This window comes from Myotis yumanensis, unplaced genomic scaffold (genome assembly GCF_028538775.1).
Source record: "Myotis yumanensis isolate MYYU_CA2020_CCGP unplaced genomic scaffold, mMyoYum1.0.hap1 SCAF_8, whole genome shotgun sequence".
Taxonomy (NCBI): domain Eukaryota; kingdom Metazoa; phylum Chordata; class Mammalia; order Chiroptera; family Vespertilionidae; genus Myotis; species Myotis yumanensis.
Window position 1 is genome coordinate 50,033,802 of NW_027223759.1, and position 234,247 is coordinate 50,268,048.

A 234,247-nucleotide genomic window follows, 5' to 3' on the forward strand; every position below is an offset into this window, starting at 1 on the left:
GGCTCACACTGTATTTGGTTTGGAAAGTATTGATACAGACAGAATATCTTGGCAAACAACAGCAGCCAGTCTCAGCCATTGGCTATTCCAATGCTGCCATGATAGACACATGAATAGGTGGTAGTGGGAGACATAAAGACTGTGCCTGGCCCATGAGCATGGCCTCCCATTTACCAAGGTTAATAAAGCTACTGCTTCTGCCAAATTCACAGATTGCCAGCAACAGAGACTGATGCTGAGCTCTCAATATGGCACTGCTCTTCTGGATTCTGACCAGACACTTGCTGGCAGATTAGTTACATTAGACTTCTATCCTTGAAGGACAGATGGATGTATGTATAGGATTGGGCAAAAGTAGATTTATAGTTGTTCAGATGGAAAATACAATAATTCAAATAATACAAGTATGATTTTGTCTTTCTTAGTTGCAGGGCTTACAGTGTATTTGATCTATCCACATGGGACCTCACATAATAACATCATATCAGAGCAGGTAAGTTAACTTACAGGAAAAGGGTATGGGAATGAGCCCATGACCATGAGAGCCACTGGTTACATCAGTCCAGCAGGATCTGGACTCAGAAGCTGGTGGCTGTTACAGTGCAAGTTTGGAGGTGGGACTCTGCAGGATGGGTACCATGTTTCAGGATGCAGTATGTAGTTTTATGTAGTTTTGTTTTTCCAATAGGAACTCATGAGTTCCTTCCCTGGGGGTGAAAGCAGTGGTTTAACATAAACCACTGGGGAAAATTGTGTCTTCTATCCCACAACAATATAGGCTCTGCTGGGTTAAAAGTCCTAGTTCCCAAAGCAGGAATACTGTTATCAGGGGATTAAAGATCCCCATGAACTTAATCTACTGCTGCTGCCTGGGCATTTTAGGCAGGGAGAAGAGTCACCATTTTGGTAGAGGTAACTAATCTTGAGGTAATTAAAGAGATGGATCTACTGTTGGACAATGGGAATGGGAAGAAATATCCACTTAGATGCCTCTTGGGTCTGGGCCATACCACAACGTAAAGCCACTGAGATGAGCAAAGTTATTGCTGAGGCTGAGAAGAATGTAGAATTTATAGTGAAAGATGAGATGATGAGTATCCATTGTGGTTCTAAGATTGGCTGGAGTGGCAGCCGTTATAGTTTGTTTTACTAACCAAGCTTTTCTAAGTTTTCCCGAACCCTGGAGGGCCTTCTCCATGAGATTTAGATGAAGTTGATTGGGGGGTGGGCTGTGGAAGACACAGAGTGGTGCCACCTGCCAGAGTTCCCTTCAAGGAAGGACTTTCCCGGCTTCTGAGAGCGCTGTCAGCAGCCTCCAGCTCTCAGCTTTGTCCACGCATCTCCTCTACTGCAGGTCCCCGACTCCCCCCAGAGCACTCCCTTCCTGGGGTGGATGGCATCCAAGGACTGACTGATCCTGGGGCGGCTATTAAGGCCCAGCATGTTCAGCCCACCAGCTCTGAAGAGCCCTTTATGCCCCAGGGCACCCAGGTGGGGATGGCCTGGTGTGCTTGTTGGGTCTGCATCACAGTATGATTTCTCCCTTCCCCAGCTTCCACAGTATTGATTCCTAATCAATATTCTGCTTGCTAAACTCCATCTCAGCATCTTCTTCTGCGGAAGACAGGTTTCAAAGATTCAGTTCTCTCCATTATGATCTCTGTCTCTATAGTCTCCTCTTAAAACACTCACTCACTGCAAGTCTTATATCCTTATCTAAGCTCCTCACATTTCTTTTTTTAAAATATATTTTTACTGATTTCAGAGAGAAAGGGAGACAGAAATAGAAACATCAATGATGAGAGAGAATCATTCATTAGCGCCTCCTGCATGCCCCACACTGGGGATCGAGCCCACAACCTGGGCATGTACCCTTGAGGAATCGAACCCGGAGCACCTTAGTCCACAGGCTGATGCTCTATCCACCGAGCCAAAGAAGGTAAGGCTCACATTTCTTTCTGTCCATTATTTTTATTGTGTATTCTAGCATCAATTCTAATGCTATATCTATTATGTTAACTCAGTTCCCATACTCCACCTACAGTATTTTAAGCTCATAATCTTGTTACCTTTCATCTCTCCCACTCAAGTAGGCCTTCTGATAACTAACCCTTTCTTTGCCATAGTCACCCAGACCCCTACACTTGCTTATCTGGGAGGACCCTGTCTGTTTTGCTCACTGCAGCCCTCTGGTTCTCTAGCACAGTGTCCTAAACAGAGTAGGACCTGGACAATTATTTTTCTCATGAATAGTGATTGCAATCAGAGGACTTTTACTTTGGAAGTCCCATCTTCCCAAATTGTCTGTGTACTGCAATCAGATTCCACACAGCTAAACATCACTCTTGTTTGGTTGAACTTCCTCTTCTAATACTTTCAGGATATTTGTAGTTCTCTAAGGATACAAGGCAGACTTTTTGGACTGGTTCTTTAAAGCTCTGCAATATTTGAAAAGAGTCTCCTCAGCTGATGGCTCATTTGTTCCCAAAGGTAAATCGTCTGCTCTTAGCAACCTCCTCTTGCCCCAAACAGAAGGGGGTGACTTAATCGTGACTCAGCCTTTCCTCACACCATCCCATCATGTCGAATATGAATGTCCCCTACCAGCTGAAACTCTCCCTCCTTCTGACAGCCAGCCATCTGTCCCTCATCTGCACTCCTGCAAATGCACCTCTCATTTCTGTACTGCACATATATCAGTAAACATGTTTTAAGCATCTACCATGTTCCCGGCACTAAGCTGGAGGACAATAGAGAGAGTAACAAGACACATTTTCTGTTCTCAGGGAGTCCTGCGGAGGGAGTAGACACATACATAAGTGTATGCAGTGAGACCTAGAGAGGCTCTAATAAATGTCTTCAGATTGGGCATAAAAGAGCAGGTAATCAATTCTCAGGAGAATTAGAAAGGAACCTAAAAGGACACTTGAGTTTTCTCTTGAAAGATAAATAGCTGATCATTAGAATTGTGCTGTCAGAATGGAGTTGTGTGGTGTGTACTCTGGGCAAAGGGGACATGCTGAACAGAAGCAGAGAAAAATGGAGCAGCAGGCAAAGTCTAAACAGTCTTTTCTGTGGGTAAGGAAGGCCATGGGAGGCAGTGAGAGTTTGATAAGCAAAACTAGGCTACAGAGGTTTGCTGTACCCAGAGCTGGTGGGGCATTCCAAAGAGTTTGAATTTTATGTTAATGGCAATAAGGAAGGAACGCTACAGAAGAGTTCGTAAGTAAGTGATCTGATCAACATGATCAAATTTGAGTTTTGGGATAATCACACAATCACACATTACTATTTAACTGTCAAAAATATAGATCCAGTGTCCAGATGTAAGATGTAAGTTATTTGAGGACAGTGACTTGCATATAATAGATTGGGAAATATGCATTTTCTTTTTTCTTCATTCTACTGCTAATAAAAGTACTAGTAAGTTTGGTTACCTTCAATCAGTACTGCTAAACAGATAAGGCATATGTATGTCCCTATCTGTACACATGTATTCTAAATGCCAAATCACACAGATCCTGTTTTAAGCAAGGCAAAACACAAATACTACTGAACAGGTGAATTACAGGATGCAACTTAAAAGGGGTTGGAGTTGCCTTTGTAAAAATATTATCCTCTATTTAATTTGAATAGGGGGCTCCCTCTCTGGCCCCTGTATTTATGTATACATCATTTCTTGATGAAGGAGTTGAATAGTTGAGGAAGAAAAATGTTATTAAGCACCTCCACTTAGAGATCAAACATCATAAAGTTAACACATCTTTGAGATGATAATATAATGAGCCATTATATTATCCAGGAACTGGATTCACTCACAGCTTTTCAAGAATGTCTCTGTTACACAGAGGGAGGGAGGTTTTCTTGAGTGTGTGTGTGTGTGACAGCTCGGAATGTAAGAACAAAGGGCTTACACAAAATGCAACAGTAGATACAACTTAGAAACCAGTTTTACTCTGCTGCAAACAAATGGACAAGATATTATACAATATATAATAAAAAGTACAGCATAGTACAAGTGCCACTAATAAAAGAAACTTAAGGATAAGACTTAAAAATGCTTGTTTGTGATATATGTATATATATATATACACACATTGCCATAAAAAGCCACAATAAATACACAAATTTCCATGTCATTCATAATAAATACTGAAAATATAAATACAGAAGATTATAGCTAATATGAATAAATTATTACAACATAAGGTCCAGGTTAAGTTCTATTGAATAATATTGTAGCTTATTTTATATACCCTTTGGCATCTTTGATGTTATAACTTATACACAAGAGAAATCAGTCTAGAAACTGTGACATATAACATGACATCTTAGAGTATAGTGACTGTGTGTGTGAACTGTAAGTTTGATTTTTCCCCCTTCTGACCTTTCCATTTGATTAGACTACTATTTAAATTGAGTAAAAATAATAACAGAAATCAACAAAAAGATAAAACCAGTCAAATGTTAAAAAATTGTTACAGTTTATCTCACTGAGTTTTTAAATTACTCCCCCTCCCCTGAAGTGAAAACAAACAAAAGCAAAACAAAATACTCTCAAAAGACTTCCCTTGTGTAAAGCCCATTCCCAATGTTCCACAGTTTAACATAGACTGAAGGATAACGCCCGGGTGCTCTAGAGCATTCGATCCACCATCTCATTCAGCTCACTAGGTTTCACTAGAATCTGCAAATGTACCAAATTTCTATGGCAGTTGGAAAGTGGAGACACAGTTGATGTCTAAGACTATGATCAAGGTCAAGATACTGCAAAAGGTGACATCTGTCTATGCAATGGATTATACAAATATATTTCAAATGGGGAAAATGCATTTTTGACCAACGTCAAATGATCTTTTCCTATCAAATTGATATACCCTGTGACACTGAGGGAAACACACTGAAATAACAAGGCGCCATTTTCTGCATTAACAGGCATTAACCAGTACATATGTATTAATAGTTCTACCTCAAGAGGCTATTATTACACCAAAAATGCAATAAACGAAATGAAAGCAGATCATCTTTACTAAGACACAATAAAGGCTGAGGTTCTCAGGAACAGAGTCATCATCTACAGGTTTTTAATTTTTAAAAACTATTTCTGCACTGTAAATGTCTAGCGTTTATTTTACAGCAAACACTTTTGAAACATGTTTCACAAACTACGCCTCAGACTTATTTCCATAGAGGTGCCTAAAGTCAATTAAAACATGGGCCAAATCATTCAACCTTCTTTACATAAGATTCTATAGCTTGCTTTATTTATTTATTTATTTATTTATTCATTTATTAATTAAGTAAAAGGGTTATTTCCCCTGTTGGTGGTGGTGGGGAACAACCACACTGATGTGGCTGGTGTTTCACAAGAGCATCCTAATCGGGGAGATTTTAAAAATCCCATGGAGAAAGGAGACTTTTTGGGGGTGCTCCTCATCATAGGCTAGTTCTGACTCCTAGTTGGAAGCAACTAAGCAAACACAAAAACAAAAACAACGTTCTGAAAGCTGGCTGCAGGGGGTGATTGGGTCAAGCGATGCAATCAGAAAAAAGTCACCATCCTACAGAACTCCTCCCTTGGCTTTCAGGCTTTGTCAGAATGATAAATTTTTAAATCATTTTGCCGATCCCTGGGAAGGCGAGCAACTATTGTTTATATAACATGGGAAGAAAGGCTGGGATCAAATGGAGGGTGAGCAATTCTTTGGAGTAATTTTATTTCACATCAGACTCTCCCCAGCTAGTTCCAACTTCCCCAGAAGAAGTGGAAAACCATGAGATTCTCACTTGTCATTTTAGGGTAAAGAGAGTTTAATGCGAAGGTATTTATTTAGAGGCAAGAAGGTAAAAAAATGCTCATTTTTTGTAATTGTAACTTCTCAGAAACAGTCACTTTTCCTGAAATTGTCTCCTGACATCTCAGTGATGAAAAACAAAAAACAAAACACACACACACAAAAAACTAACTAAAGTCATTATTTTCCAGAGCAGGTCATAATTTTTGACCTGACATAATTGTTTCAATACCCACATCTTTATTTTAAAAAATCTAGTTTCTTAGGAGACTTGTGGAATCATCAAATATAATAATTATCAAAGGATGGAGAAATCCAACTTTCTTTAAGTGTCCCAGTACAATGGCCCAAATCACCACAACTGTTGCCAAGTGCCTAGCTCACAACGACTGGCCAAGATATTTTCTTATTGTGAGAAAAACCTAAGAGATCTGGATTGTGTTGCCAAGGGAACCGCCTTCCCTGGAGATGTGAAGAATAGATGGGTATCTCTCCTGTTGTGCATGCCTGAGTGACAGTCCTCCCTGGAAGTAGATGGATGAGCCAGATGACCCCTGGAGATCTCTTCTGGTCTTAGGACTATAAAATTTAAAGAATATAGAAGAACCTCAAACTTTCCATTGTTCACACACAGTTGGCCATTGTGAGTATCTTTGAAAAGATTAAACTATTTTGAGATACCCCTTCAGCATGACTAGCACTGATGAATCAAGATTCAGACAGTAAACTTTGACAGTGGACCTTATTTGATTATGGTACAAAGGAAATGACTTTGCCAACTGCCAACATTTAAAGTCTGTCAAGTTCAGATATCATTTTGGTATTATTAAAACACCCAAGGATCAACACTAAGTTAGCAAAAAACAAACAGAACAAACAAACCAAAACCAAAACCAAACAAAACCAAAAACAAACAAACAAAAAAACTAACCTCAGGCAAAAATAGATATTTAGATTTTCCTGTATAGGAAAATTCAGATTTGGGTGGGTTTTTGTTTGTTTAATTTTTTTTTACTTCTTTCTTCTCTTTCATATTTAAGTAAAATTTCAAAGTAATATATAGATCTTTGAATTTGTTTTAAAGATGGTTGGCTTTATTTATGGCTAAGGAGACTAGCTTAGTTGCCAACATAAAAGGAGCCAAACAAAACTGGATAAATCATGCTATAAAGTTAGAAATTTTATTCTCTTTTAAAATAAGGAAGCTAGACCTCTGAGAAGGGGGTTTCTGATTTTACCTAGAGTGGCACTAGGTCTTGATGAAAATCTCTGGTGATAGAAACTCCTAAATAATTTTTAAAGAGGTATTTTCCAATCCAATTTCCTTTCAAATATTCATTAATAAATAACTTTAAAGATACTCCCAACCCAGGTAAAAAATATTGGAAGAAAGCCAAAAGAGAAAAAGAGAGGGGTACCTAACAAAAAAAGCCGTTCCAAAATTACAACTGAAACCATTCTATGAGGTCACATAAATTAACTTAAACAAAGGCAAGGCTAATTTCTACTATAAATTTGTCTTCTCCTGAATCCTTCTGATCAATATACATTATCTTAAAAATATTTAACTGGCCTCACACATCACAAAAATGAGTTATTGAACTGACATGACTATCACCGTGGTAATGAGTAACACAAGGAAAGGAATGGCATCATTAGCATGTTGAATACAAATATTGTCCAAAATAGAATTATATTCCTTTGAAAACTTTAGTTCTGCCAGAAACTTATGAGATGTAATAAAATGACACACTAGAGCTGGCTTTTCTTGAATTATAAATGTCAAGTATCAAATTAAAAAAAAATTACCCTGTAGAGTGATATATTTATCACAAGTGAAAGTAGTCAACAACGTGATTTAAGTCCTTGAAATTACCTCATTTTCTATGAATGTAACAAGCACCTGTATTTACTGAAATTCCAAGCCACCTGCTAATTAGATTACAAAAACTGCACGCAGAAAATGAACTCGTTTAGGCTTTGAATCTGTACAATCCTGCTTCCCATCCTTCTGTCTGAGTCACCACTGTCAGGATACAAAACTCAAGACATGACATTTACTATCCAGAGCGTACAGTTAGACTAATCCCAGGACTGCCCACCGGTAACACCCAGCTTTTGAGTTTGAATTTCTGACAAGAAAAAAAACCAAAAGACCTGTATTGGTTAGGAAGGGGGAATCTCATGGTCTTGGCTGAAAGATAGGAAAAGAGTTGAAGTAAAATTTAGAAAAGTGACTGTTTTAAAGAGTCACACTGAATATGCAGATTGGCAAGTAAAATATTAACTTGCCATTATTTCCATATTTACCATTTATTTCCATACTACTTCTGACAAATAGTCTGTCATTTGAATATAAAATGTGTTTAAATCTTAAAAATGGTTTCTTTAGCATGTTCCAGCTGTTTTTATTTTTTAAAGCGTCAGATGATTTTTGGATAGGAAGATGGAATTTGTACGAACGGTGGGCAGCAGACTGAGCACCACCAGGGCTGTTGAATGCCCACACTGTGACTGCCCTTCTAGAATCTGGGCTGCCATTTGTGAATCTACTTTTTTCTATTATAGTAACATTTTAGTTTTTCATCTCTGCTGAAACTTATGGTTTCAAGGAGACACTATCACTTATTACGTTTATATTCCATCCTCACCCCACCCTGACACTTCCATAATTCTAATGAGGTTTCAAAATGCAGATTATTCAGTTAAATTTAATCAATTAAATTATTCAATGCTACATAACACATCTGATGAGCTGTGCTATTTGTGCAAAGCTGGAGCATTTGGCTTAGGCATTTAAGTTTCCCTTGAACATGTTAGTAGATCTCAGAAGGAATAATGTAATCAGAAGTCATAATTTGTGTTAGAACCAGGAGTAGTGATTAAGGCTTTAAACTTTTGGCGCTGGTTGTGGTCAGGATCTATGGAGAGTTCCAGTTTCAAATGACAGTACAATCTTGCCTTTGAAAGCACGCCAGTACTCCCCGTTTGAGTTTGGTATTTTATACACTGACTACAATAATGAATCTCTAAACTCTGTGAGAGAGAAGGAGCAGATGCCATTTGAAAGAGGAAGATTAAGTCATATTTGGAGAAATGGAAGGCTTTGTGGCACCTTCTAAATAGGCGGTCTCCTGTTGACTTCTGACGATGTCAATTTTCCACCTGCTGATTTGATGGTTTGTAACCCCAGCGAAGGTGAGAGGGCAGAATGATCTTTCTGTTTTCTAGGGGCTGCAAGGCAATGCATTTGAAACTTGGAACTAGGGCTTTGCTATTTTGATAGGCTGTTTATTAACAGAAGTGTGATTGTGTTCCCTATTGCTGTTTCAAAGGTTTCCTGAAATGCTTCCTGCCTTATGCATGAGTCAACCCGCCTTTGAAATTGTCTAGTAGGAGCTTGCTGGTATAAATTTAGCATCACTTATATGGGTCTCACACTGAAAAAGCAATTAGCTGAAAAATCTCTTTTTCATTCGATTCAGTTATTCTCACTGGGTCCAGATTTAATTCATAAATGTCAGATAAGAGGAAAGGAGGAGAATACAGGAAGTCTCATTAATTTAGAAAATAAGAAGTTTCCTTTTAGCTGCAGCTTGCATATAACTAGACAAGAATTGATGTCCCACTGTCTATCACTTTATAAAATCACAAATTAAAAAGATGATAAGGATTGATTATTTCATGCTACTTTTTATCATCATAACCTTTAGAAATTGTAGCGGTTTCCCCCCTGTTTTTTACCATCTCTAACACAGTAGAAGTTCAATAAATATTTGTTGAAAGAAAAAATTGTTACTTAATAAATTCTAAATATCACGACCAAAGGGTTATATAAACCTGTACAACAATATCAGAACTTTAATTAAAGAGCCAGTGATACATCATATGTTCTTCTGCTTAATGGTAACCAAACCAGATTTTTGCCCGGAAGTCAGCTGAGTGTAAAAATTTAAAGAACATAATCACTTATAATCTCTTTGTTTCTGGATTAATTTGTGGCCTGTGTGTCTGTAACTCATAGTTGTATATGTGTGTATGGGGGGGGGGGGAAGGGGGGATGTGGCGATTGCTGAGTTATATATGGTTGTGAAGATTTTATCACTTTAATAAGTATTAATTTCACATTTTATATGTAGCTCGCACAATAAGAAAAATATAGTTTTATCACAAAGAAAAGATTGCCTTTCGAAAAGTAACTATATTATTCAATTAACCAAAAGACATGAGACAAGCAGATCTTACTTATGTCTTAATAATCAATGTTCAAGAGATGGGGGAGACCTTAAATGAATCTCTTTCACTGATTTCTTTCTCTCATAAAAAAACCCTGGAATGTCAAAGAAAATGAAAGCTACTCCAAGTCACTTGACTTGCAAATCAGTTTGGCCTGGATTCTAACTGGGAATTAAGCTCCAATAAAAGGTAGAGGGCTGGTGCTAAAACAACAGGGACCAAAGCAGGAGGCTTTGCCCTTGACAGTGAATGACTAAAGAGTTGTGTGTCAAAAAAAGGCTGTAATTTGGTTAGATAATGCTATGGGAGCAATGAAAGAGCTGCTGGTCTGGTTAATGTGGCTTGGTATAATGATCTTAAGTATCCCCACTGTCTGTGTCTAGCTTGATCCCCATTTTAAAAAGCTTTCCTGGTATGTGGGCAGTATTTGTTGAATAGAAGGGCTATTAATGGGGAAAAAAGTCAGATAGAACACTGTGCTCTCTCAGCTTTTCTGGGAAAGGAAGTAACAATGAAATGATTCCGTCAATAACATTATTTGCAACTTTGAGTCAATCTTTTCAAACTATAGCTTTAAAAATTATACTTTTTCCAAATCACATTTTTAGATCATAAAACCCAACCAGATTCTAGGGTAGGGAAAATTCAGTACTCATTGGCCATTGCCTAAAATCTACTGTTCTCCAGTGCGTGTGTGTGTGTGTGTGTGTGTGTGTGTGTGTATGAGAGAGAGAGAGAGAGAGAGAGGGAGAGAGAGAGAGAGAGAGAGGTGTTTTAATAGGTAATCTGTGTAGGCAGCTTGTGGGAGATGTTTAGGGGTTAGGTTATGTACATAAAGACTTGGAATGGTTGGAAGGCTAATCCTTCTGTGTAGCAGTGACTTTTATCCCCAATTGGACAGATAGGGAGATAAGCTCTGGGGTGTTTGTTTGTCTGTTTGCTTGTTCCTAGGTTAAGCATCCTTTTGGAAACGAAGCTACAAAACAAAGACCAATGAAACATAACCAAGTAGGCATCAGCCTTCTTGGGAAAAATGAAGCTGAACGGAATTGAATATCTATCCTTTCAGGAAGTGGACTGACATTCTATACCCTTCAACTCTGCCCCAGCCAGAGTCGCCTCTCCCCCACTCTGCTGTACTCTGTGTTCCAAGAATAAGCTGAGTGCTTCCCACGTAAATACTGCAGGGACTTGCAACTGGTCCAGCAAATATGGCACATATGATTCTTTTACGTGCTTGAATAAGGAACAATAACCTTTCGTCAGTATCTCTTTGGGTCTGTGCTCTTTGCATTGTATGGGTAGGGGGGAAATTTGAAGATCAAACACTAAAAACTGTAACTTTGTAGACATACCCTATATGCTACTGATCAAGCAAAACCTCAATCAGATTACCAAGGGGCTTATCACTCAAAAGGAATATCCCTGCCTTCCTTACTTTACCTCCATAAAGGATAAACCCAAAGATCCTTTAACGTTAACATTAATGGTTATAAATTTGGCCCACTGGTGGGTAGAGAAGGGGCAGGAACCAACCGCACAGTGGAGAGCTGCAAGTAAACACATTGTCCCCAAGTCAAGTTTTAGTAGAAACTTTTCCATTGGAGGACTTTAGATCAAACATTTCCAAGTTCAATGAAGTAAGATGGTATTTTTTAAGGAACTGAGATCTATGATCTATTTATGTCCATATTTCTAAACATCCACGTCTAAAAGACAGAAAAAATAAGTAGCAATGCAGTCACTGAATAGCAAGGCATGTCCACATTTCAAAGAGGCAGAAACTGTGAAATGATATAACAATAGGTCCAAAATATGGAACAGATTTAGCATAGGCATAGTGTATTGAAAAAAAGAAGGGAAAACACGTTATTTAGTTACCTAAATTAATTTACAGGAAAACAGGATCTTAGAAGTCCTCCGACGAGCCATGTATAGATCATCTAAAGGTGGGGAGTGCTTGTTTTATTTCTAACTGTCCCCTTTAACAAGAGAACGTGAGGTAATTAGAAAGTATTCAATGCTTTCTGGACTGTTCTGTTAAATGTCCCAGGCAAGATAAATCAAAATGCTGCAGAAAAGTAAGGCCTAGTTGAGTATTTGGGTAGAGGCCCCCCCTTCAATCAGCTAGTCACTAAATGGAAATCTCATTATACACGCATTCTGTAGAGATGGATTGGTCTCGCTGTAGAAAAGGCTGGTTGCTGAGGATGTGTCTCTTCCATGATCCTCAGCCTCTTCTGCATTTACAGAGTTAGGTCTTCAGAGCGGCGAAGGAAAACAGGTCATTTTTCCTTCACAGAGTACCATTGGATGATTCCTCTATATTAAGTATATGAACCTTACCAGAGTTACAGATTTAAAAAAAATTGTTTTAAAATTTGTCATCTTAAAGAATTCTCAGTCCCCACCCCTCACAAGTTACCATGAAGGGGCACTAAAGTGCATTTTGATGTAGGGGAGTAGAGTTTAAAAGTGCTGTCCAAGGTAAGAACCAAGATGATGCTGTTTAAAAAAGAAAGGCAATTCCTTCTACCTCCATCTCTGGAGTCAATTGAGGGAGGGCAATGAACTAGGCCCTCCCCAAAGGATTGTCCTAACTCTTAACTTGAGAGAAAGCTGTGTAAGGACCTGCACATATAGACTCATTGATTTGTCCAAAATAGCAAAAATAGGCCTATTTCACCCTTAAGAAAGTATTTGCAAATTTGATCAGTTATGATCGTAAAAACGTGAATGGATTCCAGATGCAATCCATGTGGGCATGCTCGGTGGTACTAACTATGCATCTTCAGCTTAAAAGAACATGCGGCTGCTCATTTTCATCAAAACATGACTTCGAACTACCATAAATGAAATACACATGGGACAATTAAATCTTTTTCTTACAATAATTATGTTTACATTAAAAAGTCACCATCATCTTCAGATAATATCGAAAAGTAGGACTCTAAATCTTATTCTCTCCCAGTCTTAGTTAACAATTTTGCACAGGCCCGATAATCCAAAACTTGGAGCTCTGGTCTACACAACTTGGCAGGTTTCACACAGTTTGACAGGTAGGCAATTGTGAACTATGCTTTTTAAAAATTAGCATTTTCTATCAAAACAGTCTGAAATCGTTTAAAATCCTCACAGAGACTGTATTTGTGCAATGCCACAGACACACAGCTAGAAAGGGGAAAACAAAGTACAGTCTGGAAGATTCATCACAGTCCAAGTTTTCTTGGTCCTCAGTTTAAACAACCACGAGCCCAGGAAATCCAATTAAATACAGTGCTTTAAATAGAAGACTTGGTCCTAGAATAACTTAGGTGACTAGACAGGGACGGTCTCCACCACGGGTGATTTGATGCACTCCTCGTGCAGTCTGCTCTTTTCTGCAAGGCTCAGAGGATTTTCAGCAGAATGCTCTGAAATGTGGCTGCCATTCAATGTAGAGACAAACCCCTCCTGGGAGGGGCCTTTCAAGTATGAGTGAAATTCCATTTGAGGGTGATTAGACCTGTGTTCGGGATATAAGCTATTGCAGGCCACACCGCTGTCATTTTCCGAGGACGAGCAGCAAACGATGACAGAGGGGTTGGCAGCTGGGTAGTGGGAGGTGCCGTAGGCCTCTTCTGCGTGTCGGGCGTAGTCAACGAACTGCTCTGGGGTCATGGTGTAAGGCACCAGCGAGAGGGTACCATTTTTGACAGTATCTCTTTCAGCATAGTTCTCAGAGATCTGGTTAGGAGTTCCTGGAATGTGGCTATCTATTTGGTAATACAGAGTTGAAGAGTTGGCATAAAAAGAAGCATTTTTTGCGTGGCTTTCGTGCACGGCGGTGCCATCAGAATAACACAGGACGGAAGGGAGAGGGACAACTTCAGCATGGGTACCCAAACCTTCCATGAAACTGTCTCCTTTCTCCTCCTCCTCCTCTTCCTCCTCCTCCTCTTCCTCTTCCTCCTCCTCATCTGACTCACTGGGTGCCAAGCTCTGAGTGCTGGAATCGGTGACACCGCTGCAGAAGCTGCTCCCATCCTCCTCCTCCTCCTCCTCTTCCTCCTCCTCTCCTTGGCAATCTAATTCCTCAGCGGACTGCAAGTGCAGTACTGCAGCCTGGGGGTCAGTTTCAATCTCAAAATTGTCTGTGATAGAATATTCTACGGAGTGAGCGACAGGGCCCATGGAACTACTGTGAGCACTTATCTCACCATGGCAGCCGTTCAGCGTGGGGATCTGCTGCTCTCGGTTTTTCTCCAGTTCAAGTTTCATGATTGTGTGCAAAAAGTGAGTCCGGACACGGATAGGATTAAATTCAATTCTACCTGCTGTGTTACTACATCCTTCTTTAGTGCAGCCACACGGGAAAGACATTCGATCCACCTTGGAAGGAAGGACACAGATTAGCCCCATGGAACTCTTACAAACCAAATATAAGTCCAGTACCTTCCAGCAACCCCTCTGAATCTGGGATTACTTAATTCCACTTTGGCTAGACCAAATGACAATCAAATTGCAAACAGAAATGAAAAGGGAAATGGAGGCTTAAAACATAAGAGTCAACCCAGTTTTAAAACCTACATTTAAAATAAAAGTGAGTTACAGTATTATACTAGAAATATATTGCATATTTTGAGTTTGCTGACCCCTCCTGTGCTTTCTCCACTTCCTCCTCCATTCTTCCTTTTTTCCTTCTCTTCATCCCATTCACTTTGCTCCCTTTCTAAAAATGTTTCTGTCCTTTCCCCAAGATCCCTTTCCTTGCATGCCAGCTCATGCGTCCAATTTTAAACAAACTTGCCACCCTCATCTCCACCTGCTATTTTTAAATCTAGATTTTATGACATTCCCCATATTAGTCATGTATTTTTTTCTTGGCTTATTATAAGATGAACTTCTCTGTCCAAGGTGTCCAGATTGACACCACTCAGAATATTGTGTAGCCTGATCATTTGTTCCCATTGGTTTGCCTCTGTGCTCGATGCATGTATGCTGGCTGCAGGGCTGTGATGGATATGCACATTCATGATTTTGACTGGTGGACCCCTGTGCTTAGGTCCTGGCTCCTTCCTTCCCCACTCCACTCCAGTAGACTACAAGTTCCTCAAGTAAAGGGGATGCTCATTTCATGAATATCTTAAAATTATTCAAGTGATTGGATCCTGTGGATAGAGTAGTGGGTTTCGGCAAGTGTTGTTGGACTGAATGCTTAAATAAGTGATATGTGGAATTCTGGGCAATCCAAGGGTACTCCGAAGATATTTGCTAATTGTCCCAGATTCCTCCAATTAGCCTATATGCAGACCAGAGCACAGGCTACCAGAACTTGCTCTATTAGCACCTTATCCAAATGTGGGGCATTTCCTATGCAATAGAGGAGAAGGCAGACTCTCATGCAGTCATCTGGGCCCAATAAAAATTAGTAGCAGATGTCAGAACCAGAATCGACAGCTGTTTTCTTACTCATTAATCCCTTTTCTGTGAATCTACCTCAAACAACTATTCAGCTGATGAGAACTATTCTCTCCTTCTGCCTGTCTGAGGAGCTCTCCTTATTAAAAAAGCCAAGTTTCTGCCTAAAATAATGACACCTAACTAATCATGGAGCACCCGTGCTGTTACAGATGAATGGGGACCTGAGAATCATCTAATCCAGGGGTTGGCAAACTTTTTTTGGTAAAGGGTCAGAGAGGAAATACTTTAGGCTTTGTGGGTCATAGGTCTCTGTGGCAACGAGTTGGCTCTGCTGTGGAAGGGTGAAAGCTGTCACAGACAACACACACACTGTGTGTCCACAAAACTTTATTTACAAAAAAAACAGGCGGCGGTCCAGATTGGGCCTGTGAGTTATAGAGTTTGCCAACACCTGATCAAGTTCAGCCCTTTCACTTTAGAGGTGGGGAGACTGAGCCCAGAAAGTTGACCTGACCTGCCAATTTCAAGTAGCTGGCAACAAGCAGAGCCAGGAGTAGGACTCAGTTTTCTCCGTGTCAGTCTAGTGATTTTTCCACTCGTCTATACCACCTCTCCCCAGTCATCATTTTAAACCCCTGGATGGATCCGAAAATAGAAACTCAAATGTTAGGGAAGTGATGATCTGCCTGAATGCTTGTAAAAAGCCAAAGTAAACTAGTCTGATCAACGGATCCAAGAGCAAATAATGTCAGTTAACTCAGCTACAGCTTGGGTTGCCTTTCATAAAGGCAATAAAGATGTGCAGCATTGTGCTACTGGGATTATATCTGAGATGTATGAGCATGTTATGTGTGCCCATACATGTCCTTGGATGAGGATTTCTTTTTTTCTTGAATCAGGTGTCTTGCCTCACCCAACGTTTCCTTCCACCCGTGGGAAACTTCATTACCTGGAACACGACTGTCTCTTTAGGGGGTGGTGTGTTACCCCCTGTCTTTGGGTTCCCCGAGATGCAAATCCTTACCTGACACTTAATGCCCGCCAGGCTACAGGTACACGTTTCTGGGTCACAGAACACACGGCAGTCACAGCCACAGTCCTCTCGCGACAGGCGGATGGCTCGCAGCTCGTGTTTTTCTTCCACATCGATCTTTTTCACTCCAGACGCCCGCAGCAGTGCTCGTCGTTTTTTTGTCGGCAGGGGTTGTAGGAAGAAGTATTCGTCTACCTCTGTGTTGTCTAAATCAATATCATCATCAGAAATGTCATCCACGGTCAGAGTGCTAGCTTCTTCAGACTCCACGGTGCCGTTCTTCGTCATCTAGAAACACACCGCAGCAAATAAGAGACCGCGAGGGCAGTGGCTGCAATCATAACTTCCACAGTTCAGAACAATGAAACTATTCCATTCCATCAGGTCCCCATAATCAGTAAGTGTTTGTGGGTCCAATCACTTCCATTTATTTTCCTCTTTAGAGAAGTCACAGGGAGGAAAATGAAGGCATCAAAATGACAGGCTTTTAAATGCACAGAGGACTGTTAATTGGGTCTCTTAACCTCCTAATGTGAGAGCTAGAGTTGTTAGAGCTTTTAGCCAGGGCAATGTGAAAAGGACCAAAGGTTACAGATGCCCATCAATGAAAGCTATCTTTAGACTTGGTTCGTGATGGGCGGCTCTGGTGTTGGAATAAATTCAACCTTGTTCAGAGATGGTAACACCTTCGTGGGAGCCATTGCCACCTAAGTCAGCAAACATGCTATCCTTGAAATGACCACCCTGTCTTTGGGAGTCCAGCAAAAGCATGTACTAGGAAATAAACATGTGCAGCATTGTGCTACTGGAATTAGGAACGCGGTTACCCTACAGAGCATTCCAACAACGAGCCCTTGATATGAAGCAATCAGTCAGGTCACTGTGACCGCAGTAAGACAAGGAGCAGAGGGCTGTGCTGGCAGGAGCTGGCCAGTGGGCACTGAGACAATAACCTCGCCCTCAAAGGAGGTCCCACAAACCTGTGCCCAAAGCAAGCGCTTCCTCATTACAGCTCCTGTGGACAACTGTCTCCCCATAACTGTTCTGCTGCTATTTATGTTTCTTCTCTAATTAATGCCATCCATCAGTAAACCCTGTATCAGTATTTCACTTCTGACTGTCCTACCACCACATATTGTTTCCTTCTTAAAAAAGCATTTAGAAAGAGACGTTTTCTCTGATTATGAGCAAAAATGTATTTTGAGGGGTAGCACAGGAATACATGCCAAAGCTCTGTAAGGGATTATTCAAAAAAAGTTTTAAATATGGAAGCTTTTTTGATCCTTTAATTTTAAAATTTATTCATAAATGTCACTAATTGTAATCATTAAAATGCTATTTGATCTTAACAATGGCTCAATCATGACACAGTTAAAATGCTCGAGTGTCAGCAAACATCAATCTCTCAACTTCATAGAGAAGGTCCGACATTTAGATTAGAATATTAATTACTGACCCCAAATCCCAAACTGGATTACTCTGAATGTACTGAAAAATGAATAGAAGACTGGTCTTTGCCCTCAAGTAGAGGAAGCAATACAGTAGCAAGTGTATATTAAAATGTATTTCAAAAGGTCCCTGAAATGCATTTTAGAAAACTACTACATTGTACTTTTTGAATATTTTAGAACTTAAATCTATTTTCTTGCAAAGGTGTGCATTCCCCTTCATTGGGTTTTGTTTCTTGGCATGATCTGCAATTTTTTCCTTCCTTGGCATTTCTTTATAAAGGTATTGGTTCAGCCGTTTTCATGTTTCCGGATGTCCACTATTAGGATGTTATTTTGAGTGGTTTCTGTTACCATTTGTGCTAATTCTTATTTGCAAACAGAAGCATCTTTCTATCTGTAAAGATCTGATTTGCTAAAGAATTCAAGTGTGTAATTGCCTAACATCTACTCAAGTCTCTGTGACAGAAAAAGCTGCATTACCACACAGGAAGAGTTACCTTTCTCATCTTGTCACCTCTGTGGCACTTAGATTTGTTTCCATTGATTCTTGGCTTGCCTAAGTGAACCTCATCTAACTTCTGACTCCATGGCACATGAATACCAGAAATATTCTGGAAGAACATATTCTTTTTTTTTTTTTCAAAATGCTTGTTTTTTTTAAAAATTTTATCTTATTGTTTAAAGTATTACAAATAGTAGTACACATGTCTGCCCAAGCCTGGAGCACTGATCTGGCCCCCGCAGGTGACGCTGATGCAGATGCCCATGGTGGCCCTCCAGCAGCCTCAAAAGTGCGAAGAACATATTCTTAAAGGTATTGCATTTGCCTGGGGCTGAAGGCCAGTCTCCCGGTCTCCATCTCTTTGGTTAGACATATTTTCTCTGTACTTGTCAAAATAGGTTGTGCATATGACATGGCAAGTATTTGGAATATTAAAGTTTTCCATTTGGTGTTGGAGTAGGCCTCCATTTGGGGATGTATTCCGGGGAGGCAAAGCAGGAAGTATGCCCTTGAGTAATCTCTGTAGTGTTTAACAGCGAAGTTCTGTAGGGATAAGTGGAGTTAAAAAAATACCATGTTGTTAGAGAAAACTGAGAAAAGTGTATAACTCTGGGAAGACGTTGGAAATGGTACCAGAGGGGAGATAGTCCTAATCCCAGGAAGGAGAGGAAGAACAGTCAAGGTTGAAAAAACATTGAGAAAAAGAGGCCAGTCAAAGCTGTGAAAGCTAAATTAAATTTCCTAGAACAAGGTAGTAGAATCCAGTAAGATATAACCCAGAGGCAACTGGAAATGCCAAGGCTCTTTGAAATGTTCAAATGGCTGCCTAATGCATTTTACAGATACATGTGAAATGGGAATAAAGGCTAATGTAATTGTTCAACAGTGTGGTGCTGATGATGAAATCTAAGCACTTAATTTGGAAAAGAGTATAGTATCAAGATGACTGCATTGATTACTGTGAAGAGTATGACATGTTTGAATGCGCTTGACAGAGAAAAGGAACTGTGCTCTGTAATTTAGAAATCTAAAGGTAGTTATTTCTTCTGGGACCATGCATTTTATTCAATCAGCTTTCTCTATTAATTGTTTTTAGACAATGTTTGGAACATCAACAACAAAAAGGATACACTTGAGCCCCCAAAATAGTGGGGTTTTTTTCTACAAATCTAATTGTACATATTATTACCCAATATATCTATGTCATAATTTGATTGAGATGAATTACTAAATTAGAAGAAATTTTATAATGAAAAATGAATCTCTATTCTTAATTTGTCCTCAACATATCTACACTAATAAAAGAGAAACATGGTAATTAGCGTACGACCACTACCCTTCCCATTGGCTAATCAGCATATCCTTATGCAAATTAATTGTCAGCCAAGATGGCGGCCGGCAGCCAGGCAGCTGGAAGCGAACATGAGGCTTGCTTGCTCCAGTGACTGCAGACTCCAACGTTCCCCACCTGACTTGCCGGCCTCTGAGCTGCAACTCTAAGAAACTTTGTAACAAATATAGAAGCTAAACAAAACCCCAGAAACCAGCTTTCAGCCAGCCGGGATCTCAGAGCTGGAGTTATACATTGTTTCGATTATAGAACGCAATCAGCAGCGGAAGCCTCAGAGCTAGAACCAGAGCTAAAGCTGGCTCAGAATAAAAAAAAAAGAAAAAGAAAAAAAGGAGCGGTTGGGAGCTTCAGTCAACAACCGCCAGCCTGAAAGCAGCCCTCAGCCCCTCACCCAGACTGGCCAGGCACCCCCACCCTGAAGGGTGTGTGATCAGCTGCAAACAGCCATCATCCCCTCATCCAGGCTGGCCAGGCACCCCAGTGGGGACCCCCACCCTGATCCAGGACACCCTTCAGGGCAAACAAGCCGGCCCCCAGGCCTCTATCCTATATAGTAAAAGGGTAATATGCCTCCCAGCACCGGGATCAGCGGAGCTGCGAGGCCTCCTGGCACCAGATCAGCATGACAGGGGGCAGCGCCCAAACCCCCTGATCGCCCTGCAGCTCTGTGTGTGACAGAGTGTGGCGCCCCAACCCCCCCCAACCCCCCCCCCCCCACAGGCCCTGCTCTGTGTGTGACAGGGTAGAGCCATAACCTCCCCATCGGCCCTGCCCTGAGTGTGACAGTGGCGGCGCCCCAACCCCCTGATCGGCCCTGCTCTGTGTGTGACAGGGGGTGGCACCCCAACCCCCCCCCCCCCACGGGCCCTGCTTTGTGTGTGACGGGGTAAAGTCATAACCTCCCCATTGGCCCTGCCCTGAGTGTGACAGTGGCGGGGCCCCAACCCCCTGATCGGCCCTGCTCTGTGGGTGATAGAGGGCGGCACCCCAACCCCCTGATCCATCCTGCTCTGTGTGTGACAGGGGGCGGTGACCTAACTCCCCTATTAGCCCTGCTCTGTGCGTGACAGGGGGGAGCTCCTCAACCCCCTGATCGGCCCTGCTCTGTGCATGACAGGGGGGAGCTCCCCAACCCCCTGATGGGCCCTGCTCTGTGCATGACAGGGGGCAGCGCCCCAACCCCCTGATTGGCCCTGCTCTGTGCGTGACAGGGGGTGGTGCCGCAACCTCCCCATCGACCCTGCCTTGAGTGTGACAGGGGGCGGTGCCCCAACCCCCCAATTAGCCCTACCCTGAGCGTGACTGAGGGTGGCATCGCAACCTCCCAATCCGCCCTGCTCTGTGCATGACAGGGGGCGGCGCCCCAACTCCCCAATCAGCCCTGCTCTGAGCCTGACCAGGGGCTGCACCTAGGGATTGGGCCTGCCCTCTGCCACCCAGGAGCAGGCCTAAGCCAGCAGGTCGTTATCTCCTGAAGGGTCCCAGACTGCGAGAGGGCACAGGCCGGGCTGAGAGACCCCCCCTCTCCCCCCGAGTGCACAAATTTTTGTGCACCGGGCCTCTAGTTTATTATAAGGAAGCACTAAGAAGTGTGGATGTTTCTTTTCACTACTTCTCCACTATGAAGGCCTCATTGGAAGAGGTGCTATGGAATACATTGGGTTGGAGGCACAGAGGAAAGAGAAAATGTCTCTTTACTGCTTTGGGGCTGTTGGTTCTCAAATAAGTAGGAGGGAAACTGCCCGGTTCCAAGTCCAATGGGTTTCCTGTGGTGTTTTATCTGGTCTCCGTAGTGAGAGCTTTGGAAAGTGTTTGTCTTGTCAGATGCTGCCTTCTCTCTGCTTTACTCAACAGGCGGTTCACTGCCTCTCACAGAGGACCACCTGCAGGCAAAACCAAAGTGGCAAAGTTTGTTTGCGGCAATCCTGGCTTTCTTCTTTGGACCCCTTCCTGCTGCCCCAGTGAAAATAATAAAATTACTTTAGCTACATTTGTTTTGCTACTTACCTCGGAGGGATTTTTATTTCAAAACAAATGTTGCTAATATTAAAGGTAAAATTTCAAGTATCAGAGCGAAATTTTTGGACAGTTAATTTTTTTTTTTTCCAGTTAATGTTTTTGGATAGCTAATTTTAGATTTTGAATAGGTAAACCTTATCCCAATAGAGTCAGTGATATGTCAAAAACCATAAATGTTGCCAAAACCTGTTTGGCTCAGTGGATAGAGCGTCGGCCTGCGGACTGAAGGGTCCCGGGTTCGATTCTGGTCAAGGGCATGTGCCTGGGTTGCGGGCACATCCCCAGTGGGAGATGTGCAGGAGGCAGCTGATCGATGTTTCTCTCTCATCGATGTTTCTGACTCTCTGTCTCTCTCCCTTCCTCTCTGTAAAAAAATCAATGAAATATATTAAAAAAAAACCAAAACTATAAATGTTAATATGCTAGAGGAATCACAATGAAAATATACAAGCTTTCCTCTATTAATTTTCCTTAGTTCTTTTCATTTTTTTTAGCAAACTGGTCCACATTGCTGTGATCTTTTATTAGGTTCATGTGATCATGTGATGTGTGTTTCTGAGTTTCTGAACACTTTCAGTGTAGTGAGGCTAAAATCAGGTCATCTTAGAATCCCATTATCGTTTTTGCTTGGTATTCATTTGGAAGAAGCTATGCTATCCAAATGATTTTTGTTTGCATCTTCACCAAAAGAAAAGGCTGCATGTTTTCACCTCTCTGCTTATCAATGACAAGCCAAGACATGCCACCTACTCAGATGATTGCCTCTCCAACTTCTAACACAAAGCACAATGAATAAAGTGAATTAATAATAGAATGCTCTTTTTGTTCCTTTTCTTCTTCAGCTTGTTAAAAAAGGCATAGAGGTAGCTGAATACAAATGACAGGGTCAGAATATATCACTGCCTGATGTGGAGGAAGGTTCCTGTAGTTGTGTGGCTCCCCCTGATATCCATCACATGCACAATCTGCTTCAAAGTTCACAATAAATCTTCTGGTTTTCGGATAGAATTATAGTTCCCCAGCTGTTAAAAACCACTGCACACAGTACTAAACCTCAGAAAGGGACGGCTCCCTATAGGTACACAGATTGTCTTTCTCAACATCTATAGGGGATAATCAATTAATTTTAGAAGAGGAAGTAACAAGATCATAGGACCAGTTTCCTGCCGAGTGAGCCAGCTATATCACATCTTGGTGCTGCTTCTTCTTTAGTTGTACACATGGTCTCATAATTTACCTATTCCACTGGGTCTTTGCTAATATTAACGTAAGTAATGTTTACAAAATGTCTGACAAATAAAAATCACTGAATGAATGGCAACCATTACTACTGAGTTTGAAGAATGACTTCACTCTTTTGAGTAGGAGGTAGAGTCGATTTGTAGTGGGTTAGAAAGGCAGAGGGTGGATTTCACCAGCAAATCTGCAAATTATTATTAAGTTAAACAACATGCAAAGCAGTCACAAACAACAGCAACAATAATAATGGATTGCTACCAAAAAATCTTAAGGGACATTTAATGAAAGATGGCAAAAGCACCTCCAAAGGAAATAAGAAACAGGCTCTATGTCGACTGTGTCCAGCTTAATTTAAGTACCTGCCTGCTTGTGCAGTTGGTAGCAAAGCACATATATAAATAGCAAAATGCATAGAAACAAGGGATTTGGAAACACACATCATATCTCTGCCAACTTTATACCAGAAACTAAAAACTAAAGATACAGGTAATAATGGTATGCTTATGGTGCTTCAGCTATTTCATGAATAACCCTTTATGTTAAGTACTCTGAATTACCTGGATTTTTTTTGTCATTAGATAATGATGGGAGAGCATTTTATATATATTGGTACATTGATGAATCACTGCAGATATAAAAAGAGCCTCTGGTTGATGAAAGAAGTTTTCTGAGCTGTGTTTCTCTCCAGTTAATCTCTAATGTGGCAGAACAATGGGTGTCTCCACCTGGACACCTCCCTGACATGTCTTAAAGAACTCAAAAGCCTCTGAAAATTAGTATGTCCAAAAAATATCTTATTTACACCTCCCCGCCACACATACCCAGCCCCAATCTGTACCTCTTCCTGGATTCCTTGTCATATCCTTGTCATAGAGGAAGATACTATCATCCACAACTTACTCACTTTTGTAAGCCAGAAATTTAGGAGTCGTTCTTTTCCTTCCAAATCCACCCATTATCAAGGACTGTTGATTTTACTCCCTAAATTTCTCCCTCTGTCTATCTCTTTTCATCTTCCTTACAATCAATCTAATCTAGCTCACCCTCATCTTTCTCCTGGACTGTTGCAATAGCCTCTTACCTGGTCTAATTCCACATACCACCCGCCCCCAACATGGCTGTCCCCACCCCTTACCCCCAAAATATTCTCACATCAGAGCATGACCAGATCACATTACTCCACCAACCCAAACCCATGCTGAGAACTGCTGGATGATTTCTGATGGCCTTAGGATGAAGAGAGAAAGGAAAAAGCTCTAACAGGGTCTACAAGGCCCTGTCCCAACTCCTTCACGTCACTCCACTCTTCCTGTCCCTGCTGCAGCCACACACGCCTGTGTGCTCACCAAGCTTCTTCCTGCCACAGGGCAGCTCCGGGCCTTCCTGCTGCCTGAGCCAATGTTGCCACCCCTTTCGCCTAGTTATCTGCTCAGATTTCAGTTCAGCTGTCATTCCCTTGAAGAAACCTTCTGTGAACTTCAGATCACAATTCTCTATTATGTACTTTTACAGCACCCTGCAACTCTCCTTCATAGCACTTAATACAGCGGTGACTCTATTTTGTCTACATGATTAATATTTTCCTTTCCTATTAATATATTAATATGTAAGTTCCAGGAGAAAAGGGACCGTATCTACTTTTGATACCAGTTAGCCCCAGCCAAAACACAGGGTCTATGATCTAGAATTACTCAATAAAACACCTTTTCAAAGTGTATTTTTTTAAATAAACCTTTTCAAAAAAAGGTTTCGTTATATCTCACTACCAATTTCACACACACACACACACACACACACACACTCACACACTCACACACACACACTCACACACATACACACACACACACACTCACACACACACACACTCACACACACACACACACACACTCACACACACACACACACACACACACACACACACACACACTGAGCACCCCCACCCTCCTTGCCCTCAGGGGCAGATTTCTGAAGCACCATTTTCCCTTCTATTCTTAAGTCCAGAGTTTGCAGGCCCAGAGAGGGATCAGCCTTCCCCCAAGCTCACACAGCGAGGGAGGGAGATGGATAGAGGAAGGGGACCTAGATGGGCAGGCAGCGCTGCACTGTCTCCTTGGAATCCTAGGGAGTCTGGGCCCGGTTGTGTGGGAGAACTGCTCCTCACTTCTGGGCCAGTAGATGCCTTCCACCTGCCGCTTCTCCCGAAGTTCCCACACCAGCAGCACCAGCCCCACGGCCAGGAGCAGGGCAGCCAAGAGGGAAAAGACCACGGAGACAGCAGCGGTGGCCTCCCTATAGAATGAATTATGCATAAACAACATCAGGTAAATTTTCCACATTACTTCATTACTTTCAGCGAAGACACTATACCGTTTTTGCTTGAAAAAAAAAAAAAGGTGTAGCAGGCAGTCTGTTGTATAAAATGCCCAGTTTGGCCTGTGGATATAAATATGAAAATGCTTAACTCAACTAAATTGAAGACAAGACACGGGGTTTTGCAAAAAGTGAGTTTCAAATGCTGTTTACCTTTAGTTTTAAAGAGTTCAGTTTTTCCTCCCTGAGGTGTTCTCTTAACATCTCCCGGTGGATCCGCTCCTGCTCCCGGGCGAATTCGCCCAGAGTGTACTGGCGCACGCTGTTGTGGCGGCTGGACATGCCCAGCGTGCTGCCCCCTTGGCTGGGCACGCTGGTGAAGCCCTGCCTCCTGGTGAAGTAGTACACGGTGACACAGCTGAAATGCACATTCTTCGTCCGCAGCCGCTTCTCCCTTTTGAGGATGGAGGAAGCTGAAAGAGGAAAAAGCAAGACAGTGAACACTTGGGGCAGCAGTTTTAGATGAGGCCAAGAATTAGAAACTGCCACCTGAATCTTTTGGTCAATCCTTTTTGGCGGAGAGACACAAAAAAGGTCATATCTCAGGATTAGCGCCTATTTCTATGTCCTTTCTTTAATCTTTCTCTAGCTGTGGTGGAGTAGACTTTTAAGTTCCATAAATAGCAGTAGTCTAAACAAAACTTTAGGAAAGTTGCCAATAGTCTGTGAATCTGTCGCAGAATTTAATTTTTCACTTCCCCAAACCTCTGAAGTTTCTGTTTTATGGTTTTCACATGAGTTGCATCAGACTTTAATCAGAAAAGACATAATACAAACCTTCACACTTTGGGTCTCATTTTGATATAGAGGGCATTTCTGCTGTTCTAAGTCCCTTGGCATAAAAATATGCCTACTTAAAAATTTCAGAAAATTCTAAAAAGCAATAAAAATCCACAAAAAAGGCTCACTGGCAGTTTTTAGGTATTTTTATAATAAAAATTTAACAAAGCTTTTATTTGATATGACTCTCACTAAGTAGCATTACAGACAGGGGGATTTTAATCTAAGTGTATGCTGAGACCATTGAAAATGCCATGAGACGTTTTATTATTAGTTACTAGAGGCCCGGTGCATGAAATTTGTGCATTGGGGGGTGGAGGAGGGGTGGGTGGGTGAGGTCCCTCAGCCAGGTCTGTGACCTCTCGCAGTCCAGGAGCCCTCGGGGGGATGTCCCTCAGTAGGACAAACAGTGCTGCAGTGGAGGTGGGAGAGGCTCCTGCCACCACTGCTGCACTCGACAGCCGTGAGCCCAGCTTCTGGCTGAGCAGTGCCCCCACCCCCCACCCCCCGGGAGCACACTGATCACAAGGGGGCAGCTCCTGCATTGAGCATCTGCCCCCTGGTGGTCAGTGTACATCATAGCGACCCGTCGTTCCACAGTTCGGTTGATTTGCATATTAGCCTTTTATTATATAGGATAGGGACTCAAGATGCACAGAGCATCATGGAGGGTTGAGACACATACTGTAGTCGACAGAAAGAAAGTCACATTCTAATCAGGACCTTTTAGAGTCGAAAGACATGCTAGACATCATCTAGCCCATTCTTTTTATTTTATAGTGAAGTGACCCAGGCTTGCAGAATTTGAGTGGCTTCTTTAAGTGTAGACAGTCGCAAAACGAATCTTAAACCCAAAGCACCGGGTCTGTTGCTATATTATATGACACTTCTCCATTGGGTAAGGAAAGGTACAATGAATTGAAGAGACAGATATAGAATAATGCTGCTATGGATTAAACTGTGCCTCCTCACGCCCAAAATATACTGAATTTCTCTCTCTCAATACCTTGGATGTAACCTTATTAAGGAATAGCGTCATCAGAGAGGTGATCACGTTACCGTAAGGTCTTTAGGGCGGGTCTTAATCCAATATGACTGTGTCCACATAAAAAAGGGAACAATTGGGCACAGACATGCACAGAGGGGTGATGTAGACACAGGGGAGAAGCCCACATGAAGATGGAGAAAGATGGGGATTTTTCTGCCAAAGCCAAGGAATGCTTGGGGCCACCTGAAACCGGAAAAGGCCAATAAAGGCCATTCCCTTGCAGCTTTCAGCTGAGCATGGCCCTGCCAGCACCTTGACTTTGATCTTCTAGTCTCCAGAACTGTGAGACAGGAAACTTCTGTTCTAAGCCACTGAGTTGGTGGCATTTTTTTTTTTTTACAGCAGCTTTAGGAAACTAACACACATGCTGAAGTAGAATAACAGACAGGAAGAAACAATGCACTGAGAATAAATCCTTGAATAGCACAAATTAATAAAAACTAACATTTGCGAAGTGCTTCCTAAGTTCTGTATTATGCAAAGAACTTTACATGAATTATTTTATCTTGACAACTCCTTGGGTTGATATTGCCCTTGTCTCCGCCTCCATTTTGAGGAAACCAAGTCATCAAAAGTTACATAACACGGCCAAGGTCATATAACCAGTGGTGAAGCTGGGATTCATTATTCCTGAGCCCAGGGTTTTAAGCATCATGTCACAGCCAGAGCTGAAGTCACCCAGGAAGTTGCACAAAGCTAAGAGATGTCAAATGCTACTGTCCTCCAAGATGATTTTAATTTGGAAGGCTGCATAAGCAATGTAAAAGAAAGACTACAGTATCACTTTGGATTTATATAGAATCTTCTTCCATGTTGGGTTCAAGTTTTTTTTGTGTGTATCTTATTCCCCACCTCACTCAATAACATATTTAAGCCAAATATAAAAAGGCTGCTATGATTGATGTCATTTCATAGATTTATGTATTCAATAAGTATTAATCAAGGACCTAGTACGTACGAGGAAATGTTCTAAATGATTGGATACATTGGTGAATAAACCAGATGGTGATCCCTGACCGTGAAGCTTTCATTTTCAGTGATGAGCTCAGACAGAATGAACAGATTTAGAAGAATATAGAGTATGAGAAATAGGACATCTGGGCAAGAATTTAGCTTCCCCAACCTCCCCTCTTCCCTACTGTTATACTTCTCCAAAGGAGATTGCAGAAAGCAAATGCTTTCAAACGCGTACATAATTTCCCCATTTATTTATGTGTATGTTCACTGCAACATATACTCCTGTCTGCAGAGACAATTTTCAGCTTTGACTTAAAAACTCTGATCTGACGCTAAACTCTGACTTTAAATCACCTCAAAAAAGAGAAGCATTTGTAAAAATGTAAAAGATCACCGTAGAAAGCAAAATTCAACAATCTGCCTGGTGATCTGACAACCTCATCTGTCACCCCTTACAGCAGACTAGAGCTTCTGATTTTGGGGTGATAATCTTCAACCTTTTTCACCCTTGATATCATAAAAATGATGCCCTTAAGTCATTATCATTTAAGGCCATACATTTATAGGTAAGAAAAAATATTAATGTAGTAATTTAAGATAATTATTATAAGCACCTCTGACAACTTTATTACTTGTTTCTTCTTAGACAATTCTGGTACTCTACACCAATTTCCTTCTTAAAAATTTATTTAGATCGTAAATCTGTATTTTTAGATTATAAGAAGAACTCTTCAATCTTCTGCATGAACATATTGTACCACCGTTTCCTAAAAAACCAGATAATCCTTTCCAGAAAGTCAGTCCAGAAAAGACTTTCTAACAGAGAGCAGGGACCCCTCACCTGGGTTCTTGGCATCACTAGCATTGTCAAATTGTGCTAGGATTCGTGATGCTTCTGTCCCACAAGCCTTCACAAGTCAAACCTGTGCATATGGTTGTTTTAGCATTTGCATATTATAAATAGCACTGATAAAAGAATGATTGGAACGCCTATAAAGTATATTCAAAAGGAAGGCTTTGAAATACTATAAGATCAGCTGTATGAGGGATGTTTTAAGTGTGGGTTTCCTGAACTTAGGAGTCACCCCGTCTCTTCTGATTGCATCAGAGCACTAGCATGGGCTTTTATGGGCTATCTCCTGCCTCCAGGCCCCAATTTGACTAACATCACAAAATGAAGTCATAAAAAAAGAGTCTGTTTTTCAAGTCTGGGAAAAACAGACAAATTCACTCAACACATCTGCCTTAGGGAATCCAAAACCTCCCTGATATACCTACCTAGTAAGTTGTGCCCTTTGCAGAATGCCTGAACTCAGCTTTGTGTCTCTACAGAGTTTCGTGTTCAGTTTACTACTGTGAGGTCAAGAGCAAGAAAAAGGCAGGAGAAGCGGTCTTTCATTACTGTTTTAAAAAGAATTAGTCTGTTTTCATGCACAATACTAATTTTTTGGTGTCTTTCAGCTCCTTTTCTTTTATCCCATTTACAATTAACTCCCGCCCAATCCCCCCTCCCCACCACCTCCCAAAGCAGAAGTGTCTGAATGCAACAATACTGCACATGCTGCCTAGGACACAGCTCTTGGGAACACCACTATGGTAACCACATCATAATGTGCATATTAGTGTTACTATAAAATGATCACATATTATGGAGATAATGTTGATTTCTATAAATTAAAGAAATAAACAGCTCAGGGAGAATGATATTAGCTATCAGCAGGTTATTCTTCCTAAAAAATGCTTTAGAAATGAATGGTAAATAAAAATGAGAGAGTCACTCATTCACAATGCCAGGGTAAGAATTTAATTAAATAAAGTAAAATAAAATGTATCACAAAATATATAATTAGTTCATGGGCAGAGTGGATTAAAAATGGAAGTCAAAACTACATTTGGGGCAGTGTGTTTCCAGGGTGAGACAGTATTCCGATAAGACCAATATTCTGGATATTTTCATCCCACAGAGGAGATGAATATATCAGGTATCAGAGTTGAATCACATCAATCTCTAATAAAATTCAACTGACTTTGCTTAATTTCCACACTCATAAACCAACCTGTTCATATAAATTTGGACTAATGAGTTGACACAACAATTTTGTTTCTTACTGCAAACGACTTGTTTCAAATTTATACTTTAGCCATTAGTGAATGTGATTAGTGCATACCACGCCATCTGAAATTGCCTTCTCAGCACGCACCATCATGTGGCGACAGAGGGAAGCTGGATAGACAGGGACCATGATGGAGGGTAGGAAATAGAACCGGGAAACCCAGCTGGGCAGGGAAGGAAGGGCACACACAGCAGACAAAGTTTAAAATGTATGGATGTTGCTAAGACAGGCAGCTTGCAAATAACCAATCACAAGGCAGTGAGGTGTATAAACCAATCCCAAGGGTGTGGCTAAGGCAGAATTCTTTGACAGGACCAATCAAGAACTAGCAAGATATGCATCTGCCCCTAGATTAAAAAGCGCACATGCTTCCTCTCTCCTCTCTGCTCTCCCTGCTGTGCTAGATTCTTGGGTTGATGGCTCCCCTGCACCCATGTGGTTTATGGCCATGTGGGACTCTACACATGGACTAATGAGACTTTAACACCTGACTGTAACACGGGAAGAAAGCTCTGAACACACTGGCCTGCTCCTAGCATTCCTACACCTTTTCCGGGACTGGCTTCTCTCAATAAACTTTGCTTCTGCTGACCGTTTTGGTCCATGACTTCATGCTTCAATCTCGCGAGAGAATGAACTGACTCAGACGCCCCACATTTGGGTTTCAATCATGGATCTGGGCCTGCAAAGTGGAAGAGCAGATTCAGAACATGGACACCACCATAGTGCTGCCATCCTGGAGCTCGTGCTGGCACAGCAAGCCAGTCACCCTCTCAACGCAGGCTTGTTCCTTGTGCCAGCAACTACCAGCAAAGCCTGGGTATAGCTGGAAAGGCAGGAAGCAGTAAACAGAGCTAAGTATTTTGCCACTAAATCTGGCACATGCAAGTTGAGAGTTCATGGCCCAGTGTGATGTGAAACAAGTGGTAAACCCTGGAAAATATTAGTTCTGCTGTTTGGGTCTGAAGTCATTAGCTCACTTCTCTCTCCTGTGCACTATGCTCAGAAGGAAAACATCAGGTGATTTGAAAGTCTATACTTTGGGTTTATTTTTCATTTATCTGGGGGAAATTTAGTAGAAGCAAAGTGAAATTGCTGAAATTAACTTGTTTATTTTGGTAAATCTTGGGCAATGAAACGCGAGTTTTTAAAACATACAGACCAAATGAATCGGGGCTCTGAAAGTGTGCATGTTGCTTTGTACCTTTTGAAAAACAAATTAAGGTCAAATCAGACTTAGGAAGTCAGGAAGCCTAGCTTACAAACCCAAAATCTTGTTTCGTCAGGAAATATTTTATGTAGAAATTAGCCTAATAGCTTAGATATTAAATCAATTTTCAATGATTAAAGTGATTAAGATTTTTTAATAAGTCCTAATCTTTACAAGTGACTTCTGCAAATTTCCTGTGATCATATTCTCACATTTTTATCCATGTTGACATGACTATCAAGGTTGGTTCCTCTTCATGAGAGTGTTGCCCACATGTTCTTAAATCTTAACCATAAGTAAGGAGCGAAAATCAATCTAGCAACCAAGAAATATAGGAATAGTTTCTTTGAAAATAAAGTGTAGTCTGCTATAGAAAGCAATTCATACTTATTTTAATTGTCCTCCTTTATTCCTTTAAGTTACATCCTCAAGTTTTCTGAATATAGTTGCTCTAGTTTTGTCTTTTGTTATTTTGCTCAAGTAAGTCTTTTAGGGCAGTTGTAAATCATTCAAGTGGGAGAAACTCCAAAAAATTTATATTCTTGGGTCCTGGGTGAATGAGAGGAAAAATGAAAGTAAAGATTAATTGGGAATATTTTCTTTCCAACCACACACAAAATACAAATTACCTAAAGTGTGTAATGTAAAGTGATCTATGGCAAATATTACATTATTTACACTCAGTTATGAAGAGCATAAAACACACACAATCACAAACAAAAGAGACTCTCCCAAATGCTGTACATATTATAAGCAATAGTGTGTATATCCAATATTTTGGAATTAAAGTGCTTTGCATTTCCAAAAAGGAACTGAGACAGTCAGCAAATGTGAGAAAATGTCAGAATCCAGATAATAGGAAACAAATCAGGAACCATTTTTTTCTTCTCCTACTGCCCCTATTACTATGAAAATAGCATTAAAAAACAAAAGACCAAAGAAAAATAGGTCCCACCCATAGTGCTAATCGAGATGCCTAGTCCACATTTGTATTTGGTTCCCTATAGTGAGAATGATAGCCCTAAATGCTTTTAAAATTGCAGCACATCTCTCGCCTCAGTCCCTAAATGGCACTCTTCTCCATCTCAAAGCAACCAGCCAACTTATGTACTAGTTAGCAAAGCAGCAAGTAAACAGAACCGTATAAAATACGATAAACATACATAAGAACCAGTCATCATTCTGATTTCAGTCCTTCTGCAGAGGAGGAATAGTTTTATAATTCCTAGACAAAATTAGGTAATTTAACCATTTAGCCGCATTTTCCATTCCAATATTAAGTTAGAAATATTCACAATGAATTGCCCTCAAGGCTAATAATGTATTTCGTGCATCGCAGCTTCTGAGTGAAATCATTTAAGATGAGTCGCTTTGAAGTCATTAGTGTATCAAATCAAAACCAAAAATAAGACCTTCTCATATAAGACTATGGAAAATAGTAAGTATCCTATCAAGAGGTGTACAAGTACCGCATCATGCATTTAAACAAAAAATATTAGCAAGACTAGAAATAACATGAAAAGATGACCCTTGAGGCTGGATGACTAAAGCTTTGTTTTGGATCATAAACATGCAAGTCACGTCGTCATCCATTCAGTCTGTCGGCTACATCCACACAAGCAAGCGAGAGATCTGCATGGAGGAAACCAGCTTTCTCGCGAGTCTCTCCACACAGCTACACCCCAGCTGCCCTGCACACTGCTAGCTGCATTTGACATTACAGGGGTTGTTTCACAGCATAATTGTTGATTTGCAATTCTCAGCTTGGAAAAATGTAAGGTTTACCACCCAGGGTTTTGACGTACATTCGGAAACCTGCCTATAAAAATTAAGTGTCAACTTTGACCTTCCAGCTTTGATGTCATAGATAATTAAAATGATTAAATATCAAAGAGTAATCATCTTTCAGAACTAGCTATTTTTCATCCACACATTCTCCTGATTAAAGATGCTCCCTGCACTTTCTAATTTTTGTGAGTAATCTTTAAAAAAGCGGGGGGGGGGGGGAGTGAAGGGGGTTGTTTTATTCTCATACTTGTTAGGACACAAGGAATAAATGTTACATTTTAACGTTATAAAATTGAAACAGCAAAAGTTTAAAAAAGAAAACACGTTCTCTTTTATATATAATCTTAACATATAATTGACTTAGCACTGATCCTCGTCCCTCTTACATTAAATTGACATTCCCTTGAAAATGTGATATGACTGCAGAATGTCCTAGCCACCAACACAAAATGCCATTAACATTGGGGATGGTGAATTGTTAAACTTAAAACAAATTTAGATGAAACTATAGATTAAAATAGTACCAGTAACTGAGCAATCTACTGATTTTCATCCTAATTTTCCTTTTGCATCAATTTATCCATCAAATTTATAGTATTAGGCATCATGAATTTTGGTGTTCCAATTCTATGTTTGGAACAGTCTTCCTTCTGGCTCAATTTTGTCTTTGCATGACACACCACTTAAAGTCTATACATTAAGATCCTTGAGCAAAATTATTTGAAACACAATGTGACATTAAAATATTTTGCTAAATTTAGGCCCTGCATTCTGATCAGTTCTGCCCAAAGGAGACAGGATGTTGGAAATTTTTTTTTTCCTGTTCCATAAAGTCAGCTAACCATTCTACATTATTATTGGTAAAATCACTTTATAGAATTTTGATCAATGTTACCAGCTCTTTTCTCTTTTCACACAATGTACATTCCTTTAGGTAACATTAAACTTTTCCAAGGAATCTTTGAGGTTTCTACAGTCATTGTTATAGTCATATGGAACATACATAATTTTTGAGGTACCTAAATATCTTTTCACTTTTTAAAAAATAAAATGTTTCTTTATTGGAAGCATATCCTGGTATTAATAATGAATTAGAGAAAATATTCTTCTGTCCTGAGAAAATGATAAATTGTGAAATAATAAAATCAATAAAAAATCTGAATTCTAATACTTGCTAAAATCCATTATACAGATTATATTAATGAGCAGCTGCATTCCTCAGTTCCTGCACTAATATTTTCAGAATTATGTTTATCTACCTCATAGTTATGTTATCAAAAATAATTACCTTTGTGAAATGCCTTAAGAATCACAGATGGAAAGCATTACATATGCAGAGTACTATCGTGATGACGCTGTTAAACCAAATAAAAATCATGAGAAAATAAGTACCACCTACTTCCCAGCTTGTTTCCTTGATTTCTCATATGTGCAATTAAACCCTAAAACTTCATGCTAAAGAACCATATCTCACTGCTACTAAAGTAACAGCTATTTCCAAAATATATAAACCTATACTCTCATTTTATGAAAATCTCAATATGGATATCATTTTAAGACCATACCGCTTCTTATTGGGGAAAAAGGTAGTCGTTACTAAACATAAGTAGTTGCAGTTCTGGCTGCAGTCCAAGGTGTAAGCACTTTCCTCTGCTGTCTCAGCAATTCTCCTGATGTCAAAGACACATTAAAATAAATGGGAACCATATGGCTCCTCAGCAGAGTACCCGCGCTCTTACAACCGAGAGGGCAATGCAATTCATTACCACCATCGGAGAAATATTTGAGGGACATGGAATATCTCAATGCAAAATAAAGCTGCATGAGGCAGGCCATTTGATTAAAAGGCTCACACAATGACAGAAGGAGACATTTGCTATTCTTCAGCTCTCTCAACCTGTTTCGCTGCTTTTGACATTTTCTCAATACCACCAGGAGCCTTTCCTGTTAGAAGAATTACACAGCACTTTCCACCTGCTCCGTGACTTTGCCACACAGTATTTCATCTGGGGCAACAACATAGCCCCATTAAGCCTAACACATCATAATAACCCAGGTCAGAACATCACTGAGCAACAGCAACAAAACAAAATCCTCAACAATAAGAGCAACACAACTCTCCTAAGATCAAGTCATCCTGGAGAGCAACAGCAGGCCAAAGATTATACACTTGAATTTTGAACTTTGCCCGTAAGGATGAAATCTGGATGCTTGTGTTCTGTTTTTGTCCTTAAGCTTGAAACACCTTTACTATACTTATCACAAATAAAAATACAAATCATTGAACAAATACGGAAGGAAGAAATTAATCAATGTTGGCTCCGTATGTCAGAAATTCTAAATTTTAAAAAAGGATCCAGGGCTTCAGAGTTGGGATTAAAGCGGAGGCTGGGAAGGCTGGTGGGTGAGGGGCAGCTAGGTTACTCAGGTACTTTCTTTTTTTGGCTATCAATGAATAATTGAATGAATATTCATTGAATATTCAATGAATAGTCAAAACCCAAAAGACGCACTTTTAGCTATGATTTTTCTATAAACATACCCATTTTTTGGTTGACCTTATGGGTAGTTTTCATAATATTTCTTGTTTGTTTTTAATCCTTTTTAAAATGACGAATAAAAAAGTTACTTATACACAATGTCTAGTATGGAACTGTTACCCAACATCTACTAGAAAAATAAAATTGTCACTCAGCTCAAGTGTCAACTCCAGAAAGCCTTTCATAGGACTCGTAGGATAAGGTGAGAGCTCGGTCTGCACATTTCCAGAGCGTCCTTGCCTTGATATTGATCACATTAGTGTGTGTCTCTCCTCCACTAGCGTTCAATTAAGACCTAGCGTGGAGGACCGAATTTTACTCCCTGGAGAACCCTCAGCAAATGGCATGCTGCTGGGCACCTAGAACTCACTCGATAAGAGTTAAACTAAGTTCCATGAATGAGTATATGAAGTATGGGGTAAATCAATAAACATTTGCTAAATATATTTTTCTTAATTTTAAATGATAACATGACATATGACAGCTTTTCCCTGAAGCCTTATGGTTAGCATATCTTCCTTCCTCACTAATTTCTAGACACTTTATTTTCCTGGGGTGCTTTTCAACGGAAAAAACTGTATTGAAAAGAGGACATATCACCCTCATGGCTAGTGGGCACACATAACTTTTGTATTAGAAACCATTTGAAAAATGCTATAATTTACATGCCAGAAGATCTCACATAATCAACCAACCATGGCATCATAATAAACCTCTAAACAGTCCGTCAACAATGAGCCTGTAAATCCATCTCTAAAAACCAAGTAGTGGTTGGGGGAAACAGTTACCTGAATATTATAAAATGATTTTGAAATAGAAATCCTGCTTATAAAATATCACTAATTGGTTTTGACTGACAGCAAAAACATGACTGAAATGCTTGCCTGTAGCAATTCACTGGTGATGGATCTACAAAATGATTCTGTCTCTTAGTATTTAAATTGTCATCTTTGCCTTAGAGCAGTGACTGTCCCATAAAAATAAAATCATACTGCTCAAGAATTAATTTCCGATGAACTATAACATACAGGCATGCTCTACGACAGATGACTTTCTCCTTTTGGTGATGAGACAGAAGAACAAGGCCCAGTTGATGAAACCCTGAGACAAGGTACAGGAATAAGCAAAGGGGATTTTACATTTTTACTGAAATATGAAAACAGGACAGAACTGAAACAATGTGGGCTGGAATGAAAATTGAATGAGGGCAGAGATTTGTCATGTCTGGGACTGAATTTACCCTAAAGCTAAAAAGTTGTCCTGTTCATGTTTCATGAATGAGGGCAAAAGACAGGAGACTCCTGGGTCAGAACAAACTGCTTTATTATTCCCAGCATATCAAGTGTCATGAACATCATGTGTCCGTTGGTATTTCTTGTCCCCCAAGTTCTACAGGGGCCATATGTGTGCGTGTGTGCGTGTGTGTGTGTGTGTGTGCAAACAGATATTACACACACAGTAGGTTTGCATTGGATCCAAGGCATAATGAGTATAGGAAACCACAGTTTTTCAGTGAGCAAGTAAGTAAGCCTGTTTTGTTTTGTTTTTGTCCCAGAAGGAGACATTACCTCATCCATCAAGGTTGCTTGCTACAAACACAACCCTCAGAACTGGCTCAGGTAGAGAGGGCCAAGGTCAGTGCATTCTTGGCACCCTCAGAAAAACAGCTAGGAGTATGAAAAGCCATGCAGGAGTGTCTCCCAATGGAATTTTTATTTTATTTTGTACAATCATATACCCCAGGAATCTGAAATAGAATGTTGTGTAATATTCAATTCATAGTTTAATAAGTGAGTGGGATTTATTGATATGTTTCTACTCTTATTAAACACTGCAATTCTTATAAAATTCTAATTTTACAAGCACATATGCATAACTATTATTTAGTATGTGAAAGCAATATTCAAAAAACACATAGTCTTTCTTTACAAGGAGACTATGAACTAAAACAGTTCCTAAAGAATGCTTAATGAGGTATTTTTATTACTGTGAGGTATAGCATCTTTCATCTTCATAGCTCAGGGATATTTCCCTTTGCAGACGTGTTGCCAAAAGAGAAAATCAATTCAAAGACCTTTGGAATGATTTCAGCAGTTCCAAGGAGTGGTATCAGCTACAGCTCTCCTATCACCTCTGTGATCTATGGATATTTTTTCCCCTCAGGTACCTCCTGGACACATATAAACAGTCCCAAAAGGATATATGTTTGCCCTTTTCTATGCTACTCTTCTGATATATGGGTTGTTACAAACATATTTTTTTTCCAAAGCTAAAGTAACCCTGGGTTTGGACTGTATAAAGGAGAGGGTTTCTTTTCCTTCTTGCCCCTACATTGAAGGAGTTTATATTCCTCAGGATAGAAGAGGAAAACATAAGCAGAAGAATGAGTGTACTATATTTTACAAAAGCAGGATTCAACTTCTTCCATCTTTAAGAGCATCATTTCTCAAAATTTCTGTTCTATCATCTAGAGCAAACCAGATTTCCGAATTTTGGCTCACAGCAGTCTCCATTAACCAGTTTCTCTGCCCTCCTTTTCATGTACACAGTCTTCAATGCCTCTAAATTTGATTTTTCAGTGACCTCCACAAGCGAAATATTCATCTCTGATCCAATTTACTCACCAAAGAGTCGGAAAAAGGAAAAGAGTGAAAAGCAGAATCAACTTAAGGTAAACTGGGCCTTGGCCCCCAGACTTCTGGCCTTTGATAAAGGACTCAGTAGAGATAACACAGAATGTTGAATATGTGAATACTATTGAGGGAATGAAGAAACTGTTGTTCTCAGATGGTAATGGAGATAATTGCTTTGCTTCAGCAGTTACCCTTTTTCTTTAGTATGTCACCGGAGGAGGCCCCAGGTACCGTTGAGCAAAGAACTCTTTACGGAGCGGGGATGCAATGATCCAGGGTGTCCAGGGAAACTCCTGGCATTGGGGAAAGATAAACTGGGACTTGGTGAACCGTTTCTGTAGTCTAGTTTAAAACTGTATGGAATCTATTACTATAGCAATCCATTTCCATAATTTATACATAAAATAAGGATATTGGGATGCTTGCTAATTTTAATGATAGAGATGTGTGGCCACAACAATTTGGAAAGCTACTGGTACACAAGAGGAGAGACTGAGTAAAAGACAAATTTGGATAATTTTAAAGTATGTATTAGTGATGTTTTTATTAGTGAAGTTTTATTTTTATGTTCACTATGTGCCAACGACCTTTCTTAGTGCCTTATAAGTATTAATTTATTGAATCCTCACATCAATACAATCATGGGTTGAAGAGGTAGAACTGTACCAATTTTACAAATGAAACTGAGGTCTAGAGAGGTGAAGTCATTTACCAAAACCTCACAGCTGGTAACAGCACAGCCCGATTTGAATGCAGACAGTGGCAGTCCAGAGCTCAAGCCATTCATCTTGACAACATACTGCCTGCTTTTCTGAGATCTGGAATGGTATGATACTCTTCCTGCTTCTTTCTGATATTCCATGAGCACCTGCTTCCGGGACCCTAACACAATCTAGAATTATGGCAATGATCATCTAGCTGCACTATTAAAACAGGAAGTGATAAAGCAAGTAGCCTTATTCTTAGAAGCAGCTTAGGAAACCATTGTAAGCCTCTGCTGTTTTATTACCAAACCGCTGGTGACCTGGAGCTATAAATCGTAATGACACAGGCTTTGGAGTCAGACACACCAGTATGTACATCGCTGCCTTAGGTCAGTTACTTAAGCCCTGTTCCTTTATCTGAAATCTCCTAGGAATGTTGTGACGAAATGTAATTTATAAACGTGAGCTCTGGGGCCAAAGCACTTAGTTCAAATCCTGAGTCTACCATTTACTTGCTGTGACTTTGGACAATTTACTTTCTTTATGCCTCATGCATAAAATGGTTTTAATAATAATACCTATTATGTAGCATTGTTACAAGGATTAAATAAATTCGTATTTGTAAAGCATTAAACAACACTTGGAGCACAGTAAGTACCATATAAGTGTTTGTTAGGTAAAAATAAAGAAATCAATAACTCATTCATATAATTTGAGTCCACATAAGTCATTTATATAAAGCAGCCGAATGTTTGAAATAGAGAGATCGATAGGTGTTAACTATTTATTGGTAGTGTCTAGTCCTATATGACATGGGTTTTATGATTGAAATGCTTTATTCTGCACTTTAAATGTACAGTACTCTGTATTTTACTTTTTTTGTTCTGACATTTATTTTTGGTGTATTTTGGGCATTGAGTATCTGACATATATATCTGATAGATAATTGACAAAACATATTGGGAATTATGAAAAGTCCTAGGGCTATAATTGTGGATGAGAGACAAAATGTAGCTGTAAGAACCATTTAGTCTAAGGAGAGTATCTTCACTTTGATGCTGTGGCAGAGAAAACAGTGGGTCTCAGCCAATGTCACAAGTGGGCAAATGAGACTCACAGTCACTCACCTCTGTCCTGCATCACCTGGTGGCCCTTCCATTTCCTGTCGCTGCTTCTCCTCAGGTGTCAGCATACTGGCTACGTCATTCTCAGTTTTGCACTTTCCTTGCTGTCGTTAGTTATGCCAACTCCTATCTATTTTTCAAAATGATAGGTTTTAAAGAACATTTTTCTTTTTACTGGTTCCCTTTAAAATGAATTAATTTATCTTTATCTGTCTATTCCTTCATTTCTTTACTCATCCATATTTATCTCCATTCACCTGTAGCTAGATCACTAAAGTATGAAGATATAGTCAATCTTCACTATTCATGGATTTTGCATTTCTGAATTCCCCTCCTCACTTAAACTTTTGGTAACCCCCAAATCCACACTCCTGGCACTTTCATAGTGTCTCACAGACATGGGCAGGGTTAGGAAACATTTGAGTGGCCTCCCACTCCCAGCCCAGGCTGAACAAGGTGGCTGCCTGCCCTCTCGTTTGAGCTCTCCCCTGTAAAAAGCATCCTTAGTGTGACAGGTGCAGCGCCACATTATTTGCTCTTTTGTAGGTCATTTTGCTGTTTAAAATGGCCCCAAAGCGTAGGGCTGGAGTGCTGTTTAGTGTTGTGAAGCACAAGAGGTCTGTGATGGGCCTTACAGAGAAAATTCATGCAGCAGTCAGATCAGCTTTGTTCAGGCAGGAGTTACAGTGCTGTTGGCCATGAGTTTAATGTTAATCAATCAATAATATATTAAATAAGGTGTCTTTAAACAGAAACACACTAAACAAGGTCTGTATTGATCGGTGAATGAAAATGTTATGAGCAGAGGCTCCCAGACATCTAACCCTGTATTTCTCTAGGAACAATGGTTTGATATTTGCTAATTTATAGTGTTCACTGAGACCTTATGGAAAATAACTGCCATGAATAATGAGAATCAGCTATACTTTTTCTCTGTACATGGGATTTTTTTTTTAACAATTAACTGATGATCAAAGTTTAAAAAAATAGAAAGCTGACAAGAAATGATATTAGAATGTTTGAAGAAGGTAAAAAAAAGTGTTTGACCTCACTAATAATCAAAGAAAGCAAAATCAAAACGATAGCAAAATACAATTTTCTCTCATCTAATTAGCAAATAAATAAATTATTATAATCTTAAATTGTGACAACAGTACAAAGAGATGAGTTATTTTCTATACTACTAATTGTTATATAAATAATAACATTTCCAGAAAGCAACTTCTTAATGTATACCAATAACCTATAAAATCTTTACCTTTTTGAATAAAAATAATTCTGAATCTAGGATTATATAATCAGAAATTTAGAAAATTATAGATATCCAAACCTGTTCCTCATTAAGTTATGTGTAACAATGGCAAATTGACAACTACCTAAATGCTGGGCACTGTGAAAATGGGTGAGCAAAATGGGGCTCTGTCTATATGAAGGGATATTTTTATAGCCAATAAAAAATTAATAAGATTTTTTAGATGTTTTTAATAATTAGAAATGCCCGATACAGTGTTCAGTGAAAAAAAAAAGAACAGATTCGATAAAAAAGTTTAACTATATGTGGCAACTATGTAATAATACACACAAAAATAGTAGGACAAAAACCACAATGCTAATAGTGGTTGTCTTGAGGGTGATAGCATTACAATTTGAAAAACATTTCCTTATACCCTTTTGAACTTTCCAACTTTTATGCAATGAACATCACAAAAAGCAAAACACAAAGATTGCAAATTCTCTATTTTGTACTTTAAGAAACACTTCTATAGTTTTCTGAATACAAGACAATAAAAATGTTTAATACATCATGAAGTGGCATTACTATAAATGAGTCATCTTATACCCTAGCACTTATGGCCATATGTTTCACATTTTCAAAAATTTCATTAAACATAAGCACAAGTACTTATTCATAGAATTCCATAAAGTAGTTTTAAGAGCATAAACCACTTCATAGTGGTTATGAATCTGTCATTTCTTGCTGGTCCCATCACAACCCGCTGTGAGTACTACTCCCACCCAATTCTAAGCCAATGAAAATGAGCCTGGAAATACATTAATGGCACCATCTCCATTAGCATGCCAACTATACACTTAGTTTGGTTTTTTCCTTCCAGGTAGATTCAAATCCACTGGTAGATTCAAATCCACTGGATTTCTGCCAAATCTCCATGTAAAGACCCAGACAGTGTGAAGCAGCCTGATTCTCGGTCCTAGATTTGATTCCATTTTCCTGTGAGAATTCAAGCTTTCCTAGCAGAGTCTTAATCTTGTTAGCTCTTTCATTCTACTCAGGACTTGGTCTTGTTCCTTTAATTCCAAACTATTGTATGAGTTCCTGCTGTAGGCTTGTTTAATTAACCTAGAATCACAGCTCTCGACTATTTGATGCAGCAATATTTTCTGCCACACTTCTTTCCACTTCATCACATATTTTAGCTGAAAATAAAAGACTGACTTGGTCGGAATTGCATGCTATGATAGCTGCAGTGTTGTGAATAGAACTGCTGGTCATCTTACATAAAGAACAACCCTACTTCCCAGTGACTGTCCTCAGTCTCTGTCAACCAGTCATAAATCCAGTCTCACTGTGCTCTGGTAAAAACCAAACAAATTTAAAGCCAGTGATCCAGTCAAGGTTTAATACTCTAGTTACTTAAAAAAGTAATAAAAGTGTAGCAGCATTAGCATGATGAAACTTTGGAATGGCTGGAGAAATATCCATAGAAATTAAGTTGTGCTAGAATTTAAATACACATGTGATTTACATATACAAGTATCATTTACTAGTATATATCATGTTTTCACAGGCATACACCCCTTCGTGATCAATATGGTTTCTGGCTGATTTGCTAATTGGGTTCTAGTGATGCCCAGGTCACACACGGTAATCTTGCACATTGGTGCTATTAGAGATGAGAAGCAAATGGGAGAGATGTATTTAAATAACACAAACACATCAACGTTGCCGGGAAAGCTTCTCAAGACACGGCTACTAACTAGTATTGATGAAGTTAGAACTGTTATCCTCATTCACAGATCTCTAAAATCATGTAGTTCATCTTCCTATCTTATTCACTTCTTCAAAAAATTCCTCACCTATCCACTCCTAATTTATCCATGGATTCATGCATCAAATTACACATGCATGCATTCATATTTATTCACTCACTGAATAAATATATATTAAGCACCTGTAACCCAGGCAATTCCTAAGTGGCTTTGCATAAAACACTAAGCTGCTTATAAATGGTTTGTCACCAGCCACAGCTGAAAAGAACAAATAAGTTGAAAGACACTGTTCCTCTCAATGTTAGTAGGAATATTATTAAAACACAGTGCCATGTGTTGACATAGATTTAGAAGACTGGGTTACAATGAAGAACAGGTTTCTTTACCCTTGAGTCTGCTACTCCCATGCTGTGTTTGGATAGGTGAGTTTATGAGTGGAATCTGGAGGAAGCTAAAGGGCTCTGCATAATGGAAGGAGATGACTTACAGCTCTCAGGGGAGCAATTCGTGAGAAAAGGAGAGACTGTGGAAGGAGAGAGGAAGAGTGGAGCCAGGGGATGGAGGAAGGTTGTGTACTTTGTCGTATAATGACTACCCGTGGCTCTGAACTAGATTTTCAATTCTACAGAATCATGTAATTCTGGGCTGTGACCTTGATGAGCTGGACTAGACCATGACCACAACACCCAGATGCTAATTGTCATCTAACACAAAATCCAGACCAGTCCAGACTAATCCTACCATTAGGTAAGATACTGAATGTAGACAATGTCGTCGCCCTAGCTGGTTTGGCTCTGTGGATAGAATGTTGGCCTGTGGACTGAAGGGTGGAAGATTTGATTCTGGTCAAGGGCATGTGCCTCGGTTGCAGGCTCCCTCCCTGGCCCCAACAGTGTGGGAGGCAACCAATCAATGTGTCTCTCTCACATCGATGTTTTTCTCTCTCTGTCTCTCCCTCTCCCTTCCACTCTCTCTAAGAATCAATGGAAAAAATATCTTCGGGTGAGAATTAGCCAAAAAAAAAAAAGAGAGACAATATTGTCTCCTATGCAAATAATAAAATAAAATTAGAGATTAAAAATAGGTATCTGTCCTGTGTATGCCATGAATGTCCCTCCAGGAACACAGATTATCCTGTTTCTTTCTCATTGCTTGCTCTTTCTGCTTCACTGAACACCAATGTCCTTATCAAAACAGCTGATTATCTCAGAGACCATGTCTCAGATATGCCTCTGAGAATGAGAATAAGGGTCCCTGAAGACTCTGGAATTTCAACTTTCCATTTAAAAATGCCTCTTTTCCTGGGAGAAAAACAGGGACAAGCTTTTGTTAACCAAGATGAATCAAGCTGTCCTGTATGGTCTTGGGTACATTTTTTATGATTCAGGGAGAAAACAATAAAAGATTCTCCAGGTTCCACTAATTCATTTCCACTTTCACAGTAAACTTCTCAAACAGAAGGAAGAGGATGACGGCACAGGAGCCCCAGGGGTCCCGCCTGGCTGCACTGCTTTGGCAGCTCTCCCACTCATGGCGGCTCTCCGTGTGAACAGTAATTCACAGGGGAGAGCAATCAGCTCCCTCTGCTGAGAACCAAGATGGGAGCTCCAGGTGGCTCCTCCCCAGCTCCAGCTGAAGTGCTGGGATGTCTCCCCTCCAGACCAAGAAGCAGCCGCTGGGTCTCGAATACACTGGGCCCTAAGCACCCTGGAGCATTCCAGGATGAACACATGGTTCTTTCCTGGGTGAGATGACAATAGAGTAAGGCACACAGAAGCACATAAAAGAGCAAGGCAACCACACCAGTGTTAGAATGGCTCTCCCCCATAGGTTGTATCAGTGTACTTTCCACACCCTAGAGTGCAATTATTGTCACCTGACAGGTAAGTCTCTTCATGATGTGAGTGAGCAAGGAGCGTGTTTCATGGATCTTTATATTCTCAATCCCTAGCACAAGGCCTAGCATATTTCTTTGAGTAATCCAGCTTTCTACTCACATGCCTTTTACTCTAACTTCCCTGTGTAGAAGAGCCACCCATCCATCATTCTTCATTTCCTTTTCCTCCTTTGTTTTTGTCTGCATCTATATCATTGCCTGATGTTATGTATCTGTCTGTAATTATCCATCTTAACCATCAGAATATAAGCTTTGTAAGAAGGGGCCTTTGTCAGTCTTGTTCATCACTGTATTCTCCGTGCCCAGAATATTGCAGAATAGGTGTCCAATACATCTTTTACAGATGATATTTTATAACAACAAATATTTGTTGAATGAGTGAATTGCTTTAATACTGTAATGGATGTAAGGAGTGCTATGAAAATTTAATAAAGAAATTAATCTTGGTTACAGAAGGATCAGGAAAGATTTCACAGAGCAGGGCTTTGGAAGTATGGGTAGCATTTCAATAGTTCTAATAAGTACCCCCAAGTTGTAAGGGGCAGAACACATTCAGAGAGCCATGAATAGTGGGTGGTTGTGGAGGAGGTTCTGTTCATACTTCAGTTATTAATTAAATTTGACAGATATTTTGTGAGCATATACTATGGGCCAGGCACTATTCTCTGCACTGAGGAAATGAACAAAGGAATCAGACCTAGCATTCAACAAGAAATAGGGGAATAGGCTAGCTTAATTTTAAGCTTAAATCCTGTGATCAGGAAATGGAATTTTATTCTGTACTGTGGGGAGTCTTGGAAAGCTTGTGAGCTGGGGGATTCAAGTTATTATGTTGAAAACAAAGGAAGGCATTAGAATGTTGAATAGAGAAAGATAAAGAAGCTGCAATTTCTTAAGAGTTTGCTTTCTTGTTGCAATTAAAAAAATGTCCAAATACTTCCATGCGCATTCACAAGAAATCTTAGAAAAATAACAAAGATAAAGATATTATTGATGCCAGAATTTGAGGCCTCATGACAGGCCATTTCATTCTTTCTTAAAGACAGAGACCCTAAATCTGCAGACTCCAGGAGGTTAATGTTTCACATTTCAACATAGTTCCAGGTGATAGAAGAATGAAAGAAGTCCTGGCTGCCTTCCTAGAACAATATTATTGTATTACCAGCCATGTGGAGTAGAGCATCCCTAGGTCTAAATATCCTGAAATGGTATTATCAGGTAATGATTGGGATGAATGCTTTAAAGGCATTAAACAAGCGTAACCACACAATCAGTGTGTGCTTCGCTCAGGTGGTCCTTTTGCTAAGTTTAAGATGACAGGAACATTTGCATTGAGTAGGACATGAAAGATGTTCAAATGCTACAGAATGTATCAAAAAGGGAAGAAAACTAACATTTTTCACATGTGTGCCACAGTGCTAAGTGCTTTTCAGGTTTTATCTCATTCACTCTTGGCACAGCTCTACAAAGGAGATAAAGGGCTTCCATTTTGTAGATAGGAAACAGAATTGACAGCTGATAAGTCTCTGAGTCCAGGTTGCTCAACCAAATTAGAGAGTGCAAAGCTCTGATAAAACAGCAGCAAAATAAAGAATCATGGGGCAGGTCATGATCATACTTATTGGAAATATCCCATGAAGAAATATTCATTTAATCGAAGTTATGTTTTATGAATCAAAAGGGAGTATTCTAATGGAGAATTTATCTAAAATATGAATGTGTTGAGATTTGTTGATGTCTAGACTTAAATTTTTTTAAATGAAAATGTAAGGTTCTAGAGTCCAAATGCAGGGACAGACTGTGAATGAAAAGAGAGAGAGAACATTTGGTTTCTCTTATTTCACTTTTTTGTTCATAATAGGATGATAAATTTGTGGCATTGATAAGAAAATAAGAAGAATTTCTTACTAAATTCAGAATTAATACCTAGGCTACATTCTAAGCACTTATAAAATGCTTAATGGTTTTCTATTATCATCAGTGTGATGATGGTCATATTTCATTATCATTTCTAGGCCTGGCCACACAGCACAGATATTGTGAAAATACTACAAGCAAGTCTCGAGTGGATATTTTCAATGGCAATAGTGTTTGAACTCATCCCTTTAATACAGGTTTATACCTATTTTATCGCAGAGGTCAACCAACCTTTTCTGTCAAGAGCCAGAGAGTAAACATCCTGGCTTTGTGGGCCATTTGGTCTCTTGCAACTATTTAACTCTGTCACAGTGCAAAAGCAGCCCCAGACACTGTGCAAAATGTGAATGAATGAGCGTGGCTGTGCTCCAATCAAGCTTATGAAAACTGGCAACAGCATGGGTTTGGCCTGCCATGGCTGTAGTTTACTGAAATCTGATATGGTGAAATTCATTATTGTTATAAAACTATTTAAACACAAGGATGTAGTCTGATTGTCTAATTACTCAGGTGTGTAATTCACCTGTTTCCACGTCTGTCTCATCTGCTAGATGAAGGTCTTCTGGGGCATGGCGTGCATCCTGCTTTTCCTTAAAATTTCTAATACATCATGGGCAGGATAGCTGAGCAATTGCCAAGGGCTCCTCTAAGTAACTCCATAACGGGTTACTTAATATCCCTGGAATAAATAAAAGATGTGTGCCAGGAAGGCTGACTTCCACAGGAGACTGGCAGCTTGTAAATTGGACTTGTTCCCACCAAAGTAAACAGCTCCCATGAGCAAGAATATAAAAAAGCCTTCACTGACACCACTCATTTGCTGAGGAGATGCCTGGTGTGCACACAAGCTGCTCCGTGCGGCGGCAGGAAGAGCCACTTGCCTGCACAGACGCTGCCCCAGCCCCTAGTCAGTTGCTTGAAATGAACGAGAGCTGAAATTCTGAAAATGTGGGATGCGCGGCATCGCTGCTGTTTACCGGGAACATGTGATTTATTGTATCATTTACATTTAAAACCCTCTTATAGGCCTCCTCAGAAGTTATCTGGTTCAGAAAATTGCAATAGCAAGGCAATTACGATTAAGTTAGAATGTTACATGATATTTAGTGCAGGTAATAAATCTCTCATTTTGAACATAATGAAAAAGGTATACAATAATTGAAAACCCTGGTCTTAATAAGAAAACGTTGAGCAAATAATTAGCCTTCCTAGGGTAGCCACATGTCCCTGGGTATGCCTGGGCGGTCTTTTGATAAATGTTGAATGAATGAGGGCAACAGGCCTTGGTTCCACCAGTTCTGAAGAATCAAAGAGCTGACTTTAGACATGTTGAATATTAGCAATTTTACGATATGAGAAATAAAGTAATTTCTGATAAAGTTACCAAGAGGGGATAGCTGTACAAGGTCAGTGTTTCCTAAAACGGTGTTGAAATTCACAGCGAGTGACTTATATCCGTGCTCACAGTAAATGTGAAATGTCGACTTTGTCTTTCCGCTGCCATCTGGGTGAGAAAGAGAGGCACTGTGAGAGCGGTTCTGGGGGAGACCCAGCTGGGAACGTTGCTGGTATCCAGCTGAAGGGACGAGCTCGTGGCGGGCCCTCACGAGCACCCAAAATGTCTCCACCACGCACGCACCGCAGTTAATGCCCGGGGGAGGTCGGGGGCTAACAAACAGGAGAAACTCTGGTGGATTTCAAAATGTGGAAGAAGAAGGTATTACAAATGGGCAAAGCAGGAAAGGCAATAAAGCAGGGCGAATAAACACTTGGAGAAAAGGAAGTCAGATCTAGGTATAGAAGAAATAAAACTCACAATTCTAAATGCTGTCTCAGCAGAAAATGAAAAGACTATTTCAAAATGCATGTGCATAATTTTAGAATTAATTCATTGCTCACCAAGAACACCAGAGTTTAATTTGTCAGACCGAAAAGGAGACAAAAGGAGCTTTTAGTCCTTCAAAAATCAAAGAACAGGCACTCTTGTATGGTGCACCCTAGGTCTTATTTTAGTCTACACATAGATACAATGATTAAGCTTTTGTATAGTCTGTGAGAGTCTTTGAAAGAAAGCTTGTTTTAAACAATCAAATCCACCTGACTACAAAGGAGAAGGCTGCAAGCTTTCTTTTAAGTGGTTGAGCACTGAACCACAGGAAATCAGCTTGGAGTCGTCTAGATCCGAGAGAAGAAATAGCTTGCTGAATGCAGCACGCAGGGCACCTGGGAATTAAAAAGGGAATCGATGAAAGGTAGAGTGCAAAATGAAGATAAATAAAGATGAAAACTTTTAAAGGGAGAAAAAGTGTGATCACATAGGATTTATGTTAGGCGGCTAGATTTTCACAAACATAGTCATTTGATGATTCTGGAATTTAACATTTACTAACTTGATTTCTGAATCACACATGCCTACAGGTATCTTTATGTCTCACTTGGTAGGCTATTTCACAAGTGATCCTGGAGGAGGAAGACTACACTTTGCCTCTACTTTAGTCTCTCTCCTGACTTGACAAGTAACCAGATGACCTCAGACAAGTTACATACCTGCGATTTTTGACCCACTTCACAGATGGGGGGATCTTAAGTGCACTCTGGACTTGATAGCATTTTGGAGAAAAATCATGGTAGCTTTACCTGTTTGAATAAAGTGCATGGACCAGGAAATGAAAAAGTATGACTATTACAAGTACAATGGATCTGGGAGAGTTTAAGGGCTGTAGAATTTGCAGTTGTTGCATATTATTTACTGGGACAAGAGGAGGCAAATAGTGAGCACACATGGCAGTCCTTCATCTGTCCCTGGAACCTGAAACTTGAAGGTGAAAGAAATGTCAGGAGAACAACATGGTAAGAGTCTGAAGAAGCAGAACACAGACTAATCCTCCTGAGCAGGGTATAAAATATGATCTATGAAAATGTTCTCAAACTTTAGTGTGTGCCAGAATCACCTAGAAGCAGCAGTGAGCTGAAAAATGTTTAACAAATGTTTGCTAGGATAAAAAGCTCTGATTTGTAGTGTTTGCCAATTTCTGTTGTGTAAATATTCCTGACATGGCCAATTTTGAGCTACAAAGGTAGCATCACTAGTATGGACACAGGAAGAGATGCTAAGGTGCCTGTACCAGCTCCCACTGGCTCAAATATGCTCCCCGCAACCCCCTGCCCAAGGGCTTGCTAAAACACAGCTTTCTGGGCCTTCACTCAGTGTTTCTGATTCAGTAGTTCCCCCATGATGCTGATGCTTCTATCTCAGGGACCACACTTTGAGAGCCACTGGTCACCCAAGAGAAACTTTGCAGACAATATGTACAGAAAGAAATTGAGAAGCAGTACCACACAGGTAAGCAAAGAGGACAAGAAAAGCAGGAGGAGGAGTGTTGTAAGGGCATAAAATGGCATAACAAGAATAGGGTAGATATGAAATAACAGTCTGTTTGTGGTTGTGGTAGGGAAGATCCTGGAGTGCATCCCTCAGGGTTGACTTGGGATGTGAACCTACTGAATAAGAATAGGAGAAATCATCCAGAAATCAAATGTCAAGCTTATATATAAAATGACACCAGACTAGGGTTGCTAGAAACCATTTTTGAGGCAATTCCACTGTATACGCATAGGCTAAAACTACCCATTCATTCTCTTTAGGAATTCAACAAAGGCTCCAAGAGAATTTGTTTCTTCAAGCATTGCAAGGCATTAATAGCTCCAGTAAAATAGGCTGGGCCATGTGTTGTAGGGCCTTGGATAGACAAGGAGTCTTTAGAAGAAAGGGTTCAAGTAGCAACTCTCTGTTCATTGGCTGTGGGCTGGAGGTAGGGGTATTGCAAGACCTCTCTGATCATAGTTTTTCATCTATGAAAAATAGAAGCCATGCCCTGACTACTCCTCTGTGTGGAGAGGATTGTATAAAGGCATTTGTTCAATCACATATACCAATATTAGGTGGGGCATCATTTGTGAAAAGTAAGGTGCAAGGTCATGTGTCAAGAGGAAGAAAGTGTTACTGACTTGGCAGAGTTTTCTTTTAGGTAGAGAGTGTTTATAAGTAACAGAGGAGGGCACCAAAAACATGGTTCAGTATGTGGTTTAAGCACTCAGTGCAGTGTGAAGGGATAAGAGGGGCTTCAATGAGGAGAGACCATGAGTGTGTTCTTTCAAAAGAGGATGAAAAGGCTATTTTGAGTAGACGGCCACAAATCATTTCTCAGTAAAGATAAGTTACGCCAACATCAAGGGCCCAGAAGGAAGGAGGAAAGAACTCAGAAAAGCTACCTGTGGCTATAATAGGCAGAGCATCTCGCGCAAAAAAGCTTGCAGGGAAAATGGCAAAGGATTTCAGGTGATGGAAAGACAAACAAACTGGCTCAGAATGGACAATAGAGAAATAAAAAAAAATGGCAGGAAAAGTATTGCACCTGCTGAAGAGAGGAGATGGGTAACTTGCGTCAGAGGTAGATGCCTTCTCAGGCCAGGAGTAGGAGGAGAATACTGAGGGGAAATATCAAGCCCAGGTAAATTGCTCCCGCCAGGGATCACTGTAGTCAGATACTGGGCAGGAGGAAGACTCATTCATAGTTCTGACAGAACCAGCAGAAGGTGAAGGAGTTCAAAGGAAGCCACGACAACGTAACCTCTAAGTTGCATAAAAGCATAAAGCCAGAAAAGACATCACCTGAGACGGAGGCTGGCAACACAGGCCACACAATGGTGAAGGAAGTGCCACGGAAAAAGGAAAGAAGTTTTCATCGTGTTTTTGGGGAAATGGGATGTAACTGAGGAAACGGAAACCTGATTTGGGAATGATTATAAGTAACTTTATCATTTTGTCGACAAGTGTGGATCAAGAGCTTTCACGTGTGGGAGAGACTGGTCCACTTTGAGGTGAAGGCACGTGGCCACTGGGTACAAGGAGGAGAGAGCAGTGGCAGTGAAAGGTGGCAGAGGCTCTCTGGGCGAACTTAATGTGGAAGGTGGCAAAAGGAACCACATCATAGCAAGTTTTCAGATGTGCTCAGCTCTCAAATATGCTTTACACAAGGAATAATGAGTGTTATAAATACATGGAAACTTTAAAGGGGGAACAAAGACATTTATGTACCTGAAATACACCAATATATATGTGATGAAGAGTCTCTTAATCATTACAAGCTTTTGGGTTCATTACTACTAAATCCAGCTTTGCACTTTCCTTTTGCCTGGAATATTCTTATCCCAGAAACCCATGTGCCTCCTTCCCTTACTCTGCATCTCTGCTTAAATTGCACCTTCTTGGAAAAGCCTTTTCTTACCCCGCCCCCCCCCCCCCCGCCTTTTTTCTTTTCTCATCTTCCTTGTTCTTTTTTTTCTTTAGAGCACTTACAACTAGATGATATGTATATTTATCATCTGTCTCCTCACTAAAACGTTGGTTCCTTGGGAGAGTGGGTCATAAAGGTCTTATTCACTACCATAACCTAAATGTCTAGAACTGTGGCTGGCACATACAAAATGCCTAGGCTTGGCTGGCGTGGCTCCAGGGTGGAGCATTGGCCTATGAACCAGGAGGTCACGGTTCCATTCCCGATCAGGGCACATGCCTGGGTTACGGGCTCAATCCCAAGTGTGGGGCATGCAGGAGGCAGCCAATCAATGATTCTCTTTCATCATTGATGTTTCTCTCTCTCTCCCTCTCCCTTCCTCTCTGAAATCAATAAAAATATATTTTTAAAAAAGAAAGTGCTTAGGAAATATTTAGTGAATGAAAGAATGAATCACTGTCTCCAATGTACTGGTGAGGAAATTAACTAGGAAGGTTAGTGACTTACCTAGGATACAACCAATAAGGTGGAGGCAGGATTTGAAATGGGATCTTTTGGACTGTCACACTGTTTCAGTTTTTTCTCCATGACACCTTTAAAAACAGCAAACCTGGCTGAAAGGCAGTGGGACATAGTGTTGGCTTCAAGTCAGAATGGATTTCCATCCTGGCTCAGCCACTATTTAGTTTCCCACCTTCTCCAGGCTTCCTGGCCTCTCCATGCCTGCTTCCTCTTTGTAAAATGAGACTATGGGGTTGTGGAGATTAACAAGTATAACTTCTGGCACCTAAGCGACTTCTGGTAGGTGAGACTACTGGAGCGGACAGAATAAATACAGGAACGAGGTGACTGGAAGAAGGAGGAAATGAAGAGAGGCAAGGGAAGGAAAGGTGAGGTCTCTGGCTTTCCTCGAGGGCTGTCGGATGAACAGAAGGCTTCTTAGTGCAGAGGAGAAAACTCGACAGCTTTTGTGGAGAGGGAGGGCCTGTACAGGGGAATTTATGAGGTGCTCAGTTAACAATGGATGTGAGCAGCTGGCCAGCAAGGGCTCTGTAGGTACCATGTACCCCAAGAGGGATCCCTTACAAAGCTGTAGTATTGTAGGGTGAATAGGTCTAGAGACGTAATGTACAGCATGATGACTCTAGTTCAGTGACTTTCAACCGGTGTGCTGCAAAAATTTTTAAAATACGCAATACCTGCTCCTTAGTCAGGGGCACTGACCTCTTTCCCCTTACATTGTCAAATTTAAAAAAAATGACAACAGCCAACATAACAATAGCTGTCAAAGGTGAATAAATCAAAATTATACCTATTTTTTGTTAGATCAGTAAAAAAATATATTTTTCAGTGCATTGCAGATTTTTTAGTGATTAGTTTATATGTGCCATCAAGAAAGGTTGAAAATTGCTGCTTTAGTTAATAATACTGTCTTTTAGACAGGAAATTTAGTGAGAGTGGACTTCTGGTGCTCTCTCTCTCCCTCACACAAAGAGTAACTATGTGAAGAAATGGAAACATTCATTAGCTTGATGGTAGTAATCATTTCACTATGTATATGTATAGCAAGCATCATGTTTTATGCCATATATACATATATATATTAATATATATATTAAAAATAAAGCATGTATCGTGATTCTTCATGGTAAAATGAAGAAAATCAAGGTAAAAATTTTAAAATATTCTACATTGAATTAAATAAACACTTTTAAAATGTTGATTTTATTTTATGTGAATTTTACCTCAATGAAAAAAAACACAAGGAGAAAAAGACGGATGAACCTACAGACATCTATAATAATTTAACTCCATAAAATGAGGTAACCATGAGCTTACATAAAAGAGAAAAAAAAGACTGACTTTGGAGAACATTTCAGGAAGAAGAAAGTACTGGCCTCATGAAGGCCCTCCGTGGTGGTGCTATAGAGCAGGCGCAGAGCCCTTTGCTCATTCCATCACAGAACCAGGGTGGGGCATATACTCACAATCCCAAAGCTGGACCTGTGTTTTGAGAAAGATTATTTTACTTTCTAGCTCCTGAATATATATATGCTTAAAAGAAGTAAAAATATTTCATAAAATTCCTCTATTAAAAGGACAAAATTATGTAAAATAAGGACTATTGTCCTTCTTTCCCCACAAAATTCCAGAATGGTTTTCTTGAATCTTCTTTAGGGCACAGGATGACAGAAGACACAAGGTACTCGAGCTACAGCAGCAGTGCAGGGTAGCTGGGACGATTTTCGTACTGTTTTTAGGGTACATAGCAAGCTTAAGCTCTATTCTATATATATATATATATATATATATATATATATATATATCCCACGTTCAAAGGCTGTTAAATTGCATTGTTTACCCATATCTTCAGAAAAAAATCACTTCTACTGTCGTGGTAAACAACCTGCTTCCGTATTTATAATGGTCTGGCCCTCTAGCAACTTCAGCATGAAATTATAGCTAATTTGACTACAAACGTCAGGTGGTCATAATAATCTGGCGACTCAGTGTATACTGTAGCTAAAGCTACTATTATTTTGTTATAGCAGTCAAACTAATACATTCATACCAAAGAAAAAGTTATTTAGCCGTGGCCGGCATGGCTCAGTGGTTAGAGCATCAGTCTGTGCACCGGAGGGTCACTGGTTAGTTAGATTCATGGTTAAGGGCACATACCTGGATTGCAGGTCCTATTGCTGTCCCCAGTCAGGGCTTGTGCTGGAGGCAACCAATGGGTGATTCTCTCTTATCATTGATGTTTATCTCTCCTTCTCCCTTCTTATCTCTGAAATCATTAAAAAACATTTAAAAAGATCCTTGCGTGAGGATTAACAACAAAAAAACTATTCAAATATATGCTTCTCTTTAATATGCTATTTATAAAGAGTACATATTTTGACTCTTAAAAAAATGTACAGACCCAGAACTAACCCATATAGAGATCTATAAAGCCAGAAGAGAATTAGGAAGGCTTAGCTGGGTAACAAAATGGTGGAAAATATGTGTATAAAAGAAGGAAAATGGGTGCTAGAATTTAAAATACACACACACACACACACACACACACACGTATATATATGCAAAAAACTTTTTGGATTCAATTTGAGCCATACTCTCTTTTCTGACTGTCACAGTAACTTCAGACAGTATTTTTTAATATGGAAACTATGGTAGAGGTATAGTCAGATGGCTATTAGAAAGGAGACTTTTCAAGATAGACAAGAAAGACCAGCAGAGAGTAGTTCTGCCTGCCTTTCAAGATTTGTAAGAGCAGGGGGACGTGTTAAATGATCTGAAGAAAATTCTCTAAGTGGTAGAGCTAAGGGCTCTGAAGAGCAAAATAAACATTCTTCTCTGTAGCAACATTTAATAGCACACATAGAAATAGCAAGTGGGGAGTCACAATAACAAGAGCCGAGAGTAAATGAGGCCAAGGCGGGAGAGACAGACACACAGATGCGCATGTGCACACAAGTATGAGGCTAAAATGTGCTGAGACTTTAAAAGAGATGAGTTTTTCCCCCCAATGGTACAAACTGTGCAAGAACAAGAAAAAATAGAAAATATTGTAAGAAATTGTTCTAAATTCTCTTTAACAAAGAAATATTATTTGCAATTAAAAACAAAATATCTCAAACATCTCATCTGTAAGACTTTATTGGTCCAAATCCTTTTTAAACAGTGATCTTCAGCCTCTGTGCTGCTTAGCACATTGTTCCTTATTTCTACCAACTCACTTTATGCTCTACTACACATTGTTTGCCTCTTCCTTTCCCATCAGTAAACCTGGGAGTTCCTTAAGGGCCAGACCATGTTTTATTTCTTGTGTGTCTTCTATTTTTAGCATATCAAATGGAAGAATACTTGAAGAATATTGTGCCTGCTAGGAGGAAAGTGAGATGAAAAGCCAGAAAAGAAAGCCAGACTTGGCATCGATGGTATTTCAATGAAAAGATTGAAGGAGGCAGGCAGAGCACAAACAATAATATTTGGTGGGGCGCCTGCAGTGAGAGCTGCCAAGAACAGCTGTGGATGAACAAGACTCAGCACAGTACCCAGGACTACACTGATCCAAGACTGCTTACCAAGAACTGATAGTCATTTAGTTTGGCTTTTGATTTCCAGCTTAAGATGTGTCATAATGTAGTCATACTCTTAAGTTCTTTTACAACCGAGAAAGAAATCAAAATAGAATAAGAGAAGTGAGATAACAATATGGTGGTAATTTCTCTCCTAAAGTATAAATTTGAAGAAAAGTATACTAGAAAGAGGTCATCTAAAGAACTGATCATTATGTATATGATCATATATGTCATACGCAAATATATATGAAAGAGAGGATAAAAATGCAGGGTGGTAAACAAAGTTTGAGGCCATCTAATCCATAGACAATATTAACATTTGGTTGTAGAAAAGGAATTATAATGTAATATCCTTCAGATAAACTCCTTTTCTGAAAATATGTGAGCATCCTTTGAATGAGGAGGCACTTTACAAATATCAGATGTAAGATTTCAGCCACTGCACTTATGGGATACCAATATTATTCTACCCACTATGGGCTAACATTGCAAAATACAATGGAAAATTATAAGGATGTGCTTACAATATTTCATGAATTCTATGGTAATATTTAAATAAGATCTTTTCTGTTTTACTAACCTGCCGAACAATTTGTAAACAAAATAAACATTTATGTAGTTTTTATTTGAACAAAAGTAATCTATTTGGAAGTGACAGAGACATCTGAGATACCAAGTGCTGCATGATGTACCATGTCAACCCCATTGGACATATCCTTCCTTCTGAGGAAATCATATTTTAGTATTTAGAGCAATGGGCTTTCAATTGTATGACTTAGGTTCCCTTTATAATATCATTTTTACTATTCCCTACATGACCTTTTAATTGGGTAATATATGGCAAAAAGCCACTTTGGACTTGGAGTAATTATTGTAAGTAAATATGCTTTATTTAATTATAACAGCATCTGCATAGATTTCCAAAAAATAAAAAAATAAAAATATTTATTCACTCTAAAATGTTTCTTTTTAAAAATTCTTTATTGTTTAAAGTACTACATAAGTCTCCTTTTCCCCCATTGACCTCTCCCCAGCCACTCCCACTCCCAAGCACATGCCCTAACCCACCTACTGTCTGTGTCCATTGGTAAAATGTTTTTTTTTTCTATTTTTGAACAGTAGAGGATCAAATACTTTAGATAATTTTTAGAAGGTTTGTACAGGCATAAGCTCCAGTTGGATCAAATTGATTAAAAAACACACCTGTAAAATGTGTAAGTGTTTATATGCTTTATGCTGTGACAGTTATAGAAAACCATGTAACAAGTAATTACTAACCACCAAGCTGCCCTTAATTCTACTTAAAAAAACTTTTTAAATTAACTTTTGTTTATGTGACTTATAAAATCCTGAAAAACAAGAGAAAAAAGGGGGTTGCATTTCTTTGGGTACCCACTTCATATAGATACAGCTTCATCTGAGAATTTTTCTTTGATTTCCAAGCCTTACTCTTATTAAGAGTTTATTCCTCCAACTAGAGTAATAAGCATAGCCCAATTCATAATTCACTAGTAATTTTGAAAGAACTCTTGAAACTCTTTAGCCTTGTAATTTCTAAGTCCTTCTGATTTAGGTGGTTGTATAAGCAATTCAATAACTTTTATTAGATTGAACTACTAGGGAAATAACCCAGGTCAAAATTACCTATACTAGGATATGTGCCAGTGAATAAACTCTAGGATACAAGACAAGAATTTCTGAGCCTCTAATTCTTCTCTTTTTTATAGTTTTACATTGTGTATGTAGAACTTCATAATTGATTCAGAAATATATGTTCTCTCTCGATATTTCTGCCATCTTCTTGATTTTGCCAGTAGCTATGAGGTACAATATTGAGGGCAGAAATCATGTGGTCCCCAAACCTAACTCACCAATGAGCACTGTTTGCTTCCCAGGCTCAGAACTAATGTAATGAAATATTGTGTGGTTCAATGTGATTCCATAGTTGTGTGAATTTGATTCAAAAGGAGCTTAGGTAAGAGGAAAAAAATACCTTGTGATTTTTAAATTCACAATAAATGAAAAGTTAGGACACAGAAGAAGGGATTATCTTATAATAAATCCTTTATCTACTCTGTATTTTTCTAGGAACAATTTCAGATAAAATTGTAAGTTAGAAGGCATTTGGCTTTAATTCTCTATTTTGTTGCCCTTTTCCTTGATTTTATTGTAACAGTTCTGTAATTCAGACAATGCAGAGCACTACGGGGGCCCTAGGTCCCTTCTGTTAGAGACAAAGTTATTCCCACTATCTTGGGTGTAACTGATAGTTTTATGATTTTAAGGCCCTAATAGTAATCATTCCAAAAGAAGGAATGGGAAGTGGAGGTCTAAATGAAAAAAAAAAAAAAATGTTACAGGACTTTTGAACAGCCTCCCAAGCTCAGACCACATAAACAACATTCATAAGGGTAGTTCAGCATAACCTTGATATATCCTTCTTTTTCCATCCTCTAATACAACAATTTTCAATATTTTTCATCTCAAGGCACACGCAAACTAAGTATAAAACTCTGCAGCATACCAAAATATATATTTTTGCCAATCTGACAAAGAAAGTATAATTTTGATTCATTCACACTGTATGGCTATTGTTATGTTGGCTGTTGTTATTTTATTTGACAATCTAAGGGAAAAGAGGTCAGTGCCCCTGACTAAATAGTCATATATTGCATGTTTTAAAAGTTCTTGTGGCACACTGGTTAAAAATCGCTGCTCTAAATCATTCTGTAAGCCCAACTCAGAATTTGGTTCTCTGGATAAACCCATCATAATTAACCTCAGAGCATTTTCCATCCCCATGAAGGTTATTATTTCTAGAACCCCCTAATCCTTCCACATATATAATTTGCTCTGTGTGGGCTGTAGACAGGAAGAGGAGATGAAGGGATAGCAAAGAACTCCTAATAGTGGCTACACAATTATATGAAATAGTATAATCTGTGTAAATCGTCTATTTGTTTAGTTTTTGGTTCATATTGTCTTTCTACTGCTATTGCTCCTCAACAGCACAGTTGCCTAACTTTGTGAATTTCATGGAGCCCAATTAAATGACCGTCCTATTTGGGTGTTAAATGTTAGCTAATGTTAACGACAGTGACAGCTATGTTAATGAGATAATACACTTCTATTTTCAAGAGGTAAAACAAAAAGGATACTTAAAGTTTTTCAAGCAACTGCTTGAAGACAACACAGCAAAAAGTCCTATCACCACTGTGTTGAAAAATCCCAGATGGGATATTCTTGTTGTTATATCATATGTGACTATGGTCTGCGTACAAAGATCATTGAGCATCACACACTTTGAACGGTGTTTTTTCTGTTCCTGTGATCTGTTTTCATTTACTTATTGCATCTAATCTTTTGGCAAGCATCTTGCGGTTTTGTATATATCACCTAGACAATATAAAAGTAATCTTTATAAGAAATAAAGAGTTCAAGGCAAGAGCAAGGATCAATGTTCTTACTTTTTAGGCAATACAAATAAAATCTGTACAATGAAGACTTTATGAAATCATATGGCCATGATCTGATTTTATACTTAGACAACGAAATCACACCCACCAAGATTTCTGTAAGTGTTAAAATCAAGCCTAGACTAAAAATTACACATCAGAGAGGGGAAAGAAGGTTTCATTGAGCAGGTCCTTCGAGACTTCAAGCGAAAGGTGTATGGCTAAGAGTGTAAACACTGGCCTGAGGATGACCAGAGTTGGAAGCTGGTTCTGCCACTTATACTGCCCTGGGAAAGTCAGCAACCGCCTCGGAAACCCAGTTTCATTATCTGTAAAATTAAGATTAAAAGTAATGCCCATTTCCTAGGGTTGCTGTGAGAATTGTGTGTTAATACATGTAGCGTGTAGTAGTAAACATTTTTAAAATCTCACATTTCTTTCACCGTTTGAAAAGAAAGCCACCCTTTTTTATGACGTTGCAATAGATTCCATCTCTTAACTGGAAACTTTAAGAGATGCTAACTGGAACGGTAGCAATTGATTTTCTAACACCTATTTTTATCACTCGCTTGTTGTCTGTGCTTTGTGCCGGAGCCAAGCACAGGCCTCCACCCTGCAATGCGTTTCCTGCTTGCTACCCCTTTTCCTTTCCTAATTCCATATTCTGAGTATATATGTATACACTCTCAGTGCAATCGACCTGCATTATCTTCTCTTCCCCACTTCCTTACGCTCCCTCTCTTAGACTTTTAAGCTTCAAGTTACTATTTCTTCTAGTAAATTGTCCTTGATAAATGTTATACAAAAATTCCCAGAAATACCTGTGCCAGCATTTATTTCTCTGTCCTGGTATTTACATAAAAGTCACATTATTGATGTTCTGATAATGCCTAGAATTCAGGAGAATAAGCCCAAAAGACATCAAACATTTGCTGTGACTATTTCCCATAAATCTTATCTTGGAGTGCACTCTTAAAAGCTCTCCCATGCTTCCATTAAGATGGCCTACAAGGCAGCTCTCTGCAAATGGCCCACGCTAATGAGCCCATGGATATTTTTAAAGCCTGATGTGGTCAATCAAAGGGGAGGCAGCTGCCATGACACTCCCTTCTCCGCAGCTCTGAAGCACTTCCTGCAGAAACCGGGGCCTGGCTGAGAGGTGCCACAAGGCCCAGTCTTACCTCCTCAGTCATAACATGTCAGCAGCTCTTCTTTCCTGCTCCTTCTACTCTCACAAGAAAAATACCACTCAGAAAAAGACTAAGTGTTCAGCTTTAGAAAAACATCTAAGAGAACAAAGTTCTGACATCAGCCATAGAATTTCAATACAAAGGTTTAGGGCTCCAATACAAAAGCTGTGTGCATGAAAGAGCTAGTGAGCAAATACAGCGTATTCACTGTGAACCCAAGTCATTTAATATTTATCAAGTTTCTCTCATTTAAAGTGGAATCTATGTGTCTTTTGTTTTGTTTTGTTTTTTTTTTAGCAGTAGACTTTACTATATTTTCCAAATTGGATGCAAACTGTGAGGGGATGTTTTCAGAATTCTGAAAAGTGATGCTAGAATGAGAATGGGTGATGTTGCTATTTTCAACAATAATTATGGGAAACAATATAATGGAAAAATACAGGTTCCAGTCAGACTAACATAAAGATCTAAAGCTGGCCCCATTACTTATTAGCTTTGTAATTCTGGGCAGCTTCTTAAAGTCAGCATCAGATGCTTCCTAGGCTGTGCTAAGTAAGATAACGCATAGAATGTAAGTGCAGTACCGAGCATTGAATGTTTAATGAAAGATCGATAAATGACAGTTATAACTGCTATGGCTATTATTCTCAACCCTTATTATTTTTTTGTAGAAATAATTCCGGGAAGAATAGAGAGTATACGCTGGAAATATTTATTTCCATAGCAACTGTGATTGAATCTCAGAATGTTCCCTGAATAAGTTTCCACTACCTACACCAGGAGCAACAAAGAGCTATTTGTTAAATTGAATATAGACTCAAAAAGAATGTCATTGGATTAGGTAGGCTTATTATTATTATCACTATTACTAGTGAATAGAAAGCCTTTGGGAAGGTACATCCTAGATCCACTATACCTTCTTGTCAGACACCTGGTAACTTTCTCACAGTTATGACTTGAAGATACTTGAATTTGCATCTCTAATCTTGATCTTTTCCAGACTTCTCTCCCACTCTACCAAAAACAGACCTACTCTCTGTACATGTATTTTGCAGAATAACTATTAATAAAATGTGTGTTGTCCCTCATTGAAAACATCATCATCATCATCATCATCATCATGGCTAACACTTTTTGGGCTTTTACTAAATATCCAGCACAATGTAAATCATTTTGCCTGTATTCACTCTTTGAAGCCAACATCACACTTATAATACAGGTACTATATTTTAATCAATATTTATAGATGAGGAAATGTATGTCAGAGATACTACTTGGCTCTGAGTTGACAATCTTTGATGAGAATTTGAGAAATTAGGCATTTGGAGTCCAGACATTACATTTTTAAATAATAGAGAGAACTAGATAGGCCACCTATATGTGGATTTTTAAATAATCATCCCAAAGGAATCATCCCAAAGGGATTACATTCATGGTGGGAATTTCAGTCATGGGGTTGAAAAGATATTTTAGGACAGAAAAGCCTCTTAAAACATACTGCCTCAAAGCCTGCTCATTCTGTTGACAAGTAGAGTTGACCTCACCAACATTAAAAAACAATTAGCACAGAAATACCACAAATGTAGACATTTAGTTTTATAAATAACATTTCATGATATCAAATGGTTACCTAGTATGCATTTTAAAAATGTTTCCAATCATTCCTTCTAATTTCTCATTCTTTTGTGACTTTATTTTGAAATTGTGTTAGAATATTCCTTTAGTAATGAAATATTCTAGAGTGCTCACGTTCACATTTTAGTTAAAGTCAGCTTTGAATATAACTTTGTAAAATCATCAAGTAAATAAATATTCTATTTATTTTCCCATATCTTACTGCCAATGAACCAACATACACAACTCCTTACTTTAACGATCATCACTTATTTTTACTTAGTCCCACATTATTAAACTGCATTTTTTACAGATCTAATGTACTATACTTTGAGCGCTTTATCTGCTTAATCAAGACATCCAAAAATAACATTAATTGAAATAATTCACATGATTTCCTTTTTTTGTTTTGTTTTGTTAAATCTACAAGCTAAAAGTATACTATTGGACTTCGGTACACCAATGGTAGTACACAAGCATAAATACTGAAAACACAAAGATGTCCTCAAGTATAAAACTGTAAATAACTCAAGCAAAATAGGACTACCAGAGGCATGTTATATTTGGAGGGAAGAAGGATTATTCGAATCTCATGCAAATTATAATACCACTTGGAGTGCGGGAAACGAGTTAAGTCGGCTCGCGTGAATTGCGCGTACTCGGCGGGAGCCGTCTTAACTCGGTTCATATAGATTTGCGGTGGAGTGCGGGAAACGTGTAAACTCGGGCCGATTGTAACTGCGTATTACCAAATATTTGTTTGTTTGCCGTTCACAAAGATACCTACCTGCATATGCGAACCGTTTCATACCCATTGGGGTAATAGGTATCATAAAAATCCCTGATTTTGCGCGGGAAACCTAAATAATTGCCCGCGCCATCTTATATTTTGGCGGGAAATTCACCCGACACCGTAGTGATACCTATTCCCACGTTTTCCAAATGAAGAAACAGTTCAAATGATGTGACCACCGTCAGAGCTACTTAGAACTAAAACTAGATTGAGGATCTCTGGCTCCTCGGCTGGGGCTTTTGCTGTTATTATAAACTTAAGGGATTTGCAGTAGAGCCCCATTCTCAGAAGTTTAGCTGATGCACTTGGGAAAGAAAAATCATAGCAAATCTAAATTTTTTCCCCCCTCCGATGGCTCCTAAACACAGGCAACTACTTCACCGATGACCCACTGGAGAAACAATATTCTATTCTAACACCACTGGGGGGAAACAGTATGTGGGACTTGCTGTATGTTGTATTTTATAAGCACAAGAAGCAATTTCCATTGCTGATTTTCCTAAATGTCATTGTGCAGCCTTGAGCCTAATGCCAGGAAGATATGTCTCCCTACATTTTAGGAATTAGGTAATAAATTTGTGTGAAAGGTTTTATACGTAGCAGAGCAGCTCCCTCCCTGCAATGTATTGAAAGTCAGCCCTCAACACAAGGGTTTGTAATATTTCTTCTTTTTTTATATATACAAATAAAATAAATTAAAAAAGGAAAGAGAAAAAAAAAGAAAAACGAAAGAAAGAAATTTGTGTGAAAGGAGTTGAGGAAAACATTTGACAATGTTGGTTGGCTCTCACTGTGGACAAGATGAAGGCTCTGAATGACTATATTAAATTTTGTTCTACTTAATGACTAAAATTGGCCTGAGAGTTTCTAATGTGCTACGGCCCTCTGCTGCCTTTCTCTATTAGGAATACAGTGGTATTCAAAACAGACACAGAAACATGAACAAATATACTATAAAATAGCTGTAAACTGTGGTATGTATTATGAAAGAAAAGAATGGGGTGGGCATGGTGGGGGGACACATAGACTTTTATCCCAAGTGCAAGGTATGTGAAACTTGTTAAAAATTATAAAACATTTCAAACCTCCCAGATAAAACATGCACTTACTACCCATACTTAATGGTTACTAATATTTTGCCATATTCACTTCTTATTGCTCCTTTAAAAATATATATAAAAGTGAGAAAGTACAGCTAAAGCATTCACCACCCATTCTTAACACCCTTATCTCTAGAGATACCAGTCCTCACATTTGAATAAGAATATGATGTGATCCATGAACTCCTGCATAGGGAAGAGCCTGTGACTCCCGAGAGAGGAAGCAGAGAGAACAGCTGGAGGCTCCTGTACTGTGCAGGGGAGATGAAAGTTACATGTGATTGGGTGATACAAAGCAAATGGAGAGAGGTAGACAGACTTGAGACATATTTATATAACACATGACTGTGGGAGAAAAAACAAACACATAAGAAGACCAAAAGAACTTTAAAAAAAGTCTAAGCAGGTTGAAATAGATAAATCTAGTAAGTTCCCTTTTATAAGGTCCTGATCATGAATTTAAACAAAACCAAATGACAACTACATGAACTATACTTACATAATGTTAGTGATCTGACTTGGTAATGCCTTTTTCCCTAGCTGATTCAAAGGATGGTGAAGGTGAAAGCAACCTGGATTGCCTCAAGTGCGTTATACAGCTACTGCATAAAGAGTGCACAGCATCCAATTAAACAGTGATGCTTCTGCCTGGGAAAGCTATATATACAAGCGAATGAAATCGTAAAGGAACATGTTTGGAATACATAATTACAGTGGGGCCCTATTTAAAACACAGTTCAGCATTACATGTATTGAAATATAATAATCAATAAATGAGGATTCTGATACATCACAATCATAAATTACAAAGTTAGCTTGTAAATTGGTATTTATTTCCACTAATGTTCATGCCATTATAAAGTCCTACACTAAATGTGTCTTTTTTTTTCACTTATATCATTTAGATGTACTAAACAAAGGACAATCCTCTACATAGCTAAGTGTTATATGTCAAGTATTTAATAGTAATTGAACAACACCAGTTTAAGTACTGAGAAGAACATGAGCTTAAGCTCTATAAATCTCCAAAAAGATAAGGTATGTATGCAAATAACAATGTAAAACAGAATACAGTAAGCATTGGAGAATGCTAAAGTATTATTAGGGTGTGAGTTTCTATAGGAACTGGATCATGTCTCATCTTATATAATAAAAACCTAATATGCTAAGTGTCCAGTTGACTGGTCAGCCATTCAACTAATCAAAGCGTAATATGCTAATGATATGCTAAGGCCACTCAACAACTCGCTATGACTTGCACTGACCACCAGGGGGCAGACACTCTGACCAGTAGGTTAGCTTGCTGCTGGGGTCCAGCCTATCTGGACTAGGCGAGAGGGGGCTGGAGCCCTCCCGCAGCCCCTCCCCGGACCTGATCATGCACCAGTGGGGTCCCTCCGCCTGGTCTGCACCCTCTCACAATCTGGGACCCCTCAGGGGATGTCGGAGAGCCGGTTTCATTTTCTCCAAAACTTCTTTAAGTTTTCAGGTATTTTGAATAAAAAAGAAATACGGACTGAAGAATTTGGGAGAAAAATGGTTAAGAGTCTGGCCTTGCATATATGCATAACCCATGGGCACAGACAATAATGCGGTGAAGGCCTGGAGAGAGCAGGATGGAGGGGAGTCAGTGAAGGAAAAATGGGGACATCTGTAATACTTCCAACAATAAAGATAAATAAATAAAATAATAATTCTGAGAGGGAAAGATAAACCAAGCTAATAAAGTTAAAACAAAACAACATACAAGAGTCTGGCCTTCAGATGAAATTTAAAAAAAAATACCTGAAATAATGGAGCAAATGGTGAAGGGTGGAAGAAGATGTAAAGACAAGAAGTGGGTGCTATGTTTGGGAAAACAAGAGGAGGAAGTAAAAAATAAAAGTGCATAAGGGGAGGAAGAAAGTGGAAGAAAAAGGGGTATGGCCTGAGTTTGGAATTTGACATTTTGGAGTTGTAGAACTCTACTAGTTTATGAAAATATTCTGGATAAGGGTGTGGACATTGGCAGCTGAGTGACGTGGCAGTCAAGGACATGAATGGAATAGGTAGAGGTGATCAAAGAAGTATGAGACTGATGGTCCAATGAGCCATGACATGGTTGCTGACATCATGATTTTGTGGGGAATACTAAGATGGAAGGAGATAGAAAACTATCACCAAATTATCTGAATGTTGGTGAAATACCAGGGGATTCTGAGAAAATGGCAAAGAGGGTGAGTAGAATGAGAGACTTGGTAAATATTTCATGGGGCAAGAAATACTTGATATGAACCTTGTAGTACATATAAAAGTTCACAATCAGAGAGATTGGGAGGCAGAGGAGAAGACTTTTAAGCCTGAAGGATGGTCTAAGTAACGTCAGGGGAGGCAGGAATGGTTAACTTTCTGATTCATCATTACTGGATCTCTCGCATGAAATGATCTGAAACAATTACATGGTTCCAGTCAATGGGCTTTATAGTATTTTCTAAAAGGACCACCAGCTCATATCTATCTCCCTTCACTCATAATTATCTGAACTCCCTAACTCCCTTATCCCCAGCAAAGCAAACTCAACACCTAATGATTCAACTGGTCCATGTCTGGTATTTATATATGTGACCTGGTATAGAAGATCTCCAACTGGTTCCATCTGATCTGACAAGGCCTGGCTAATTGGGTTCTTTTCAACATAAGGGGCTGCAGAAAGTCTAATTTCTTAATTTAATAGTAGCTTTTCAGAGGTGTCTTAAACTTGCTTATCTTTCCCTATTTGGACATGGCTCTAACTTAAGATGGTATTTGATCCTTGTTCTGAGAATTATACTTTCACAGAATAGAAAGGAGCTTTGGAGGGTCATGTGGTCCCACCTCCTCTCAATCAAAGACTTTCCCTAAAAATACTGTGCTCAGTTTCAGCCTGAACACTCCTCACATATTGAAAAATCACTAATTCAAGGGTAGATCGCTACATTTGTCTTTGCTGTAATAAATTCTTAAATTAATACCACAATGCTGGGTAGACATGATCTGTAACTGTTATCGCCAAGTTGTATTTACTATTTGTAGTTTATCATTTAGACCGGTCTGAAAGCACCTACACTGAGCCTGTAACAGATACACTATATTTGTTGAAACCAAATCTAAATCTTCAAGGCATCTTAACTGCTCAGTAGAGAAGAGATATATTTCAGTCATACTTCCAGTACAGTATAGTTTCACGTCACAATCTGTTTTCTATTGATTATTTATTTCCAAATCCATTATGAAATGTGTAACCAGAGGAAGACTCTGACTTGGGTGCACATGGTAGCATATTTATGCTCAGTGTATTTAGAGAGAAAAGAGAAGAAAGGAAGCAGGGAGAGAGGGAGTGAGGTAAAAATAGGTTATAATCTCAGCCCTTGGGTATATTATAAATACACCTGAATGTTAATTCCTACTTTTATAAAATGAGTACAATATTGTCCCCTAATTCACAACAATTTTGGATATCAAATGAGCTCAAGATAATAAAAGTGGTTATAAACTAGAAAATCTTATCCCTTTGTAAGACATCCATACTTGCTTTTAGGTGCAATTTAGAGTATCTCTCCTTTTACTTCTTGATATTGTCACTTCCTAAATACTATACATTTATTTGTAGAAGCACTCCATTTCAGGAAAAATAACGTGTTCCTCTGGAAGGATGTTTCATCACATAGCTTCTCATTATTCGTGTGAAGTGCCAAGAACCTCGAGAAGACAGGAGAAAAATCAGTCCTCTCTAGCTTCTCTGTAGCTCTCCTTTTGACAGTGCTCAAGTACAGGCTGGCTGGCTATAGTTCCACAGGGATTTGATGGAGCAAAGCGTTCCACAGCAATACAGAATCCAGCCGCTTCTGTCTCAAGGGAAGTATAAGATACGACCTTGGTTGATCGCTCTTAGGTATGCTGGTTGTCTGGCAAATCTCAGAAATCCAAGGAAAAAGGCATAAGCCTTTATTGGTTTGCATTTTGAAGCTTTCATTATCATAATGTGATGTGCTGCAAATTGAATATCTTTACAGAAAGCTTAGAACAGCATGGCATTTCCTACTAAGATAGCCTACTGACATGTTCCAAATAATCTTATCAATTCCTGTATCTGTGATGATAACAAAATGTCATTATGCAATATGTTAGTGCTTATAAAGCACTAAGTACATAGGATATTTTAAACCTGAAAGATGAGTTCATGATGAGTGAGATTTAAATAACCATATTTTTAATACTCTCAATGTGAAAGTAAATTTGATTTCTTCATGCTACACACATTTCATAGCCATCAAAAATCCTTCTTTCCTCTAAGATCATCATTTTATTTCTGAAAGTAGGGAAATATATTAAAGAAAGAGGATTCCTTAATAATAACACTTCCAAAAGTGTATGTGCATAGATTTATATATAGATAAGACCATTGCAGGTAAGTACACATTTTACCTAGATGGAAATATAAATGAAACATTTTCTAAAAATGTGTGCAAAAATCATTGTACTAGCAAATAATCTGAATAGATTTCTAGAAACAAAAACCTTTTAACTTCTCTTCTCACATTGGTTAGTTAACATGCTTAGATCTTTTTTAAAAATATATTTTTATTGATTTCAGAGAGGAAGGGAGAGGGAGAGAGAGATAGAAATATCAATGATGAGAGAGAATCATTGATCAGCCGCCTCCTGCACACCCAACACTGGGGATTGAGCCTGCAACCTTGGCATGTGCCCTGACTAGGAATCGAACCAACTCCCACTTCTTAGGTCCACGCTTAACCATTGAGCAACACTGGCCAGGCCATGCTTAGATCTTTCATACAGTAAATATTCTAGGTAGATTTTTTAAATATTTTCATTCTTAGCTTAGACTATTAAATAAAATCACACTCTTAATTAAATCAGTCATTTAATTATCTTTAAAAATCATGAAAAATCTCTGTTGGATTTTATTTAATACAAAGTTAAATAGCAAAGGTGGAGGTGGAGCTGGAAGAGGTTATAGGGGTCTAAGTAGTGATGGGAAAAAAGAAAAGAAAGAAAACAAAAACAAAGCTAAATCAGCAATTTAGTAAGCTCATCATTACTAACTACCACTGATAATAAATAATGAGCTCAAACATTTCAAAAACTTTTTGGACATCTTAAAGTATATCTATTTTCTTCAATGGAAAAGATAATTTCTGCTGGCCATAACACAAAAGTCTTTATTAGTTACATGGTTACATGCAGTAATGATAAAGTACTGCATGATTGAGCTGATCATGACATTTCAATCTGCTGTTTGCATACGTACACAATCTAAACTAATTTTAGTTTAAACTTAAAACTTATTTGCTGTGGGATGCACAGAATAGTAACAGAAATAAAAATTAATACATATGAAAATTAATCCATAATTCTAATACTTTAACAAATCAAATCTAGTTTTTAGGGCATCTTAGCATTCTTTGTTCTTATGCATACATAGACTTTTTCTGACAGTATAGGTAAGTTGGTTTTTTTTTTAAAATATATTTTATTGATTTTTTACAGAGAGGAAGGGAGAGAGAGAGAGAGTTAGAAACATCGATGAGAGAGAAACATCGATCAGCTGTCTCCTGCACATCTCCCACCAGGGATGTGCCCGCAACCCAGGTACATGCCCTTGACCGGAATCGAACCTGGGACTTTTCAGTCTGCAGGCCGACGCTCTATCCACTGAGCCAAACCGGTTTTGGCAAGTTTTGGTTTTTAAATAGTCATAAAGTTTTCATAAATATAATGAAAATAAATAAATTATATATATATGTTACCATAACTTAATGTATCACTTCCCCACTCTTAGATGCTACCTTTTTCATCCCCACCTTCAACCCATGATTTTTGGTACTACCATCAAGCACCAACATTTTCATTTATGAGTCTTTCCCCTTTATTTGTGATGTTTCTTCCTTCAGATAAATTAGTTTAAATATAGACTTACAGACATGAATATTTTGGCTTTTATATTTCCAAGTGCTTTCTAAATTTCACTACCACCAATAGCAACGATATATGTACCTATGATTTGCACTGCTACCTTCACCAGCACTTAAGTATTAGTATTTTTCATTGAATAAAGGAGCACTAATTTCATGGAGATGAAATTTCCATGATTATTGAGTTGTATTGATTTTACAGAGAGGAAGGGAGAGTGAGAGAGAGAAACACTGATCAGTTGCCTCCAGAACATACCCTGACCGGGAATCAAACTTACAACCTTTCAGTGTATGGGACAGCACTCCAACCAACTGAGCCACATGGCCAGGGCTCATAAGTATTGTTTTAATCTGTATTATTACCATTGTTATGAGATGCTTAAAATATTTTCTAATCATATTTTCCATTATATAGAGCAGTGATGGTGAACCTATGACACGCGTGTCAGAGGTGACACGTGAACTCATTTTTTTGGTTGATTTTTCTTTGTTAAATGGCATTTAAATATATAAAATAAATATCAAAATTATAAATCTTTTTTTTTCTATGGTTGCAAATATCAAAAAATTTCTATATGTGACACAGCACCAGAGTTAAGTTAGGGTTTTTCAGAATGCTGGCACGCCGAGCTCAAAAGGTTTGCCATCACTGATATAGATTATCTTTAGAGTGTGTGTCTTAATATTTATTGAAAAAATGCATTTTTTAAAACTCAATCTAGAAAGTAACCTATATTGTATTAACTGCAAATATTTTTTTCCGAAATGGATTGTTTTAAGCTTTTTTTGTAGTCGATAAGTTTAATATTTTTATATTATTAAATGTGTTAAGTATATTGCAATGTGAGATTTTTCTGTTACTTCAAGGCTCATATAATGATTTACTAAATGTCTTGAAAATATGCACCTTCCCCCATGATTTTTTTTTTTTTAAAGAAAATTTATCTAATTAATCCATCTGGAATGTAGTTTGGTATATGTTGTGAGATGTGTATCTAAGTTACTTTATTTTAAAACTCTATTAAATTTATTAAATACTCCTTTCCCTTCCCATTGTTTTATAATGCTCTATTTTTATATATTAAATTTTTATATAACATGTTGATATTTTCCATAATTTCTTAGATCTAGCCAGTATCAAAAAAGTTAAATTATATAATTTTCTCCTATGATTTGATGTCTGGAATGGCTTTTCAACATTTATGGATTCTTTAAAAAATATCCTTTTATTCTTATTAGCTTATTTTTCCAAATAGATTTTATCATTCTATCACCTTCTAAGAAAATCCAGTTGAGAATTTTATTGAGATCATACTCTTATAAGTTAATGTGAAAAGCTTTACTTATCATAATAACCAGAAAGGTAACCTCTCTTCACTAATTCAAGCATTCTTTTATAACTCACTAGAGGTCTGATGCATGAAGATTCATGGAAGAATGGGCCTTCCTTCCCCTGGCTGCCAGCACCGCCTTCGCGCCTGCTGGAGCTGCCTTTCCGCCTTCCCACGCTACACAGAGGCCTGGAGCGGTGCTGAAGGCCTGCGCTATGACGTCAGCATCCCACCCGCTCCCAGCCACTGGCACCTGCGTATGCAATTTAACCCGCCATCTTTTTTTGGGGGGTTAATTTGCATACTCACTCCTGATTGGCTGGTGGGTGTCACGAAGGTGGGGTCAATTTGCATCTTTCTCTTTTTTAGTGTAGATAATATTTTAAAGATATGTTCAATATTATATAATTAAGGGGCAGAATGGGATAATGAAAAATTTGAAGACTATGGAGTGGGACAAATATATGTATCTCTAGGTTCAAATCCTGTGTGATTTGGGGCAAGATGTTTAGCTTCTCTGAGCCTCAGATGTATCCTATGTACATTGAAGGGAGTGGTACTACTAGGATGGCTATCTAAAGCCATTGGAGCATAGCATATATACGATAAATGTTAGCTATGATTTTTTATTATAGCATTGTGTTTAGAATTTGACATTTTACAAAGTTCTTTCATGTGTTTCTATCTCATCTGCTCTGTTGATCTTGACAAAACCGTGTTAGTTGATAATGTCATTGTTATTATCACTATTGATATTAAGACAAAATTGGTAAAATTCTTTTGAATCAGAAACATAAGATCATATCCTCATAACATATGTAAATGCATTTAAATCACCTACATCACACAATAACCTTGTCCCTAAATATTTTGTGATTTTTCCCATTATAATAGTTGCAATTGCTCTTTCACTATAATTTCTTTATTTATTATTATTTTTTTCTTTCACTATAATTTCTATTAGTTTTATTTATTTAAAGGAACAATGTTGATTTTGGTATATTTGTTTCATGTTCAACAGTTTTACTGAGTCCCTTATCACCTCTTAAAAATATGGTTAATTCTTTTGGTTTTCTGGGTTGTCATATTTCCAAAATAAATTCTATATTATAGAATCATATTAACATACTCAGCCACTTAATTGAAAAATGAAAAAAAAACCACCTAAGACTAGTTATCTATCATGATATGATATATTACAATCTGCCTGTTAGAAACAAAAATTCTATTTATGAGATTATTTATCTGTTACTAGTAAGTTTCCTTTAGCTTGTAGGTTGTATTACTTTATGAATTTTCCTCATCATTCTTTCAAACCTCATAATACCTTGACTGATAGGAAGACATGATGTCACAGTGTGGAAAAAAAGGAATCAAAGAGAAACCAAACATTTTTTTTCTTCTTTGTGGTTTTTAAATATTATTCTTGGGGATGAGAGAATAAAGGGATGAGTAAGAACGAGGACTAAACTGCATGTACTTGCACACTTGGGAGATTTTTGCTGTTTTTTTGTTCTCTTAATGCATAGCTGGCTGAGCTCCTTTTCATCCTAACCTAGACCTTCAATTCCCCAGAATATTGTCAGGTATAGGAGGATAAATTATTTTGTGCCTTTACTTGTCTTTTCCCATCTACTCCCAGAGTAGAGTGCTTCCTTCAAAAAGTAATAATAAAATGTCTTTTTTTTCCATTGAATCAGTTGGTCAACAAAACCAAATAATCCACTGCCAACAGCAACCTAAAGGAATCCACTGTTGCCGCCGACATATTTCATTTTTACTTAAGCATGATTTGTTTTTAGATCAATTATAAAAAAAATGGTAATGAAGGCTAAAAAAAAATGACCAAGTTGATACAATTATTTTCACTGCAGACCCAGACAATTGGCTTCAGGTAGGGATTCTGTACTCACGGGGGAAATGATTAGAGGTGGATGGATTGACACTGTCCCCACTGTCAGCACTTTCACTGCTGGAAACTTCATCATCAGATTCCCGCACGGAGGAGCAGGGCGAGGAGCCGTCAACTTCTTCAAACTTCCTCTTTAAAATTCCACTCATAGCTGCAGCTCTGTCACATGTACCTGGAACAGGAATGGGAGCAACGAAGCGTTGAAATATGTGACCGCTGGATGGGCAGCCAAGGTCCCTAGAGTCATGTCTAAGTGGCTTTTTATACATGAGCTTTACCTTGGAAAGATCACCAAGCAGGTTTTTAAAAAAAATATCTTCAAATTAACAAAAATGACTTTACATTAAATATCAGCATTTGATCATTTGCTTACCGAAATGTACCATTTTTTTGGACATAGTTCCTCTTATTGGAATACCTCTATTCCCTTTTGTTGGCAAATTAAGAAAATCCACTGGAGTCCATGAAATTCTGTTAATGAAAATAAATGCCAGTGTCCCCCAAAGTCTTAAATGATTACTGCTTGTAAAAAATTCATCTGGAAGAAACACAGAGAAGTATGCACAAATGCCATGCTCAAGTTTTGAAATGAAAGAACCTAATTAGCTGAGTACAGTGAAGCATATGAAACCTGCGCTAAATTTTAGGTAGTTTCCATTTCAATATTGCAATAAGGTGCAATGTGTCCCCATGATACCTGCTTGCTGAAGCTGTTGCCACTGTTTCAGGAACTATCTAAGGCTGTTTACCTGGGAGATAGCACTAATTGGTGAGGGGTGGGGTGAGGGCATGGTTTTTCCTAAGTCCTTTCTCTAAGATGAATGGGCTTTCCCTTCCTCCTGGGGCTTTCTGCACCTTCCCCATTTACCTTGACGTATGTACAGTCAGCTAAAGGACAGAAACTTTCCTTGCAGTGAAAGGATATTTTGGAGAAAACCTATGTATAAATTAGCTTAGATGTATGTACTTGGCTTTACATTGCCAAATTATCTGAAAGTGTTATTAAGTCGATCCCATGCATTCTATCTTCCATCCCATTTGTCAGCTCATCTGAATTCTCATTTGAGTTATTGAAGCCATTCTCTCCTTCTCCTGCCAGAGCGTAGCCATCAGCCCTTTGATCAGGAGGAAGCAAGACCCTTAAAGCTATTCTGAAGCCCACTTAGTTACATTATCCAGCTATTGCTCTCAGAAATCTCTGAACTTACCCCTCCTCTGCACAGATCACAGAGCAAGCAGCTCACCTAGATCCCTTTAGCTGGGCCAGCTCTTCAACACCTAATTCAGTAGTTTTCTTTCACAGAGGGCTACTTGGATTAGCAGCCTCAGCATCACCCAGGAGGGAGACTGTGAGAATGCAAATTCTCAGGCCCCTCTCCAGCTCATCTGAATCAGAAACTCCCAGGGGGGCGGGGCCTAGCACTCTGTGCTTCAGGAAGGCTTCCAGGTGATCTTGATGAGCACTCAAACTGGAGGACCACTTGTCTCATTCTAGTCTGCTCTCCAGCAGCTTCTCCCTGGACTTGTCCTTTCTTGGGTATGTCCACACACCAGCCCTAGAGAGTCACATAACCCAGCACTCAATTCCTAGTCAAAAGGCTATCCGTGATGTGATTTCTAGTGAAATTATTAGACATGTATGAGATGTCTCCTAAGTCTATCACTGATTTCAATGTACTCCACTCACCTACACATGTGTTGAGGAACTGGTATGAATATGTTTGACTTCTTGGGTGGAGTAGGGGAGATAAAAGGGAGTAGAATATGTTACTTGCCCATCCACTATGGGCAATTGTGAACACTCCCAAATTCACGTTTTACAGCCTGTTCTAGTAATCCATGTCTTTTTGCACTTACATTAACAATGGAGAAAACTGATCGCAATAAGACGATATTGCATTGTCCACACTTTTGAGAATAAAATCTTTATTCTTACTCTTATTTTACCACTATTCAGATTAGTATATTATTTTCTCCAGCTAAAAGAGTGTGAAATGAATAAAGTGTTCATGCAAATCTGAGCATGGAAAAGAGAAAGATATTTTAAGTAAGTTCTTAAAATAAAAGTAGGACGGGATATAAATTTTAAAATGGTTCACTTCAAACAAGATGCAAAGAAATTCATGAGGGAGAAACTCCAAGACACAAAGTAATACAAGATGAAAACCTATTTTTTAAGTATATTTTTATAATAAAATATTGCAATGGGAAAAGTTAAAAACCACATCATTAAGCTTCCCCAACTTCCTTAGGAAAGGCAGGGTCCTCAAGACACTAAATTGGGCCACAGGGAACCATGTTCCAATATGGTGAGATGAGTACCTTTGTCACTTCCTCAAGAATGAGAGGGGGAATCTTGGGAGGGGTGACAAGAGAATTAAAAGTCATTTCCCCCTTTGTTATTACATTTGGAACCTGCAAGACTTTAAACCATGGAGTTGAAGGTTGGATATAACTTCTATATACATTTTCAGGAGTGAAAAAGCCTAAGCCAGACCCATGTCAAAGAGAAAAAAAAAAGGCACTGCCTGCTTAGAGTAGAATTAGTGCCTATGCTTAAAATAAAAATGTTAAGTAGTTACAGGAGGGCATAACCTTATACCCATGAAATTGGCTAAGTGCTAAATTACTTGTGCAACAACCAAGCATAATATCTATTTGGTTTCACTGCCTTTTAAAAAAATGTGAGTGTAACAAGATGTCATCACAAATTGTGAGGGTCAAATGACCTACTGCTTACCAGTATCTTAACCTTGGTTTAGACCTAATAGTGGAGTGGTTTCCTGCTACATCATCTATATTATCTCACTAGGGAAGAAAAGAACACAAGAATTTAGGCAGAAGATAAAGCTGGGTAGGTATTCATTTATTTTAAATGTGAGCAGCTGAAAATCTAAACCCCGATAACGGCCATTTTTTACACAGCTACTGTTTTCCAATTCATAAAACTCATGCTAGTCAAGGGCATCACCATTTCTCACTCAGACTAGGACAAAAGCCTCCTAATTATTTTTTCCCCCATCCACTACTGTTTGCTTTCAATGTGTTTTCCAGGTTGCTGGCAGAAAGATAAATTTAACATGCAAATGTGATCATGTCAGTCTGTAGTTTAAAACTCTTAAGTGGCTTTGGATTGCCTTAGGATAAAGTCCGAAATCCTCAAATGGCTTATAAAATCCGTAACAGTCTATTTTGGCTAATCTCTTCATCTTCATTTTGAGCCGCTGACCCTGTTGTCAATATTTTAGCTCGAATGATCTCTCAGTTTCTCCACCCTGCCATTTCTCTCTGGCAGCTAGGCCTTTTTCTTGGTTCATTTTAAAAATATTTTCCCATGGCACTCACCACTTTCTAAATACATGTTATTTATTTATGTGTTTCTGCATAAAAAAACAACAACAATGTTTATTGTATATTATTTTTGTCTTTAGCTAAAATATTTAAAGATCTTTTTTTTTCTTTACTAGTGTTCCAGGGGTCACAGCCAATGCCTTCTATATAATAGGAGGTTAATAAATATGTGTTTGATGAATGAATGAAACCTTTCCATTTCCACACTTCAATTTCTCTATCAGTGTCTCATTTCTTCGCTGGACTGAAAGCTCCATGAAGCAGAAATCATGTTCATCTCATTCACCACTCTCTCCTGACTAACAATATATCTGGGTATATTTGATTGAATGAGAATCAAAATGAGAGATAACATTGACCTCAAAACGTCATATATATATATATTTTTTGCTTGCAAGCAACCTAAAAGCCAATTCTAGCTAACTTAAGCACAAAGACATCTGTTGAAAAGATACTAAACTAGTTCATGCAATCTGAGACAGAGTTAAAACCTAAATGCATTCCCTCTGAGGAAATGTAGGAATAAGGACAGCTTCTAGGATTCTGACTAGAAATTCCTTGATCTTTTCCCTAAAATGCTACTGTTACCAAGTTTAAGCCCAACAACTGTTCTCTATGTCTTGCCTTTCAAGTTTAATGTTTCAAGGGGTGAAGAACGTTTTAGCCCACCTTGGGTCAGGTGCCAGGCTTTGATCGTTCAACTACATGACCAGTAGGCAGGGAGCCACCCAATTAGGTAATACTCCAGAGACTCACTCAGAGGCTTCAATAAGTTCAATTGCATTTCAAAGTCACTAGTCTCTCCTTGGCTAACACAGATTTATCTTATTTTTTCATTTATTAATATGGTCCATGATTTCACCACTTGGACAGCTTCCTCTTTTCCTGTGACCACATGCCCTTTCTATTGTCAAATTGTATTAATAACTACTTTATTTTAAAACTCTGTGATCTTGGGTATCTGTTGTTGTTGATTAACATATAGACATATTTCATATTTGTATTAGATGTAACTATTGCTCAGGAGCCTCTCAGCACATTTAATGAAAAAGTAGTAAAGAAGTATAAATGCTTCCAAATCAAGAAGTTAGATAAAAATGGACATTTCAATGCCTTTCGAAGAAGAATGGAAGCTAAACTTTGGGTAGCACTCTTTTGATATCCCAAATATTTCATAGCTTCCATAGGTAACACATTGAGCTCTTACTATCCCATTTATAGTCATCTAATGTTTAATCCTTTTTTCTTCTGACATTTGCCCCTATTTCCTGATGCTTTGCTATGTATTTTAAGAAAATGACCACAGGAAAAATGCCTTAAGAATATCATGGATCCCTCAATTCTGAGGAGCAAGTCATCTGATTTGCAGAAAAACCACTTTAGGGTTTGCCAGACTTAGCAAATAAAAATATGACACCCAGACAAATTTGAGTTTGAGGTTAAAAAATACCATTTGGGATATATTTATACTTATTATTTGTTGCTTATCTGAAATTTAGATTTAATTGGGCATCCTGCATTTCTTTTGACAACCCTAACTGGTGCTCTTGATTCTTGGTGAGAAAATAGAATGACTATGAAATCAACAAATACAGTTACATAAGAAATGCCACCTACCAAGTGACTACCATACAAGAATATTTCTGTCCCTAACCAATCAGGTTAAACACAGTAAATAAAACATTTACAATCATTAGGGTAAATCATAAATTTATCAAATAATTTACAAAAGATGTGACAGGTGGGTGGTGGTTAATAGGTAATGGTCAGGCTTGGCCTATCACTGATGCAGAAAATATATATTTAAAAGGAGGTAATTTTGTCATGGCGAGAATTTCCTTGTATAGTAATGGGGATGTCTTTTTAGGAAGATGCCATCTCTTACCGGGCTTGATGAAAAAACAGGTAGTGAGCTGTGAGTTCCCAGTTAATTTTACCTGGTAGGTCCTTTTTCCATGGAGGCTGCCCAACCAGGAGCTTTCCCTGCTCCTCTCTCAGGAACAAAGGGAGGCAGGTAGAGCCCTGGGTTCACCTTCATTCTCTTGTATTGCTTCCTTGCTAATTTTGTAGTTAATCAACACGAGAGTGACCTTTAGCTGCAAGGTCATTAACAAAGACCCTTCTGCCTGGTGAGATGGCATGTTAAACAACCTGGCATAGGGGGTATTTCTTCATGACTTGTCAAAGAACAAAGTATTTATTTTGTGTTCTCACCAAATTCTTCCAGCAAACACAAAACACTAACAAACTATGATAAATTTCTATTCTAACTACTTTGATAAGGTAAGGCTGACTGCTTCAATCACCAAGGGGCTGGGATGTCACCAAATGCAAATGATGAGATGAAAGGCATTGCCAACAGGTTGATGAAAATACTGGTGTGTGGCTCATCTGTGGTAGCAGGTGGGAAGAGCTTAGCTGGCAAAAGCAAGATTATTTACAATGTCACACTTCATCAACCAGATTATCTACTGGGCCAGGTAGAGGATGAAGAGGACAGTTGCTCAATCAATGGTGTATAGGTTTTATTCTAATATTTAAGAAAGGAGAGCTCAGCTAAAAAAAAAAGTGCTATTTTTATTCTTTGGTATGATATCTTTAGTTATCCAGATGTATCCCTAAGTATCAGGATACAATTTTACCTAAGTTAGTTTGTATTAAATCCTTTCATCCTTAATTTTTCTAAACCATGATTTTAAGTAATTGGTGATGTTCTCCCCTAATACTGACACTATTACTGACCTTACACTATTATCAAACACTGACTATAAGATGTAGCCCCTGCTAAAATAAGATAACCATTATTTTAAGAAGTTGGCATTAGATTTTAATGCCTCGAACACTTATGAGTTCACACATTCTCAGAATGCTTATGCATTTTTCTAAACAACAAAAAGATATATTTTTCCACAATACTAGGGCCATTTTTACTAGAACCCATTGGGCAAGAAATTAACATAATTGCCACCAAGAGGATAAAGATTTGGCAATGATTTCACAAAGTAAAATCCCGCAAGGTGTTTCAATGGGGAACCACCAATGTGAAAAATGCTGCTGGTCGCTTGCCAATGTGAGAAGCAAAGCACAAGTTGGCCAAATACACTTCTCTTGTCCAGGTGTCCGCTTAAGCCAAGAACCCTAGGAGCACTCGTACCTAATGAGCATTTTTATTTGAGAAATAATTGTAGGGTTCCCCAATTATGTATGTGTTCCTTGTGCTGGAGTTGCCTGTGACCTTGAGTTAAAGTTCTGAATTTTTGTGCTTAGAATTTCATTATTTTGCACCTTGATGATTTGTAGTTGGAGAATTTAATGAAAGAAATGAATGTTTTGCCCTAACTGGTTTGGCTCAGTGAATAGAGAGTCAGCCTGCGGTCTGAAGGGTCCCTGGTTCAATTCTGGTCCAGGGCACATGCCCAGGTTGTGGGTTCGATCCCCAGTGTGGATCATGCAGGAGGCAGCCAGTCAATGATTCTCTCTCATCATTGATGTTTCTCTCTCTCCCCACCTCTCTCTCCCTCTCTGAAATCAATAAAAATATATTTCAAAAACTGAATGTTTTCTCCAGAAAAAAAAGTGCAGAAAAGCACAAATGCATGCCATCTATCCATATCCTCTCAGTTTATAACCTCTGCTCTGGTGACTTGTACCACTGCCCCAGCTTGGGTGGCTATCCAGAACTTGGAGAAATGATTCATTGTGACTCGTTAGTTCAAAGCACGACAGAAGTTTGGACATCTGTTGCCTCCTGTTCCCTTTACTACCAGGTTTACCCACTTCCTAGGGAAGGCTTCTTTCTGGCTCCCTCAGTTTCTTCTGCCATGTGTGCCAAAGGGTCTTACTGCATCTTATGGGGACATCCCAACCATGTTTAAGGGTTTCTTTCTTCAGTGCTCACTTGGCTGCCCTAAATGCCTCTGTGGCTTGGTGAAGGCTTGACTAGAATGGTTCTAGGTTGAGTACGTTTTCCTCAAAACAGTGTCTGTCTTTCCTAAAACATAGTTTAGGTTCCTCGTTCCATTTATAATAATATAGTCAGCCTTTAGTGAGTACCCATCAGGGCCAGATACTTTGTACCTATTCTCTGTCATCTTTTCCCAAATCCTATAAGGTAGTTTTTACAAAGAAATGGAAGTTTCAGAAATCTAGATAATTTGCCCAAGAGGCCTGACTGACCAAACTTTCTCCAAAAAATATTCTCTGTCCAGCACCACACTGGGTTAAGTGACCCCTCTCCAGTCATAATACCTGCTTGATGCGTTTAGCAGTACTTCTTACACTGTATCACAACTGCTAAGTTCAGTGACATTTTTTCACCCTTTACTGTGAGATTCTTCATGGACTGACTATGTACTCCAGTGCTTGCTCAGTGAATGAATGGTCATCAATCTGGAGTCTAATTTTGGATCAGATCCTAACAAATAGCCTAATTTTAAGTAAGAGGAATACCTCTCTTATTTATCTACTTATCAAAATATGAGAATAGGTTCTGATGTAATGCAGTCCTAAGTACCTGGAGTAATGATAAAAGCAGTGGCCTCCTGGTGCCTCTAATGCCCAACCTTCTTCTCTGACTGTGTACAAATTGCAAAGGCTAAACTAATTTATGCCCTGCTGATATAGGGATGGATGGCTACTCTACTTACTAATGGTAAATGGGTTCTTTATGACTCTTTCTGGCTGGGGGTACCCCAAGAAATTTTCTGTTACGTCCCTGGGGATTAATATCCATTAAAAACAGACAGAACTGGTTTTTTAAAAACGCTACTTAACTCTAAACATTGATCACTAGTTGGTATTTGGCAACATAGTGTAATAAAATACATATGGACTGGAGTCCAAAGTCCTTCCCTAAAGTAACTTTCAGGAAGCTCTTTTAATTAGCAAGAGTGGAGAAAGTCAACCGAGAACATAATAAGGCTTTTAAAACTGTTGAAAATTGATCAAGTGCCTGTTGTAAGCCTATTTTCCCCACTCTAACAACAAAAGTACCAATAAAAAATTTATTTTATATGCTTGCTATTAAGACTAAAGAACAGTACTTAGCCTGATTCCTTGGATGACTGGCAAGACTTACCACATTAAGAGAATAAAAGACCACACAGACGTGAAGAATTTAGAATTATTACTGCAGCATTGGAAGATTACACATTTTTTTCCTCCTTAGCTCTTAAGAAGTTTCACTTCAGTCTTTTATGAAGTTTCTGACTGAATAATAAAGTAGACTAGCAAGTGTTATTTAAGAGATATGATATCCTTTTCCTTTGGAAGAATCACCAGAATGGTCTGAAGGGAAAGGAACGTTTGCAAACATTTGTCTTATAAAGTATTCTAAAATGGACATCAGAATAAAATACGGCCAAGCTTTAGGGCCATTCCCGTTTAAGCACTGGGATCCTGCCAAAAATACTGTGCAGAAAATAAAGATTTTAGAATTAGAATAAGTAGAAAACAGTACTTTGGATATTCTTTAAATTAAATCACCACCTTAAGCAAGGTATAGATTTTTTACTACCTAAGGCAGAGGACAATACATAGTTGCCTGACATTGCATTAAGCAGCAATTAGTAAAATAATAAAGAGTAAGATTAGATATCTAGATTTTCAAGTTTCAATGTCGGTTCTGCTTGCAAAGATTAAAATGGGTTTACATAGAAATAAGTCACACCAAACTCATATAATCTTTTAAAGGTCAGAAACCCACTATTTAGAGAAGTTTCTCCATTCAAATTGGGTTTCACAAAAGCAAAGAGTCATGACATTCCTCCCCACTAATTTATCCAACTTGTTACCAATGTAAATTAATAAAAAAAACAACAACAACTAAGTATGCTACTATTAAAACAATTTTAACTTAAAAATATATTTTAAAATTCATTTTGAAAATCCTTGTGACCAAATTAATTAATGCAATATTTCTAAACATCATTCTGATACAGAGAAATTTAAAAATAGCAATATATCTGTGAGATAGAGATTGTTTCATGATTCAGACAAATTAGCACTAAGTCATTAGGTAAAATTATACTCATTATGCTCTTAACAGCATTGGCTCAGCAAACATTTTTTTTTGGGCCAGGCTCTCTCTATAATCAAAAAGTCCATAGTCTATGGATGAGACAGGAACTCTAGATAGAGCAGAGATGAATGACTAATGCCTTAATTATACAAAGTCAACATGGAAATAGAAAAATAGTAGAACAAAAGCACAAGGATGAAAAATTTCAAAGCAAGAAAAGATATAAAATAAGAGCTCAGTAAAGTACACTTTACCACATATGTGAGGAGTCTGTGGACATTGTTCTTCCATTTGGAAAAATTAAAGGCATATAGGGAGCTACATATAGTTTGAACCTTGGTGACTACATGGTGACTGCCTTCTCTATGTGTCCCATGCTATGCAGTACTACTTAAGTAGGACCCCCAATAAACTCCTCCTGTGTTTCTATTTTTGGAAAACATGTCCCTTTCTCATCCATTCAAATCTAAGCTGTTTCATCAAGATTCTCTAACCCTAGGCTTTTGCTGAACTTGCCTTATCAACACCAGGGGACCAATTCCTATGGTTTAAAAAAATAATAGCTATTGTTTATAATGCTGTTATGTGCCAGGCATGCATTATGCCATTTCATTTTCATAAAAATAATCTTTGATATAAACACAATTATTTTGCATATGAAAACATTGAGGCTTACAGACTTAAGTACCATGTCCAAGGCCACATGGATTGTTCAGAGGCAAACCATATCTTGGAAGTGACAACAGGTTTACAACTTGAACTTGAACCTAAGTTCCTAATTGCTATCCTATTAAGCCTCTTCATACTTCATTATATAGCGTTAACTCACATACCCAATACATAATAAAAGCACTTACCTATTAAGAAAACACTATACGATATTTTCCTGGATTTTTAGTTGTTCATGAGTTGCCCTAAATTTATACGGTTTTAATGTATCTAACAGTATAACCCAGCTTTGTAAAATGCTATTGGACAAAAGAAGTCCAGAATAAGCAGCTTTTCCCCAATACTTTGGACTAGTTCTCATTCTTACAGAGTAACCTTTGACACTAAGTTCATGGAACCAACATTCCTTCAGATCTTCAAAGTTCTTCAGAATGGATGAGTACACCTACTAGTTAGTGGGTATAATATTAGATGCCTTGTTTATCTTCACACAATTGAATTTGTAAATTTTCAAAGCAATAGGGATTGATAACTCAGTGTGATTTGGGGGGGTGGGGGAATTTAAAGTGTGTGCACCTGTGTGCATATACACACATGACTACATGCATTTCTAAATGAATAAGCTTACATGGAGCTGAAGGTTTGTCTAAGTAATAACTCTTCTTAGTTAGCATGGTGGTTAGAGCTGATGAATCTCAAAGCCCCAGGATCTGACAATGAAATAGACCACAACTCCCAAAATTGGTAAGAATAGGTATATGACACCAATGATACATCAATTACTACAAATAAAAATTTGGTCTATATGGGTTGTGTTTTTTTTTTTTTTGTATACCTGTTAGCAATTCCTCATTTCCCTATTATACAGAATAATGTCAAATTCCTGTTGATGGTTTAATATGACAGATTCTTACTGTAGCAACCAGAACAACTTCTAATTTATGTAGAGCTCAGACATGATTTTTCAAAATCCTGAACATAAGAACTCAGATGCATTTTGTTTATCTTCCATGTTCCTATGCTCAATATACTAATTATGTGTCTGCATCAGGAGTTCAGTGCATAGAAGAAGAATGGAGGGATGTTTATTTCTTTCCCTTTCCCCATTATGCAATTTAGAATTAATGTAAAATGTAGTGCATAAAGTTAGTATTTGAGTTGCTCTCAGATAAGGAGAAATTATTAACTGTATTAAAATAAATATTAACATGAGAAAACAGTAAAATTATAAAAAGTATATACCTGGTACATATATAAAATATAAAAAATTATATACAAAAAGCATATACTAGCATCACCACTTGGTGTTAGAGAACAGTTTTATCTTTTGCACTAAGTCAATGTAATGGTGGGAATAATGATTATTATGCCATGAGGAAAAGCCTAAACTGATTTCCATTTTGTTCAGCAATGCAGAATCACAGGAGAGCAATTAACATTAAAAAAACCTAGACATTAAAATTATACATTTTAGTTATCTGAATAGGTTTATTTAGCACAGATTATTTTCCAACTGCTCTAGACAAAGTAGTATTATAGCATTGCTATGTGTCTACTAATATGGAGTAAAAATAAAAATGTAAAAAAAATTTTACACTTTTTTGTGCTTATACTTTTCAATAAAACTGATACAATTCTATGTAAATTCCAGAATAAATGATACAAAAGGCAATCAATGTTTTGCCAGGTGAAAATAAATAAATGTGATTGCTTTGAATACTCAATTATCTTGAGCATTTTCTTTTTAATATAAGTAATGTGTCATTCTTTCTATTTCATAGACACCAAAAGTTCAAGAGAAGGACACATATAATGATAGTACAGCTTAAAACACACGCTTTCAAGTTTGAGATGACAACAGTTATTTGTAGAGTTTAGACTCTCCTCCATCCTGCTAGACTGGGCACAACATGTTTGCCCTAAACTCTTTTGCAAGCTTACAATATGGTCTCCACTTTCAAGTGATGAAAGAGATAGACTGGTAATCAGAATGCAGGACATTAATTTTTGAAAAGTCCTTAATGATTCCTTTGAAGTCTGATATAATACCATTTCTTGGTACACTAACTGCATATGCTTCAATGCTTTGTTTTTACAGCTTTACCTTCCAAATTTGATTTGAAGTGCATTTATACAAATACATTTTATATACATTTAAATATCCAGACCACGAACTTAGTATGTACATGCTGCTGAGATTTGTATGGCAGTATGGCCCCAGCAAATGCAAAAAAGACTTCCCAGTTTTGAGTGAATTTGCATAGAGACATAAATTATCCACAGTAGTCAAAGCCATAAATTTACTGCAGGACATATAAAAAACTCTCTCCTGGCTCACAGAAGCACAATTCTCTTTACTTAATGTGTCTCTAATAATCATGTTTTGTCTAAGAATCTTTGCAGGTCCTCCTTCTTTGTCCACACTGTTTTTATGTCCATATTCAGAATGTGCTAACTGGTAGTGGTTGCATTTACAAAATTAATAATATCGAACTATCTAAATGAATTTCAGCTTGGTTCTTTCCTCCTTCCCGTGCTCTGCCTAGAGCACACACGGTGGTTATTATATAAAACCCATGGATGGGCAAGACTTAAGTTAAAAGTAAAATTTAAATTTTTTTTCCAAATTGTTGAATTGAATATGATTGACCTTTAGAAAAATTTTGATTCTTTGAAAATATATATATATATGTATACATGCATAGATGGTATATACAAAATATATCATATATAATGTAATACAGATATATAAAATGTATATATATTTTATTATAAATTATATATACATATATATATAAGACAATTGTTTACAAATATGTTATTTAAAATAGAGGACAGGATATTGCAATCAACATAAGAAAAAAACAATTTATTTGAAATATATCCCCGTTAGCTGCAGTCATTATTGAAAGTTTCAAAAGAGAAAGTTTAGAAAAAATTGGCAGTTTTTGCATTTTTAAAAACCACACAGAACATGGATTCCTTTTCCTAAATTAATCTCAGGATCCTGGATAAATGTCATAATGTCCCCATAGAGTGACAAAGGGTGAGAATCTGGACCTGCATGACTACAGCAAAGTGATTTCATAGACAGTTGAAATAATTGCCCTTCACTGTTTAATTGATCAACCCCCTGTTTTGATCCACCATCCACACCCCCTTCTTAATTTAAAATAAAAGATATCGTTGCCAAACTACCGAGTCTTAATCATTATAATAAATTAACACTCTTCAGTGCAAAGAAAGTAATTAAGTTTATCTAAACATGTGCTAGCTCTTTGTATGTAAGCTTCATAAAATTCATTTTAAAATGTCTTATGCAAATATAAAAGCATAAAACAGTAATTTCATGACTAAACATTATTTTGCCTCTTTATTTTTCCAAAATATTTTCATACACATACAACCTGTGATGTAGACAGATGCTGACTTGGTGCAATACTTCCCATCAACATTGTAACTGCTGAATTGATATATTTTAAAATTTTAATGGTATGGATAAACATGTTTTAAATCATGCTTTAAATTTATTTAAAATATGTTTTAGAAATAAAAAAGCAATATCAACAATAAAAGTGAGTACTCGTTTGTTTGGCACAGGTCAGATCCTACCATGATGTAATCACACATTTTACAAAAGTGGGATATTTAGTGCATAAAAAAAAAAAAAAAGAAGAAGACTTGTCCTGCCTGTAACATTTATGGGGATCACTTTACTATCCGAGTTAACTAAAAGAAAATGTCATGGGAAGTTAAACATGTTGAATTCAAAATAGTATAGTCTAAAAAGCCCCCTCCCCAAAATAATAACAATTTGGAAAATTAGAGAGGCACTTAAAAGATGCAACACCAAAACAAGAAATTATTTCTCTGATAAGGCGTTTATGTAGAATAAGATGTAGAATAAAGACTCTCAAAACTGACACCCTCTCCTAAAATGAAATGAAAATATAACTTATTAAAACTGTCACGATGTGGTCTGGGATAGGAACAAAAGAGCTCAGTTATTTAATTCCAGATACCTCACAAGAACAGGAGGCTAGGAACCCAGTTCTTCCTGAAAATACATTTCTTACAAGTGTGAAAATCCTCTAAAGTTGTAAGTCCTAGATGTTTCAACCCAGGTATCTCTCTGCAATCAAAAACTTTCCCCCCAAATGTAATTATTTAACGCCCAAACCCAATCTTTTCTCCCATGAAATTATTCCATTTGAACAAAACACCCCTGTTTCAAATCCAGAAAACATCAATATCTAAAGAATAAACTAGTTAAGGGAACCCTTCGAGGGAGAAGGCACTGCTAATCTCCGCAATGAATGAAAATAGCCAATCCTCATGCAGTGTCTTCCACAGAAATAAAATCAGGCGCATCAGGAAATCTGTCACCGTACCTGCGTGCACTTTAAAAGACTACGGCACACGCTGTAAAATCTTCGCTCTGAGAAATAAAGCACACTTCATTTAACTGCTGCAAAACACTGCTGCAGAGCAGCCCAGTGCATTTTTTTTTTTTTCAGGCGACCGATCCAGCTCTCCACCAGCCCTGTGACCTTTGAACTCCCCCCACCCCCCACCCCCCGCTTCTGCAGTCAAAGCCTCCGAGCTGGCTCATTTGCATAAGGCTCGGGCAGTCCTCCAGCGGCTGAAACGGAATGCTGGGTAAGGGCTGGGAGCTGCAGCTCTGCCAGAATACCTGAATCACCCGCGGGAGGGCTGCAGCGGGCGAGGGGCAGTGGGCAGGGACTTCCCCGGGCTGGCAGCATCACAGACCCCCAGGTCTATTAATGGATAAGTGTTTTTTGACTCTGTTTTAGAGCCCTGCTTTTCCCTGCTCCCCACCAAAAGAAGGTGTCACATCAACTATGGTAACTAAGGAAACCCACATAAGTCAAATACTTCATTGAAATACATGTGGAAGGCCAATTTAAATTTTTCATTGACTTCCCTTGTTTTTGAAACATAGCTGATTTTTCCCCCCACTGGAATACATAGCATTGCACACATAATCAAGAGACATTGGGTATTTCTTTTGGTTGTGGGTTTAAACAGCATTTTGCAGGCATACATTTATTTTAGTCATTATACAAATACATCATGTCACCAGAATAATTCCATAAAATATTAAATGTGCCCCAGTGTCTTGAAGACAATCATCCTAAATGGTGTCCAAGAAATTAATTATAAAGGATTTAGATGCCGGGCTGTCTTTAAAATAATACCGCAGTGAAAATGTAGAGCAAAGTTAAACTATGTGTTTCAATCTAAAGGTTCATGTAGCAGTAATGCTTGTCTTTGGCAAAGATGTTCAGTGTTGTGCTATTATTTGTTAGAGTTATTTCTTCCCCTGTCTTCCTACACACAGCAATCTATTTAAAACACAAACTTCTCTATTGCTCATAAACCTAGGAAGTGATTATTTTCTAGATACAGAAGGTCATGTGTGTACATATTTTTATAAATACACATGAAGGCACATCTTTTTTAAATGGTGAGCCAATAGAATTATGCATCATTACATAATTAATCTATTCTTTTTACAATTAAGCTAATTTGTTTTTTCCATTAGTGAGTGAATAATATCTATGAAATAAAAGGTTTTATGCAATAAGATTTCCCATTTGTCAAAGGAAATATAACATGAAAAATAAAAGGCACACAAGAGAATAATATAGATATATAATATATTGCTATATTTGAATATAAAATATTGTTCTGATAGCGTTACTAACATTTCAAAATTCTTATTTAAAACATTTTTATTGAAATAATTAAATATTCCAAACCTTCCTCTTGCAGTATGCCGAAAGACATTAATGAATTCTGAATGATATTTCATCCAATTAATAAGACGTGTAAAGTATTTCAATATAATATTTTTAATACTGGAAAAATAAATTTAAGCTTTTAATTTGAGCTATTTATTAGTAGTACTCTGCTTTATATTATTCCTGCATATATAAGAGATTAGAAATTATTGGAGGAATTTTTCTCTTACCCATAAATTTTTTAAAAAGGATAAATAACTTTTCAGTTTACTATAATCATATAAACATTTCTCTATCCCATCTGACTATATCAACAATTTAATCATATTGGGTCAATTCAAGTGCATCCTTCATATGACACACTGCAAATATCTTGCAAAGTTTTTGTTTAGGGCAAAGCACACATCAGCCCATTCTAATTTAAATCCAATCAAACACAAGGAAGTGCTGGAGTAATTTAGAAAATCACTGACCTGTTCAAATAGCTGTAGTCTTAGTCCTTGCAGTCTCTATTCATTAGAATCCCAAAGAAATTGATTATCATTTTATAATATGTGTCAGCATCACCAAAGGCACTGTTCTTCCTGGTTCAGCGGAATCTTCTTAAATTTGCCAGCCCTGTGTTTTATTGCTGGTACCGTATGCTTTATTGTTCAGCGACAAGAGCTTCACTCTGCACAAAGACTCATTACCTACTGCTAGCTGCACGGCATCAGCCTCACTGAGGCTGCCTATATGTGATCACATGGGAGTTTTGTCTGAGAAAGCCAGGCATGCCACTGACTTCACTGTGTCTATGGATATTTTTATCAGCTGAGGTCTGCTAGGAGGAAGGAATAACAGACGATGAAGCTGCTCTAAGTCATTAATGCAACACAACTTATGGAAATCCCTTTACAAGATTTTTTTCATGATAGAAAACGTTTGAGCCAGCATTCAAAAGAAGTTAACTAGATTTTATTTTAATAAGAGGCTGAATAATTATTTAAGGAAGGGGAACTAGCAAAAAGCTGTTTCCTACCTCCTGCTTTCTGAAAGTACTTTTGTACAAATGTTATTAAAGAGCCTTGCTCAACTGAATGATTTGACAGTATGTTTTAACCGTTAGATTGCTGGTGTTTTTTTTCCTTGGCAGAGATTATTTTCAAAAGGATAAGTGTCCATTTCCCTCAAAATCTCCTCTATGAAAATCTCAGTCACTAATAGATACTATATATGAATAAAAATAGAGATCTTCTAATTACTTTTGACAAAGTAGATGAAAGGGTGAATCTCTTTTATTGATGTATATAAATGAGGCAGATGATTAATTTATCTTCTCAAAAGATGACACATCCTTAGAACAGCTGACTTAAAAGAACAATGAAGATTTCAATTTAAAGATCTAAAGAACATGTGGTTCATATTAATTCTTAAAATCGCAGTAACTTATTTTAGACAGCTTACCTCAGTAAAGCATATGGTTTACCTTATCTGATTTCAATGTTAACAAGTAGTTTCAGAGCTGACTACTCAACATATACAGGGATTTTCTGCTATGTAGATATTAAATTAATATATAGATACACACAAACATGTATGTGTATAATCAGACTACCTTTCTAAAATATTTTAAAAAATAGATACCTAAAATTATTTCTCAAAATTTGAAAAAGGATTGTGGTTTTCCAAATTAAAAATAAAATTAGCTATTGGAATTTAGTTTTAAAAATATTTCTTACATTTTTAATAATTTATCTAAATTGAATTGGTAATTGAAAGCTTGTTGCTTGTTAATCCCAATGGAAATCTTATGACAAATAATGCAAAATGCAACAAAGAACACACAAAGAAAAGTCAGAAGCACCATAAATGAAGATCAAAAAACAAATATTCTGTATAGTTACATATACAGTACATTTTAATAGTGGTTGTAAATAATTCAATAATTTCAAAAACAGCAAATTTATATACCTGCGTTAGCCTTCCAATAACAAATTATTTTTGGAAATATTTATAACAATTGAAGATTTTAAAAATAATTTTAAGCCAGAATAGGCAAGAATGGCTAAAAAGTCCAGTCTCTAAATACAATGATTTAATATCATTCTTTACAAAATTTTTTGCAGGGTTAGATATTGATTTAGAATGTTTCATAACTTAAGTAAATGCTTTTTGGTGGTTTGTTCTTAACACTGAAACATATTCAGATATGTTTTAAATGCCACAATGTTAATGTATTTGTTCCCACATGTCCAGGTTCATTTTACCCTCTGCATCAAAAGCTACGACAAAGCTACAAAACCTTGGGGCATTGAAACACAAAAGACCAGACTGTTTCTGACTTACTGTGCACCTCTGGGTTTTTAAAGATATGTACATTCTAGCTAATATCTTTGATGATGTCATCATGTTAATGTACAAGGAAATAAACAAAAGGCAGCCATTTTTTCTCTTACTGCATCACTTCAAAAACAATGAAATAAAATGGTTGCCAAATGGAAGAAAAGAATCAGCAGAAAACTAAGTTACTTCCAAATTCTAGGGAGAAGGAGGGGCCAGGAGTATAAAATTGGAAATAAAAACCACATATATTTGGAGTTTGTATGAATGCATGTAAAGAAATAATTTACAATGAGAAAAGACTATAAATACAAAGAATACAGAAATAGCTAGCAATTAAAACAAATTTTCAGTAAAATAGTGAATCTACATTGAAAAGACTATAGACTACAAATTTAATGTAGTAAATGTAAGAGCCTATTAAGTTCATTAATGTTGAAAAAGGTATTTAAAGGCGGACAAGAGAACTAGAGAAATTAGGAAGAGACAGAATGATCATGAAATAGTAATAATCTTCCCAGGTCTACTGTTGTTTAAATGACCTTGGTGAGTTATTCTAGCATCTTATGCCTTAGTTTTCAAGTCAGCAAAACTGGAACAGAAAAGTCTTTGGAAAGCATGTCATGGAAATATATAGCACTATATATATTTTTTTAATTTCAGTTCTTTAAATTGGCTTTAACCAAGCATTGCCAGTAATATTAGTAAAATGAGAAGAAATTATGTAAATCCTAATGATTGTTTAAAATAATTTTAAGTGCATTATCCTAATAGCAGAGACAAACTGATATAATAATTAGGACTTCTGGAAACAAAAATTGATTTTTTTTCCTTAATACATACAGAAAAAAATAGAAATAAACTTAGTCATTTAAGACATATCTCATGAAATTGCTTCAGGATTAAAACAAATTACAAAATATAGCCATCCTTCCAAGAGAATTGCAGCAGAGTTTCTGATTCTAACATTACACATTGAACAACAGTGCCTGTGCTTATATAACAGTTTCATCAGCCAAGAGTTCTTTAAATTTGAAATTAACAGAGAAACACAAGATCACAGCTTAAAAAGCAAATTTCAGCCAAGATTAAAAGGCTATTTTAATTTACTTTGTTATGTTAAAAGTTGTGAATTGAACAAAAGATATTTTGATTCCTACTGTTGATTCTATTAGCTTATTTTTCCTCTAATGACAAAGATCCATAATAGAATCATTTTGTTTGCTCCCCTTTTCTACAAAATAACAAACACTTGTCAGAATATAAAATGTTTGTTATTTAGCTCATGTAGTAATTTAGGCATAGATATGCTCAATAGATAATCCCTTGAACATTCTATTGCATGAAGGAAGACGAAGAAGATTTACTGATACCATGACCTGTGTTTCCTGGAACTATATTAATTGGCATATGTGCTAGTACCTCCTATTGGATTTACCCTTGATCAGGCTGGATTTTCTCTCTACATATCATTCTACCTTACAACATATTCGTAGAAGTCAGTAAGTTGGCCATGACAGCCTCAAAATCTAGGACTAATTCAATTCAATAAATATTTACTGAGAAGTTGCCATGTACCAAGCTCCAAGACAGTTGCTAGGGATATAAAAATGAAATATATACTGTTTCCAAGAAGATTACAGTCTATCTAGCTAAAAAAAAATTGTTGAGAATGTTATGAGAGGGTGGTAAAAGTAGGGACATGTTTTAAAAGTTTGAATATTTTATTGACTTAACATGCATTTTATGTACAATCAATTACAGTTTCTTTATTTTCAATATTGTTTCCTAAAATCAGGAAATTATTATAAAAATCATATATTAAAAATCATATATACATATAAAAATTTTAAATATATATACCAGGATGGCTGCTAATTTTATGCTATCCTTCTCATGAAAAAGTTGAATCTACTTTCCCTCACCTTTATTTGAACCTAGACTTAATAATTTGCTTAACCAATAGAGGCTGTAGAAGTAATGTTCTAGAAATTCCAAGACTAGGTCCTAAGAAACTTTGTAGCTTCTACCTGAGCCTCTTGTAATGCTCTCTCCAGAAGCCTGGAGCTGCCACATCAGAGGATTATCCACTCTAAAACTACCATGGGGAAGCCACATATAGGCATTCCAGTCAACAGTCCCAACTGGGTCCAGTGTTATAGCCATTCCCGATGCCTCACATATTGGTAAAGCCACCTTGAACCCTCCAAACCTACCCATTCACCAAGTGGACACCATGAAGTAATCCTGGCTGTCACTATGGGAAGAAGAATCGCTTAGTTGAGCTTTTCTCAAATTCTTGTCCTATAGAATGTATTACAGTAAAACAGTTGCTGTCTTAAGCCACTCATTGTTGTGGTAGTTACTAAGCAATTGATAACTGGAAAATATTTACATGTGTATGACAGAGACAATACAATAAACCTAAAAGTACATGAAAGGACAGTCTTATATGCAGATTCAGTGAAATCTCTGAATATTATTTAATGAGTGAATTAAAAGAAAATACACCTTCGGAGGTTGAAAAAGAGATGCAAAATAATTTAGGCAGTGTCCAAAGTAAAGAAGGATTATCTGAGAAAACTATTGCAGCAATGGAGTCTCTGAATGAATAGTTAAGAGTGTGCATAATTAGCTGGGAGAAAAGGGGATTCCCAATTGCAAAATGATACTTTGGGAAAAGCTCAGAATCAAGGGCACGAGCTTTACTAACTAATGAGAGAAACTGAGGAAATTTGGGTGACAGGAGATTTAGGCATGTATTGGGTTGGTGAAGGAGAAACAAAGATGTGTGGTTCTCCTTGAAGTGCTCTGAAGCCTGAGGTGAGGAGATTTTTGCAACATATAAGACTTTAGGAAGTCACCAAAGGATAAGAAAAGAGGAGTGGTCAAAGCGATGATTAAAGACAACCATGACAGCTGAGGAGCGACAAGACCAGTGGAGCCCTGAGGCAGCAGCAGAGAGTCTGATGAAGAGGAGATGGGAAGAAATAGGAGGGATTGAATTCAAGGCAGTGACAGGATTGAGGAGAAAGGAATCTGTCATAAAGAAAGAAAGAATTTAAATGTGGTTTGATAAACAGGTCTGTGATCTGTTATAACTTCAAAAGTCAATGATTCTGTGATTCACTTACCAATTATATATGACAAGTAGAGAGCATTAAACTAGTTTTATTAGACAGTTTTAGTAAGTTCACAGGTATTTTGATTTTTATTATCAACTTTCAAATATTCTGAAAAATTATTGATATCAAATATTGTTGTGTTTGGGAGACTGTGAAAGACTAAACAACAGGACCTTCCTCAAATAAAGTACATAGAGGAGAGTATTTCTATTTCTTTGTTATCTTATTTCAGTAGGAAAAATGTAGGAGAAAGACAATTATGTCCTCTCTCTACAAAGATAAAAAACAACAACACAGATAATGCAAACACAATATGTACAAACACGATCTGCACATGGCTGTAAAGAAAGGAAAGTGACCCAGAAAGGAAAGTACCCAGATTTTCCCACCACCTTTCAGCCTCTTTATCACCACAAAGGCATTAGAAAACAGCATCGATCAAGAGAAAAGAGTAAATGAAGCAGGCCTCCCCTCTGAGAACACAAAGAATACATTTATTTCTTAGTGACCATGAAAGTTGATTTATAATGATTTCTTCTTATCCAAATTAGCTTTCTAACCTGGGACAAAAATATGGAGTCAAATAGCATATGCAAAAAACATGAACTGAACAGGCAATAATAATAATAAGTAATAATAATAATAATAATATAGTAATTTAATAGAACCAGTGGCTTTTCCATGTGAATGAGAATATTGCACCATAATTGAAAGGCCTATGAGACACAAAGCACAAGAAAGAGTTTCCTATATTTTATTTCACCAGCCACAGTCCACAAATACTTGGCTAATATATTGAATCTACTTTGATTTGTATAACAGAGACATACAGAAACAGTCTAAGTTTATTCATTTATTCACTCATGCGTTTATTCATTTTACACTCACTGAGTACATGTGTTCAGAACTGCTTCAGTGTTCTTATAGGTTAAAGAGGTGAATAAGTCAGTCTGCAAGCTAAGTGGCTCCCCACCAAGAAGGAGAGACAGATATAAGAAGATCTATGCTTATCTCAGCACAATAGATTGAGATAAGAATATAGAAGAACATAAAGACAGGAGTGAATAATCCTATATAATAAATGGCTAATATGCAAATCAACCAAACTGCTGAATGACCAGTTGCTATGATGTGCACTGACCACCAGGTGGCAGACACTCAACCCAAGAGCTTCCCCCTGGTGGTCAGTGCATCCCCACAGGGGGAGCGCAGCTCAGCCAGAAGCCAGGCTCATGGCTGGCGAGCGCAGCAGTGGTGATGGGAGCCTCTCCTGCCTTCGCAGCAGGAGCAGGCCTAAGCTGTCAGTCAGACATCCCCCGAGGGCTCCTGGACTGTGAGAGGGCTCAGGCAGGGCTGAGGGACCCCCCCTGCACCCGGCACTCCCCTGTCCCCCCCCCCCCCCCCACACACACACCAGTGCACCAATTTTGAGCACCGGGCCTCTAGTGTTATATAAAAATAGAAAATAGTTATCAAACACTTAGTAAGACTGAAGTGTTTTACATGTATTAATTAACTCATATAACCACAGCAACAAGCATATGAGGTAGCTACTTTCACCATCTCCATTTCATAGATGAGACTACTGAGGGACAAATTAGTTAAGTGATTTCTCAACAATAGTCAATATCCAAACTTAGGTACTATGGCTTTAATGCAGGGTAGCTCTACTGGCAGCATATTATCTAAGGTAGTCATGGTGGACTTCACAGAAGTGGAAAATAAATCTTAAGGGATGTATAGGCGTTCTTTTGTGGAAAAGGAGAAAACTATTTTAGCAGAAGAGTTGGCATGTGTACAGATTGTGAAGCTTGACTAATGTATGTGTGTAGGAAATGAAAATTTCACTGTGGAAATGGTGAGATTTTTTAATGTTAGTGAAATTATGCATTTGTATGAGTCAGTTTGTACTCATTGCAGGTGTTTAAGTGATTTGATTATAACTGTGTTTTATTAGGTAACTCTGGAGAATGAGTTGGAGGGAAGACCAAGAAGGGAGACCAAAGAAAACCGTTGAAATATCCCAGAAAAAAAGTTATAAAGATCTGAATGGGGATAGAAAAGAAAGATACTGAGGAAATGAATCAACAGGTACTTAGCCCGAGAGTGAGAAAAAACCCTGAATCTAGGATTTTTAATTTGGGAGACAGCATAGATGATACCATTAACAAAAGTTAGAAATACAAGAGGAAGCTTAGATATGGAACCATTCAATGGTAAATATTGAATGCCTACCATACACCAGGTAAGAGTATAAGATTCTAAGAATACAAGGATGCCATCTTGTCGTCTGAATATTCAATGCCTGGTAGAGGAGCTTATAGTCAAAATCTGTATGCAGATACACAATTCCCTTCATAAAAGCTACTTTTAAGATTAAGTATAGAATTTCTCTCAGTGACCTGATTAAAGGTTAAGAAAGAACAAAGAGTGACTACCTTTTTCACAATAAAGTTTCAAATCAGGAATACTATCAATTGAAGTTAATTGTGATACTCAGATATGAAAATTATATGAAAGTGTTCTATGCAGACTAAAATCATGATCCAGATCACAAAATCCACCTCCATGCTTTATCTGAGTCATACAACATGAAGAAATACAAGAAATAAATTTGATTTCTCCTTTAGGCAAATGTTTTAATGAGCTTAGTCTCATGGCTTGATTCTAATGCTAGTGACTGGCTTCTTTGAAATGAGGCATGCATTTTCTTTCTTGTTCATGTAGTCAGCTTCCTATTTAGTATTCATTATTCATGTCTATTTTTATCAAAGAGCACTATTACATGAAACCATGATCCAAGCATGTTGGGTTCTAATTTTTACCTACAGAAGGAAGGAAATTTTACATTGTTATTACAATGATATGATCATTATGTACACATATGATTATAGTACATATGTGTTCCTTCATATAAGAATGTGGTGCTATTTAATTCAGGTGGTCAGGTAGTTACACCTGCTTTAGTTTAGAATATCAACATTCCATTGAAGAAAAGCCCTTAGTCTTGTAAATCGACTAGTAAAAACTAGTTTTTATCACAGTCTCAATAAACTCTATCTAAATATTCTAAGAGAGAAACCAAGATGGCGGCATAGGTTAACGCCGGAGTTTGCTGCCTCGAACAACCACTTCAAAAATACAACTAAAAGACAAAACGGACATCATCCAGAACCACAGGAAGGCTGGCTGAGTGGAAGTTCTACAACTAGGAGGAACCGAGAATCAGAGGAGGCGCAGTGCTGAAGTAAAATACTAAGGTGCGGAGTGCACGAGGCGAGGGCTGGTGGCTGAGAGTGCGGTTGTTTCAATCCGGAGGGAGCCTCAGACTCTGAGCTCCAGATCCGGGCGAGTCTCTAGGGACCCAGACTCAAACGGGAGAAGCAGGACTGTCTGGCTACGGTCCCTCCGAGGTTTGCAGCTGTTGCTGGGACAGAGAGGCAGAGCCCCTGGGGACAGACTGAGAGCAGCCATAACTGCTCCCTCCTCCGCCCTGTTGATCCCGTGGGACCCACCCCGCCCAAGCCCTGCACAGAGGCATTTGCCAGATAGCCTCAGGCAAAGGCTAGATTAGCACCTCCCTAGAGGACACAAGTTCTTCCACTGCAGACACAGCTGATTAACACAGCCAGTTGGCCTGGAGGTCAAATCCCTCTAGTATTAACTACAACAATCAAGGCTTAACTACAACAAGACTGCTAGGGGGTGTACCAAGAAAGCGTAAAAAATGCAGAGACAAAGAAACAGGACAAAACTATCAAGGGAGGATATTGAGTTCAGAACCACACTTTTGAGGTCTCTCAAGAGGCTTCTAGAGTCTGTTGATAAACTTGATGAGATGTACAGGAAATCTAATGAGACCCTCGATGGTGTGATAAAGGACCATCTAGAAAGTAAGCATACACTGACTGAAATAAAGAATATTATACAGACTCCCAACAGCAGACCAGAGGAGGGCAAGAATCAAGTCAAAGATTCGAAATGCGAAGAAGCGAGAAACACCCAACCGGAAAAGCAAAATGAAAAAAGAACCCAAAAATACGAAGATAGTGTAAGGAGCCTCTGGGACAGCTTCAAACGTACCAACATCAGAATTATAGGGGTACCAGAAGATGAGAGACAGCAAGATATTGAAAACCTATTTGAAGAAATAATGACAGAAAACTTCCCCCACCTGGTGAAAGAAATAGACTTACAAGTCCAGGAAGCGCAAAGAACCCCAAACAAAAGGAATCCAAAGAGGACCACACCAAGACACATCATAATTAAAATGCCAAGAGCAAAAGACAAAGAGAGAATCTTAAAAGCAGCAAGAGAAAGAAACTCAGTTACCTACAAGGGAGTACCCATACGACTGTCAGCTGATTTCTCAACAGAAACTTTGCAGGCCAGAAGGGAGTGGCAAGAAATATTCAAAGTGATGAATACCAAGAACCTACAACCAAGATTACTTTATCCAGCAAAGCTATAATTCAGAATTGAAGGTCAGATAAAGAGCTTCACAGATAAGGAAAAGCTAAAGGAGTTCATCACCACTAAACCAGTATTATATGAAATGCTGAAAGGTATCCTGTAAGAAGAGGAAGAAGAAAAAGGTAAAGATACAAATTATGAACAACAAATACACATCTATCAACAAGTGAATCTAAGAATCAAGTGAATAAATAATCTGATGAACAGTATGAACTGGTGATTATAATGAATCAGGGACATAGAAAGGGAATGGACTGACTATTCTTGGGGGGGAAAGGGCTGTGAGGGATGCGGGAAGAGACTGGACAAAAATTGTGCACCTATGGATGAGGACAGTGGGTGGGGAGTGAGGGCGGAGGGTGGGGTGGGAGCTGGAAGGAGGGGAGTTATGGGGGGAAAAAAGAGGAACAAATGTAATAATCTGAACAATAAAGATTTAATAAAAAAAATTAAAAAAAATAAATATTCTAAGAATTTCTTATGTGAATAGCAAACCATATGGAATTAAGAATAGAGAGAAGTGCAAACATTTTATCGAAATATTATGACCCTTAATAACTTTAGCTGACAATTGTGAATACTACAGCAATTGCTACTCTTTGGAGGCCATAGCATGCTTTGGATCTTTGCCTCTTTACATACTGATAGTTATCCATGGAATGTGCAGTCAAGATGGCTGAGAGAAAAAATGGACCTTATATTACTACTGTTTCCCAGCCATTCACAGTGAAGTGACTTTAACATTGTCTACATGTGTTTGTTACATTTTATTTATACAGTATTTTTTTTTTTTTTTACCTAGGAAACCATGGCTACATTACTCTATTTCCTCATTACTCTAATTTACTATATTCTATGGCTATTGTGGAATTAGGTAGCAGCAATAAATTTATGGTTTAATAGACTACGAAAAGAATGAGGCCTTTAAATGCAAAGGTATTTCAGGAACCACACTTAAAATAATTAAAACTTAAAATCACCCAAATATATTTAATATATTTATCAGTGTGGTGGACTATCAGACAGCCATTACAATCAGAATCATTACAAGTGTATTAAAACAATAAAAATGTTCACAAAATTAGTGAGAAACTTCACCAAAAATATAAACAATATAATTACAACTAATATGTACAGAAGAAGACTGGAAAGGAACTAAAGGAAATAAGGGATTATGTGTGAGTATAAAGCAACATACACATTGCGATCTCAATATTTTAAATATATTTAAAATTATTAAGATCATCATCTCTTAGACATTAAGTAATAGGTGATTTTGACTTTTGACTTTGGATTTTTATACATTTTGCAAGTGTTCTGTTTCCTGTTACTAATATATATATAGATAGATATGTGTGTATATATATATATATATATATATATATATATATATGCCTAAGTGACAGTCTGACTGGCATTTAAAAATAAGAATATTATTTAAATAATTTCAACTGCTGTGAGCTCAAGCTTTTAGAAATCAAAGAAGTTGAACTCTGCCTCCACACGCCACCCTTCAGCTGGATTTATTGCTTGGAGCCAGGCTCCCTAAAGACATGTTTGCTTTTGATTGATGAACAGACACCTTTTCAACCTTTTTTTTCAAGCAACCACACACTATGATGTTCTTCTAATTCGCTTCCGAGGTACTAAAAGGAGATTCTATATATTCTCATTCTTTCTCTAAATGGCAGTGGACCAAAAAGGGTGATTGGATGTGGCACAATAAGGTGTCAGTAAGCAATACTACTCTGACCCAGCTGCTGAGTCCTACATTACCATTAATTATTTTGCTTGCCTGGAGGACAGAGATTGTATTTTTACCAAAAAAAAAAAAAATTTGTGAGAACACTAGAGGAATGTAATACATGTTAAAATTGGGGGAAGAACTTGAGAATTAAAAGAACAACAACCCAGGAGCCAGACATTATATAGTCCCAGCTGAAATTTAACAGCAGAAAACCCTGAGGTGAAAGCATCTAATTGGGAAAATATTAGTGTCTTCATACTAAGTCTTCCTTTGCTGGAGGGTGCTGCGATGCACGCACCCAGCTGTTGAACTCTTGCTTTCTTGCTATTCCAGAGAGACATGATGTTGAAGACTTCTGAACCTAAACACACTACAGTGAGTTTTGTTCGCGTTATTAATTGTATACTGGAAAAGAACCAAACACAACATAGCTGGAGAGCGTTTCTTAGGCAACAATTTGAGGGCAACTTTCAATATGTGTTGACCAATAAATCCTTGACTAGAAATAGGAGAGACTGGAATAGAAGCCCATTCTCTATCCATAACACAGTATTAACTGTAAGATGGTTTTCTGATTTCTTACAATCACTTCTTCCCTTCATCAAGTAAACGCTTGCTCCCTAGTTAAGTCTCAGCTCAAAATTTCCTCCTCCCCACTTTAAAGCCTATCTTCATATCCTTTACACATGGGCAGGAAAAGGTCATTCCTTTCTCTCTCTTCCATGTTTTTTTGTTTATTACTCTACTATACATTATACATCAAATGGTATTAAGGTGTTGGCATTTCTAGAAAGATACCAGTAAGCTGAGATCACACACATAAAGCCTCTACCTTATTCATATTTATATCCTTAAAGGCTACGACAAGGATACAATGAGAGATGCTCAATGTTGTTGAACAAGTTCTTGAGAAAGTGTTTTTTAGAATATAGACGTAAAGTGACACAAGCTTTCGACAGTGTCTTTAGAATGTTCGATAATGGTAACATGTAGATTGCTATTCAGAAGACAGGGTTATTGTTTGACACTGCTTCCAGCTTGTACTTTTTGAGCTTGTCCAAATAACAAACAGATGAAAAGCTAGCGGCACTGAACACCCTTCGTCCACCCACCCCTCACAACAGGGTTATGAGAATTGGACCAGACAGGTATCTTGAAATTTTCTCTGTTCCACAACGAGTAACACATTTTCAGTCTTGTTAAAAATTCCTCCAACTTATAAAACTTCTTGGGCCTTTTTCTCAAGCACCAATCACCATTACTACTGTCTTTGACAACATTTTCCCCCCTTTCCTCCTTTTCTTTCAAATATAGAAAATATGTGCTTTAACTGTTTCACGTTCAAGCACAGTCCCTGTGATTTTGCATGTAGTATTCAATTATCTAACAGTCCCTGTGAAGTCACAGGTAGATTTCTTTTAGAGAACAGACACTTGCACATCCAGGAGAATTGTGTTCAGGCTTCACTAATAGGCCTTCACAGGCATTTTCACATTTTGGATCAGCACATCTGCTAATATGCAAGCCATTCTACAAATACTCTTTCTATCAACAGAAGCTTCCTGTCAATTAATGGCATGTGTTAAACAAAACTGGGTAAATATAGACTAAAATGTCCATGTGTTAATATTACACATAGAAGAGCTTTTTATTTATATTCAGCCAGCATTAATTTCACTGGACTTTAACAGTCATTAGCATAAGACATGCTTATTGAGACATTGATTGATAATGTGAACCTTTTCCCCCCACCGATAAACCTACAACAGATGGACCTGAAAGAAAAGGGGTTTACAAAGTAGAAATTCTTTTCTAAGTTTTTGTCCATCATATTTGTCTATTCTTTCCGCTTTAGCATAGGACATAGGCTGCTGTAGAAAATAGTAATATTTCAGTGTAGTTGTGGAGAATTTCCTAGGACAAAAGAGATTATAATGTAGGCTGTATTGAAGTAATTTTATAAATATTGGCATTAAATTTAAACAAGAGAGAGTAAATGTAATTTTATAATATTTGCAGAGAGGAGAAAACCCAAATGAACAGTTCATTTTTGAACTTAGTGAATATATTGCCAAAATGAAAATGACATTTTGGAGAATATCAAGAACAAAGAACAATCAGAAGAATCATTACTGAGTTGGAAAAGTAAGTAATTACTATTGGAAATAAAGGAAAAAGGATCTCAAACATTCTCTCTTTATGAGTCCTATTTCATATGGCCTTTTAAAGAGGGTTTGTGCTGCCTAATTTGAATTTATTCAACCTTTTGATGGACTTGAATTTTCTCCTGAGATGTTTGAAAACTTTTCTTCCATCCTTAAATAACCATGCAAGGTAGAAGGACCACTTATAACTTTATCCCATTTTACTAATGGGGAAACTAAGGCATAAATATTTCAAGTGGCCACTTCCTTAGCTTAAGCTAATGTTTTTTTCACTCAAGTATTTTGGCTTTTTATTATTTTAGTGCAGAAATGTATTTGACAAGTAGTAGTTCTTAGTAACTAATATAAGAAATTAAATTTTTCCTTTTATATATTAGGTAAATAGTGTTTAAAGGAATGTTAAATGGACAGCTATAACTAAATATAAAAAATAGCAATTTTAATCTCTTACTTGTTTAAGTTTCAGTGAGCCAAACCACATCATGAACACTAGTGCAACAAACAGTTTAGAGATTATAGACAGATGACTGATGGAGTATATATGACAGCCAAGTGCATAAAGGGGAAAAGTTCAACATATGGACCTGCATTTCATAGCTGATCAAGTAGTCAACAAAATTACACATAGATAGATACTCTGAGCTCTGCTTTTAGATAGTACTTTATACCTGAGTACTGTGTTGCATTTTTTGTGTGTGTGTCAAAGACAGAGTGATTGAATAACGCAAGCAAGCTCAGTTTGGTAGCCAATGCTGCAATATGGCAGTCAAGCTCCCGGTGGTTTGGCTGGACAATGTCAGAGGAGACGAGAAGGCTGTGGGTGTAGACGGAATCACTCAGTGAGAACCACATGTCTTAAGGGTAGAAAGAAAAGGTAGTGTAAAGCTTGGGTTGGCTCTGTAGAGTAACATGATAGAAGAGGATTCGGGAAAAGAGATGGACAGGTAAGGATTGTTTACGAACAATTATGAAAAGTGTGGTCAAGGTGAGTGCTAACAAGGGATTTTAACTACCCAATCCTCTTGCTACACAAATGAGCACCATGGGTCATTTTCAAAAATGCTCCACAGAAGTCACTGAGCAATTTCCTCTGCCTCTAGTGGTATATCTATGCTATTTAAAATTGATATTCCAACTTTCTAAATATTTTCTGAAGTCTATCAATTCCACCATTTAATAAGAGGGAAATTTCCAGGTGAAATAATAAAAGGGTTTGTGAGATTCCTAGGAAAAGTAATAGAACCTAACTGTAACCTTTTGTCCTTGGATTAAGGACGAATAAAAAATTGGCTGTCAGTTTTTAAAAAGTATTACATACAGAGTAATTAAATAATATGAGAGCAATATGAGACTAGGAAGATGACTTAAATAGAAATTTAATATTTTTCTTATTTGTTCTTATAGATCTACTAGAGGCCCAGTGCATGGATTCGTGCACCGGTGGGGTCCCTCAGCTTGGCCTATGCCCTCTCGAAATCTGGGACCCTTCAGGGGATATTGGACTGCCAGTTTTGGCCTGATCACCGCAGGGATGTAGTAGTGCATGAAGTGGCAGGTGGCTGGGGAGGAGCCCGAGCCCAGGCCACACGCTGTGCAGCTGGCCCCACTGCACCTGCTGCAGCTGCTTGGAGTGCTGTCATGGAGGCAGGAAAGGCTTGTGTCACCACAGCTGCACTCACCAGCTGTGAGCCTAGTGTCTGGCAACCGTAAGTCAGCTGAGCAGCGCTCCTGCTGTGGGAGCACACTGACCACCAGGGCCAGCTCCTGCATTGAGTGTCTGCCACCCGGTGGCCAGTGCGTGTCATAGCAATTGGTCAACCTGTCGTTTAGTCGTTTGGTTGCTTAGGCTTTTATATATATAGATTAATTTACAATGTCAAATTTTAATGTAATAAAGCTAGATGGTGACAATAGAACCTAATTTCCCTCATTAGAATAATTATTGGTTCCATTACACATCCCTTCTCTTTACTGGTGAGTGACTCTGGGACACCTTTCAAGGAATAGTCTGCTAATAAATTTCATTTTGTTCATTTAAAAAAAAGTCAGCTTTCCAACGGTTATCTTGATCTTGATCTAATGCATTTCAATTTGTTCAGTTAGAAAGGCTAAATAAGATACTTAGTACAAAGCATGTTTAACTGTCAACCATATCCTGTTTCCCCCAGCCTTTATCTGTGAGAAGTTTTTTGTTTTTTTTTTAAGTGTCACTTTCATTTTTTTTTACATATTTTTATTGATTCAGAGAGGAAGGGAGAGGAGAGAGGGATAGAAACATCAGTTATGAGAGAGAAAATTCCTTTGGCTGCCTCCTGCACATACCACACCGGGGATCGAGCCTGCAACCCAGGCATGTGCCCCTGACCGGATTTGAACCTGGGACCCTTCAGTCCGCAGGTCGCCGCTCTATCTACTGAGCCAAACTGGCTAGGGCTATCTGTGAGAAGTTTAATACCATTTAGAACAAGGAACCTTAAAGGTACACCTCCATCAGTAGAGATCAGCATTGGCAGACTATTTTTACTGCTGTCTTTCTCACCTTCTCAGACTGAGCACTGCTTTTTTTCTGGTACCAGAAAGCTTTATTAAAGAAAGTGGCAAAGAACTCAAATTTTGTGTCTGTTGGAAAATGCAATCAGAAAGAAGAATCTAAAAATCCCATATTCCCATAGGACAAAATATTTTGCTTTTTTTTCTTTGCACATTTTCTTCTTTCTCTCTCAACAGCTTCTGACACATCACTTTACTGTAAGTTTGTGCTATACTATAGCTGAGTTAGACTAGGTTGTAGATTCGAGGTTGCCTAGTTACTGTTATGTTGCTTGTATAGACATATTCTCTGTCGTTGGGCACTATAACACTATCGTCAGTCACTTTGGAGTATTCCTTTCAGCAATCTATGCCTTACTAATGATAAGAATGATCATGCCAAGATGAATATCTTTATAGGTCATCACATGTACAGCTCCCTTTGATATGCAAAGATTTATTGGGGAGAACTAAAGAATACCAGATCATTGAGCGCTTGCAAAATTAATTTTTGCATTCACAATAGATTAATAGGTAAGATCACTGACACTTTCACATACATGCTGTTACTTTTTTAAAAATTGGGGCTTATTTTTAAATACAATTGACATATAATATCAAGGTGTACAACCTGTGGGTTTGATATATTTATGTATTGCAATATGATTATCACTGCCATGCTATTACTTTTTAAGTAAACAAGAAATATCTTGTGATTTGAGTAATCTGGGTGAATACATGTATATTTCTGTAAATATTCATGCCTAAGCACATGTATATTTAAGCCATGCTAAAAGTAGACCTAAAGTTGATCATCTGGACTGTTCTTATGCTTTCAGATAATTCATTAGAAATTACAAATTTAATACTTTTAAGGTCTAGGCTGGCAATATATGTTTATGAGCAAATGTAGACAGCAGAAATTGTGACAAAGGCCGTTAAAGAGTAGTGTTTATATATCCAAGCGTGTCAAATTCACATGCTTAATACTCACCATGCTGGCAAAATAAAATAATAGTTGTCATATACGCTACTCTATAGTCATTTTTCTTTGTTAAATTTTCAACTTTCTTTGTCCTCATGTTTTCTTTACATTGTTAGTAGCTCTAGAAAACAATATTCATGCCTTTTATTTGTATAGTGATTATTCTCAAAACCCCTTTGTGACTTATAGAGTTATTCAGGGTGAAACAAAAGAGAAAAACAGGCAAATTTTAATAAGAATATTAGCTCTGACTATGGTGACTCCATTTAGTGAACTGAAAATTAACTAAATAAGAAGCCAGTTTCCATTTCCGTTACACCTCTAAACATAACATCAAACTTTAATAAATGTGGGCCCAGGTAGTAAGAGAATTAAATGCAAGGCCCTAAGGGCAGAGGTTTCTAGGAATGTGCTTATAATAGAGTTTCACCTGGGATTCAATTAAATATTTAGTGAGAGAGGCTGAAAGAAAGGCGCAGTGCTGAAAGCTGTGGGGGAGATGGAGATGAATACGACACAGTTTTTGTCCTCTAGAATGTCATGATCGGTGGCAGCCAACACATTTAACTCAGAGTGTGGAGTGCATGCGGTGAGGGCCGAGCTCCCTGCTCTTTCTCCTCCAGCATCTACAAAGCTGTTTATATTTGCACAGTCCCATCACCTTTTCCTCCGGTTTTATAGGATGAAGTGTCCTTTTGTTGTTGTTGTTGGAGGCCAGTGCCTCTGCATGTGCCCTGGATCCCATCTTCTCCTTCTCTCTTCTCAGAAATTGTACTATAAATCAGTGGTCAACAAGCTTCTTCTGTGATAGACCAGTTAGTAAATATTTTGCACTTTTTCAAGACACATGGTAGCTGTCACAGCTACTCAACTTTCTTGTTGTAATGTGAAAGCAACTGTTGACAACATGTCAACAAATAGATGTGTCTGTTCCAATAAAACTTTATATATGGGCCCTGAAATTTGAATTTCATAAAATTGTTATGTGTCATGAAATGTTCTTCCTATTTTAACTTTTTTTAAGGTATTTAAGTCATAAAACCATTCTGTGTTTGAGGGCCAGAACAAAGAGGCAGTAGGCCAAATTAGACTCTTCTGCCAATTTACTGACCTCTGCCCCTCTTCCATGTCTTCAAACATCCCTGCTCTACTTCCTTTCCCCTTGGCCTATAATCACACTGAGGCGACTATACAACTTATTTGGCAATGACTCTACACTGCCTAAGGACTCTGGATTCTGTCTATTCAGAATAGATACACCTGCCAATCAACAAACTAGTGGACAATGTTGGTATGTACAGGTTAAATATCAGCCCAGATCACATCTTCTCATCTCATTTGAAAAACAAAGCTATTGCACTGACATCTTGATATTGCTTATCATATCTTCTCTTTTTGTCCTTTTTTTTTTGAAAATTATTTTAATTTGTCATCTTTCATCCATGCTTCAATAAGGCATCTATTCTCATCATTACTTTAAAACTGACCTCTTTAGAAGAAATTTTCAGCCCTTTTTAAAAATCTTCTATTTCTGTCACTTGCATTAAATTCTCCTAATTATCTTCCACCTCTCTGCCTTTTGGCTCTTGCTTCCCATGGTAGGTTTTTCTTCATTGGTGCCTCCCTCCTGCAAGCATTCTTACGTGGTATTGCCCAGTGTTCTCGATGCACTACCTCCTGTCCCCTGTTCTTGCCTTGGCAGTCTGATCCATTCTAAGGGTTTGATTTTAACTTTTATGTAGATGATCTTCATGCCTACGTCTCCACTATAGCATCTCTCTAGAAAGACCATTAGACTCATTTCACCATATGCATTTCCCTGAGGTATCTCAAAGTCAGTGCGCTAAACAAACAACCAGTAGTCATCCCACTCGACATGCTTCCCTTGCATCCAGTGACTTAGTCCACCACCACCACTGCTGTTGCTAAAGTCAAGAAACTTGTAATCATCCTCAATTCTTTCCTGTCTTCACTTCTAGTTTTAATTAATTAGGTACCAAGAACCACTGACTTTTTCTCCAAAAGTTTCTTTGTTCTGCTTCTTCAGCAGCATCATTAAGAATGCTATTTTAGTCAAGGCTTTTGCATAGCTGGACTACTACACTAGTTTATTTACTGGCCTTCCTCTTCACACTGCCATCAGGCGGACAATCTAAAAACACAAATGTAATGAGGAACTCCCCTGCTAAACTCCTGAATAACTCACTATCAGATAGTTAGCATGGCCCTAAGACCCTCCATTATCTTCCTGCCTCAGTCTTATCTTCTATCAAATCATATGTAATTTTAAAAAAATTTCCAGTAATAAGGAACTGAACATAAAATGCAATTATATACCTCCATGTCTTTACACATGTTATCGCTAACATCTAATATATCTCTTCTTTTCTTTATCTGGCTAATGCTTACTCATCCATTAAGATTCAGCTTCTGAATTCATAAGACTGGTCTAAAACCCTATCCTAGTTTTTTCCTTTGTTTTTATTGACCAAATTTTATTGATAATGCCGCTTCCCTCCTCTGTAATTATTTCAGGCTCACCATTAATGAGTACACAAAGTATGGTTAGCCATTGCCACTCCAGCTCTTACTCCAGTAACTGGTAAACACGCTTAGGTGAAGAGTGCTTGTGAAGCCACAGGAGTCAGACTGCCAGGGTCCATTCCTAGCAGCACATCTTACTTGCTAAATGGTTCTGGACTTATACATTCTAAGTCTCATTTTTAAAATGAAAACTCAGTTTAGTCATAAAAAAATACTCATTGAGTATAGACTATGTTTCAGGTATTCTTATAGGTACAGAAGAAAATTCCTTTTATTTTAGTGGAAGTAGAGGAACAAAGAAAACAAATGAGTAAAAAAGAAAGTAACTAAATAAAACATACAGCATATCATTTAGCGGTAAGTGCACAGAGAATAGATGTGGGGCATAGGAGTGAAGGAGGTCCTAGGCAGTGATGGGAAAATCTTAAATAGAGTGGTTAGAGAAGGCCTCACTGAAAAATGACACTTGAGCAAACCCCAAAGGGGATGAAGAAGTGAGCCAGGGGGAGATCTGGGGTGAAGAGAATTCAAGAAAGAAGAAATAGCAATTTCAAAGGAACTGGTATGTTCTAGGAATAACAAAGAGGTGAAAATGTTGGAAAATAGTGAGCAAGGGAAGGAGTGAGGAGCTGAGAAGGGGAGTGAGAAGAGCAGCAGACAGTGCTGTCATTTGTAGCCCATTGGTGAGGACTTTGACTTTCACTCCTGGTGAAATAGTGAATCATCGGAGGGTCTTGGGCAGAAGAGTGAATGATCTGAATAAAGTTAAAGGTGGCTCTGGTTGCTGTATTGAAAATACAGTGTAGGAGAGGAGGGTAGAAAGAGGGACTAGTTAGGAGTTTGCTACAATGATCTGAATAATAGATGGTGGTGGCATGGATCGGGTGAAGGTGGTAAAACATGGTTGATTCTGAATACGGCTTGGAGTAGAATAAAAAACTGTCTGATGGATGTTGGGTGAAGGAAAAGAAAGGAGACAACGTTGACTCCAAGGAGTCTCACTTCAGGGATTACACGGAGGGTGGGTGTTAGCACTTTGTGCTTGGAACGATTGCAAAAGTTCAGGCAAGGTCAAATTACTAGTAGCTTTGAGACGTCAACTCAAATGGAGATGGTGAACTGGTAGTTCTATCTATGTGGATGAAGTTCATGGAGGGATTTTAAGTTAACAATAAATATTTTCCATTAAAAAGAACATTTAAAGCCTCTAGCCTAGAGATAGAGAAGAGAGGCAGTCCTGTGCACTTCAGCGTCTAATGACTGGGGAGATGAGGAAGAATGAGCAAAGAACTCAGAGAAGAGGCAGCAAACCCTGTAAGAGGTGTTAAAATAAAAAAAAAACACACAAAAAAACAGAGGCCAACCTTAAAAATTCTCAGCAGGCAAATCCAGTTTAGTCATCTAAACAAAGCTTAATTTAGCTTACTTAGCAAGGTTAACTTGACCTGGGTCTTTTCTTGCTTATGCCTCTGGAAATCATAAGCAAATCTTGCACTGTTTCCAAGGTTAATATGAGGAAACCACTGAAAATTCTAATGTTATAACCAATCACTGTGAAGAGAATAGTCGCTGTGTTCTCACTGGAGAAGCTGCTTTATAACAATTTACTCCCAAGCCTCTTGCCATTTGGTCTGAGCGCTTCCGGTTTACAAACTGTCCTGATGTGCGAACAATAAACTTTTACTAATTACTACACTTCGGTGATTCATTGGCTTTACTTCTGTTATTTCTGAATTTTTGACAGAGGTAAACCAGAAGAGTGCATTTTTTTTTCTGGCAACAAAGTAAAAAAAAAAAAGAAAATACACAAATAGGGAAGCACGCAGTGGATTGCGATCAACTGTCTCAAAAGCTACTGGTGGGTCAAGTAAGTGGAAGACTGAGAATTTATAATTCCGCTTAGAAACACAGAGGACACTGTGACCTTGATGAACAGTTTTGATGAAGTGGTGGGGGCAATGCTTGATCTGAATGTTTGTAGTTCTTTCAAAGAGTTTTGCTAAGGAGGTGGATAGAAATGGTATAGTAAATGGAAGGCAGTGTGGGAAAAAAAGAGAATTTTCACTTTAAAGGGAAAAAAAGAGTGTACTTATATACTGATAGAAATGATATAGTAGAGTGAAATATTAGTGATATAGGAGCAGGATATATACTGGAGCAATATCTTTGGGTAGGCAACAAGGAATGAGATTAAATGCATAAGTTTAGTATCTGGCCTTGAATAAGAACATAAGCAGTTTATCTATCATGACAAATAGAAGGCAGAGATATAGCCGGGGCGGGGGGGTAATGAAAATTCTCTTCTGCTATTATTGGCTCAGTGAATTAGAAAACAAGATCATAAATTGATTATGAAGATGTTGAGAAGAGGTGTTGGAGTTTTGTCGTAAGAAGAGAGAGAATGTTTTCTGGATAGGGAGAGACTCAGTGGACCAGGGGAATAAGACAGAATTACTGGCTACCACCAAGGCTCATTTGAAATTAGTGGCTATGAATTCAAATAGGAAAACATCTGCATAGTTGTAAGTTGTATTTTTCCCCCCAGTCATGTTCAGCTGGAACTCAGCGCAAAATAGGCAGAGTGTTAGACTGAACCTGGGCTGGGGTCATGCCAGGCATGTACTACAAAGCAGGAAAGATGGACAAAGGGAGTTGAGGGTAAATTTAAGAAAGTGATTACAGTGATGAACATGGAAACTAGTTTATTTCCAGAAGAAAAGAAAACATGAGTGAACAGGTGGTGATAGCAATATATCATAGGTCCCAGTGGGGGTGAAGAATGACAGGAATCAGATTACTAGGGGGAGGGAGCTAGAAAGATAGAAGGCAGTGGTTTGAGAATGGACTCCTTGAGAATGAAATTATGGAAAGGTTACAATTATTAGTTTGAAAGTTATTTTGTTTGTGCACAAAGGAAAGTGAAAAATAACACTATTGGAAAAAGTAGTCATAAAACTACAACTGGAAGAATCATCTACATGAACGTTCAAGAATTGTGAAGGTGTGGTATTAGGGAGAGTAACAGTGAGACACAAACTAAATCATCAAGGAAGGAGAGGGTGATATGTGGTCTGTAGATGAATATACAGGGAAACAATGATAATTTGTACCTTTCAGGTTGCTAAGAATTAAATTAGATATGAATATGAAGTGATTACCAGAGTACACACTCCATGGTGAACTCAATAAACATCAACATTTATTATCCTATCATGTCTATAGCTGGCAACTATGTTGCCAACATCAAAGAATAACTGACCTTAATAATGTGACTGAGAATGAGCTTTGTGTTGGAATGGATGTTTGGTTTTCTATCCAGATTACTGGTTGAAATGGCTACAGGGGCTTGAAGGGGGTGGGCTTAAGAGGACTGGAAGTGTAATTCCTGGGATGAGACTATTTTAATATATAATACACTTATATTAACAAGGAATTCCATAAAATTATGATCTATCTATTTGCAGAAAAACAAATAGCTCTTTTCTCTTTTAAATTTCCACTTGAACCATCCTACCTAACAGGCTTATAAATGGAAGATCTGAGCCAAGGGAAGTGATTTTATGTCAGAACACTAGCCTTCCCAGCAATGCGTTTTCTCTAAACTTTGGAGTATGGTATTTTTCTTGAAATCTTTATAAACCAAGGATGTAGGCTGCCTCGTTGATTTACTATCATGTCATGAAAATTAATGCTAGACTCTTCATTGAAAATAAATATTAATGCTTTTTTACATTTTTATATTTATTGAATTTTTGTATTTCTTTAGTGATTCTTAAAATGCTTTCTGAAGATTTCTTTCTATGAATCTGGCTCATTTGAGAACAGGTTGACATTACATCCTAAACTTAGAGTTCTGAACTTGTATTTTTTAAAAATATATTTTATTGATTTTTTTACAGAAAGTTAGAAACATCAATGAGAGAGAAACATCGATCAGCTGCCTCCTGCACACCCCCTACTGGGGATATGCCTGCAACCGAGGTACATGCCCTTGACTGGAATTGAACCTGGGACCCTTCAGTCCACAGGCCGATGCTCTATCCACTGAGCCAAACCAGTTAGGGCTTGTATGTTCTTTTTGAAATAATCTATATTTGTTTTTCTTTCAGATCCACTCTGCTTGTATGTTCTTTTTGAAATAATCTATATTCCTGTTTTTCTCTCCAGAGTGGTAACCCAATATTTTATGATATAGCCGTAGAGCTTGCATGTCAGCACTTTAGTAAACACATATTTTTCTTTGTTGTGAAGTGCAACTGGTTAGATTCCTCCAGGAGTACAACTTTGTTCTGCTCACAGTTTTCTATTTTAGCAATGAATAGCTAGAATTAGAAAGGAATAGTTATTATCAAGATCTGCAGGGGCTTTTGGAACTGACTTCTGTCATTGCTGGATACATGTGAAAGTTTTCAATGTACAACTTCTTCATCTCCACTTATGGTTTAGCACTTAAGACAACAGAGAAAGAAAAATATGAGAGGCAGTGAGAATTCCTACTATTCATTTTGGTCTTGGAGGAAACTAAAAGATTTTGGGGGAGATAAGGCAGGATGGAATTAAGGTGTGAAGGATACTTTATTTTATCTTTGTGGTAACTTTTTATATGTCCGATTTAATACTCTTATATAGCGTTCATTTTGGGTGCGAAGAATGCATAGTAGTATGTCTATCCTAGCGCTCTGAATAGACACGAAATGATTAGGGGTATTAGCTTGATTTAGCATGTGTAAAACATGAGTTCAACACTCCATGTGGGAATGACCTTGGAATTACATGTAAAGCTCAGGTAGATTCGGAATAAAAGAATGGTAGGAGAGGAAGGACTATTAAAGCTGTCTAGGTCTGGAAGCAGATGATAGAAAAAGGTAAGCAAAGGTGAATCTGGAAGAGTGACTTCAGATGTGGAAGAAAATAAATCTTCATTAGGACGTGAAGGGGAGAGAGCAAGGTTATGTGACAAAACTAAAAATATAAAGAAACTCTGAGGAAAAGCTGACCACTGTCATTTTATCAAACAACTGTTTTGTCAGCACCCTAAATCCAGTGCAGAGAACTGATGAGAAAACATTATTCACCTACAGAGTGACGATGGCCTCCTAAGGCACAGCCAGTGACTGTGTACTGGAGATGGAGGAGAAAGTAGGGCAGCAGGGAATGGGAAACATTCAGAAGAGACCAGCCAGATTTCTCTAGTGACCATTTATCTACATTCGTCTAAATATAGAAACTTAAAAAGAAGTTGTGCCTTGACTGTGTTCTAGAAAACAAGGAATGGGTAAATCTTAATTTCTACTCAGCAAGTGAAGCCTTTTTTGATTTGTTCTGTTGTCATCAGGAACAATGAAAGCACACATTTATGTGAAACATAAGATATGTTAGAATAGCTGGAATTTATTTGTCCCAGGAAGACAATGACTCAGCTAATTCTGCACTGTTGGTACTCACTTGAGTTGTTAATACCATTCCCACTCTATTCAAAATCAACTGTCTATTCTGTTCCTCCTTGATTTTCTTTCTCCCACAGAACCACATCATAATTCATCTACAGGATTAATGATATATTTAATTGCTCTTTAAAGTAAGGTCTTATTTATAGTCATATTCTATACTATCAAAGTAACCTTTTGCTTTTTTGTTTATGCATTGCCAGTGACACTTGAAAATTTGGTGGGTTTTCATTGATGTCTTTGTTTTTGCCCTCACATCATTAACAATGATCAGCATGGTCTGGGAATAATATGTATTACTTTACTACATCTTGAATTCCTTGCTAAGGCCAGAGTTATTTAGCTAGATCTTAAATTATTCAAGGTCCTATACATACAATGGCAATTTAACTGCTAAGGACTGGATATGCTTCTCACTCTAAAATGTTATGATTCTGAGGAGCCATAGATACAAGAAAGACAGGGGCTGGTCTGATCGTTTTTTATTTCCTCTGAACATTTCCAAGGTCATTTTGATGATTATCTCTACACATCAATACAGATGTGAAAGGACACATCATCTGTACCATATGGTCTACAGAAAGACTGAATACTCCTCCAGGCTGCCATAACAATGAATCTTCATTGTACTCTAGAGCTTGTGTGGCCTTGTAGGGGGGTTACAATGGGTAGGAAAAAATACTCCATCTCCTTGTCATGCTAAATTGTGTCATATTCCCCACCCCTTCAATTCTTTCCAATTTGAGTCCTAGTGAAAAGATGTCTTTCAGCAATTTTGTAAAGATTTAAATGAAATAACATAGAAGAAAAATGTAACAGCTCATTGAGAACAATAATGCTATATGTAATTGAGAGACACCACATTTAAGCTTAAATTAAGCTTGAGCAAGTAGTGAGGGTATTTTGCTTAAACAAAGCACAAGTCTGACCGAACCCCAGCACTTTCCATGCTAGAGAGCCCAAGTTCTGAATCAGCCTACTTTCATAAACAGTACTTGCTATTAACTTGGATTAATTGACTACAGGTATCAACTGTTAAGTGGGTATCTTAAATTAAAATGTGTATTTTCTACCCTGATATTCAACTCTCCGAATTGAATGAATAGATTTCAATTGTAAATTTGGTAAAGCTATATTTTCATATTGAAAAATAACAACCATTCCTGGTATTTACCAGATTTAATCGGATTCTAAGATGCAGACTTTGTAACAATGCAGTCTTTATTAGCACAGATTATAAATAGTATCATCTTCACAATATGAAACACCAGCTCAAGTTCCTTCCTGGCCTTGCAGGCAATCTCAGCGTAGCTGAAAGTACAGTAAGCAGCCAGGTTCAAAGAATTCAAAAGTGGTTTTCCTTCAGTAAGCCACAAAAGTCTTTACTACTTAAAATTTAAAAATTCAGACATTACCTCAGTAAAACAAATTTTTAAAACGTTAAAAGAATAGAAAAATAAGCAGTGAAAAAATATTTTTAAAAGCTAATTTCCTTTCTATTTACACTGGAATAGAAATTCTTAAAAGAGTCGTTCTGAAAAATGACATGAATATGGATTGCATTAATTTTTAAAATAATTCTGGCTAAACTTCCTTGTTAAAGACTATCTTATACCCAGTAGGCTCTTTACAGAAATATTGAGACATCATAATTAATTATGTCACTGTAATGGCTCTAAAACACAAAAAACCCAGAGGTCTCTGGTAGGTTTTATGTGCTTGCTCATGTTTATCCTTTCCTTAAATTTTAGGACATAATGATTTCCAACAATTTAGATTCCCTTGTTTCAAAATAATAAATGTTATGACCCAGTAAAACTGTTATGTTTTATGTCTAAACATTTAAAAAAATCTTGTTTGTGATTAGACTAAGATTTTTGGTTATAAATAATCAAGGAAAAATAATATTTTCCCCATATAAATCTATTTATAAGATATAGTTAAATGGAATAGTTTGGATAATTCAAATTCAAATTCTATTTATTGGACACTGTCCCATGTGACAGGCAGTATTGTTATTTACCCTCAGAGTATTTTACAGAGTTATATGTGACTAATCCCATTTGCAGCTGAGGAGGAGTGAGGTAGTTTTTAATGCTGGACTATTAGTAAATGGCAGAAATGGGACTCAAGTCACATCTTCAAATTTCAAGGCAATGTTTTATCCATGACACTTCAGGAAAAGCATAATTTCAACATTTAATTATTTTAATTAGTGCATATTTTGAGGGACTTTCCACTTCAGTATTACTGAAATAGGCTTTCTATATGGGTCTGCTGCCAAAATAATAAGGCAATATTTTTAAGAAAGTAAATTCTACAATAAAAACTAAATAAATTTAAAAATTTTAAATATCTGCTTCAAAACAATATGTGCAACCCTTTGTCACTTTAGTAAAATAGTATACTATTAAACCATGTAGAGTGTATATATGGACCCAAATGTTAATACTGCGTCCTCTGTCATTGTAAGTGGTTTTAACATTTTTCTTAATAGTGTTCTTAATGTTTGTTTAAATAGTTTTCTGCATACCGCCATCTTTTTCTCTTAACATTATCATGTTTTACTTTTATAGTCAGGAAAACATACCCACAAAAAGAAATACTTTCCATTTGGAAAATAATAACCTGCAAACACAGTGCTATTTCCTCATTAGAATTCAGGTACCCTGTAGAATATTTCAGTAAAGTTTAAAATACTGAGAACTGGGAATATTTTAAATTCTATGCAAATACTTAATAGAAAAAAGAAATTCCAACTGCCAATATACAACTGAAAAAATCCTCAACCCTCTAATAATCAGGGAAATGCGAATTAAAACCCAGAGACACCAGAAGAACACACACACACACACACACACACACACACACACACACACCCCAGATTGGCAGAAGTTAGGACAGATAATATCCAGTGTTGGCAAAGGGCTGTGATGGCTGGCTTTTGCTGACATCACTAGAGACAGCTTTTTGTTGTTGTTGTTCAGTAATTTGGCATTATCTGTCAAAATTATCAAGTGCCCCAATTTTTTTTATCAGCGATTCAATGTCTAGGAAGATATTTCGTGGACATACATAGATGTTTGCTGTAGCACTATTTGCGATTTGAAAAGAATCTCAAATGTCCTTCCATATGGAAATAGTTAAATGAGTAATGACACATGCACACAACTGCAGATGTGAAAATGAGTATGATTCATCAGTATGTCCCAAACTGGAGAACAGCAAGATAACATTTTTACTGTACATGGAAAAAGGCTTGAAAGGAGACACAGTCAGCAGTGACTGTGCTTACCAATTAGGACGGGAGTCAATCAAAGGGAGACATAGAGGAAACATCACTCTTTGCTAAGTACATTTAATATTACTTGAAAAGATTTTTACAGTGCTTATTAATATACTTCAATTTTAAAAAAATCAGAACAAAGCTAAAGCGGAATTTTGTACTTTTCTCGAAGACAGTTGGATTTCATTTTTCAAAAAAAGCACAAGGAATTCAGTTTCTGCTTTGTAAAGTTTTCCAGTGTCCCAAGTTATGAATGGATTTCAATATTGGTAGCTCCTGCTCTTCCCACTGGGTTATAAAGGTAGGAACCTATTATAAAAAGTAATCTGGCTACACATTATGTTATTGGAGGAAATTCTTCTACTAATACTAATTCAAATGTATTTCTATATTTCTTAAAAGGCTACTAATTAGAAATACTCTTTGAGCCAAGATAAGACTTTTATAAAACAGCTCTAAATTTATGTGGTGAAGAAACTGTTTAGGAAGACTCTGATTCAAAGAAAATATTGATTTGAGGCAATATTTTTATGCAGGCTACCAGGACTGTAAAATTGAGATGTGTGAAGTATGAGAATGAATGGGAGTGGGGATTGAGGGATTCAGACAGACAGCCCCAGGCTGAGTTCAGGTCTTTCATTTCATATTGTGATTTCATCTCTGAGCCTCAATTTTCTAATCTATAAAATGGGGCTAATTACAATATCTTACTATATAAATGTGAAACCATACCACATTCTTGGCACCCAATACATACTATTTTTATTTTGATTCAGAATTATACAGTATTTAGCAAATTACCCAAGGTAGACCATTTTTTCTAATATTGTATTTCACCAGTTCTAGACTCCTGGATCCACTGAACTCTTTCAGACTAAAAGTTAGTAAATATTCATTATGTTAAATTTAATAAATACAGGTAAAAGAGAAGAAAATAAAATATTTCATCCATCTAATCAGTCAATTTGAAAATATTTCTTTTGTATCGATTTATTGTGCCAGGACCCATCCTAGGCACCAGGCACACAGGGTAGATAAGATAGCTCTGGTTGCTATCCTCATGAACTCGAGTTAATAATTAATAACCTAGAATGAAGTAACAAAAACCTACCCACACCTGCAATCTGAATCTTATGCTCCTTGAACTATTTATAATGAGCCTACCATGATAGTGTCAAGACATATTAAAATCTCCAATATGCTCCTTTTCCTTTATGCACTCCATCCCAGCCCATCTTGATTGTTCAAGATCACTGAAGCAGAATTCTTTTCTATTCCCACATCTTTAGTTTTTCACTCTCCATTGGATCATTTTCATATAAATATGCTGTTGTTTCTCACATTTAAAAAAATACAACCTTCTCCTGACACTATTTTCCCTCCAGTTACTGCTTCCTTTCTCTGGTCCCCTTTGTAGCAAAACTTCTTGAAATAATTATTTACTCATACACGCTAAATTTCCATCCATTCACTCTTGAACCCTCTTAAAATGTGGTTTAATCCTACTGGTTCACATAAACTGCTCTCATCAAGGCCATCAGTGGACTGCATAGTGGCAAATACAATGGGCAATTCTCAATCTGCCTTTTACTTGATCCATCAGAAACAAGTGACAACCAATCATTCTCATTGATAAGCGTTCTGCACTTGGTACCATGTCTTGTGGATTTCCTCCTACTTTTACTGATTGGTCCTTCCCAATCTCCTTAGCTGGTTACTCTTCCTCAACAACCTAATTAAATTGGAGAAGGTCCAGTCTCAGTTCTTTACTCTGCTCTGTATTTATATCTATTGCCTTTTTTATCTCCTGCTCTACCATGGTTTACTAGTATATGCCATCTATATTCTGACGATTCCACAAATTGTATATTTTGCCCAGATTGTTTTCCTGAACTCCATTCCCCACTATCTAACTGCCTCTTCAGTATCTCCACTTGAATGAACAATGGATAGTATAAATTATATCCTCACCTGAACTGATTTTCCACTGAGTCCTGCTATCTGGGGCTTTCTCCATCTCTACTGATAATATTTTGATCCCAGCTGCTCCATTTTTCATCTTTTCTCTTTTGTAGCTCACAACCTGCCAATAAATCCCACTGGAACTACCTTCAAAACATATCCAAAAATAGGCCACTTTTTACACCTCCATTGCTATAACCTTGGTTCAAGCCTCCTAAAAGGTCTCCCTTCTTCCTTTCTTTTCGCATTCAATTTTTAAACAGCAACTTGGCAGGTCCTTTTAAATATATGTCAGATGTCACCCCCTTCTCAAAGTGGTCAAAGGCTTGCTTCTCTATTTACTCGAACTAATAAAGCCTTTGATTAGCCAAAAGGGCCTACATAAACAGTCCCCTTCACTTCTGTGAGTTTATCTCTGACAATTCTTTCCTTAGCCCATTCTTCTTAATCATTCCAGACACGCATGGCTCCATTGCTGTGCTTTGATCATAGGAGCTCGCTCTGCCTGAGGGCCTCTGTTCTGCTCCTTCCCTCTGCCTGGAACACTGTTGACTCAAGTAACCCTTGGCTCCATCCTCTGTCTATTTCATTTAATTTTTTTCTCTCTCTGTAAATCCTAAACTGTCTACTTTATTTAATACCACCATCTTCCTCCTACTCTGTATTATAGACCACACAACCAAGTTCTGCTTTTCTTTTTTCCATATCACTTTCTAAAACCCTAAAATAAGCTGTACATATGATATACTAGTATATAATAGACAAGAATTAAATTAATTGCTAATAGTATGTCTCCCTTCACTAGAAAGTAAGCTCCGGGAGGCAGGTACTTTCATCTCTTTGGTTTACTGATGCATACTAGAATAGTAACTTGCACATAGTAGAAGCTCAATCAATATTTATTGAATTAATGATTTAAAACCACTGATATTCACTGCAACTTCAAAATAAGATAAATGTTATTATTTAAATCAGCTTCTACCTTCATCAGGAGAACATCAACAGAATTCTGAATAGGAAGAAAATAATTGAGTTTGATGCCTGAGAAGTTTCCACCCCTTTCCTGAGTAAATCAGATTTTTAAAAAATATTTAGAAAATAATATATTTGACCTTTTCAGATGTAACTAAGTGATATTGAAGATATTGTAATAATCACATATCCAGTTTAAAATTCTGACTGAAACACAACTTAAATGTTCACAAGATCTCAGGTAAATTATTTTTTAAAAAATATTTATTTCGCCAAAACCGGTTTGGCTCAGTGGATAGAGCGTCGGCCTGCGGACTGAAAGGTCCCAGGTTCGATTCCGGTCAAGGGCATGTACCTGGGTTGCAGGCACATCCCCAGTAGGAGGTGTGCAGGAGGCAGCTGATCGATGTTTCTCTCTCATCGATGTTTCTAACTGTCTATCTCTCTCCCTTCCTCTCTGTAAAAAATCAATAAAATATATTTTTTTAAAAAAAAGTGTTTTAAAAAAATATATATTTATTTCTATCTCTACTAGCTAAATATACTTTTAACTTGCATGTCTTTTGTTATAAGCATTATATTCTATGAATAAAACAAGCAGAACAATTAAAAAAAATTCTATTAATGAAAATGATAACAAATATAAGAATCCAGGATGACCTTAAAGATAAGGGCAACTATAGCTCTGTGATCTAGGTAGATGTCTGGCATAGTTAAGGAAGATGGATGAGACAAACTGGTCTAGTAAAGGTAGGGGAAAATCCCCAGGCCTCAAAGTAAATGTGAGTCAATTGATGTTTCAGCTATCCCAGGAAGCCAGGGAGCTGTCACCCTCAGCCCCTTCAGAAGACGGCCCCATGACATATTTCAACTGCTAATAAGAACTGACTGTTGTTTGATCTATTTCGGAGGAAGAGAGGGTCCACTGCTGCTTACTAAAGCACAGGCTCTTGGTAAATTCAGAAAAATGTCATTCAGATTTACTCTTGGATACTCACTCTATAAAAACTTGTCACCAGAGATCTTAAAGAGTATTAATATTCCTAAATAATAATGTCTATTCCAATGTAAAAAACAATTCCTAAGAGAGAATACTATAATCCTTTGCAACTAGAATATGCAAGGTAAATGTCAATTGATTTGGCATTACTTGACAAAGGTCTTAAAATTCATTTCTAGGTATTTATGCAGAGAGAATAATCACACACACACATATATAAATTTAAGTCTAAGAGTCAATATAAATAGTAGAAAAATATAAACAATCTCACTGTTTAGAAGTAGGGGATTTATCATATCATTTGATACATCCATACATGTAGACTCATATTTTTATGAGGTTATTCAATATCTGATGACATGAAAAAAAGTTCATAATATACTAACAACTGAAATAAGCAGCTAGTATTATATTTGAATTGTTGGACTTCTTTTGAGCATTGAATTTTTATATATATACATACTTATATGCATATATCCACATTATATTTCACAGCATATACATCTTATGGAATTTATGTGTGTGTCTGTATGTGCTTATATATATTGATTTATTAATAGTGACAGAATAAATAGTAATAGTGAGTTTTAAGAGACTTATGAGTCCAAGAAAATTATATGCAACCATTTGTGCTATGGGCTTCTCCCCCCAACCCCTAGAAAGCTTCATCTAATTCTCAAAAGGCTGGTTATGAACCCTTTTGCTTTCTCTATACCACTCACTTGTACAGAACAATCCCATCAGTGATATTCTGCATTAGGTGAACCAATGTTCCAGAGGAGGGAACAGAATGCCAGGAGTGTTAGGATGATGTACCAAAAGTTCTGGAAAGGAATGGGAACTGTGAAACATAGTCCTCAAAAATCCCAATCACTGCTCTAAGCTGTGATAGCTGCATTTGGAAACTCTCAGCAAGGACACTGCGGTCGTGAACAGATTTTCAAGTTCTAGACCTGGCCAAGACTTTGGACAAATCACCTGACCACACAAAGTCTCAGTTACCTCCTTGGTAAGAAGGCAGTATTGCCCACTTCCTAAGTGACCTTGCTTTTATGACACTATACAAAGACTTTGAAAAATACAAAATCTGTAGAAAAGACCAATTAACTCTATACTCCACAACCTTGGCAACTGTAAGCATTAACCTTATATCTGGGATGATCGGAGACCTGTGCCTTCACTGAGTGCACAATGGAAGGGATGGATATGACTGCTCAGGTTATGACCCACGTACTTGGAGTAGAAAAAGCTGCCGAGTGGTATGAGATCTATATTGCAAACATGAGAGTTCAGACATTGCATCTAGATGATCTAATTCATCTTTGCATCCCATGGTGGGTGTCACTTGGGCTGGATTCCTCCCAGTGCTTTAGATGTGTGAGGAGAGGAATCTGTGCCATAAGGTGCACAGAAGACTTTGGTGGCAGGTACAACCCATTATGTGATAGGCAGACCTCCAAGTTCAGGACATCCCGAAGTAGCTAAAGACAGAGGAGAGAGGCCTTAGGACAATGAGCGTCCCACTGGGCCACCTCTACAGTGCTCATGAGGACTGAGAGCCCACATTCTGCAACTGATGTGAAAAAACATCAGGTAGAGAATAAGGCAAAAGGGCTTTTGTCTGTAGTCCATACTTTTCTCTGAAAAGTATGCCTTTCCGAAGAAAATGTTTCATTATAACACCTTGTATAGTCCTGACCGCTAGAATTTAAAGTCAGTATTTTATATTCCATCACCCAATCAACCGCTTTTAGCCCATCATAAAGATTATAAACATGGAGAATATCTAGTATGTGAGTTACACAATAAGAAACAAACCTCACAGGCCTTCTGCACTGTCAGAAACATCCAGTTGGTGGAGAGTTTGTGAAAACTTGTCAGTTGATGAGATAAAGGCCAGAAGCTCTAGATACTGATTGCAGTAGAATTTCAACTCTGAAAAGTAACTAACCGTTCAGATGCATATAAAATACTGACTTTGAATTTAGGCCATCAGGGTGATACAAGATGTTATAATGAAACATTTTCTTTGGAAAGGCATACTTTTCAGAGAAAACCCTGCCAGACAAAAATATTTGATTTTTTTCAAGTATATGCAAAGTGTTCCTGTGATGTTATTTCTAGATGCATAAATTACACAAATTATCTAGAAACTATGCTAAAATAAATACTGAGAAACTACCAAACTACCAACCAAAGAAAATAGATTGTCCCTTCCAGACAGGGCCCAGCAGCTGAGCTCTCCTCTACATTACTTGAATCCAGAGTTCAGGCTTCAGAGGTTTAGACTAAGGAGGTAATTGGGAATGCAGCCAGCATACTGTAGGGACCAGCCAGCAGGGATTCCTGTGGAAAACAATGAACTGGTGCAATAAAGCTGGAAAGATCAATGAGGTGTCTTATGGAATGGAGGAGGAAAGTCTGCATGTGTCTCCAGGGCTTAGCGATCACAGGATGGTGAGAAAGCTGACTGCACAGTTAAGCATTGCAAGGAGATAAAGAGAATGCCTTGCCCAGAAGTAGAGCAAAGAATGAGAACATAGGTATTAATTATGCTTCCCACAGAATTAAGATCATGCAAAAATAAAGTTTTCTAAGTAAAAGACTTCTAACTAGAGAATGCAATGAGCATTATAAGCTTCTGTCTTGGAGAGAATATCAACGTATCCAGTGTTGTTTACACGAATGGAAATGTTAAACACTGGCCTACAAACTAAAAATTAATACACTACTAGTACACTGAATTTAACAATAAAGACAGGGAGTAATTTGCCAGGGCAAGCCACTGAAGCAAATAATATAAATGAGTTCAACAGCTTATTCAATGCAGTTTAGAACAAAAAGAGAAAGAGAACTGGTTGCCAGCCAACACCTGACCTCAGTGAGACAATGCACTTGCTCTCCAGGAATAGCAATAGGTAGAGGCTGGAACAGGAGAGTATTGTAATGTAACATTGTTTTGGAGGATGGTCTACAGGTCAGTTACCTCCAGCATTTCATCCTTTGGGTTGACTAGCATATCACCAGCTGCTCTGATCTCTTTAAGTTTAAGAATGAGGCTTTACCTGTGGATTTAGTCTGATTCCCAGCACTTCTAGTTTCAAGTCAAGAAAGTTTCTTACCATTTGCTCCAGCATGAACTCTAACAGACATTCCTAACCAGGAATCAGTCTCACATAAAAACCAAAAGAGCCCAGGTACATATTAAATTCATGTTTAAAATTTATGCCATTTTTATACCAACCATTACCATTGCGACTGCCTACTTGTTCCTTACAGTCAACCAAATTGCTAGGAGGCAACCACTTGGAGTGCCACATAAATTCACAATAGTTCAAGCAAGAAGGTCATAGAAAGAAAGTTGTCAAAAATATTAAAATTATCATCAAAATGCAGTTATTAAACATCTGATGATACGTTAGCTCTGTAAGTCATGCTGTAACTTATACTATAGAGCAACGTTTTTGTCTTCTTGGAGTTCTCAGTGAAAGACGAGCTATGAAAAATGCTCAAAATACACAAGCCTTAGGGGAAAATAATCAGATCTTGAACAAACAGGTGAGGCTTTTGTGTAATGTCAGGTGAAATGTCAGCTTACTCAGGAGTGAGAGAGAAGTGGGTATGTACATGATGAGGGAAAAAATCAAGTAGGTTATCCATGAAAATTCAGTGTCCTAGTAGAACAGGGTAAAGGAAAAACGAACTCTTGTCTATTTCTGCTTCTCTATCAAGGAAGGCATGTTGGACTTAACATCAAGCCAGAGTAAAAACTGTGCATATTGATCTGTCAGTTTTACTGAAAATACTTGGAGAAAATGTTTTAAGTAATCAAAACCTTCTATCATAGCACGATAAATGTAAATATACTATGGAGTTAAATGCAAAAATTGCATAAATTTTATTTTTTTCTCTCTCTTTAAAAAAAAAACACTTTTATTGTTGTAAGATACTCCCTGTTTCCCCCATTGGCCCCCTCCACCCCACTGTTGTGCTCCCCCCCTGCCCCCAGCCTTCACTGCACTATTGTCTGTGTCCATAAGCATATAAATTATTTGGTTAAACACCCTCCCCACCCCCCGCTTCCCTCTGAGATTCATCAGTCTGTTCCATGCTTCCATGTCTGATAATGGATAAGACTCCCAAAAAATTGCAGTTTGTCATGGTTGCTTAAATAACACCTCACCTTGCTCATGATCATGTTTGCTGCAGTCCATCATTAAGAACATTTTTTAAAAATAAATTTTTATTGATTTCAGAGAGCAAGGGAGAGGGAGTGAGAGATAGAAATATCAATGATGAGAGAGAATCATTAATCAGCTGCCTCCTGCACTCCCCATTCTAGGGACCGAGCCTGCAACCCTGGCATGTGCCCTTGACCATAATGGAACCTGGGACCCTTCAGTCTGCAGGCTGATGCTCTATCCACTGAGCCAAACCAGCTAGGGCAAGAACATTTCTTCACCAAATTTGGGGAAAACCCTAAATATATTTGGGGTGATTATAAAGTAAGAAGTGATAGAAATGTTATACAGAGCAGTTTCTGCTGTTTCATAAACTAGCAAGGCAGGTACCTAGCAATGGTGACAGACACCAGATCCTTCACAAATGAGGAGTGTGTCCCTAAAATAGTATTCACAATTGTATTGTCACATTCCAGAAAATGTGTCAAGACGCAATGCAAAGAGAAACCACTTCATTATTCTTTAATTAAGGGGAGGGGGACACTTCAACTGAAGCATAAGCATTGGATTATCTATTTCTATCCATGGAGATAATTATTAAAAAAATGAGAACAATGTCAAGACGAGATATTAAAGAGGATGCCACTGAAAATGTCAATGATCCATTTCAAAAGCAATTTCACAAACTGGCTCTTTACGACTATATGGGTTCTTGAGTTCTTTCTCTTTTTCTATTCTTTTTGGTTCAGCCTTTCCCTTCCCCCTCCCCCAACATGTGTGATTGCAGAGGAGAGGAGGGTGGGTGAGGTGGAAGACAGTGTGGGGAGGATGAATGGTGATGGGAAAAAATAAAAGAAAAGAAAAGAAGCAAAAAAGAGAATATATGGAAATAATGAATGACTAGGTATGCCCTTTCTTCCTTAAGAGTCATGAAAGAAGACAGAATGGAAATGGGGACAGTGGGCAAGTGGCAGAGAACACAGAGATAACTAATTTACGAATATGGGAAAATAGAGGCAGCTAATACCATCTTCAAAGAAGCAAGAATACTAATTGGAATCCAAGAGCCTTAAAATGGCCTGTCCCACTTTTCTCCTACTGGTTTTGGGTGAAATTGCACAATTAGAGGCAGGATGGTATATGATGATAATAATAATAGAAGAAATTAAACAATGCACCATGGGACTCCCAAATAGGAAGAGCTTAATTAACTAGATTTCTCTCAGGGGTGTTTGTATTTATAGACATTCCTATAGTAGCGAATGAAAGTTTCTGTCTTCTGAAGGAATTGTAGCCACCACGACAGCTGGGAATATTGCTAGGGCAGTAGGTCCTTGCTAATAATGCTAAAGATAAAGGTCAACTCCATCCTCTTCCTTTATCCTCAAACATTCTAGTTCTGCTTTTCTTACTCCTTTTCAGGAACCAAAGGGGAAAAAAAAAAGATCCGTAGTTTCCTCAAGGCAGAAGCTATTTCTTCTTCACTTAGAATTCTCAGTGCCTGTGCCCATGGGAGGTAATAAGTGCTTTCTGAATTGAATGTATCAAAAATAAGAATGGAAGGCAAACAGCAATTCTAGGTCATAAATTTAATTAAGGCGAGGGAAGGAAACTCTAACATCAATCGGAAGTGAAGAAAACAGAAAGGGGAGGGTGGAGAAAGGAAAAGCAAAAGAAAGAAGTGAGGAAACATGAAGAGGCCACAGAAAAGGGAGTTCTGAGTGAATAACATCATGATTATTGCTTTTGAGGCACCATCAGTGAAATGTTAAAAAACAAAACAAAACAGCAACCTATGAGCTCCCTAAGAGGAAGTGTTGCATGCTGAATAATTGCAAAGACTTCATAACAAATGAGTTTAAAGTTAGTAATAATTTTCCCCCCCACATTTACACTTCTAATGCTGACAGAAAGTATTGATTGTTGATGATAAAAGTCTTTCTTACAGCTACTCATAAAACAACCTTGATATGAAAGAGCAGATAAATGCCATTCATTATATTTCTAGGATCCAGGGATACTCTCACTGGGGAAAATGCAAGGTGAGGTTCCTGGCATTAGGGCCTTGAGGTCCCCTGTTGTTTAGTCTCTGAATGCATTTGCCATGTGGCCAACAATCCCTAAAGCTGAGTGTTCCTGGGGTCAGGGTCTGTAGAACCTCAGTGAGTAGCTTCTTTCCCCCTTGCCTTTTCCCTTCGCCACACACATGACAGAGCAGCATGGCGTTGAATGGGTCAGCAGCAGTCGAGCTTGTTCGTCCCATCCTTCTCTCCTGACATTTGAAGCGGTTGATTTATCTTCTGCCGTGGGCAGCAGAGACAGCAACGCCACGTGAAAAATAGAGATAGGGCCTGCTGTGGATGGTTCTTTGGGAGAGTCCATTGAGACAGAGGGAGGAAAGGGAAGGCAGAGTTCCCTGTTTGGTTGTCTGGGTTATATATCTTGTTTCCAATCTCCCTTCCGGGGCTACCCTACATCTGATACAACATGGAAACAAAAACAATGGCTATAACCAGTGTAGCAACACATGGTCCTAGAGCAAATCTTCATACAGATTGCTTAATATTGTCATACTATTTATTCGCTATGTAATTGAAAAACTATTTAAAATCCTGTTCTCCGGTGACTGAACATTTAATGCGTCAATCCAATCACTGTCATACATGAAAGCACTATCTGTAGCGGATCATGGTTAAATGTAACTTTCCGAGGAATGAGCCGATGCTGCCAGAATCTGCATCTGTACCTGTGCTTCTGTGGCAACGGCCGAACTCAAATAATCTCACCCATGGTTCTGTTCACTGAACTGACCTGAAGGGCTTAACGCATGTTGAACATTAAATATTCTACAAATGCTAAGTGTAATTTTATAAACACCTAGAAAAAACAACCAAGTCTTAAAGACAGTTATTATCTGTTTTTCACCTGATGAAACTAATACTTTAGGTGACAAGTATGGTTTTCGTGTGTTCATCGGATGCTGGCAGGCTCCCTGACAGATGGAATCATATGAAACCATATTCAGCTGAAACTTAGGAGACATTGTGGAAATCAGCATTAATTGACTCTTAGGGAAGAAGTAAAATGCATATTCAGATGCATTTTGAAGGAAACAAACTGTTTAATCATGATTACTAATGAACATGAGTAATTTGAGGTCAAATGAATTTGCATTCTAAAACTTTGAAGCTGTCTGTCCTAAACTAACGTTAGAACAACAATACTACCACCATTTAACAGGCAACTAGAATATATGACACTTTGCATTTAAATGGACAAATGCTCAGAAAGGTTGCTGACATACTTGGTTAAGATTTAATTAAAACGAATTTTGGAAGCATACTGTTGGCACACACATGTGCGGACACACCGGAGTTCCAAACTAGATTGCCATTTTCACCGCCAGTGTTAACATGAGAAAATCAATTTAAAGTAAAGCCAGGGGCCTATGGATGAGTGAACCTCTGATTTAACATACAGACTTTTGTGTGCATTTTTCTGCGGAGTCGTAGTTTCATAGGAAACAGAAACTTTCAAACGTTACCAATTCTGGTGATGTCTAGACTGACTAAATATATCATTAAATCGACTGCCTAAATATATGTCATTCTGTCAGCTTCTCATGGGGGTTTATAACATCAGCCTCACCACACTCAATTCAAAGCCTCTCATCTGCTGGGTGCTTCGAATATGTTTGCTATTGATAATAATGACAATAGTCCAAGCCATGATCTCATTTTCTAGACTATGGTCCTTTCTTCATTGTCAAGTTTGTCTGTAAGCCAGCAAGGTTTTAATTCTCTCTCATCTTGGCAATAAACCTGTTATTGTGATCAGGTCAGACATAAACATTTCCAAGGCTAGCATACAAATGTCTTCTCTTGCATGCAAGCTTGCCTCATTCTCGGTTCTCTCCTTCATGACAGGAAGACCGTCTTGTATATCATCTGTCCATTTGCAGACCAAATGGTCTACAAGGACAGGGCGTCTACATTTTGCCAAGTTTATTTTGCAAACCAGTGTCTGGTTCAAGGTTAAGGCAAAGATAACAAATTTTTCTTCTCAACAGCAAGAGAAAAATACTTTTTCTTACTTTTCAAACAGATTATTATAGATTTTTAAAATGTGCATCAGAACAATAGATATCTAAAGCATTTAGAATAGACCTGATCCCCAGAATAAAACTATCCAAACATGTTTCTCTGCTTATGTCTATGAAAAATATGTGCCTAAATATTTAAGTGTTTTTCTTCTTCCTAAGGATGTTAGATTTTTAAAAATTTACTTATATTTCTAAAAATGAATTTTTTCATTTAAATAAAAAAAACTCAAAAATACCAAAGAGACATAATCCAATGAGTGTTTACAATTTGCACCATATTATATACCATTATTCTTACTGTATCAATAGCCAAACTATGCCTTAGGTGTAAATATAGAAAAATGGTGTCTTAACCAATATTTTTAATAGAATATTTTAGTGTTTTGGGTGTCTACAGTTTAGCTTTTAACTATGTGTCATATATGCTTGCTCTAATAATTTAAAAGTTAAGAAAATATGGGTTTAGAATATTAGAAACACACCATAATCCCACTCCAAAATGGACAGTTACCCTTACCAGCTTGGTATACATTAGCAATATACTAATGTATTATTATTTTAACTAGTGGCCTGGTGCACAAATTTGTGCACATTAAAAGGAAATTAATTATCAGAAATATTTTAATATCGTTATTTGCCCTTTCTCTATAATAGAAGTGTCAACCAAATTCACGATTGGCAATGACAGATCGAAATACATGCGTGCGATTGGCACCAGCGAGAACTTTATATGTAGCGCAATTGCATGAGTCAACTTAGCCTTTTATATATATAGAATAAACTTGCTTAACTAGACCTGCTTTCTGATCTAGCAAAACTTTCTCCAGCCCAATGAAGCACCCCAACTTCTCTTTCAGGTAATTGTCAGCAACACAGCAGTAAATATCAACACAAAGCAGATTATTATTGTAGAGCATGCAGGGAGAACAAAGGGTAAAATATTTAACTTCAGCAGTGTTTGACTATATTCTGTGCAGTGAGAAAACCTGAAGTCATTTTCAAGTTCCACCATTTCTTACTTCTTTTCAGTCGGGTCAAGTTTCTAAGCTTTCTAAATCTCTATTTTCCAGCTAATGAAAAGAAAATAGGGTTCCACTGAGTCCCCTATCTACCTACTCTAGGACTTCTGTGAGGATCAAATGAAATGAGGCATGGCAAAAGACTTCACAGACATTTGGTTAAAGTGTAAAATGTTTCTACCTGGCTATAAAGCAAGTTATGTTCCTGGGCTGAAGGAACTCCAAGGAGGCTAGTCGCTAAGGAGAAGAAGCTGGATGTTACTATGTGATGTCATTACCTGGCGCCAACAGAAACCATTTCCAGGTTGGGCTGGGCTGGACTGTGGGCTGCATTTTGTGCTATGGGTCTCAGCAGCGTTGGCTGCGATTTGGTGGGCTGTCGTTTTGGGGTGTTGGCGGGTCCTGTGTCCCACTTGGGGGAAGCCAAGTGTTGCTTTGTGGGTGCCAGTTCCATGGTGCCATTTCTCTATAAATGGCCAGTCTGTGTCACAGAAGCTCCTGAGTTGAGCATCTGTCCCCTGGTGGTCAGGGTGCATTATAGCAACTGGTTGGATGGACACTTAGAATATTAGCCTTTTATATATATAGATAATATGCGATAGTTATTAACAGAAAAATAAAAATATTTTGTCACCTTCTTTTTCATTTGATATTTATTTGATGCCTTTCCATGTCGGTGTATGTTAGAACTATCTCATTCCAGATTGCCTTTTTCATCATTAAAGAGCATTATGATGTTCCATTATATGGATTTACTATAAATTATTAAACTAATACCTACTGACATAGTCTTTGGAAGGTTTCTGATTTTTCTTTACTCTCAATTTATCAGGGAACATCCTTTATTCACTATATCAGTGTTTCTGTAGAACAGCTTCAGAGAGATAGAAGATTCAAAGGAATTAATACTTTAATAAATATTTCCAAGTACCACCCTTAAAAGTATTGCAAAGAATTTACGTGTCTATGATATATAAGAAAATAGTATATAGGAAAATCTGCCCTATATACTAGTCAAGGTTTTTAAAATCATGCAAAAACAACTTTTTAAAGCTGGGGCAACAAACTCAGATGCCTTCAGGGCCAGACAGATGACAAAATAAGTGAAATAGCACAGAGTAAGAAAGTGGGCAGTAGAAATTCAGCAAATGTAATTTAAAAAAAGAAACAACTATGATGTCTAAACAAAATATATCTTCAGCTTTCAGGAAGCCAGTTTTCAGTCCTTGTCTAAATGTAAAACATTTTTCAATTTTAAAGCACAGATGTTCCTTTACCAGGAAAAGCAGTACAACCTTTGATGAGATACTTATTTTTATTACATACATCTTATTATCACCTTATTTTCTTACTTTATATATTTTTCAAATTCTACAGTTATGAGAAGAATCATTCTTGCCTAGATTTAGGATGCATTGTATGTTGTATTGATTTTATCACCACAAATCTATAATAGGTATGCAACAAAAATATTGTCTAATATTTTACCTATTTATAAACACAAATTTCTAACTTGTCTTCAGTGTGAAGCCTTTTATTTTAAACACTAGTGGCTTGGTGCATGGATTCGTGTACATTTAAAGGGAATCTGGTCAGGTGAACCAGATTCAGGGCTGACAGGGCCCCACCAGAAAGCTAACCTACCAGTCAGAGCATCTGCTCCCTGGTAGTCATTGCACGTCATAGCTATTGTTCAAACAGTCGAATGGTCTAACAGTCGCTTAGGGTGTTGGCAGGGCCTGTGTCCCACTTGGGGGAAGCCGGGAGTTGCTTTGTGGGTGCCAGTTCCATGGTGCACGAAATTCATGCATGGGGTGGGGGGTGTCCCTCAGCCCAGCCTGTACCCTCTCCAATCTGGGACCCCTCTCAAAATCCAGGACTACTGGCTCCCAACTGCTTGCCTGCCTGCCTGCCTGATTGCCCCTAACTACTTCTGCCTGCCGGCCTGATCACCCCCTAACCACTACCCTTCTGGCCTGATCAACGTCTAACTGCTCCCCTGCCAGCCCGATTGCCCCTAACTGCCCTCCCCTCCAGGCTTGGTCACCCCCAACTGCCCTCCCTGCAGGCCCGGTTATCCCTAACTACCCTCCCCTGCAGGACTGGCTCCCCTCAACTGCCCTCCCCTGCTTGCCTGATAGCCCACAACTTCCCTCCCCTGCAGCCCATCTTGTGTCCACATGGAGGTGGCCATCTTTGACCACATGGGGGCAGCCATCTTGTGTGTTGGAGTGATGGTCAATTTGCATATCACTCTTTTATTAGCTAGGATAGATAGTATTATTTAATACTCTTATTATTCACATATCAGTAACAGAGAAATAGAAACGAAATATTACCTGTTCTGAATAGAAGTGATAACCTGCTAAACTTTATATTTAACCTGGTAAGACAGACTTGAGAAGAAAAAAGAAATTCCATTATTTTAGCGTGACAAAAAACAGAAGAGGCAAATTCTAGTTTCTTTTTGGTAACTGTGGTTATCATGTGTCTGTGAGAAAGGATGAAGGCCATGGAGAAAATTGGTGCAGCTCTCATTTTTCTAGTCCCACTGCATCGATAAACCTCTAGAAGTTTCAACACACGGAACACAGTGTGAGTGTGAGGCAGCTTGGCTCCCGTTAGCACTCGCTGTTCCCCTTAACCTCTGAGACTGTCCAGTGGAGATGGATCAGTAAGGGATTCCCGTTGCTATGGACAGCACTGAAAAAATCTAGTTCAAAGCAGAATAGTTCCTCAGTCAGCCTTAGACGAGGGCGATGATAATTAAGAAGGAGGGTTTGGAAATGAGCCAAACTATGATGGCCAAATAAAATATATCTTTTCTTATATTATGTTATATTATTTATATATTGTACTTTTGTATTGTTGACTGTTTTTTATGCCATATTTCTGTCTTTAAAGGACTAAAAAATAAAATATCTAGAAATAAAATAAAGCATAAAATAGCAATTTTTAAACAATTAATAACTTATATTGTATTTAACAAAAAGATAAAATCACCACCACTGCTGGATGTAGAAGAAATGGTTATATGAATATTGACAATTGGAAATCAAACCTATGTTAAAGACAATTCCTAAGTGTTTGTGTTCAAATCATATCATATTATCCTGTTTTGAAAAATCATTTTGATAAATAAAATAACTTTAATACTAAGAGATAGTTAAAGGTGTTCTGAAATAGGTTCCATCTGTTAGTTTTATTTTTTCTTAATATATCAGGCCATATGAGAAATATCTCATAGCATATATTCATTTCTTTAGATTCTTAAAAGCAATCATGAGAAAAATAACATTGTTCAGGAAATGTATGCTTTAGAGTAGGACAAAATTGTCCAAAAGTAACACAAATTTTTAGATGCTTATATTTGGCTTGATATTAAAAGCCTAAAGAAACAGCTAAATTAAAATCCACTCTGCTTAAAATAAAGGGCAGGAAAATATCGAGCTATAATAATTTATATGCAAAGAAATCCAAGAGAGCCTCCTAATTCATCATGCTCATAACATTAAAAAAAACTAATTAGAAAAGGAAAATGTTTTCCATCATCCGGTGATATTTTTAGCTATATACTTTCAACTTTACCCTAAAAACAACACAAAAACAGCTTGGAAATATTTCATTTATTCCATTTGTATATCTATCTGTCCTTATTAAAATCATAAATATGACTTTTTAAATATTTTTTCTATATTCTTTGTCTGAAATTATAGATGACTGGAACGAACTATAATTTTATTAAAATTAGAAGAGTCATTCTCTATAAGATAATCCAACTTATTTGAATGGAATTCTACTGGTTTAGACCTCTGGCCCTTCTATCAGATTGGTAGTAGAACTAATTGACAGATATCCCAAAGCTATATAAATTGGGCAGCTTCTTGTAAAGAGAATTTTTAGAGGACTTTCAAGTTATGAGCTTTTAGAATTGAGGTCAACAAACATACTCTATCATCAAAATTTCATTAGCTTTGAAAATGTATACTCCCTTTTGCAAATCCTCATAGATCTTGTACTCTATGACAATGTTTCATTTTTAGCTACCTTTGGGAAACTATAATCATGCATCTGTTCTTATTCCTCACCATTTAAAAGCATTAGTAATCATGAGTGTTACTTTAGTATAAAATTCTCCTCCATTCCTTTCTCTCAAATTCCCTGTAACTCTCATACACATTGAGTTTAATAAATGAGAGAAAGGTAATTTTCCACCATAATTCAAATTTTAAATCACTTCACAACTAACTTCATAAAGGTGGGTAGGAGTTTAATAAAATTTAATCTCAGTTAAGTTCAGCAAAGTGATATGCCATATTCTTGCTCCTTTGAAACCTCAGTGTGATGGTCTTCACCTATTTTAAATTATACATTTCACCAGTAACAAGGTGTTTTTGCATGCACGTCACTACTATATATATATATATATATATATATATATATATATGACTGTACAAATTATCTAAATTATGAGAACACTTAAACATAGAAGTTAGAAATGATGAAGAAACAAATATAAATACTATGCTTCTCAAAAGATATCTTTGCTTATCCCACAGGTTATATGCATTATACTTTGGAGGTCTCTGGTCTTAAGGGAAGGTTAACATGCAAATAGATAATTAGAATAAAGTGATCAATTATCTCATAGATAGTAAATACAAGATGCTAAAGTCTGAAAAAAGCTCAGAAAAGACTTTCTGGAGGGGGCTCTAAACCTTTCAATATAAAGAGAGATTTGATTTTGGGTGGTGAACACAATACAATACACAGATGATGTATTACAGAATTGTATACTTGAAACCTGTATAATTTTATTATTAATCAATGTCATCTCAATAAATTTAATATTTTTTTTAAAAAATTAAAAATAAAAAGGGCTTAATGAAGCAAATAAAAGGTAGGGAAGGATGAAAAGAAGAGCATTTCAACCAGAAAGAGCATCTATGTAAAAGCACAAAGTTATGAAACCAAGATGTGTTTTCAGGAAATTTAGAGACTACTAGAAAACACCAAGAAGGCAATAAATTAAATCTACACCTCACTACCCAGGCTTACCCACTTTTTTATGCATATACACATACACATATTGATTTAAATAATAGCCCTTCCTTCTATACATATACATGATTTAATAGCATCACACTGTGAAAGCTGTTCTGTAAGTAAAAAAAGAGGCAATAAAATAGCTTTGAGAGTATGCTGCTGGAATTCCCTTATTTTAACTATCTCAGATTGTTACTTTGAATATATTTTATTGTTGTTGTTAATCCTCACTTGAGGATATTTATCCCATTGATTTAGAAAGAGTGGAAGGGAGGGTGTGGGTGGGGAGAGAGAGAGAAACATCAATGTGAGAAAGACACATCGATTGGTTGCCTCCTGCAAGGCACCAGGATGAAGCTGGGGATTGAACCTGCAATCTGTAACCCAGGTACATGCCCTTGATCAGGAGTCAAACCTGCGACTCTTCAGAGTGGGCTGACGTTCTATCCACTGAGCAACACTGGCCAGGGCCTGAATAGATTTCTAATGACTTAATTATTTTTTATGTCATAGTCATGCAGAAGTTTCCCATTTTCATTGTTTTACATTTCAAATAAACATCTTTGTACACATAGCTTTGTGTTCATTAACTGATTATTTCATTAAGGTTTTAAAGATTTGGAACCCTTAGGTCAAAGGATATGCAAAGAGTAAGGTTTTTTGATACACAATGACAAATGGCTTTCTAGAAAAGTTAAACCAAATTACCTGCATATCCTTATAGTATGACATGTTTTATCTTCCCACATCTTCATCAACATTGAACATCTATACTAATAAAAGGTTAATATGCTAATTAGACCAGGCATCTTCTAGACGTCCTTCCGGACAAAGCCACGGTGGCAGGGGCTGAGGCAGAGGTGGTTAGGTGAGATCAGGCCATGACGGGGGAGCAGTTAGGGGGCGATCAGGCCAGCAGAGGCGGTTAGGGGAGATCTGGCCAACAGGGGAGCAGTTAGGGGCATCAGGCCGGCAGGCAGAGGTGGTTAGGGGTGATCAGGCAGGCAGGCAGGTGAGCAGTTAGGAGCCAGCAGTTCCGGTTTGTGAGAGGGCCTAAACCGGCAGTTGGACAGCCCCCAAGGGGTCCTGGATTGGAGATGGTGCAGGCTGGATTGAGGGACCCCCACCCCATGCACAAATTTTGTGCAACGGGCCTCTAGTATTTATGATAATAATCCACAAGTGAGTGTTGACAGTGGGCCAGCCTCTGTGTCTACTTTATTAATAAAGTATCTCAACATTAGAGAGTTTAAACAGTTTGTCTAAATCCTCATAGAGAATTGGAGAATGAACTAAAAGTTCAGTCTAACCTTAAAAATGATGCTTTTTGTCAGTATGCTATTTCCCCAAGTTTTATATGTTTATATGACTAATAAAGGCGCAATGCACGAAATTCGTCCATTGGGCCTGGCCCTCACAGCCACGGTGGCTTGCCTTGGTCCTCGCAGTCCCAGCTTCAACCGGAAGGTCATCCAGAAGATTGTTTGGCTGTCTGGTCTAATTAGCATATTGTGCTTTTATTATTATAGATTACATATCAAACATTTTTGAATACTAGTTATGTTGAATATTTTCTTTCAGGTTTAGAGGTCACCAGAAACTCTTTCATAAGAAGTTACCATAAGGCCTAACCACAGAAGTGTATATTTTCTCAGTGATATCTAATATTCTGTATTTTAATAATCTTGACCACTTTTATCTTATATATGCAATGAATATTTTCTCAAGTGTCTTTTCTTATTTAAGTTGAATTTGGAGCATTTTTAATATACATCAATTTTCCAATCAAAATCCCAACAAGATTTTTTGGAGATATCACCAAGCTGATTCTAAAATTTATAAGACAAGGCAAAGAAATTAGAATACCAAAGCAATTTTTAAAAAGAAGAGGATGCACACTATCTTATCTCAAAACTTACTCTAAAGCTATAGTAATCAAGGCAGTGTGATAATGGGAAGAAGTAGAGGCCAGAAATAGACCCACATCAACATGACTCATTTTTGACAAAGGTGCAGAGGCAATTTTAGGAAGAGAAGATAATCTTTTAAAAATAGTGATGGAACAATTGGATGTCTGTATGCAAAATATTAAACTTCATTCTCTTACCTTATACAAAGATGTACTCAAAATGAATCATATACCTAAATGTAAAATATAAAATTAAACATGTAGAAGAAAAATAGGTGAAAAATTTGTGACCTTGAGGAGTTAAGCAAAAAGCTGTTAGATACAACATGAAAACCAATAGCCATCAGAGAAATAATTTGGTAAATATGACTTCATCTTACTCTGTGAAAATGGCCAAGAGGACAAAAAACAAGCCACAGATGGGAAAGAAAATGTTTGCAAATTGCGCATCTCCCAAAAGATTTTTATCCAGAATATTTATAAAGAACTCATAAAACTCAACAACGTAAAACAACTCAGTAAAAAAATTGGCAAAATAAAATACACAAAGAATAGCTCTTAAAACTCAACAAAAATTTAAAAATGGGTGAAAGGCACCTCATCAAAGAACATACACAGATGGAAAATGAGCATAAGTAAAGACATTCCACATCATATGTCATCTGGAAAATGAAGATTAAACAATGAGATGCAACTACACACCGATTACAATGGCCCAAATCCAAAACACTGACTACACCACGTGCTGGAGAGGAGGTGGAGCAAGAGGAACTCCTCCTATTCATTGCCAGTGGGAATGCAAAATGGTACAGGCACTATGGAAGACATTTGGTAATTTTTTACAAAACTAAAAATAATCTGACAATATGACTTACCAATGGCACTCTTTGGTAGTCACTAAAAGGAATTGAACACTTATCTCCATGTGAAAACTGTACATGAATGTTTCTAGAATTTTTATTCATAATTGCCAAGACTTAAAGCATCCAAGATGTTCTTCAGTAGATAAATGGATAAATAAAGTGTGGTACATCCAGACAATGAAATATTTTTCAGCACTACACAAAATGGACTATCAACCCACAAGAAGACATGGAGCAACCGATGCTCCATAACTAATTGAAAGAAGCCAATCTGAGAAGGTTATCCTATATAATAAAGAGCTAATATGCAAATGGTCATCATGCCCTTGCACCCTCGCGCCAGGGCCGGGGGACCTGAGGCCATGCCCCCCACCTGGCACCAGAGCAGGGGACTTGAGGTTGCACCCCCTGCCCGGTGGGGCTTGATGGGGGTGGGGCCAGCTGGGTCTGTGTCTCGTGCAATTTCGAGGTAAGCGTGGGTGGGTGAGGACTTGACGCTGGGTCCTGCGGCATGCCCCAGACTCTGACAGGAGGGAGACTTTCATATACATTTTACTAATTTTCTTTCATCCCTGACACTTCTATTATAGAGAAAGGGCAAATAGCAATATTAAAATGTTTCCTCTAATTAATTCCTTTTTAATGTGCATGAATTTTGTGCACCGGGCCACTAGTATACTATATGGTTCTAAGTATATAACATTCTGGAAAAGGCAACACTAGAGAAACAGTAAAAAGAGAAGTGGTTGCCAGCAGTTAGGGTGTATAAAGGAGGATTGAATAGGTAGAGCACAAAGGATTTTTAGGGCAGTCTAAATACTCTGTATAATATACTACAATGATGGATACATGTCATTATACATTTGTCTAAACCCATAGAATGTACACCACCAAGAGTGAATCCTCAGTAAACTCTGATGTGTCACTGTATGTCATAAATTGTAACAAATGTACTCCTCTGGTGGGGGGTATTGGTAATGAGGGAAGATATGCATATGTATGGGTGGGGAATAGATATCTGTACTTCTCACTTTTGTGCTGTAATATGTACATCTTAGCTTAATTGAAGAACAGGGTTGGAGTCATCATTCCATCTATGTTAACAATAAAGTCATAAGAGTGGCTCTACTTGACAAGGAAGAGCAGGGAAAATAGATGAGCGATAAGCTTAGGGTAGATCTCTCGGAAGTCATTTGAGTAAAAGAACTTTTGTGGGCACATTATTTGGCCTACAGAGTATTGTTTTCAATTAGCTGTCTCCACTCATTTATATTACGTATTGCCACCTCATCGTATTTGAGTTTGTGATTCGTGACTTTCTGAAAGGACAGAGAAAGAAGAGCCAGTGGAAGCGGCCTTTACAAAAGGGTGTACAAGGTGTGAAACCAGCCTAGAGGAAGGGGTGGCACAACAGCCTGGGGAGTGAAAGAAGAAAAATGAAGTTAACAGTGTCAAATACCCCTGAGAGAGCCAGTCAAGATAAGGACTGAGGGTCATCTGTGCCTTTAGAGAGAGCATGCTCTGTTAAATGGGGTTAGAAATCAGATCACACTATGCTGAGGGGGTGACTGAATCTTAGGAATTGGAGATAATGCTTGCAGATTGCATTGGAGACTTTGAATGAGTTGGAGAGGAGAGAGATTGAATGGTAGTGGCGGTGAAATCCAGCGGAGAGAGAGGTCAGCTTGTTTTTGTTTGCCAATTTCCTCTTTTGGATAGAAGTTTGAACAATGTGTACAGGTTGAAGGAAATGGGCTAGAAAAGAAGGAAAAGTTGAAGATAAAGGATAGAAAGAAAAATAACTAATGGCAAAAGCCTCGGCATCAGGAAGAGGGAATAAAATCAAACACAGCCTTTGCCTTCAATAGCAGGAAGGGCACCTGATCCTTTAAGATTGGAGGAAAGAAAGTAAGAATGTTGTTAGATGTAGCCATGTGATACTGGAGAGGATTGCAAGGATGCACGAATGGTTTCCACACAATGACCTCAATTTTCTTTTTAAAATAGCAGGTGCACTGAGAGCGAAAGGGAGAGACTGTATGGCTTAAGTGGAGTGATAAACTTTTGAAATAGTGGCTGACCACAGTCAGAGGGAAAGGATTAGTGAATGTTATTGAGAGGCTAACTCAGATTAGAAAACCACAAATCTGCAGGCTGGTATATTTTGCTCCTGTAGCATTCAATGTGCCTGGATATGAAAAAGAGAAGATTCACTATAGTTTGGATTCAAGGTTGAATGTATAATGTAAGAAAGGACAGGCTGTAGAAATGTAAAGGCTCATGTCCAAGCTAAATTCCAAGCAAGACTTGGAGAACATAGAAAGATCTCAAAGAAAACCTCAGAGAATAAAGATTTAATTTTATTTGTAACCTAACACCATTCCTGACCTAATCTCATTTTTTATTTTATTTTAGTCCTTTTCCCTAATCCTTTTTCAAACTGATTTTATATTCACTCTTCTTATTTTGTAAGACACATTTTAGATACAAGGTCAGGTATAAGCAAATAAAAGACAACTAAAAACACACAGATGGTCAGACAGAAGTCAGTTTTAATTTAACAAGGGAGGCTGGAACTTAAAGCATCTCAGATGAGTTTTAATTGAGAGGAAGATGTTGCGGGTGGTTAGGATGATGTGGAGTAGACATTTATTGAGGTTGTGGAGTTAGGGTTTAACGTGGTTCTCATCCTGAGATAATTTTGTCCTGAAGGGACATTGGGCCATGTCTGGAACCATTTTTAGGAGAGTGGAGTAGTACTGGCGTGTAGTGCCAGGGATGCTGCTACACACCCTACAGGACAGCCCCTACAGGATTATCTGACCAAAATATCAGTAGTGCTCAGTTTGAGAACCTTGGTTTAGATACATTATAAACATGATAGAAGGATGAGAATGGCCAGAAATCATCCGGAGAACCATTGAAAAAGGTAGAGAAGGAGGAACTATCCAGAGCATCACCATGCCAGGTGATGTGAGGTTCAAAGATATCTATTTGTGGGTGATGGCTTGTGAAAGAATGGAAGAGTCATTGTTTGGAAAAGTTTATGCTATTGTGACACAAATTCACAAATGATTCCTGAGGCTAGCGTTTTGTAAAGCAAATAGAGGGAGGATGAAAGCAAGGGCACTTCAGGGAAAGCATATGCTTTTGTTTCAGTTGCCCTTAAACAAGAGTTCCTAGTTCTTTCCTCCAAAGTTTCCAGATGAATGCATTAATTTTGGTTTAGAAAAAATCTAGCTCTGACATACCGGCATGACTTGAGAAGTCTTCTTTTTCTCCATAACCCTCCTCCACATCCCTGTGTTTCTCATTTTTTAGTTTCTTTTGGTTTTCCCTAAATAGACACTACTTCTTATGGTCAACCGTACAGAGCTGACCATTTCTTTTGCTACAACATGCAACAAACACTCCCTGCTTTGGTTTAATTAATACAGGCCCTCTAAACAATGGTGACCTTGACTTTACAATCCTTTTAATACTCCAATACTGGACATTTGTTTTTTTAGATACTATTTAGAATGTCTGACTTCTGAAAGATTGAAGGAGTTTCAATATTGAGACCTCCTAATCCAAATTGTATTTATTTGGATGACTAGATATTTCTTTTACATTGACTTATTAACAGTGGAAAAATAATTGATTTAACTATTTTTTTCTGCTACCAGATTGGCTAAATTTTTTAATTCTATCCAGTAGTCAGGACTGAATTACTTTTAAGATAATATCAATTTATATATTGGGTTTATCTATAGGCTGCAAAACAGCAGGGTTTTCTGGGCCATAAACATCTCCAGACTCCTGTACTCAGCACCCAGTGTTTCATAGAACAATTTCAACCAGATGATCATAAAAAGAAACTTGATAACTCATTTGTTGATGATCACAAACAGATTGCTATACTTTAATTTCCAAATCTCCATATATCTTCTAGTAAACCTAGTATACAAAGGAAGACATGTCCTTAAAAAAATTAGTGTACCACGTGAATAAGGTAGTATAAATAATTCCTTTCTGTTTTCAATCCAATTACTTAGTGCTCTCTTAACATAAGACTAATGATAAAACAAAAACAAAAAGAGAAAAACTCCTAGCACCATGTATCATCTGTATGTATTGTCAGAATGATCCTTAACTATTTTAGGTTTATAATATTTATTCAATTAAAACAAGTGAATCAATTCCGTCCCCCACCCCTACATAGAAGAATAACTATAGTCTTTACCCCCTTTGCATGTGAATGGACTAACCCAGATTCAATTGTATATTTCTTTATTTCAAACATTTTGACAATATTTCATGTACATGTAGTAAATGTATTATCATTGTTAAAATATGTATTTTCTTTATGGTGAAATTGAGAAAGACATACACTAGTTATTGTACATGTATTAGCAACATTCACCTTAACAAATGCTGAGGTAGAAAACAAATCCAATATAATAAAAGAGTAATATGCAAATCGACCGAATGGCAAAATGACCGGTTGCTATGACATGCACTGACCACCAGGGGCAGATGCTCAACACAGGAGCTGACCCCTGGTGGTCAGTGAACCACACAGAGGGAGCACCGCTCAGCCAGAAGTCAGCTCATGGCTGGCAAGTGCAGCAGCAATGGCAGGAGCCTCTCCCACCTCTGTGGCAGTGCTAAGGATGTCTGACTGCTGGTTTAGGTCTGTTTCCCATGGGGAGCAGGCCTAAGCCTTCAATCAGACATCCCATGAGGGCTCCCAGACTGGGAGAAGGCACAGGCTGGCTGAGGAACCTGTGCCCCACCCCCACCCCCAGTGCACGAATATTGTGCACCAGGCCTCTAGTAGGTGTTATATTTCATCACACTTGTTTTTAGTTGTCATTATGCAGACAAAAGTAATATCTATTTCTTTTGTGTAAATTATGCAGTATTAAATCATTAGGCTTATTTTAAAATTCCACCCCTTCCTATACTCTATATTCCCTTTCCTGCTTTCTATTTCTTCATAGCACTATCACCATCTAACATAATACATAACTAACTTTGTTGTTGTTGTTTTGCTTATGTGTATTCACCCTTTAGAATGTAATTTCCTCTAAGGCAATGATATCGGTATATTTTATTCAATGCTGTTGCTCCCTTGCACACAGTAGGCACTTGATGAATACTTGTTGAATGATTGTGGTTATATAAATTAATTCAACCACTTGTCTAATGGCATAATTTCTTCAAGGGGTGTCTTCAGTGACTTTTCACAAAAGAACTTTACTATTTTTAATTAGTTGACTTGCTTTAACTTCTTAAGATATCACCTTTTTAAAAGGTTTTCGTGAGAAGCACAGTGGTGTGTAATTCTGTTTCAGGTAGAGTTTAGACTCCCACTCCACTGCAAACCTCTTTACTCACCCAGCTACTATGTGCATATTGACTCCTTAGGAGTTTATAGCATGTCTTTCTAGGTCTCTGGGGAAGTCATTTAATTCTCTGAGGAGCTTAATAAAGAAGTCAAATATACTGGGAGAGAAAAAACAACTAGGCAATCCTCACTTTTGTTCTTTTCGTAGGTGTTGTATAACTATTTTCTACAACATTAAATTTGCAGTTGTGGCATAAAAGAAACTTTTCTTTCTTAGAATGTCATATTATTTACTTGTGTTATACTTGAATAACTACTTTCATAGTGGGTGGGGGATGGGAAGAGATTAACCAAAGAACTTATATGTATACTAGTGACCCAGTACACAAATTCTTGCACATTGAAAGGAAATTAATTAGAAGGTGGCTGGTGGGGCGGGACTGGGCGAGATGGGCCAGACATGCCCTGGAGCCATCCTACCTCGGTCCCTCCCTGGTGTCTACGGAGTGAGTGGGGTTCTTCCGGCAGATGGGGTCCCTTGGCCTTGCCTGTGGGGATCGGGCCAAACCCATCTCTCTGACTCCCCCCAGTTGGGTTCTGGAGTGTGAGAGGGCACTCTGCAAAGTTGCTGTCATACAAGGTGTGGAATGCAAACGCAAGTGTGCAGTAAACCAGATTCGGGGCCGACAGTGCCCCAGCAACAATATAACCCACGGCTGAAGGTGGAATCGCGTGGCCCTGTGAGGAATCGGGCTTCCTCCTCTCTGGTTTTGGAGTGCGTCACCCTAGAACCTCTGCTGCCAAGTCACTGCAGCTCAGCAGCTCCTGCATTGAGTGTCTGCCCCCTGCTGGTCAGTGTGCATCATAGTGACTGGTTGGACAGTAGGAGGGACACTTAGCATACTAGCCTTTTATATATATAGATAGATATAGATAGGCATAACCCATGGACACAGACAATAGTGTGGTGAAGTCCTGGAATGGGGTGGGGACTGGGTGGAGGCAGGCAAGGAGCGGGGGGAGAATGGGAGACATCGGTAATACTCTCAACAATAAAATAAAATAAAATAAAATAAAATAAAATAAAATAAAAAAGAAAGTCAGTTAGGTGTGGCTTATAATAGAGCAAAACTCCCATTGGTATAAACTCTCAATATTTTAGCCTACTAAAAGCCATACTGTAAAATAGTGTATAATCCCCAACTCATTCGCATTGGGTTTTAGAATTCATAGAATACTCTTTTATATCTAGCTTGTCCTTTTAATTATGTGTTTCTCGTGTTAATAATAAAACTTGTCTGAGTAACATATGGTTGGACAATTCTTGAGAACAAAAACCATATCTTACTCATTTTGAAACAACCAAACACTTAGCTCATTGCCTTGTATATGGTAAGTTCCAGACAAATGTGAATGAATACATCTTTGGATCAGTGATGAAAGATACAGACACTAAAAAGAAGCTTGACCAAAGCAATCAAAATAAAAAAGATCATCAATATGTTTTCATTTAAAATTATGAATATTTTGATATTGAGTCCCACAATATAAAGAAGTCAGAAATCATCCACTTTCTCAGGCCATCCATTAGAATGAACCATTTTAACCTAAATGATAATCCAAACTTCCAAATGAATATTTTTTATTAGTGTATTATTATAATAAGCTGCTTAATAAGAGAAGGCTTATTTTGGTTTTCCTCTTCAGACTCATGACTCTAAACAGCTTAGAAAAGATTCTTAAATATTCTTTTGCTCATTTATATTGTCATTTTGTTGCAGGCACATGTCCAACAAAAGAACAATTTTTTTGACTGTACTGAGGGGAAGCCATGGAATCTGATTCAAAGAATTTTAGAAGGATTGATGATTAGTTATTTTTAAACAATATGTGTGTGTTTTAGCCAAAGATACAATAGAAAGGTAAAATTTGCTATATAGGTGTAGATTCCTTAACAAATAAGTGAAGCAAATTATAATGTGGTTCTCTACTAAAATAGTATTTTCTTTTAACCATCCCTAATTGCACAAATAATACATTTATGGTATAAAGGGAATTTTTTAAATCTTAAAGAGATTTTGTTAAAAATATGTATTTTAAATAAGGACATTTTCCTTATTATATAATTACATGTTAGCAATAACAACTTAGAACAGTTACACAATTATATCTCAGATCTGTAAAAACATGAAAATAATAATGTATGAACTGCTAACCTTGAGATCTCATGAACGCCAGTGTCTTCCTGAAGATTATGCCTCTGAAGACATCTTTTCAGTCTGTTGATATCTCCTTATTTTTTCCTTAAAAAAAGAGATTTGTTTCAATATGTTATATTTTCGAACAGTAAAGCTGACTACAAAATGTAAATATGACCTAGAGAAAAATCAATAGAAATCTTGGAATATAAATAAGGCATTAAAAATAGTGTGGAATAATTGTACTACACATAATTTAGTGCAGAAAGAATATCCATTCTAGAAGAATGCAGTAAATTTCTAATAATTTACAACCATTTTCATTCATTTACTTACCTGTTATTTAATCAAATATTTCTATGAACAAAAAGTTAAAGTCCTTCTATCTTACTAATTGGTATTACACTAGATTTAAGTCTAGAAGATTCATATCTTCGAAACACACAAAAATCAAGGAAAATTAACCAAAATGCTACAGCTATATAGGTGATGACAATCACAATGAATATATATTATATTTTGGAGGGTGTACTTAAGGAATTTAATTCTAAAATTAACTGAAATATTTGTATATTCAGGTTTTAAGATAACTTAGACTTTAATAACATAATTTAAACACAAAATTCTTTAACATAAACATGATTTAAGAAAAATCTTGTTTTTTAAAATTGCAGTGCCATAATTCACAATGATTAATGCAAATATTTAAAGAGGTGATAAAATCCTGGTAGTAATTATACACTTTTACTTTCCCAGATTAAAATGTATATAATCAGTTTTTCTAAAGAATTAATAAACTTTACATTCTAATATGTTAGGTCATGTCCATATACAATGTAAAAATTTTCCTTAAAAATGATGTAGAGAACCTTGGAAAATGTGGTTTATTTATTGTCTTCCTATAATACTCAGAGATGAACTATCACTGATCATAGCCAATACCAATAGCTGGTGTAGAAGTACCATAAATCGGTTACTTAAATGAAAAAATAGGCTCAGTAAGCAACTTATACTGATGTCAGTTTTATTCTTTTATATCTTAAAACTCTTGAGAACATTACCCTCAAATGATGGCATGTAAAGACCACTGAAGCAATAACTTACATCACCTATTGCACTCACTTTGAAGAACAGTTTAGCATATAACTTTTCTGCCTTCTCTGTTAATGATACATATCATGAGATTGCAAGTCAAGCAACTAAAAATCAATGGACAAGCATGTTAATTGATCTCTACCTTCTCATAATGTGTCCATTAAATACAAACTTTAAATTATTATTTGCAAAATTACAACAAAATACTAAAAATAAATTACATACTGCATTACATATGTCTACAAATGTCATTTATAATCTGAAACCATTTCTTGTTGATGAAAATTAATTCTATTATTTAAATATCATTTTTATCTGCTGAGATGTCATTTAAAATTTTATCCCTTCAAAATGAGTTTTTGCTGCTATAAAAATATGGGAAAATTGCTACTAGTTCAATTTCCCTATGTTACAAATAAGGAGACTTACTACTACATATTTGTGACATGTAGCTAAATCTAAAGAAAGAAATTAAGATTTTTTATTGTCTACTGTTAAAATTAAAATAAAAAATAATTGTATTTTACAACCAAATAAATGAAGTATTTTATTTAGGCATTTAAGGTAGTCTATTGAGGAAAGCAAAAATATTGAGAAATCTAGTGATCTAAAGTTACATACCTCTAATTAGCCTGTAATTTACACAGAGGCCAAGGAACCGTTGGTGTTAGGAAAAAGGGACTCAAACTCTGACCTGTTGGAAGGTCTAAGATATAAAATATATCTGATGGACAGAGCTGACCCTAACTGAGGCCAGTGAAGCCCCTGGGAGGGAGTTCATCACAAAGGAAGAAGAATTCTGAAAGACTATGTCATAGTCAATGCAAAGTTCCAAGTATTGGGGATGTGAGGATCGATGCTAGTACTTGGCACAATGTGTAGTAGTTGATGCTGGAAACCATTTCAACTCAGCACCTTGGTTCTGTGAATGTGATTCAGAGGCATTGGCTGTGTGAAACTGTGTGAGGAAGTTCTGCGTACACATGTGAAAGAGAGAATTTAAAGAGTTGTGGTGCTAAGATATCTAGGTCATTAGCACTTGCTCTGAGACCCAGCAACTCTGGAGAGGTATAATCCCCAGATCTAAGGGCTTTTCCTTTTCCTTTACAAGCCTTTTGGGCCCATCAGGGGCGAATTACACAGGATTAGTGGAAACTGTCATTTTCCTAGAAACCCATGTTTATGGGGTGGTCCCAACCTGAGCTGGATACCCTCAGCATAGACTATTATATCACTACTTGAGTGGGACCCTGGTCCCATGGATGGTCTCAACAGTGACAAGTGATATCTGGGACCGATTTGTGGATATATATTACCATCCCAGATACTATGAAAAATATTCAAGGAGGGTGACATTTATAAAATACTAAGAACATGTACAGTAATGTAAATGTAATGCTATTCGTCCTCACAATTTTTTTTGTGCTCATCAAAAGAACCCCAGTTTCTGATTATGAATTCTATGAAAAAGAAAACAAACACGAACCTGTGTTATCATTTAGAAATGTCCACCTAACACTTATGGCTCATATCTGGTCTTTTCTGCTATCTGGGTTCAACTGAAAAATTCTCTGAAAACCAGTTTTTCACTTTTAGAAATTCCTGCAATATTGCAGGGCTAGAGAGAGAGGTGAACATCACTTGCTCCAGGCCCCTTGGCTTCCTGGTTGCCCCTGGACATTACTGCAAATCTCCCTTAGTCCCAGCAGCCATGCACAATGGCAAGGGTCGAGTCACTCTTCCATGTTTATCAACATTGTCTCCAAAGGGCACCGTTAGTAGGTCAGTGTTGGCATACCTTAATCAATAGTCATGCTAGACTTCACTGAGGTCATTAAAGGTCCCATCGGCCATGAGTGAGCTATAACTTCAGCTGTGCTGTTTTTAATGGATGACTCAATGATTAACCCTAAGGAAATATAACGTGTTTGAAACACTCCTATCTTCTTCCTGTCTTTAGTGTTTTGTTTTGTTTTGTTTTCCTGACAAATGCTGGGGTTTTGAGAATAAACTTGTTACAGAATCACAGAATTTGAGGCTCCCCACCCCAGCTGATCACTTCTCCATGTCTGGAAGCATGGCTCATATCAGTGTAGGAATGTAACTGAAGAAATGTGAAATTGCTGTTCAGTGTTTCTAAAGTGATGAGAAGATTTTTAAGTTCAGTATAATAGTTTAATTGCATTTGTTACTGCATCTCAAACTATAATATTGCATAATTACTATGCCTGCAACCAGCAAAAGCATCATTCACTCTGAAGGACAGCTTCCTGACTAAAGCAAAGGACTTAGAGCAAACAAATCTAGCAGGAAAGATGAATCTGAAATGTAAAGTCTGACCCTATTTGTTAAGGGAATAAAACCCACTGACAATCATACTGATTCTATTTAGAATTATTTTATTAGTAACAATTCCATTCCAATTTCATACCTTCATACATGCTGAAGTGCAGTTATCAAAATATATGCAGCAATCAATTTACTTTTTTAACAAACAAAAAATGAATTTCCATTTTTTTCCTAACATGTGTTGAACTATAATAAAAGTGTCACATGACCCAAAAAGTTTCTAAAATGATGGTAGTACTTAGTCATCCTATTTCAGTAAGTGGACAGGAGTTATTAAAACAAATTAAATCCAGTCCTCTTTAGGCTATTTATATATCAGGTGGTCACCATGTTGTTCTTCTACTCAATCAGCTGTGCTTGAAAGTGCAAAAACTTCTCCAAAATTGTTCAGATATATCTCTGTAAAGGCATACGAAAAGACTTCACTGGGAATTTGCAAGAATTTTAGATGTAAGTTTAAGTAAAAATGTAAAAACCCAAAGAAGCATATAATTTACAAAAAAATGGTAAATTAGCAAGACTGAACCAAGAAGAGGTACAAACTTGCCTAGACAGGGTATCCTAAAAGGATTGAAAAAGTGTTTGAACATCGAAAGAACAAACAGGATCAGCAGGGGACAGGGAAGCTTTTTTTTTTTTTTTTTTTAAATATATTTTATTGATTTTTTACAGAGAGGAAGGGAGAGAGATAGAGAGTCAGAAACATCGATGAGAGAGAAACATCGATCAGCTGCCTCCTGCACATCTCCGACTGGAGATGTGCCCGCAACCCAGGTACATGCCCTTGACCGGAATCGAACCCGGGACCCTTCATTCCGCAGGCCGATGCTCTATCCACTGAGCCAAACCGGTGTCGGCAGGGAAGCTTTTAATAACGTTTGCAACAATGGTCTCCAAATTGTTTAGATCATACACTTTGCCAACAAAAAAAGCTTCTTGACCTCTACACATTTTTCACTCATGCTGCTCATTTTCACACTTCCCCACTTACTCAATTTAGGGTCCATCATTCAACATGGTAGTCTCTCCTTTCCATATACAATCACCTCCAAGGCCTTTCTCTCTCTTCAAATCAGTCTGACAAAAATAAAATGACCTAGTTAAGTTCAGCTATCTTCCTTCTATGAACCTACTCCTAGTAGCTGAACAGATGATTACAGCTAGAGAAAATGTAGACTATGGCATTACTGGCATAACTACTGATAATATGATAAAGACCTTTAAGTGCGTCCCTGATCATCTGATCATAGTTCTCTTATTAATTCATACTTCAACTCTATGATACTACTAAAAGAGGCATCTGTGCTTCTTTTCCACTCTTCAACATTTCTTCCCATCTCCTCTCTCTCTGTTTATGACATAGCTTCTAAAAAAAAATTTAAGAACCATGATTCAATTTCGTCTTCTCACCACTATATCCTACATATCCTTGATATTTCTACCCCTGTAGTCAACCTTCAATCCTCTAATAAAGGCGAAACTGTTCTCTCCAACCTAAGGTCAACCCTTTCCCTGAAGCCTTGGATTCCATTTTTTCTCACCAATTTTAGGTCTTTGTTACTTCAATAATCCCCTTTCTCTCCTACATTGTCATTTTTTTCCTTCATATTACTGGATAATTCCCATCTGTCTGCAAATATATTGTAATGTCTCCCAACTTTAAAAAATTCCTTGATATCAATTCCTTATCTCACTTTCGCCTTATTTCTCCACTGTACTTTATAGCAACATCCTAAAAGAGAGCATTCTCCATTCCTCAGATAAAATTCTATGTTGAACTCCCCAAAATTAGATTTCATTTTCACAGCTCCACTGAAACAGTACTATCAAGGTCAGATGTAAAATTGGATATTGCCAAATCCAATGGTAAATTTTTAGTCTTTATCTTCCTTAATGTCTCAAGAGAGTTTGACACAATCACATTCATTTTCTTGAAATATTTCTTTTCCTTGCTTCTAGGATTCCGTACAGGAGGTAGGCTTGTCTGCTACCTCATCTGCTGCCCTTTCTCAATCTCCTTGCCCGATTTCTTCCCCTCTTACTAACCCTAAATCCTGAGGTCTGAGACTTCTCTGACTCTTTCCTAGGAAAGCAGATCTTATGTCTTTTTAATAGCACCATTTATTTATGAGTCCCAAATTTAGATGGCTAATCTGAACCTCTTCTCTGAGTTTTATGTTCTTTTTTTTTTTTTTTTTAGATTTTTTACTGATTTTTAGAGAGAAAGTAAGAGAGAGGGAGAGAAAGAAACACCCGGTGAGAGCAGAACATTGGTCAGCTGCCTCCTTCACACCCCCGACAGGGGTTGAGGCCACAACCCAGGTGTATGCTCTGACTGGGAATTGAACCAGCCACCTCTCCTGCACAGGACAACACCCAATTAACTGAGCCACACCAGCCAGGGCATCTGAGCACTATATTCTTATCTGCACTGCCAACATTACAGTTCCATTTGAATAGCTATTGAGCTTTACAACCTTAATATATCAAAACAAAATAATAATAATGAAAAGAGGGAAGGTAAGATGGAAGGAAAGGAGGAAGGAAGGAAATAACATGCTCTAGAATTTCTCTTCTAACTCAGTCTTTCCCATTTTAGTAAATGGCATCACTGCTTACCCAATGACTCATATTAAAAACCTAGCTCAGTGATGGCGAACCTATGACACGTGTGTCAGAGGTGACACGTGAACTCATTTTTTTGGTTGATTTTTCTTTGCTAAATGGCATTTAAATATATAAAATAAATATCAAAAATATAAATCTTTGTTTTACTATGGTTGCAAATATTTAAAAATTTCTATATGTGACATGCTACCAGAGTTAAGTTAGGGTTTTTCAAAATGCTGACACGCCGAGCTCAAAAGGTTCGCCATCACTGACCTAGCTCCTTGAGAGATGGCTTATTCTAGGATTGCAGCAGGATAGATACCAGATGAACCTGTAGCATCTTACAGTGACGGAAAGTAAGAAGGGATAAAAACATAGGTATTGTCATGTCAAAAGGACCCAAGAACTGACCTGAAAATACTCTCAATAGTCAAAGCTGGAATAATCTAAACAATAAAATTAATGATAGTATTACATTGTAATCCAAAGAATCAATATAAATATTCATGAGTCTATACTGATAGAAATAAATGACCGAATAAGTAATTAAGAGATAAGCAACATGCCGAAACTGGTTTGGCTCAGTGGATAGAGCGTCGGCCTGCGGACTGAAAGGTCCCAGGTTCGATTCTGGTCAAGGGCATGTACCTGGGTTGCGGGCACATCCCCAGTGGGAGATGTGTAGGAGGCAGCTGGTCGATGTTTCTCTCTCATCGATGTTTCTAACTTTCTATCTCTCTCCCTTCCTCTCTGTAAAAAATCAATAAAATATATTAAAAAAAAAAAGAGAGATAAGCAACAAAGCTTCCTTACAAAAGACTTACAAATATACATGTAGATATTCTCCCCACTTCCGGAAATGGAACTTGATCCCCAATCTCCACCGTAAGTGTGAGCTGCATTTAGTAATTTACTTTCAAATAATAGATAATGGAAAAAGGACAATAGTAATGTTACAATGGAGAAACCTGGCAAATATCATCTTAATTAAATGACTCACATTATTATCACCAGTGATGCATCATGCTGATATCATTTACTCCCTGATATTATCTGATACAAAAAGGCAAGCACTTCACATCTGTGGCATTCTTCCTTCAAATCCATAACTCAAGTCTAATACTGAGAAAATACCAGAGAACAATAAAATTGAGGAATATTCTAATTATGCTTTTCAAAAAAGTTCTGGTCATGAAAAGCAAGGAAAGACTGAGAAACTGCCACTGATGAGGAAACTAAGGAGCCATGACTAAACTTGATATGCTGTCCTTAAGTAGATCTGAGGATAGCAATGGATAAACTATGAAATCTGAAGAGCCTGTGGTTTGGCTAATAGTACTACTAGTATATACCAATGTTAAATTCTTTGTTTGGGCAAGTGTACCATTCTTATGTAATACTAGAGACCTGGTGCACAAAATTTGTGCACAGGAGTGGGGGGTGTCCCTCAGCCTGGCCTGCACCCTCTTACAATCTGGGACCCTTCAGGGGATGTCTGACTGCCGGTTTAGGCCTGATCCAGCAGGGATCCCTGTGGGATTGTGCCTAAACTGGCAGTCGGACATCCCTCTCGCAATCTGGGACTGCTGGCTCCTAACCACTCACCTGCCTGTCGTCTAATCGCCCCTAACCACTCTTCCTGCCTGCCTAATCACCCCTAACCACTCGCCTGCCTGACTGATCACCCCTAACTGCCTCTGCCTGTGTGCCTGATACCTCTAACTGCTCACCTGCCTGCCTGATCACCCCTAACCACTTTCCTGCCTGCCTGATCGCCCCTAACTGCTTGCCTGCCTGATTGCCCCTAACTGCCTCTGCCTCAGCCCCCACCACAGCAGCTTTGTCTGGAAGGGCATCTAGAATGACGTCCAGAAGGTCGTTTGGCTGTCCGGTCTAATTAGCATATTATGCTTTTATTATTATAGATGCTAACATTGGGGAAAGCTGAGCAAAGGGTCTATGGTAATTAACTGTGTGCTGTTTTTGCAACTTTTCCAGTAATCTAAAATTCTTATGAAATAAAAGTTTAATTTAAAAAGCCCATGAATTATTTTTTTTTTTTATTGCTTAAAGCATTACAAAGGGTATTACATATGTGTCCTTTTTTCCCCCCCACCCTTGACAAGCCCCTGCCCTCCCTTACCCCCCAGTGTCTTATGTCCATTAGTTATGGTTATATGGATGCATACAAGTCCTTCGGTTGATCTCTTACTCCCCTCCCTCCTGTCCCCCAACCCTCCCTGGCCTTACCACTGAAGTCTGACAATCTGTTTGAGGCAGCTCTGCCACTGTATTTATTATTGTTCAAAAGTTTGTAATGGTCTTAATTATCCATGAAAGAATGAGATCATGTGGTATTTTTCCTTCATTGACTGGCTTGTTTCACTTAGCATAATGCTCTCCAGTTCCATCCATGCTGTTGCAAATGGTAAGAGTTCCTTCTTTTTAACAGCAGCATAGTATTCCATCGTGTAGATGTACCACAGTTTTCTAATCCATTCATCTACTGATGGGCACTTAGGCTGTTTCCAGATCTTAGCTATGGTGAATTGTGCTGCTATGAACATAGGGGTGCATATATCCTTTCTGATTGGTGTTTCTGGTTTCTTGGGATATATTCCTAGAAGTGGGATCACAGGGTCAAATGGGAGTTCCATTTCCAATTTTTTGAGGAACCTCCATACTGCCTTCCATAGTGGCTGCACCAGTCTGCATTCCCACCAGCAGTGCACAAGTGTTCCTTTTTCTCCACATCCTCTCCAGCACTTGTCGTTTGTTGATTTGTTGATGATGGCCATTCTGACAGGTGTGAGATGGTACCTCATTGTTGTTTTGATTTGCATCTCTCGGATGATTAGTGACTTTGAGCATGTTTTCATATGTCTCTTGGCTTTCTGAATGTCCTCTTTTGAAAGGTGTCTATTTAGATCCTTTGCCCATTTTTTGATTGGATTGTTTATCTTCTTTTTGTTAAGTTGTATGAGTTCCCTATAAATTTTGGAGATTAAGCCCTTATCAGATATGACGTTGGCAAATATGTTTTCCCACGAGGTGGGTTTTCTTGTTGTTTTGTTGATGGTTTCTTTTGCTGTGCAGAAGCTTTTTATTTTGATGTAGTCCCATTTGTTCATTTTCTCTTTAGTTTCAACTGCCCTAGGAGCTGTATCAGTGAAGAAATTGCTTTGGCATATGTTTGAGATTTTGTTGCCTTTGTATTCTTCTAGAATTTTTATGGTTTCCTGTCGTACATTTAAGTCCTTTATCCATTTTGAGTTTATTCTTGTGTATGGTGTAAGTTGGTGGTCTAGTTTCATTTTCTTGCATATGTCTGTCCAATTTTCCCAACACCATTTATTGAAGAGACTATCTTGGCTCCATTGTATGTTCATGCCTCCTTTGTCAAAAATTAATTGAGCATATTGGTTCGGGCTAATTTCTGGACTCTCTATTCTATTCCACTGATCTATATGTCTGTTCTTGTGCCAGTACCAGGCAGTTTTGAGAACAGTGGCTTTGTAATACAGCTTGATATCTGGCATTGAGATCCCACCTACTTTGTTCTTTCTCAGGATCGTTGCAGCTATTCGGGGTCTTTTTTTATTCCAGATGAATTTTTGGAGAGTTCGTTCTAGATCTTTGAAGAAGGCCATTGGTATTTTAATGGGAAGTGCGTTGAATGTATAGATTGCTTTGGGTAGTATGGACATTTTAATGATGTTGATTCTACCAATCCAAGAACATGGTATGTTCTTCCATCTGTTTATGTCTTCCTCTATCTCTTTTTTCAACGTCCTGTAGTTTTCTGAGTAGAGGTCTTTAACCTCTTTAGTTAAGTTTATTCCTAGGTATCTTAATTTTTTTGGTGCGATGGTAAATGGGATTGTTTTTCTGATCTCCCTTTCTGAAAGTTCACTATTGGTGTATAGAAATGCCTCAGATTTCTTGGGGTTAATTTTGTATCCTGCTACATTGCCAAATTCATGTATTAAGTCTAGTAGCTTTTTGATGGAGTCTCTAGGGTTTTGTATGTATAATATCATGTCATCTGCAAATAGGGACAGTTTTACTTCCTCTTTTCCAATTTGGATGCCTTTTATTTCTTCTTCTTGCCTAATTGCAATGGCTAATACTTCCAGTACTATGTTGAACAGGAGTGGTGAGAGTGGGCATCCCTGTCTTGTTCCTGTTCTTAGGGGAAATGGTGTTAGTTTTTGTCCATTGAGTATGATGTTGGCTGTGGGCCTGTCATATATGGCTTTTATTATGTTGAGGTATGATCCTTCTATTCCCACCTTTCTGAGAGTTTTTATCAAAAATGGGTGTTGGATTTTGTCGAATGCTTTTTCTGCATCAATTGATATGACCATGTGGTTTTTTTCTTTCAATTTGTTTATGTGATGTATCACATTTATTGATTTACGGATGTTGTACCATCCTTGCATCTCTGGGATAAATCCTACTTGGTCATGGTGTATGATCCTTCTGATGTACTGCTGGATCCGATTCGCTAAGATTTTGTTGAGGATTTTGGCATCTATGTTCATGAGGGATATTGGCCTGTAATTCTCTTTCATTGTGATGTCTTTACCTGGTTTTGGTATTAGGGTGATGCTGGCTTCATAGAATGAGCTTGGAAGTGTTCCTTCCTCTTGAATTTTTTGTAGTAGTCTGAGGAGGGTAGGTTTTAGTTCTTCCTTGAATGTTTGGTAGAACTCCCCTGTGAAGCCATCTGGCCCTAGCCCATGAATTATTTATGTTTATCTCCTTCTCTTAAAGCTCACATCCAAACAATCAGTACCTTCTGTCAGCTCTACCTTTAAGATGTATTCTGTATCTGACCACTTCTCAACAAGTCCCCTCAGCTCTCACTTCTACTACCAAACAATAACCTCTGACTTGGTCTCTTTTCCTTCTCCATTGACTGTTTACAGTGTCAGATGCCTTGCTGACATCTCATGTTTGCTCTTCTTTCTAGAGACCTCCTTCCAATCCAGATATCACATGGCCCACTCCCTCACTCCATCAAGTCTTTATCAAAATAGAATATCTTTGGAGGGGCCTCTTATGACCATCTTATTTAAAAATAGGCATCCCCACCCCTATATCCTAAAACTGCTTTATTTTTCTTCACAGTACATTTATGACCATTTATGACATCATATTATTTACATATTTGTTTATTATTCTTCTTGACTACTAACATAAAGATCATGAGGGCAGAGATCTTATCTCATGGATGAGGAAATAAATACCTATTGCTTGGGACTTAAGGATAAAAGTGAAATTATACCCAAACCTGGTAGAAGTATGACTTTTGCTGCCTTTTTGAAAAAAACAATATACCAATATCTAGTAAGCTAATTCTCCCACTTTTAGAAATTTATTCGATAAAAAGTAAAGCACTAGAATGTAAGGACATTTTCAAAAGAACATGTATTATAGCCTTGTTCCATAGTGTCATAAAAACTAAGCTGAAACAAATGAACACTTATATGGAAAGACTGATTAAAATGTGATATATTCATACTTTGGAATATTGTGCAGCCATTAAAAATAATAAAACAGCCCAGATTGTGTGTCTCAGCAGTTGAGTGCTGACCTATCCACCAAGAGGTCGCTGGTTTGATTTCTGGTCAAGGCACATACCTTGGTTTTGGACTTGATCCCCAGTAGGGGGCATGTAGAGGTAGTTGATCAATGATGTTTCTCTCTCATCGATGTTTTTACCTCTCTATCTCCCTCCCTTCCTCTCATTAAAAAAAGAAGAAGAATAAAACAAAGCTATAACAAATAATGTAGATAATTTTCATCAGCTATTGTTTAATGAAACAAATCAAGTTGAACTAAAATGTATATGATACAGTCCATTTTTGATAAAAATTTTGTGGGAATATGTATATACACTGAGTGGCCAGATTATTATGACCTCCTGACGTTTGTAGGCAAACTAGCTATAATTTTGCACTGAAGTTGCTCAAGGGCCAGACCATTATAAATAGGGAAGCAAGTTGTTTACCATGACAATAGAAGTGATTTTTTTTCTGAAGATATGGATAAACAACGAGATTTAACAGCCTTTGAATGTGATTATGTTTGTCTATGATTATATGATATTGAAAAAAACATAAAATAATATAAATTAGGTCCATAAGAGTTCCCTACCAGAGCAAGAGATGTGGATGAAGGACAAATAGTTAAAAAAAGAAAAAGCCAACTAAAAAAATATAATAAAGATAGGAGGGAAGGAGGGAAAGAGAGAAAACATTAAACAAATTCTGTGATACGATATTTATGACCTCACATAAAAATTCATGTGTCTTCATGAAGGAGAATTATTTAAGGAAATCAATTTTGAAGCACAGAATGATTTTTGGACACTGGGCCCACAATTTTTTCATGCAGAAACCAACTTTTAAATATAAAATTGATTGCAGGGCGCCTTAATCTCAAAGAGAAAATAGAGAATTGCTGCTAGAATTGATCAGATTCCCAGGAAATGCATAAATTCTTACAGATGGTCCTAAGAACACAGCTAAATTTCAGACTATGATAGTCAGTGTGCTTTATGCTCAGCTTCAGAAAATAGAAATCAAACCTAAAAAAAGTAAAAAAGCAATATCCACTCAGAGGACTAAAAGAAGAAGATCTCAGCATTTGCACCCTCAACTTTTAATGAAGCAGCCTCTGGTTTTGTATTTTGTAAGATAAGTAAAGGCATTTAAAACAACATGTGATTGATAGTAGATCTTTAATGTACTAGTTCTCTTTATTAACCAGAAAAAGAAAAAGAAGTGATAGGATATTTATAAATTTAAAACGCAACTGGCTTGAGCTATTCCTGATATTCACTTATGAAGAATTTTATTATACAGTGATGTTTTAAAAAAATTAATTTGGATCTTCATATTTATTAACAATGGATTCAAAGGAATCCTATATAATAAAAGCCTAATAGGCTAAGTGTCTGGTCATCCGGTTGTCCTTTTGTCCATTCAATCAATCAAAGTGTAATATGCTAATGATATGCTAAGGCCATTCAACAGCTCACTATGATGTGCACTGATCACCAGGGGGCAGACACTCTGACTGATAGATTAGCTTGCTGCTAGGGTCCATCTGATTGGGACTGAGCAAGACAGGCCGGACATGCCCTGGAGTCCTCCCACAGTTCCTGGCTGGCCAACCTCCTGTGTCCCTCCCCAACCCCTATCGTGCACCGGTGGGGTCCCTCAGCCTGGCCATCGCCCTCTTGCAATCCAGGACCCCTCCAGGGATGTCGGAGAGCTGGTTTTGGCCTGATCCCACAGGCCAGGCTGAGGGATCCCACTGGTGCACGAATTTGTGCACCAGGCCTCCAGTTACTAATAAGATAGTCATTATTATTGGCCACCCAATGTTTTTCTACTTCTCATTTTTTTTTTCTGGTAACACACTCTGTATCTCCTTTTTTATTACAAGAATTGGTAAATAAATGAGATTTAGCCAATCAAAGGACCTTATCCCTTGGCCACAGTGATTGGTTCAGTGAAGGACATTTGACCCATGCTAGAGTTGTCAGTAAGGGTTCAGCTCAGAAAACAGTGCCAATGTTAGCTGGTCCAATAGAATAAATTTCATGAAGTGAACTACTTATAAGGGCTTTTTAAGAGCTAAAATGCCAAACAAATAAGAGAAAACAAAGGAACTCAGAGCTTAGCAACAGTAGGAAGATGCTGACACCCTCCAGCTGGAGGCACAAAAGAAGGAGTGATGTCACTAGAGCTCAATACCTGGCGCTCCCATTGGGTGCCAGACCTGTGAGGAAGCTGTTACATGGGGATTGGGGCCACAAAAGCAGTGTTCTTACAACAAGGCCCAGGACCATGGAGAAGGGGCAGTGGCCACCTACAGCATGAGTGAATGGGCTGGAATTTTCTGGTTTATCTTTTAATCCTGCTCTCCATAGTCCTACCAGTGCCTATTATTGGCTGAATCCATATGTAATTCAGTAGGCAAGGCAGTCAGGAAATGCAAATTTCAGAGGAAGGCCAGAGACTGGATCTGAACACAATTGACACATTAAGACAATCCTCAGAAAGGCAGAAGATATTTCACCACCTAACCTGTTGGAGCCAGGGATAAAAGAGGCCGCATCTTAACTTCAAGAACATAGTTGGGAAGATGTCTATGTCTATGTGGAGGCAGATATCACCCACAGATCATTGGGGAAAGCCATATCTCCATATGCTGTAGGAGAAAATGAGGCCTTCCAAAGTGAGAGCAGAGCCAAGTCCTGGGGGGCGGGGGGGCGGGGGGGAGAACACTGAAGTCATCATTTGAATCCCAGATCCATTTTTGCCTGATATGACCTCACCCCTGTCTTTCTCAGTTACATGAACTAAGATATCTATTTTTTGTTTAAGCTAGATTGTGTAGGGCTTTTTTCACTTGCAAAAAAAGTCTTAACATAACCTTGATTATTAACAACATTTTAAAGAAGTGCTAGGACAAATGCTAAGTATTACCAGTAAAATAAATGAAAGAATGGGTATAGTCATGTTTTACCAATAAAAGAAATTAAGCAAATATGGTTATGTTGACTGGTCTTGGTTTACTGTAATACTGAATGAATTCTCTCTTTTTTTTAAATTAAATTTACTGGGGTGACATTGATTAATAAGATCATATAGGTTTCAAGTGTACATTTCATAGAAATGTATCATAGAAATGTATGCACTATCTCTTATATCTCAAATAGGAAATTTAAATTAAAAAATGTAAATATAAAATACTTTCTCTCAACCTTTTAAAATACAGGAGCCAGTTGATTTCTTTGATTCATGTCTGGTAATCAGACTAAAAAGATTACAGATCAGTGCCAGATGGAGGTTATCAAATAAGAATTGGCCACAAAGAAACAAAAATGTATTTAATGTTAAGCTACAGCTACAATATGTGGGATGGTGAACAGCAGTTTTATCCTCTTTTAATCTACCTCAACAATCTAGGAGAGTTTTGTGTGTTTTTTAAATAAATGGATGATTACCTTTTAACCCATTTGCAAAAAAGTTAAAGGAGGCCTGATCAACCCTGCATGTATTTATTTGTACTGAAAACTAATGTTTCTAAATTCTCCTTCTTTCACATCAAGCAATATCTAATAAACGTTTCATTTTCTTCACATTTTCACCAACATTTGTTATCTCTTGTCTTTTTTATAACAGCCATCCTGACAGGTGTGAGGGGATGTCTCGTTAACATTTTGATTTGTATTTCGCTGGCGATTAGTAATGTTGAACATCTTCTCATATAATTTATATTACTTAGGTCCTTTGCCCATTTTCTCATTGATTGTTTGTTAAAGAGTTGCACATGGTCCTTATATACTTTGAATATTAACCCCTTATCAGATATACGGTTTGCAAATATCCCCTCTATTCTGTAGGCTGCCTCTTCATCTTGCGGAGGGTCTCATTTGCTGTGCAGAAGCTTTTCGGTTTGTTGGAGTCCTACTTGTTGATTATTTTTTTGCTATTGTTTCTTGTGTTTTTAGTGTCATATCAAAACTCATTGCCAAGATGGATATCAATGAGCTTTTACCCTATTTTCATCTACAGGAGCTTTACAGTTCCAGATATCACATTTAAGTTCTTAATTCATTTCAAGTCAATTTTTGTGAATGTTGTAAGACAGGGGACAGTTTTATTCTTATTCTTGTGACAGTCCAGTTTTCCTATACAATTTATTAAAAGATTGTCTTCTTTCTCCATTGAGTATTTTCATTTCCCTTCTAAAATATTAGTTGACCATATATGTATGGGTGTATTTCAGGGGTGCTTATTCCATTCCATTTATACCAGCACCATACTATTTTAATTGCTATAGCTTTGTAATAGTTCAAAATCTGATGAGTGAAGCCTCCAGCTTTGTTCTTTCTTAATGAAGCATATTTTTAAATGGATTTTAAAATAATGTTGAACATTTTTAAGGATCCCTTAATGCGCACACATTTGACCCTCATATGCACTTAAATAAATTACTTTGTGTTAGAGTCAAAGGCAATAGTCATTTTATATTAGAAAACATTTTCTTCAGTTCATCATATTAACAGGTCAAAGAAAAAATAGGATTATTCTGATATGTACTAATAAAGAATTTGATGAAACTTCATATTCATTATCAACTAAAAACTCTTAATAGGATAGCTCTTTAAGTAAGATAAAGGATATCCTATGGCCAAATTAAAGAAAGCATTTCTATTAAAAGAAATGAAAAAAAAATGCCTTGTCTAGTACCAAATATAAACTGCTAGGACTCATATTTAAAAAATCTTATTCATAATAGGCACAAAATATTTTTAAAAATTAGTGGCTCTCCCTGATCAGCATGGCTCAGTTGGTTGGGTGTCGTCCCATGCACCAAAAGGTTGCAGGTTTGATTCCCTGTCAGGGTGCATGCCTGGGTTGCAGGCTCCATCCCTGGCAGGGGGCATTGCAGGAGGCAACATATGATTCTCACATCTCTCTCTCTCCCTCTCCCCTCCTCTTTCGTTAAAAGTCAATAAAAATGAAAATAAAATCTTAGGGACTCAGCAAAGAAAATGTACTGCAAATAAAAAGCACAAAACTCTACTGTGGGTCAAGTATCAGTTAAAGATGAAAGATAGCTGGCATTCCTGAACGGAAGGGTAATATGGTAAAGATGTCAATCTGCATTGTGGCTCAAATAAAGTATAAATTTAATGTAATTCTAATGGCATAGAAATGGTTTGTTTGGAAACATGAGAATATTCTTTTAAATTTTAAATAATCATGTGAAAATAACTTATAGAGTCTTTAAAGGGTATGGTAGTGTATTGTGTTTCTATTTATAGTAGTGGGTTAGGAAAATTGGGAACTCCTATGTGAGAGAATAAAACTTACAAGAGAGCCATAATATCACACTATTGTTAGATTAGGAAAATCATCCAGATCATGAAGTAGAAAGGAAACCAGACACCGATTCTATGGTATGTAAGAATTTAGTTTAAGATTAAGAGGAGAATTTCAAATCAGTAGAAAACATTTGATTATTCAATACATGATTTTTTAAAAATTTGGAAAATAATCTATTTCACACAATATGCCAACATAATTTTCAAATGGTCTAAAGATTTACATATATAATACAAACTTATGAAAGTTCTAGAGAAGATTATTTGTGTGCAATTACTTTTGGGAGCAGAGAAGGTCTGCCAAAGCATTTCCTAATGGCCAAATCGATGATATACTTGACCACATAAACATATTTATATGGCAAACATAAATTTAAAAGACAAATAAAAGAGAAGGAAGAGAGAGAGAGATAGATAGAGAGAGAGAGAGAGAGAGAGAGAGAGAGAGAGGAGAAAGTGAATAATCTGAGAAGCTATTAGAGAAATAGGCAGCAAGAATTATATTAGTGAAAAATTCTAGAAAGCTTTATAATGAATGTATATGATAAGTCTTATTAGGCTAAAATATATGAACACAAATTGAGAAGACATAGATATTTAAAATATTGAATAACATATGTATAACAAAAATTATTCATAATTCTACTATCCATAAAAATTTTCTCTTGTTTTCTATATTTCTTTTTTTTTTTTTTTTTAATATATTTCACTGATTTTTTACAGAGAGGAAGGGAGAGAGACAGAGAGTTAGAAACATCGACGAGAGAGAAACATCGATCAGCTGCCTCCTACACATCCCCCACTGGGGATGTGCCCGCAACCCAGGTACATGCCCCTGACCGGAATCGAACCTGGGACCCCCCAGTCCGCAGGCCGACGCTCCATCCACTGAGCCAAACCGGTTTCGGCTTGTTTTCTATATTTCTATAGAAAATATGTTTCTCTTTTTACTGGTACTTCTGTATCTTATTACATTTATACCTTATTCATAAGATTTTACAAATGGGATAATACTGTAATATAATTTTATAATATAACTAATGTGAACATGTTTTTATGGCAAGAGATACATTTGCTCAACTGTTTTTATTGGCAACATAGTAATCTATTGTATTGGTTTTCATAGAATTTATCATCATAAGAAAAAATACTGAAAAACACTCATCCTTATAGTTGAATTTTTTAAAATATATTTTTATTGATTTCAGAGAGAAACGGAGAGGGAGAGAGAGATAGAAACATCAATGATGAGAGAGAATCATTGATTGGCTGCCTCCTGCACATCCTCCACTGGTGACTGAGCCCACAACCTGGGCATGTGCCCTGACCAGGAATCAAACCATGACCTCCTGGTTCATAGGTTGATGCTCAACCACTGAGAAATGCCAGCCAGGCAATATATTTAATTTTTTGATACATTTAGCTTTTCAAAGTAATAAATTAGTGTTAATATATTGATTCAAAATACTTATCTCAATGCTCCATTCTTAAAATATTGAATTTTAATTTAATAAATTTAAAGGTTGCTAAAACTATGCAGGAAGTTTGAAAAGTGGTTTTATTTATACTGGCAATATTGTATGCAAAAATTGGGAACTTCATGAATATATGACATGAAAAAGTTTTTTCCTTGGATTTGTGCCTATTGAAGAAGATTTTAATTGTATCCCATAATTTTAATTTCTATACGTTTATCCTATTTCAGTTCACTCATCATTTTTTAAGATGACAAAAAATCATTTGATTAAGTCAAATAATTTCTGGAAAAAAAGTCATGAACAGGCCAATCAAAATAAACTTATTTAGTACCAAATGTAAGAATCAAGTGAAATAATTTGTTTAAAGCATCTAGCACAATGCCTGGCAGATGACAAAATTATTGCATACAATAAAGCTTGCTATTATGATTATTACCATGCAGTAATGTAGGGCAAATATAGAACACAGTCCTTGTCATCAAGAAGCTTAAACTAACTGTAATTATAAATTTCAACCATTTTTATATTCTAGCTGCAAAGCTAGTAAATGCCATAAAAAAAAAAAAAAGTAAGAGCTATTCTGTTGAAAATAAAAATGTTTATTTATGGTGTGCTTACTATTTTTTTATCCCATTTATTCTTTAATTTTTCATCAAACAATTTGCTGATCTCATATTGAGGGGAATTTTAAAATTATATGCTTTTTATTAATGTCCATAAATTATTTATTCAAGTTTATTCCCTAGGAATTCTTTTGCGGTCTCTCCAACTTGATGCATTTTTTTAAAAATCTAGGCCTAATATATGATATATATATCTTATTAGTCAGGATCTTAGCATAACATTTAATTTTAGTACTGATTGTGACCACCACAATTGTCAGCCTAATCATCAATTATTGTTTTTTAAAAAATATATTTTTATTGATTTCAGAGAGGAGGAAAGAAGAAGACAGAGCTAGAAACATCAATGACAAGAGAGAATCATTGAATGGTTGCTTCCTGCATGCCCCCCCCCCCCCCCCGAGGATCGAGCCTGTAACTGGGCCATGTGTCCTGACTGAGAATCAAACTGTGACCTCCTGGCTCATAGGCCAACATTCAACCTCTGAGCCACACTGGCGTGGCTCATAAATTCTTTTGGTAGTATAACATCCTTAAAATGTGTGTATGTCTTGTGTGTATATATATATATATATATATATATATATATATATATAATATATAATTTACAGGGTATCCCAAAAATGTATACACACTCTGAATAATTATTAATTCCAATGATTTAAATCTGAAAAGAAAGAAACATCAATTGAGCTATCAGCAGTTAAAGTGTGTATACATTTTTAGGGGACACCATGTATGCTATATAGTATAACACCATCATTTTGGCTTGAAGAGAACAGAACACATTTCATATTAAAATATATATAAAATGATGTCATAGAAACAGCAAACAGTAGAAAGTCTGATATGACATAGCATGATAATGAATGACATCTTTTATATATTTTACATATAAAATATATATAAAATGGTGTCATAGAAACAGCAAACAGTAAAGTCAGATATGACATAGCATGATAATGGATGACATCTTTGGGAAAATTATGAAATAAAACAGGCTATGTTAGAAAAATTAACTATGTTTAAAATTAATAGTTATCATTTCTTCCAAATTCAATTCCTCAAAGATGGAATTAAATACCACCAACTCTGTCATTGGTAAGATTTAGAGTATATATGTTTTTCACAATATAGAAGTTACAGGTATTAGAGAAAATTTAAAGATGAACTATATCAAGTATTTTTTATTGTGACTACTTAAAATAATTTTATTAATATGATTTAAAACTAAAATATGTACATTTTCATGTTACAATATTTCTACTAACATTATCATCCAATCATGGCATAAAAATGTATAGTGTCCCATTCATTTTCACATCTCCACAATGTCAAAATCAATGGGTATTTCAGTAAGAAATACCTAATGCTTTTAGCACTCCAGCTAGCAACCTTCACCAGCCTTCACAGTGCTTTGGAAATTGTTTTCATAGAGTTTGGGATATTTATTGGAAGGAAGGGTAGTCATGCTACCTTTCACTTTAAGGATTTTAAAGTGATTTCATAGTTCATTGTATAAAACAAGTTTCATAATATTTCATTCAAGTTCCTAGAATTGTAAATTATATAAATCAATCTTTATTACTGCTCCTTTAGTATAATATTTATTAGATAAGATAAAAGCAAATGCAACAAATTCAGTGTCCATTTCAGGTTTAACTGCAAACACTTTCCTACCTGAACATTAAATACCATTTAAAGAAAGTGACTTTCTAGTTTTTACATGTAGGCTTGTGTTAGAAAAGCAAATATTTATATTTTATTATATTTATGACGATTGCTCTTTCTTCATTACATTTAAAAAACTACACTTTTAACCCTAACCCAACTCTCAGTGGAATTCAGTAAATTTGAGACATTTCATTATTCAATTTCATGCCAGATCATCACTATAGCTGAACACATAAAACATATTGTACAACAATTCCAAGGCCCTTTTAATTCCCTAATTTCTCAGGCAAAAGAGAAGGAACAGTTTTAGAGTATAAACAAACTTACCAGAGTGAAATGGTTAAATATTGCAGCCAGTGCAGAAATAGCACTAATTGGCTCCTTTTCCTCTCTCTTTCTTTAAAGCAGGACCAGGTTTAATTCTTTTCTGTGTTACATGCTTACAAATATACTTCCCTTGAGCTGTCAGAAAGCATCAGGTTGCCTGATCTGCATGATGAATTTTAAAATCTTTTCAGAAACACAAGGACATTTGCTTCAGGCATTATGGTTTCATCATCACTATCATAAACAAGTATAAGCCAACCAATCTCTGGTATTCAAACCAAAGCCAAATGGTACTTTGAAAATGGTTAGTAGAATTGTAATCATCAGAATTCACTTGAATCCATTTTTTAAGTCATGATATTTTGAAGTTGGGCAATCATTTCTTTATTGCCATGGCCACTCCTAGGTGACCCCAAAATAAAAATGTGATTTTATAGAGAGGTTTAGAAAATGCAAATACTCTCAGAATATTTGTGAATAAATTACACTGTAAGATGAAAATATTCTGGTGACTAAAGTAAAGATGGTGTCTTTAATATTTAATAACAACTTTAATTCTTGCGCTCTTTATAAAATACTGCCACAATATCAATTCCATCTTGAATATCCTGAGTAAATCATAGATGTGGGAAATTGGAAGATTTTTTATGATATATTTCAGATTTCGTAATCATAGAGCCTTATCCCTTGAATGATGTGTGAAACAATATTATTAACCAATATCACCAAGACTACTTTTATATTTATTCTTTGTGAAGCTGAGAGTTAAAAGCACAAGCTGAGTCCAGCCGGCATGGTTTACTGGTTGAGCATCGACCCATGAACCAGGAGGTCAAGGTTCGATTCCTGGTCAGGGCACATGCTGGGGTTGTGAGTTGAATCCCCATTGTGGGGCATGCAGGAAGCATCCAGTCAATGATTCTCTTTCATCATTGGTGTTTCTATCTCTCTCTCCCTCTCCCTTCTTCTCTGAAATCAATAAAGATATATTTTTTAAAATCCACAAGCAATAAATGTTTTCCTAGATTCACTATATTGATATATAAAATTTTATCTGAAATTTAATCCAATTTCATTTTTAAGTTTAAAGCCAAATTTAAGTTTTCCATGGCTTAAAACAAATAAGCAAACATTAACAGCCAATTCTGTACTTAGCCAGCAAATGGAATATAATTACTCCATGCAATCAGAAGCTGTGACTAAGTGACTCTAATCGAAATACAAGGTAAGTGTGTTTCTGAGGTCTTGAATTATTGAACAAGTAAAGTAGGATCCTGGAGTTCAGAGAATGGAAAGCCATCATTATCTGTTCTTCCAGAGAGTCCAGGATGCCCATTCACCCCTCAGGCAAAAAGTGGAATGTACAAAACATTTTACTTTTAAAGCAAATGAAATGACCCTCTATTTGTTAGCTGCTATTAAAGATGCACGCTGCATATTTCGCCTCACCTTCCCTTCATTGTAACATTTTCACTTTATCAGGAGTAGCATTATGTCACCAAGACAAACCAATTTCCTTCATGTAAATGTAAAACAACATGTTTGCTGTAAGATATCTCCATCAATGTCAGTGACATACCAGGGAAGTCTCAACAGTCTGCCCTGTCACTTACGGAAAGGGGAAGGCAAATTGTTTATTCACACTCAATTAATTTCTCTGTCTACTATTTCTTTAGCTCATTGAATTTATTCATCAACTTATCACTGGCACAATATTACATCCAGGAGATATCAGCACTTTCATTGGAAACCAACTGAAAGAAAAAGGCAAAAGGAGATAAGATGCCCATTACCTTTACCAAAAGATAGACTCATTCATTCCCTTTCTAAGAAAAGGTGGCCAAAAGATACAGGCATTTCTTTCACTTGATGACTTGGGTCCCTTCACTTAGTAGTCGGCAGTGTAACAGGCCCATCAGAGACAATAGGGATCTATATTCAAGTCCTCTGTTGCTAGCTCACATTTGGATTCTTGTCAAGTTACTCTCTCTGGACCTAGGTCTTCACATTGTAAAACAAGAGAGTCAGCTTAGATTTTCTCAAAGGCCTTACTATCTCTAACATTCTTCGAATTCAAAATGAGGGTTGATGCTTTACTATTGTTTGTCTTACTTTGTCTTATAGAGCATTGGATCTTCTCAAAATACATAATTAAATTGGTTTTCTTTCTCAATTTGTCCAACTTTATAAAATAATTAATAAGGTTTTATATTGGAGATCAGGCTAAGAATAGCCCACAGTCACAGAAATTCCCCATAGATGACATTTTTCATCTATCTATTCTTCCTTACTCTTCCTCCCTACTGTTTATTCCCAATCCCGGTTCTGAGCACACATTAAATTACAAGTTGTTCAATGATGCCTATCTTCATTTCCTTATAGAGGAGTATCAGCAAATGGTTCCCTCAAAACTCTGAAAATTCACAAAGAAATGTACATTAGCATCAGTGCTGGAAAAAGCTAATCAAATGTTGCAGCTGTTTTCTTTGCTAGCCTGACTTCTCCTCCATACACACAAGATGTCACCTCCTCCACAGACTCTCATAATGGTGATGAACCAAAAAAGTTATGACCAGATATCAAAATAGTTATCAAATAGTTTATTTTATAAAGATAAAACCACTCTCTGCTCCATCTTTTGCCCTTACAGGGAATTGTTCAGGTGCTTATTACAAGCGCCTGACCTACAACTTTTTAAACCACCAGAACATCACTTTCATCTGGAAAGAATCTTGAGCCACAATTATAAGACCTGATGGTGTTTAAATGAACATTATAGGTACTTTGTGAACTCACAGCTATAGAAATCAATAGGCATCTTGCATAGAGAAGTCTTGCAATTGATTTTTCTAGCAGAGTCAATTCGTAACTTTAGGAGAGGCATAGACACCCGAGAAGTTGTCAGCATGCTGGAGGTTACAAAAAACCCCCACAGGTATGTGAAAAATGCTGCACTGTACTAGTTGAAGTGGTATCTCAAAGCAGCAGAGTCTAGATTGACGATGTTTTTCAGGAGTGGCTACAAGAAAATATTTGAAAAATACTAGGCAGCTCCTGCAATGCTCCTGGGCTTGGAGAAGAAGAGCTCTTCAAGGTACATGGAAAATGCAATGAATAGAGTGTTCCTGAGGCTCTTGATTTAAATGTATACTGTTGCTTTTCTAAGGATAAAAATAGCCAGTGGACTTGTTGTCTCCAGTTTCTTTTTTTAAATCATCTGAAATTATAAACATAATGTATTGTACACTTGAAATTTGCCACAAGCATAGATTTCAAGTGTTCTCACCACTACCATAAAAAAAAAGTAACTGTGAGGTGATGGATGTGTTAATTAGCTTCTTATGGTAATTATTTCATAATACAACTTAAATTAAAGCAGCATGTTGCACATCTTAAATATGTATAATTTTTATTTGTCAATAAAAGTGTAAAAACAAGAATTATCTAAAATTAATATATTTAATCAATAAAGAAATCTAAGCATCATTCAGTGCTCTTCTAAGCACCACTGGTGACAGCAAGATGTGTGCCCTCTGCAAGGCTACAGTTAGTTAGCAGAAGGAGCCAAAGGCTATAGATACATCTCAAACAAAACTTATACCCTCTTCCCCCAAATCCACTGACTGACAATAGCCTTTTTAACGTAACTAGAGAATCTTGTTCTCAAAACAGCTACTGTTTTCTCCTTTCTCCCAAGTGTTCCTTTATCTGCTTCTTATTTTTTATACTTTCTACAAGTTCATAAAAAATAAGTTCTATTTTAGCAAAAAGATAAATAATATACACGCTAAATATTCTTATAAATTATACCTATTTTTATACTAAATATGCCTAAGAGTGATGAGGGAGAATTCATGAATAGCAAGCAAACTTTTGAATCTTGGGGGGTAGGAAGAAGAGAGTGAAAAATGGAATTTCAGGTGTCACAGAGACACGCTGTATAAACTTCAGTGTGAATTTTATTTTTATTTTTTAAATATATCTTTATTGATTTCAGAGAGGAAGGGAGAGGGAGAGAGAGATAGAAACATCAATGATGAGAGAGGGTCATTGATTGGTTGCCTCCTGCATGCCCTCTTCTGGGGATTGAGCCCGCAACCCAGGCATGTGCCCTGACTGGGAATCGAACTGTGATCTCCTGGTTCATAGGTTGATGCTCAACCACTGAGCCAAGCTGGTCAGGCATTCAGTGTGAATTTTAAAAGTTTGCTTTGGTGAGTTAAAAATCCCCAAACACAAATGCCCCCAATAAAAAATGTTAGGGAAAAAAAACTATTATGTGGAGTGGGGAAACAAAACTCTCTTTTGTGTTGGATAATTTTTACCTTTACTTATGGAGCAGCTTCAAAAGGAAGTTATAATCAACATCTTATGAGGGTGACATTATGGGGTTTTTATTGACCTTGTTTAATTTTGCTTTGCATGATGTTAACTCTTCTAAAATTAATTTGGAGATCCTTCTTCCCCTAATGACTGGGGTTGAATGGACATGGAGATGTTGGAAAGAATTCACCGCTTTCAAAATCTTTATATGTGCAGGGAATACCATTTGAAATGACTAGCATTTTAAGTCAGAACATTTCACACTATGCTAAATAATATTCTTCACAGTAACTGCTTAGGAGAAGTATACACATGTAGAAAGCTTCAGTTGTTGTAGTTCATGAGCCTGGCCTTGAGTCTGAGGTTCACCAGTGTTCAAACATCCATAGAATATCAGGGATTTCAAGGCTTTGATTTCAGTGCAGCCTTCTTTTAAAAATAAACATCATTTCTCACTTATGAAGTAAATCTGCTGCACTCAGTACCACAAGAATTCCACAATTCATTAACCACTAGTAGCCAGGTGCATGAAATTCGTGCAAATTAAAAGGGAATTAATTGCCCTAACCTGTTTGGCTCAGTGGATAGAGCATCAGCCTGTGGACTCAAGGGTCCCAGGTTTGATTCCGGTCAAAGGCATGTACCTTGGTTGCAGGCACATCCCCATTGGGGAATGTGCAGGAGACAGCTGATCGATATTTCTCTCTCATCGATGTGTCTAACTCTCTATCCCTCTCCCTTCCTCTCTGTAAAAAATTAATAAAAAATATATTTTTTAAAAAGGGAATTAATTAGCAGAGATATTTTAATATTGCTATTTGCCCTTTATAATAGAAGTGTGAGAGATGAAAGGAAATTAGTAAAATATATATGAAAATAATATATAAATTTATTAATAAATAAACAGTAACAAAAGGATATAACAACAGAGACATGATATAAAAACGACAAAAACATGATATGAAAACAACAAAAACATGATATGAAAACAACAGTGATGCAAACAATGGCTGATAAAGTGATTAAACTTATTCTAATATCTCCCTGCACACCACATTAAGAGTGAAAACACTTTCAGAGTGCTTGACTAATTTCCCTTGTGATGAAGTATTTAGAACTTTAACTGTAACGTCACATGCTCTTTAAACTCGAGAGAAAGCAACATATAACTGACCATGTGCAAAAATGGGTTCAGGTAGGAATATGCCTACTTTGTCTAGAGTTTGTCCTTGTGATTTATAGTAGTCATCACAAATGCTGGCATCATGGGAAACTGTCATCAAATCAATTTAAATGGGAGGCCAGTGTCAGATGGGAACAAATTAATTTTTGGAATCAGAACAACCTCTCCCTCTGCAGATCCTGTTAATACTTCAGCTTTGATAATGTTAGGTAATAATCTTTTGATAATAAATCTGGTACCATTACAAAGACCCCATTTATTATTGAGATTTCTCAATAGCATGATGATTGCACCTACTTTCAATTTTAATTTATGACACGGCATTCCCGAAGGAGCAATACTATTAAGAAATTCGAGGGGGAATTTTCCTTTTCAGCATCATCTGTGGAATCAATGGAATGATCACTCAAATATGTATGAAAATCTCCATTGAGTATATCCAAATTTTCTTCATTTAATTTTTGAACATGCTCATTTTTTGGACAAAGAATTGCACGTTTAGATATATTTTTAATGTTATCTATAGCAGTGGTTCTCAACCTTGGCTGCACATTAGAATCACCTGGGAATCTTTTTAAAATCCTGATTTCTGGGCCTCACCCTCCGGAAATTGTTTCTTTGTTAGGGGGTGGGGCCACAACATTAGTAACAAAGAAACAGAATTTCCGGAGGATGAGGCCCAGAAATCAGGATTTTAAAAAGATTCCCAGGTGATTCTAATGTGCAGCCAAGGTTGAGAACCACTGATCTATAGATATAGTATTTCCAAAGGTAGCTTCAATAATAGATCCATTACAAATTATTTCACTTCTACGCTCTGCTCCAAGGGTGGGTTCCTGCCTGAAAACTCTCCCTAAGGGCCAGTTCCTGCCTGAAACCTCTCCCTGAGGGCGGGTTCCTGCCTGAAGCCTCACCCTCCAGGAAACAGCTTGGGGAGGGCGCAGCTGTTTCCAAGATGACCCCTGCAGGACTGACTTCCTTCTGGTTGGTCGAGGTTCTGGCCGAGATGTTACACCCAGGGTTTTTATATAAGTAGATTAGTATTAGAAGTTCAAAGGATCTCAATTTATTAGGTTTCAAAAGTATGGATCTATTTCAGAAAGCTGAAGGCACATATGAAATCATTTTCAATTGCTATCTGTTTACCTTGGATTGAACTAATTTCTGCCTCTCATACTTACTCCATAGAGATGAACAGAAGTATACTACTGAGACTATATTAACCAAAATGATATAATGTTTGCAAATAAGTTTAGTATGATAAAAACAACAACTTTGGAGCAGATAAAAGCCAGTGGATAAATACAGAAACTCCAAGAATCAACCCTACACCACCATTTGAAGTACAACTTGCAATACAGCTTCTGATACTCACCAGTGAATGATTAGAGGTGGATGGATTGACACTATCAACACTGTCAGCACTGTCACAGCTAAAAACTTCATCATCTGATTCCTGCACAGAGGAATAGGATCTGTCAATTTCTTCACACTTCCCCCTTAAAATTCCACTCATAGCTATAGCACTGTCACATGTACCTGGAACAGAAACAGGAACAACAGAGCATTGAAATACTTGACCACTGATTGCATACTCATGGTTTCCAAATTGTTTGGGTGGCTGTGATTATTTTTTTTTATTGAATTCATTGAGGTGTCATTGGTTAATAAAATTATATAGGTTTCAGGTATACAATTCTATAATACATTGTACTATGTATTGTACTGTGTGTTTATCATCCCAAGTCTCCTTCCATCACCATTTATCCCCCCCTTTACCTCCTTCCCTCTGGCAATCTCCATACTGTTGTCTATGTCCATGCATCTTTCGGGGCTGTAATTTTTTGAACTACATCTACCACATTATCATATCTATGCAGAAATTATCCTGTCTATAATGTTTGAAAGCATTGAAAACAATTCTACCCTGATTGTTATTTGCACTCTCATCTGACAACAGTATTTTATAAGAAAAAAATCAAAATTAAAAATGTGGAATCAGAGAGTTGCATAGGCAATATGTTTTAGTGTTTTCAAACGTCAAAACAGGAGTCAAATACATTTATTTGATTTGTTCTAGTAAACCGTGTTCTGTCTTTGACAGAGCCAGAGTTCAGAACAAAATAGATCACTCACTTGCATGCTGTCATACCCACAGCATACTGATTAGGGCACGTCTATCTTACTTGGAATTTCCTTTTTCTCAGGTACAAAGACATCTACTTTCCTGGGCCTCTTTGTCCATCAAAAATCAAATTGGTTGTTAGGAATGGCTATACCTGCAGAATTTAGATGCCTTATCATGTTTCCAGTCAAATAAGCAGAGCTACAGGGAATACTTGAGTCCTAGCCAAGGAGGTTGGCGCAATACATCATATATATATATATAGTAAAACACAGTCCCTAAATATTTTACTGGGTAAAATATTTATTTAAGTCTCTTCACTCTCTGTATCAACACATCAGTGAAAGCTAGGCAGAGGTATCCCATTGCATTAAAAAAATGTTAATATCCATTTAGATGAGTCATTAAATCTCTGAGAGGAATAATTTCTTCATAGCCACAGAGTAACTGTTCAGGTTATCAGCAGTTGCAAACACAAACTCTACAATGCTGGCAACCTCAATGAGTGAAGAGGGTCAGATGTAATAAAACCATGCAGTCATCTTAGTTTTCTCTTTTGTCTACTGTTATTTTTTAAATATTTTTATTGATTTCAGAGAGGGAGGGAGAGGGAGAGATAGAAATATCAATGATGAGAGAGAATCATTAATCAGCTGCATCCTGCACACCCCCTACTGGGGATTGAGCCCACAACCCAGGCATGTGCCCTTGACCGGAATCAAACCCAGGACCTTTCAGTCTGCAAGCCGGCACTCTATCCACTGAGCCAAACCAGCTAAGACTCATCTACTGTTATTTGTAACAAAGGTATGAAGAAATACTTCTACACCCTAAGGGGAATCATAGCACAGGAACAATAGAGAATGCTCTCACAAACAAGGAGACAGTAGGTGGTAGTAGTGTGAACTGTGGTGAACAAGAGATGCATGCCTAGGCCAAAGGGAGTACCTGTACTCAAGTCCAGATCACAGTCTCTTTCAATGATGGTAGCTACATTTCCTTGGGACATATTTGTTGGGGTCCTTCTATGCTTTCTGCTTCCTCATACTCCTAACTCGCATATGATTTTGGCTTCTGACAGACCTGCCTCTACCTCAATATATCCTGAAAATCTCAAATCTGAATGCCAATTGACTCATTCTTTCAGTCTATCTCAGTTCAGATTGTTGCAAAAGGGAATCCAAATGTTGTTCAGTCATTGATGCCATTCAATAGAAAAAATATTTGTTTGTCTGGTGCCCTTTGTTTAGGAGCCATTTATTATTTATTCAGTAAACATCAATTGAGCTTTCATCATGTACCAATGACTATTTTAGATGCTGGAGAATAAAGTACAACACAGAAAAAAAAAACTTTCTCTAATGGTGCTCACTTACTGGGTGTTTTTTGGTGAAGGGGTAAACAAATAATAAACAGGTAGGTAAATTAAAATATATAATATGTCATATGGAGATCAAAGCTATGGAGAAAAATAAGCAAGTAAGTGGTATAGTGACTACAAGTTTGGTCGATAAAGAACTATATATATATACATATATATATATTATATGTTTTTATTGATTTTAGAGAGAGAGGAAGGGAGAGGGAAAGACAGAAACATGGATGAGAGTCTGGCTGATGTGGCTCAGTGGTTGAGCGTCAACCCACATTCATGTTTCTCTCTCTCTCTCCCACTTTCTTCTTCTCTCTCTGAAGTCAATTAAAAACAACAACAACAACAATAAATATTTAAAGGCCTAGTCAGTTTGGTTCAAAAAGAAACATCAATGAGAGGGAAGCATCAACATCGATCGGCTGCCTCCTTCACACCCCCTACTGGAAATCAAACCCACAACCTGGGTGTGTGCCTTGAGTGGGAACTGAACCTGTGACCTCTTGGTGCATGAGTTGATGCTCAACCACTGAGCCACACCAGCAGGGAAGGACATTCTACTTTTTGATGAGCTAATGTCACAGTGAGAAAGTAGCATTGAGACATGGAAGAAGTGAGAGAGCTGGCAATTTTGCCATCTGGGGGAAGAGTCAAAGGAATGGTACCAAGGCCCTGGGCTGGGTATAGTAGGCAATGAGGTTAGACAGGTATTGGGGGCTATAGTGTGTAGAGCCTGTGAGGATGTGGGCTATTACTCTAGATGAGATGGAGGTCACTATGGGCTTAAATAGTAGTGACATCCTGGTTCATAATGTCACAGGACTACTCATTGGCCTGTCGTTTCATAAGGCCTGTGGTAAAGGGAAAGGTAAATTTGGCAGGAGAAGAAAAAGATTAAGAATTAAGAAAGAGCCCTAACCGGTTTGGCTCAGTGGATAGAGCGTCAGCTTGCGGACTGAAGGGTCCCAGGTTCGATTCCGGCTAAGGGCATGTACCTTGGTTGTGGGCACATCCCCAGTAGGAGGTGTGAAGGAGGCAGCTGATCAATGTTTCTCTCTCATTGATGTTTCTATCTCTCTATCACTCTTCCTTCCTCTCTGTAAAATATTCAATAAAATATATTTTAAAAAAAAAGAATTAAGAAAGATATGACTTAGTGGCTCAGATGAGCAGTTAAAGTCAGAAAACCTAATGAGTGTGTGGGCTGGAGAGGTTATTTGTTCCTTTTGAGGGGAAATAATTTAGAAAAATGTTAGAAGAGGAGGAAAGGTCAAAGTGCTTCCCAAAGCAATGTGGTTACTTAATTTTACCTAGAACCACCTCTGTCTCTAGACTTCCCAATTATTTTATAACTAGTAGCCCAGTACACAAAATTCGTGCACTGGGGGGAGAGGGGGTGGGGAGGAATTCCCCAGCCTGGCCTATGCCCTGTCACAGTGTGGGAGCCCTGCGATCCATTGCCCCAAAGAGGTAGGCCAGAGCCGGGGGAGACCTGCGGACCCCAGGCCGGGCCGTGGTGGAGGCCTGTGGACCCCCAGGGGTGGGACCGCAGCAGAGGCGCACAGAGAGGGAGGCCTCCGCTGCGGCCCCACCCCTGTTCCCGCTGCAAGGCCCCACCCACCTGAGCCTGCTGCTCATGCAGCCTGCTGATCAGTCATTACTGTGATGGTGTCTCGACCAATTTGCATATTACCCTTTTATTAGATAGATTGTGGAGGCCATCTTACAAGCTAGGTCTCAAATAGGATCAGTTCAGATACATTGTACCACTCTGTGGTGTTCCTTTTTTAAAATAAATTAACAATGAAAAAGTACATTATCCTTTATCATCCCAGAGGGCTAAAGGAATACATTTTTAATTTGGTAGATAAGAACAAATATATGGATAGTGACCACTATCAAGGATTTACTTATTTGTAGGAAAATGAAGGCAAAGAGTTAATAATTATTTTACCCACCGTCCTCCCTAAAGTTTCTTATTCAAGATTTTTTAAATGTCAAATACACAGCCACTACCTGCTACTGCCAGGGTTCTAGGACCCTGGATCTGGGTTAACCCTGTTTGAAAGCCAGACAATCTTCAACTTAAAAAGTCATTTGGTGACCTAATATGACCATTATTTGGTTGACGAGATTGCTCTTATTTTTAACTGATTTAAGAAAGTTTTCAAATAATTGCTTGTAAAGACTGAGAACTGTTGATAGATTTTAAAAAAATATTGATATACCTTAAGTTTTTAGTTACAGGAAACTATTTGGAAAATTTTCCTTAGCTGTTATGAAATCCATGTAAATAAGTTGTGCATGAATTTGCTCCTATTTATGCTTTTAGTTTCTGGTGACCTTGAAGAATCTTGCACTAAGTCATTAGAGAAAGACTGAACTATATAATTAGACATCTGAGTAAACACAGAGAAAGGGTAGGGGAGAAATATCCCAAAGCATAATAGACACTTGTTGGAAGAGAGAGACTCATCCTCATTTGTGTTTGCCAATCTGATTTCACTGTCGTGTACTCTGGTTGTAGTACTAAAATTGCAATGCTACAATTATTTCCATGGCAACAGTTGGTGAGATCAGGCAGGAGAAGCTAAAATGTGGGAGTTTAAGATGCTACCCCTATTCAGATGTCTGCAGTAACAAGTGGGGAAGGAGAGCGACTGAGGGAGAAAACAGTTACTACAAATGTCCTTGATTGAGACTGTTCCATCCACATATCAAGTGAAAGAAATCCTAAACAATATTAAGAGTCACCCTATAACACAGAATGCTGTTGAGAATATATGGCTGGAAGAAACTGTTAGCAAATAGCAAAGTACATATGGCTTATTTATATTTTTTGGCACTTAAGATTACAATATTTGTTAGAAGCCAAAAGTTTTAGAATTCTATTCAGAATCCCTTTAACAGGGTTCTGTGTTTCCCAGATTTTCTTCATCTGATGAGAATACTGTATTATTACTACTCCTTTATACAATAATTCTTTTTGAAAGCTATATAAAATAATTTTCTCAATACTGCTTCTAATATGAAGAATTAGTTACCCATGGATATGGATTGATCACCAGATGTTAATAGGTAAAAATTAGAGTAAGAGTGGGGACAGGAAATTAAAGTTAGTGATGGATGCCGAATAAAGGTGAATAAAAGCAAAAGTAGATTGAATGGCCCTTGGAATTTGGAGGGGAAAGTAGGACATGGAGGAGAGTCAGAGAGGGATGGAGGGAACTCCCCAAAGATGGACATTTTTGTTACTTGAGAGAACCGGCATTGATTTTTATCAAGAATTTATTAGTCACAGAAAGAGTGAGAGGTAGAAGAAGTGAGCCTGGGTTATAATATCTATGGAGAAATGTCATTCCAAAGTTCAGAGAATTTGGTACATCTTCCTTTGTGTTGAGAGGCAAATGGGAAGAATTGCTTTAATATGAACTTGTGTTGTTATCTGGATCCCCTAATTAAAAGCACATCCATCGCCCTGGCCAGTTTGGTCCAAGGACTGAAGGGTCTCAATCCTGGTCAAGGGCATGTACCTCAGTTGCAGGTTCAATCCTCAGTGCCAGTTGGGGTGCGTGCGGGAGAAAACCAATCAATGTGTCTCTCTCACATCAATGTTTCTCTCTCTCTCTCTGTCTCTCCCTCTCCCTTACACTCTCTAAAAATCAATGGAAAAGATATCCTTGGGTGAGGATTAATAACAACAACAAAAGAAGCACATGGGTTAATTTGAAGTTTAAGATCTGAGAGGCTGGAGCTAGAAAAAGCTTAGGAGACAAGCAATCTGCATTGTTACCGCTCATTTGCCTTTAGGTATAGGAAAGTGGTGATGTGTAATGCTGTAAAACTTAGACTAGGCTAATCATTAAAATTTCTTAGGGAGATTTAAAAAAATAGAGTCCCAGGAATCACTGGAATGGTGAAGAGGGTGAAGCCAGTTGCTTGAACACCTGCTTTCACCATTTCTTAAATAGTTTTTCAGCAAGCTAATTAATTTCTCTGAGCCATATTTTCTTACCTGTAATATGGGATTATGAGTAGCTGTTTTAGTGTTAGAATATGCACTGCAGGTGCGCTCCTAATAATCGTTAACTTCTACATTCTCCATGGATACCTATTATGTACTCCAGATGCCTTGCATTATAGCTAAAACAAAACAAAAACAATTCTCTAAAATCTTGGCTGAGAGTATAATTTAGCCAGATTAGTATAAAGGAGGGCTATGAATTAGGAGTGAGAGACCAGACACTCTATTTGCACTTTGAGGCATTGAATGGATGACAACAGCACAGAAAACTAGGGGAGATAAGGTCTTTAGAGGATGCCCTTGCTGAATGAGCATGACCAGAAGAACAGTGTCAGGTGATCCTGTGTTGCCAAAAGCCCACCTCAAACTCCATGGGGATCCCTAAGAAGTCTCTAGAAGCCCAGTTTTACCTAAAACAATCTGAGGAGACTTGTAGGGTGAGTTCCCTCCCTTGTTAAGTGACCTTGTGTTGCCAAAAATGCCACCTCACACTCCGGGAAGGAGTGTGAATTGATTAACACTATAATTTTTTAACCTAGGATTTTTCTACTGATAACATGAGCATGTTTCCTTCTCATTAAATAACTTTCAAAACTATGTGTTTTTGTCTTATTTGATTTTTATTTTTGTGCTTAAGGCTACGTAGCATTTTATTGAGTAGCCATGCCATAATGTCATCTAACACTTTAAAGGAGATATGTGGGTTTTTTTAAAGTATTTATTATTACAAATCATCATATATTAATATTTTCTTTCATGTTGTCTTTGTGTATACCTCTGATATATCTTTAGGATGAATTCTAAAAGTGGAATTACTGAGCTTTCAATACACATTGCTAAATTACCTGGCAGAAAGTTTCCACCAATTTACATATTCAATGGTGGATTGGCATATCACGTTATCATATACTTGCCATTACTATTGACATTGCTATTTTTTTTCATATATTTTATTGATTTTTTACAGAGAGGAAGGGAGAGGGATAGAAAGTTAGAAACATCAATGAGAGAGAAACATCGATCAGCCGCCTCCTGCACACCTCCTACTGGGGATGTGCCCACAACCCGGGCATGTGCCCTTGACCAGAATCGAACCTGGGACCTTTCAGTCTGAAGGCCGATGCTCTATCCACTGAGCCAAACTGGTTAGGGCTTGACATTGCTGTTTTTAAACAGTTCTGTTATTTTTTCAGATACAAATGCACATACAGTGTTTACTATGTGCCAGGAACTTTCTAGCATAAGCTGTATACAAGATTCCTGATCCTCTAAGTGTGCATGTTTTTTATAATCCCAAGATAACACATATGGTAAGATATCACTCCCATGATTCCGGACACCTTTTATGGCAAAGGAAATCTTCATATGTAATTAAGGCCCCAAATCAGTGACCTGGTAGATTGTCCAGGTGGGCCTGGCCTATTCACATGAACATGTTAAATGTAAGGGTCAGATATGAAGGGTGAGAAGGGTTCAGTGCAAGACCCTGTGGCTGACTTTGACAATGGAAGGGGCCACAGTCCCATGACCAAAAGGAACTGAATTTTGTCAAAAAGAGCTTGGAAGCAGATTTTCCTCCAGAGTGACCAGACAAAAGTTCAGTTGAGCTGACCATAATTTCAGCTATGTGAAACTCTGAGCAAAGAACTTTGCTACACTGTGCAGGACCTGTAGCACTATACACTAATAAGTGGGCATCATATTATGTTGCTAAGTTTGTGGTAATTTGTTACACAGCAGTGGAAAACTAATACAACAGATATCAATTCATGTAATCTTCATCATGCCCATATGGTTCATTCCATTTTCAGATTAAAAACTGAAGCACAGAAAAGTTAGATAGTGAGACCGAGGTCATAGAGCTAATAGCTACAGGCAGCATTCGAACTAAGGCATTCTGGCATTTGATGAGCATACTTTTAATCAGCACATTCTTCCTTGATTCTTGACTCTTCACCACTAGAATTGCCTCCACAATTCTAATATCTCATACAATACTAACTCAACCAGTCAGTTGATGCCCAATGATCTAACTATAGAAATATGAAAAAAATAGAAAAACTAGCCAATATAGAAGAATTTTTGTTTTTGTTTTGTTTGGGGTTTTTTTTGTAATTCCTTAATGAGAAATAATATTTAGGAAGCTATTGAAAACCTTCAGGATTATCTTGCTTCTCCCATTCTTGGCTTATAAACAAAAAGAATGACTAGCAATAACAACTAAAATTGCATGCAATTCCTACGCCCAAATTCTGTGGTAAAAAATGTTCTACACCGACCTATCAATCTTTACAGTATCACACAGTTAGATAGCTGATTTTATAGAAAAGGAAACTGGCTCAGATAGTTTAAATAACTTGTCCAAATTTACACCAGCAGTAAGATGCCATGTCTGGAGCTGAACTACAGTCTGTATGATTGCAAAGTCCATTACACATTCCATCAATCATTATGCTGCACCACCTACAGAACTAATAGGTAAGCCAAGTTACAAGACCCCATTAGCTCAGAGAAAGCACTTTTAGAAACAGGCATGCTGGCTGGGTGACTGAATCATCCATTTTAAGAGTATAAATGTATACCACAGCACAGTTCCCATATAAATGAACTGAACACATCTGTGATATATTACCAATCACTTTGTCGTCAGACTCCCAGATATCCCATCAGGGCATATATCCACTTTTTTTTTTATCAGTTCTACCTGGCTGCGGTAGACACTTCTTCATGTCCCATATTATCTGCTTACATTTACCTTTACCTTCTGACATATTAAACTCCAGTAAAATAGCTGTATTAACTCTCAATATATACTCTTGGCTTCTTTGTACCTGATTCAGCATTGTTACTTGCCAAGCATTATGGCTTGGAATTTTTCATCAGAACACAATTCAAATGGCAGAAGAGCAGAACAATATTTCTGAACAATTTTAATCAAAGGTGTGGGAATTACAAAAAATATATATAAAGTATATATATATGTATATATATATGTATATGTATATATATATATGTATATTTATATACTATCTTATTTATTGCTAGTCATTCTTTTTGTTTATAAGCCAAGAATGGGAGAAGCAAAATAATCCTGAAGGTTTTCAATAGCTTCCTAAATATTATTTCTCATTAAGGAATTACAAAAAATATATATAAAGTATATATATATATATATATACTCTTATTTATATACTGTCTTATTTATATACTGTCTTATTTACCTGCCTTATTTATAGACAGGTAAAATACATATTACTATATTTTCTTTTTTAAAATATGTTTTTATTGATTTCAGAGAAAGGAAGGGAGACTGAGAGAAAGATAGAAACATCAATGATGAGAGAGAATCATTGATCGGCTGTCTCCTGCATGCCCCCTACTGGGGACAGATCCTGCAACCCAGATATGTGCCTGGACCAGGATTTGAACCATTACCTCCTGGTTCATGGGTCAATGTTCAACCACTGAGCAACACCAGCTGGACAATATCACTGTGTTATTTAAAATTTATATTACAAGTTAATATAAAAATTATAATTTATATACAATCAATCCATGGATGTACTATTGGATGACCGGTGTGTGTATGTATATCAGAGCCAGAATAGTGGTATTACAAAATAGCACAGTGCAGAGAGTCATGAAATGCGGACACAATTCCCTGTAAAGTAGGAGAGCTCAAATGGAGTGCATACAATAAAAAGCCTGCAATACAAAATCTTCCATGGCCTAATGGCATCTAAGTGACATGGAAGTTGTCACTTTGAAGAGCATTAACAGAGAAGCACATGAAAGGAAGGGACTATCTTAGAATGTAACGAGGGTCTGACATTGGGAGGGCATAAGAAAAGGGTAAGATGACTATCTGACAAGATTATTCGCTCATTTATTCAGTCAGCAAAACAATTTGGGACCACATAATATGTATCAGACATTATATTAGGTGTTGCTGATGCAAAGAAAAAGAAGCCGCCTAGTACTGAGAATTAAATTGAGATCGCTGAATTAAAGATTATAGAGAGGTCAAGGACGTGCCTGTAATGACCACACAAAAGGGCCATGGGACAGGCCTCAGGTGACCCTGAGGCTGCTCTCATTGGCTCTGCCCGTAAAGATGTGTGAAGATCTCTGAATATAGAAGCTTATACTGGAGTCCTCAAGCTCAGAGTTACCCATGTGACTCAGTCCTAGGGGACTTCAGGGACCAGCATGAGAGAGTCCACTCGTGGCCCTTTACTGATTCAGATCATAGTGGCCAAATAATCAAACATTTGAAATATAAGTTTGATAAGTTTCAAAAAGGAAATTTTGAGAAAGCAAAGCAAGAATTTTTTAAAATAACATTTGAAAGCCTTTCCCATCATCCTTCTGCTCTAATATTCTGACAGCATTACAACCAGTATAACCTGGGTGAGGATGAATGACAAATATTGATTTTCTGTGGCCAGCCTAAGTGGGATAGAAAAGGAAGTGAAAATCTTTGTAAATAGATTCAGGAGTCCTGTTTAGGAAATTATTTGTGTCATTTATTAAATGTAATGTGATATACCCACAACATGACAACTAACTATATCAACACTTACTAGAAAACAAAGCTGCAATGCATTTTTCACATTGACAATATACTCACAGAAGGTCAAGGGCACTGTGACAGTAAGTCAAAGCGATCAGGCTCACAGAATACCAAGGGGAGCATTCTGCACATCTCCCAATGTCCTGTGTTGTTATGCACTGGGAATCATCTGGCCACGCCATAATTTTTCACTTTTCAAAGTCCTCCTAAACTCTGCTTTTCTTTCATCCAGTAATTAATGCATTAGATCCACATATAATGAGTGTCTGTCATTGGGAGGGTATAAGAAAAGGGTAGGATGACTGAGCCTGTGTTGGGCTGTTGTGATTTTGCCTAAGCAAATCATCTGGCTTCCCACTAAAAAATCACTGTGAAACTGCATCTTACTTCCTTCATAGGAAAATGAGCAATCCAGGAAGGAATGATCTCTACAGGCCACTCCCATGCTTTTAGGGTAATGAAAGACGACAATATCCAAAGGAAAATAATGAAAATCAAATGAGTATTTGCCAAATAATTTTATAAACTTTATAGTCATTATATAAAGATATAAACATTTACATAAGAATTACTTTTACCTGGTGGTTGATATTTTTGTTTAAAATAATATTGTTGTAAATGTGCATGGGAGTCAGGAGAAATATAGTAATATATTGTATGCACCACCCTTTGTTGTTATATTGAAAGATATGTTAAGCTCTTGATCTAACTAGAATACAAGACTCTTTGGAAATAAATCATATGGCTACTATTTACTTTTTTAGCCATGAGACTAAAATGAATGGCAAATTTGATCTCATGTCAAGTGCATTTCTTGCTAAAGCGTGATCCTTAGAATTAGTATTGACATTTATCAAGGTCATCATAATCTTGAATTAAATGCTTCAAAAGCTACATTGAGTCTGTATTCTCATAGTATGTGTATTCAACAATTTTCATGTCAAACTAGTTAGTCTAATATAACTGAGATCAAAACAATTGACAGAAATCCAATGATCTGTCAACTGATTCAAGGAGATGTGTGAAACATCCAAATGTGATCGTTAGCTTGATAATTAAATCCATGACTTGCTTCTTGATTCACAAAATGGTAAATAAAGAGTAATAGTGCTGCTTTGAACCAATCCTGATTCTATACTTAACATAAGCCCTATGTTATATTATTAGGTAGTAAATATGTACTAAGTCAAAAATAACTTCTGATCAATATTTTTCAATTATGACCTACCATAGTACAATTGTTAATGTGCCTTTTCATTAGTTTGTACCTTAACTACATAACAGTGTGAAACCTGACCGAAGCTTTCCACCTTGGTATAATTTCTGTTTCTTTTAAATCCTACCTTTCCACTTCCAGTAATGTAGGGCTACTTGCCAAACTAGCATATTTTCATTATTGATATTAAGTTATTTAGCTATATTACAGAGGAAGCTATTAATATTTCATTTTCCTGAATACATTTTGTGAAACTTAAAAGACAGTTGTAAATTCACATATGAATATGGCAAGCTACTTCTAGCAAATAAAGAAGCATAAAGCAATAAAGAGATACTACTAATAAACAGTAATTAAAAATTATCTGCAGTTAAGAGTAAGACTATGAAATGCATTATTTTCAGGAGCTTAAAATATACTTGATAATTTTGATTGTGCCTTAAAATGAGGATTCTTTGCACAGGTTGCATAATCCATTTACTAGCCTAATTTGTCAGCATATTCTTTAATGTCATCTGTATTTATGCTGAAAGTACTGCCACTAAAGTGTTTTGCTCATGTTAATTGATAAAAACTGAATACTTCCCTTTATACTATCTCTTTTTAAAATATAACATACTTACATACCAAATTCATTTAACTTTAAGTAATGTATTGGCCAAATACTAAATACATTAAAACATGGTTTAATTACATGATACTTTATTTGCTACATTGCTGACACTAAATCTAAGAGACTAAGGTTAATATTATGAAAATAAAGTGTTATGTCAAAAACAACTGACAAAAGAGTAAATAGTTAGAAATCTCATCTAAATTACAATAAAATAGGAAAAAAGTGATAATTTTATGATGATTTTCTTTCCTCACCAAATAACTGAGAGAATAACAATGTATAATGAAAGTGTTTTAATTTAAGAAATTGCCTAGGGTAAAATATGACAATAAAGAAAAGTTAGATAAAATAAATTTTTATTTCCGTAAAAGCAAAAGGCTTCTAATAAAACAAAAAGAGCACATATGAATTTATGATAATTTCTATTAAGTTTCAAATATATTACCTTAATAACATAAAATCGTCTTTAGGTGCTGTTTAATAATATTAAACCACTTTTAGATTGTTGCAATGTGTAATTTTTTATATATTAGATAGATCACAGAGGTAGAGAAATAACTGCATTAATGAAACATGGTCTGAATATTTAAGTTTAAAAAATTCTCAATCTAATATGCCTCCACTTCAGCTCGCTTTCTCTCTCTCTCTCTTTCTCTTTCTCTCTCTCTCTCTCTCTCAGTCTCTGCAGTAAAAACTACCATAGTTATCTCATGGAGATAGCTCACACTGGCATCTGCCAGTGGATAACAGCAGATGCTTATTGAGAAAAGGTTTATCTACATTTCATCCAAAATATGTGAACCATTACGGAAATTATAAAAAGCAGCAACAATACACTGGTTTTATTCAGAACCTTTCCCTTAGTGATTATTAAAAGGATGATATTTTTAGCCAAAGAAAGCAACATGCATCTGCAGCAGCTGGTTTCCAAGGAAACAGAATAATTTAAAAGCATGTGGAACTCTGCTCTCTCATTTTCATCAATTCTCCTTCATTCCTGGAGTTAGCTTTACTTGGAATTTTTAATTTCCAAAAAATATAACTGCCTTGGCTTATTTTCTCTAACACATATCAGGCAGTGAATATCTGGTCTTATATGTCATCCTAAATTCCAACCTAGGGGGTAGATTAATTTCTACTATCATTTTGTTTTAAAAACCATGATCAAAAGAATCAATAATGAGAAACATGGCAATGGCTCAGTACCATACGATGATTTTTGAAATCCAGAAATAGTTTAACATAAACCATGCAAGAGTGTTTGCTTGGGTCAATATGACACTTAAGTATGTAAACATATTACTCTCTGTATTTAGTACATTTAGGAAGTTTAAGATAGTTCTTCATTCATTTAGATAATTGTTACCCAATATTCAGTAGTTTCCCTCCCCCTTTTAAAAATTTTGCAAGAAATATTGTTTTTGTCTGATACTTAAAGATAAAACTTATCTTTTAAATTACAAAAAAGCAAAAACAGGACCCCCCCAAAACCTTAGAAATTATTTATATTCATTCTTATTAGTTTGTGGTTCATTAAAAAAAAGTATTTTAAAAATATATTATTTCATTGAAATGATGTAATCAATTACATCATTGAAAGACTTTTATTTTGTTATTACAATCAACAAGTATTAATTAATTGCCAATGGACCCAGGTCAGTAATAATCTTTAAAAAAGCTCAGTGTTTCAAAGGTTACCCCACCCTTATTGACCTATATTTATGAATTAAGAAAAGAATAAAATAAAATGACTTGGAGTAAAACTTTTCAATGTATTTACTGTAAGTGTGTCAGTCTACATATCTGGAACTTTCTTATTTTCCCTAAGTGGGGGGTTGGGGGGGGGGGGAACAATATTAACATATATAAGCCACTGATAAAGTAAAATCTTAACTTTTGAGCTTTAAAAAAAATATTGCCTAGAAATATTCCCAACAACATGAATACTATGATGGAATTCTTATCCAGATATATTTTATTGATAAATGAAACTAGCAATGAAACTGGGCTATTATGATGCAATTTTTATGGTAATGTTTAATTTTTCCCAAATAGATTTCTGTGCTTTTAAAATGAAAGCAGTCCCACGCATATTGACAAGTATAGAGTTTACATATAATATACGCTTACAATTTACTAAATAAAATGATGCAACTACCCAATAGCATAAGATTTATCAATAAAGAAAGTTAAAAGGAATTAAATACACATAAATCACTCATTCTAAATTAGTGTTAAAAGGGTCTACAGCCAGCAAAAATTATTTTTCTAAGCCATTCGCTATATTGTAAATATTAGAAGACACCACATGAAATTATACATTGCATATTTAGAGAAAGGTCCATTTTCCCAGGACCTGTGGAATTTCCCGAGCTCTCCTTTGATTCCTAACAACATAAGCTTAAGTAAAAGCAAAAAAAGCACACGATGACTCATTTTATCAATTAATTTTGCTTCAGGAACGCATGCTTAGAAAGTTACCCAGGATAAGACATGCCTCTGGTGTTTTTATCCGCTAAGGGTTCTGCAGGGAGAAAGAACAACTCACTACAAGGCTCCCTCAAGCAATGAAAAGGACATACTTTCAGGAAATGTCTTCAGAATGACTTTCATATTACAAAATTCTCTTAGTGGGAATTGAGAAGCATTTTCTTTTGAATAAAAATAACATTTTATCTTCTTGTTTGTCCTTACCTGTAAATATGGTTTCTGTACTTCTGCTCCGTCAGATCAGACTGAAGACTTCACTCCTCCCTCTTCTATCCATCAGGCAGCAGCCAACCAATAACAAAAGCCAGATCCTGGCATTCTCTGGTTCCTGCTCCCGGCTCTGTTTCCCTCCCTTACTCCCTCCCACCCCCACTCTTTTGGAAGACAAATCCTTGCAGCTGGGAGAGAGAAAGGAAGTGGAGAAAAAGAATATGGAGAAGAAAGGAATAAAGAGATGAAAGATATTTCAAAGAACAGCTCCTATGAAAAATATCTGTAGGTGAACTCAGCTGAAGTAAATGTCTTGCTTTGGATTTCGGAAAACAGGGTCAATCAATCCTCCCTCAGCTGAAATCAAAGCAAAACACAGGGAAACCTAGGTAAATCGCCTATTAATTCAGCTCCCGCTGTTTTTCCCAGTACAGAAAATTTATCCCCTCATTGCACATTTTGATATGCAGATAGACCAGGTTGAGGCTGAACATCAAGATAATATTATGCATATAGAGTCTTGCAAAGAGATAAAATTAAACTGACTTGAGACCTTGTACATTGATAGATCATACTATTTGCATTTCAACCTCTGTTTGGCACTGTTTCCATTTAAAACCAGTGTCAAAGCCTAATCAGTATGAAAAATATATGTTATCCTGAATATTAGAATATTCAAATATTTCAAAATTGTGTGGTTTGCATTCCTGCATATTTCTTAAGTGTTGGCATCAATTTGTCTATGTAAATAATGGAGCTTGTTAAAGATTAAAAAGGAATCAGCACTTAGTTGCCATGTCTCAAAGTGACTAATTAAACTCCAATTTTATTCTAGTAACCTTGGGCAAAATCATTTCATGTCTGAACTAAAAAGCATAACATGTGTAAAAGAACAATGGGGGAAAACATCACATTAGAATTCTTTAAGGCAACAAAACAAATTCATCCACAGCTTAAAGGATGTTAGGTGGAGACTATCAAAGATTTTGAAATATCTATATCTATCTATATCTATATCTATATCTATATCTATATCTATATCTATATCTATCTAAATTATATATCTATATTTATATCATCATCCATATCTATATATCTACCTACATTTACACAGTATATTCTTACCTAGTCGTCTAGTGCACAAAATTTGTGCACGGGGGGTGGGTGGGTTAGGGGTCCCTCAGCCCAGCCTGAACCCTCTCGCAATCCAGGACTGCTGGCTTCTAACTGCTCGCCTGCGTGCCTGATCACCCCTAACCGCCTCTGCCTTGGCCCCTGCCACTGCGCCTTCATCTAAAAGGACGTCCAGAATAACATCCAGAAGGTCATTCTGCTGTCCAGTCTAATTAGCATATTATGCTTTTATTATTATAGATATTCAAAATATAATACAAACCATAATTCTTTATGATAAAAGGAACTATTAATTGAGCTTCTGGTTCTCAGGGTAGTCGGATAATGTTTTCTTGGGGAGATGTAAATTAAACAATGGATGTTATTTCTATCTTAGAGGTATCTACTACCTACCTGAGATATTTATAGGCTTTGCAACTTAATTTCTTAAATAAGTAATATGGAAATAAGACTAAGAGAAAAAAGAAGAGAGAGAAATGGCAAGGAAATATTCTTTATTTCCGAGAGTAACTATCATGAGGGTAAATATTGATAGTCTAGAAATAACTGTATGAAAGGGTTTAGGGGTGTCAATACTGTTAGGAGGAGAGTAGCTGGTAACTTCACCTGAAACTGACTGTAGATAGAAGGGTAATGATTTTTACTGTGTGCGCAGTTATTTGGAGTAGCTTTGGAAGGCTCTGCTTGAGATAAGGGGAAAGTTAAACCATCCCTTATTTCCATCCTAAGCCCTCTGCCTTGGAAAATGCTTTTAAAGGCCCTGTCATCCTACAGCTAGGAATAGCTGAAAATATCCCTAGAACAACATTTCTAAAAGTGGGGGCCTGGGTCATCTGCCTCAGAATCATTGCTGGGAAGCAAGTTAAAAATGCCGATCTGCCCTGCTGGTGTGGTTCAGTGGTTAAGCATCAACCTATGAACCAGGAGGTCACGGTTCAATTCCTAGTCAGGCACATGCCAGGTGTGTGAGCTTGATCCCCAGTGTGGGGGGTGTTGTGCAGGAGGTGGCTGATTAATGATTCTCTCTCATGATTGATGTTTCTGTCTTTCATTCTCTCCCTTCCTCTCTGAAATAAAAAAATAAAATAAAATATTTTAAAAATGCAGATTTGTACCCCCCCTCCCACTTAAGGAATTAGCATTTGAGGAGTTTGTGATTTAGCACCCCAGGGTATTTTTATGCCAACTATTCTAGGTTAGCGACTCAGTAGATAAGTGTTCCTTGGACACAAACTCTAACCAGATTATTTCTGGTTTGATTAAGGCACCATTATCTTAGATAAAGGAAAAAGAAGAGGTGGTAGAGTTGGGGAAGATAAACTTAGTTGGGACATTTGATTTTTTTTTTAATATCCAGATTAGAATATTATGTACTCAATTGAAATCATGGATAGGTCTGAGGTCTAGGTACAATTTGGAGATTATCTATGGTATGGTTAATGCAATGAAAAGCGAATGAGTGCTCTTAGGGCCAATCTCAAAATTGTGGCATAAGGAACTTCTTTCTAAAAATTAAAAGTACAGACTAGAACTCCACCTCACACCACTGAATCAGAGGCTCTGCAATGGGGCTTAGGAAGCTCCATTTTCAATAAATTTCCAAGCTAACTTTTTTTTTTTTAATAAATCTTTATTGTTCAGATTACATTTGTTCCTCTCCCCCCCCCCCATAACTTCCCTCCTCCCAGTTCCTGCCCCACCCTCCGCCCTCACTCCCCACCCACTGTCCTCATCCATAGGTGCAAGGTTTTTGTCCAGTCTCTTCCCACATCTCCCATTCCCCATTCTCCTTCCCCCCCCCCCAAGAATAGTCAGTCCATTCCCTTTCTATGTCCCTGATTCATTGTAATCACCAGTTCATTCTGTACATCAGATTATTTATTCACTTGATTCTTAGATTCACTTGTTGATAGATGCATGTTTGTTGTTCACAATTTGTATCTTTACCTTTTTCTTCTTCCTCTTCTTAAAGGATACCTTTCAGCATTTCGTATAATACTGATTTAGTGGTGATGAACTCCTTTAGCTTTTCCTTATCTGTGAAGCTCTTTATCTGACCTTCAATTCTGAATGATAGCTTTGCTGGATAAAGTAATCTTGGTTGTAGGTTCTTGGTATTCAGCACTTTGAATATTTCTTGCCACTCCCTTCTGGCCTGCAAAGTTTCTGTTGAGAAATCAGCTGACAGTCGTATGGGTATTCCCTTGTAGGTAATTGAGTCTCTTTCTCTTGCTGCTTTTAAGATTCTCTCTTTGTCTTTTGCTCTTGGCATTTTAATTATGATGTGTCTTGGTATGGTCCTCTTTGGATTCCTTTTGTTTGGGGTTCTCTGCACTTCTTGGACCTGTAAGTCCATTTCTTTCACCAGGTGGGGGAAGTTTTCTGTCATTATTTCTTCAAATAGGTTTTCAATATCTTGCTGTCTCTCATCTTCTGGCACTGCTATAATCCTGATATTACTGCGCTTGAAGCTGTCCCAGAGGCTCCTTACACTATCTTCGTAATTTTGGATTCTTTTTTCATTTTGCTTTTCCGGTTGGGTGTTTTTTGCTTCTTCGCATTTCAAATCTTTGACTTGATTCTTGCGCTCCTCTGGTCTGCTATTAGGTATAACATTCTTTATTTCAGTCCGTGTATGCTTAATTTCTAGTTGGTTCTTTATCATAGCATCGAGGGTCTCATTAGTTTTCATGAGGCTCTTGTCAAGTTTATTGCAAGCCCTCAAAATTGCGCTTTTTAGCTCCATATCCTCCATTTCTGTCATGTTTTTTTTGTCTCCGCATTTTTTATGCTTTCTTGGTGCACCCCCTTGTGGTCTTTGTGCACAGTCTTGTTCTAGTTAAGCCTTGATTGTTGTAGTTAATACTAGAGGGAAACTTCTGTCCTCTGGGGAGGTGCTAATCTAGCCTTTGCCTGAGGCGATCCGGCAAATGGCTCTGTGCAGGGCTTGGGTGGGGCGGGGTCAACAGGGCGGGTGGAGGGAGGAGTTATGGCTGCTCTCAGTCCCGTTCCCAGAGGCTCTGCTTCTCAGAACCCCGGCAACTGCTGCAAACCTCGAAGAGAAAGCTGCCCTCATGTTCCAACTGATGGTAGACAATCCCGCTTCTCCCGTTTGAGTCTGAGTCTCTAGAGACTCGCCCAGATCTGGAGCTCAGAGTCTGATACTCCCTCCTGATTGAAAACGACAACTGCGCCCTCAGCCACCAGCCCGCTTTGCGCGCGCACCTCCACACCTTTAAATTTTCCACACTGCGCCTCCTCTGAGCTTCGGTATGCTGTTGTCTTTCCTTCTAGTTGAAGAATCTCTCCTCAGCCAGCCTTCCTGTGTTTCTGGGTGATGTCCGTTCCGTCTTTTAGTTGTATTTTTGAAATGGTTGTTTGCGGCAGCAGTCTCCGGTGTTTACCTATGCCGCCATCTTGTTGGTCCCAAGCTAACTTTCTTTGTGTACTAAACTTTGGGAATCCTTACTCTAGAAAAAGAAGTAAATTGAGGATGAAGCTTTGGGGATGACTTCATAAAGAACAAACAGAGGAAGTCCTATAAAGAAAAGATACTTAAGAGGAACAGTTAGCAAGGAGGGGAGTCTCCCCAAAAAAACTGGTGTAGCAAAATCCAAAGGAATAGAGAATTTCTAGAAAAGGCCCCTCAAAGGCCACAGTGAGGTCTAAGGCCTTACTATAGGAGGTGCAGCTCACTGAAGTCAAACAGCTCCCTAGGGCTTGTTGCGATATAGAATCTTGGGCCCTACGCCAGCAAACTAAATCACAATTTCAACAAGATCCATACATGAGTCCCATGCACATTTAACTTTTATTTGTATTTATTTTTTCACTGAAATATATTTGACATATAACAATGTGTAAATTTAAGGTGTAAAATACGTTAATTTAATACACTTATATATTGCAATATGATAGCTATTGTAGTACTAGCTAGCATCTCTATCATGCTGCATCACCGTCCTTTCTTTTTAGTGGTTGGAATAATTAAGTCTAATCTCTTAGCAAGTTTGGTGATTATAATACAGTATTGCTGTCTATACTCACTGTGCTGTGCATTAGCTATCCAGGGCTTATTTACTATTGTTTGTAAGTTTGTATCCTTAAACAATATCTGTACTGACCCCTCCGACTCCCTCCCTCTCGTAACCACCATTTTGTTCTCTGTTGTTACAAGTTCGGCTTTTTAAAATTCCACATATAAGTGACATTGAGACAGTATATGGACGTGGGCTCAGGAATAGGAAAATACCAGGTGATGTCAAACTACTGTTCTGCACGTGCAGTTGCTCAAGGTTGGCCACTGTATATATGACCTTCCTGGGGTGGAGGAAGTGAGCAACACCAAAACTATCACAAAATACGACATTTAAGTTAGAAGAAGATTGTGGATCAAATGATGTATCAAAGGTTTTTTTTCTTAGTAAGGAGATACTCTCAATTAAAAGAAAACTGGTAACATGGTTTCCTTAGGGATTCATACTGAAAATAGCTGCAGATAGGGTTGTTAATTTCATAACAATCAAGTGATATTAATAAAATATTCTTGAGAAACATAAAACATATCCAAGTGTCTTGCTTCTATGCACATTCCCTAGGGAGTGCCTAATAAAATAAATGAGAATAAGCAATAGAAAACTTTACAGGTCAGCATGAATAAACAACATAGTAGATGCTTTTCTTAAATTAAAATAAAGTTTCAACTTAAAACTTTATTTTAATTTAAGAAAAAGTAATTTAAACCTTAAACTATGATGATGTTTGAACATCAGTGGTAACACATTAAAAGATTGATATCACCGAAACCGGTTTGGCTCAGTGGATAGAGCGTCGGCCTGTGGACTGAAAGGTCCCAGGTTCGATTCCGGTCAGGGGCATGTACCTTGGTTGCGGGCACATCTCCAGTAGGAGATGTGCAAGAGGCAGCTGATCAATGTTTCTCTCTCATCGATGTTTCTAACTGTCTATCTCTCTCCCTTCCTTTTCTGTAAAAAATCAATAAAATATATTTTTTAAAAAAAGATTGATATCACTTTGGTTCTAAAGGCATTATTCCATGTTGTCCCAAATACTCACAAACCTACTTGTCTTCTGAAAGCATAGTAAGAAATTTTTTTCAAAGGTGTGATTTATTTTATGAAAATGTGCAGAATGTCTGTACTTGAAATGCCACCGTAATGACTGGTTATTGTTAGACAGTCAGGAGCAGAGCAAGATGATGGGCCCAGGACAGAAACACCAGGGCAGAAAGCCCCGGAGGCCTAGCAAGGGCCCAAACTGGGAAAACAAGAGCCTTGTCCTCGGGTGACCTTTCCTCCCCGAGAATATCGCTGGTCCTGTGGTTTGGACCCCTGACCTTTCCTCCCGAAAGATAACATCTAGGCCTCAGTTGTATTTCAGCTCCAGGCCCAGGAAAACAGCAAAAACAAACAAGTGATGCCATGGCTGCCTCAGGACCAGCTACATTTGACTAATGTGCCCCTGCCCTAACACCAACCAGTTAGAGCAGAGCACAGCCTGAAAGAGCACACCTGGAGAGCTGATGAATATTCTATTGAGACAACCCCCTGAGGCCTCCCCTAAGATTTCTACCTGCAAGAGAGAGATAAATATGCTCAGGACAAAGGACCCAACGGGAGCACCAGCTCCATCTCCCTTCCTCTCTAAGAGACCCCATGAGACTTGCCACCAGGGGAGCAATGGGCAGTGGCAGCTGGTCCCAGGCTAACCCCTGAACCTGTCTCCAGCACCCCTTTCCTCTGACTTCCCTATGAGCCAAAGCAGCCCAGCCTAGGCTCTCCTATCGCTTCTTCTATGCCCTTCCTCGTTTCGCTGTCCTAAGTATGTTTTTGCTGCCATCATGGACCCAGTACCTTTCAGCTCAGTGCTATGTAGCCCTTCCCTTTGGCTATTCCCATTCCCCATGCCCTTTTCTTTAAATAAATTCCATTTTTCTTTATTCACCATCTGAGACTGCTATTTAGCTGGCCCGTGCACCACCAACTTTAACCTTTCAGTTATCACAGGTCAAGAAAGACATAAAATAACAGAAAATATCTGCAGAAAGGCAAGTCCAGTGATCATTGGTGACTGTGGATAATGTAAACAGAAATTTCTATGCCAAATTTTAGGCAGCTTCAGCTGAGAGGGAGATCATTTTATGATCAATAAAAACAAGTAATTGCTACCCTAGCTGGTTTGGCTCAGTGGATAGAGCACCAGCCTGAGGACTGAAGAGTTCCAGGTTCGATTCCGGTCAAGGGCGCAGGCACGTGCTCGGGTTGCAGGCTTGATCCCCAGTAGGGGGCGTGCAGGAGGCTGTTGGGGTTCAACCCCAGCGGGTCCAGGGGTCCCCAAAGGTGTGGACGGAGTCGGCAATGAAGAAATGACACAGAGACAGCATTCAGTTGATCAGCAGCCTAGCCAGGATCTCTAGCCAAGTTCTGTGTCCATGTTCTCTCGCTAGGTTCTGTCTCTAGGTTCTGTATTCAGGTTCTGTTGCAAGGTTCTCTAGCCAGGTTCAGTCACCAGGTTCTTTAGCCAGGTTCTATCCAGGTTCTTTTGCCATGTTCTGTCTAGGTTCTCCAGTGAAGTTCTGTAGCCAGGTTCTGTCCAGGATCTTTTGCCATGTTCTCTGGCTAGGTTATGGTTAGGATCTGACGTTTATTGTCTTGTTACATCTGTATTTATACCAGCCGATTTTAATCCTGTCAATTTCTATTACAAAGGTTAGGGAGTTTCTTATCTCCATTCCAGGGAGTAAAGATTATGTAGCTTAACTACCCGCCTGGCACTTAATTAAGGGGTTGTATCCCCTCCCTAACCTCAGGGAAAAATCCCCACCTGGGGAAACAACCTTTCTCAGAGAGGTGACCTTTGTTAAAACACATGGCACTAAGGAGAGCAAACATATTAAGAACAATATGCTATATATGCCAGGTCCCTTGAAACATATGCTGTGCAGATGTTTCTTTCCTGCAGCGACTGTGTCAAGCAGCAAGGATGGACCGGCTTCCGGCAGGAGGCAGTCAATCAATGATCTGCTCTCATCATTGATGTTTCTATCTCTCTTGGCTCTCCCTTCCTCTCTGAAATCAATAAAAATATATTTAAAAACAAAAACAAAACACAAACACAAGTAATTGTTTCCTCTTCTCCCAAACACTCCACATCTTAATTACCCAACATGGATGGGAAATGCAATGACTTAGATTAGACTGGTTTCAAAACAATCTAAGGTTTTTCTTTGTGATGTGAAAAATTCAGAAGTATGACATTGTATTTAACACTTAGGTGTGCAGAGTATACACAGTGGCTGGCAAATAATAGATCAATAAACTTGGAAAGATGTAAACCCAAAGTAAGAGTGTGAGTAGAGTTGGGAGAAAGAAGAAGAGAGCAAGCAAGCATGCACAAATCAAAACTGCACAAATAAATTGATCAGGTCTTCAATTCAACTACCCTTCATAATTATATGGGATAAGGATTTCCAACTACGAGCATGCCAACTTCTGGAATAAGGAGGTGAAACAGAAATACTGGAAATAAAAAAGAACAGCCTCGTGAACCAGAACCTGAAACTGCTACACTCCTCGGATATTCATCTATCTAATGATTCTCTGTCCGGAATATTCTGAGATGAAAGTAGACAAAAGCAAAATAGTGCCAAGCTCCTTAATAGGAAACAATTTGGCAGGTGACAGTGAGAGAGAGCCCGGCTAACACAGAAACATGCAAAGCATCTCTAAGATCCCTGCTGATTTTTTGGTTAGCTATCAGAGCCAAGAAGTTGAAAGGATGCTTGCATTTACGGCTCATGAAGACTACAGAAAAAGCCTTTACTAAAGTGTGAGTTGGCTTTCCCCCAAACATTACATTACCCTTGAATGGAAAATTGATCGGATGACATATGGTGATAACATCTGCCACCCATGGATAAAGCGGGAGTGCCATGTGGGTGGTAATGGAAGCTGTAATAGTGAGGGTGGAGAATTTAATGACAGTATGCAACACTGAGGAGGGTAGCAGCAATCTGAAAGAAAGGAACAATTTGTGTAAATCTTTACAATGGGCACTACAGGACTATCCATCCTGTTCTTCTGTCGTCATCTCAGAGGGAATGATAGAAATGAAAGATGCTTTCTCATTTTATTACCTCCAGGTTGATCTCAGCCATAACCCACAGGGAGGCATTTCTTCCCGATATTACTGTAGGTAGGCACTCATTCTTATCATTAAACAGATATTTATTACAAATCTGGAATGATCATAGCAAGAAATAATAGCAATCCAAGATTATTTATGTTAAATATAAAAATGAGGACAAAAAATCACTTCTAAAATTTATAAAAAAATATGTAAATATGAATGTTCAGAAAGTAAAAGGAAGCAAGTATTGAAATAATAATGTTTTATAAATACATTTGAAATTCTTTTGTTTTGTCCTCATATAGAAATAAATGGTATCTACAGCTGTACATTGTAAGCATAAGCGATTTATTTGCAAAACAATAAAAAGAACAAGGAAAATCTTGCCATGGTTACACAATAATATGAGTTTTGGCCAATGTTTCCTATGGAATTCAAAATTTGAAATGGCAGCAGGCATCCTGACAGACTTTGGCATAAAATGTTTTTAGGTGAATTTTCTCTTTCTCAAAATAGCCTTAAAAACTAAAAATTCTCATACAGTTTTTAGAAGTGTTCTTAATTAATTCAAAGCTAGTTCTGTGTTTTGTTAAATTGCAAAGATTAACTTTTGGTTTTCCTCTGTCCTGAAGTATAAGAAAGCCTCAGCTGGTTCCCATTGCAGCTCTGATACTTCTTAAGCAATCCATAGGGGGTAATGGAATGCCTGGCCAATTTTTCACTGCAGTTTGATTTTTCATCCAGTTTAAACCAGTTCAGTCAAAATCACTGCATCTTCTTATACTCCTACACACATAATTCTGAAGTTACTTCATTCTCCCAGTTTTTCTCCAAATCTCCATTTGAGGGAACAAAATTACATTAAGATTTTAAGCTTTGATCCTGCCAAAGTAGATGCTGTGAGGTTCTTCTTCTTCCTCTTTTTTAAAATTATTATTATTCCTCTTTTTAAAATTATTATTATTGATAAAGATCATTTGCAGTGTGAACTTATTTAAAGCAAAGGATTGAGAATAAACTTAGTTATTTCATTTCAGAAAGGTGGGCCAAATTTGAAACTTTAGTTTGGATTGTGACAGCCAGATATTTGAGAAAACTAAATGAATTCAGGATCGGTACAGCATACAGGTAGATAACAAAACCGCAACTGCAATGCACAGGACTAGACGCTGATATCCACAGGGGTATGCAATAATTTTCCATGAAAACATATTTTCCTATCTATAGTCACCCACATTCCTGTCAAAGATAATCACAGTAACACTAATTTGTTTGCAAAATAAATTTAGTGTCATTAAATTTGGTCTGATTATTTACACAAGTACAGCAAGGATAGTGATGACCATATATGCTCTTTTTCAGTCTCCTTTTCTGGAATTTGGACTTTTAAAAGCCTCTTGAGGCTAAGAAGCCAAGCCAAGGACTTGCCATCAGATGTCACCTATAATACAAATAGATTTGGGTGAATTCCTCTCTTCTCAAGGTCCCCAAAACCCTGAGGTTCCTGGGCCTACCAGGAAGTGACTTTCCTTATTCACCTCCAAGGGCTCTACAAACCCTGATAGCAAAAGACCAGGCATTTTTTTGAAGGGTTATCTACACTAATAAAAGAGAAACATGGTAATTAGCGTACGACCGCTACCCTCCCCATTGGCTAATCAGCATATCCTTATGCAAATTAACTGTCAGCCAAGATGGCGGCCGGCAGCCATGCACTGAAGCGAGCAGGGAGGCTTGCTTGCTTCAGTGACTGCGGACTCCAACGTTCCCTTGCTGGCCTCTCAGCTGCATCTCTAAGCAACTATGTACTATGTTGCAAATAAGAAGCTAAACAAAACCCTAGAAACCAGCTGGACTGAAAGCTAGCTGGACTGCAACATTGTATTGATGTTTTCAGCAGCGAGGCCTCAGAGCTAAAGAAAGAAAACAAGGAGCGGTTGGGAGCTTCAGTCACTCGCCAGCCGGAAAACAGCCCTCAGCCCCTCACCCAGACTGGCCAGGCACCCCAGTGGGGACCCCCACCTGATCCAGGACACCCTTCAGGGCAAACCAGCCAGCCCCTACCCATGCACCAGGCCTCTATTCTATATAGTAAAAGGGTAATATGCCTCCCAGCACCGGGATCAGCGGAGCAGCGAGGCTCCCGGCACCGGGATCAGCGTGACAGGGGGCAGCGCCCAAACCCCCTGATCACCCTGCGGCTCTGTGTGTGACAGGGGGCAGGGCCACAACCTCCCTATCTGCCCTGCTCTGTTCGTGACAGGGGAAGGCGCCCCAACCCCCTGATCAGCCCTGCTCTGTGCCTCATAGGGGGGAGCTCCCCATACCCCTGATTGCCCTGCGGCTCTGTGTGTGACAGGGTGCGGCGCCCCAACCCCCTGATCAGCCCTGTTCTGTGCCTGATAGGGGGCAGCTCCCCAATCCCCTGATTGCCCTGCAGCTCTGTGTTTGACAGGGTGCAGCGCACCAACCCCCTGATTGGCCCTGCTCTGTGTGTGACAGGGTAGAGCCATAACTTCTCCATCGGCCCTGCCCCGAGTGTGACAGTGGCGGCGCCCCAACCCCCTGATCGGCCCTGCTCTGTGGGTGATAGAGGGTGGCACCCTAACCCCCCCTCCACGGGCCTTGCTCTATGTGTGACAGGGTAGAGCCATAACCTCCCCATTGGCCATGCCCTGAGTGTGACAGGGTGTAGTGCCCCAACCCCCTGATCCGCCCTGCTCTGTGTGTGACAGGGGGCGGTGCCCCTACTCCCCTATCGGCCCTACTGTGAGTGACAGGGGGGAGCTCCTCAACCCCCTGATCAGCCTTGCTCTGTGCATGACAGGGAGGAGCTCCCCAACCCCCTGATCGCCCTGCAGCTCAGTGTGTGACAGATTACGGAGCCCCAACCCCCCTGATGGGCCCTGCTCTGTGAGTGACAGGGGGCAGCGCCCCAACCTCCTGATTGGCCCTGCTCTGTGCGTGACAGGGGGTGGCGCCGCAACCTCCCCATCGACCCTGCCTTGAGTGTGACAGGGGGCGGTCCCCCAATCCCCCAATCGGCCCTACCCTGAGCATGACTGAGGGTGGCATCACAACCTCCCAATCCTCCCTGCTCTGTGCATGACGGGGCGGGGCCCCAACTCCCCAATCGGCCCTGCTCTGAGCCTCACCAGGGGCTGCACCTAGAGATTGGACCTGCCCTCTGCCACCTGGGAGCAGGCCTAAGCCAGCAGGTTGTTATCTCCCAAGGGGTCCCAGACTGCGAGAGGGCACAGGCCGGGCTGGGGGACCCCCCTCTCCACCCCCCTGAGTGCACAAATTTTTGTGCACCGGGCCTCTAGTATATATATATATATAGAGAGAGAGAGAGAGAGAGAGAGAGAGAGAGACAGAGAGACAGAGAGACAGAAAGAGACAGAGAGATGAGAGAGAGAGAGAGAGAGATTTCAGAGAGGAAGGGAGGGGGAGAAAGAGATAGAAACATCAATGATGAGAGAGAATCACTGATAGGCTTCCTCCTCCACGCCCCACACTGGGGATTTAGCTTGAAATCTGGGCATGTGCCCCAACCAGGAATTGAGCCATGACCTCCTGATTCCTAGGTCAATGATCAACCACTGAACCATGCCAGCCTGGCAGGTTTTATTCTTTAAAATTGTCTGATCACATCTGATTCTATGAATATCATTCCCAAATATGGTATTGCAATCAAAATCTTGGTAGCATACCCAACTTTTCTAGTTGTGTCCTGTTACAAGGAGAAGAGATTCTCATTGAATTTATGCAAATAACTATATTGCCATGAAAATGAGAATACTCAATAAGAGTTTCCAATTTGGAAGATTGCATCCCCGTGGAGTTATTTAACATGTTCCTTTTGTACTTAGATCTAGAAGTTTGATCACCTCTAGGCTTTTACTTCCTCGGTTGTGTGTGTACTTCTATCAGTATAAGTTTAGGTGAACTTTTTGTGTGTGATACTTTGCATTCATAACTGTTAAAAACAATACAACAGGACCAAAATGGAGACACTTACAGTAACTGTCACATCACCCAAACAAGACAAACATAATTACAGTTTCAGGGCTACCAGAAACAGAATCTTAAACCAGTCTATAAGAAATCGCCTCATCAGCACTAGTTAGGTAATCTACCTGATAAACCCTTGTCATCCCCTAAAGAAGGTGAGCTTTCCTTAATCTATTTTTTTTTGTCTAGCACTTCCTTGTATATGCTCTCTTCTGCCTATAAAAGTCTTCCATTTTTTACAGCTCCTTGGAGTTTCTTTCCATCTGCTAGATTGGATACTGCCTGATTCATGAATCATTAAAGAAAGCCAACAAAATCTTTAAAATGTACTGACTTGAATTTTGTTTTTTAACAACTTAGATTTATTATTTTACTTGTGTCCTGATGCACGGATTCATGCATATTGAAAGGAATTTAGTTAGAAGAAATATTTTAATATTCGCTATGTGTGCCTTGTTAATAAAAAGAAAATAGGACTCTACTGACTCTCCTATCTACCTACTCCAGGACTTCTGTGAGGATCAAATGAGATGAGGCACAGGAAAAGACTTCACAAACATTTGGTTAAACTGTAAAATGTTTGCACCTGGCTATAAAGCAAGTCGGGTTCCTGGGCTGAAGAAACTGCAAGGAGGCTAGTCACTAGGGAGAGGAAGCCGGGCGTTGCTATGAGATGTCATTACACAGTGCCCACAGCCACCGTTTCTGGACTGGGCTGGGCTGTTGGCCGCATTTTGTACCATGGGGTCTCGGCAGCATTGGCTGCGATTTGGTGGGGTGTTGATCCAGGGTGGTGGCGTGGCCTGTGTCCCACTTGGGGGAAGCCGAGTGTTGGTTTGTCCACTCCATGTCTGTGGTGCCATTTATTTTTAAATGGCCAGTGGTGTCATGACAGCTCTTGCATTGAGCGTCTGCCCCCTGGTGGTCAGTGCGCATCATAGCGACCAGTCAGAAGGATGAACACTTAGCCTTTCATATATATAGATTAGTGATAATCTAATATTATCATTCCTTGTAAATTTTATGACTAGAATTAAGAAACTTAATTTCTTCAATATTTACTGAAGATTAACAGTTCAGATAGGAAAAACAGAATTGATCTTATTTTATAATTTTTTTTACCATTTTTCAAAATAATGATCTAATGGGTTAAAGATTGTATGAATATGCACTTTTGCCAAAGTTTAACCAATTTCTTTACTTAGAAACTTCATACTTCTTATGATTACCAGTAGCCATATTTAGAGTGTTTTACCACAGCCTTGCCACTAGTAGTCTACCAAACATTTGAATTTTTGTCAATTAGATAGATTATCAATAAAATGTTAGATAATTAAATATAGAATTTACAATACATGATTAGATCTAGTAGGTTGTGATTGTTTTCCTGAAAGAGGTGAGGTGTGTGCTGGGACTTTAAGTAGAATTAGATAGAGGATGCCTTTGGTTTCTGTGATGGAGTTTGGGAGATTTGTTCAAAGGCAGACATTGGAAGAAGCTAATTCAAATAAATGACAAGAACTAAGCTTAGCAAAATCTAAAGAGCAAATCCCATTTATTTTTAAGTAAATTGGATATTTTTTTCCTTGTTAAAGGAATACCAATTTCCTTAGAGAGAAAAATGGAGGAGAGTGGATCTTGGGTTTGGGGGTGAAAGGGAATTTCTCTGAGGCTGTAGCAATAAGGGAGCAGAGGTGAAGGAGAGCAGTGGGGTTTCTGAACAGCTGAAGGCATGTTTGGAGCCTCTTTAAACAGCACCTGGCTGGTGTCATGACTGGACAACCTGGTGTAAATAAGCTAAGTCCTAAGTCACCATTCATCTCCTGGAGCTCCACCTGATAAGGATCCAAGACTAACCTCATGACCCTCTTTGATTTTGACATACTCATCTGGCCTAAATACCTTCAAAAAGAGACTTTATCTTGTCTGCAACTTCTAGGTCCTTCCTTAAGGTTACCTATGTTGTCATGCTGTGAATGGGCATTTTAGGAGATCCTTATTTCTAGATCCTTTAATCACCCCCTTCACTTTAACCATTCCCTTCATGTCTACTAAGAGGGATCTGATAAAACAAATCCGCCAAAGCTGAACAACAGATAAACGTCCTCATTTTTTCCCTTTGTTGATATTTATATCTTTGTATCCTCTTTCAACCAAAATGGGATCTTGGATTGGAAATTCTGAGAGTTCCTCTGGAAAACCTGATTAATTTTTTTCCCTTAGCCTGCCAAGGCACACATTTCATGAGCTTCCTAGATAATTGAGCCTGAGAAATAACTTTTGGCATCAAGTAAATTGGTCTTCGGCCAACACTGGGTCTCTAGGAAAGATTGCTTAAAAAGGAAATTCCAAGATAGTTATGACGGGGGGAGTGGTCAGTGGCCAAATAGGCATGTTTCCTTTTTAAATGCCATTAGCCCCATTTTTCCACAGATAAAACACCGTTATGTCATGGTTTCTGCTTGTTTTAAGGCTTCAGGCTCAAATTACAAAGGGAGGAAGAAAACCCCACTCCATTTTCACGAGATGTTGCCCAGTGAGTTCCACCTACTTTAAATTCTGATGTGTGAAACAAACATGCGGAGCCAGAGAGCTCCCTAGCTACCACGCAGGTGCAGCTGCTGAGCGCAGCACTATTGCAGTTAGTTTTGACACCAGACATTTGTGCCTGAAGAAATGTCTAATTTTTTTTTTTTGCTTCCCTCAGATGGTTTCTCACTCCTGTATAGCAAGCAGGGGTTTTTATTATAACACTTATCTTGGGTCAGACTATCCCATTTTTGGGAACCCACCAACACAAATGTTAATGCTATGCAGATCTGGCCTTTCCTAAAATGGCAGTGCATCAGCCAAACTTCATTTCCAGGGGAGGTTGCTAAGACAATTCATAAATCTTGCCAAATTTTACTAATGTGCTGAGTAGACCTGATGTTATCATATGGGTGTTTATCAGGAGCCAAATCTCTGTACATACATATTAATCATCTCCTTTTTGTGTGTTTTTCCTGACTACTAATTTCCATAAAAACAGAAAGTTTCATGAGTCTCAACAATGTGTATTCCCTTGTAACAATATTAATAACAGTATTTTTATGTAATTTCTCACGTGAGAGTCAAATAACTTCCCATTCTCAAGAAATCGTCTCATGATTGAATGCAGACCTTGGTTCCTCTGTTGGTTGTAGGTCCTCCGTTGTTAGAGGCCATAAAATCTGCCTCTGTGAAAAGTCTATTTCAAAAATCAGCAAATGCCACACTTCCATCTCTATGTCTCACAAGCTGCATACCGGGCCTGTCTTATCATCTGTCCTGGCTTTATTTTCTGAAATTCTAAGTTCATCATAACTTTGTAATTATGTCTCATTTCCATGCTTTTCTACATTTTATTTCCTTTCCCCCTTTCCATGAAAAAAAAAAAACCTGGCAAAATTCCAGTTCTCCATAGAGCCCCGGACCAGACAGACCCTGCCTGGTCTGAAGCCTTTCCTATTTCTCTCAAGGGGACAAAGACTTGATGGGGGTGAAGGGGTGTCTCTTTTCCTTCTGCCTGCACCCTTTTGTACCACTCTTCATTATAAAAATGGTGTTACTATGTAGTAATGACCCAGGTAGTAAAGGCATACGTATATGGCTCTCAAATATTGTTTGAACTTGGCTCACTGAAAGAAATATATCTTTTACTTTTGCCCACATTTCAATGCAGAAAAAAACAGGACCTGATTATAACAATAAAGTGACTCCTTTTAAGAAAATTTTGAGGGTGGAATTACATACATATTTCCTATAGAAATATGGGTAATCATCATTATACATATTTGTTATAGACTAAAGGTTTGTGCCTCCCCCCACCCCTTTGGAGATTGAAACTCTACTTCCCATGGTGATGGTATTGGGAGGTGCAGCTCTGGGGAGGTAATTATGTCAGAAGTGTGGAGATCTGGTCAGAGGACACAGCAAGAAGACAGCCTTCTATGAGCCAGGAAACAAGCTCTCACCAGACACTGAATTGGCTTGTGCCTTCTTAATCTTGGACTTCTCAGCCTCCAGAACAGTGAGTAATACATTTCTTTTTTTGTATAAGCCACTTAGTCTATAGTATCCTGTTATAGTAGCCCAAACAGATGAAAACAAGCACTGGACATTCCAGATGGATGGGGTTAGCTAAATATTCTACAACCAACTAATAAGCAATGAAGAGAAAGTGGAAGCAATTAAAAGTAATAAATAACTTCAAATAAAAACCTTAGACAACTCAAGACATGCTTACAACAAAACGTTCTTCACAAAAATTAAAGATATTTCAAATATATTTGTGTTTATGTGCAGTAGGTCTGCAAAACTGCCAAGAGTTTGGAAGTAGATAGAAGCTTTAAAAGCTTAAAGTCACTGAGTGGAGCAGCAGGTGTGGTTCAGTTGGTGGAGAGTCCTCTCACGCAGCAAAAGGTCTCTGGTTCAATTCCCGGTCAGGGCACATACCCAGGTTTCGGGTTCAATCCCCAGTTGGGGTTCTTGCTGGAAGCAACCAGTTGATGTTTCTCATGTCGATGTTTCTCTCTCTCCCTGTTCATTTCCTCCTCTCTAAAAACAAAATCAATAGAAACATATTTTTAAAATCATCGAGTGGATTCTCAAAGTTCTTAGGAAAAAGACAAACATTCCTAACACTGCCTACATGGTCCAGGACAATTGGGCCTCTAATACTTTATCGTTTTCATGCCAGTCTCCTTGCTAGAGGGTCTCAGCCATTGTGGATTTCCTCTCGTGCCACCATACTCTGCCTCATGGCTTTTCCTCCCGTCTACGAATGCTTCATTTACTCTCCAACTTCCTTTTCATTACAGCCTTCAACGTAATGCTTGCTTATACTTCAGAAAGTAGCTCAAATCTAACTTTCAGGACTGTTTTCTCTTGCTCTGTCAGATTGTATCTGGTTCTTCATTATAGTTTTGTTCTAATAGCTTGTGTTTGCACTTCTGAGTACATATTACTATTTGTGTTTATACATTTGTGTGATTTAATTAATATCTGTCTCAGTAACTATACTGTAGGGTTTCTGAGGTCAGGGGAGGTGTTTGATGTGCTCACAATTCAATCCCCAACATGTAGTACAATTTGTCAATGAAAACATGGGTTCCAGTGGTTCATCTACACAATGGAATGCTACGCTGCTATAAAAAAGGAACTTTTACCATTTGCAACAGCATGGATGAACCTGGAGAGCATTATGCTAAGTGAAATAAGCCAGTCAGAGAAAGATAAATATCACATGATCTCACTCTTATGTGGGATATAATGAACAACATAAATTGATGAACAAAAATAGACCCAGAGACAAAGAAACACTGAACAGACCTTCCAACCTCAGAGATGGGGGTCGGGTAAGAGATCAACCAAAGAACTTGTATGCATGCATATTAGCATAAACAATGGACACAGACACTGGGGTAGTGGGGGCTTGTCCTGGGGGATGGGTGTGGCCGGTGCTGGCACTCAATCAGAGAAAAAAGAGACATATGTCATACTTTAAACAGTAAAAAAAACAACAACAACAACAAAAAACAACAACAGAAAACATGGGTTCTAGCCCTAGGCGATTTGGCTCAGTGGTTAAAGCACAGCTCTGTGGACTGAAGGGTCACTGGTTCAATTCTGGTAAAGGGCAAGTATCTCAGTTGCAGGCTAGATTCTGGCTCAATCCTGGCTATCCCTGGCTCTGGTTGGGGCCCATGCCTGAGGCAACCTGTGGATGTTTCTCTTTCTCTGTCTCTCCCTCTCCCTTCCTCTCTAAAAAAATCAATGGAGGAAAATATACTTGGGTGAGGATTAACCAAAACAAAGGAAGGAAGGAAGGAAGGAAGGAAGAAAGAAGGAAAGAAAGAAAAAAGAAAGAAAGAAAGAAAGAAAGAAAGAAAGAAAGAAAGAAAGAAACAATTGAATTCAAGCATGGGAGAGTGGGTGGGTGGGAAGAGATCAACCAAAGACCTTGTATGCATATATGCATAACCCATGGACACAAATAATAGGGTGATGAGGGCCTGGGGTGGAGGGTGAGGGTGGGCTAGAAGAGGTCAACAGGAGAAAAAAGGGGACATATGTAATATTTCTACAATAAAGATTTTTTTTAGAGAATAGTTTCAGATCCAGAACCTTGATTCCAGTCCTGCCTTTATTAGGTAAACCTCTCTAAGCCTTTGTTTCTTTCTTTGTATAGTGGGATTAATAGTAATATTCATTACTTTACTTTATAGAGTTGTTTTTGTGTTTGAAGAGATAATATTTACATTTAAAATACCCATAGACTTATGTATATCTAGTACAATGCATATCACAATGGTAGATATATTAAAAATAAATTTTGCTGAAAGAATAAATTAAAAAATTGATATAGATTCTTTAGTACATCATAATAGTGTGCTGATTTTAGTTCATGAATACTTAGTTTAGGAACTCTAGTAACCCAGTTTTGAGTATGTAACCTAACCCATGGGCATATATAAAAAGGAAAGTCCATAGACCTTCCTATCATTCTTTCACCAGATGGAAGAAAGTGTGTTTCTCAGCCCTGGAAGCTCCCTGAGGACAGGAACTTTTATTTATCTTCATGCCTCCATTGCTCATCACTATGCCAGATGTGTAAAAAGATGTTTCAAAATATAAGTAAATAACATGTCAGTTTACACTCGAGTCCAAGACCAAATACATACTTTTAATCCCATCAGTTTATCTCAATTTCTAAGAAATGGGAATTTGTTCAATGAGAATAGGTAGGTGAAAGGGGTAATTATGTTGACTACTTTAGTAAACTTAAAATATATCTTTCCGAAGCTTTAAAATGATGGAAAACAGTCCCAATGCTCACATCTTTTCTGTCAAAGTTCACAGAGAGGCAGAAACCAGTAGACCTGATGGGCCAGAAACCTCATGAAACAGATACGATGAGCAGCAATTGAATTCAAGTATGTATTGAATATAATACAATAGTCTAAATAAAGCTTTTATTTTTCCAAAAGTGAGAATAAACACATCTACTAGAAATAACTTAAAAACAGAATTAAGGGCTTAATAGCACAAGTAGTGTCCAGTGCGTATTGAGCACTCCATAAATACCCACTGCGTAAAGGAGCAAGCCGTGTTTATTCTGACCTCGCTTTTAAATGATTAGGTCTTGATGTTCCAGCCGCAGTGAACAGTAAAACAGCTTGAGCAAGTGCAGCCCGAAATAGCAAAACAGCGTGAGCACCACCATTTGTGCAGTACCCAAGGTGAAAGCAGGCATGTTGAGCACAGAAAGCATAGATAAAAGTCGCCACCTACTAACTTCTGGAAACATTCAGACAAGCCAACCTAGGGAAAAAAGAAGAAAGAAAAAAGAAAGAAAATGCCTGGTAGTAGAAGAGCAGTGCTTGCAAATCAATTTGAACTCTCTAGTATTCTCATCTAGCTGGGGCTTCTTTTCTTAATATTTTTATAAGTTGGAGAAATTTTGAGAAACAGAGAACTAAATTTTATGTACGTAAAAGTATGTACATGTACACCCATACATGAGGCACACACATTTGCTCCTATGTTAGGTCTAGAATGGTGGTGCTTTTTATTTAGTGGATATGACTGGGGGAAAAAACACATTTCTGGTAAAAGTAATATAAGGGATCAATATAGCATTCCTTGGATACAATATTCTCTTAGGAAAACTGTTAACGAGGTGTGTGTGTGTGTGTGTGTGTGTGTGTGTGTGTGTGTGGCGCACAGACAGGGGTTACAGAGGAGGTATACAAGGAGTTTTCCTGCTTTATTACTTCACTTTCTGGGTGGGTGCTAACTTAGCTGTGATGCTTGACCAGGTTAGATAACAAAAAGCTTTGTCAAAGAACAACGTTTTTCCCATTATTTATGGGAAGGGTGTGGAGGATGAGTTGCCAGAGTATCAGATTATTTTCTTTCAAAACCCCGTGTGTCCCATAAGCACATGCCAAATATCAACAGAACTGAAATAGGCCATTTGTAACCCAACAGGGCTTATTTCAGGATGACCTTAATGACTTAATTAGTCTTCCAGGTAGGGAAAGATTAAAAGTGAAAAGAAACACACACACACACACACACACACACACACACACACCACATCAGAGAAAGACAAAAATTGTAAGGATGTACAGTGCTTAAAGTTAACATATCAAAAGCATATATTGATAAAAGCCACATGAAAATAACAGCAACAAAGATGGTTTACTTGTAATTGTGCAGTTCAAAAAATGTGTTTAAATATTTTATCAAGTCAAACATGTATTATTTACTCATACACTCAACTGATGTGAGGAATCATGGATTCTGTTTCTGAAAAGAAATAAATAAATAGGAAATAAACTCCTACTCCTTTTATGAACCTAAGAGCTTTAAAGGCATGATCTCATTTAATTCCAATGAGACTTCAAGGAAGAAATCATGACCTCCAATTTACAGGTTCGAAAATGAGGTCAGAAAAACTAAATAAATTGCCTGAACTAACTCAGTAAGGAATTTAAACACAGAAACATCTGGCTCTCAGAAATATATCACTAACATCTTGGAAAAACCTTGAAATCTATTGAGTCTCTTGCCAGTAAAAGACATACACACATACAAAGTGTTGTCCACAGATCTTCCCAGTCCCACTCAAACACATGAGAAATCTGTGCCATATCAGGCTTCCTCAGACTGAATACTCACATCAAGCAAGTCATCACTTTTTCTCCTCAGAATTGAAAACTTACTGGTAAACACATTTCTATATTGAATAGTTGGATACAAGTTGGCTTACAATCAAAACTTAAAAAGTCTAAACAATTACTTCAAAGAGAAATATTAAAATGGTTTAAGATTTGATGATTCATAAACATTGAAATAAAACATGAGAAAAATACATTAAGGCTTTTTTCCAACATATTAGGCTCTCAGGGATATAGTTTCAATGTTTGAGGATATGGTACTGATTAATAAATAATAGAATACTAATATTCCATTTAAGTTATATTGTATATTCACAGTAAAAATGTATTTATTGACATGTAAATAATTCATAATGTAGTTTATGATCAAACATTTTATTTTGTGTCAGAAGAATTTTAGAAAAATATATAGGAAGAATTTTAGAAGAATAGATCAAAATGTTTATAATTTTCTTTCTGGAGGTAAAATCTTCTCATACAGGTTTTTTCTTTTCATTTTCTTTTGTTTGCATTTCAAATTTCTATATAATAATTATGTACTATATAAAGTTACATAATAAGTTGGCATAGTACATCATTGCTCAAATGGCAAAACTTCATGGACATTAAAAACTCTGTGGTTAAAGCCAAACGTTACCTTTATGACTTGAAATCATTCTCAACACACAGATATTTCACCAATTTAGTTTGGGGAGAAATAAGAGGGTTTTTTGTTTGTTTGTTTGGTTGGTTGTTGCCAGGAAACAGAAGGCACCTTTCCGGCTAGTGTGCTCTGTAAGAAAACCATTAATCCTGACTCAAGTGTGGGGACATCTAGTGAACTGTTCCTGCAGACAGTTGCTGGTTTTCTCCTCTGTGGCTCCCCACCTCCTGCCTCTTTTCTCCCAGTGCACAGTCTTTGACATCTGCTCTCTCATAAAGCATGCATGTTTCCTGAATACAGAGAAGGCAAATTTTGAGTCATGCGAACGCCTGTAAGTGACTCCTCATTGTGTTCACCTTGGCAAGAGAGAGAGCCATGTGAGTAACACACTCTTTCCTCTGGAGAACAACAGTAGAGCTTCAGATTTGGGGTTAAGTTTCACCTAGCGTTACATCTGTTCGCAGTTAAAAATTGGTGCCATATTTGCTTAGGACAGGTAGGGACTGAGTGTCTACAGTCAGACTATAGGTCACTGACCAACTCTCCCCTCACTGATAAGCTTGAATTTTGGGAAACAGACAACTATCCCTGTAGGGTGCCAATAGAGGCAAAGTCAGGCAGTGCCTTAATCCTTGGGTAAAAACACAGATAAACTAGTTATTAATACTGATGTGTAAGACCACGACTGAACTAGCAGGACCTGTAACTTTTTAAAAATAGATATTTTTATTAATTTTGAGAGAGAGAGAGAGAGAGAGAGAGAGAGAGAGAGAGAGAAAGGTAGAAGGAGAGAGAGAAACATTGGTTCCCCCTGCATACCCCCTACCAGGGATTAATCCATTCCAGGTTGTTAGAGAAGCTATTTGTTTGAAAACCAAATTATTTTTCTCCACTAGAAATAATATAAATTGAATTAATCTGTTTCAGACCCCCTGAAGTTGAGAACCAAATTTTTGTCGGACAACTGAGATTTTGTGTGTGAACAACTTGGTCAAAAACCCAATTGTTTCAGCCCTAGCTGGTTTGGTTCAGTGGATAGAGCATCAGCCTGAGGACTGAAGGGTCCAGGATTTGATTCCTGGTCAGGGCACATGCCTGGGTTGTGGGCTCAATCCCCAGTAGGGGGCGTGGAAGGTAGCTCATCAATGATTCTCTCTTATCATTGATGTTTCAATCTCTCTCCCTTTCCCTTCCTCTCTGAAATCTATAAAAAAATATTTAACACACACTCTCTGAAATCTAGAAAAAATATTTAATACACACACACACACACACACACACACACACACACACACACACCAATTGTTCCAGATGGGAGATGTTGGAAAACCAAGGTTTGACTATAGTTATGGAGGTGGAACCTATAGTTTAAAGTTAGGATTGGTCCAAAAGAACAGGGAAGAAAGTCACCAAGTGACCTTGGCAATGAAGAAAAAAAATGGAGGCAGAGCTTGATATTATGTGAAGTAGTCCTCTAATTATCTTGGATAAGTTATGTAGTCCTCCATGTTAATATAAAATTGTCAAGATCTCAATTAAAGGCTTGCCCATAAAAATTATTGATAGAAGTTTGAGATCAATATTCTTCAGAGAGGAGTTTTTCTCATCCTCACCCGAGGATATATGTTTTATTGCTTTTAGAGATAGAGGAAAGGAGAGGGAGAGGGAGAAACAGAAACATCGATGTGAGAGAGAAACATCAATTGGTTGCCCCCTGCACAACTCCCAACTGGGGATTAACTAGGGATCAAGCCTGCAACCTGAGTGTGCCTGTGACCCTTATGCACAGGACAATGCTCCAAGCAACTGAGCCACACAGGCTAGAGCTTAAGAGAACCGTTGACATCACAAACACTCTTGGCCAACCATAAGCAGAGATTTAAACACTGTATTTTGTGAGATCATTCTTGTCCTAAAACTATTTCAGGTCCATTATGCTCTGTCAAGTTCAGAGGGAGGATAAGAAAAGAAAAGTTGTAGGGGAGCAAAAGGTTGGAGTCACATGACAAAGTTTGCTAGTCAGCTTAAAACATGAGGTTGGCTAGATATCCTATAACCTGGATATTCAGATTCTAGTCAATAAATATCAAAGAATAAACAGCTTAGGCATTTGTATAAAAAGAAAGGCAGTAAACCAGCATTCTAAAAAATCCACAGCATTCTGGAGATTAAATAAAATAGCCTTAAAGCAAATTTAAGGCACCGATATGTGCCCATTAAACTAGCAAAAGCAATACATATCCATTAGTGACAGGTTAAGGTAAAAAGGTATGCTTATATATTTTAAGTGGTATAATAAATTGGTTTAAATTTTCTGCAGAGCTATTTGTGACTAAAGCTACATAACAGTTTCTTTCCTTTGACCTAGTAATTTCACTTTGGGGAATATACTCCTAGAAAATAATCCAAAAGCAAATAAGTAATTTGTTCCAAGCTGTTCACACAAAACTGTTTATGAAAGGGAAAATTTGAAAATAACTAGAATGTCCAACAATAAGCAATTGTCCAAAGAAACTTGTGTTTAATACCATGAAATAATACCTGGCCTGTTATAAGAACTATGTTAATATGGGCCCATATTTATAATAAATAATTCAGTGAGTAAGAAAAAGATTCATATGTGATACCTGGTTAGAGTCCTATAAATACATATGCCTGTGCTTGAAGGACCATCAGAGGAGACTCTTAAGTCAAGGGGAGGAGTAAATTCATATTTATTGATATACTAGAGGCCTGCAGGGATCCCCTTACTGGGGATCGAGCCCACAACCCAGGCATGTGCCTTTGACCGGAATCTAACCTGGGACCTTTCAGTCCACAGACCAACACTCTATTCACTGAGCCATACCAGCTAGGGTGGTTGAATGATTTTGAAAATATGTTCAAATATATTATCCTAATGTTAATTGGCATACATTTTGAAGTTTTAGAGTAAATAAGCCAGTTTAGAATTGTCTAAGATAGCATTTCCCAATCTAGCAAATTCTATGTGTGTGTTTTTATTTGTGTGTCTGTGTTTACAAGCACACATGAACATTTGTGGCAACTCTTGATAAATCATAAAATTCAAGTTCTGCAGAACACAGTTTGGTAAATACTGATTTAAAGTTTTGTGCTACTAGACCTTGTTTTGAGGTTAAGTATTAAAACTTAAATTTTCAAAATTTAAAGAATTAAACTTTATAAAACTTGATTATCTATTGTATAAACCCCAATCTGAAGGCACTCAAAGGATTAAGCATAAATTAGAGAATTGCTCAAGGCTTAAATGTAAATAAATGTATAAATCCATGTTTTCTGTCTTCCTTAAAGCAATAAGTGGCAGCTCTTTAAATATTGGCATAGAAAAGTAACATGGAATCTGAGGTTAGTCTCACTTGGAAGAGCAAGTTCATGGCATTTTGTTCCAGCTGTATTGTAGATAAAGAAATTAAAATTTTGATATTTTTGAGGGTCAGAAAAATAGCTATTAGAGTGAACATTGAGGAGGAAGTAGAAGATGAAGTTTATGAGTCCATAATGGCACATACTGGAAATAAGACTGATTCAGCACCCTGGGAGGTGACTGTGTTAAGTTTAAAGATAATTAACACTAAGAATTGTATCCTCTGTGATTACATTTAGTCAGCAATGTAGACTCACCGCTGAGTGTGATTCAGAAGACCTCTGGCATTGGCCATACTAGAGGATTAAGCCTCCCTTCCTTTATGTTTGACAATTGCTCTTGTTATTGGTGGGGATCTCTCCTAGCTCCCACCTGTTGCTGGTGGAAGTGGGCTTCTTATGATGTCACGAGATAATTTTCTGAGACTCACATGGGAGAATGAGATATTGTAGAAAGCTTTATTTTTGTGGAATTAAATCCCTGAGTTTCCAAGGTTCCATTCCCCTTCATCCCACCAAGGAAAAAGTCTTATTTTGTTTTGAGCAGGGCTAAGATCAAAGCCAGTGTCCGGAGTTTCCGCTCCATATTTGCACACCACAGTCCAGCATCAGGCTAGCTTAGTTTGAGTTCCCAGCTATAGTCCATCCGTCCATTGCATGCGGAGGGCCACCTGGCTATGGAGGGAACACTGGCAGGAGCAAATCCAGAAACTAGAGAGCCAAGAGTGTCAAGAGCCAAGAGAGAGAGCTCCTCTGTCTGGGGGCTTACGTATTTCCAAATTTTCGAGGGCTTGCATTGGCCCCACCACTTCTAGTCAATTATCTTGGTTCTCAGGTTTGCTTGACAGGTACCTTCCCTCTGTCACCTCAACTTGATTGAACATGTGCCCATCTCCCCGTTGTCCTGTCCCTTCCCCCAGCAGTCTGCATGGAATGGATCAATGGTTCCCTGTGGAGTGTAAAGTTGCAGCATCCTGGTGAAACTGCCCAGATGGTCATGCTTATAATGTCTGGCCTCCCTTTTGCTCCTGTCCTATTATTAATAACTAACTATTTACAATGGTATCACGGGCATCACAAATAGATGGCCTGGATATGTGGTTAACTCTATAATCTCCACCAGCCTCCTATGGCTTTCTGACTTCTTGTATTGCAAATACACATACTGCTAGGCAAAACCAAGGTTTCTGTTAGGCAAATGCCACTTTAAGGCAAGTTCCAAGAGCTATTCCCATTCCTTTCAGCCAAAGTTCTATCTCCCGGGCAAAAACTCTGGTGCTACCTCTGGAATGCTCTGACATCTTCCTTTGTTGAGTGGTACTCGACTGTGACCATGTGCCTGAGCATGTCCAGCAAGCGACGCTTAGTTCCACCACAGTCCCAATCTCCTCTATTGCTTACTTCTGAGCCTTCAAAGAATTAAGCATCTTAAGTTTTACAGAGACCAGTTACTTTATCTGAGAGTCCCTCCACTGGCCAGAGACATTGAAACCTGAATGGCAATCATGAACTTAATCAGCTTTGGCACTTAGGATGCAACTCACCAGGGCTCTAGGTTGCCTCTTCAGGAGTCAGCACATCAATACAGAACTGAGATGGGTTTGTCACTCCGTTCTAGGTACTGTTTCTGGATATCCTGGGATGCAGTAAGGGATTGGTGTGGAGATTCAGATGAGAATTTGTCCTACTTCTGGATCCATTGCTATTTCAACCATGTGCTACTACTGTTCACTACATGGAGACTGACTGGGATGAAATATCGGCGTGCCACCTCCCAGATCCATAAAATCAGAGTCCCTGGTTGGGCACTGGTTTTTTTTTTTAAGTTGCCCAGATGATGAGGGCTGAGAATCATCTTTACTAAACATTCAAAGTGTGTCTTGTGATATTTTTTGTGATGTAGGCCTTCCTTAATCTTTGGAGCCATATTCTCTTCTTTAGATTTCAGCCACTTCTGATCCAGTTGATTTTATTACCAACCCTGTGCAGTTTATAAAACAAGGAGCAATGCAAAGGGGGCCATTTGAATTTCATATAAGGAAATAGAAAACTTACTTTTTTATAAGAATGGTCTAGTTGATATTTACCAAAGATCTATTGGAAATTTCTTGAGCTTTATAGAAAGGGCACTTTAAATGTAGAAAATAAAATGCAATGTAATAATATAAATTTGGGGGCAAATATTATTTTTGCAATTTTCATAAATAATTTTCTCCTTGTTCAAGTAATTACAAGTAATCCCTAAAGACATCCATCAAAATAATAATATAGTGGAAGTAATATTTAATGTACCAGTTTCCTTGATTTAACAAAACCCTAGCTGAAACTCAGAGGTTGTTATGTTTTTCTGCACAAAAGAGCTTGGAGTTGTAAAAACAAATTGCAAGGAACACAAATTATATATTATTACCCTACCTGCCTCTCAAATGTTGGACCATACTATTTACTCAAACAAAGTCTTCTTGCTGCTTCCTAATCTACTAACACAAATGCCCGTTGCCCCATGAACAAAGATAAAAGGCAGTTCTGAGATACTTCTTCCCCATGGAGGACATGCTTACAAATGTCCTTTCTGGCTTGTTAAGGAAATATTTATATCAAGTCACCAATATGCATGGTTAAAGGGCACTGGAGTTATCATCTGAGATTCAGGATGGTTTTAAGCAAGTTTTCATATCAGTCTGCACTTTAGTTTCCTCATCTGTGAAATGGGAGTTTGGAGACCACATTTTGAAGACTGGCAGCTAATGCCTTAATTTTGGCCTGAAAATGTGTTATATTTGACAAGCAGTGCATTTTGTGTGTGCATGTGTGTGCATCAGTTGCCAACATTTGGGATGTTTACAAAAAGGTCCATATTTTAAGTTTTCTTGGCAGATTTGGCCTACATTCTTGCTTGGCAGTAATTCACTGGATCTGAGTCTGCTGCACTGCCCCCTATAGGTGGATCTGTGTTCCCTAATGCAACATAGTCCCCAGCAAGCCCACTTTTTACTCACTGCTGCGCTGCCTGGCTCCAGGAGTTTTGGCAATGGTAGTCTGTGCTTTAATAGTTTCTTAGATCCCTTCCAGTTCTGAAAGTCTATGTTTCTTCTTTTCCCAAAAGGCCAACACATGGAGCAGAAGAGGATAGGAGGTGGATGGAAAAAACTTTGGTACATCTACACAATGGAATACTACACTGCTATTAAAAAGAAGGAACTATTACCATTTGCAACAGCATGGATGGAACTGGAGAGCATTATGCTAAGCGAAATAAGCCAGTTGGGGAAAGATAAATATCACATGATCTCACTCATTTGTGGGATATAATGATCAACATAATTTGATGAACAAGAATAGATCGATCTAGAGACAAATGGTAGGGGAGGGCGGGTTAGAGAGCAACAAAAGGACTTATATGCATCATACTACCATAACCAATGGACACAGACACTGGGGCAGTGGGGGCTTGCCTGGGCTGGAAAGGGGTGGGGGAGGGGTCAATTGGGGAAAAAGGAGACATATAAAACTTTAGACAATAAAAAAACACAAACAAACAAAAAAAGAAGGTGGATGGAAAGAGACAGAACAGAATGAAGAAGAAGTGGGGCTCTTGGCTTCCCCTCTGAGTGTGAATGCATAAATTCTCTTGGATAAAAAAATAGACTTAATCCCTTAAAAAATGTGATCCATAATTTCAGAAAGAGTGGTGGGTGAGAAAGACATACAAACACCACAGTCATATTTACCAGCTGATGTGGTGATTAGAGGAACGACAAGGAAGAAAAGTAGCTGCCAAATGCCATTGTTATTTTAAAAGTTAGATTAGTTCCCTTTCAGATTATAAAAATCACCTATGTTAATTCTAGCCTGTTTGGAAAATTCAGTTATGTATAAAACAGTACCAGATTAACATCCACTTAGTTTTAATCTACAGGGAGATAAAATATTTTATTTCAATTAATTATAACAAGAATTATTGTGCACCTGTGTGTATGTTAGGTAATTAAAGGGATACCAAGATTAACTGAAGAAATAACGTTGAACTTCTGGAAGCACATAATCTACAAGAAGGAAATACTAGAAGTATATACACAACTGATACAAAGCAAAATATACAACTGGTAAAAGAAAAATACTAAATATAATAATTTCAAGGTCTGTAATTCACAGAAGCTTGCCAGTGAAAGAATATAAAGAATTTCATATTTTCCAAGAAAAAGACACACCCACATTTTCAATGTTTCAGTTATAACAAATAATGTAATTCAAAAAATAAAGGTGTAATTAAAATGGAAAAATCACCTATCAGTGATGCATATACAAATTATATTTCATCAAAAGTTATCCAAGACAAAAAAATAATACAATATGGTAAAAAAAAAAAAAAAGTAGAAATGGAGCCCATTCCTAATCACTGTTGTAGTAGAAGAAATGGAATTAGATTTCATAGCTTACTAGATGAATATTATGCTTTGACCAAGACTTCATGGGACCTAGGACTGAAAATAATTACCGTAATTTAAAATACCTTTGTTTGAAAGATTTCCATTCTCATATAGGCCATAAACCATCCAGAACATTATTTCAGTATGTTATGATTAATATTTAAGATAAAAATTATTATGTTCAGACATATACTGGTAGACAAAGAGAGAGAGAGAAAACCCTTTCTTTTGATTTAATTTAAAAATGATAATTGGTCCATTTCTCAAAGGACCTTAATTCAGAAAAAAATGTGCCATAGCATTTTCATGTATGTAAAACCTAATTATACCCTAGATAATAAGTTCCCAAATGAAATTATAAACAATGCGATGCTACATACATTGTTTTCAAGTCTACAATGTTATTACATTATCACTGCTTTGCAAATTAGTATTTGCTTTCTTTATTTTTTTTAAAATTTTCACCTGAGGAGTGAGTATATTTTTTTCCATTGATTTTTAGAGAGTGTGGAAAGGAGGGAGGGATGGAGGGGAGAAAGAGAGAAACATCAATGTGAGAGAGACACATCAATTGGTTGCCTCCCACATGTACCCTGACCAGGGAGGGGATCCAACCTGAAACCCAGGTACATGACCTTGACCAGGAATTGAACCTGGGACCCTCTGGTGGGCAGGCTGGTACTCAAGCCACTGAGCCACACCGGCTGTTTTCATTTTTGTGGTAAGTGACCAAGGGGGAAAATAGCTCAACGTGAATGCAAAACAGTAAATATGAATCACTAAAATTTGTGTCTATTTTTCCCTGGAATCATTTCCTCCCTCATAAAAAATATGGCTTACAACAATAATAAAATATTTCCCCCCAGCTTTTTATAGTTGTAAAGGCTGGTGTGCTCACCACAGAATCTTTATTTATCTAGAAAATTTAGTGGAAACAGCATACAGTCCACTGGGTAGAGCATGTGTAATAAATATGATCCTTCAAATGCACTGCTTATTTATCAAGTGTATAGTTGTCAACCTCATCAATTCATTTGATGGATCAACATTTCCATTGCTAAGAGAAAACGTACACCTCTGAGCTCTGCAGACCAAAAGACACGGTTGTCATGGCAACTGCAAACCGTGGGGAGTCTGTCATGACCCAGTAACAGTATAATAGAAAACATCTGCCAGGAAATCACAATCGCGGACTGGCACAAGGTCTTTGGGAGGAAGTACTTGAGAGAATTTCACCTTAAAAGATTTCCCTCAATTCTAATCTCAGACTCCCCCAATGCAAGTATTTTAAATGGTGCCTTATTATTGTCAACATCCGAAGCACAGAGCATAAAGGGAAAGACAGAGAAAATGTGAGGTTTTATTCATTGTCAATAATACAACTTTCAAGGATCAAGTTTTTTATTATAAAATTGTTTATTATAAAGTTCCCTCCCACCCCCACATGTCTGATTCCATAGCTAAGGGTGGGGTCTGAGAACTGGTATGTCTAGTTCCCAGGTGATGCTGTTGCTGCTGGCCTGGGACCCACAATTTGAGAACCACAGATCTAAACCAAAAACCTCAAAGGGCTCTAAAAGCTTGCCAGCAATAGAATGTTGAGAGGAGTAAGAAAAATGTCAGTTTTTACTACAAAGCTCACTTCAATGATATAAACTACAGAGGTTTCTGTACTTGGTCCCGCATGAGAAGTCACTTTAAAAAATACAAAATCCCAGGTCCTACCCTTAGAGACTTGGTTTTAGTTGGTCTTGGATGGAATCCAGTGTCTGGATATTTTTAACAAGCGTCCGAAATTAACTCTCATGTAAGCCTGCTTTACTTTGCTTGGGAATCACTGATTTAAGATATGTTGACACTTTTTGGTTTATAATAATAACTACTAAAGCTTATTTGAAAACTCTGATCATTGCCTCAGTTACTTAGATTCAGTGGGTCTTGATGGGACACAGAAATTTAAATTTTATCAAGCACTACCAGGACTTGGTGAAGGAGACAACAAACATTAGTCTTTAAAAAGTGAATTGTTCAAGACATCTATAGAAGATGGGGGAAGAAAATATTAGAACGCTCTCTGTGTGTGTGTGTTTTAGTTTTTATCTGAAAACCAAGAAAGACATTAAGCTTTACTCTTACTCTGGACCTCACAATGAGTCCATGGTCAGGGGCAGTTGTGGGTCACCTACTATGGGAGGGAAGATGAGCCTTTAACATGGAGGAGGGGCTGACAGCAACATTCTCATTCAAGTAGTATTATAATGCAGTTCATTGGGAATCACTTAGGTGGACTCATGGATTTTTTTTCTCTTAGTTTTCACTGACCTAAGCCTTTGGATAATGGAGTAGTGGCTTAAAAGAATTGTGATTGATTGAAGACATTACAAATAATGAAGCCACGAGTGAGCCACCTGAAAATGGCACAGCTGACACATTTCCTACTCTCAGTGCAAAAATGCTTCCCAAACTAATTAAGAGAATAAGCTAAGATGCAAGAAGTTGATCAATAAAAAGAAAATAACAATTTTCTGAAAGAAATACAGGCTATGGAAAGAGCAATTTGAAAACAGGTATTTCCATTCTCATATAATTTTGTTGCTAAAAATCTGCTCACTTAAAAACATGAAAACCAAATTTTCTACCTTGATTAAAAATCTTCACAGGATCTCAGTGGGTTTTGAACCATTATTTAAAGATATAATTAACACTTGATTAGGTTTTATTTGAAGAAAGATTAAAACGTGCTTGAATTTCACCAAAAATCTTTAGTGAACAACATAGAAAAATGAGTAGAATGACGTGGTAAGCAAACTAAATATTTTTTCCCTTTTAAATCTGTGCCAGGTTTCTTGTTCCAGCATCTAGAAGGGTTCAGCAATCTGGAGAAGGGCTGTGTGTAACTTAATAAAGAGTCCAGAGACGAAGTATAATTTTGAAAGGCATTTGGGGGTCCGAGGAGCCTAGTTAAAGAAACTAAGATCTCCTCAGCTCAGGACCCCTTGCTTTTTATTAACACAATTTGTCCTAAGGCAAGGCAGAGATATATACATCAAAGGGTCAGGTTTCATATACAGAAACATTGTCAGATCTGGGAAAATGCCTATGGCTGTTCAGGTGTTTGGCCAGTAGGAGGCAATAATATGTAGATTAAGATGCCCTTAGCTGTCTGGCAGCAAGCAGTCATCCTTTTCAGGTTTGGGGAAATGCCATCAGCCATTCTCAACAGGTGACAACATATGTGCCTCAGCCCTTGTTGAGTCTCCAAGTTCCATCAACTTTTTGATGAAACTCTTGCAATTATGACATGCTGGAACTGGCTTCTGGCAGATCTGCATTTATTTTGTCAGCTAAGATAGGCTACTAAGTCCAAGTATCTCTAAATTGAGCTTAAACTCAGATCTACACATTTCTGTAATATAAAGTGTTAGGCCAAACTGTTTTTATAAATAATGAGGCATATTCAATATTAATTTGATCTCCTATGACATAATGTATATTATTTATTTTAAAAGGAAAGACATTTTGTTACCTTATAAATTAAAAGTCATAAAAATAATGTCTATATTATTCTTGGTTCATTTTTTAAAAAATTCCATTGCATTCTTTGTAATGTAAGGGATATAGGAATATATTTCTTTATAACTTATAAATAAATATACATGTACTGGAGATAGGTGTTTGGAAATATCTTACTGATTTGCAGATCAGGCTTTGGAAAAACTGTACTAGAGAAAATATTTTTCTTTAGAGATCTAGTCAATAAGTTGGAAATCCTTTCTTTTCTTATTGAATTAGGCATATGTACTATTTTAATGATGGTAATGAGAATATTCATTATCTGGGTATTATAAGCATTGTATTAATGCTACCTATAATAGATGTTAAAGACCATTGTAATTATTCAATAATTATTGGGCTAAAAGTAACTGAGATTTACTATTACTTTTTTGAGTAAATGGTATTTAGTCTTAGAAAAGGTTATTATAGTTAAGCAGATATTTATCAGGATCATAAAACTGAAAGCCATAACAACTAAATAAATATTTTAACTCAATTGTATTAACCATCTTTGGGAAATCAGTGAAAGATTCACCAGTGAAAAATATGTCATTTGATTTTTTTATTTTACACTGAATAGACTTTGAACAATATACAGTATAATTACTTTTTAAATGATTACAAATGATATACCACGCATGCTTCCCTCAAATGGAATGTACAATCTAGTTGGAAAGGTAAGAGATAAAACTGTACCCTACATATTGTTTTACTAGAATGAAAAGAATATCACACACTGTGGGTACTGAGACAAGTTCTCACCACTACAAAGATATAAATAGCACTGGCAGCAAAGAAATGCTTTGTTGAAAGTTTATATCATAGTTAGCAGCATGGAACTTCAGCACCTCCTCTAGACAGCTTAACTAGTTTTCTACTGCTGTGTAACGAATTATCACAGATTTAGCAGCTTTGAACAACATCCATTTATTAACCAGTTTCTATAGGATCAAAGTCCAGGCACCAGTGAAGCAGCAATCTAGGTGTCAGTCAGGGCTGGAGTCTCAGGAATCTCCTTTCTCAAGCTGATGTGGTTGTTGGTAGAATTCTTTCCTTGCACCTATAGACTTCATGGTAGCTTGTTCTTCAAGTTCATCCATCAGAAGAAGGGCTCTCTTATCTCTTCTCCTGTTTTTAAAGGGCCCACCTTGATTAGATCCTATCTAAGAAAATTACTCTCTATTTTTATTAATTCAGAGTCAATTGATTGGTAACCTAATCACTGGAATGCTATCCCATCATATTCATTAATCCTGTCCACACTCAAGAGGAGGGGATTAAATAACACATGTACACCAGGAGGTGCAGTATTAGAGACCATCTGCTTTTCACAGCAGGCGCGCATTCTGTGGGCTTACATTCCGTATTATTCTTTCATCTATGCATTGAATTCAAGGCATTGTTTCTTGCTTATAGTCATCAATCCAGTTCGATAAAAATTTCAATTAGTTGTTCAACAACAAAAAAAAATCTTGATTCTTTTTGGCAGAGAGTCTTTAATGAAAATAAAGTCATAAAACTCATAACTTTTGAATGGTCCGTAGAAGACTTTTGCTCTTGGCTGTTTGGTATAAGGCTAAAGTCTAAAGGACAGTGAACCTCTGGGGTCATACAATTCCATGATACCCCTTCTAGTCAAACCTTTCCCCTCTACCTCCAGTGGATGGTGACTGGTGCTATGCTTTCTGTCATAATTTTGCCTTTTTATAGAATTCTATGTAAGTGGAATCATACAGTAGATATGTGTGCCTTGGAAAATGCTGACTGTTTATAATTTAACCCAAGAATGACTGCACCATGATATCATTACTAGAGGCCCGATGCACGAAATTTGTGCAAGAGTAGGCCTTCCTTCCCCTGGCTGCCAGCACCAGCTTCCCTCTGGCACCCGGGACCTGGGCTTCCCTCACAGAGGGAGGCTCCACCCACCCGCAGCAGCCAGTTGGTAGGTGGCCTGGGCCTCCCTCTTTGGGGTGATCATGGAGCCTCCTGATTTATCACTCCACCTGCCGGTGGCTTGAGCCTCCCTCTATGGGGCAATTATGGGGCGATGGCCAGGCCCCTGACCAATTGCATCGCACCTGCCTTGCTTGGCCTGGCCCCAGTGGGTGTCATAGTGTGGTCCCGGATGGTCATCCGGATGTTCGTTCCGCTGTTTGGCGGTTCAGTTGATTTGCATATTACACTTTTATTATATAAGATATGGTACTAATCACAATGCTTTGGATCAGATTTACTTTGGGGACTATGCTTTCCTGAGATAATTTTTCTCTGTTATAATGGGTTTTGTTATATACAGTACAAGGTGGACATTCTCTTTGTAGGAAGAGTAACTCATTGAATGGTTTTGGAGCTGAAAAGAAATAGTCCACCTATGTGGAATCATGATACTTCCTGTGTTATTTTGTTAAAACCCCTGGCCACAGAAACTCAGGGAGATTATGGTCTAGTTATTTTATTCCTGATACAACTTCAACAAATGTTGCTTTATCAATTAATAAATGACAATTTATTTCACGAATCAGAGAAAGAATGTAAGACATGAGCTGAGTTAGACAACCAAATTTTGCTGTCCTCACAAAAATACGACTATATACTTTCAAGACCCATTCAATTATTCACAGTAATAACAACAAAATTATTTGAAACATTATATTAATATAAATACTTGGATACTTTGCTGATTCAGGTTTATGTGAGTCTTTGAAATGCTTTCCATGAACCTTTTCTTTAGTTTCATAATTTATTCATATTGGTTTAATTTTTAAACTGTGAGGTCTTTGCTCATGCAAAGAAATCTTTTTTTTTTTAATATGGATGCTTCAACACAAACTTTTTTCTTGAAGAGCACTGTCACATGTAAAACATTGCTTTTTCAGGAATGTCTCCAAAATGTACATTTGCTTCTTTTTAAAAAATTTAAAGTAGATGCAAAATAAGCAAAAAATGTATTTTCAAGGCTAACTCTCCTCCTTATTCTGTTGAAAAAAAAAAAGAAGAAATTCTAGTCATGTTTCTTAATGGAAGCAGCGTCCCCTAGTGGGTAGGTTTGTAATAATGTTAACATTTTTTCATATAAATTTTTATTAAAGTGAAATTCACACAATATAACAATTTAAAGTGTACAATTCAGTGGCATTTAGCTTACTCACAATGTTGCACAACCACAAGCTCTCTCCCTAGTTTCAAAATGTTTTAATCACCCTACAAAAACACCCATAACCAGAGACTAATCACTCCCTATTCTGTCTACCCCAATTCCCTGGTAATCTCTACTTTTATTTCTGTTCCTATGAATTTACTTATTCTAGATATATCACATACAAGGAATCACAAAAACATGTGACCTTTGTATCTGGCTTCTTTCATTTAACAAAATATGTTTATGACAATTTAAATTATAATATGTATCAGTACTTCTTCATTTTTATTTTTGAATAATATTTCATTGTATGTACAAGGGTGGGCAAAAGTAGCTTACAGTTGTTTCTATGGGAAAAGACATACAGGTTATGATAATTACAATTGCTTTATTAACTCAACAGAATGTCACAATGCAACTGTGAACCTACTTTTCCCGACCCCCAGATACATCACAATTTGCTTATTCATACAATGTTAGACATTTAGGTTGTTGCCCTACTTTTGCTCTCATGAGTAATCCTGTTGTAAACATTCATGTACAAGCTTCTGGTAACGTATGTTTCCCTTTCTCATGGGTAAATACCTAGCAGTGAAATTGCTGGGTCATATGGTAATTCTGTGTCTAACTTTTTGAGGAACCACCAGAAAAAGACCAACCAGTACACATCAGAATATGATTTTCAAAGATATTGGCATGTTTTGCAAGAGAATGCTTGTTAATGTGGGGGGAAATGGCATTGGGTATAAACCTATTCATATTTCCTTTTAATAATGTCAATTCATCATAGGAAGTCTTTCTATACTAAGCATTGGGTGATGCTCCCTCTTATCCCATAAAGAATATCTCTAATAATATACCATAAGATTTATGAATTAAAGATGTGTATGATGCATTTATGTGCATCAAGATGTTCGAGTTGTCCCCTATTGCATTTTAACTTCTAAGGAACTTTCTCTCATCTTCTTGAATCTTATCATGAAGAACATGAGGCTTTAGTTTGAAAAACCAAAAATTTAGCTAACAGTCACATAAATAATGGGAAAAAAACATTGCTCACATTCAAATTTGATATTTATAACTCCCTTAGTAATGCTGAGATTTTGCATAGTGAGACTCACAGTTCAAAGAATTGAATCAAGTGTACTGGTATTATGTAAGGGGCATTCTTGCTCACAGGAAAGAGAAAACATTTCCTGTTGCTGGCCAGTGGAATGAAGAAAGGAGAAATGAAGAGAAAAAAGGTTAGATATGGGTAGTATGATTCTTCCTTCCATCCTCATAGTGGAAACTAATATTGGGAGTGGTGGTGGTAGACCACACCCATTCAAATATAGATTTAAGCAACTCCCAAGGAGAAGGCACATTCTGCATTTTTTGAGACATAGTCCAAGAAAGTTTCAACATGGTTATAAATGCCCACCACACTTGGAAAAACCCTGCAGCAATGTAGTGCTGTCATATAGGTATGGGAAGAATGTGAAAGAGTGGCTATCATGTCATAAGGTCTGCTTCTCACATGTAAGAGAATCCAGAATTTCTTTGGACTTCTAGCATGGGAAGGATAGAATGCAGAGTATGAAATTCCCCAAAATGCAGTGGATCAGAGACATCTGAAGGTAATTGGAATAGAGAGAAGTGGGAATTTGAATGGAGAGAATGCAGAGTCCCTGTTCATGGAAATTCACCTGTGACCAGCAAGTAAATGTTGCCAGGTAGAGACCATGCGTCTCTCTAAGCCAAATTCTCATTTGATCCTACTGTTTGGCTTCTTATAGCTTTTCTCATTAATTAATGAGTTATGTGAAATCTTTGACATGTATTTATTTTTTATTCATATGAGAGTCATGATTTTAGGTGGTTTTGGGGAAATTATCATTTTATGGAAGACAAAGATGTCATCCTCAAAATACTAAAATAGAAAAAAAATACTACTTTAGAATTCTTTATCTAGTGAAAATATTCTTTAAAACAAAGTAAAAGAGAGACACTTTTGAGAAAAATTAAACTTGAGAGACTCAATAAGAGCAGATACACTGTAAAGAAAATACTAAAGGGAATTGTTTTTTTCAGGTAGAAGAAAAGTAGGTAGGTAGATTTATAAAAAGGTAAAAAAATTAGGAAGAAATCAAAAGCATAAATATTTTTGCAAGTGTGAGTGTTGACTGTAATGATGTCTTCCAGAGTTTAAAATATTTATTAAATGAAAATATATGACAATGATAGCACAAAGGATGAGAGGGGAGAAATAAAAGTATTCTCATGTCTTAGCAATCAATAACAACTGGTAAAAGTACTAATTTATTTTAGAATTTAATAAGTCACAAGAGCATGTGGCAATTGCTGGGGCAACTACAATCTGTATAGTAACAAAATGTATAAAATGGGACAATACAAATAATGAATCCAAAGAAGTTATAAATTTAAATCCATATGTTGTATGTATGTGATTGTCAGACAGAGATGGTCAGATTGTATACAAAACAAAACTCATTTATATTCATTATTGAATATGATGTTACAGAAATATTAAAAGTAAAACAATAAAAAAAGATATACCATGTAACACTCTCCAAGCAAAAGCAATTGTAAATATAATGCCAGACAAAGTAAACCTAAGGCAGTTGTTGCTAGAAATTAAGGAGCCAATTTCATAATGATAAAAGGAATAATTTATGAAAATGTAGCAATTTTAAATTTTAGGCAGCTAATATCCATCAAATAACCAAATAAAATAAAAACATATATAACAAAGGTTAACAGGAATAAAAGGAGAAATAAACAAATTCTAATCATAATGAGTGCTTTATACACATCTTTCCAGGTAAATGATAGAAAGAAATCAGACAAAATAATTCAGTAGAGGTGTATTTTGAATGACATAATTAATAAACTTGACCTATTAAATAAAACCTTGCATCTAACCACTGAATAATGTACTTTATTTTCAACTACACATAACAATTATATTACGTTCGACAAATGCTGAGCTTCTTAAGAAGTTCACCCAAAATGTTCAAGAATGAAAAGCATGTAGAGTATGTTATCTTAATGAAAGGAAATCCAATTAGAAATTAAAACAAATATATCTTTAATCCTTCAGTATCTGGAAATTTAGCAGAAGTCTTATTAATTTCTAATAAGATAAAAAGAAGTCAGAATGGAAATTAGAATATATTTTAATTGAATAGTAACAAAATTTAAAGAAATTTGTGGATGATATCAAAGCCATGTTTAGAGAGAAATTTATAGCCTAAGTACATTTACTTTAAAAAAGAATAAAAGCTAAAAATCAATTTTAATAATTTAGAAAATAATTTTAAATTAAAATCAAAGAAATAGAAAAAAGAACATGATAATTATGAAGAAATAAAGAAATATTAAAGAACATATGGAGGAACGATTTTTTAAAAAGCCAAAAGTTGGTTTTTTGAAAGATTAAATAAGTAAAAAAAGAAGTCACAAAATATGAATAATATGAACAAAAAAGAGGCCATTACTACAGGTCCTATAGAGTTTTAAAAGACAATATTAAGTTATAGGCAACTTTATGTTAATAAACCTTAAATTTTATTGGAAATGGATAAATTTCTAAAAAATTTGTGTTATAGAAACTGAAACAAGAAGAAACAGCAAATCTGAACTGTCCTTTATTTATTAAGAAAATTAAAACATAATTAAAAACTTGTAGCTAAAAAGTAACCCAGCCCCAGAAGTCTTCACTAATTAATTATCCAAATAATTAAGGAAAGTTAACAAAAATCTTAATCTCCACCAGAGAACAAAAAATGAGAAAACCATCCTAACTTGTTTTAAGAGGTTAGCATAATCTTATGATCAAATCCTAACAAGCACATTAAAATAAAGAAAATTTACAAGCCAAATTCTTTCATGAACATACCTTTAAAGATAGCAAAATATTAAAAAACAAAATACTATAAAAAGAAAAAAAGTGCTTAATAACCCTGTACCTGTTAAAGAAATTAGTTTCTTTAATTAAAAACTTTTGACCTAGGAAGACTCGAGTTTCAGATGGATTTACTAGTGAAGTCTATCAATATTTATGGGTTAAATAAACCCATTCTCACAAAAATTCTTTTCAGAATGAATATTTCCTAACTTGTTTTATAAGGACAGAACTATCCTGATAACAAAGCCTGATGAATTACCCAGAAAGAGCACCAAAAATAAAAGAAATATTGAGGGCACACTATGTTAACGTATATGATTGTCTAACCACTAAGCTGTACACCTGAAACCAATACAAAATAAAATTGAAAGATAAAAAATAAGGGAGTGACTTTAAGATAACAAGAAAGAAAATTTAGAAATGTCAATAGGTAATCCTCAGGAATTCAAGATAGAGAGAATAAAATATAGGAGGAGAAAGTATTATAATGCTAAAAGCTGAAAATTTCCCTCAAATTGTATCAAAGATATTAATAAATATATGAATCTTTAAATTACATTGGCATGAATTTTGATGAATAAAAGCAATTTCATGGCTAGACTAAAAAATTGAAAAACACCAAAATAATCTAAGCTAATCTATTAAAAATGTGGCTGAAATAAAGGCATTGCTACTCACAGACCTTACTAATAGAATTCCTCATATATTTTAAGGAAATAGAACACAAAATAATGAAGTAGGCAGAAGAAGCAAATTTGTGGAAACAAATTCATTCATATGTGAGGAAGTCTAAATAAATACTGCTATACAAATTCACAATCATAATACTGTTTAATTTGTTGACTGTCAGATAAGGTAGAATTAAGATAGTGGACCAAAAATAACATAATAGTTAGGCAATGGTATGTAATTTGTTTTAGAAACTTCATTGTTGCAGGTCAGGTTATTGATTATATTTCACTAATTAAGTATGCATGTTAAAATGTAAGGGGAATCACTTTCGGAGAGAAGCAAGATAAAAGGAAGGAAAGAAGGAAAAAGGGAAGACAGTGGGAATCTTTCCAACTAGTAGAGATGGGGTAAAGAAACTAAAGAAAAAATTAATGCAAAAGAGGACAAGAAGGAAGGAACCCAGAAAAGAAAAACTTGGGGTGGGGGGAAGCATGAAATAACGTGATAAAAATAAGATAAAATATATCTATATATAAAATAAATGTGAGTAGATTAAGATAGGCTATTAACAGAAAATGTCAGATTGGATTTTTTAATTGAGGTATATCTTTTTAAAAACATATACCAAAAGGTAAGAACATAGACATCTTTAAAAATAGATAGGAAATGAGATCTCTGTAAACTATTAGCCAAAAAAAAAGGGCAATGCAGCCTATTACTTTCAGATTAAATAGGGACAGATGTATTGATTTTACTGCTTATTCTATTGCTCAAGAACAATTAATCGCTGCTCATTGCCAACAGAATAAATTCCAGACTCTTCAGCATAACTTTCAAGGTTCTTCATCTCTGGCTATACAACCTTCCTTTGGACAGTTAAGTCCATCTTTGATCTCTCAGCTGTTATCACAAATCTGATTATGTAGTAGACACTCAAATATTATTTAGTTCAGATTAAAGAAAGAAAAAAAACACTATCCACGCAATCATTGTAACATTTACTTTAATAGCATCCTCTTACCTTTTTCATAGGTATTTTTTTCTTTGAAAAGAATTGGAGGAGAAACATGTTTTATTGTCTATTTAATATATTGACAACTGAACACAATTTTTCCCCTCTTACCTCTTTCTATCCCTTTCCCCCATAGTTTCTGTAGATATTAACAGTAAAAGATATTTTCCCCCGAGGATCATTCATAAACCATTCCCTCACATTTATTATACTGTCCCACCTTCCTCTCCTTTTTCCCTATTTTTCTTCCCTATTCCTTCTCTCCATTTCTTCCCCTCTCTATTTTTTTTGCTCCTTTCTTTTCTTTGTAAATTATTCTGTATTATACAGAGATCAGGAAAACAAGTGAGATGAGAGGTGTTCACGAATGGAGAATTTGAGAATGGGAATCTTTCCTGTTTAAATTCATGACTTGATAATGACAAATTGAATGTTTATTTTATGGTGGCGAGTGTAAGCTGCCTCCCATTGGCCCAGATTAATGGTTCTTACACAAGGCACATAGGATTCACCTGGATGGGGGAGGGGTATTTCATGAATCCATACTGTTTCCAAAACCAGCTCCATATTCACCTCATGCAGTATGTATGAGGGGTGGTTACAGTACCGTTATGTATGTGAGTATGTATGTGTAATTCGAAAAGCTCTGTACACTATTCTTATGGAATCCCTTTCCCACCAACTTCTGTCCTAGAAGAGAACCCCCAATATAAATGTATCAATGTCACACTATAAGACAAACACCCCCAAAGCAATTAATATTGGTAATCTCATTTGTACATGATGAGTTATATGAGTTATAATCTCTAAAGGGAACAAGTGCATTTTCTGTAGAACATATTTTCCTATTGGGCAAGGATACCATAAATCATTGACTCTCATTCCTTCATCTGAATCAGCACCAATGGGAGCCTTTAAAAAATTAGGTGCTTAAGTCTGATCTCCTGAAATATGAGTTCTGGTGGTCTGGTCTTGGTTCATGCATTGGCATTTTTAAAAAGTGTCTTGGGTAATTATAATATGCAATCTGATTTGAGAAGCATTTCATAAACTGCTCATAATTAAATGCAAAAACCAAAACTGTGTCATTGTTTGCGTTTTATGAAGTCTTCAGATCTAAGCTCACTTTGAATTTTTGGCAATTTAATTGTAGAAATAAATAGCTACTATATGGACTTTTTATAATGGCAATAGATAATTAAGAGTTACGTGCACAAGCTCAGATGTGATAAATAAGAAATTTGGTAAACAGAAAAGAAACAAGATATCCTGAGTGAAAAATACTGAGAGCCCGAGGAAGAGATGGAAAGTAGATCAAGGATACATAGGGAAGAAACTAAAATGAAAAAGCGAAAAACAAAACAAAATAGTAGGTAGAGGGAAGGAGAAAGGATGCACAACTTAAAATGTTAGTCAGTTTTTATTGATTTTTATAA

The 234,247-nt window shown here is 37.5% G+C and overlaps 1 protein-coding gene across 5 annotated transcripts; it reads right to left on the reverse strand.

Annotated features, from left to right (window-relative positions):
* Window positions 1–3,927: 3,927 nt before the first annotated feature.
* CSRNP3 (cysteine and serine rich nuclear protein 3) lies at window positions 3,928–190,123 on the reverse strand. Of its 5 annotated transcripts, none has more exons than XM_070422834.1 (7): window positions 190,057–190,123; window positions 174,812–174,892; window positions 146,881–146,967; window positions 73,853–74,023; window positions 25,553–25,812; window positions 16,459–16,755; window positions 3,928–14,402 (listed from the first exon to the last, which is right to left on the reverse strand). In XM_070422834.1, the coding sequence occupies exons 3-7, from the start codon at window positions 146,891–146,893 to the stop codon at window positions 13,350–13,352; spliced, it is 1,794 nt and encodes a 597-aa protein (XP_070278935.1). In that variant the 5' UTR covers window positions 146,894–146,967; window positions 174,812–174,892; window positions 190,057–190,123; the 3' UTR covers window positions 3,928–13,349. The 5 variants fall into 5 exon arrangements, with proteins under 5 accessions (XP_070278935.1, XP_070278934.1, XP_070278936.1 ...); XM_070422833.1 differs by having other exon boundaries at window positions 174,812–174,975; window positions 190,057–190,082; XM_070422835.1 differs by lacking the exons at window positions 174,812–174,892; window positions 190,057–190,123 and adding an exon at window positions 151,298–151,362.
* Between the last annotated feature and the right edge of the window lie 44,124 nt (window positions 190,124–234,247).

Bases quoted from the DNA above. Each gene is read 5' to 3' on its own strand.
- CSRNP3 (XM_070422834.1), bottom strand. The intron at 16,756-25,552 runs GTAAACAGCATT...GTGTGTTTCTAG, and splicing joins TGAACTCTTTAAAACTAAAG to ATGACGAAGAACGGCACCGT. The intron at 14,403-16,458 runs GTAAGGATTTGC...CTTCCTTCCAAG, and splicing joins TGGCGGGCATTAAGTGTCAG to GTGGATCGAATGTCTTTCCC.